General features: G+C 42.4%; 13 protein-coding genes and 4 long non-coding RNA genes across 21 annotated transcripts; 7 read left to right on the top strand and 10 right to left on the bottom strand.

Moving 5' to 3' along the window:
• The first annotated feature begins 1,503 nt into the window (after positions 1-1,503).
• kpna2 (karyopherin alpha 2 (RAG cohort 1, importin alpha 1)) lies at positions 1,504-4,978 on the top strand. Its single transcript, XM_026165801.2, has 11 exons — positions 1,504-1,625; positions 1,851-1,974; positions 2,068-2,208; positions 2,647-2,735; positions 2,848-3,116; positions 3,247-3,341; positions 3,504-3,767; positions 3,875-4,108; positions 4,205-4,387; positions 4,477-4,626; positions 4,726-4,978. Exons 2-11 carry the CDS (start codon positions 1,918-1,920, stop codon positions 4,813-4,815), a joined length of 1,572 nt encoding a protein of 523 aa, XP_026021586.1. The 5' UTR covers positions 1,504-1,625; positions 1,851-1,917; the 3' UTR covers positions 4,816-4,978.
• Positions 4,979-19,206: 14,228 nt separating this feature from the next.
• Positions 19,207-20,542, top strand: LOC145428592 (uncharacterized). The gene is made up of 3 exons (XR_013908886.1): positions 19,207-19,347; positions 19,550-19,636; positions 20,336-20,542. It is a non-coding gene; the product is annotated as an uncharacterized LOC145428592 (long non-coding RNA).
• A 504-nt stretch (positions 20,543-21,046) lies between these two features.
• On the top strand, positions 21,047-21,666 carry LOC113020072 (uncharacterized). Its single transcript, XR_003272150.2, has 2 exons — positions 21,047-21,336; positions 21,446-21,666. It is a non-coding gene; the product is annotated as an uncharacterized LOC113020072 (long non-coding RNA).
• A 1,072-nt stretch (positions 21,667-22,738) lies between these two features.
• On the top strand, positions 22,739-24,384 carry LOC113020071 (pleckstrin homology domain-containing family F member 2-like). The gene is made up of 2 exons (XM_026163745.2): positions 22,739-23,051; positions 23,321-24,384. The coding sequence occupies exons 1-2, from the start codon at positions 22,805-22,807 to the stop codon at positions 23,914-23,916; spliced, it is 843 nt and encodes a 280-aa protein (XP_026019530.2). The 5' UTR covers positions 22,739-22,804; the 3' UTR covers positions 23,917-24,384.
• A 4,399-nt stretch (positions 24,385-28,783) lies between these two features.
• Positions 28,784-80,318, top strand: smurf2 (SMAD specific E3 ubiquitin protein ligase 2). Of its 2 annotated transcripts, XM_026165749.2 has the most exons (20): positions 28,958-29,096; positions 29,280-29,374; positions 51,847-51,885; positions 53,775-53,883; positions 60,345-60,478; positions 64,032-64,097; positions 64,575-64,659; positions 64,824-64,907; positions 65,302-65,516; positions 67,768-67,852; positions 68,801-68,959; positions 69,050-69,097; positions 74,259-74,460; positions 75,872-75,975; positions 76,131-76,245; positions 76,939-77,117; positions 77,550-77,808; positions 77,919-78,120; positions 79,119-79,194; positions 79,302-80,318. In XM_026165749.2, exons 2-20 carry the CDS (start codon positions 29,323-29,325, stop codon positions 79,399-79,401), a joined length of 2,313 nt encoding a protein of 770 aa, XP_026021534.1. In that variant the 5' UTR covers positions 28,958-29,096; positions 29,280-29,322; the 3' UTR covers positions 79,402-80,318. The 2 variants fall into 2 exon arrangements, with proteins under 2 accessions (XP_026021533.1, XP_026021534.1); XM_026165748.2 differs by having other exon boundaries at positions 28,784-29,374.
• Positions 60,742-62,879, bottom strand: LOC145428352 (uncharacterized). The gene is made up of 2 exons (XR_013908639.1): positions 62,669-62,879; positions 60,742-61,051 (listed from the first exon to the last, which is right to left on the bottom strand). It is a non-coding gene; the product is annotated as an uncharacterized LOC145428352 (long non-coding RNA).
• Positions 80,319-83,943: 3,625 nt separating the features above from the next.
• On the top strand, positions 83,944-89,353 carry ddx5 (DEAD (Asp-Glu-Ala-Asp) box helicase 5). Of its 2 annotated transcripts, none has more exons than XM_026165746.2 (13): positions 83,944-84,103; positions 84,827-84,998; positions 85,110-85,206; positions 85,289-85,422; positions 85,540-85,605; positions 85,757-85,898; positions 85,999-86,159; positions 86,260-86,432; positions 86,522-86,632; positions 86,723-86,784; positions 86,877-86,936; positions 88,201-88,422; positions 88,600-89,353. In XM_026165746.2, the coding sequence occupies exons 1-13, from the start codon at positions 84,057-84,059 to the stop codon at positions 89,025-89,027; spliced, it is 1,875 nt and encodes a 624-aa protein (XP_026021531.2). In that variant the 5' UTR covers positions 83,944-84,056; the 3' UTR covers positions 89,028-89,353. The 2 variants fall into 2 exon arrangements, with proteins under 2 accessions (XP_026021531.2, XP_026021532.2); XM_026165747.2 differs by having other exon boundaries at positions 88,201-88,435.
• An 8,180-nt stretch (positions 89,354-97,533) lies between these two features.
• On the top strand, positions 97,534-110,837 carry LOC113021222 (envoplakin-like). The gene is made up of 22 exons (XM_026165745.2): positions 97,534-97,674; positions 100,862-100,961; positions 101,151-101,305; positions 101,495-101,618; positions 101,715-101,846; positions 101,927-101,968; positions 102,067-102,228; positions 102,347-102,454; positions 102,548-102,643; positions 102,720-102,830; positions 103,505-103,651; positions 103,744-103,898; positions 103,991-104,088; positions 104,217-104,386; positions 104,480-104,658; positions 105,410-105,548; positions 105,652-105,845; positions 105,933-106,083; positions 106,192-106,275; positions 106,387-106,527; positions 106,806-106,898; positions 107,060-110,837. The coding sequence occupies exons 1-22, from the start codon at positions 97,634-97,636 to the stop codon at positions 110,558-110,560; spliced, it is 6,123 nt and encodes a 2,040-aa protein (XP_026021530.2). The 5' UTR covers positions 97,534-97,633; the 3' UTR covers positions 110,561-110,837.
• A 3,601-nt stretch (positions 110,838-114,438) lies between these two features.
• Positions 114,439-116,745, bottom strand: LOC113021221 (serotonin N-acetyltransferase-like). Its single transcript, XM_026165744.2, has 4 exons — positions 116,604-116,745; positions 115,920-116,162; positions 115,480-115,634; positions 114,439-115,386 (listed from the first exon to the last, which is right to left on the bottom strand). Exons 2-4 carry the CDS (start codon positions 116,071-116,073, stop codon positions 115,018-115,020), a joined length of 678 nt encoding a protein of 225 aa, XP_026021529.1. The 5' UTR covers positions 116,074-116,162; positions 116,604-116,745; the 3' UTR covers positions 114,439-115,017.
• A 1,393-nt stretch (positions 116,746-118,138) lies between these two features.
• Positions 118,139-185,514, bottom strand: LOC113021218 (myosin-10). 3 transcript variants are annotated; one of them, XM_026165735.2, is made up of 42 exons: positions 185,129-185,514; positions 183,086-183,463; positions 176,178-176,334; positions 148,772-148,799; positions 146,444-146,546; positions 144,937-144,966; positions 141,412-141,504; positions 139,311-139,374; positions 138,713-138,811; positions 137,305-137,448; positions 137,096-137,191; positions 136,802-136,920; positions 135,569-135,721; positions 135,209-135,382; positions 134,950-135,123; positions 133,531-133,645; positions 130,810-131,003; positions 130,337-130,458; positions 129,509-129,578; positions 129,188-129,348; positions 128,997-129,105; positions 128,752-128,883; positions 128,451-128,657; positions 128,159-128,296; positions 127,941-128,064; positions 127,657-127,828; positions 126,416-126,628; positions 126,197-126,341; positions 125,896-126,102; positions 125,235-125,339; positions 124,415-124,567; positions 124,088-124,336; positions 123,774-123,986; positions 123,453-123,665; positions 123,211-123,372; positions 123,000-123,128; positions 121,244-121,332; positions 120,952-121,075; positions 120,310-120,518; positions 120,111-120,219; positions 119,832-120,004; positions 118,139-119,662 (listed from the first exon to the last, which is right to left on the bottom strand). In XM_026165735.2, exons 2-42 carry the CDS (start codon positions 183,428-183,430, stop codon positions 119,506-119,508), a joined length of 5,973 nt encoding a protein of 1,990 aa, XP_026021520.2. In that variant the 5' UTR covers positions 183,431-183,463; positions 185,129-185,514; the 3' UTR covers positions 118,139-119,505. The 3 variants fall into 3 exon arrangements, with proteins under 3 accessions (XP_026021520.2, XP_026021521.2, XP_026021523.2); XM_026165736.2 differs by lacking the exon at positions 185,129-185,514 and adding an exon at positions 184,840-184,952; XM_026165738.2 differs by lacking the exon at positions 144,937-144,966.
• Positions 185,515-185,896: 382 nt separating this feature from the next.
• On the bottom strand, positions 185,897-191,330 carry LOC113021220 (DEAD (Asp-Glu-Ala-Asp) box polypeptide 47). The gene is made up of 12 exons (XM_026165743.2): positions 191,171-191,330; positions 190,865-190,958; positions 189,813-190,001; positions 189,661-189,732; positions 189,395-189,513; positions 188,854-188,925; positions 188,585-188,701; positions 188,342-188,488; positions 187,611-187,748; positions 187,447-187,517; positions 187,138-187,267; positions 185,897-186,248 (listed from the first exon to the last, which is right to left on the bottom strand). The coding sequence occupies exons 1-12, from the start codon at positions 191,294-191,296 to the stop codon at positions 186,090-186,092; spliced, it is 1,434 nt and encodes a 477-aa protein (XP_026021528.2). The 5' UTR covers positions 191,297-191,330; the 3' UTR covers positions 185,897-186,089.
• A 137-nt stretch (positions 191,331-191,467) lies between these two features.
• LOC113021219 (WW domain-binding protein 11) lies at positions 191,468-196,452 on the bottom strand. The gene is made up of 12 exons (XM_026165741.2): positions 196,256-196,452; positions 195,641-195,727; positions 195,499-195,530; positions 195,299-195,392; positions 194,842-195,038; positions 194,399-194,532; positions 194,132-194,289; positions 193,803-194,036; positions 193,546-193,671; positions 193,159-193,440; positions 192,823-193,008; positions 191,468-192,729 (listed from the first exon to the last, which is right to left on the bottom strand). Exons 2-12 carry the CDS (start codon positions 195,702-195,704, stop codon positions 192,038-192,040), a joined length of 2,199 nt encoding a protein of 732 aa, XP_026021526.2. The 5' UTR covers positions 195,705-195,727; positions 196,256-196,452; the 3' UTR covers positions 191,468-192,037.
• A 307-nt stretch (positions 196,453-196,759) lies between these two features.
• Positions 196,760-199,181, bottom strand: LOC145428351 (uncharacterized). Its single transcript, XM_080300451.1, has 4 exons — positions 199,074-199,181; positions 197,650-197,766; positions 197,204-197,493; positions 196,760-197,094 (listed from the first exon to the last, which is right to left on the bottom strand). The coding sequence occupies exons 1-4, from the start codon at positions 199,119-199,121 to the stop codon at positions 196,908-196,910; spliced, it is 642 nt and encodes a 213-aa protein (XP_080156577.1). The 5' UTR covers positions 199,122-199,181; the 3' UTR covers positions 196,760-196,907.
• A 5,703-nt stretch (positions 199,182-204,884) lies between these two features.
• LOC113020068 (pleckstrin homology domain-containing family F member 2-like) lies at positions 204,885-206,392 on the bottom strand. The gene is made up of 2 exons (XM_026163736.2): positions 206,089-206,392; positions 204,885-205,819 (listed from the first exon to the last, which is right to left on the bottom strand). Exons 1-2 carry the CDS (start codon positions 206,333-206,335, stop codon positions 205,224-205,226), a joined length of 843 nt encoding a protein of 280 aa, XP_026019521.2. The 5' UTR covers positions 206,336-206,392; the 3' UTR covers positions 204,885-205,223.
• Positions 206,393-224,309: 17,917 nt separating this feature from the next.
• Positions 224,310-227,734, bottom strand: LOC145428350 (uncharacterized). The gene is made up of 2 exons (XR_013908638.1): positions 227,623-227,734; positions 224,310-224,990 (listed from the first exon to the last, which is right to left on the bottom strand). It is a non-coding gene; the product is annotated as an uncharacterized LOC145428350 (long non-coding RNA).
• A 2,354-nt stretch (positions 227,735-230,088) lies between these two features.
• Positions 230,089-235,528, bottom strand: LOC145428349 (putative ATP-dependent RNA helicase DDX47). The gene is made up of 12 exons (XM_080300450.1): positions 235,384-235,528; positions 235,082-235,174; positions 234,030-234,218; positions 233,878-233,949; positions 233,599-233,717; positions 233,058-233,129; positions 232,789-232,905; positions 232,546-232,692; positions 231,815-231,952; positions 231,651-231,721; positions 231,342-231,471; positions 230,089-230,452 (listed from the first exon to the last, which is right to left on the bottom strand). The coding sequence occupies exons 1-12, from the start codon at positions 235,511-235,513 to the stop codon at positions 230,282-230,284; spliced, it is 1,449 nt and encodes a 482-aa protein (XP_080156576.1). The 5' UTR covers positions 235,514-235,528; the 3' UTR covers positions 230,089-230,281.
• A 161-nt stretch (positions 235,529-235,689) lies between these two features.
• Positions 235,690-239,987, bottom strand: LOC145428485 (WW domain-binding protein 11-like). Its single transcript, XM_080300691.1, has 10 exons — positions 239,808-239,987; positions 239,193-239,279; positions 239,051-239,082; positions 238,851-238,944; positions 238,372-238,590; positions 238,020-238,253; positions 237,763-237,888; positions 237,376-237,657; positions 237,040-237,225; positions 235,690-236,946 (listed from the first exon to the last, which is right to left on the bottom strand). The coding sequence occupies exons 2-10, from the start codon at positions 239,254-239,256 to the stop codon at positions 236,255-236,257; spliced, it is 1,929 nt and encodes a 642-aa protein (XP_080156817.1). The 5' UTR covers positions 239,257-239,279; positions 239,808-239,987; the 3' UTR covers positions 235,690-236,254.
• Between the last annotated feature and the right edge of the window lie 4,358 nt (positions 239,988-244,345).

Here is a 244,345-nt window from a genome sequence, read left to right as displayed (position 1 = left end):
GCACGGATCTCATGGGCTTGTAATGATGTCCTCGAACTTTTCTTTATCAAGGGTGGAGTGATTGTACAGCGTCTCTTTAATGACTTTAAAAATTGATTTTGGATTTTACTAATCCATACAAGGTCAAAAGTAAACACACATTCCCGCTATTATTTGGTTAGCAAGTTCCACTTCAGCCTGACCCTTTTGTTATCCATAAAGAAGTCCTTGGCATAGTTTTGGATATTTGACCACTCTTCTTGGCAGATGTTTATTTAAATTGGCTGATTTCCTGACTCCAGCTTTAAAGTGTATTCCACAAATTTTCAGTAGAGTTGAGGTCGGGGTTTTGAGGAGGCCGTTCCATAAGCTTAACATTGGCCTGTTCTATCTATTACAAAACCAACTGTGATGTGTGTCTGGGATCATTGTCCTGCTGGAACGCCCAGGTGTGTTTGAATTTAAGCCGGTTATTTATTTGAGCCGAAGTTGAAGAATCTGAAGGTCGTCCCCCAGAGCACGATGCTACCACCACCGTGCCTGGCAGCTGGTACAGTGTTCTTGGGTTTGAAAGCCTCACCTTTACCCCTCCAAACATCTCTTGTCACTGTGGTCAAAAACCTTAATCGCAAACAAGCAATTTTTAGCTGCGTTTGAATGTTTCCGTTTCGGAGCAGGGGCTTCTCTCTTGGTCGGCAGCCTCTCAGTCCACGGCGATATAAAACCTGTACTTATGTGCAACTGTTTAAACCCATGATCATGGATCCTGCAGTTGTTAAAGAATGCAACAAATTTGTTTAAATGTAAAATTATTCAGAGTTCTTCTGACTTTGATGAATCCAGTGTATATATCCTGTCAAATTATTCCTTTTCATGCTCGCAAAGAGAAACTACCGGTTCTAGTCGATCGTGATCACTAATGAAGCAGGCCAAATTAAAGGACGCTGTCGAACATTCAGCGCTACTTTTTAAAAGGTTTAAGAGAGTGCATGTATTCTTTTGAGCCTGTATTGATTACATATCCAACATAAATCCAAAACTTGTTCACCCAGTTCTTCTTTTTTAAAGTCATTAAAGATGTATGCTATACAATCATTGTATCCTGGAAAAAGAACATTTCAAAGAAACTATTAAAAGCCCAAAGTTACCATGACATTCACGGCCATGATGTGTACATCCTCAGACCACACCTGTATTGTTAAACAATGGTTCATAATGTAACTTCCAGATTTATTGTTAATATATTTTATTACACGTACTTTTTAAATGTATTCTATTAAAGGTTAGTTAAGACATGGGAAGGTAGTTATTTTGTGGGGGTTGTTTCCCTGCAAGAGCAGCGTGATACTTGAACAAATATGCACAGATCTGGGAGCAGTGCTACCGTTCCAATATTCAACTCGAAATGTACAAAGTTGGCACAAAACCGACCCGCAGTCAGATCTGACGTGGTAGCGCCCAATACAGAGTTCTCGCGATATTTAAGTGACGACATTTCCTGTGTTCACCGTGATTTTTTTAAACGGCCCAATAAGAAGAGGCGGCAGGATGCTTCAGCTTGAACAGCCCAATCAGAAGGCTCCAAAGCAGGAATTTAAAGGTCTGTGCGGCGTTTTCGGTATGCCATAACTTCTGCTCGAGCACAGGTAAGCATGTGTTAACTCCTTAATGAGACTTTTAAAAGTGTTTTACGATTAAGTTTTGAAAAAGAAGTTGTTGTCTTTCTGCGTGTAGTTATTGCATCAACTGTATTTTCTACGTAAAACGCTTGCCCGATAGCTTAAGTCAAACAAGCAGTACCGCCATATGTCTTAATGCGCGATCACGAGGCGCTTCCGTGTGCTTAAGGACTTCTTCTAAATGTCTTTCAGGAATAAACACGACTAGAGGCTATTTTTATTTTTGCCCACCGCTGTTGACATTTCCTGTTACTTAAAAATGGCTGAGAACTCCCCCCGTCTGAACCAGTTCAAGAACAAAGGCAAAGATGTCAATGTGAGTTTCATCTGCACTATTCACAACTGCTCGCTGAACGGCAAGCTTGTGAGAATTGATTATTTTATTTATTGGTATGTGACATAAATGCAGGAGCTTCGACGCAGGAGGGTGGAGGTGAACGTGGAGCTGCGCAAGGCCAAGAAAGATGACCAGATATTCAAGAGGAGAAATGTGTCTGCGATGCCTGAGGATGCCACTTCTCCTTTACAAGAAAGAAGCCAGAACTGTCAGGTGAGCACTTGAAAGCATCATTTGCTGTTTTGCTTAAATCTGGCATTGAGTAAACAGAAAAAACGGATCTAGTCCCAACAGCTTGGTGCTAGTGCTGTGCAGTACTGCCAATTTTGATCTGATACTAGGGGCCTCTATTGCCAATATCAATAATCATTTTGTTTCAATGTCCACAAAACTAGAAATTGAGTGGGTTACATACTATCCTTTAAACTCGGTATCAATCTTATCGTGCTAGTCAATACCAATACTGCTGTTGGGATCAGTACCATTGGGATTGATCTGCCCATCTGTTAGGTTTTTGTATGGGTTGGAGTTCGTTGAACTTCGTTCAGTGTGATATTCATTGTTAACCCACTGACATGTCAAAATATAGCAACACAAAATCCAGTTTTAAATTTGCATGTCCAATAAACTGCTTTCTGTTGTCCTGTGCAGGGGCTCAGGCAGTGGACGGTCGAGGAGATTGTCGCAGGAGTGAACAGTGGGAATTCTGAGTCCCAGCTCCAGGCTACACAGGCTGCACGGTAATGACTGTGCATTAAAGAAATCATCCTTTTTCTTTTTTTCTTCTTTTTCCATAAATAAAGGCTACATAACTACTGGCACAGTAACTCTTATGTACCGTTTTGAATACAGGAAGTTGCTGTCTCGTGACAAACATCCTCCCATTGACCAGCTGATCAGCGCTGGTCTCATCCCCAAGTTTGTCTCCTTCCTGGGATATGTGGACTGTCCTCCGATCCAGTTCGAAGCATCCTGGGCTCTGACTAACATCGCCTCCGGGACGTCCGAGCAGACGGCCGCTGTCGTGTCAGGCGGGGCCATTCCTGCCTTTATTAGCCTGGTCACATCCCCCCACCAGCACATCAGCGAGCAGGCGATCTGGGCCCTTGGAAATATTGCTGGTAATTAATATGAAAATATTCATATTTGGTTTTTTGTTTGGTTTTTTTATTTATTTTTATTTTAGTGGTGATAAAGTGAGGTTTGTTCATTTTTTATTTTTTTTAAAATATATTTTCCCCTCCTTTTTAGGTGATGGATCAGCTCTTAGAGACAAGGTCATCAAGCATGGCGCTGTGGCCCCTCTGCTCGGTCTGCTGGCTGTCCCTGACCTCAGTGCATTTAGTGTGAGTGTGGATTCTGTTTCTCTCCCTGTTTATATCTGGAGAAAGTTTCAAAAGTTTGACATGATCAGACTCAATCGTTTATTCTCCTCCTTGGCCAGTAGGTGGTTTCCCAACTCAAATATAACTGACCTTGTGCTCTTCTCATATTTGAAATCTTTGCAGGCTGGCTACCTGAGAAATGTGACGTGGACACTGTCAAACCTGTGCCGCAATAAGAACCCCTCCCCTCCTATGACAGCCATCCAGCAGATTTTACCCGCTCTCGTCCGTCTGCTACACCACGATGACCCGGAGGTGCTGGCTGACGCGTGTTGGGCTGTTTCATACCTGACAGATGGCCCCAACGACCGCATTGAGGTGGTCATCCAAACCGGTTTGATCCCTCGTCTGGTGAAGCTGCTTGGCTTTGAAGTCTTGCCTGTGGTTGTACGTATAAAGTCTTGCTTGAGTTTCTTTTATGTCGTAACTTCTCACCCAGTCCCCCTGATGTGCAGCGACTTGTTCTCACTGCATTTCCTCTCGCCTTTCCTCAGACTCCTGCACTCCGCACCATTGGCAACATTGTGACTGGGACAGATGAGCAGACACAGGCGGTGCTGGATGCTGGAGCCTTGGCCATGTTCCCCCCACTGCTTCGCCACAAAAAGGCCAACGTTCAGAAGGAAGCTGCCTGGACTCTGTCTAACATCACAGCAGGAAAGGACTCACAAATCCAAGAGGTCATCAACGCAGGCCTCGTTCCATACATGGTTGAGCTGCTCGCACGGGTATGCTTTTTGTGTGTGTATGTAAAGGTACATATTTTATACCCTTTATTTATTTTAAATTAAATGATCTATGTTCCTTATGAACTTTGTCTGCAGGGAGACTACAAAACTCAGAAAGAGGCTGTATGGGCAGTTACAAACTTCACCAGTGGGGGCACTGTTCAGCAGGTGGTCTACCTGGTTCAAGCCAATGTGATTGAGCCACTTCTGAATCTCCTCTCCTCCAAGGACAGCAAAACTATTCTTGTCATCTTGGATGCCATTACCAACATTTTCATGGTGAGTTGATATTTATATTTTTGCAAGATTCGATGATGGGGTTTTTTGTTCTGATGATAAATGACATCACTGGTGTGTTTTGATCTTAGGCTGGGGATAAAATCGGTGAGTCCGACAAGCTGAGTCTAATGATCGAGGAATGCGGTGGACTGGACAAGATTGAGGCGCTGCAGTCACATGAGAATGAGATGGTCTACAAAGCCTCCCTGAACTTGATTGAGAAATACTTCTCTGAGGAGGTGGGTTATAGTCCTGGAGAGTGGTTTGCAAAATGAGCATTTCTGTGCCTTTTTTAACTTTAATAAGAATAATTGTTTTATTTTTATTTTTTTTTAAAGGAGGAAGTCGTGCAGAGTGTCATCCCAGAAGCAACCAATGACGGCTATGCGTTCCAGATCAGCGAAAGCCAGAGCACTTTCAATTTCTAGATTGACTTCTAATACCTCTCCTCTCCCTACTGTACCATCATTTCTATTGTGCGTCCTTTGTTCATGTCTGTGTGATGTTTTATTATTTTTGTTTGTATGTGTTGTACATACTGTTTTAACATGGCTGATGAAACAAGTCTGTAAATAAAGTTGTCAGATCGTGTGTGTGTGTGTGGTTTTAGTTTATTGTATCTAAACGGAGTGCTGTAAAATGGTAAATGGCCTGTATTTGTATAGGGCTTTACTAGTCCCTAGGGACCCCAAAGCGCTTTACACATCCAGTCATCCACCCATTCACACACTGCTGTAGTCTGAATGACTACAGGGAGTGCAGAATTATTAGGCAAGTTGTATTTTTGAGGAATAATTTTATTATTGAACAACAACCATGTTCTCAATGAACCCAAAAAACTCATTAATAATATCAAAGCTGAATGTTTTTGGAAGTAGTTTTTAGTTTGTCTTTAGTTTTAGCTATTTTAGGGGGATATCTGTGTGTGCAGGTGACTATTACTGTGCATAATTATTAGGCAACTTAAAAAACATATATACCCATTTCAATTATTTATTTTTACCAGTGAAACCAATATAACATCTCCACATTCACAAATATGCATTTCTGACATTCAAAAACAAAACAAAAACAAATCGGCGACCAATATAGCCACCTTTCTTTGCAAGGACACTCAAAAGCCTGCCATCCATGGATTCTGTCAGTGTTTTGATCTGTTCACCATCAACATTGCGTGCAGCAGCAACCACAGCCTCCCAGACACTGTTCAGAGAGGTGTACTGTTTTCCCTCCTTGTAAATCTCACATTTGATGATGGACTACAGGTTCTCAATGGGGTCCAGATCAGGTGAACAAGGTGGCCATGTCATTAGTTTTTCTTCTTTTATACCCTTTCTTGCCAGCCACGCTGTGGAGTACTTGGATGCGTGTGATGGAGCATTGTCCTGCATGAAAATCATGTTTTTCTTGAAGCATGCAGACTTCTTCCTGTACCACTGCTTGAAGAAGGTGTCTTCCAGAAACTGGCTGCAGGACTGGGAGTTGAGCTTGACTCCATCCTCAACCCGAAAAGGCCCCACAAGCTCATCTTTGATGATACCAGCCCAAACCAGTACTCCACCTTGCTGGCGTCTGAGTCGGACTGGAGCTCTCTGCCCTTTACCAATCCAGCCACGGGCCCATCCATCTGGCCCATCAAGACTCACTCTCATTTCATCAGTCCATAAAACCTTAGAAAAATCAGTCTTGAGATATTTCTTGGCCCAGTCTTGACGTTTCAGCTTGTGTGTCTTGTTCAGTGGTGGTCGTCTTTCAGCCTTTCTTACCTTGGCCATGTCTCTGAGTATTGCACACCTTGTGCTTTTGGGCACTCCAGTGATGTTGCAGCTCTGAAATATGGCCAAACTGGTGGCAAGTGGCATCTTGGCAGCTGCACGCTTGACTTTTCTCAGTTCATGGGCAGTTATTTTGCGCCTTGGTTTTTCCACACGCTTCTTGCGACCCTGTTGACTATTTTGAATGAAACGCTTGATTGTTCGATGATCACGCTTCAGAAGCTTTGCAATTTTGAGACTGCTGCATCCCTCTGCAAGATATCTCACTATTTTTGACTTTTCTGAGCCTGTCACGTCCTTCTTTTGACCCATTTTGCCAAAGGAAAGGACGTTGCCTAATAATTATGCACACCTGATATAGGGTGTTGATGTCATTAGACCACACCCCTTCTCATTACAGAGATGCACATCACCTAATATGCTTAATTGGTAGTAGGCTGTCGAGCCTATACAGCTTGGAGTAAGACAACATGCATGAAGAGGATGAAGTGGACAAAATACTCATTTGCCTAATAATTCTGCATTCCCTGTATAGTGTATTCAAAGTAATGGCTGTTAGTGAGTTTAAATGCTTTTTAAGAGTTTGTGTTAATAAACTTCCAAAGTCACAATGCATTAGTTATAAACAGGAGCCCTGGAAAAGCTATGTAGAGCTTACATAATACATATAGTATAATTTCCTAAAACAGATTCTTTTAAAAAAAAGTTCATTCCAAATTTCTGGACCTCTGCAGGTCATAGATTTCACAAAAAAAGCTTAGTGGATTTGATCTTTAAGTAGAAGCATGATGTGCTGACAGTATAACTTAACTGGTGGTTATTTGAATTGGCTTTGTATGGAGCACTAGAAGTGGGACACGCATTAGAATAAAGAATTTGGTGCTCCAATTGTGCAACAAAATATGCAGTAAAATGCCTAAAATTTTATTTAGTAAGACATTACTAAATTTATCATTTAAGTAAAGTAACACTAAATATTTCAAAATTAATCCAATAATTCTTTAAATCTGATGGATTTTGCAAAGAACCACTAACTCAAACACTGAAAACATTTTAAAACCCATCCGTTCTTTTATTTCTGACCTTTAAAATGGTGAATGCAGTCCTCATTTTCAAATCCATTTCCCCACTGTTTCCTTTTCCTGTTAGCTCATGGATCATATTAGAGGCAAACTTGTGGTGTAACGGGCCCATCTATTAAATCTGCTATGCCCTGCAAGGCCAGCTGATGTGTGTCCATAGTGGGAGGTGGTCTATTAATCAACAGATACCTTTTGGTTTTCCACAGTCAGAGTTTAAAGATGGTTGGTTGCATCTCACCTAGTCTGTGAATTTTGGTGGTTAGTTGATTTTCTGGGTCCACCTCGGAAGTTGGATTGATGGGAAAATGTCATCAACCGTCAGTGATGCAGGTGGTCGCCAGTCTTCCCCATCCATCTGAAACGTGGCTTCTCTTTTAGACTGGTTTCCACTCCATAGTTGAAATATGTCAGACATATTATCTGAGACTGGTAGACCAGGCAATGGTGGCTGTTTGGTGAAACTGTGGAGAAGGACTACTGGCTTCTATGTGATATTTCATCTCCAGCACGGCCGTCTGTAGTCGCCAATTTTTTTCCTGCCTAATAGGTTTTAAAACCTCTACTGAAGCAGATGTAACAGGGTGGTGGATATTATTGTTTTTAAGACGGATAAGGGTTAATGTTTAAAACTGCCTGCGCCCACCTCAATGCACATCCCCGCAGTAACTCAACCAGTAATTTTTGTGCCGTCTGACGAATAGGTTCAGCTCTGTTGTCTAAACACCAAGAAAAATTGTCTTAAGAAATCTGAAAAAATACCTCAGGGGTTGGAACAGGTCTCTCCAGAGGTTTGGGAGGTGACAGTGGCGAAGGAGCGAGCAAAGGCTGTGCCTGGGTAGTGACAAGTGGAGGATTAATAGTGTGAGATGGGTGAGACGCAGAAGAAACAAACATATCCTAGAGTTCAGCAATCTTTTGCACAATGGCATTTGACAGAGCATGTTTTGATGTGTGCTCAGCTTCTCTTTCTGTAGATCCAGAGAGCGACTCAGCACCTGAGTCCGCTGAGTCCATGTGAGCCTGATCATTCTGTCATAGTCTACAGTACAGACTGGACTCAAGATGCAGAACCCAGAAAGATTCAGTGAAGGTGTATTTATTTACGGTGCAGTGGGGACGGCAGAAGAAATGTTAGTCCACAGAATCATCTCCACACAAGGAGAAACCCACTCTCAGAGACCCACTCAGGATTCCCGCGGAGAGAAACGGAAGAGGTGAGGAGATGACACAAGCCAATGCATACAATACCTCAGATTATGAGCCAGTAACACTAACTAGTTCCAGTTCAACAACCATCTTAAACAGCAGGCAGCTGAGATGATTACCAACAGGTGAGTTTGTTATCTGCATCTTCAATGTGCACTTTATTTACATATACTGATAGCAGGATCGCTTAAGTACCAAGACAAGCACCAATCCATGTAGTACAATAAATAACAGCATTCTTTCAGTGCAAAACTACACAACCACAGATATCACTGCAAACCTTGAGTGGTCAGTAACTGTGCTATTAACCAGCTCATTAACGTGACAGGTAAAAAAACAGTTTTTTTCAAACCACTTCAAACGTCTCCTGGAGCTCAGTAGCAGGATATCTAAACATGCATCTGAACTACAGTTACCATTCTGTACACACCGCATTTCCACAGCATCCAGCGATACAAACCTCATTAGGGAAGTAAGATTTAACAAGTTATGTGAGAGTACGGAGGCACAATGAGACAGCAACAGCCAGAGATGCTCACATTAGCCACAACATTAAAACTGCCTGCATAATGCTGTGTACAAGCCCCACAGGGGTGTGGACACAGGCACCTTGGGATGTGAAGTCTAGCACTAGGATGTTGGCAGTGGATCCTTTGGGAGCTGATGGTTGGGGAGTGGGTCCTCAGTGGATCTGGCTCCAATGTGTTCCTTGGATTCTTAATTGTATTTTGATCTTGGAAGTCTGGCAACACCTTGGCTTGTTTGTTATGTTTCTCTGGCTGCTCATGTAGTCGGGGGCTGTCACTGTGAGGGAGTGTGCTCAGTCTGTAACAGTGTTTGGGCAGGTGGTCCACGTCAGGATTACTTCCACATAAAACCCAGACCCGTTAAATCCTAAATAAGTAAGTATAAAGGGCCACCTGGGAGGAAGTAAGTCAGGCATTCTGCAGGTTGATGCTTGGACTGCACAGCAGTGATTACACCTCTTTTCTTACATGTCTTACATCTCTCAGCTTGATGAATGTTACAAGTTCAGACTTTCTAAGGACATATGTGATATTTGAATCTTGCAAAGTACCTGGCTAATGTTTTTGTTAGCAGTCTCCAACAGTGCTGGCATGGAAAAAAAAAACTTTGTTTGCATTACATTCAGTTTTTACAAATATATGAAAAATAGCTTTTAGTTAAAATCGCTGCAAAGGATTTATGTGGGGCTTAGCTATGCCTAACAGTTCTCTGATTGCCGACACAGTTTACTCAACTAAAATTTTTGGGGGTTTTTTGGTAACCTTTAAGTGCTGCAATTCAACTGCCTGAAACCAGCATGTGATCAGTCGCTATACTGCATTTAAAACATCAGCCGTGCACCTGTTGAATACAGAACAGCTCATTTGTGATCTCTATGAGTAAACCCAATGAGCATGTGTCCCCACAGACCCCACAGTGTTTTTATCTTGCTTTTCCCTGACACCTAGTGGACACTGATGGGCATGTGGTGTGTGATGTATATGATTGAATAGAAAAGCCAAAATTTGTGTGGGGTGTTATAAGACATTTCACAGTGTAAAACCACTCTGACCTATGGCACACTGCATACTGTGAAAAGTGTTAATGCTGTTTATTTACTTTATATACTGAACAGTATAACTACTGTATATTTTATCATCATTAGTTGATTAGTGTGTTTATTGGACTACAATTAGGCCTCATTTATACCAAGGTAAGCACTGGAAGTATCCAACTCATTATAAATTCATAATAAATGCTAATAAAAACTGGAAAATTGCAAAAAGATTTCTTTTAGTTTCCATTTAATGGCTGATCTGTTAGAAAGTAATGTATTTATCTCACAGCTTACAGAATGAGAGTTCATAGGTTAGGAGCTTTAGTGGCCCACATGTTGTGCTCAAGCATTTGCACTAAAAAGGCGATCAGTGTGTTTGTGTGCATTACGCTTGGACACTACACTATGTGTAATCTGTCCAACAAAACCGCTGCTGAGCTCTTCACCTCCTTTTAGAGTCACAGTCGCAGGAGCAGGGAGGAAATCAAACTCCAGCATGAAAGATGTGCCGGCTTTGCAAAACTCCTTTTTTCCCTAAGAAAGACCTGCAAGAGATTTGGAGGTGAGACACTGTAGTAGAGAGGCATCCCTCCTTGTTTACAGTGACAGGACTTAGGAGACAGAGGCATTAGCTACTCTGCTTATTCACATTTCTTAAATCTGTTAGTGTGATAAAACAAAGAGTACCTTGACCATTGCTTACGCCAACCATATTTTTTCTAGCCTGCTCCTAATATGTATTAAAGTCTGGTTACCATGTAGTTAGATGGATGCTAGGAGCTATTTTCTTACTGTAGTACCAGGCAGACTGCACATTTATATTTTATTATGATTGCCTTTCGTGCTATTGCAGCTATATGATGACCCAGAGGTGTTCAGGCTCAAAGCTCATTTAAATTATCTTCAATACTGTCAGTTTCAGCCACATCACTCAGGCTGCTAGTTAGAGACAAAATCCTCTGACTTGTATACAGTGAGTTTGTTTCTACCTCATTGTTCATTTCTGGCAGCTTATGGTAAATGGTAAATGGCCTGTATTTATATAGCGCTTTACTAGTCCCTAAGGACCCCAAAGCGCTATGTAAGAGTTTGCTGGCCATAAGCTGAGTGATCACAACTGTCCCCAGTTACATATAACATTTGATTTAAAAGCTCCAATTGTAGTTACTAGTTAATATAAAGGGACTTAATATTAAAATCCCAAAAATCAAATGACCCCCTATGGGCAAACACTTGGCAACACTGATAAGGAAAAATTCCCTTTTAACAGGAAGAAACCGCCGGCAGAACCAGCCTCAAGGACGGGCAGCAATCTGCTGTGACCAGTTGGGAGTGAGGGGAAGGAGACAGGACAAAAGACACACTGTGGAGCCAGAGTTTCATAATAACAAGTATAAACATAAAGACATGAGTGAAGAAAAAACTCAGTGCATCATGGGAACCCCCAAAAAGCCTAGGCCCAATTGCAGGCTGACTAAGGGAGAATCCAGGGTCACCTGATCTAGACCTAATTATATGCTGGTGTGGCACTATGTTAAAGACAGAGACATGAAAATAGTAGCCCCCCATTTTATTTTATACTCAAGGACATTTTCTTTTAGTAAGGCCACTGCAATGTAAGTTTTACTGTTGTATAAGTTCCGCCAGCAGAGGGCGCTCGGTCCTGTACGGGCGCTCGGTCCTCGGTAGCTGACGCTACACTAGAAGAAGTAGTGCCAGTGGTGAAGAGGCAGCGTGCGCGCCAAAGAGAACTGATGGTCTTATTTTTCTGTTTTTACAGTTTTCTGTAAAAATAAATATGTTGCACGGGAGATGAGTTGGCCCATCATTTCAACAGTGTAACATATTTTGGCGAGCCAGCCAGGAGGTGGCGCTAGTGAGTCAACACCATCACCAACCACCTTCTTTCCCAAGAGACGAACCTTCAACCAAAAGAAATGGAATCTCTGCAACCTCTGCGTGACGAAGTGAGTGCAGCCTTGTGGCAGTTGGAGAGAGAGCATCTTGTGGATGTCTGCAGGCGACTGAAATGTTCCGGCCTGGACAGCGCAGAGTCTCACAGCAAGACCAAGAGGACACTCATCAGGTTGGCAGAGGGCATGTTTGATGATGTGGAGAAAAGTGAGGAAGAGGATCAAGTGAAACAGTTTTATAAAGACATTGCTGTACACATCCAGAGACTAAGCAAAGGGGAGAGTCAGTCAGAAAGGGAACCCCAAGGCATAGAGTCTATGCAAAAGAAAGATCTTGAGAACACCGCATGTGCTACTCCAGTACATATTGCAGATTACTCACCCAGAGCCCGACCAGAGGCAACGCGAACTCTTCAAGAGGTAACACTGAAGAAGGAGTTTAAAATCTGTGGGCAGATTGGAGAGCATGGGCAGAAGGACAAGCTATCCTATCTCAGCTTGATTCGCCAGATTGAGAATGGGAGTGAAAAAGGGCACTCGGAGACTGAAATTGTGGAAGCGGTAATTAGGGCCATTAGTCCAGGAACACCCCTAAGAGACATGTTGGAGATTAAACGTGGGTTAACACTTAGCAAACTGCTCACCATATTAAAGGGACACTATAGGGTAGACAGCCCCACTGAGCTTTACCATCAGCTCCTCAATATCTCCCAAGAGCCCAAAGAAACTGCTTTAAACTTTGTATTTCGTGCCATTGAACTTAAAGAGAAGTTGTTATGGAAAGCGGCAAATGAGGAGACAGATGAACTGTATAGCAGAGCCACCATCCAGCGCAAATTCCTCCGCTCCATTGAAACTGGGCTGCTCAGTGACTCTATCAAGTATCAGCTACTGCCCCCCCTAAATGACATAACCATAACAGATGAAGAACTGATTGAGAAAGTCAATGAAGCTTCAAAGCTAGAAAATGAAAGATTTGAGAAACGGAAAAGGTCCACTGCAGCCAAGATTCCCAGGGTCCAAGAGCTCCAAACAGAATGCCAAACAGCCCTGACATCTGCTCAGAGCCCCTCCAAACCCAGAGAATCCCCCGCTACAGTGGCCATGACAACAGTGAAAAATAAAGAGACTAAGTCAGACACGCAGCAGATTATAGAAGAACTACGTAAAGAGATGAAACAAATGTTTATGGCTGTTATGGAAACCAGTCCCCGCCCCATGGCACCAAAGCAACGAGAAAAAGGCTGTAAAAAGTGCAAAGAAGAGGGGAAAGGAGAGAGCTGCCTGCACTGTTTCAAATGTGGGCGAGAGGGCCACTACTCCCGTGGATGCCGAGCACCGAGACTGCCATCGGGAAACGGGGAGGGACTACTGAGACGGGACCAACAGTAGTCCAAAGCCCACGGTCCCATAATGAACAGTCAAGCCCACCAACATCCTCCAAAGAAACTGCAACTGGTGTCCCATCAGCGATAACTGAGGTTCACTATCTACCCCCTCAACGGAAGTCACGGTTAGTAAGCCTGGTGGGAAACAGATGTACTGTGAACTGTTTTATGGACAATCACCCAGCTAAGGTGTTGTGGGATTCAGGGGCACAGTCCAGCATAGTAAATGAAAACTGGCGGCAAAACCACCTCCCTCACACAGTCGTCAGACCTGTTTCAGAACTGTTAGACAATGAGACGCTCACAGTGTTTGCTGCAAATGACACACCCATTCCCTACATTGGTTGGATAGAAGTCAGCTTCAGACTAGGCAGTGATTTGTCCCCAACCAGTGAGCTGCAAGTTCCAATATTGGTATCCAGTGACCCGGCTGTGGCCAGTGATCCCATCATTGGCTACAATGTCATTGAAGCTATCGTGAACCAGGAAGAAGTAAAGACCAAAGGAGGAAGAAAACAGCTAGCACACTATGTGAGTAAAGCATTTGAAATAACTGTACGCACTGCACATAATGTTGTCAAGCTTGTGCAGAACAGCAGTGAAGGCCCAGAGACAGGTGTGGTAAGGACTGGTGTAAGAAGAGTGCCTTTGTCAGCGAACCAAGTCACTACAGTTTATGTACGGGCACACGTTAGTTCACATGCCCGGGGCCAAGACATGCTCTTTCTACCTGATGGAGCTGACCCACAACCAGAGGGCATAATATTCAGTGATGTACTGGTGAAAATCCCAGACAGAAAAGTACCATATGTGCCCATCCCTGTGACTAACACCACAGACCACACCGTTTATCTGGAGAGCCGTAAAGTGATTGGATACCTTGAACCAGTAAAGACTGTATACACAGCTGGCATCCAGACTAAAGTAAATGAGCTGACACAAGAGAACAAAAATGGTACAGAGCTAAAGTCACACAACCCGAGTAACACACAGACACGAGAGAACCAACAGAGACCAAAGTCATGGGACCCACCAGTGGATCTCCAGCATCTGGATGAAAATCAGCGAGCGGATGCGAGGAAGATGTTGCGAGAGGAATGTGAGGCGTTTGCATATGACAGTGACGATGTCGGCTGCATACCATCCCTGAGGATGCATATAAGCCTCCATGACACAAATCCTGTGAAAAAGACTTACATGTCCATCCCAAAACCCCTGCACAACGAAGTGAAAGAGTATTTGCAAGACCTGCTTAACAAAGGCTGGATCACACCATCACGGTCCCCCTACTCATCACCTGTGGTGTGTGTCCGCAAGAAAGACGGCACTCTCCGCCTTTGTTGTGACTTTAGGGAGCTCAACCGCAAGTCAGTCCCAGACCGCCATCCAATCCCAAGGATCCAAGACATGTTGGATGCTCTGGGCGGGAGCTCCTGGTTTTCTGTGTTAGACCAGGGTAAGGCGTACCACCAGGGTTTCTTGGATGAAGAAAGCCGCCCCTTAACCGCCTTCATCACACCCTGGGGGCTCTATCAGTGGGTACGCATTCCCTTTGGCCTGAGCTCCGCACCCGCTGAGTTCCAGAGAAGCATGGAGCACTGTATGGCAGGCCTCAGAGACACTATCTGCCTCCCAAACCTGGACGACAACCTGGTGCACAGCAGCAGCTTTGATGAACACTTGGAACATATCCGCCTTGTCCTCCAGCGTTACAGAGAGCATGGTGTTAAGCTGACCCCAAAGAAATGTAAACTGTTCAGGCGAAGTGTGAAGTTTCTGGGAAAGCTGGTAACAGGTGAAGGCTACACAATGGACCCGGCAGAGTTGGCCCCAGTAATGGCGTTAAAGGAAAAGACACCTGCAACCGTCGGAGAGGTACGTCAAATGCTTGGTTTCCTCTCTTATTACAGGCCTTTCATCCCCAACTTCTCCCGTATAGCCCATCCACTCTACAGCCTGCTCAGCCCTCCATCTTCTGAGAACTCTGCTCCAGTCTCAGTCGACAAGTCCAAAAAGGAAGTGAAGAAAAGTAAAGGCCACTTACCATCACGGGCGCCCATTCAGTGGACGACCTCCCACCAAGAGACATTGAACCAGCTTGTAGATGCACTTACACGACCCCCCATTCTCGGGTACCCCGACTTCACAGAGCCTTTTGTGTTACATTGTGATGCATCACAGGTTGGGTTAGGTGCTGTTTTGTATCAGCGGCAGCAAGGCAAGATGAGAGTCATAGCATATGGCTCCCGCACCCTGAGTCCAGCAGAGAAAAAGTACCACCTGCACTCTGGCAAATTAGAGTTTTTGGCTATGAAGTGGGCGATTTGTGAACGTTTCCGGGATTATCTGTACCATGCCCCATCGTTCGTGGTGTACACTGATAATAACCCACTAACATATGTGCTCACTACTGCGAAGCTTAACGCCACAGGTCACAGATGGGTCGCGGAGCTGGCCAGCTACAACTTCACCATCCGCTACCGTCCAGGCAAGACCAACGCAGATGCTGATGGGCTGTCGCGAATGCCGCTGGACATTGACAGCTACATGAAGAGCTGTACAGCTGAAGTTGGACAGGAAGCCATAAGCGCATCAATGGAGTCTGTAACGGTGGAGGAGAGAGACTCTTGCCAAGGCGTTGGAGTTATCCAGGTGAGTGCTCTGAAATTAATCAAAGATTCTGACACTACCCAGTCTTTTACACCAGACCATATACGCAGAGCCCAGGAGGCAGATGAAGTTCTGGCAAGAGTGCTCTGGTATAAGTCGCTGGGTAGAAGACCAAGTAGAACTGAGGTGAAGTCAGAGCATCCTGCAGTAGCTGCACTACTCAAGCAGTGGTTGAAGCTTCACGTCGACCAGAATGGTGTCCTGCGTCGCCAAACATCACGGCGAGAGCAGCTACTGGTCCCTAAAGCCTATCGTTCCCTGGTTTTTAAAGAACTCCACCAAGACATGGGCCACTTAGGGGTGGAAAGGACGCTCGACCTGATTCGAGACAGGTTCTACTGGCCGCAGATGGCGGAAGAGGTTGAACACTTTGTTACAGAAGAATGTGAGTGTCTTAAGAAGAAAAAACCGAGTAAGCAGACCCGTGCACCTCTGTCCTCGATCCAGTCCACTTACCCATTCCAGCTGGTGTCCATAGACTTCCTTCACCTGGAAAAGTGTAAGCAGGGCTACGAGTATATACTTGTTATCATGGATCACTTCACGAGGTTTGCCCAAGCCTATGCAACGAAGAACAAAGCAGCTAAAACAGTCGCTGACAAGCTCTTCAATGATTTTGCACTCAAGTTTGGCTTCTCGACCAGACTACACCACGACATGGGCAAGGAGTTTGAAAACAAACTCATGGCAAGACTGAAAGAACTCTCTGGTATCCAGGGCTCCCACACGACACCCTACCACCCACAGGGTAATGGACAGGTGGAGAGATTCAACCGCACCCTGCTGTCCATGTTGCGGACCCTGGAGGACAAGGAGAAGGATGATTGGAAAGAGTCGCTAGCTAAAGTCGTCCACGCGTACAACTGTACGAAGAATGAGGCAACAGGCTACGCCCCATATTACCTCATCTTCGGACGTTCCCCACGCCTGCCCATCGACTTGCTCTTCAACCAGAAAAGGGATGAAGCTCATGTGGACTATGATGACTATGTTAGCTGCTGGAAAAAGAGAATGCAGGAGGCGTACACAGTGGCTTCTCAAACTGCTACCAAGGAAGCTGCTCGAGGCAAAGCGTACTACGACAAGAAAGTTAAAGGGAGAGATCTTCAGCCTGGGGATAGAGTGCTCCTCCGAAATCTCACTCCTCGTGGTGGTCCCGCGAAGATCCAGTCCTTTTGGGAGAACCAAGTCTACAAAGTGAAGGAGAGGAAAGCAGATAACAGTCCAGTGTATGTGATCAGCCCTGAAAATGGCCAAGGCAGAGATAAAGTGGTGCACAGAAATCTCCTACTGCCCTGTGACTTCCTACCAAGTGAGAAGCCATCAACACAGACTGTTCAGCCCCAAAAAGACTCGCCGACTGTGACAAGGAAGAAGTTCAGACCTCCGCGTAGACAGCAGCAGCCAGGGAATGGCGACACATCGGATGATGACGACAGTGGCACCTTCCAGTGGTACCTCAGGCCGGTTCCAGGGAGACGACAGAGGCAGACTCCGCTTAACCCTTTGGCAGAGTCCTTCCAGCCTCATCTGAGTCTCCACTGTCAAGAAGAGGATTTGCCACTACAGAGCGAAGAGGATTTGCCACTACAGAGCGAAGAGGATTTGCCACTACAAACTGAAGAGACTGGGCCTGGGCAGATCCAAGGCCCTGACCCTGACAATGACAGGCCACTGAGTGGTGATGCTATGACTGACATTCTAGCTGCAACTGGTGGTGAGACTGACTCTGTGAGGCAGCGACCTCAAAGACAAAGACAGCAACCAACGGTACTGAGCTATGACACTTTAGGTCAGCCAACTTTGGTTCAGAGGAACTGTACAGTGACTATGGCTCAGGTTATTGACTGTAATGGCTTCTGGAGACCATGGGCTGTGGGAGTGTGTTAAAGCTATGGTTGAATAGATGATGCACACAGAAATGTCAGGTGACATTTAATTTTGTGGGGGAGAGTGTGGCACTATGTTAAAGACAGAGACATGAAAATAGTAGCCCCCCATTTTATTTTATACTCAAGGACATTTTCTTTTAGTAAGGCCACTGCAATGTAAGTTTTACTGTTGTATAAGTTCCGCCAGCAGAGGGCGCTCGGTCCTGTACGGGCGCTCGGTCCTCGGTAGCTGACGCTACACTAGAAGAAGTAGTGCCAGTGGTGAAGAGGCAGCGTACGGCCTGCGCGCCAAAGAGAACTGATGGTCTTATTTTTCAGTTTTTACAGTTTTCTGTAAAAATAAATATGTTGCACGGGAGATGAGTTGGCCCATCATTTCAACAGTGTAAGAATGTCTTTCTCCCAACTCCAGATTAGGAGCTGGTTCCACAGACACCATATAAGATGCCACACGTGACCAAGCTTAGCCAGTTACAAAGGTATTTTGTGCATCTGCATTGTTCAAAAACGGCAATAAGCAGCAATGATTATAACAGAAATTAGAGTTTAATACAACATGGACTTTGGTGTTTGTTTAGCTTATGCAAATTATTATTTGACATGTCATTTGGGGGTATGCAGCAGTGAAGCTCTAACACGACGAGCCCATAAGTTGACACGTCTTTTATTACACTGACCTTGATGCATTGTCCTGGTTTTAGTTCTTATGATTTTATGTGAACATGTTGGATATTTTTTGTCGTTACAATCACCGTGGACAAGTTATTCAACCATGCGAGTGGTTTAAGTAGTTTATGGACATATGAAAGGGTTTGTTATTTTTTTAATGTTTCATGAACTACTAACTGATGTCTGCATTACTGTCATTTTTGTGTATACCTGCAGCTTACTGTGCCCGATCACCTCAAAGACCATAATTATTGTAAGAGAAACACTGCATGCCAGGCCCGTGATGCAAAGAAACCCAGAGCCAGCAGGAAACAACCGTGCTGCAGCAAGGATCAGGTTGGATGTGTAAAATTTCAGGAACAGAATCATTTGAGGGTTTTGGAGTTTGGACTTCATTGTGGTTCATCAAATTTAGATTTTTGTCTTGTTTGAAAAAAATGAGGTCGCTATTAACTACTGACATTCCCTTGTGTGCTTCTGACCAGGGGCGGAGCGTGGGGGTGGCTTACTGGGCTTAAGCCCGGGTTGTTTTGTCAGAAGCCCGGGGTATTTTGGAGTGCAATTTTTTCATAGTTAGATGCCTGGCTGACAACTGTATAAAACAAAAAGTACACACAATATTCGAAGCACATAGTGCACACTGTGGGAATTTACGACTGTGCGTGAATCCCCCCCTGATATTGGTATGATCCAAGCTCAGGCACTAAGCGACTGAGCGAGGGGGCGGGGCAGCTGCTGCCCGTCAGTGCGCTGTTGGAGAGACGGAGCCAGCCATACTAAGGAGAGCTTAAGTTTGACCAGGTACCAAAGCAAATCATTCGTACCGTACAAATAATGTAAATATGACGGTGCATCACGAAAGATTGATATCAAACTGATCACTTGACCAATATTACGTTACTTGCTCTTCAAGTGAATCAACAAATGGCGAAATGAAAAGCCGAACAAATGCTATTTTTTTTTAGAGATTCTTAGCTTACGTGTGTTTATTTCATATTTTCAGTTCTTACCCTCCCCGACTAAATCGGTTTCAGTTATGTACTGAAATATAAGAATGGACATTAGAGGGTTCTTTCAAAGAAAAACTCAGGTAAATGTTATTTTATATATTATGCTTTGTATGTTGTTCAGTATATTTGTATGCAAAACAAGAGGAATTTCAGTACACAGCAGGATATTCACATTTGTAACCAGATATTTACACTTTAGGGAGAAAACATAAAACATTTTTACTGCACAACATCAATTTAGAGTAAACTTTTGTTTTAGATAAATATTGAAATATCTTTTGAATTAGTTAAATGTCACAATAAAGAGAGACAGAGCTTTCTGTTTTTTATCACTTTCATCAAATTTAGGAGTACATGTACACTAAGTTTATTGTTAATTAATAAGAAAACTCCAGACGATTCCATTCTGAGCTGAAGAAGCTTCTGATAGGTTAGTAGAGTCCATGTGAGTAAACAGGTGGCACAGCTGTGGATGCATATAAGTCAAAACACAGAGCCTGTTTCTTTGACATGGGAAAATCAAGAGATGTCAACCAAAACACCAGGAAAAGAACTGTGGAGCTCCATAAGTGTGGCTCAATTTTGAATACAATTTGGTGCCATTTGCAATTAAGAAATACAGACGATTTCTCTCTTTACTCTTAAAGTTAACAAATATGTTTTTTATATTTATCAATCTAAAAAAATAAACATTTAGTCTGATTTGATGTTACAATTAAAAAGTGTTTGTGTTTTTATCTGAAGAGTTTGTAAATATCTGTATATTTGATGATTGTCAGCACAAAGAGGGAGAGAGGAACAGAGAGGGAGATGGAGAATGAGGACAGAACAGAGATGAACAAGAGCAGGTGAGACACACATGTTAGTCAAATGGTTGTTTACCAAAAGTATCACCGTATCATAGGTACTCATGTATCTCATACCTAGTGTTTCTTTTTAGGTTTGTTATTTTTCAAATTCTATATTTATTAAGTTATGAAGGCTTGTTTGCACAACAAGGCTAAATAATTATATAAACCTTTCTCAATCTAAATATTGTACTTTGGTAAAATTAAAAAATAAATGTAGTGCAGGTCTATGATGATTTTTAGTGCTACTATCATCTAGTTCTGATTCTGGTTCTGTCTTGGTTAAGTCCCAAGTAGTGCTGATTTTGAACTGTTGTAGTCCTGTTTTAATTCTGGATCAGTTCTTGGTCTGGTTGAATTGGGGTTTAGTCCTCGTGTCTTGATACAGCCCTGATTTTGTTCTGCCTTGCTGCTTAATTAAAAAACTAGTTTAAGGTGTTCTGCACATGTGATATATATTTTTCCCTATATGAAGTCATTCTTTTTTGAACAAAACTCAAAACAGAGCCAATTAATCTTTCAGTCATTTCTACCCCCCCCCCCCCCAAGGGAAAAAAAATCCCACATGCATACTATCCTTTTGGGCTAAGCCCCGGGTGTTTCAAATGTCTGGCTCCGCCTCTGCTTCTGACCTTTCCCCAGGTTGTTAATTCAACCCAGAGGCCCCGGCACCGTGACAGAAGAGTCAGTCAGCCCCGGAAAAGGAAGCGAAGCCCAGCATCCAGTTCTTCCCGACCTCCAAAGACCTCAGTGCCTCCCTCTGCAATCTCACATGATGACCTGCCAGTGTCAAAATAATTGCCCCCCAGACCCGAGCCATGCAGTACCGACCACCAGCCAACCAGCTCCAGCTCCAGCCCTTTAAAAATCCACAACCTCTCAGTGGAAGATTATCAGCGAGTCTACCATGAGGTGGTAGATAGCATGCTGACGTACGTTTGTCTCCAAATGTCCTGTCACTTTTTTAAATCGCCAGCTCTAAAATGGTTACAGTATGGTTTTTGACCACATGCATCATTTTGATTGAATTTCTTCTTGCAGGTCCAAGAATGGCCGCAAACGTCCCTACAGTTTAGAGCTGGGGAGAAGCATTAAACAAAAGCTGTGGGAGAGACTGAATCGTCCTGTGGTGGAGACATCAACCAACGAGGACGGACTTGAAGAAATTGACATTGTGTATGGGCAAAAAGTCAAAATCCCACAATATGATTTTCTGTAAATAGTTCACATGTGACTTTGATTAAAATATAATTTCTGCACAAGTTTGTGTTTCTGTGTATTATAGATATATTCCACTGTGTGTTTGGACAACTGTTTAAGGTCACTGCTGAGAAAATTCATAAAACCTTCATAGGACTTTTATTTTGAAAAATCACTACTTATATTATTATTTATCTGACTCAAAAGGGCTCATTTGAAGTCCTTCTTGACCATGATATATATTCAGGCACTGTGAACAAAACATAACATCCAACTTTAATTCACTCGCGCCTTTGTCTTTTTAAAGACAACACATTACTTAACTTCCTTGAATAAAGTGCAGAATGCTAGAGATTTATGTCATTCTGTTTGCATACTAAATATTCAATAATCATTCATGTTCTCTAATGACCGGTGCCCAGTGTTGTGCCAAAAAGTGATCGTTTGCCAAAGTGATTTCTGGTATTTGCCAAAAGATAATTGATGGTAACAGATGTAAATGACTTGCTGTCATATAATCTGTCAAACGTTTCTCTCATGAATGAGATCAATTCATTTTGATCCAAAAAGAAACTTCCTTTCATCCGATGTGACTTTTATTCAGCTTTCATTTATTCAGGTAAAAAGTGTCGCTGACATTAAAAATGTCGTTTTCAAACGAGGTCTGGCCTGGAGGGCTGCAGAAGTTACAAAAAAATCACAGTCCTTTAAAAAACTGTGATGTTCTTCAAGTGGCCGAAAAGGACTGGATGGATCTTTATAATGTAGGTACAATAAAGCAGATTCATAGAGCTGCTTTAAAATTTGATATAACATATAACCCATTTTTAAACTCTGTTTACTGCAGCCTATTTAACAATATAAGCAACTATATAAAAACATAAAAAGAGATCTAGACATAAAAAACACGCAAAAAGTGATTGGCATACGATCACTTTTTGGCACATCAGTGCAGCGAGGTTGTAATTGCTGCTTGTAACCATCAGGGGGCAGTATCGCTAGAGTGCAGTCTTGGAACCTGTAACGAGAATCACCCTTCATTATCATTAGAGTTACATCTGCCTCACTACTCCCTTTTCTTGCCTTCCAGTATAACATGTTTGTCACTTGGCCCGCCCCGTTACATCACCACCAATAGTTTAAAAAGGCACTCTGGAGTTCAGACACTATCAAGCTGCACAACTTGTTCACGCCAAAGAAATGATGGATCACCCAACCTTTGAACGAGAGAACCAAGAGCGTGTGCAGGCGGTGGAGAGTTCATTCCATCAAGCAGGGAAGCCCTTGTCCAAGCCGGGCCGGATTCTAATCGGAGAGGGAACTGTGTTTAAGCAGGGTCGCAAGAAGATACAGCAGAAAATCCTCTTCCTCTTCACTGATATTCTGGTGTACGGCAGCATTGTTGTGCCTGGTCGCTGGTACAAAAAGCAGAAGATCATCCCTTTAGGTGAGACATTCATCTGCGTTTCCTGCAGCTAACCTACTGTGAGAAGATTAATGTGAAACTGCCAAAAAACAATTTTATGACTGAAGAGAAAGAAATATAGACAAAAGCTTCAAGAAGAGCCAACACTATTGAATACTGTTCATAATATGACTGGCAAGTAGAAAATAGCAAGTGTGCTGTGCTAATTTAACTTCATATGTTCAGCTTTCTGCTCATACCATTTTATCCATGTAATTTTTATGTTGTTATCAAATTCACTATGATTTTAGAGGACATTGAGCTGGAAGACCTGGAGGACAGTGACATATTCAAGCATCAGTGGCTGATCCGAACACCGAGCAAGTCTTTTTTTGTGTCCGCCCCTTCATACGAGGAGAAGAAGGCCTGGATAGAGCACATCAATGAATGCCGGTCCAGCCTAATGCAGGGCACCAGCCGCAAACCTTCCAAGAAGTTTGCTGTTTCCTGGATTCCTGATCCGGCTGCTTGCAAATGCATGCGGTGCCTCTCTACAAAGTTTAGTGGGGTCAATCGTCGACACCACTGCAGGAATTGCGGCTTCTTGGTCTGCAATTCATGCTCCAAGCAACGTGCCGTTATCGATCACATCCACCCCACTAAAAAGCTGAGGATCTGCAGTTTCTGCTACAAGAATATTAATGAAGAGAAGTTTCGCGACAGGGGAGACAGCGCCGGGAAAAGCAGCTCAGAGGAGGAAGAGTTTTGTCCTTCTGGTGAGGAAAATGAGAAAGTGGAGGAAGGAGAGATAGGAATCTATTCTCCCAGCAACTGGCTGGACACCAAAAACGGGACTTGGGAACGACTGAGCATTTATGATTACCCAAAGTCAATACCATCACAGTAGCCAATAAACTGCAACAAAGACGCTTTTGAATGGATTCAGATTACAGAAAGTTGATTTTCTTACATGAAGTTACGTAAATGTAAAGATAAATGTGAGGACGTATTATTTGTTTGTGTCTATTTGTGTTTTAATCTTAGGCTGTACACGCAACAATTTGCACTGTAAATAACAAATCAGGAGTGAGTCGAAAAAATCATTTTAAAAAGACAAGAATATATCATCTTTGTACATATTCAGTGCCATTAACCATGCTAGTTAAATGAATAATGCTCCATCTGCCTGTCACTTTGCTGCTGGAACAGCTGAATTTCACAATAAAGGATATTTCTATTCCAAAAAGCACTGTCTTCTCCCTGTGCATGTGACTCTGAATGCATGTTTCTTTGTTTGAATGCATGTAAAGTATTTGCATCCAGTATCTGCTCTTTTGCTGCTCCTTAACCTCAACAATAAAGTGCAGATAATCAATTTGTGAGAGATGTTATTACAACACTGAAATCTCTCATCATTTAGTAATAAGTCCTCTGTTTAGCCCTCAGAGTCTTATTGGAGCATATTACAGTGTTTTCTTGTACTTCTGTGACTTTTTGGGGTTTTTATTGTGCAAGTCAAGGTCAGTGAAGTAACCGTATATAGTTCCTCACCCACAGTATACATTTTTCCAATAAGCATGTATATAAAAACCATTCGGGAAAACACATAGAACCTTTACAGCACCATTGATTTATCATCATTTTTCTTCTCACTGGCATTTTTCATAAATATAACATACAAACATACATATCAAACTGTAGCACGTCCTAGTGTTACAGTACTTGATGACGCTGCTATAATAATGCGGTAATAACAGAATGTGGCTAAACATTTACACTTCTTTTCAAAGATTTAAGTTCATTCTAGTTAACTCTCTGAATCGAGCACATCCTAATACAGTAGACAGCTCCAAAACAAAAGCGAGTACATTTTTGAGTCAGTCAGCCAGTTTTGAAAGAACAGTAAATCGACTGAAAGCAAAATACTGATGTAGAAATTGTAACTATGTAACAAGAAGTAGACAAATAGCCTTCTAACTAGTGGTGGTTTCTGCACATTTTTTGTATGCAACTCAATTAAAACTAAATAAATTATAAATATTGAATTATTCCGTTAATTTTAGCAGTAATAAGACTTACAGTAAAAGTAAACACCAATATATGTGATTTAAGTATAATAAAACTATTATAAGGTCACAAAAAATAAATGAATAAAGAAAATGATGTATAAATGGGTCAAATCTGTCACTGGATCACTGTACAGTGATATGCAAAGTTCTGGCAACATCAAATATCCTGTTTACCTATGTTCTATGTTTATTTATTTATTTATTTATTTATTTATTTATTTATTTATTTATTTATTTATTTATTAGGAGTGTTTTTTGTTTTTCTGGAGTTTTTTTTGTTTGTTTTTTGTTTTGTTTTGTTTTGTTTTGTTTTGTTTTGTTTTGTTTTGTTTTGTTTTGTTTTGTTTTGTTTTGTTTTGTTTTGTTTTGTTTTGTTTTGTTTTGTTTTGTTTTGTTTTGTTTTGTTTTGTTTTGGAGATATCATGGCTCCTTAGATCCGTCTGGTCAATGTCTAATACCTGCTGCTAATTTTAAGTAAACAGGTCACCATCTTTATACTACACATTTCACTAATTTCTAAAAGTTAAACAATCTTTTAAGTTTTTCTAATGCAAGGGTTTCATTAAGTTACCCCTGTTTGATGTTATGATGACCAGTGTTGGTCAAGTTACTTGAAAAAAAAAATTAGTAACTAATTACTGATTACTTCTCCAAAAAAACGTAATCCCGTTACTTTACTGACTGCTTATTTTCAAAAGTAATTAGTTACTCAGTTACTTAGTTACTTTTTAAAAACATGATACACAACCTGAATAGGCAATAAAGCAATAGACCTTTCAGCCCAATTCTACTTTTTCTGCATAATACATCATACAAAATGTAATCAAATAAAAAAGTCTCTTTTCAAAACTTGTTTTATTAGTTTTAATCTTTTAACTTTGTGCACATTGCATCAAGCAAAAATTAAATTATATGCAACAGTCTTTGACAATTAAACCTATTTTCTGCATATTCCAGAATATAAAATAAGATATATTTTTTTCTGTTTACACTCACTATTTCAAATAGATGCAAGTAAAACACTCCCTTACTTTACTCATTACTTGAAAAAAGTAATCGGATTACAATGATACATTACTTGTAATGTGTTACTGCCCATCTCTGATGATGACAAGTGTGTGAGTAGCTAAGGCCAAAAACACCCAGTTTCCTGAATTCTTGAAGAACGCTGAAGTTTGAAATACTTCAGGCTGATCGAGCTGATGCAGTGATCTCACTGCATTATCTGCCACATAACCTGATCTTTGCTGATTGACTGGAAGAAATTCACCTGGTTCTACGAAATCACAGTGAGTCATAACGAGGTCAATGTTGATGTCCATTTAAGTTACCAAAAATGGCTCCTTGTGCAGTGAAGGGTTTATTAGACTGAGAGGCAAACTGCTTCTCGCTCAGTCACGTGGAATGGTTTCCACATTTAATATCAGCACTAGTACTGATATACTGGTCAACACAGAGCATGAAGTACAAATAAATACTTGTTGGTTTAAGAAAAAATACATGAATCCCTTTTGAGAAGTTTAATAGAAGTACAGCCACAAAGACTAGAACACCTAGTGTTCAAAAGTAAAATTACCACATTGTCGGGATGCTTGGGGCTTCCCATGCTTTAATTACAATATGATCAGACACATAGAGCTATTTGTCTGTTTGTATATCTGTCAGCGAATTTCCTGAAAGTGGGTGAAGAGGTGGAGCATGAGGAAATGAAGATCTTGGTACAGATTCAGACTGCTTATTTGAAATATGAAAAATATGCCACTGGCTTTGGCAGATGATGTGCTGCTTTAACTGTTGAAAGTTTATCCCCTCACCTGTCAGTATCTTGGATATATTTGGCATTCTTTTAATTATTATTATTATTATTATTATTATTATTATTATTATTATTATTATTATTATTATGTATAGCAGATATGATAATGTTGGGGAGTAATATTAATTGCTCTTTGAGGTTGACTGATTTATGTGACCATCCTGTGAGAGAAGATGTGTTTTTCTACCCTTCTGCTACCAGCCTGAAGGCCTGTCTGTCTGTCTGCGAGCCAACAATGATTAAATGATAAATGGTAAATGGACTGATTCTTATATAGCGCTTTTCTACTCAAAGCGCTCTGTCATGTCATAACATGTCATAGTTTCAGGTTTCTGCAGTGTATTTGTTCTGTTTGATCCTTGTTACATTGGCTGTGTTTATGGTTTTTCCAGCCTCCGGCCTGAACGTTTGTCTTCATGTGTTAGTTTTTCATGTTTTTATCATTTCCTGTTTTAGTCTGTAGGTTCGGTTTTTTTCTGTCTTTTTCAAGCCTTTTTCCTGCTTTTGTTCCTCTCATTTTTGACTGAAAGCCCCATCGTCATTACTCTCACCTGTGTTTCATCGTATAATTAGGCCCGCCAATTTAATGCAGTTTCCTTGTATTAAAATATCTCTGGGATTAAATGTTAAGTTAAAGGTAGTAACTTTCTTTAAGCTGACAGAAAGAGTCTGACCCCTTTGAGATCAGGTACGCTGTATGTGACCCACAGTGTAGTATAAGTTTGACATCCCTGGTTTAGATCCAGTTTGTAGTCTGGATGGGAGGAGTCATTTATGGTGTTGTGAGCCTTCTTCGAGCTGCTATTCCAGGGTATGTTGAGAGTGGAGGAGTGCTGGGCATACAAGATGCCCAGCTCTCTGTGAGGTTTGGAACTCTGCAGCTTTGAGTTGACAGAGCGTTGGTGATTTTTACACACTATAGACTCAGCACTCAGCGAGAACACGTTCTAAAAGTTCATGGCTAAGTTGCTGTGGTTCCACTTTGCAACAATAGCACTAACAGCTGATTGTTGTACATGTAGGACCAAAGAAATTTCACAAACTAACTTGTTGCAACTGTTGCATCCTATCACACTATCACACTCAAATTCAGTGAACTCTTAAGAACAACCCGTTCATTCACAAACAATATGTTATAAAGGCAGACTGCATGGCTTGGTACTACATTTTACACACCTATGGCCACAGGACTGAAAACATCTAAATTCAAAGATTCAAAGAGTTTGGCCTAATACTTTTGTCAACGTAGTGGATAGTCTTGACTTTCCCCTTTGTTAAGGTGTTCACCTGTTCACCTGAGTGACATATTTCCTTTCATTTTTGTTAATGATGTTTTTGTTACTTACTTATTTAGGATTGTTTTTTAATTTCTGATATTACTGCTTATTATTACAGATCATTAATTAGATACCCATATACGGTGGCCCTGAGAGGTCAAATGCAGTGCAACTTAAGAAAACACTAATAAATAGAAAAAGAGCTAAGGTATCCGTGTTAGTGCTGCGTGACATTGCAAATTTTGGTATTGATTCAATACCAAGTAAACACAGAGCCAGTATTACCGATACCAAAACTGATACTGATCATTTTAACCTATAAAGGCAGCTTATGTAGGGATAAATAGTGCCTCATAATTTATGAAATGAATCATCAATTTGCAAATGCTGAACACACTTTAATGACCGCAAAATCACTGTGATGTTTTACTTTCCACTATGATTAGTTGACAGCAAACAACAACAAAAAAAACTGTCAAAAGAATTTTCATATATTTTGACACCTGGAATGTAAATGTGCCCGTCTTTAAAACAATTTGGGCAACTTCAGACTGTAACTACGCCCATGTTAAATTAATAAAGGGATATAAACACAGGGAGCTGGGCTTGCCTGTGCCATCAAAGGCGGTCCTACTCATCACCAACCCTTGTTGGAGGAGGCTGTATATATGATTCATAGTTATATGCCACATGTTGGAGAAATGCTTCACTCCCACAAAGCGTGTTGTCGTCACTGGTCAGCTCCCAGCAGCAGCCTCCTGAAGGGGGATCTACCCCGGAGGGCTCCGCAGTTCAACTCTCGACGAGCAGAGGAGGACTCTCACAGTCCGAGGAAGAGGTTCTCAATGAAGATGTGAAGATAAGCAGCGCCTCGGCTCCACCACCAGCTCGTTCACACGCTCCAGCAACGGCGGCCTCATTTCCAGTAAATGCAATTTGCAGCAGCCCTCCACTCGGGCTTTTCTTTTTCCTTTTCCTTAATTTTTCTCATTTGTGAGCGATCGCTATGGCAGTTCAGTCCACATCCGGGCCACAATGCTTTGACTCCATTATTGTCTAAAACTGGCGGAGAGGTTGATAAACCTTGTCATTTTTTACATTTAAATAGACATTTTTTTGGGACGCGCAGTGACGGCTGGGGTCGAGAGGAGATGTCTAACCAAGGAGTTCGGCGGAATGGCCCCGTGAAGCTGCGATTAACAGGTAGCCTGCAACGCTTTTAAATCCCCACGTATTCCCACACACACACCAGCTAGGAAGGCTCCGTGTATTTGCTGGCTGGGAACAGTTCACATGGGCTACGGAGTTGGCTCGCCGCCGGTGCTTTCTGCTCTCATTTGCACAGATTTGTTAGCAGCAACAGTGTATTTAAATTACTAGCTGACTTCACAGGGCTAAGGCAAGCAGGAAAAGCGAGGAAAACGCTTAATGAGGATATTGTTGCTCTTGGAAATAGTCTCAGCCTCGTGATTGTCGCCAGTAAAGCACCACCAGCCATAACAGTGGTACCCGGGTCGCTCAGCTCCAGTAATGAGCCGCCTTCCAGTTGTAGCTGGTTGACGCTTATCAAACCTTAGTGTGTATTAGTGTCTCACATTTATATTCCAGCTCGTAAAATTCCATTATTTTTAAGCAAAGGGGAGCTTTACAAGTGTTGTGCTGTTCCGCTGACAGACGGGCTCGCACAAAAGTTGGCTAGCTGAACGTAGCATTCCCGGTTAGCTCTAATCAAGTCTTTATGACAGGACAAGCTTCGGCTGAGATGATAAGCAGCTCAGGTCACTGGAGTCTGAGCAGTGAGCGAGCAGTGCGCCAGAACCGACAAACGGCTGCCCCCCTTTGTTTTGGTGTCGTCGTTAAAGCAGGTTAAAGTTGTATCCGTGAACCCGTGGCCCCCTTTGTACCGCTACGTTATGATTCACTGGGAAACACTTGAATGTCACTTTGTTTGGAAGTAGCATGTAGCTGTGCTGGTCTGCTCGGACCTGTCGCTCTCCTCGGCATCAGCACACTCAGGAGGGGGGGAAATAAAAAGGTTTACACGAGAGCAGCTCACTGTTTTGACTGGAAGAGGGGGTCAGACGGCTGCCTCCTGGGTCTTTTTTTGTTTTGTTTTGATGTGCGTCCAAGGTCCGACCTGAATCCAATTAAAGGGCTGTTTGTTCCACCAGGAACTGCCGAGGGAAACATTTAAGTTGGTGATGTTTCTGATAGGAACAAGTGGAGATAAACAGGGGATCTCAGTGAGGTGAGTGGGATACATGCAGAGTGGCAGAAGACAGGAAAGCTTTCAGCAACAGTTTCACAATGACGCAAAAATTAGATACTGATCATCCATACAGTTGTATATGAGTGTGTATTTGAGAATGCGTTGCCTTCAAAACTGTTAGGATCCCAGTCCTTACTTTCTCTACAGTGATGTTCCTCTGAAGTAAGGCTGCTAACAGAAACTAGACACTGTTATTAACATATAAGCTCGACATGTACAGAGCCCTGCTTATATAGCAGAGCATCTGAGACCCAATGACTACAGCTGGCCTCTCCCATTCTCTACCGAGGATCTCCTAACTGTCCCTCGCTCTGATTTTAAAACCAGAGGTGATCTTGCTTTTTAGGTTTTGGCATCCAAGCTGTGGAACAGCCTTCCTCAGCCTGTCAGGTCAGCTGATTGTGTTATTGGTTTTAAAGCTGAAAACACATTAGCTTTCCCTTAGTCTCGTCCCCTTTATTTTCGACCCTTGTTTACAACTATTTGCATGTATTGAAGTGTGAATAGTTGATTATATGGCTGTCTATGTGTCCGTATTTTGGATCGTTATACTTTGATGTGTGGATTTTACTTAAACTGTGAAGCACTTTGTAACTCTACTTTGCAAAATGAAGTTATGTCATTTTTTTAGGTACACAACTTCAAATTAAAGTGGACCTTTAAAGTTAAAAGGGCTTGTTGCAGAGAGTATATGAACTGAGAAGCTATACAAGTTAAACAAGGATTATTTTGAACCCCGTGTCATGCAAAGCTACTCTAGTAGACTTGCAGGGTTGAGGAAAAATGCGACTTTGGAGATGAGCATAATAAAAGTCTCGGTTGTGAACTAGTTTGTCACTGCAGTCGTCTCCTGGTGGAATTCGAAGAATCTGAGTCCACTGTAGGGAAAAAATGGTGAGAGCAGGACATTGCAGCGCACCTCTCCTGTTTAAGCTCAGTTAAACTTGTGAAACACTCATCAAGAGTCAATATTAAGCTCCCTACTTATCAATCAGCAAGAGAAATAGAAACTACTACTTGCACACATGTATGTGTTTGGCTTTCAGGATCCTTGCATGCTTTGTTTTGTTTTTTCAGTAACACCAGCTATCCATGGAAAGTCCGTCCGTCCCCCCGTCCCCCCCCCCCCCCCCCCGACTTATGTAATCTGGTGCTATCTCATCCATATGGTCCGCTCTGTTCCTTCGCTCAGGCCGTCGCGATCCCTTGTTCTCCAGCTCGTGCAAAGCGGAGCTCAGAGGAAGTTCTCAGAATCAGAATCAGAATCAGAATCAGAAAGGGGTTTATTGCCAAATGTTGAGCAGGTTTACAACATTAGGAAATTGCTGCGGTGCTTCAGTGCAAACATAGTGTCATAAATAGCACTTAAATAGACATGAAAAAATAAAAGTAGGGATAAGAATTAAAAGTGCTACGTAGAAAGATATGTGCATGAGCTATACATGAGATATATACATGAGAATAAGAATTAAGAGTGCTACGTAGAAAGATATATCTGTAGGAAGGCAGACAGAGTCCTCACTTTCATATTTGAAGCTTCACTCCACGTTGTCATTATGTTTCTTTGTTTAGCCCTGCACAGCTCTGTGTACTAGGTCGGTACAGAAGAAGCAATGACTTCAGAGAGTGTTGCTATGTCGTAGCTGCGTGTTGTCATCTCCAGTGGAGTTTTTTTTTTTTTTTTTTTGACATAGCTCTCTGATTAATTTCTTCCCCCGACAGGTTGTGAGCGATGAGTTGCTACATTTAAACAGGCCCAGAACTGTTTGCGTCGTAGGCTTCTCTCCTCGCTGACAAGCCTCCTGTCCATTTAAAGCAGATGTTGCAGATGTTTGCCGGCTATTAAAGCAGGGGAAAAAAAATATCACAAGCAAGCTGCTAAAGCCCACACTTAGGCTCCTGAGGGCAGGTTTCCATTATAACCTGCAGCTGATGTCTGCTAAGTTATGTCATGAAACAAACACGGCTAATGGCGTAACATTACATCACATGCACCTAAGTGAAATTGCTGAGAAACGACTCGTCTTATCGTCCGATGCATCTTAAGCTCTGTCATGCACGCCTGGCTTCTGGCATAACTTGGGATGCTTTCCATCATCTGTGCCTGAATTTTTTAAACTTTGCAGAAAAGAGAGCACGTCATTTGTACCCTCAGCAAATATAGAACCACAAGCTCGCCTGTCATAGAAGTAAAATCAGACACATAAAATAGATGGTTAATAATCAGGCACAGTTGGAGCGATGTCCTCATGAAAAATGCTTCTATCTGGAAAGATGTGCACCAGAATAATAAAACTGACCGATGTTTAATTTAATTTTTTTTTTTGTCTCTTCTGGTTAGGTCCTTTACGGGTTATTGCTGTTGTGTCTCAGCTCTGAGTTTACATGTGACTTGTTAAGCATATGGTTTGCTCATCTGAATTCTTTGGCGCGGCGTGAACCGCCGAAGAGAGCTATCTCAGTGGGATTCCCTGCAATTCTCCATTCGCGTTCCCACCTCTTCCTCTCTGAGTCACTCCTGTTCTTTCCGACTGTAAGCCTCTTCCCTCTCAGACCAGGGTCCAAAGCATATTTCACTCCCACCCTCTCTAACCGAGCTTCCTCATCACTCTCCGATCGTCCTTCTGTCTGATGCACTTTGTGTTTAGTTTATTTCTTTCTTTTTTTTCTGTTTTAAATAACCACACATGAGAGTTTGACAGTGCTGTTATTTTTCATGAAGTGGTTTGCAATATACCAATGAATGAACATGCAGAAAAAAACACACTTATTTGAAAGCTGCAACAAAGGCCCAGTGTGGGTTGGAGTGAAAGACTTGGGTCTTTTTTAAATTGCAAGTCCTCGCTTTTCAGTGCAGCTCATCGCCTCCAGATGAGGGTCTTTTGGATGCTGCTTAACTGCAGAAGAACCCCCCCCCCCCCACACACACACACACACACACACACACACACACAGCTGGGCACCGATGAGGCTGTGGAGGCACACAGGACCTGATCATCAAAAATGTTTTAATGTGGTCTGAGCTGGCTGCTCGGTGCATTCATGTGGCCTCAGTCAGAGCCATTTTTACAGAGTGGCTGTATGGAAGTGATTTGGGTGCATCTGGGTGTTCAGACAGGATACACTGTAAATACACAGTGATTAGCTGCATGTGGTGAAATGTCGACTCTGCTCGGCCCATCGCGGTCATGCATCTTGAGCAAACATTTCCACATTTTTACTTTTTGTTTTGTTTTTTTCTAAGCTTTTGACAGGTTGTAAAAGAAAACAAAAGAATAGCTGAAAAAGACCAGGGAGGAGTGGGAGAGGTGGAGAAAATAAAACAACAAGGGTGGAGGAATGCAACGAGCAATTATGGCACATCATTTGTAAACACCCCCCCCCCCTCCCCCCTCCGCTGTGAGCCTCCCATAATTTTTAAATTGTCCCATCAATTAATTGACTGGCTGAAGTTGGCTTTCCTGTTGGTTCAGCTGCTCCTCGATGAGGACAAAGCCTTCTTGCGGTTGCTTTAGCCCTCAACTGCTGCCAGCAACGGCCCAGAGGAGACCAGATGTAGCAGGCGGGAGAGAAGAGTGGGCAGCTTTGTAGAGAGGAAGTGCTCCCCAGACTCGAACACTTGTCCAAACGTCACCCCCGACAGGTGGGGAGCAGAGCAGTCTAGATCCCCTTATGATAATAAGTAAAGTGAAGAACCGCAGTCGTATTACTCAGCGGGACTTCAGGCGTCTAGTGTGTTGCTTGTGTCACTGGGTGGCTCGCAGATGTATGTGCTCGCTGAATTATAACAGTGTGTATGGGTTTGATTAGTGGGCAGCGTGTGTGGTTTGGGGAGATTAACTCTTCCTGCTGAGCAGAGCTTCAACACCTCATATTGGTTGCTTTGTGATATTAATATTCGAACAAACAGTATTTTCCTGTATCCACACACTCTGTTTTATTTGGTGTCTGAAAGAATAGGGAAAATCAGCCGCGGTGTTCCCTGTTTGTACTCAAGTTTTCGACAGCAGAGATCCTCAGCCGGGGTGGCCTGTATCCGAAGGGGATTAGTTCTAGAGATACCAGTAGGGTACAGAGCTCAGTCCTTTGAGAAGCAAAGCAGACCACTCATGATCCATCCTGGTAGCTTATCTACAGCTGTTATTTGGGGAGTAACTTTTTTTTTTACATTTCGATCCAGATGTTGAAGCTGTGCGACAGATATTTGGGAATTTCAGTGCGGCCGTTTGAGCTCTTGTTGGCAGAGTTGGGACCACAACTGAGACAATTCAGGTCCCCGAGATGCTCAAGTCTGACACGCAGGCCCTCTGTGTGCCTCAGACTTCCTGTATTGGAGGTTGCAGGCCTTTATGCCTTTTATTTGACAGCAGCACTAGTGGCCAGGACAGTGGAGTTATCAAAGGCAGAATCAAACCAGTGTTGACCCAGACAAAAATCTAGATGAATAAATGGGACTAAAGGCCAAATCGGAGGGGGAAAAATGCACTGCTTTTCTCAAGCTTGTGTGGTTGCCTCACATGTAGGTTGTGCCGCCTCATCTTCTGACCCATTTAAACACTAAACACACACACAGATGTACATCTTTTGCACTGTGTGTCAATTGGCCCTCCAGGTAGAGAAGGATGATCATGTCTGCTGTTATCTTGAGACAGGGACGACCTCCATACCTATGTTTTATGTAGTATATGTGCTCGAAGCCACGGTTAATTACAGTTTTTAAAGAATTTAGATTAGCAGGGTATATTCAGGGTCCGGGATGAGTCAGATCAGGATCGCTACACTCCAGGATCGCACTAGTGGTGTGGCTTCTGTGGGCCTGACAGGGGAAAAAAAAAAAGAGTGCACAGAGTGAGACCATCTCTTTGGCCTTTGGAAAAATGCTAATCCTTCAGGGTGGTTTGGGGAAGACCTTCAAAGGCCTGCTCTCTTAACCTGGCTGTGGTGGTTAATGGGCTTGAATTGGATTAGTGGTGCGTGTGAGGGAGGGACGTTCCAGTGAAAACTAAACAGATTCTCACCCGCAGGCACTTCTCCTATCATCCCCTGCATAGCTGTTATACATGCTGTCGGTCCCAAAAGCCCAACCCTCCCAACCCCAGCTCCATTTCTTGCCTACTTCCCAAACTGGTTCTCCCTTTGAAGTTAGAAACTCCACTTGAGGGTATTTTTTCCATTAGAGAGTTGCATGCATAACCGATATCAGTCCAGAACCCTGTTTGACTTTAGATGCCCTTGCATGTCTAAAAGAAGTGTATACTGAAGAACAGTATCCATCAGACATTGTGATTATATCTTATTTTACTGACAATTTGAGGGTAACTTGGGTCAGAATCACCCATGTGTGCATGAAGCTTGAGTTGTCTTTCACCTGATGGTCAGGATGTCTGCGATTATTTATTTATTTATTTATTTTTATCACTCAGCAGCGTGCCCAGGTGAGATCACTCAGCACGTTTGCACAAAGTCTCATTAGCACTGATAAACATCGACGCATGCATGTAACCTGAGATTAATTCTTCAACGTGCTAGGTTGACTTTAAACTCTGATGGACAGGGGTTGACAAGATTATCTGTGTAACTCTGACTAACTTTAAGCAGATGGGGTGCTCTCTAGTCTCCCAGTGTTACCAGCTGTTGGTGGTGGTGGTGTTGGTGCTAAAGCCACAAGACGCCAACAGCTGACTGGAAATGTCTGTTCATGCCTTAGCCTGACGTTTGAGCCCCCTTGAGTGCTCTTAGGAGACAGGATCAGAAGAGAGATGTTTATATTCACACCAGATCACATTTCCAATGGCATCTCCTCTGAAGCTGAGAAAATACACCACTGGATTCCTGTGCAGTAAAAAAATCTGACCGCATACGCACAGACAAGTAACTATGATATTTTAGCAGTGGTGCTTGCCTCAGAGTTAGAAAAATCCTAAATATGTGCAGAGGCTCGTAGTTACTCACTATTCCCGGTCTACTCTCGAATGACTGTCTGGTTGATAAGCGTTGCGGTTTCCTTCGCAGGAAGTCACTTAAGATATCAAACTCAAGATCCAGCCAAAACTGGGAGTGCCTGATGAGTCAGCGCTCGGGCAGATGCTACAGACACTGAACTCACTCATGTTTACAGATGTAGTCTGATATCTGCTTTTAACCCATATTATTACAGGCAAAGTGTTTGATGTACAAATGGCTTAAGACTAAAAGCGTTTTTTTTAAAAGACCAATACAAACCAATACAGCAGGAGACTTGTGCACTAATTGTGTAGGCATACTTAGTTAAAGATAAACACGTCTAAGCTTGTCTTTGAAATGTCTGCATACCTATACACTTTAGTAAGTATTGGAAAAATGGGTTAAACTATATGGAATGTGCATTTGATGCCTTGAGCTAGGCGCTTTTCTAAACATGAAACAGGAAATCATCAAGTCATCAGGGCCCTGCAGTGCGTGCCTACTCATTATTTAGTCAGCACAGTTTCTTTCATCTACTGACCAAACAGGACTCCGTTTAAATTGTTCTCTCTGTAGCCACATTGGGTTGTAAAATCTCTGCCACTGTTGCCACACGGTTGTTGTTTTTGAATTATTCCAGGCCTGTATTGACCGCCACTGGTATTGCGGGTGTATAGTGCTGTTAACCCCCTCATCTGCGCTGGGTCTAATAGTTTTTTCTGGTTGATATCCAACTTCAGATTCTAGTGATGTAACCAGCCACCAACGGTGCTGCTTTTTTCCTCTCAACCAAAATATTTCTTTTTGCAGAGCAGTCCAATGCAGAAAAACGATTATCAGCAACAGGCTTGCAGAGTTTCCTGCACACAGACTTTATTTTATTGTAGGCAGCAAAGTATATTTGGTGACTCATCTTAGCAATTTTTCCAACTGTCTGAGAGAGCAATTCTATCTGCACTCGGTTTACCGGTGGATGATCCCCCCCCGGTCTTATTTTAAAAGTTCAGCTAGCCCTGGCCTCTCCATCTCGTATTTCTGCTGTCTCTCCAGAGAGCTTCTCATCCCACGGTCAGACACGGTTCAACTCCACCATCTTGCACCGCAGCTGGTGATTGTACTTTGGCTCTTAAAATCCTGAACCTGCAGCCAGTGGAGAGCTGTATGCACGAAGCTCACCGAGGTTTCAGAGCAGAGCAGGGACTTCCTTGGCCAGCTGCAACCCAAGGTGATGGCGTCTCTCTGCAGGATGAGACTGACTGTGCCTTATGCTGTTTCATTATTCATTTACAAGCTGTCAAATTCTACTTTAGATATTTTATTTTGGCTGCTGTAATACAGGGATTTCTCAACTTTTGAGCTAAACCATATCGTCTCATATTTAACAAAAAACAGGAGCATCTTAAACAAGTATTACTCAATAATTTAGAAAAGCACGGGTGTGCCTCGTTCCTCGCACACATGGATGCCCTCACAAATGGTTTCAGCATGGCTAAATTTGGGTCAGACATGATGACGCATGTCCTGTTGACACTTGTCAGGCACTTTAAACGCGACTCGCAGCGCATTGTAAAGCCGTTTATTGCATGCACCTGCACACAGCGGCATTCGGCTCTAGTTAATGCTGACAATTACTGTTAATGAACATGTGACGTCACAGCGTTAGTCGGACATTGCTGGCGTGCAGCGGAGCGCTTTCATCTACGATGACCGTGCTGTTATTGTTCCGAGATCCACCCAGTGCAACGCATCCATTGGCGAAGTGCAGAAGGGAAAATATGGCATGGTGGTAATGATGTAACGGTGCTCCCAGACGAAGCTGTGAAGTCATTCTTAGAAACTAAAAGTCCCCGGGAAATTTTGGAGGGAGCACGCGGTGGTCCTCAACTTCTGTTAAACAAGTTGGTACTAAGCACCCCTCCACTGCAGCTTGATCCAAGCCTCTCCTCTGCTCTCCTCCATTACATCAGAGTGGGCAAAGGAGCCAAGAAGCTAGAAGAGCCACGCAGCCACTCAAAACAGCTCAGGTCCAAGCCAACAGTGGTGCAAGCTTGCAGAAGCCCGAGCGGTGCCTCTGCTCTGCTCCGCTCACTGTTTTGACTTCTCACTTAGTAGTGATGGTACTGTGGAAGACTTTACTCGTCTGGATGGCTCTCTGTCAGGCACATTGTAGCACACAGAGTGGAAAGAGAGAGTGATGTACTGTGCAGGGGAAGCAGGAATGCCACAGTGCCATTGTGGCATGGTTTCCCACTATTTGGGAGCTGAAAATAGGAGGGCTGGACTCCTCTGTTATGCAATTGCAGCGGACTGTATCACGGAGGGAAAAGGTGACGTGAGGCGGATGAAATGCTCTCACATTAAGAATGCTGCCAGCCTCTTTCCTCTCACGTGTGGATGTGTGTGGCAAGTTTTCCCCATGTCATACAACAGGTTTTTTGCAAAGGCAGCTGACCTGTTTGATAATCTCCCTTTGTGTGTATCTTTGTATCGGCATCTTCTCTTTGTTTAAAGACTAGTTTGGTCAAAAGGTAATCTTAGTTCAACATCACGAGGTCCTATTGTGTGTTTTCAAGCATTTAAAGAGTCATTTTTTAGGATTTTGTATCACAGTTAAAAAGCTGTTTTTTGTTTCCGGGACTGGGAGCCCTTATATAAGAGGAAAATTTAGGGCTTAACGTCACTTCACAATGTGGACACACTTTCTTACACTATATAGCTGCAATAATCATTTGTTACACCCTAAAAGCCATGTGATAGTTTTCGCGGCTGCGAGTGTGCTAGAGTCCACTTGTATCCAAGTGATACAAATTTTTGTTATCAGATGGTGAGCTCAAGGCTCCTTGTGGATGTCTGCACCCCTGCCAATGTTTTGCTACCGTACTACAAGCAACAACTACACATGCTCCCGTCAGCCCAGATCCAAGCGGGCTTCAAAGAGCTATAACAGGAGCGACTACTCTTTCTCCATGGTGTCTGCAGCTGTCCATGTCCACTACAAAGTTTAATCCCCATCTGAGGAGTGTGAGGCATCACAATCATATCAGTTGCTGCTGGCCCTAAGATAACATGGGAGGGAGGCGTGGGCACAATATACTTGCTTTATTGGTGTAAATAGTCCCTGCTTGTGTGCACTTTTTAATGGTCCTCTGCAATTTCCTGATTTATGGCAACTTATTTTGCTGACTGCTCAGATTGCTGTTCTAACTTTTATTTTCTTTCTTAATGCATGGCGTGTTTCCCAAGGTGAATTTCCCCAAATGTCTTCTGTTAAACAATCCAAGCCCCTAAATATTAGTTTACTACAATAATGGACAAAAAACAGAAACCTGAACTGGATTCTGTGGTATTGTCTTCTTTTAAAGCTCCCGTGTTTAAAATCTCCCCACTAGATGTCAGTAGATTGCAGATTGCAGTCAACTGAATTTAGTTTTCTTGTACCTCCCAATGCAAGTGCATATTCCTTGCTACAGTGGCAGCTGTAGGACAGACAGTTCTGGCTACCATTCATCTGTAGTGAGTTTAGGCAGTCAGTCCGCTGTTTACCTTAGCTGGAGGTTATTTGCTCTGGAGGAGGGTGTAAAACTGTGAAAGGAGTCTGTCATCAGACAGTAGTGAGCTTCACTGAGTCATCGATTTGTATCAGAGATACTGAGGTGAGTTGTTGAGGATATCCTGAACTTTTGTCTCAGTAAGTGCTGCTGATTTTGCTGTTGTTGGCTGCTGGTAGTGAAACCAAGCGCATCTAATTGTCAGACACTTGGCGAATAAACTTTCCTCCTTAGCTCACTCAGCCTAACATTAGCTAGTGTTGAAGTACGCCGACTTCACGGATTCTTTTTGATGGTAGCGATCAGGCCGAGACTCTTACTTCCAAAACCAGATGTATTTATTTGCGCTTTACAATAAAATACGGATGCATCCGGAGACCTAGCTAACTAGCCTGCTTCCGCTACGTTTAGCGAGGTCTGGCTCACAACCGGAAGTCAACACAATCTTATGGGTTCGGTGTCCCACCCATTGTACCACCCCCTTCAACTGTCCTGCCTCTGGTCTACCCCACTTCAGCACTATAAATAAAATCCTCTAAGTTTAAACCTAGCTCTGTAATCCTCTATACCTACAATGAAAAAATATACCATCATGTCCCACAAGCATCCCTGTTGTTATCAGCTGCCCAGAGATGGTACGGTATCATGTCTAACCTGCTGACAATAAGTAACTGTGACAATACATGCATGCTTTCGTGTCTTTAAAGCCTTGACTTTAATTCAGGAGATGAGGCTTGAGGTGAGGTTTTATCTAGATGTCTCTTTGTCTCCTGTCCTTCATATTTTCACTTCTTTGGTAAAGGGGACTTTACATATCATTAATCACAGGCATGAGCCTTCATGTCTTGAATCTAAGTGTAGACACAAATTGATATTAATTAATATACTAGTTTTGTATTCATCTACCTTCGGCGTACCACGTATGTAACCCCTCTCTAGTCACATAGATAAAGTGTAGTTAGATGGAACAGTGATGTCGAATTCAAAATGGCGGTGCAACATGTTGACTTCCACAAATTGGCGCCTGCTTTTAAACAGGAGTAGTCTGTTATTCCAGTTACTGTGATTGTTGCTGTGAGACATAAACATTAATACAGTCACTTCCTTTGCTCATTAAATCTCAAATGTCACCAAAGAACTATTGGTGAGAGCAGCCAGCGCTTAAAATAAAACCAAAGCTTATCTTCCCACCTAATGACTCACCTCGACTGGTTGCCCAAACATTAACAATATCATATAATCACTGGAATTTAATACATCCTTTTCTAACGCCACCTGGAAGAACAGGTCTTCGCTTCCTCTGAGCGTCTCAAAACATTTCACGAGCGCTCTCATTACTTTTCCAGCAGGTGCTGAGTGTGATGTATGATGATATATGGCTTCTCATAGTCACGGCCTTTTATCCTTTTTATGAAAAGAAGCTCTGGGGGGATTTTATGTCTTCTGTGGTTTTTCTTCCCTCTAATTCCATCACTTTTTTTATGCTTCTGGTCACACTGATTTGGGTGCAGCAGATGTCCCCAGTCATCCTTTCCTCCTGCAACAGGAGTCCAGGGAATCTTGAGTTTTCTATCTTTGTTTGTGCCATATACAGTGGATGTCACAGGGAGTTTCTTTAGTGCGTCTCACTGCTGCTCATTTGTTGACATCGGTCTTTTCCCACCATGCTCAAGACACGTGCAACTTGAAAGTTTACCTTTTCTGTTTTTCTCTCCGTTTAAAATGATTCATGGGGATATTATGTTGTTCTTTTTCCTTTCTAATTTTCAAAACCCTTGAAATTGCAGGTCTGTTTGGAGGTTTTTAAAGAGATTTTCCTGGCAGCTAGCTGTTCCATGATCACTCTGCTACCAGTGACTTTAATATCTGTATAATGTGACCAGAAGTCTTATCAGATTTGCATATTACATAAGTGGATTTACTAAGATGTAAAAACCTGCCAGAGCAAAGTTATTTCCCAGTACCTACAAGCCAGTTTGTCTCAACCACATTTCCATAGTTAGTCTGTACCCCATGTAGAGTTGGACGGAGCTCCTGAAATTCTACCCAGCTTCCTCATTCTACTCTGCCTGACTGCAGTTTAAGGGCTAACGTTTAAGTGGTGGAGCCAGGTCTTTAAAAAGTAACCCACTTTGTTATAAACAGGGAAGCAGTGAACGAGCTCGGTAAATAGGTGGTGCGGTTGCCTCTGTGGCAAACATACTGCCCTTTAAAGCAGGGTCTTAAAGCAGGCCTTCTTTTCTCTTTTTTTAAATTTTGCATCAGCCTGAGAGATAATTAGACTCTTCAATGTTTCATCCATCATATTTATACTATGGAAAAGATGAGGAATGAAATGGATTTTTGTACATTTTTAGCATATTGACTGGAATTCTCAGTTTCCCAGGCGACTATGAACCTGTCAAGGAATCTAGTGCCGGTTAAATCCTATTATGCTGTTCCTTGAGACATCTGCCATGTTGGACGTGATGTAAACACGGGTTTCTGGCTCTCACCAGGTGAAATCGGTTGCAAAGAAACTGAACCACAAACCTCCTGGTGTTTTGGTTTTTTTTCCTCCTCATGCTGGTCTGCAAAAACACGCCAACTACTAGCTGAGCGGTACAGAATCTTGAGAAGTGGGACAAACTTGAATTGGAAACGGTTTGCCTTCAAAGTAAAAGATGTTCCTCAGAGCTGCAGCTAACATGTGCACGGTTTTTGCAACATGTTGGGGAATGTACATTTTTCCTAAACGACAGGCGGGTCCCCGAGGGGAAAAAGGTCACCGAATAGTCTGTAGGCCTGTATGGGTGGGGCTTTAGCGATTATTTTCCCTGATATATTTACTACCAGGTTACATGTCGATTAACAGAATCCTGTGCCCTCCTTGGTAGTCGCTTCAATCGCTTGCTGGGAAGTTGAGAGAAGATAATCTCAGGTCCCGCCCACTTTGCCTTGTTTGTGGTTATTTCACGTGTAGTCGCTTGAAGTCTAAACAAGAACTCGCGGACTTCCTTATGCGTGCCCATTATGGGTTTAATCTTTGTGGCACATTAGAAACACAGTCTTGGTTTAGTTTCTCTAGTTCCTCGAACTGTGTTGTCAAAAGAGCAATTGGATACATCACAGAGTCATTTCTCTTCAAAATGAACTTGGACTTGTTCCTGCTGGACTGTGCGTTATTTCCTCTTTGTGTCAGGCTCGATAGCTGCATGCCAGCAAGCCTGTCTCGCATGGAAGCTCCGGTACCCAGCTAATATCAGCTTCCCTTTGCTGCAGTTACAGTGATAGTGGTCTGAAGACATGGTGTTCAAGACTAAACATTACCCAGCATGCTGTCATTGGAGACGTATAAGGAGGCGGCTTGAAGATTAGCAATGAGCCATCAGAATTCTTCATCTTGGCTTTCTCCCTCCGTTTAGGTTCAAAATCCCACAAAGGTTAGGGAGGAGTGGAAAAGGGAAAAGGAAGCCCTTTGTTTATAGAAGAACAATGTGGCGCATGAGAGTGCATGGCGCTGGGCCTGCAGTCAAAACAGGGCAGACAGGCAGAGGAAAGGTCTGGGCCTGGACGAGAGGGGAGGAGGAGATGGGGGGTTAATGCTACTCCCTGAAGATGTGTCAGACTGTCTGGCGATGCTGGGTCAGTGCACTGAACTGGAGGGACCAGGTGGACAGGAAGCGATGATCAGAATGTGGTCAACCTGAGTTGGCAGACCTACGGGGATTTCACGCAACCAGACGATCTGCTCATGCTCTCCATCTTCCTCTTAGCAGCCTACTTTTCCAGACTTTTTTTTTTTTTTTAACTCATGGATAGGGATGGGAATGGTGGAATATTACCAGGCGGTTGTCTCTGTTCCCACACCCCCATTTCCTCCACCTCATGGGCTCTAGTGTAATGGTTAACCGCAGAGCAACAGACTAGAGGCAGTGCGAGCCCTCTTTTTCTTTTTCTTTTTTCTTCCCCCTACGGCATTGTGTTCCTTTCCCATGCTTTGTTGTGTTGCTTTGAGTGAATGTAACCATTATAGTTTCTACATATGTTTAGCTCACAACAGACCAAAGTCAATTCCTAGTCCTGACCAGCATTCACTACCACGACCTCCACCCTCCCCACCTCCCCTAGACATCACGTGACCACTCCCTTCCCAGGTGTTTGGCTTGCGTCTGGTGGACTTCATTGATTCGTCTGCACAGTAGGGCTCTTTGTGTACCAGCCTGTGAGAAACTGTGCCCATCCTCTCCCCACAGGTGGGACTTTTTAAACTTCACCCCCAAGGTCTCCGTCTTTGCCCGCATGGAGCGGCTGTCGCCACTCTGCGTATTTGATTTTTATTAAGAGACAGGCCGGCAAAGGAAGGAGCTAAGTCAATGCAAGCCGATAATCAGTTGTATGCTGTGTTTGTTTAGCTTTCCCAGCTGTCCTTTGGGGGGTTGGGGATGGGTGGGGGGAGGGAACAGCTCTGTTTGGGCTGTAATGTGAAAAGCCATTATGTGACTAATAAGTTGCAGTCAGCCGAGGCGTTTCCACTCGCTCACTGAGAAATTAGGTTTTGTTTTTTGTTTTTTGGAGGTACTCTGTAAATCTACAGGTGAGCCTTGAGTGACATAGCATCTTGATTTTGATTGTTTAAAATGTTTTTTTTCCCTCTGCCTGCAGTCCTCAAATCATTTTTTACCCAGTTCTTTGTGGTTTATTAAAATAAGAAAGTAAAATGGGCTCTCAGGCTAAGAGGTTGTAGTTTTTTATCAGATGCAAGGAAGTGAAACTTATGATCCACTTTCAGGACAGGAAGATGGGGACGGCCAAATAGTCTGAAGTGACACATCACGACTTTACCCCAAAAAAAAAAAATCCCACTCAAAGTGAGAAACTCGAATGACAGATTTCCGACTACTGTGGAAAAAGCGCACATGCCCACTTGTCGCTCCTATCCAGTCGTTCGTCGTGGTGTGAAAGGCTCACAGCCTCGTGATTGTAATGTTAAATGTTTGTACCCATATCGTGCTGCGAGTGTCTCAGTGGCATTCATCCTGTCTGTAGTCTCCACAGTGGTGTCCCCCCCCATCAGTCCTATCAGTCAGCGCCGCAGTTACTGGCTGCGCGAGCCGCTGCGACCGGAATGAGAAACACAGGCAGCACAGAGAAACCCTTCTCTCAGCTTTGCCTCGATACTTGCCGTCGCTATGACGACAGAGGATTTTAGATGGGCCCGAGATGCGAGGGGTTATTTGATGCTTTTCCGGAGTGAGCGACTGTGTGCCTATGTGATAGAAGAGCAAGTCAGGAACAGTCGCGTGACGATACAGTCGTCCCATAGATTGCGTGTCTGTGTAAAATGCAGATAATGGTTCGCTCAAATAAAAAAAGATTAATATTTAAATCAAAAAAAGGGTTCTACGTACCAGAGCTACAACATTTACTCTGATAGCTGATCAGTAAGTCCTTAAGCAAATTAATCATCTTATTTAAACAATCACTTCAGTGAGTTAAAGTGTCACAAATATCTCTAGTTAGAGCTTTTCACATGTAGTGACTTTTCATTCTTTTATTCATACTGGGGTTTTTAATCTAATCATACATTTTATTAAATTGGATACAAAATCAACACAGAACAAGGATGTTCAAAGACACTGACTAGCACTATATTGCCAAAGATATTGGCATCTCGTCTGCCTTCACACACATGAACTTGAGTTACATCCCATTCTCAATCCATAGAATGGATTAATGTGATGTCGTCCCACCCTTTGCAGCTATAACAGCTTCATGTCTTTTGGGAAGGCTTTCCAAGAGGTTTAGGAACGTTTATGGGAATTTTTGACCATTCTTCCAGAAGCACATTTGTGAGGTCAGACACTGATGTTGGACAAGACGGCCTGGCTCACAGTCTAATTCATCCCAAAGGTGTTCTGTCGGGTTGAGGTCAGGACTCTATGCAGGCCTATCAAGTTCTTCAACACCAAACTCGCTCATCCGTGTCTTTATGAACCTTACTCTGTGCACCGGTGCACAGTCATGCTAGAACAGAAAGGGTCCATCCCCAAGATGTTCCCACAAAATTTGGAGCACTCCTTCCAAAACCTAAGAAATAGTCTGGCACAAGTCACTAAGCCATTCCATTCTTATTCACTACATAGATTGATTCTTATATAGCGCTTTTCTACTCGGAGCGCTTTAGACAACATGCCACATTCACCCAATCACACAAGCACTTCTATGCTTTTAATTGCTTACTAACAAACATTCACACTCATTCATACTCCGATGGATGCATCGGGGTTAGTATCTTGCCCAAGGATACTTGGTATGCAGACTGGAGGAGCCAGGAATCGAACCACTAACCTTCCGATCAGTAGATGACCTGCTCTATATATTTTAGGATTAATATTACCTTCAAAAGATTATGGAGTTAACACTGTGTCTGTCTAAAATCTGTCTAAAGTGCTTTATAGCCATGGAATAGTCTAGCTTGCCTCTGAAATGTAAGAAAGTGAAGTCTGTTCTTTTTTTTCTTTTTCTTTTTTGTGGGTTGGATCTTTGCATCATGCCTTTCTTCCAGCTTTATGTAGATGGAGAAAGAACACATGATTACATTTATCTGTGTGTGAGTTCAAGAAAGCCCGTCAGCGGTGACCCAGAAAAATAGCAGATTTACGATGTTACCCTGTAGGTGAGAGCTCACCCACTTACTTTACTTAGAAAAGGCATCGGTCATCATCACCTCATCCTGTAATGACATAAATTTGGATGAAAAGCCATTTCACTTAAAGTCATTACATAAACCTTTTGCATAAGAGGAAAAGAACCTGTTTCTCTGTATGTTGGGTCATTTAGCTACTGATGATGTACGGTGTCTCTACAGGGGGTTGAGCATTGCAGAGGCTCCCCAGTTAAATCTGTAGGCCATGCCAAAAGCATTGAGGGGAATGCCCAGTCATGAACTCACAATAACGGCAATAAAATATTTGTGTGTAAAGCCGCAGGGGTTGGGCTCTGGGGGTGGATGAAATTTGCCTAGAACGTACTTGATGTTTATCAGGCTGTTTTGATTGAAACCACTGTGTAGTCTTGCATAAACCTTGCAGACGGTGCCTCTGGATTTGCAGACTGGCGTATTGTGGTCTGTTAAAGAAGGGTGTGTGCCTGTTACCAGGTTATCCCTCTCTCCACCTTCCCTGGTAGACACCATGGCAGGATACTGGGAGGGTGACCAATAGGTGTGATTGAATCAAAGAGAAACTATGTAGGTAGTAACACACCCTCTCACTAGTGATGGAGGGGAGTCTGGGAGGTTGCCAATCCAGTCTACATGTTTTATAGACTTGGAGAAGGCTTATGACGTGGTTTCTCAAGGGATTCTATGGGAAGGTGCTTCGGGAGTGCACTTTCACATCCCGTCTGCAGCGTTAAACGAGACGTGTTAATTGTGGTTGTTGGACTTTGCCAAGGCTGTACTTTGTCTCCACTCCTGCTTGTGGTCTTTAGAATGTAGGCTTCCAGGCAAAGCTATAGTGAGGAAAGCATCTGACATAAGGATCAGTAGGTCACACCTCTGCTTTTTACTCACCCAAAGGGCTGAAAGAACAAGACTGAGACTACAGGTGGCTCAATTTTCTTTACCAGGCGGTTGGAAAAAATCCAAAACTGGATGAGAACTTCAAACATTGCCAAAAACTCTCTATAAGTGATTCCTCAGGAGGAGCTATCTGGAAATAGTTTGCTCAGGGTACTGCTGCTTCCCATGTAGTTATGGCAACTCTTAATTGGATGAAGGAGTTGGAGGATGGATGTGTGGATGAATATGTAGGAGGACAAATTTCATTTTCTCATCAACATTGAGCTTTGTTGAGTTCCTTTCTACACTTTGGACTCTCCTGCCTGACAGAACCCACGCTCAGCTCCTCCCCCCGTGTTTATTTATTTGATGTTTTTTCAGGCTAGAATCGGAGGATCACAGCACTTACAACAATCTCATTAGAGAGACTTTACAAGCTGGAGGTGTGTGAAATTCAGAGCTTGTGAAGAGTGACGGTGATTGTCAGAGCGAAGGCGGCAGCCACCCTTAGAGAAGTTTCATGAAATTAAATGAAGCCAGTGCTTTTGCAAAGTGTGACAGTCGTTTCAAACCAAGGGTCCCAAAAACCCAGCCCGCCCTTTATGTTACCCCTCTGGGAATCCTTTGATTCCTCAGCACTCGCAACATCAATCACTTCGCTTCACAAAGACAGAAAGACTTTGCTGATACCCTCATTTGAAGTCTTTGGGTTAACTAAAGGAAATAGTGCGCTCAGTGGCTGGCAGTTCATTTGTTTGCATGTAGACGTTGAGAAGGTCAAAGCTGCTGTCATGTTGAACTTTAGAGTGGCTGTTTCCTGGAATCAGGGCATATCAGAACTGGCAATCCTTTCATTCCGTTGTGTCTTGTGGGTGTCTGATCACACACATTGTAATCCTTCTAGTGTTTCAAGATCTGTAAAATATGGCTCCACTTAGGTTTATGTACATTTTTACTTTTTCTAATGACTGTGTTTGGATGGATGGCTGGATGCCACTCCATCCTGATTGATGTCCTTTGTCTCCCCTTCTCGCTGCACAGCAGCATCAGACCTAACTGGCTCTCTCGCTGCTATTGTCTCTGTGCATCAACCATTCCAGCGGTTTTCCCCTCTGTTTTCAGCTGTCGTTCAGCCCCTTTTATTTTTCCATAAGAAGCCTATATAGGTATAATTGTAGCGTTGCCTTCCTGCTCTGTGGCTAGTTGAGTGCTGCTTATGCCACTTACACAAGGGTCTGCAGCTTTTTCCGGCTGTGGTTGTCTTGCCGTTCCCTTGAATGGATCTCATAGGGTCCTAACTCTTGCTCCTTTGGGCCTGGACTTTAATTAAATGTTTTGTTGTCTATACATTTCCTTGCTGAAGAGTCATATTTCTCAGTCTTTTGCTAGTCATTTCCTCAGTCATGTTACAATGTAAACATCAACTGTCTGAATTCATTTCACTATACTAGATCTTTTTGGAGACACCATCATCTGTTACCTCAGTCAGCCCTTTAGTGCACCACGCACACACACAAAACCCATGCATTCACTCCCCAGTACTTGTTAATAATTAATTAGATCGTTGGAGAGGAGAGTGATGTGTCTCGGGGAGCATGCGTGTGCTCACATGCTTTCCTCTGTGTTCAGGAAGAATGTGACCGAATGTGATGTGTACCAGATGTTTTAGAAATGAGGTGGGTTTCGCTGGAACGTAATGCATTCCCAGGGATGTTTGCGGAAAGAAATTCTTCCTCATCTGTCGAGCATGTTCTTTACCCCCCCCCCCCCCCCCCCCCACACACACACACACACACACACACGATGGCTGTTTTTAGTATCATGTGCATGCTCACTTGTGTCACTTGTGTGTCTTTCAACACCATAAAGCTGATTGTCGGTCCCTTTAATTTTGTCCATGCAGCATGTCAATAATATGGCTTTCTCCTTCTGATTTCTTGTGGTAAAATTCTTTGAGCTCAAACCAGACTCAGATTCAGACTGATGCTTGACATGGTGCACGTTTGAGTACATGCGGCATGGGGGAGAGGAACAGGCAGTTCTGCTGCAGGCTTGAATGGCACAACCTGCTGCCCTCTCACCTTTAACATAAGAACTAACCAAGCCAACTTCTTCAAAGTGAATGAGGGGCAGGAGCACAGAAGCCTGAATCAAATACATGTGAAGCATTGCTTAGACCAGTCTGTTGCTACTATCACAGTTTTTTATGTATGCAGTTACAACAGCAATGATGAGTGGGGGTTTTTTTTTTTTTATATATTAGAAAGATTTTAAAAAGAGTTGACTACATAAGAGAAAACATGCCAACATTTACACTGTCCTAGCATGACAGTTCAGCACCACCCCAACTGTCCTCTAAAATTTGCTTTTCTTTTTTCCTTATTTTTCTGTACTTTTAAAATTTGCATTTGTTAGCAGTTATAAATGCCAACACTAATATACTGGCTATTAGTTAACTGAAGCCCAACCTTGATGTTGGGGCTGAAATATTGGTCGGGCTTTACTTTTTAAACAATACTGAATTTGATGACATTCATAGAAGTAGTATTTATTTTAAATTGCACTGGAATACATTAGTTTTAAGTAGGTTTACATAATACTAGGATTTGAGAAAACAGTTTACAACATTATATTTGTTATATTACAAGGAATTCTTCCTTCCCTTATCACCCTACTGGTTGCGGCAGATGGCTGCCCCTCTCCAAATCTGCTTCTGCTTCTTCCTGTTAAAAGGGAGTTTTTCCTTCCCACTGTCACCACGTGCTTGCCCATAGGAGGTTGCATTGGGTTGCCTCTGTATTATTGTTGGGTCTTTATCTTACAGTATAAAGCACCTTGAGGTTAATAGTGTTGTGAACTGAATAGAATTGAATTAAAGGAACTTTATGGCTTCTCAGGAGCCATACTTAGTATCTCCTCAGGTGCTTTTGAGGACTTGAGTTTCATTTTGTCTGCTCAGAAATGTAATTGTACTGGCATAAAAACATGTATATACCATTGATAACACAATATGACTAGCTCTGCACTCTGTACACCTTTTTACGCAGTAAGAGCAAAGCATCCAAATAAAGTTACAAGCAGCAAAACAGATTCTGGAGTAGACTGAACTTTAAATGACAACATTTACCCTGTGTAGTGTTTAATTAACAAAAAGAGGCAAAAGTGAGATTAGTTACTTTGTGTCATACTTTGCATCAGCTAACCATTTCTTTTTTTGGCACAATTTCTTCAAAATAAAACTAACTTGGCGCACTTCCCTCTGTACTAATAGTGACTGACTGAATCATAAACCAGACTTTCACTGTTTTATGTTTGTATTACTTTGGTGTAATGTATCATCCCTCTTTGAACCCATGACTCAGCCACATCAGTGTCCAGACCAATTAGGGGCAGCTTCTCAGAAGGGCTTTATTCCTGAGAAAAGCAAAACTATTTCCATGTGCCTGACTCACCGGCTGCAACCGTGAGCTCCAGACACCCAGGTGGTTACTGAGCTTCCTAATCCATCCACACTTGCACAAGAGGGAGTAAGTGGCTCTGCCTCATCACCTCAGCAACTGCCACAAAGGCTCTCAGAGTACAACAGTACTATCGAGTCTGCACAAATTTTGGAAGGGAGAAAGAAAGACTAAACAAACACTCACTCCTGCAGCTCAACATCATGTTATAATGAAAAGTGCAATGTGGTGTTTTTTTATTATTTCTGTTTGTTTTAATGACACCAAATCTTAATTGTGCTGAAGTTTCAACTTTAAACCTCCAGCAAGGGAGTTGGTTTCTCTGCTGCTGTCGACATGTGCTATAAATACGCAGTCTAATCAAAGGAAAGATTGTTTGTGTAATCTGTACCAGCCTTGGCTTGTGTTTGGCTCACAGCTGTAATGTAGTCGTTCTCAGCACACTGTTTTCCGACTCGAATCCTAAACTAGACGAATCGTTCCCTGCGGCCTACCCATGCACATTCCTGCCACTTTTCTAACCAGGGAATTAAAAGAAAATGCATAAAAATAAAAAAAGATATCCACAGTTTCAGATGGAAGAAAAAACCCTTAAGTTGCAAAGTTGTATATTGCAAACCAGACCGGAACACCTCCAGAATTTTTTTTAGGGGTGGCCGTGTATGGGGGCCACTAAAAGTCTTGGGGCAGCACACTAAAAACAGAACAGTGCAGGGGCACAGCAGAGTGGCAAACAAACAAACAAACAAACAACAAAATTGTTACCAACATAGGACAGTCTTGCCAGGGATCAAGGGCCAGCAAATTTTGGGGGGTGGCCAGTTTCCCCCTTGGTGATGCCCCTGAAACCTGATCTTGTTGGGATGAATATTAAACATATATCTAATGCTTGACTTTTTGCTTTTGTTTTTCAGTCCTCTGCGCAAAAAACCTGGTGAAGAAGGACTTCTTCCGTAAGTATCTATTGCCTTTTATTTATCTTTTCATCATAAACCTTTTAAACCTTATTCAGACTTTCATTTAACCAACAACCATGGGAATTTGGTATGAAAGTGAAAGTGGTATGAGGACACTTTGAGCTGACAGAGAGGCCACTGTTTGCAGCTATGCTAGTATTTAAACAGTTTCATTTCAACAGATTTTCTCCAAATGTTCCTAATATGCAGTGTGTTTGGTAAATTTGTCTCGTATCGTAGAATGCCTTTAAAACCCTATAAGTGTAAGTTTTGTGCAACTGTTGCTTACTAGGTTCTTCAGCGTAGGTGTCAGCAAGTGTCACGTTTTGGTGTGTTTGGGTCAGGCTGTCATGGTGAATGAGCGTTTAAGACCCTCTGCTCGCTCAGGAGCTGAGCAAACATTCAGTTACGTGGAGAGTGGTGCTGCGAACATGGATACATATACAGACTTGGCTCTCGTGGTGTATTACAGTGTACTTATGTGAACATGCTGATCCAAGCTACAACTACTTTATTTGTAGATAGGAAAACATCAATCATAGAGGCCAGGCGCTTTTTGTGAAATAGTCACGAAAAAGTCTGTTTTGTGCTCAGGCACAATTTTGTTTTTTTGTTGGGTTTTTTTTCATGACAGAATGGCTTTAACATGTATTTCATGTCTGCAGCTTGTATTTTGCCCAGACAAAGCAGGGATGTGTCTCATGCTCACAAGTGAGGAGTCAATCCGATTGCAGGATGGGAGAGGCTCTCTGGAGAGCAGCTAAAAGACAGGGAGTGCCACAAAGCAACCTGGCCAGTGAGCCAGCCAGTAACCGTAGCTGGTTAGCAGCAACTGAACTTTCAAAATAAGAGGACGGAAGATTTTCTGTTACTAAGTACATCACAGTTCTCTAAGACGGATATAAAGTACAAGTCTCAAATCTAGTCATTGTGGGAAAGCTGCTCACCATCTGCGCTGCTATCATGCTACTCTGCTACATGTGCTGCAGACAGTACTAGACTGATGTAACGAGTGCAGCTGGAGCCGGTAAGCTAAGTAAACGGTGTTATGACACTATTTACAAATTCCCCTGATCTTTGTTTTCTCCCTATCAGAGAATTTTGGAGAACATATACAGCAGGGATGCCAAACATAAGGCCCGCGGGCCAGAATTGCCCCGGCAAAGACTCCAACCTGGCCCGCTGGCCGTGTTTGTAAAATGTTAATACATTTTACAGCTTGTGCTACTAATAAAGAACACCTCCACCGTCTTTCATACTACACCAAAGTAATAATCAATTAAAATAACAGCTTTTGGGTTCCCCAGTGTTTTTACAATTTAAGTCCAACGAGTTGTGTTGATAGATTTATTTAATTAAATAGAGCAGAATATATTTAGCTGCGCTTCTTTCTCTTTTATTGAGATATCGTAGGGATTAAATGTGCAGCTAAACTTACGCAGACAGAAAGTGGATTTTTACTTGTCCGGCCCACTTTAGATCAAAGTGTGCTGTATGTGGCCCCTGACAAAGAATAAGTTTGACACCCCTGATATACACCAATCAGTGATAGGCTGCTACAGGCTAGTAGCACTGGTCCCACATTCTCAAACTGTTCTGGAGCACAAGAACTGTAATTATCATTTGCACCATTTATACTGTGAATTAATCATTTGTTATGTAAGGTGTCCCGTGCATCCTTGCACTGCAATGCGTTAACACCAGAGGATGTCAGTTGTCATAAGAATAGAAAAAGTTTGTGGAAGTAATAAAATGGTAATCTTTAGCCTGCCTGGACTGGTCCTGCAACAGAAATCAGTGTTGTGTTGATCACTGCATGTGCATTGTCTTTGTGTCTTGTTAAACTGTTTATTCTTGTGCTGCGGTGTGCTCTTTTCTCCCCGCAGGCCTGCCTGATCCATTTGCCAAGGTGGTCGTGGATGGTTCAGGACAATGCCACTCTACAGACACTGTGAGGAACACGCTTGACCCAAAGTGGAACCAACATTATGATCTGTGAGTCTCAGAGTCATTTTTCTTCTTCTTCATTTATTTATTTATTTATTTATAACACTGAATCATTTCTGACATCTGTTTGTAAGGATTTAAAAAGTCTTCTTTGGTTTATTTGAATACCTCCCACCGCCCCACAGACTAAATCTGATTACAAACAGCAGTTTGAGGCCATGCTTGGCTTATTGCAGTGCCTCTCAATTAGTAAGCCTTTCTTTTTATAACCTTGAAGTGTGAGACTTTGCCAACCGATGAAAACAGCTCTTGCATCTGGCCTCTCACTTATTTAAATACTGTGTAATGACATAACCCTTCAGTCGAAAAATGTCCCTTGGAACAGTATTTAAGGAATCAGAAAAGGAGGGCCGTCTCCAATAGTATTTTCTTCCATTGACTGAAACACGTGCATGTCTTGTTGTACCCCGATTGCCTTTTTCCCAAAGATGGAGTGTCCTGCGAAAGTAACCTGGAAAAAACAGAGACAGAGCGTGAGTGAAAATGTGAGAGTGAAAGTTTCCAGTATTGGCCCAGTGTTTATCCAAGCCGTCATGCGTAGCCAACAGCGAGAGGAAGCACGTGTCTCCGTTTGTTTGGTTGCTGGGGATACAGGACCCTCTCTCTACAAGGCCCCACGCCTGTCGCATTTGACAAGAGGGAAAAAGTCACGCGCACGTACGCACACCTCGGGGATGAATTGTTGGAGCGGAGAACACAGACTCGTGGCTCAGTGGAAACGTCTCTGCTCTAATTTGTCCCGAGAGCCTGCAGATATCGTAGACTGGAATTTATGTGAAAACGACTTGGGTTTTTCTGCACCGGTGATACGTTTACCATGACTGTATCCCGTTTTACTGTCTGTGTTTATTCTCGTGGTGAACAGCAGAAGGACCCTCAGGTGGTGTGTTGGAGGAGAGAGGTTTTAATTGACTGAGAGCAGCTTCTCTGGCTGTCTGGCTGGCTCACACTTATTAAAATAGGGCCTGCAACACCTGGTGTTCCCAAAAGAGCCTAGTGCATTAAAGCTGTTGGCAGTGACTCTTTTTTTCCATTTGTTGTGTGTGAGGGTGTAGAAATGATGTGTGTGTGTGTGTGTGCTGGGTCTTCATTTCTTGGGCATGCTGCAGAGAGCAAACTGGCCCATGGTCTGTGACCCTTCAGCATTGTTGCAGGATGTTGCCAGCATGCCAAGAATAGTAGACGCAGTCTAGCTAGCTGCCTGGGTCGCACAATCCTTCTGCTTGCTCTCGGTTTCTAAAACAGATCCGTAACACTCATAGGATATGACTGAAATAAAGGAAGTCTAAGCTGAATAACTCCTGTTGGGGATTAGTAGAGGCAAGGATACTGTAATTATGAGTAATAAAACCGTTCGTCTGGAGGACCTTCATCGTTGTAGTAAGTGACGGGAAGTGTCTTCCTGCATTTTTGCACTCTTTTGTCATGCTGTCACATTTATTCAATTAGGAATCCATCAGATATAGTGTTATTAAATAATACATCTGCAATGTTAAGTGCCCTGTCTAGACTCAAATTTCTTTACACCCACCCGCTTATCCATTCCCCTCCCATCGTCTGAGCTCTAATTCTGTAGAAGCGACAAGTTCAAAAGAACTAATAGCTGGCTATTCCAGTTTCTCAGCTTTCCAAGGTACTACCAGTACTGTGCAAAAGTCTTGTGCCACCACTCATTTCTTTAGGTACGGTAATTAATTGAGACATGTGCAAACATACATACTAATATAAAGGCATAAACAGAATTTGTACAATTTTGAGTGCCAATATTTGGTATGATGACTTTTATTCTGAACTCTTCCATCTTGTCATTTCTTTAATAGTCTTCAGGAATAGTCGTCTGCCTTTCTGTTTAAATGACCCCACACTGCTTCAATAATGTTGATGTCTCGGCTCTGGGGAGCAGAGTCCTTGACTGATAGAAAACACCATATATAATTCTCCAGCTATGCTTTTACTACATTGGCAGTGTGTTTAAAGCCTTTGCCAATCAGACACTTTCCTGATTGCATACATTTCTACATTCATAATTACATCAATTTTTACAAGACCCCAACATCACTGGCTCAAATGCAGCCCAAACCATGACAGAGCCTCCACCATGCTTTACAGATGTACACACACTCCTGACCACTTGTGTATATATTGACTAGAATTTGAATCAAAAATGTCAAATTTGGATTCATCACTTCATCAGACCTGTTGCCACTGATTTTCAGTCCAGTTTTTCTGTAATTTGACATACCTCAGCCTTTTCTCCTGCTGCTTTAAGAATAGCTTCTTGTCAGCCACTGTTCAACTGAGTTTTTTTACTGCAACTTTTTGTGTGTGTCAGATGTTGCTTGTCCTATTTAGCTCTATCCACTGATGTTAGGTACTACTTGACTGGCAAATGACTGACCTTGCAATATAATACATTATTAATTCTATAATAAAAATGGTGTATTCTATTACTTTGAGCTATTTCAGTTCCAAATCTGTCATAATTGCTTGTGTCTTTTGGTCTTAAAATATCTTAAACACACATTTGCTAACAAAGGACCTTAAAAGATATCGTCTTAAAATCAGTTTTCTGTTTTGCGAGGGTTTTTTTCCCGTTAAATCACTGGGTTAAGTGGTTTTGTTTTCGAGTCCAACTCCTGACTGTTGTTTGTTGCTTTGTTTTGGCTGGGATTTGGTTTAGTACATGTAATACATTGAAAGAAACCCTGAGGATAATGCTGAAAGCAGCCTCGCTGGGAAGCCTGCTTGTTTAGGTCCAGTAAAGTCTAACAAGAAATGACTTGAGAGCGATGATTGCACTTTGTGGTTAATGATGTAACTGTTGTATCTGTAGCAAGCAAGCTGTTGTGTATGATGAAATGGTTTGGGTTCCTTAGAATACTTCAATTTAAACTTTTTATATTTGTTAAATCAAAGAGGTATTTTATTACTGCCCTTTTTTAAGAGTCTTTAGGAAACAGATTTATTTTTGTTGGTGTTCGTCCACAACACAAATATCTGACACTGATTCACAGGTCTGGGATTTGTTGCATTTGTATCTCTGATTATGAATTTTTCATTTTGGTGTGTATTTTTTTCTTAAACCTAAAATAAAACCAAAGATTCCTCTACTTAATGAAAGGTGTATTAAAAAAGCACATATGGCTCTTTAAATCTGCTGCTTTTCCTTTAATGCCAGTTTTCCCATTGACTGTGTGTGTGTGTGTGTGTGTGTGTGTGTGTGTGTGTGTGTACCTATGACTGTATGAAAAATCTTAGCCAGACTAATGAATTTTATTACAAGGATCCAGATGACTTTGGTTTGGTTATAATACTTCCCTCCTGTCATGTCTGTCTGACATAGTAGCGCTCTCTCTCACATCGCACCCCAGACAGGCATTTGGCACTGACTCAAAATGTCCAGACGTCTTACTCACAGCCTCATTGTTTCATATCCCTTTTGGTAAGCAGCATGATAATTACAGTGGGATGCAGTTCTCCGAATCGTACAGACGATTAGTTTTAGACTGAAGGAGGGAGCCCACCCGAGCAGATGTGCCGCAACAGGTTCACATGCTGAGATTTTATCACACTGAGGCCTGACACACGAGGAGGCAGACACGATAAGGAAATAATTCCACTTATTTAGACGCGTCTCTCATTGCCAGCACATCTGTAACTCTGTGTGTGCCTGATCATGTCCTTTACTTGCATAGTGGTCAAACCAGTTAATCTTTTAAAGAGAAAATTATGCCCATTTCCAGCTCCCTTTTAAAAAAAGAAAAAAAAATTTCATGGAGTCTACTGGCCTATCCCAATTATTTTTCCCATTTCCCCCATTCCCACTCCCTCAAATGCATCTTATTTCTGATTGGTTGCCCCTTGCTGACAGAAGATTTGACCCACCGAGTGGGAGGGGCTTTTGTACCTATAACCTGAGCTCAGTGCCTGTGGTGGTGATGATGATGATGATGATTATCTCTCTTTGAAATCAGACCACAGAGCCAGGATGATAAAAAGTAAAAAGACTGTTGAAATGGAGCATTTAAAGCAGTTTGAAGCCTGAGCTTTCTGGCTCTCAGGAGTTTGTACTCAAGCTGACCTCATTATTTGAAAGCTTGACCAACAATAATATTGGTGTAACAATGTACACCAGTCAGGTACAATGTTATGACCATTGAATAAGATTGTGTTGGTCCTCCTTTAGTTGCCAAAAAAAAGCCAGACCTACCCATCAAAGCATGGACTCAACTCGACCCCTGAAGGTGTGCTGTGGTATCTGGCACCAAGATGTTGGCAACAGATCCTTTAAGTCCTGCAAATTTTCAGGTGCTGCCTCCATGGATTGGACTTGTTTGTTCAGAACATCCTAGAGATGCTCAATTGGAGGAAAATTTGGAGGCCAAGTCAACCCTTAAAATTGCTATTGCTTTCCTCAAACCACTCCTGAACCATTCGTACTTTTTGGCCTGGTCCATTATCCTGCTGAAAGAGGCCACGGACATGAGGAAATACGGTTTCCATGAAAGGGTGTTCATGTTCATGAAGCAATTTGGGTAGATGGTACGTGTCAAACTAACAGACACCTGGAGGACTCGAGGTTTCCCAGCAGAACATGGCTTTCCATAGGTCATCCTGGTCTCAGGTGTTCCCCAGGTAACCAATGCCCACAAATACCCAGCCATCCAGGCCGCCTTCTCTCATCGCTCCAGTTCTGATGCTCACATACCCATTGTTGGTGCTTATGGTCGTGGGAAGGGGTCAGCATGGATACCCTGACTGGTCTGCAGCTATGCAGAACCATACACAACAAACTCCATCTAACGCTGGTTCTGATAGAACCAGCGTTAGATGGAGATAAAGAGAGATAATCATTGTTACTCACTTCACCGGTCAGTGCTCATTTTCTGTCTTACAAAAAACAATCAGGCATAACATTGTAAGGAAAACTATAATAGGACCTTGTAATGTTCTCAGTACTTGCAGTACAACCGTAGCAATCGCTGTCAGTCATAACACGGGCTAGTTTTTACGCTAAGTTTGTGTAGTGTTTACCTACAAAAACTTGTATACCTATACCTGTTATTATTTCCCTCTTTACTCTGTCTCGTGACACCATTCCCATTCAGTTAGCTTGAAATAACAAATAGTATCACAGTGAGACTAAAGCTGGGGTTTTTTTTACACAGGAACTACAAAAGATGTCAGAAGAATTGGGTCAGGACATTGTCTGAAGTTTTCTTTTGTAGATGTAGCCCACAGCTGGAGATCATTTACATCAGCCATGAGCCGCCTGAACGAGGCAGAACACAGGACAGCCAATCAACAACCGCGAATTCACCTGCAGCTTTTTTCACATCGCCACAGATCGGTGCAGTCGGGCATCACAAAGCCTTTGTACTGGAGCTGCATTTACACTTGCAACTCCTTCCACTGCTGTCTAGAAAAGCTCATGTCTAAAACAACCGTAGACCATCAACCTCTGAAAAACAGGAGCCTCTATGATGTTTAATAGGGTGATATCCCCTCAGAGCTGCTAGCGCTGCTGCAGAGTCGGTCTTGCTGTGTGATATTTCATCCTATAATTATTGACTTGTCATTTAAATTTTTTTTCATCCTCTTTAAGTGCAATCATTAACCATCTTCAACCGAGATTACAGTGGGTTTTAACATTATGTCGAGGGCTTACTGTACAGCTACTGCACTTCTTACCTCATCATAAACTCATAAAGTCAAAATAGTTTACTTTGAGGCAAACAGCCTTCAAATTATATAACTAATGTTACGGCCTTCCATGTTTGGCAGAGCAGTTAATGACTGTTTATACCCAATCATAATTTCAGTGCTGCTGGTTTGATCAAAGAAAGTCATTTGTACTTTTCATATATTGAGGAAAATGGTTTTCTTAAAATGTCTTGTGTGTAAATTGTATAAGCCAAAAGAAAACTCGATGTCAGCCCAAGTTTAAAAATCCATTTTGTAGCAAAACGTAGGGCTTATTTCATTTCCCCTGCACGCTGGGAGAGTATTTAAAATGACGACAGATCAGGGGGCATTTTACAGTTAAAGTGGTTTTGTTGCTGTGGTGTCATCGCAGGAGTACCGTGGCCTTCTGTCCCACTTTTATTGAGGATGGCTGGTGATAAATGATTCAGAGAATCCCACTCCACTTGTGGTGCTTCGTCTTCTTCTCAGGCACAGAGGATCAGAAAATCCCTCTGAGCTTGCTCACCTACCTCTTCCACATCCATGTGTGCCGACTCCGCCTCGCTTTGTAGTCCTTGACAAGGAGTTTTAGTAGTAACCTCCGTGACGTGGGTGCGTCTTTGCTGTAGTGCCGGGGAAATCCTCAGGGAAATTTCTATTACCTTTCACCAGATGTCTGTTTGTTGAGCAGTAAAAGAGAGTTTCTATGGCACATCTCATTAAATACGTGTACCTATTATATCTCCTTTTCTCTTTCCCAACAGATACATTGGAAAATCGGATTCCATCACCATCAGCGTGTGGAATCACAAGAAGATCCATAAGAAGCAAGGAGCTGGCTTTCTGGGCTGTGTCCGCCTTCTGTCCAATGCTATCAACCGCCTTAAAGACACAGGCTGTAAGTGCCAGTGATGCTTTAATGTATCTGCCGCACATTATGATGTTTAATTTTCCCTTTTTTCCCTAAACCCTCTTTAACAGTGTAGCTCTCTGTGGATTAACAATATATTTGGCATTTTGTGTCAGCACAAGTAGCAAAGTGATGTACTTTAATGCGTATAGATTTCTGCATCCAGGTTAAGATTGTCTTGTAATATTCAAATCTCCAGCCCAACCTTATACCTCTGAAAAGCTTGTACAAACATGACAAATGACAGCTGCTGGTTATAGGTTATACTTCATTATCATTATGAACATTATGACCAGATGGATCTTTTTAAAATTTTGCCAACTGGCCTCGTACTTTTGGCCCCAAAAAAGCAACTAATTATATTAATTGTTGAAATTAGCAGCTCTAAGTCTGCGTTCATGGATCTCTGTGGGAAAAGGATGGACTGCACTGTTTCTTGTCTAATGTGCGTTGGGATCTCGTACGTCAGTAGTCGGAGAATGGATTGAGAAATTGACAGGCAGATCATGGAGTATCTTCAGCGATGTGGAGAGATGGGAGCCTCAAGCTGCGGGTAGTGACCTAAAAAAATAAGATCACAGATACAAGCGGTGAAAATGAGTTTCCTCCAAAGAGTTGGTGAGGGATGAGGCGTGGAGCTCAGTCCTTCAGAAGAGACTTAAAGTACATCTCTCCTGCAATGAGCCAGATGAGGTGGGTAGAATGCCTCACAGATTCTTCCTGGGTCAGGTGAAGTGTGCATGTCCAATTGGTGGGGGGGACCTGAGGGCAGACTAGAACAGGCTGAAGGAAATCTGCCTCCGGCTTGGCTTAAGGCCGCCTCAGGGGAGGGGGTGGTCAGTGTAGCTCTGCTGAGACTTTGATTAAAGGAGCACTAAATTCCCAGGAATTAAAGAAATGTAAAATATTTTGGAGCATAGTTAATAGAAGGATGCTTCCTAATAGTTGTCGGTTGATTATTACGAAATGTATATTTGACATATTAAAATAATTCTGATTCAGATAATGAAGGTCCTGAAGACTAAATGTGTTAATAAGATATGAATACAGGTTAAAACGTGAGTCCTCTCCAGGTTGTTGTGAAAATTGATAATAAACATGCTAAAATACTGCTGCATTGTACTTTTCCTTGACATCCAGTTGCTTAATACATACAGAGACACTGTCAGGCTCCTACTTAATATATTGCATTAAATTATAATGCATGTGGAACAGGATATCCGTAATCTTTGTTTTTTCAGACATTTTCTTTAACGGGACTTCCTTAAAATTGAGATTTAAAGAACTCTTGCTCTCCTCACACTTAAAAGAGGGCTTTTCCTTCCAAACTGACTGTTAATATGTTCATTGCATTAATTAGCAGCTGCTAGGATTAGCCTGTGCTTTGCTAATGAGACAGAGGGACTTGATCTCAATGAAAACAAGTATGAAATCACAAACTTTAAAGATGATCTATTACAGTTTTCCTTATACTTGTCACACATGTGTAGTGTGACAAATGCTAAAGGCTCAGTTTCAGACTGTTTTTTGTGCTCGTGGCTCTGTATGATGTAGTTAAGAGCAGATATTCCTAATATGGTCATCTCAGTCACAGGGCTCCACCCACATGCTGTTCAAAGCTTTTGTTTGCCAGGGGTAGCCAATCGGAAGAAAGCTGGCAGAGGAGGCCAACCTCAACAGCAGGCTGATGTGAGGTTTATTTTATCTGGATCTTGTACTTTAAAATATGTCTGGATGACCTCAGTTTTTTTTTCTATTAGCTCTTTATGCGTTATTTGATTTACTCGGTTTATTACAATCTGCTGGAGAAGATGACAGCAGTTAAATTGTCATTTACGGCCATCAGACCTCCACAGCTCACTGAAGCTGGACTATCTGTCCACACCGCTGCTGCCAGAGCTACGCGACTGCAACTTAGAGTGGCTCCATTTAGTTCCCTGTCTCACTCGCTAAGCCTGACAGAGGCCAGACCGGGGTGTGAGAGGGGTCAGCACTCTGCCCCTGCCAGAACAGGAAGAGCCATTTAACATCACCCAGCAATTACGGTAAAAATGTCTCATGTCAGAAGCTAACTGGATAAATGAGACGAAGGTCTTAGTTAATGGCTCCCTATATAAAAGCCCTGCCAGATTGTTGTAGCTTCAGCAAAAGCGGTCTGGAGTGAGTCTGAGCCAGTACCTGCTCCATGGGCCTGCGGTCTTGTAGGCAGAACCGTGAAAGAATCCCACCAGTTTTCCTAGAAGCTCCTGACATTGTTGTTTTCCTGGAGGGACACAGGAAACCTGAACCTTGTGCCACAGCTGTGAGTGGTTTGCCTCCCGCTTTTCCCCTCGCTGTCTCTCTCTCCCTCTCTCTCTCCTGGCCTTCTCCTCACCCCTCGGGTTTCTCCTCGAGTCTCCTCTGTAGACTGGGAACATGTGCGCGCGCACACACACACACACACACACACACACAAATGCCATTGTGACTAATCTCGCTCTATCTCCGTCTGCCGATCTAGACAACCGGTCATTTCACGCAGACATGCATAATTGTGCAGCTATTTAAGTGTAAGCATAGATATGTAGTGTTGTGGTCTCTCCCCTTGTGTGCGTTTGTCATTCTTTTGTCTGTGTGTGTGCTTTTACCAGCACTTGCCATTCAGTCCCCTCCACAAGCCTTACCGAGGGCACAGAGTACAACTTTTGTGTATAATTGTAGAGCGTCTCGGGTTGACTGTAACATTTATACATAATTGCAACGTTTATGTTTCATGTCCTCTTGTATATGACTGTGCAAGTATTTACATGTATACACTTTCATCCAACCTCAGCACGAGTACATTTTCTGTTTTGTCAGTGGCTGCTGACCTCCGGCCAGCCTCGTAACGCTTCGACCGTTGCCAGTTTTGGTCCCTGTTTAGTCTAGACACACATCCTGAGCTGATCTGCATGACACCCAGACAACAGAGAGCAGATAGTGGCATTTCTCATGTCTGCAGGCAACTTCTTTTTTCCTTTCTCTCTTTTCCGCCTGATCTCTCTCCGTTTCTCACTCACTCTCAAATTCCGCAGACTTTAAGAAGTTCAGACAAAGAGTTTCCAGACTTTGGCAGAAGTTCATGTCCACGCTAAGGCTGAGCGGAATAGTGCAGGCTTTGTACTGAAATTTGTCAAATGTTTGACCCCAGCATTTGAACTGAAGCCCGCTCTGTACCGATGCTCAGTGAGTTTTTGTTTTTTACTGCCAGTGGCTGTTCCACGGAGCAGACCATCTGTTCCAGGGCACAGCCAAGCTGTGGTCTGCAGACAGAAGAATGAGAGACAGATAATGACGGAGACTCTGAGTGATGTAAATGATACAGAGCAGTGGGAATTATCCAAAGTGTGCGGGGAGACGAATACATCCCAACACACGCTAGTTTACATGTCTTTCTGAAGTTGATGAATCCTTTTTTTTTCTTTTGTTCTTTTTACTCCTCCTTTCATCTCTATTCTCATTTCCTGTCTGTCTGATTGGCTTCTTCCTCTCCTCTTTGCCTCTCTCACTCTCTCCTGAACAGATCAGAGACTAGACTTGAACAAACTGAGTCCCAACGACAGCGACACAGTCAGGGGCCAGATAGTGGGTGAGTACGGTTTTGTGTGCCCGCTGTAAAACTATCCGGTGATACTTTATAACTTCCTTTGACAGAGGTTGTAGAAGAATCGCAGTGTTCTGTTTTGCTTCTCACGTGTATAAACAGCTCAAAATGAATGCGACCTGCCAAATGTTGCTTGAAAATCTGCTTCTCTTGTCACACACAAAATACATCACTGAAGCTCAGATTTACCACGTGCTCCCGGCAGAAGTTTAAAAACAAAAAAAGATCTGGAAGGAAATGCATTTTTGTTTAACCAGACCCTTCAGCATACCTCTGATTTGAAAAAAAAAAAAAATTAAAAAGAAATAACCTTTTCCCTGCTTCTAATAAAGACACAAAGTTCCATTTTGTGCATGGATAAAATATCTGTGCCTACGCTGTGAGCTGCAGTCTAGTAACACGTGTGTGTGTGTGTGTGTGTGTGTGTGTGTGTGCGCATCTGTCTGCCATGTGTTGCTGTAGTGAGCCTGCAGTCGAGGGACCGGATAGGCACAGGAGGTCCTGTGGTGGACTGCAGTCGGCTGTTTGACAATGATCTTCCAGATGGGTGAGTGAGTCGGGGAACTCTCTTGTCTTCTCGGAAGAGATATTATTTTTGAAATTCATATAAGAATACGATATCTGCATGTAGTGAAAGGGGGCAGCGCGTCTACTAGATGCTTCTGTGTCTGCTTAACCGTGTGCTGTGTCTGTGTACGTTTCTGCTGCCAGCTGGGAGGAGAGGAGGACCGCGTCTGGGCGCATCCAGTACTTGAACCACATCACACGCACCACACAGTGGGAGAGGCCTACCAGGTGAGTACACTCTGCAGCCTCTGCAGAATCTCAAAGCCAGACCTCTTAAATCAAACAGCAGCAGGCTGATGGAAATCCACATCACTGGCCTCAGTGCTCCCAAACTGGGGAGCTCTGGAGAAAAATTGAGTGGGCTCCTTGAAGGGGGGAAAAAAAAACAAAAAAAAGGTGTCAGACAAATTGCTTCAGACAGTGGCGTTAAATGATACGGAGGAGCTGAGAAGAGCAGAAATGAAGGCATCTCTTTTTTTCCTCTGCCTTTTCTTCTTAGGTTCTTTTTTTTTTTTTTTAATGTCTCAAGCAACCTCTTTTGTATTTATTACTCGATTCTGACGTCAGCCACACTCTTCTGTTAATTATTGAACTCCTCCTACCTGCCTTTTTGCCCTCTCAGGCCGGCATCGGAGTACTCCAGCCCCGGCCGTCCTCTAAGCTGCATTGTGGACGAGAACACGCCTATTAGCACGAACGGCGCCACGCCCACCACAGCGTTACCGCCGAGCAACGGCGACCAGCGAGCGCAGGAGAGACGGGTCCGTTCGCAGAGGCACCGCAACTACATGAGCAGAACCCATCTGCACACGCACCCTGACCTTCCCGAGGGATACGGTTAGTATTTGTGAACATGCGCACAGCCTGGTGAAAAGACTAAAAATGTCACATTTACATGCTCTTTGCAGGTTGTGCACCGTTCTGAGTAAGTGATTGCAGAAGATTGACAAACTGTCCTCATTTGCTGCAAATGCACTGAAAGAATTCCTATACGAGTCATGGCTTCCCATAATGCACGGGGCATTTCTTCTTCACTGTTTATTCGCCACTCTGAACGTAATCATTAGTTGTGATTCATCTCTGGCTCTCTTCCACAATTTGTCTCTAGTCCTTTCTTCTTCCCCTCACCCCCAACCGGTCTAAGCAGATAGCTGCCCCTCCCTAAGCCTGGTCCTTCTGGAGGTTTCTTCCTGTAAAAAGGGAGTGTTTCCTTCCCACTGTCGCCAAGCCATTGCTCATAGGGCATCTTCTGATTGTTGTTTCTCTGTTTTCTTTTCTGAATTTTTTATATCTTTTATCACTTATAATAAAATCATTCTTACTGGTGGCAAGAGTCATAAACTCCTACTCCTCCTGACAGACAAACAGGTTATTAACTAATCTGACTAATCAGTTCAGTTCTTTTGAAATGGTGAAGTTGAACTTGAGTTCTCTGAAAAGATAGTCTTCCAATCTTTTAAAAAAAAGTGATATAATTCAGTGCACTGTGCTAATAGTTCTGCACTTGACCCAGATTTTCTAATCTTAATGCAGATAAATCTCCAGCGAAAGCCGCCTCCACAACAAATAGTGCCATCGTTCTACTGCTGTTGTGTTAATTGCTTGGCCCTCCTCCCTGCTCAACGCTGAGCCCAGCTAATCTGCGTCCTCATTCAGTCGGCCGCTGCTCACATGACTCTGCAGTTCGACACAAGGAGCCTGAAATACTGGCTCCGTTTTAGACCATCTAATTGAATTGATCTAACTGTTAAAAGCTGGCTGCAGACACAGTCTTCCCCCCTCTGTTCCCCTGATTTTTTTGTTTTTTTGGAAGCAGACAATCAAACGCATTCATATAAAAGCAAACACACACAGGCTGTGTTTCCCTGCACAGCTCAAGGGAATTTTGTTTATCCTCACAGTAACATCATCTGCAGGATTTGGGAGCCAGAGCCATAGAAGCGTATCACAGCTTTGCCCTCAGTCCCTCAGATTAGGAGGCTCCAAGCATTGCTATGCTTGGTCCTCTACCTCCTTTGCTCCCCATCTCTGTACCTCTTTCTCTTAATCGAGTTAAGATGAGTGCCAGAAGAAGCAACCTCGGCTGGACTGAAAACAAGTAAAGATTATGATGTTTAGGCATCAATTCATTCAATTTTTTCTGATAACACCAAAAGCTGCTGATTCAGAGAGTGACCTTTCATTTGCACATACAGCCAGTGTAACAAGACCGTGAGAAAGCCTCCTGTACTTGCTTAGCATGTCTGAATAAAGCTCTAAGGATCCTGTGGCTTAATTAAAGGAGAAGCTAGAGCGAGGGGGGTTCATTGTACAGCCTGCAGGACAGAACAGACCTGCCAAAAAGATCCAATCTGGCCTATTTAGATGACTTTCCAGGGGGAGGGTGTATTTATTTATTGATTGATTTTTAAATTGGATCTATGAATTGACTTTACAATGTTGTTTCTTTGAGATTAGGCTTGAACCGGCCCATAAACTGAAACCGCACTTGGAGCTAGACAGATCCAGCAATATAAGTACGTCCTCACTCTGCCCTTACTTTGTTAATTCTTCGGGGTTTCACGTAAAACCTGACAGCAGCTTTTTGGTTCCCGCATGAGCCAAGAGATGTCTGCCCGCGCCTCGAGCGTGCAGCGCGCTCATCGGCTAAGTGGTGGGTTTGTAAGGTCGTGTGTACGTGCGTATTAAAGTAGGCTAGCACAGCCAAAGGGATGCCAGCGAAGAGCTCTCTCTTGGCAAGCAGCTCCATGGAAATATATGTCATGCCATGATGAATGAGCTCACCAACTAAAGAGTCAGACATCCCCCCCTCCAGTCTCTCCAGCGTTCATCTCCCTGTCTCTCACCTCACCCCCTCCCTGCCGCCACTTTCAGGCTGCCTTTTGGGATCTCCACTGACTCGAGCAGTTTTTTAAACTCCATCTGTCTATCACGCTCGAATGCAGACGGGGGTCGCCCAGTGGCATACAAACTCAACTCTGTTTTTTCAAATTCGTCTGGATGATTTGATGCACATTTAATTGCCTAATCTAAGTGTTCAAGCGAACATATAATGAACGATTAATTGTATGTTTTTGTCTTACTACAGAGCAAAGGACAACACAGCAAGGACAAGTTTACTTCCTCCACACTCAGACAGGTGTCAGCACGTGGCACGATCCCAGGGTACCCAGGTATATTCTTCACAGGACGTCCAAATGCATACACATAACACTAGTTTAAAGCCAAAAATGCTTCTAGAATAAATGTAGTCAAACCTGTTGCTTGGCTCCACTTTTCATGATATGCTGCTAGAATCAAAAGTTTCAGGTCACTGCACACAGACTGTCTGTGGTAGACAATTGGCTATTTTAATTGGGGGGAATGGGGAAGACACCAAAATCACTTATCCTTCTTTCTTATACTTCACGGTCCCCCTGACAGAATCCATAGCTCGTGTTATTCCCGGTCGCCTTGCAGTGCGCCGTAAACCTGGAGCTGATTATGAGCCTAACATGCTGTGAGAAGACCCATGTCACGGGGCTCTGAGAGCAATTCGGTCCTCTGGCATGAGTACCGAAAGGCCCGAACCACATGGCCAACAGCACACAGGTCTCACTCAGTCATACCAGAGGCTGTTGAGTAACACCCGCTGAGGCATGTGCATCTTATTGATTACCGTATTCTGAAAGAATGCACAATCTCTAAAATGTGTAGAAACAGACTTCAGTGCGCTCGCTCAATAAATCACGACTGATCACTTCTGTCTTGCATCCAATGAGATTATGAGTGATAGAGGATGTTTTTATTGGTCTAGATAGGAGCCTGTCAGGAGCCACAGCTTGTGAGGCTCTGGTCACTTTGGCTCCAAATCTTAAAAACTGAAAGGTTAGCGCCAGCGTAGCTGCAATTTCTGAACGTCTTGGTCTCCCTGGAGTCCAGCTGAAAGGCTGAAGGGCAGCTGTAAATAGTTTTAGATGGGAGGAAGAAGAAAAACAGAATAAAAGTGATTTCTCAGACATTCAGAATCCCGCTGTCTGCTTTAATTCTTTTCAGTGCTTAGTGCTTTCACGTGTTTCATATCTACCCTACATTAAATTTGCGCTTTCTAACTCTTTGTTTGCTGTTTTCGTACACCTCAGAGATCTGAGTAATGTAAACTGTGAGGAACTGGGTCCTCTACCTCCGGGATGGGAAATACGGAACACGGCAACCGGGAGAGTGTACTTCGTCGATCATAACAACCGAACCACACAGTTCACAGACCCGCGCCTCTCCGCTAACCTGCATCTAGTCCTAAAGTAAGCATGGGACGCTTCAATCGGGGAAAAATGTGAAATAGACCGATGCAAAAGCAAAGATTTATTTTTCTTTCCATTTCGTCTCTGCAGTCCAAGTCCAAATGGTTCTCGAGGAGGCATCGAGAGTCAGAATGTCAGGTAAGGGTCGGGCTTTGTGCCAGCAACACACACACACCCACACACACACACAAGCAGACACTGCCAGACTTCATTCGTATAGTTTGCCTCCCTCTGAGCCAATGTTTTTGCCCCGGGATCCTGCGTGTTCACCACCTGCAGACGTTCAACACCCAGCGCACTGCTTCTGCTGAGCAGACGTCTGTGAGCACTCACCCACAGAAATACATACACAGGGCACTTCCCCCGCACGCTCTTTCTTTTCAAATTTCCAAATTCCTCAGTCCATGCAGAGGGTTTTGATCGTAAAGGCGTTTTAGCACACTATCCGTCACAAAGCTGTCTTTGGCCAGACATCAAATAGCAGAGTGGAAACCGAGGCTGGCGTGTCTGCGGCCGAGCAGCGTCTCAACGTCCAGGAGGCGAAGCATAAATTCTATGCCCAAAGTAAATGAAGGAACTGTAATGGCCCGCGCTCGGTGCATGTCGGCGTGCGGGGATGCACATGCTCAGAATTTCTTCCCCTGCGCAGCTGTTCAAACACACACTGCGTAGAAGCATCAGCAGCCGCCGTAGAATTACCCAGAGGCCTTTGCTCTGCAAAAGCTGCAGAAGTGTACGGGCGCTTTGGTGGGCTTTCTCCGCCTGACCTCATTCCTGCTCCGTGCAGAGATGGAATGCATCGACACGGAGATCATGTTTCTTTCTTCTTTTTTTCCCCTCCTTCTCTTTTCTGATGGATCAAAGGACGTGTTTGGGCTTTTGGATTAGCTGGGCCCTGTGGCCCTCCTAACAAAGTTAAAAAAATAAAATTGGTTGCTTTGCATGCCACATTTGTTTATAATAATTTGTCATAAGCATAATTATGACCAGATGTATAAAGGAGAAAAAATGGAATTTTGATTGTGTATAAATTATGATATGAAGATTAGCTAATAAGTGGGTGTGTGTTTTTAAAGTAAGATAGAAAAATGTCTGCAGTTATTGGAGTTCTTGTGCTGTGTGGTTCCTCTTTTTTTGTGTGCGTGTGTTAAGTCTTGGTTACTCAAGAACACTTGGACCTTGGTCTGAGATATGCAAAACCTCCATAAATCTATGTTAATCCTTTCTCTTTACAACTACCATATAATAGATCATCTATAGGCTTTTTTACGTTCTGTCACAGCTTTGGAATGACTTTCTAACTCGTGACAAAAGTCTGGAAAACACATCATTCTTCATGCATTTCCTTCAAGACATCTGCCTTCTATCAGATTTTTAAAAAATGTTCACCCTCCGTGTGCTGTCACCCCAGAAAAATGTTTGAGAGATATATATATATTTATATATATACATCTGTCAGTGTTATAGTTTATTGCCCTCTTTTTATTTGCTAAAGAAACATCCTGAGCATCAAGAGTGTGGTTTTGGTTAAACTTCCTCTGTGATGTTGCAATCCTCTGCAGATTCCAGCCGCTTGAATGGTCAAGGTCACTGTCCAATAGGTAACCGAATCCTCGTCTGGTTTTAAGACCTGGCTGCAGAATTGCCCGTCTGTACAGTTGCATGAGAAATGATATTAGCCTCTCAGACGTTTGTGATTTGTTGCGCAGCGAAAACATTGCTTTTATTGCAACAACTTGTCTTTGCAGTGAGCGTCTTCAGGTAACATGCACCAGAGTCGTGCTCCTCGGTGAGCTTTTGGAAGGAGAACAGAGCCGTAGGGCCGACGACTGTGAGCGAAAGAGACAGAGAGACGGAGCAGGGACGTTTTGATTTATGGGGGAAAGTGCAGCGAGAGATGCTTGTGCCTCCTCTCCTGCTCCTTCCCTCCCAACATCTGAGTGTCTACAGTATTTTGGGCTGTCAGGAGAGTGCCCTTCCTGCCTTCCCTCCCTCTAAGTCTAGTCTGCAGGAAATAAAGGGCTTCACAAGGAGGTCTTCAGTGTCCTATGGGGCCCTGTGGCTTTCTGGGATAGCAGGAAGTGATTGAAAAGCCAAACTGGATTCTGCCTGGCAGTCACCAAAACCAAACTCAGTCACTTTTTCAAGAAGTTGTCATTGTGGTGCAGGGGAATGCAAGCTGTTGGGTGGATAGTTTAAGGTAGTAGTGCTGAGCTAAACGAACTCTGGACACGTTTTTAGGTCTCCTCCCTGTGTTTCTTTGCCTCACTGAAAACCTGATAAAAGTTGGCGTGGACATGATTGTTTTAACCTTGGCGTCCCTTTTGAGTGTTACTTCCTACATAGCCATACTGTGCCCGCAGACTGTGGTGTGTGCATGTGTGTGTGTGTCAGCCACCCTCTGTGCTCAGCTCCACAGTCTGGTGTTTATGACCCTGCTCATGCCTGCCCCCCCGGGCCACTGAAGTGCAAAAGGCCACTGTGTAAATAATCCTTTAGTGAAGGCCTCATAGAGGCTCTTTTGACTCTGTGTGTGTGCTGTGTACCCCCCTCTGAGGCGTTCTTCCCAAACCAAACTCAAAAGTTGTATTCTACACTGGAGTCGGGAGCTTGGTCATCATTAGCCTCAGACAAAGATCACAGTCTCGCTATTGATCGGGCGGTAAGAACTTTAAAAGGCAGCAGTGTTTAAATTAAAACATCAGTGTTTCATTCTCTGCTTACTTTATACTTATGTAGAGCAGTCTGATGCAGACATTTAGATCTAAAGAAGATTAACATGACCACCCAGTGCTTTGTGAACGACCTCTGTTGGATGAGATGGTGAAGCTATTACCTAGCGAGCTGAAACATATAGACATAGTACTAAGTAGCATCAAATAAAATACCCAAACTGTCACACAGACTCACAGGTGGGTTGTAGTTACAGTTAACCATACCACAGGCCATCATTCTTGACAGACAAGTGCTTTACAAATGCTTCAAAAAAACATCAACCGCACGATTCAGTTCAGTGCCTTAACTGAAAACGAACAGCCTACTCACCTCCAACCCGTCAATCAAAGTGGCCGTGTTCCTAATAATGCACAACTTGAAGCTTTTATAGTTTAAAGAGCGAGTTATAAAGAAAAACACTGAACACTTGTCAAAAATGAACCATAGAAACTCTTTAATTGTGAACATTTTCAAATGCTTTGGTCTTAAAATTAGGTAAATATGGCTTCAGATGTACAACGCCCAATGCAGATGCAGTGTGTCAAAATCCAACCTTTTCACTGGTTTCATAGGAATTAAGAGAGTAATGGCAGCCAGGTGCTGCCAATCCAGTGTAGTTTGTTAACTGATGATTAGCAAGGGTGAGGGTCTTCATATAAACTGAGGTTTTGTCAGTTCGGGCCTTTCAGGTGTGTGTTAACACAATGCCATGGAGGAAAGAGACCAGCACTCATCGTAATTAAGCAAATGTTGCTGCCCATCAATCTGGGAAAGATTGGTTTTAAAACCCATCATTCTACATTCGACAGATGGATGGATGTAATATTACAAATATGTAATATTTGGTGAAAATCAAACGCAGTGGTGTGGAGGCGTGATGATTTGGGCTTATTACGGGACCTGGGCACCTCACAGTCACTGAGTCGACCATGAACTCCTCTGTATACCAAAGTATTCTAGAGTCAAATATGAGGCCGTCTGTCTGACAGCTAAAGTTTGGCTGAAATTGGGTCGTGCAAAAGGACTCTGATCCCAAGCACAGCAGCATTGTGCCGTTATTAGGATGCACTTAATTTTTTACACATTCCTTCTGCATTTCAGCTGAATGTTTGTGTATTAATATGTGACACAGCGTAACAATATGTGACCTTTTATTATTCATCCCAGGTTGTATTTGGCTGAGGCTACGTCCACACTAGCCTCAGAACGCTCCACGTCCACACTAGCCCGGATAACTATCGTTTTCACAGAGTTGTGCGTCTACATTGAAACGGCTGAAAACGCTTACATTCCAGTACTGTGCATGTGTGAAACGCAAGAAGATTCGACCTGCCTCATTACTGTCTGCTGTTTATTTACTTTCCGGCTCTTTGAAGCGTCGCTGCAAAATGTCGAGGAAAAGCACCGAGTTTTTTAAATGGGCTAACAATGAGGTGGAGTTGTTGCTGCAAGTAACACAAAAGTACAAAGTTGCAAAAACGAGTGAGAATTAAAGAATTTGAAGAAAAGCTATCTGGAGCATGTACAAACTGATATTAATCTTTGAGAGGACTGTCAAAATTGAGAGCAAACAAAACAACTGCTGTATAATGCCCTCTACTATCTTAGTTTAATTGGTCACACGACTAAAATGTGTCATCCTTTTCGAAAAGGCTCCGGGTTCGCTGTCCACACTGTGAAGCGAAAACGGCATTAAATGTATGCGTTTTCAAAACGCTGCATTTTCCTTGAACTAAAACGGCGTCTCAGTGTGGACGGGAGGCCAAAACGGAGAGAAAAAGATGCATTTTGAAACGAAAACGTATTAGCGTGGACGTAGCCTAATTTTAAGACCATTTTCGTGTTGTGATATGTAAGACTTTAGACCTGACTGGGGAGTAGCTTTAGTGAAGGCCGACTGTGACTCTTCTGTTTAGCTGTATAGATCCATGCTTTTCTTTTTCCCTTCCACACAACATTTTCCATATGCCAAAGCAGACGGTAAATCCTGCCTTGACTTACTTTTGACCAAATATCTAGTTGCTGCTTTTCTACTTTGTAGGCCAGTATGCGGTATGACAGCGTGTGTAGGCTTTTCTCTCGCCGACTGTTGGTGACAAACTTTTGGACTTGTCAGAATGTGCCTGCACATCTCTGAGGGATGGCCTTGAGGACCTTACATTAGCTCAAGTTTATGTGATGAGTCAAAAACAACAGAGTATGTATTTTTTTTTTTAAAAGACAGTTTTCAATTCAGTCATCTCTGTGTGCGAGGTTTCTGCCAGGTGTGGGGGAATGTATGCGTGCGCACGTTGTGATGTCTTACCTCCAGTAATCCCACCTCCACCTACTATATGTCTGTGTGTATGTGAGGAGCTGTTTGACTTGATGTTCTTACCAGATGACCTCAGTGTGTTTACTCCTCATTCCCTGCACTCAGCAAAGGACTAAGAAAGTACGCGTTTTTGAGCCTTTTGGCTTTTCTCTTGTTATTCTTGCACTAGTGCTTGCTTATTTTTCTCTCAAGCGATGTGTGTCTTTTTGTCTCCTTCTTTTGGCCCGTTCTCATCTTCCTCTGCCTTTCCGTGTGATCTTTCCCCTGCAGTCGTCAGAACCAGTTGAAGGATCAGGCCCAGCAGGCTCTGGTGTCCCCCGGTCAGCTCCCCGAGGAGGCCGAGTGCCTCACGGTGCCCAAGTACAAGCGAGATCTTGTTCAGAAGCTCAAGATCCTTCGCCAGGAACTGTCTCAGCAGCAGCCTCAGGCCGGCCACTGTCGCATTGAGGTGTCCCGTGAGGAGATCTTTGAGGTGAGTAGGGAAAGGAAAAGTCCTCGTTACAACTAAAGCTTGCATGTTCAGAAACTGGTACGTGATTTAAACCAGGAGAGTATTCACTTGAGAGCCAGAGCATGTGCGAAACATTTGAAATGAGATTGTGGAAATAATAAATGCGCTCCGTTGCACAACCACCTGATCCTTTAACCTAAAACTCCAGCCAACATATTGACATTTGGCAAAAAAAACCTCCCCAAAAACACACAACAATCAATGCCCTCAATTTCTCCATAATGCTACAAAATTACATGTTGAGCAACTACCACAATTACTTGTGTACCCGCTGAGCAGCTTGTAATTGCACACGTTATTTATAGGTATTTTTCTCCCCTGTTCTCCGTGTGTGCTCCCATAAAGGTCGTTGCCCATAGCAGTTTGGCTGTAAGAGCGATTTCTCTCACACACCTGCACGCACGCACACAGTTATCTATGATGTGTGAAGGCAGTCTGTTCAAAATCTAAAGCAGACCCTCTTGTTCGAGATGAAGTACATTTTCTCAGCGGGGGAGGGTTTTTTGGGTTTTTTTTCTCCTTCTTCGTTTTTTTTCCTCCCGTGTCTTATGACGTGCAGGGCCTTCACCAGAACAACAACACCTGCAACAGACTGCATGACCCTCATAAAATATGCACTGGAATGTGCTGGAACAGCCACGTCTGTTAATCTGAACGAAGACATTTTTGTTGGCTGATCTCGATGTGAGCGAGAGAGAGGGTGGAGGTGGGGGGGGAGGCGGGGCAGAGGACATCTTGAGGTTGAGCGAGACATAACTGCATAGTTTCTCCAGACCAGCTGAAGCATTAAATTATGAGTGAACAGGCGAGTGTTAGGCGGTGGACTGTCAGAGCTGTCTCCGTGTGTGCTTTTTCGGCGCAGATAAGACATTCCCAGTTCTTCCCCAGCACCCTTCAGCTGTCTGCTCCGTCTGGAGGGCACAGCGGAACCTGGCTGTGGAAGAGGCGGTGTTATTATAGTCTTACGACTGTGTTTATTATAACTGCCCCTAATCCACTTTAAATGAATCCCCCCCACACGACACTGTGAGCCGGTCGCACGTGGGAGGAACGCTGATTTAGGTCGTCCTAAATCCTTGGAAGCAACTGCTAAAAAACCAAAAAAATGCACTGCCATATTAGCATAAAAGACCTCAACATGGCTTCTGAGCCATTGCCTTTCATTTCAATGGCCACAAAAGCTGCAGGTGTAGGATCAGCGGTCAGGGCTGTGTTCTTGTATGTGTGCTTCATGACCAGAAGGTAACGGGGGAACTGGCCACGCGCGATTTTTGACAGCGGCCGCAGCATTACGCGAGTCTTCTCAGTGACTCTAACATCAGCATCTAGCTAAGTCGACACTGTTCCTGACATGTTTGTGTCTGCGTTGCAGGAATCCTATCGGCAGGTGATGAAGATGAGGCCAAAGGATTTGTGGAAAAGGCTGATGGTGAAGTTTAGAGGTGAAGAGGGGCTCGACTATGGAGGAGTGGCGAGGTAAAGAGTTTGACCAACTGTGAATACGGCATCTGCCTCCTGATACCCGTCTGTTTTGTTGTTAGGTGCTTTTCCTGTTTAGGTCTGGGATTACAGTGCAGAGAGTGTAACTGCTTTCTGTTCTGTTCTTCCATGCTTGTTGTACCCCCGTGCAGGGAGTGGCTCTATCTGCTGTCACATGAGATGCTGAACCCGTACTACGGCCTGTTCCAGTACTCCCGTGATGACATCTACACTCTGCAGATTAACCCCGACTCTGCAGTCAATCCTGTGAGTTGCACATATAACCTGCAGCCATGTTGGAAATATGCTTTTAGAACCAAGTGTCCACAAAAAAGATGGGATTTTCTTTTTCTTAAATAAATAAGTAAATAAACACACATAAACATCTTTCTTATTTCCTATTTTTTCTTCTTCTTCCTTCCTTCCCCTTCTGCCTTCTTCTTCTTTCTTCTTCTTCCTCTCTTTTTTGTCTTTTTCATTCTTTCCTTTCTTCTTCCTTCATTCCTCTCCTTCTTTCTTTTCGTCTCCTAATTTTTTTTTCTCTTGCTTGGTTCCTTTAGATGTTGCCACTGTCACACCAAGGCCGTCCTCTTTCATAACAGCTTGCTGTGCAGCTGCCATCAGGGACTTCTTGGCGTTTTGTCTTACCTTACACGGCGTCATTGCGCTATGTTTAAGCTGGTGTCATTTAACATTAATTAGCACTTTCATGTTTGCGTGAGTGGAGAAGCAGCCTCTGCGTAGTGTGGTTGAGATGTAGGTTCACCTTCGTTATTTACTGCTTCTGCCATGTAGAAGCAGCTTTATATTACTGTACATTCCTCCTGTCAGAGAGGTGTGTGTTTATGTTGAGCACAGTCTGGGGGAAGAGTCCAAAATACACTGTGAACATTCACGTCTGCAGATAACTCGCCGCCATCTATTCATTTGGAAACTGAAGTTTGTTTTGTCTGCCTTCAGGAGCACTTGTCATACTTTCACTTCGTGGGCCGTATCATGGGAATGGCAGTGTTCCATGGCCACTACATCGATGGGGGCTTTACTTTACCCTTCTACAAACAGCTGCTGGGTAAACCCATCACCCTGGATGACATGGAGTCTGTTGATCCTGACCTGCACAACAGTCTTGTCTGGATCCTGTACGTACAAGTCAGAGCAGCGTTCCTTTTCTTTTCATTTTTTGTTGTGATTTCTGGATCATTACAACACATCACTCACAATTTTATTCCCATTATGTCAATACATGTTATGCAAAGGGGTGGGGTGGGGGGGTATAACTGTGTTTACTTCTTCTAACTTTGATGACAGCGCCCCCTATGGTTTAAAACCAGTTTTTACATCAGTGGTCTGTTAATCACATATTTTCAGACTCATCAGAGTCAGAATACTTTAATAATCTCTAAAGAAATTATGTAATGTGACATGATGTCAGGGCATTACTCCGGCTTAGCATTCTACCTGCTGGGTTTACTGATTACCACTTATTTAAAATGTTACATTACTAATGATGCCTTTTTTTTTAAGCCTGTTTTGACTCTTCAAAAGTAATTTAAAGGTTTATCTTCCTCCAGGGATAATGACATCACAGGTGTGCTGGACCACACCTTCTGTGTAGAGCATAATGCTTATGGAGAGATCATCCAGCATGAGCTCAAGCCCAATGGGAAAAGCATCTCCGTCACCCAGGACACAAAGAAGGAGTACGTGCGGCTTTACGTAAACTGGCGTTTCCTGCGAGGCATAGAAGCCCAGTTTTTGGCTCTGCAGAAGGGCTTCAACGAGGTCATCCCCCAACACCTTCTCAAGGCTTTTGATGAGAAGGAGCTAGAGGTAACTTAACATCCCCTTATTTGTGTGAGGATGTTATGTTGCTCAGCTTAGCTTGTGAGTCTGTTCACTCTAATTGAGGACTTTCTCTCTCTCTCTCTCTCTCTCTGTAGTTGATTGTGTGCGGCTTGGGTAAAATCGACATCAACGACTGGAAGTCCAACACACGACTCAAGCACTGCACTCCAGACAGCAACATCGTTAAATGGTTCTGGAAAGCTGTGGAGTCTTTCGATGAGGAACGCCGAGCCCGGCTGCTGCAGTTTGTCACCGGTTCCTCCAGGGTCCCCCTCCAAGGTTTTAAGGCTCTCCAAGGTAATACCATTCAGGATGAAAACATGAAACACAGGTGCGTGTTGGAGTGTTTGCCTGTCTCTGTCTGGATTTCTGCGACTTGATATGCACCCTGGTCCGTCCTGGCAGACAGATCTGTGCACAGACACATCACCCTGGCATGAGCAGTACACAGCGATCCACATGCTGACAACACCTTACATAACGTGATCGTCCTGTCTTGAGTAAAATATCTGCAGACGCCAAAAGACAACTCTCATTCTTACATTCTTAAGGAAGGAAAAGAAGGAGAAAAGGCTGAGATATGCTGAATTACACAAGAACTAAATGAGAGTAAACAGGTCTGATGGAGTGATGAATCCACATTTGGTTCAAATCATTGTCAGTATATATGGAGGAGATCAGGAGAGAGGTACAGCAGTGGGTCTCTACACCCATCTGTAAACCATTATGTTTACAGATGTCATTGTTTGAGGCTGCATTTCAGCTAATGGTGTTGGAGATCTTATTAAAACTAATTATGAACACAGAAAAGTACCATCAGATTTTGATCCAAAATACAAACTTATCTAGAAAGCATCTGATTGGCCACAGCTTAATTTTTCAGCACAACAATGATCCCAAACACACAGCCAGTGCGGTAAAAGCAAACCTGGATACACAATCACACAATGGAGCACAATTAGTCGTGCATTGGCCTCAATGTTACTGAAGCAGAGAACAGAACAAAGGAAACATCCAAAGAAGAGCTTTGAATGTCCTTCAGGAAGCCTGGAGAACTATTCCTGAAGACTACTTAAAGAAATGACAAGAAGCTGCCTAAGAGAGTTTAGACTGTGTTGAAGAATAAATGAGGTCGTACCAAATATTGAATTCAAGCTGGTTACAAATTGTAAAAACTGTTTTGTTTTTTTTAAATTATAGACTACATTTCCATGTTTGTTCTGTTTATGTGGTCCTCAGTTCGACACAGTACAATGCAGGTATGTAAATATCCTTTTTATTGCTGTTGTATACAGGTGCTGCTGGCCCCCGACTCTTCACCATTCACCAGATTGACGCCAGCACAAACAACCTGCCCAAAGCCCACACCTGGTGAGCAAACTGTTGACATTATAATAGTTTTAGTCCTCTCGCTTTAAGACTCGTTGCTCCGGCGTTGACCCACGATCCTAAACTCCATCTCACCCTCTGTCTTCCAGCTTCAACCGGATTGACATTCCTCCCTATGAGAGCTACGACAAGCTGTACGACAAGTTGCTCACTGCCATCGAGGAGACGTGCGGCTTTGCTGTAGAGTGAGTCTCCGACGCTGGCGGAGCTCACCGACGACCAGAAGCAATGTGGTTCGGCCACGATGAGCACCCGTCCATTCCAACTGGGGTTCATTGATGGATGCTTCACAAAGGGGTGCTCGAACTTCCCAGAGGACAAGCTAAGGGGGAGGGTGGGCAAAGAAGACCTCAAAATGTCACCTGACTCTGGGTATTTTTTTAAAGACACCCCCCCTGCCCCCTAGCCCTCCTTAATATCTTATTTTTATCTTTGAAAAGGATCTCTTCAGCTGCTAATAACTCAAACTATTTACTAACTTGTTGAACTGGCAAAATTTGCTGGCTCTTCCCTTTTTCTAAGTTCATTTTAGCATTTAAAAAAAGAAACATATTCCATGTAGCAATTGTCGATCTTGCCAAGCAGAAAACAAGGTCAGTCCGCTCTGAAACAATGGCCACTTTAAACAAGACTGTTGTTTGCTAGAGCACAGGGTCACAAGTGGTTACAGCACAACTACTTGGAAACACTAAATTTGGACGCCGAGAGTGCGTGACTCGGGCTGTGTGGTGCCTCGCGGCGATCACGCTGGGGTTATCTCTAACGCCAAGGATGGGAAAACTGGGGATGTGCGTGGATGAGAAGGGCAGGACTCGAGACTGAATTACAATCGACGGTTTACAACCTTCTCCAAAGACAGCAGTGGGGGACCAGCGCTCCTGTGTCTGCATACCCAGAAAGCCTGTTTTCACCAGTTTTGACAACTGTCCGTGTTCAGAAAAAAAGAGTAAATGGATGAATGGCTTGAAATGTGTTATTTTTATATAACAGGGAAAATTGAGAAAGAAACACTAAAAAAAATAAATCTATATAATATATATAATTTATTGCTGTTATATTTCAGAAACCCCTTTCCATTGTTTCAGAAAAATAAAATCTTTGTTAAGTGTTGCTGTTTAAATTATAGAAGACAAATTGTGAAAAACAAAAATTAAGCTTGACTCAATCTCACTAAAGAATGCTGTGGTTTATCTCTCGCCGTGACCCCTCGCACTGTACGAGGAGACGTTTGTCAGAAAGGGCAAAACAAACAAGGTCTTTGACACACATGCGATGTCCTCTCAGTGCCATAGCTGTTCTGAATGAATGGATCTTTGCAAATATTGAGCTGACCCTTTAAATTCTACTGATTTTCATCCTGGAGCGACAGACATGGTGATGTGAGCCCCCACCCCCTTTTTTTTGAATTTTTATTTAAACAGTCATTTGTAGCTGGGCTATATTAATGTCACAATGCCTGCCATTCATTTCTAAAGCTGTCCAAACTCTGTTGGTGTCTTCTTTGCGCTGGCTCCATATTGCTATTGTTTTTTAAAAAGAAGAAGAAAAAAGAAAAACCTCTACTACCTTGTAGCCACGTGGTGCTAAATAGCATTAACACTTGTCTTGTATCGGCATCCTCGCTCACTGACATACTACTGCTTAAAGTGCACAATACACTACTCGCACTCATTACCTGTTTGTGGACACCAAGAGCTCTACTTAGCCACGTTCTCAGGAGATGTCAAAAGTAGTTTGGGATGTTGGTTTGATTTGAAATTAATTCTATTTGTCTCGATTTCCTGAATGTTTAAGGGGACCTATTGTGTTTTTCCTTCTTTTGTGTCATATATCTGCTGTTACAGTGGGTAAAGTTTCAAATGTAGAGGTCACAGAGTAATCCTTGTAAGCCCAAACCTCAGACTTCTCACTGCTAAATGTTATGTTTTATGCTTCTTTTTCTAACACTCCTGCCTCTGTGTGAGTCACTGAGGAGAGGATGCTCAGACACACAGCACCGCCCACCTATTAAAGTAAAGCTGGCTTGTTTCAGATGGTGGATTGGACTGAGGCGGGTGCACTGGGCCCAGGATCATTCTGAGCTGTGAAATCATGCAAAGCTACTCTAGTAGAATCCCATAATAGGTCCTCTTTAAGGTGTTTAAAAAGTCATATTTTCAGTGTGCCCACAGAAAAGCATAAGCGCACACTCACTGTTGCATGTCTCCATCGTTTGTTTGAACGTGAACTAAAATGAGACAAGTCCTGTGTTTTTTGTTTTTTAGCCTGCTTTCGCTACGTTTTAATCCAGACAGGAGGGGGTGGGGGGGTGTTTTCTACAATTTTTGAAAATGAAACTCTTGAATGTTTTTAAAAGATGCTGCCTGTCTAGCAATCTCTACGACCGTGGACTGTTCTTAACGTTTGCATACGCTTGAAAAGAAATACATTTAGACCGAGTGCTCGCAAAGTGAAAAGTGTCCTCAGATGGTGCTTTTTGTACAGTAATTAAAAATATCGTTCGTATATGTGGATCAAACCAACTGTAATTTATCTTTTAACTTAAGCAGAAGAAGACGTTTTTTTCTTGAACCGAGTAGAGGAATTGCACACGAACAGATGGAGGTTGCCTCTTCTTCGGCGACCTCTGTGCCAGATACTCATTCACCTTTAAGTCCAGTGCACAGGCTGATTTGCCCAATTGTCTTTCTACACTACGTCGCTCAGCAACGCCCCACAGCTGCCTCTCCATTGAACTACACTTTTTATTCAATAAGTTGAGAGATGCCGCTTTTGTTTTCTTTTTGCTTTTTTTTAATAGCATGATCCACTAGCAGGACTATATCTCTCATAGCTGACTGATGCAATTTGATGTATGTTAACACTATCATTTTGTAAGAGTATTTTATTTTTGTGTGTAATTAGTTCTAATTAAACTTGCCTTTGTCTAACAATGTAAGGCCTTGTACAAACAGATGTCCTGTGGTTTCTTCAAGAAGAGTGTTTTGATTATGATTAGTATTGGGGTGGGGTGGAGGGTACTTCAGGTAGTATTGATCCTAAACAATCACTTTATTTCAGTTTGATTGCATCATTAGCACCATCTAATATAAGAATAGCTCATGTGGGTGTGCAAAGTCTTTATATGTGAATGGGATAAGGCTGTGACCACCCACTGAGACCACTCCAGATTAAACGGCTGGTACTTGGCTGGGGAGGGGGGTTTCAACTCCTCCTGTAGATTGGTACAGGAAACTGACCTGTTCTCACTCTGGGGAAAAATACTTGTGTAATATAGGGAGAATGTAGGTCACACTGGTTGTGGCTTTTACACATTTAGACATACAGATAAGAAGGAACCAGTCTAAACAAAGATTTGTAGATGTAAAAAAACAACCAATGGGAAAGTCAGCGGGTATGCAGAGATGGCCTTTTAGCAGCAGCATGTAGAGGACAGTGATGTACATGATTTCCACAACCAGTATTTAAAAATAAAATCCTGTCAGACAGTATCCAGCTTCTTTAGTTACTGGCCTGGTGAATTCATAAATAGCAAATCACTGTAATCCAAATAAAGGTTTGTGGGGGGAAAGTCGCAGAGATCAAGTGTTTCCTGGCTTGGGGAGAGAAAAATGGCATGTGTCAAAGCCCAGACCTAAGTTCTGATTTATAATGGCACCCTAGACACTAACAAGATGTGGCTTTATCAATTTCGGCCCATTGAATGGTTTTGATCTTGGGGAGTGCAAATAAATGTAAAGAAGGAAAAAGAACATTAGACTTTTCTATGTGGGTTTGGGTTCAAAATGTTGACAACACTGGTAATGGAGAACTGGATTATGGCTCACTTATCTTAACTAGCCAGTTAAGTCGAATATTGCTGGGTAAGGTAGTTCTTTGTTTTTATATTCATCGGGCCCCAATGTGACCAAATATCAAAGAGAAATTAAAAATGCATGTCGTGGAAGAGTTCGGGTCTTACAAAGTTACAGCTCCCTAATCAGAGACACAGATTTGTTTAGTCTCTCTTTGTTAACGGTTATCCAAATAACCTGTTATCCAAATAGCTCTGTATTCTTTTGTTGCTATGGGATAATTTCTTGTCGGGAAAAAACGCTTTTCCCTACTCTTTAAATATTTTCTCTGATTATTACAATACTATTATTATTATATCACAATATTTTCTAGTTATTCGTTCGAGTATATGTAAAACACACGTTTACACGTGCTGCGCGGGGTGTGGCTGACTGTATACAACATACGATCAAACAAACAAAAAAAAGTTTATATGGTGAAACCTCTAATGACGTCACTTACAGTAATAAGTCGGGAGTTCAAGCAAGCCGCGTGACCGCTTTTCTGTCTCGTACATATTCTTCCGCCAGTATATGATTCAGTAACCGAGGTCAAAGCGATCCTGAGTTTTTTCCTTTTCTGACTTGTGCTTTACGATTTAAGAGAGATTTTTATAAGCATGTTATTCAGGAATAAAACACGAAAAACATTTCTTTGAGTTATTATTTCTGAAGCCTTTCTGACGTTTCTTCTATTTTGCCAAGCTTAGCTTCTAAAATAGATTTAGTAAAACTCTCGGAAAGACAGCTTATAGCTTAAAAGTTATGGTGAGTTTACTTCTTTGTTGTGTGTTATTGTGTGTTTTATTCACATTTTGAGCATTAAAAGTCGAACCCCGTATGGCGGATGAATACATCCCGGGGGGTGGAACTTCCTCTTGTTATAAAAACCGGACCCCGTTTTTGCGATACCGGCATTTCAGCGTCAGTGCCGGTCGGAATTTTTCAGTCGGCGGGCCAAGTCTGTTGTATTTATCCTTTTCCTTTTAATTTATACGGTTTGTACACAAAATGCCTGGATATTCCGACAGAGATCGTGGCAGAGACAGGGATAGAGGGTAAGTACATTATTTGATATATTTAGACTTTATTTTTTTAATCACCGTCTAGTAAAAATGTCCAAAGGCTTTCGTAGTCGAAAAAAAGAACCACTCAGCTCAATATTGTAGTTTTTGTCGATGAAAAAACAGGCAGAATTTACTTGAATTAACAGAAAGTGTCTCGCTTTGGAAAAACAGGCTTTTGACCGGTATATTTCAAACCCAAGGCCTAGGCCGGTGAGAGAAGCCCGCTGTCGTTGTCTTTGGCTCAAGGCCTAGTTTGGCCTCGTGCCCTGGCACACTGGGTTTTCGTTAGCTTCAGGATACGTTAGCAAATTCGGAAGGAAGCAGGGAGCTAATTCAAAATGTTGGTGATCGGAATCGCTTGGCCTCGCGTCCTCCCCACCTTTTGTGATTAAATCTAGCCTTTTCTGAGAAATGATTGTGGTCAGCGCGAGTGATGTTAGTAATGCTAGCACAGCTGGCTAGTCGGCTTTTCGCCATGTGGTAGCGTGAATGCGGATACAAAATGCCGGCTTTTTCGCCCCCTCTTTGTTCCTCTGCTGGCTGGAAAGTATATAGCAGCTATGTAATTTCAGAGAATGACGCAGTTAATAAGAAGTTTTCTATATTATAATAGTCGGTGTCTAAAGTGACAGCGCAAGTCGTATTTTTAATAATAACTGTAAGGAGACTGAGTTAAAAAAAAAACTTACACAAAAACTACTTTATTAATTTCAGTTATGGCGGTGGGCCTCCTCGTTTCGGTGGAAGCCGTGGTGGTGGTGGCGGTGGAGGAAAGTTTGGCAATCCCGGTGACCGACTACGGAAGAAACACTGGAACCTGGACGAGCTCCCCAAGTTTGAGAAAAACTTCTATCAGCAGCATCCAGACGTTGCCCGGAGGTCTCATGTACGTATGACATGTTTTGTAACGCCTCTCGACATGTGCTCTGCCCTGCACGTGTTAGAAGTTATGCAATTGGTTGTGACCACTGATCTTATTTTTCTTCACTCTTTGCAGCCAGAGGTTGAACAGTACAGGAGATCCAAAATAATTACAGTGAAGGGGAGGGATTGCCCAAATCCTATCATGAAGTTTCATGAAGCAAGCTTTCCCTGTAAGTTTGAAAACAACTTGGTGAGATGGTATTGCAAACAGGTTAAATTATTTCAATTAACATTTGATTTCTTTCTTCTTAGCATATGTGATGGATGTCATCAACAAACAGAACTGGACTGAACCTACACCCATCCAGGCTCAGGGCTGGCCTCTGGCTCTTAGTGGCATGGATATGGTTGGCATTGCTCAGACTGGTTCTGGCAAAACTCTTGCTGTAAGTTCAGTATTGTTTTGTCTTTAAACAAATTGCAGCTTTAATCATCTGAGCTGACCAGATGATTTAATATTTCCTTGATACTTTTCTTACCTATGAAACTCTTTTGACTTGCAGTATCTGCTGCCTGCAATCGTTCACATCAACCACCAGCCTTTCTTGGAACGTGGAGATGGTCCAATTGTAAGTAACGACATGCTTTCCTTATATGTGTGTGTGTGTGTGTTAGCTTCAGTACTGGCTTGAGTAGGGGTTTTCGTGTTTTCTTTCTCAGTGTTGAAGTTGTGTAGCCTCCCTGAGCCATTTGTAAAAAGCTATTATCTTCCTCTAACAGTGTTTAGTGCTTGCCCCAACCCGAGAGCTGGCACAACAGGTGCAACAGGTGGCCGCTGAATATGGCAGAGCATCTCGTCTAAAGTCCACCTGCATCTATGGTGGTGCACCTAAAGGACCCCAGATTCGTGACCTGGAAAGAGGTACTGTTGCTTATTTTTATTTTTTATTTTTTTGGGGGGGCGGGGGTCAAGTGCTTGCCCTGTATAGTTAAGATGTTAACTTCTCATTATTACTTTAAAGGTGTGGAGATCTGCATTGCCACTCCAGGCAGACTCATTGACTTCCTGGAGGCAGGAAAGACCAACCTCCGTAGATGCACGTACCTTGTGCTTGATGAGGCTGACAGAATGCTGGACATGGGCTTTGAGCCACAGATTCGGAAAATCGTTGACCAAATCAGAGTAAGTTTCTGCATATATATCCAAGTAGACTTGTTGGAATAAAGTGATTCCCTGCTAGACATGTAATGCGTTGCAAATTTATTTATTTTTATATTTGCAGCCTGACCGGCAGACTCTGATGTGGAGTGCCACTTGGCCCAAAGAAGTTCGCCAGCTAGCTGAAGATTTCTTGAAGGAATATGTTCAGATCAATATTGGGGCACTGCAGCTCAGTGCAAACCATAACATCCTGCAGATAGTGGATGTGTGCAATGATGGCGAGAAGGAGAACAAGTGAGTAACTGTTCTATAGTAAAGTGCCAACTGTAAGGTGACAGGATGTGTTCCTCAGTTTTACTTACGGAGTGTCTGATTTCTTGTAGGCTCATTCGTCTGCTTGAGGAAATAATGAGTGAAAAGGAGAACAAGACCATCATCTTTGTAGAGACTAAGAGGCGGTGTGATGACCTTACCAGGAGGATGAGAAGGGACGGGTAAGTGTTAAAACTAAACTACTGCTTTAAAGTACTGCTTTTGCTGAGATGTAGTAACACAACTAAATTTGAACCCTTGTTTACTTTTAGATGGCCTGCTATGGGAATCCATGGAGATAAAAGCCAGCAGGAGAGAGACTGGGTGCTCAATGGTAAATTTATTAAACCACTGGTTAAACTGAGATTCAGAATAAAAAGTGCACATCATGGTTGAGTCTTACAGCGTTTGGTTTCTGTTTTCTAGAGTTCAAATATGGGAAGGCGCCAATTCTCATTGCCACAGATGTTGCATCCAGGGGTTTAGGTCAGTATCCTCCATGATGTGTTTAATACCTATATTGTACCTCTAAAAAGAGAGTGTATTTGCTTTCTTTAACTTTTCTGCTTCTTTCTGAGTTTCTCCCCTGGCCTTAAGGAGCAGTCTATGTGGCAGGGCCTTGGCATGACAAGCCCAGGTATCCAGAGGGGGAAGGAGGATTCTTGGAGGTGTCCCGACTGGCGAGGCACGGGTCTCCCAGTTGTGCAGATGTACAGAGGTGACCAGGCCCAAGTGCAGAATAACGCTCTGGCCTGCCTAAAAGAGGGGGAAGTTGAAGGACTCCCCATATGCTCATCTGTTCTCTGGCAATGGTTTGGACTGCTTCACACACCCAGGCTCTAACTCTCCCAGCTCGAAGCCCACCAACACAGCCTCTGATTGTCTTGCATTTGTTTGGGCATGGCAAGTCATTAGTCATATTAGGTGCTTCCTTATTAGACTTTTAAAAGCATGGGTGGCTTAATGTTGCAGTTTCCTAAACTTCTGTCTGAAGAGCAGTCTGTCAGATCGGTCATACCTTCACCTCTGTAAAGACATGGCTACTGGCCCTTTTGGTGACAGTGGGACATGCTAGTTGGACAAACTTGGACAAAATCCAAGCTCACACTCCTCCCTCGCCTGCGTTTCAAAGTCATGTCGAGACCTGCCAACGAGAGACATTGTGATCAAGTGAACAGTGGGTCTGGAAAAGCTGAGAAGGGGTGCACTTGTAGACATCCTGCAAATGGGTTCAGAGCTACAGTTTCTTGCCAAGAGATGCACATGTGAGCTTTAAAACAAAGGTCTCATGTGTGCGTAACAAAGGGACCTCGGTAAAAGCTAGTTGAAGCACACTCGGAGGCAGTAGTGTGCATAGCAGCCCTACTGTGTAGCGACATGAGGTCACTTGACAATATGAGGGGCGTGTTCTGCAATGGGAATGGACTAGTGAATGCATACTCCAAGAATGGTAAGGCTGCTGATCCATTCTTTTTTGTGTGGTTTGGCAGTTGCTTAGCAGGGAAGGTTTTTATTTTCTCACTGGATTAGGAGCTAACGGAGTGTGCATCGTTTCTCTCTTCCCACCGTAGTCTCCCCGAGGATTATGTGTCTAATGCCAGTCAATTTGCAGCCTTTGTGGGTTAACCAGCAATCCCACCGTCATGACCGTACTAACTTGCCCTCTTTTGTTTTTGATCCGGTTGTTGTGGTGGCGCCGGTGCACATTTTGTGTGCTGTCCTCTTTTTATGCCACACTGCAACATTACAGATGTTGAAGACGTCAAATTTGTCATCAACTTTGACTACCCCAACAACTCCGAGGACTATATCCACCGCATTGGCAGAACGGCTCGTAGCCAAAAGACAGGCACAGCCTATACCTTCTTCACACCAAACAACATGAGGCAAGCCGGCGACCTCGTCTCTGTGCTTCGAGAGGCCAACCAGGCTATCAACCCAAAGCTCCTCCAAATGGCAGAAGACAGAGGAGGTAAATCTAATTGGTGAGATACAAAAATGGTGATGAGTCTCTTTAACCCGCTCCTCCTTTCTTTTAAGATAAATTTCTTTATCACGACTTTATCTTTGCATCAACTTTGAGTTTAAATTGCTTTCACTAAAACGTGTTCCTGTATCGCTTTTCTAATGTTGCCACATCTCTTTTTAGGTCGTTCAAGGGGAGGCAGAGGTGGTGACTATCGAGATAATCATCGAGATAGGTATTCCTCAGGAAGGCGCGATTTTGGCAATTTTAGGGACAGGGACAACAGAGGCTTTGATAATGGACCAGCTAAGTCTTATGGCATGAGTTCTCAGAATGGAGGCTATGGGGGCAACAACGGCAATGGCTTCAATGGAGGAAGCTACAATGGTAACGGACAGTCAAACTTTAGTAGTAACCAGACTGGGTCTTTCGTAGGCCAGAACAACTTCCAGGGCCAGCAGTTTGGTGCTGGTAAGGCTGTTGCGCAGAATGGTGTGAGTCATCCCCCATTCCCCTTCCCCCAGGGACAGGCTCCGCCACCGCCGCAGCAACAGCAGCATCCTCCACCGTCACTGGTGCCGTACCCCATGCCTCCTCAGTTCTCACAGTAAACTTGTCGTACACTTGAAAGAAGTAATTTATTGCTTTTTGTCTGAGTTGTATACTTGATCCAGATTTTTTTTTTTTTTGTATTTACACAACAGGGTTACAACAACTCCAACCTCTGTCAAACCTTTTTAAGATCTGCAGTGCAGCACTAGTGATGTTGCACACATTTTTCCTAATGCTATTTAATTTGTTACATTCCTGTTTAGTTAAAATTTTGTACTAGGTAAATAAAAATGTATCAGTTTTCACGTGTATCATTGAAAGTGATGTTAAGTTCCTTTCTTGAAAGTGCACTGCATGATCTTTCAAATAAACTCCTGAAAAGACAGTTTTGTGTCTCCTTTACTACAACATGAATGTTGCTGAGTCATTAGAGGAGTGGTATTAGTATGACTCAATGTCCAGCAGATGTCAGGGTCCTGCAAGAATTCAAGCGAAGTGTGCAATCAGGTACAACAATCCCTTAAACCAGCATTTAACCTAATGACAATCAGGTGTCTCAGGGTTTTTGTGTTACTGATGTTGCCATAACAGGAGTAAAAATAAAAATCACCTTGCTTAATCTAGTAGCTGAAATAGTATTTGTTTTGCAGGGAGGGTGGTGCCAGGTGAAGGCAAAATGGTTAAAAGGGTTGCATCCCACCACAACTTAATGACAGTGTTCATAAAACATGAGTTTTGGGTTTGTATAAATGCATTAATGTTAAATTTTGAATACCTGTGGAGCTGCTAGTAGGCTGAGATGAAGCAATGTCTACATCTGCTGGTAGAGAATTGAATAGCAAAGTGATTTCTTGTCTACTTCAAGTTAAGTTTTACTGCAGTATGAGCAGAGTAACGACTACTGGGCAAGCTTTTCCATGCAGTGCTCCACTTGACTATCAGCAAAATCTGTTATTTCATATGTTAGCCATCTCTTTTTTTGCCTGTCCCGTTTGGCTCTTTTGCCATCAGAATTGTTGTCTAAAGGCAAACAAAGATGCCCAACGGATTTACTTTACCAAATTGACCATCCCAGCCTTGCCGTAATGGTCCATTTGATTCACCTTTTATTGTTTATTTTATTTTCACTTACTGAATACGGGACAGACTTGACTGGGGGAAAGAAGGGGAGAAAGAAAGAGGGAAAGAGAAACAGCTGAGAAGAGGGACGGGGGAGAAGGGCTATAGACGGCTATAGATGTCAATGGCAGTGAATGAGTTAAAATTGAGAGGTGGGCAACGACGCCCAGGGTGGGGTGTACACCCTGATGGTACTTTGGATTCCGTGTATCGTGCCCACCCCCAAGATCCTATATGTATGTGTAATGAGAGTGTGAGTAATGTGAATGTCTAAGTTGTGGGATAAAATTGAGGCAGAGGCAGCCAGAAGGGGACAGGGGGGGTAGCCTCCTCTGCACCCTGGTGACATACCCCTACTCCAAGGCCCTGCATGTGTGGGTGGTTGTGGTGGAGCGGGAAGAGGGAGGCAGCTGGAGATGGGGAGGGAAGGAAGGGAGGGGCAAGTGACCCCTCCCTGGGGCCAGCTCCCCCGCTGACCCCAGTAGGCACCCCCATACTCCGCGACCCGCCAAGGAAAGGGGGCCCAGGCCCATCCAGACCGGGGCCCAGTGCAGCAGCGCCTCCCGGCCCCACAGAGCACGGGACAGTCCACCCAACCCCACCACAGAGAAAACTGCGCCCACCCCACCATCCACTCATCTTCCAGACTACATAAGACAATAAACACCCAGGCTGAGATCTTCCTCCACCTCTCCTGTATCTCCCCTCCTGCAGAGGGAGCTCCTGAGGAGAGGAAAGCTCCTGCAAGATGTGACAATCTCCCCCACCAGTTGAAGAGCCCCCCAGGTGGCTCGATGCACCGGCGGCACCCTGCTCCAGGGCTGGGCCCCCATGCATGTTAGCCATCTCTGGAGTGTTAAGATGGAAATAGGCAGTCTTGAGCTGTGTATCCCACTCCGCGTTTACACTCCTTATAGCAGTTGGCACATGTTTGGCTACTTCCTGAGAACATCCAGTTATCCATAAAATGTACAAAACAAAGTGTTATCCAATATCTATCTTTAGGCAAGCACATGTTAGGTTCACAACTACAACCTTCTATTTAAAATAAGTCACAGGTAAAGAAATTTTGTGCAGCAGAAATATTAGGAACAAACTAAAGGAATCAAGTGTACTTATGTACACTACATAAAGATATGGAGATATCACTGATTTTGCTCATTTAACTCCTTTTTTGATTAGGAAGCACAACTGTTCTGTCATAGCTCTAGTAAGACTAAGCATTGCAGTCTTTCTCATTAAGGTTAAAAGAGGATGCGGGTCCCAGTTATCACAGCGCAGCTGGTGCTCCACCCAATGAATGTATATATTCATGATAAAGAGACTGAAATCTGGTCACAGGTCAGTGGCGAATGATTACAGATCAGATCTCTGGATGAACAGTCCCCGCTGCTGCTCACAGGTGCTGTGGGTGCGGCTGATTAAACTGCTTTCTACATGTTTACAGAACCATAACGTAGAAGTATGTGAGGAACGCACGCTGTGTAAATACTACAGAGCCAGAGAAGAGCTCTTTTTTTTTTTGTGACAGCCACACCTCAATGCCGACAGCATTATCTGAAATGAACACACGCTTGTCTTGTATGTTTTTTTCTTTTCAGGACTACAACCTTTTTTACATTGTGAAATCAATTTACGGCAGGTACGTTTGATTGGGAGAACAAGCTTATCTTTCATGAATTGCATAATGTGTCATTTAAACAGATGGGCTGGGTTTAAGGACAGAGGTGGATCACACCATTGCTGCCTTTGAGGAAGCTTAAAATGTGCCTATGACCTCACTGCCCTCGTCTTACTCATTGCTTGTGTCATTCTGCACTTTTTTTTTCTAGAAACAGTTCATGGCAAAACACTTCCACTGATAAAAGTTCATCATTAACCCTGCTGCTTCAAAGCAGAGCTGTCATAGTTTTGAATTAATTTTTATCTTATTTGAAATGAATTAGATGCTTTTTCCTCTTAGTTTACTATAATATCCTCTCTTCTGAAACATCTTCTTAATGCTTATCCAAGTCAGGGCTATCCTAGTTGTAATTAAGTGTGGGTGGGGTACACCCTGGACAGGCTGCTAGTCCACCACGAGTCAGACAATCATTGAGATTCCCACCCTAACACTGTCATCTTAAAGCTGGGGGGCACAAGGGGACCAGGCTGAGCATGTCTTCTAGCAACATATACTCACATTCATATATACTTCAACTGTAGTAACAAAGGCATTTCTCAAATTAATTTCATCTAATTAATTATAAACAAAGAGTAGAAAGCAGTCAGCCATATTTTAAATCAGGTCATTTAAAAGTTTGTTAAATGACAATTATTTATTGCCCATTAGAGTTAAAAAAAAAAGTTACATAACAATAAAAATATCCATTATGAAACTTAGCTGCCCTTTAACGTTAAAGCACAAGTTAATGGTGCTAATGTGTTTCCCTGAACGCCAGGAAGTGGAGCAAACCACTGTGAGGTGTACGCTTCTATAATGAAATTCAAATTCATTTTATTATATTATTTTAAATCATATAGTTACATTTACAATTACGCATTGATACGGTGGCCCAGTGAGGCAACTTAAGCAAAGACCAGTAAAAAGAAATGCACATGAAACACGACTGATATGGAAGAATATGAAGCAAAAGTAAAAAAAAAAAAATATATATATATATATATGTATATGTATGTATATATATATATATATATTTAAATATATATTAAAAAAACACCCAGCACGCCCCTGCGGGCGGTTTATCCTTCAAGCTCGGGTCCTCTACCAGAGGCCTGGGAGCTTGAGGGTCCTGCGCAGTATCTTAGCTGTTCCCAGGACTGCGCTCTTCTGGACAGAGATCTCCGATGTTGTTCCCGGGATCTGCTGGAGCCACTCGCCTAGCTTGGGAGTCACCGCACCTAGTGCTCCGATTACCACGGGGACCACCGTTACCTTCACCCTCCACATCCTCTCGAGCTCTTCTCTGAGCCCTTGGTATTTCTCCAGCTTCTCATGTTCCTTCTTCCTGATATTGCTGTCATTCGGAACCGCTACATCGATCACTACGGCCGTCTTCTTCTGTTTGTCTACCACCACTATGTCCGGTTGGTTAGCCACCACCATTTTGTCCGTCTGTATCTGGAAGTCCCACAGGATCTTAGCTCGGTCATTCTCCACCACCCTTGGGGGCATCTCCCATTTTGACCTCGGGACTTCTAGGTTATACTCGGCACAGATGTTCCTGTACACTATGCCGGCCACTTGGTTATGGCGTTCCATGTATGCCTTGCCTGCTAGCATCTTGCACCCTGCTGTTATGTGCTGGATTGTCTCTGGGGCATCTTTACACAGCCTGCACCTGGGGTCTTGCCTGGTGTGATAGACCCCAGCCTCTATGGATCTTGTACTCAGAGCTTGTTCTTGTGCTGCCATGATTAGTGCCTCTGTGCTGTCTTTCAGTCCAGCTTTGTCCAGCCACTGGTAGGATTTCTGGATATCAGCCACCTCCTCTATCTGCCGGTGGTACATACCGTGCAGGGGCCTGTCCTTCCATGATGGTTCCTCGTCTCCCTCCTCTTTCTTGGGTTTCTGCTGCCTGAGGTATTCACTGAGCACTCGGTCAGTTGGGGCCATCTTCCCAATGTATTCTTGGATGTTCGTTGTCTCATCCTGGACTGTGGTGCTGACACTCACCAGTCCCCGCCCCCCTTCCTTCCGCTTAGCGTCCAGCCTCAGGGTGCTGGACTTGGGGTGAAACCCTCCATGCATGGTAAGGAGCTTTCTTGTCTTTATGTCAGTGGCTTCTATCTCCTCCTTTGGCCAGCCTATTACCCCAGCAGGGTACCTGATCACGGGCAGGGCGTACGTGTTGATGGCCCGGATCTTGTTCTTACCATTCAGCTGACTCCTCAGGACTTGCCTGACCCTCTGCAGGTACTTGGTGGTTGCAGCTTTTCTAGCGGCCTCTTCATGGTTCCCATTCGCCTGCGGGATCCCCAGGTACTTGCAACTGTCCTCTATGTCTGCAATGTTGCCTTCTGGTCTCAGAGTGACGCTGAAAAACTAGTTCATGCATTTATTACTTCCAGGCTGGACTACTGTAATTCATTATTATCAGGATGTCCAAAAAACTCACTGAAAAGCCTTCAGCTAATCCAAAATGCTGCAGCAAGAGTCCTGACAGGGACTAGAAAGAGAGAGCATATTTCTCCTGTTTTGGCTTCCCTTCATTGGCTTCCTGTTAAATCCAGAATTGAATTCAAAATCCTGCTCCTCACATACAAGGTCTTAAATAATCAGGCCCCATCTTATCTTAATGACCTTGTAGTACCATATCACCCTATTAGAGCGCTCCGCTCTCGCTCTGCAGGCCTACTTGTTGTTCCTAGAGTATTTAAAAGTAGAATGGGAGGGAGAGCCTTCAGTTTTCAGGCCCCTCTTCTGTGGAACCAGCTTCCAGTTTGGATTCGGGAGACAGACACTATCTCTACTTTTAAGATTAGGCTTAAAACTTTCCTTTTTGTTAAAGCATATAGTTAGGGCTGGACCAGGTGACCCTGAATCCTCCCTTTGTTATGCTGCAATAGATGTAGGCTGCCGGGGGATTCCCATGATGCATTGAGTTTTTCCTTTCCAGTCACCTTTCTCACTCACTATGTGTTAATAGACCTCTCTGCATTGAATCATATCTGTTATTAACCTCTGTCTCTCTTCCACAGCATGTCTTTATCCTGTCTTCCTTCTCTCACCCCAACCGGTCGCAGCAGATGGCCGCCCCTCCCTGAGCCTGGTTCTGCCGGAGGTTTCTTCCTGTTAAAAGGGAGTTTTTCCTTCCCACTGTCGCCAAAGTGCTTGCTCATAGGGGGTCATATGATTGTTGGGTTTTTCTCTGTATCTATGAAGCGCCTTGAGGCGACTTTTGTTGTGATTTGGCGCTATATAAATAAAATTGAATTGAATTGAATTGAATTGGTAGTTCAATCCCCTCAGTTCTGACTACCTTCCCTCTCTTTGTTACCATCCGACTACACTTCTCCAGTCCGAATGACATTCCAATGTCATTGCTGTATAGCCTGGTAGTGTGGATCAGTGAATCGATGTCTCGTTCACTCTTGGCATACAGCTTGATGTCATCCATGTACAGGAGGTGGCTGACAACTGCTCCGTTCCGTAGTCGGCATCCGTAGCCAGTCTTGTTAATGATCTCACTGAGGGGGTTCAGGCCTATGCAGATCCCGCACTTGATGGTGACTTGTGCTATGGGCTTGGAGTTGGCCTCTAGTGTTGTACGCCACATCCCCATTGAGTTCCTGATGAAGGCTCTTAGGGTCCCATTGATCTTGTACAATTCTAGGCATTCCAGTATCCAGCTGTGGGGCATTGAGTCATAGGCCTTCTTGTAATCAATCCAGGCAGTGCACAGGTTGGTCAGTCTGGTCTTGCAGTCTCGGCTGATTGTTCTGTCTACCAGTAGCTGGTGTTTTGCGCCTCTGGTATTCTTGCCAATCCCTTTCTGTGTCCCGCTCATGTATTGACCCATGTGCCTGTTCATCTTAGCCGATATGATGCCTGACAGGAGCTTCCATGTAGTACTGAGGCAGGTTATTGGTCATATATATATTTATATATATCTATCTATATCTATATCTATATGACTCCTGTCTCAGTGCGATCCTTCGCATGTTTTGGTTTCTGTCTCTTCGGAAGCTGTTCCATCACGATATTGTGTACCCAAAAACATTTCTGTTGTATTTTGTGTGCTTTTTTCTGCATTTCTAATTTTAGTTCATTTCTAAATATGCCTCCTAGTGTTAACCACTCAGGGCTTTGGTACACTGAGGATGAAAACACCAGTTTGCCTAAAAAGGGGGAAGCAGCCCACTTGAGGGAAGGGGGAAGCCGAGACCAATTCTTTAGCTGTGCCCTTGCCCCATAGACTGTGGTGAAATCTGGAGCAACCTCAGAATGCATTGAAGCTGCTGAGTATTCCCTCGGTGTTAACTCTGTTTTTGTTCTGTACAAGGATGTAAATCTGGCTCTTCAAGCTCTTTAATGTTCCAGTGACTTCATCAGGTAGTTAGTACATGTCAGATGTTTGATTGCAGAACAGGGTGATTTACGGTGTTAGGCTGTAAGGTTATTATTAGGTCGAAACCTCAACCAAAACTAAAACTTGGTATGGCTGCAGGCTCATGCTGTCACTGTTGATCTTGCAGATTCAAAGTGCTGCAGGGGTCAAAGTGTCACGTCCATGACCCAACCATGAGCTGCTTTTCATGTCCGACCACCTCTGTTTGATTTTACTTCGTTTTACCTTTTTCTGGCTTCTACTCAATCCCTCCCTGTCCTCCTGCGCAGGTATGTAGGAGTTGGTTTCCTGAGTAACTGCTCTGGGTGTGCATCAGACACACCTACAGCAAGCATGAGACGGAGCAGCGTGCTGAACTAATTTCTTACACCCACGTTAATTACTAAGCATGCTGCATACTTACACAGGCACACACACACACACTCAAGATACAATGCATGCTCTGCAGCCCTGCAGATTATCTTTGTTATCAGCTCTTTTCTTTTCTTTATTTACCTCTTTTGGCAGCAGGTGAAGTTTGCATTCCTCACATTAGACCTTGACTCCTGTCCGGTAATTTCACAGGGTGTGTGTGTGTGTGTGTGTGTGTGTGTGTGTGTGTGTGTGTGTGTGTGTGTGTGTGTGTGTTTGTTTGTGTGTGTGTGTGTGTGTGTGTGTGTGTGTGTGTGTGTGTGTGTGTGTGTGTGTGGGCACAGACGATATAGAAATTTATATGCTCACCCACGCTGAAAGGTGAAAGGTCAACTATTTAGAGTACCACCCAACATTTAATGAAACTGAGTATACAATTTAGATTTCATACTCTGTCTTTTCTGTTTTTATTCATACTTCTCAGATAACAAATACTGAAACGTAGCACAGTGAAAATCTAGGTTAGACCTTTGATTGTCACATCTAAACAAAGAGAGTAAAGATGAGCCTGATATCCAGTCAAGTGGCTAGTTTTTCTACATTCCCCTGTAATCATCTCTGAGGGGACCATGAGTGCTTTGTGAGAAGCAACTTTAGAGCCCGTTACTATGATGAAATTCTGTAAAATGATCAAAAAAAAGGAAAACAAATCCCACTGAGCTGACTGTAAGTCACATATGAGCTAATCAATGATTCTGGTGTAACCTCAGGAGCAAAATGATGTTCCTCTCGAGTTTCCTGCAAAGGGATTAAAAAAGAGAGAAAAAAGAAGAAGCACACTCACACTTCTGAGAAAGCACAAGCGCACAAAATTACAAGGGTAAACACAATTATTCTCCTAGAATGTGAGGTTGCGGGAACGTGGAACAGGTCCGCCCGGTCTGCCGCTCTCTCTGCTTTTCCTGGCGACACACCTGCTGGCCCGGGGAGGAGCTGAGACAGGTGAACGCTCCCTTAACTGAGAGGGAGACGCCACGGGAGGCAAGAAGGGAGCAAGAGGAAGAAGAGAGCGTTAGGAAGAAATACACTTGGACTCAGATTATACACACAAGCGACGTCCCAAGATGTCGAAGAAACAGGATCCCAGCACTGTGAAGTTAAACAAGTGAGTTGGGATTTACTCTCTCTCTCTCTCCCTCTGTCTGTGTGTGTTACTGTATTGTCTTGGTTTCTCTCTTTTAAATGCCTGATGGTGTTTTTTTTGTGCCATGATCCCATTTATGTTTGCACAGGCTGTTTCACTTTCCCCCGACAATCACACTGAGTGTTAAAGTACAGCCTGTGTTTTTACGTGCAAACAGACTTTCTGTCTCATTCATTCTCGTCTCCATGTCACTAACTTTAAAGTCAGTTTGTTTGTCACCTCGCCCAACTCCTTCACTTAACCACACACATTTTTAATTGTTTCTTTGACCAAGGGGTGTATCACCAGAGTTCACTGACTCACTTTATCCATTTCTGGTGCCACTCAATAGGCTGAAGTTCTGACTCACTCAGCCGATATGTCAACAACGTCCCTGTTGTTTCATCCGACAGCGTGTATAGTGTGCAGCTTGCAGTACTTGCTTTGCAGTTGTTCGAGGGGGAAAAGTGAGTTGACTCCTGACGATGTTAAATGTGTGGACTCTTGAAGCGATTAAGCAGGGGTTTTATCTCATCCTGGTGTGAGGGGACACAGGCAAACACACTCATACTGTTACAGTGGGGCGTGACCTGAAACCAAAGACTTGAAAGTGTGACTGGAAAGAAGGCATGAAGGAGCGGCAGGGCAGGGTTTTCCTGCTGCTTTCATAATCAGCGCAGTGACACTTGTACCTGAATGAAGTGAATGTTTATTCCGCCTGCATGCCTGCGACAGGCTCAGGGTGGTGGGCGCGTCCCATGATGCACTGAGTTTATACACCACTGTGCATTTTCATCGTCTTCTGTCCTTGTCTTCCTCCCATAACCATGGTCGTGCTGGAGGTTCCTGGTCATCAAGGGGGTCGTCTGATTATCTGGATTTTGTCTGTGCTATTTTAGGGTCTTTACCTTGTAGAGGTGACTGGTGATTTGATTTGGCACTATATAAATAAAACTTAATTGAATTGTGTTGTGGGCATTCACATCATTTCTGATGCACAGAGCTGAACATTCGCGATTCATGGGGGTCACGAGCTCCAGCAGCGCTGCGTATTTCTTCTGCGGTTCTCAGGAATGAAGCACGTGACCCGCATCTTAGATGTTTGTAGTAAAAATCAGTTTGAGTAAAGGAGAAATCAGTGCTCGAGGAAGTATTCTATTTATATCCTGTTTTTCCCTAAAAGTACGTCAGAATTACAAATTGTGAAATGAAAATGTGTGTGTCATTTAATTACACACACACACACACACACACACACACACACACACACACACACACACACACACACACATTTATAGTTTACTTTATAGTGCAAAAAATTGACATTTTAAAATACTATTTTATATGAAATCGTTGTTGTATATATTTATGTAATTTTAGTTAAGACAAGTGTTAATTAAGCTGTGGCTGTTTTAAACAGGACTGCAGTTTATTTATTTTAATCATGGACCAATAACATAACTACATACCCTATTTGATAAAGAGCTGGCAATTTAAAAACAAAAAGGGATAAATTCTTACTAATTCTTACTAATTTCAAATATAATAGAATAATCAAAAGAAACCATGAAATATGAAGCGCTTTTTAATATAAAGCGAGCAGCTATGGCAGGGCTGTCAAGCACTGGCCAAGCAAAATCACCCCCCCACCCCCCCCCAAAAAAAATAAAAAATAAAAATTGACACACACTGTTGAAATTGCTCTTCTTTTTACTACATGAATTAAATATAGATTAAAGACGTGACAGAGCAAATTAATCCAAACCCTTTTTACCCTGCAAGACATGAAAACAACACCCTCCTAGATCTTACCCTCCTGCATCAGTGCTCCTTTGGAAGCCATCATGTCTGACTACAAATGTCAATCAATGGTTAATCATATGATTAAAGGTGCAACAGGGATGTCTGAGCTCATCACAGACAGCATTCCTGACTGCTAAAGGGAGGCGACAGGGGGACACTCCCCTCTACCCTGCAATGTGCGTCCCCTCATCTGGGGTGTGTCAGGATACATAGTTGTCTTTCATACTACAGCCAAGAAGGAATGACAGAAAAAAACACATTTAATGAGAACAAAGAGCTGCGTGGAAAGTGTTTGATGAGTGACATTAAAGTGAAGAAACACGAAGAGCCACCGAGCTGGTTTTTATGTTCACAGCTGAACAGATTTCTTTGTGTGAAAGGTAAATAACACCATCATTTAGCTTTAACCACTTTCACAATTAGGATGTTCTTTTTCTTCATGTTCATCTGGAAATATTTAAACTGGGCTTTTATGCTTTTCATTATTTTCTGTCACAGATTTAAAATAATGGATGCTCATGTTAAATTGACTAAAGTAAAGTCAGCATATGTGGCAGGGTTTGTTTTAAACTCTTGGCTCTGTATGATGCACCAGAGAAGGGATATCCTCTCCAGACACATCCATCCATCCATCTTCTTCCACTTTATCCGGGGCTGGGTCGTGGGGGCAGCAGCCTAAGCAGAGAAGCCCAGACCTCCCAGCCACCTCCTTTGGCTTGTCTGGGGGAACACAAGGCGTTCCCGGGCCAGCCGGGAGATATAATCTCTCCAGCGTGTCCTGGGTCTGCCCCGGGGCCTCCTCCTGGTGGGACATGCCTGGAACACCTCACCCAAGAGGCGCCCAGGAGGCATCCTTGTCAGATGCCCGAACCACCTCAGCTGGCTCCTTTCGATGTGGAGGAGCAGTGGCTCTACTCTGAGCCCCTCCCAGATGGCTGAACTTCTCACCCTATCTCTAAGGGAGAGGCCAGCCACCCTTCGGAGGAAGCTCATTTCCGCCGCTTGTATCCGCGATCTTGTTCTTTCGGTCACTACCCACAGTTCGTGACCATAGGTGAGGGTAGGGACATAGATCGACCGGTAAATTGAGAGCTTCGCTTTTACACTCAGCTCTCTCTTCACCATGATGGACCGGTGCAGTGTCCGCATCACTGCGGCTGCAGCCCCAATCCGTCTGTCGATCTCCAGCTCCCTTCTCCCATCACTCGCGAACAAGACCCCGAGATACTTGAACTCCTCCACTTGGGGCAGGAACTCGTCTCCAGACACGCCCACTTGTATTTATGAGGCACACCCAATCAGAGGAGATAAGGATAGTGATTAATTGGGAGCATTTTCACCATCATCTGTCTCTGTTCCTACCCAGGACTCAGGCCCAAGAACTGGCTGTGCTGATTTCTCGCATGCAAAAGAATGCAGACCAAGTGGAGAAGAATATCCTGCAAGCAGAGAAACTGCTGGCTGTGGTAAGAAGTCCTGATGAATCATAGGTGGAGGCACTGTATGCCAGCATTTCCTTTACTTAACTTATCATTCTGCCATAAGTGTTAAAGTGAATCTCTGAGGCACTTCCTTTCCACAAGAAGTTTAGCAAAAAAATCTAGAGATTAAAAAAAAAAATGCTACTTTGTTGCATTTGCGGTTCTCCTGTGCAGGACAAAGAGCGAAAGGGGAATAACGAGCAACTGCTCCACAAGAAGGAGAATGCAGACAACCTGGCCCAGGCCGAGGGACTGCTCAAGGATCTTTTCATGGACGTGGGCGGAGCCAAGAAGCTTCAACACCCTCAGGCTAAAGAGATTGAGAAGGAGTGAGTGTGTTTAGGGGTGTCATGGCCAAAATTCAAACACGCACAAACGCTAGCATGCATGCCAAGCAGACAGAACTTGATCTGTTACATGCCACGGAGGCACACTCGCCACAAACAATCATTTCCACAATCCCTTTCCTTGCTCTCCACCCATCTTCTCACTTCTAACTTAAACATTTTGTCTCTCAGTGTGGTAAATCTCCACTATCGCTGGGCCAAGGACTGTGCTACCTTCAGGGAAGTGTACGAATCGGTACAAGATGTGGACCTGACCCAAAAGATTGGCTGGGGTCCTCTGTTTGATGAGAGGCTGGTCAGTTGAACGACCAAAATTTCTGCAACCTTAAAGTCCTTCAGAGATTTTTAGTAGCCGCTTGAATCTTGAATGGTTCTCTGTTGTGTTTCACAGAAACAGCTGAGAGCGGAGGCATACGGCCCTAAGCTTTCTGATGTAGAGAGGCAGATAGCAGCTCATAACCTTCGCCATCAGGAGATCAAGGCCTATCAAGACCAGCTGAAGCCCAGCACTACCCTCTCACAGGTAGCAGAGCAAAGCTTCACATGTATGTACAGTTCCTGCGTGCAAGATGGATCATTAACGTGCTTCTTGTTTGTTCACAGGAGCAGTACGCTGCCGTCAAAGAGAAATATGCTGAACTTTTTGTAAGTCGATTTAATTAGTAAATTTGCCACTTGGAGTTAAACTTGAGGAGTGTTGTGTGTGGTGTTCATATGTTGTTTGCACCTTGCGTGTTCTGCAGGAGAGCTCCGAGCGACGGCGCAACCACCTGGCTTCTTTATACGAGTACATGCAAAGCTGCAGCAAGGAGCTGATCTACCTGTCGAACCAGCAGGATAGGATCCTCCAGAGAGACTGGAGTGATCGCATGGTTGACCCGCCGAGCGTCCGCATGGAGTATGAGGTGAGAATCCAGCATCACGCATGCTGAGTGATTATTATTAGTTAAAGTCCCAGTTTGTGATTTTATCGGTGCAAAGGCAACTTTGAATTGAGCACTTGCACGTTTCATTTTTGCACAGAAATTCAAAGCTAACGGACTGTTAGCACACGAGCAAGAAGTCAACCAGCTGCAGGAGGAAGGAGATAACCTCATTAAGATGAAACACCCCGGCAGCCCAACCATAAAAGTACATTTTACATCTGTGATAAATCATCCTACTGTCCCGTATGGCTGTATGGTTGTAGCATTAATTAAACATGATCGTTGATGTCGTTGTCAGGCACACAGAGATACGGTACAAGCTGAATGGCAAGCCTTTCTCAACCTGTGTCTGGCACAGGAAGTACACCTGGACAATATTGACAACTACAAAAAGGTAAAGAGCTGTGAGGAAAATTAAAAGTTTCCAGTTGACTAAGAGCCTGCTGCTAACAGCTGACTGTTCAATGCAGTTCCAATTGGATGCAGAAAGGTTGTCAGAATCTCTGGAGAGACTCAGCTCGACTCTGGACTCAAAGTCCATGGAGAACAAGACGAACCCCGAGATCCTGTTGGCACTCGAGGTAAGACACAGTTTTTTAAAAATATGTTGTGATTTCTGTGCAACTTCTAGGAGTCTTAACAAGCATAGAAAAGCCATGTTTTCATGGCTGACACAAGAGGGACCGACAACTAGTCAAAGGTGGTACATGGAAAATTCTACCAAAAATTAACACCAAACCAAACCAGACAACAGTTTGGGAATTCAGTCTGTTACAATTTTAAATGCACAGACTTCCATACCCATGAAATTAGGAGACTCAGCTGGACTGTAACAACAACAAACTGCTGTGATGACTGAGACTGCCGTAGAAAGGAATGATTTTAGGCCAATGTTCAAGATCAGGGATGTTAAAATGGTTATTACAGCAGTGCTACTGTAGTTGTTAAGTGTGTGGGATTTATGACAAAGTTCAAATGTCTGTCTCCTCCTAATAATACTGTGTACAGATAACCATTCGCACCTTTGGCCCATTTAGAACCACCAGTTCGGCCTTTATTGACTTTATACTTAATTCTGCTCATTAAAGTGTTCATTTCCTTGCTGAACAATGGTGACTTTGTTGTGTTATGGTGCAAAATAAACCCATTGTCCCCATTTAAGGATATACTCAAGGAATCAGTTTGTACCTCTAACTACTTGAACAGTGGGAAAACATGGAAACTACTTTGAAACTGTTTTGAAATTCACTTTCAGGGAGATGAACCAGCAGTGAAGAGGAATGAGCAGCGCCTGGCTGCCCTCAGGGAACTTAGCGATAGCGTCGTGCCTCTGAAGTTGCGCAGAATGCAGCTCAGCAAACCGACCACTGTAATATCCCTGTGTGACTGGATCGATGAAGAGGTACGATGTCAACAGCTGTCATTTACAGGCAGCCACCTTATGTTGGAGATAGTAAATTTAGGGATTACTCTTTCCTTCTCTATCTGTTTTAGGGTGCCGTACGACGTGGTGAGAAGCTAACCCTGAAGTCCAGCTCTGATAATAACAACTGGAAGCTTCAGGACAGCAGTGGGAAAACCAAAACCCTCTCTGCAGCATGTTTTATGATCCCACCACCCGATCCTGAGGCCTTGGAGACAGTGAATAGGTATAATCACGACTCCTTCAGCATACTTTATTGGTGATTATAATTCAACCTGAAGCTGATTTTAAACCAGCACTGTGTGTGTGTGTGTTCAGTCTGGACAGACAGCTGGCTGATCTAAAGCGTCGTAGATCTGCTCTCATAGCCTCCTTAAAGAGCCCTGCTGTAGAAGTGATTCAGACTCAGAAAAGAGGTGAGAACAAAAGCAGTCACTTCACTTCTTCTCATCTCCTTGGACTTTCAGACCAGGACAGAAGTCTTTTCTGAAACGATTGGGCTAGTCTGTCTTTTCATTGTAGAGCCGTTTTCCTTTCTCCTCAGTTGCTGTTAAAAGTCCAGAGAATCCCAGAGTTGCAGAGCTCCTCAGTGAATTAGGCAAAATCAATAAAGCCCTGGAGGCGCTGGAAAAGGAGATCCTGAGGCGAGCGAGGACCCCGTTAGACAACCGTAACCCAACTCAGGACCTGGCAAACAGATTGCAAGAGCATGAGGTAAACATGACGAGCATTATACTTCAATGGCACCACGCAGGTCACAACGTAATTGAATTATGTCCTATCTAAACGTGTTCCTTTGCCCTCCAGAAATCGGCTCTCGCTGTGAAGAAGCTAGAGTCAGAGAAATCTGCCATCCAGAGAGAAGTGGATCCTATTCTGGCTAAGAAACCTCTGGGTCCCACCGCCTCTGCCCTACCACCTAAACTCAGCGCCACCAACAAAAAGTTTGATGACATCAATGCTCTCATCGACCTTTATAATAAAAAGTACGAACATTAGAATGAAATTCTAAATAAAATCTCAAATCTAGAATGAAATCTTCCTTAAAGTGCAGTCATTATAATGGAAGTGTTTTAATAGAAAAAAAGCCTAGTTCACTCATAAATATACATAGACTAGCGTGTAATTATGCCTTGAATGAAAAATGATACGTCATAAACCTATAATTAAGCCATTAAAAATAAGCAGGTTTGTGGAAACCGTCATGTTCCCCCACCATAATTGAATACAATTATCTCCCTTCCACCTGATCGTGTTTTATATATGTGGCTAGAGACCGGCTACATATGGATTACACCAGAGGTGGAGGAGAAGAGAATTTGTAGGCGTTCGCGTGCTGTGGATGGACATTTCAGTCCGTTCTTGGACCTTTAGACTCAAGATAAAAGGCATCATGCACATGTTTTATTGACAGAGGAGGGGTCCCCTTCACCCCAGAAACATAAAGAAAGAGACAACAGTCAGAAGTGAACTTCTCTGACTGAATGACCTGTATTGGATTTATTTCAAAAGGTTTTACAGCCTCTGTAGTAAATAAAGATGGACACATCTCACCCAACATTGACAGCTGTGGTAAACAGTGGACAAAAATAGCCAATTGTTTCAATGGATTTTACCATTAAATTGAGCATTTAGCAACGTGTCAGTTCAGATATAGTAGAGTAGCATATCTATGTGCGTGTTCTTGTGGCGTTTTCTTTATTTTATTTAACTTTGCTACTTCTCTGCTTTCATCAGAGCAACAGCTTCCATGTACTTGGAGAAAGAGATAAAGAACGTAGAGGGCGTTGTCTCTGGGTTTGAGAAAGAACTGGCTAAAGACGGCACCATTCTTGACCAACCAAACTCTCTTCAGAGCCGCAACCAGAAGCTTCAGGTGTTGTAAATAAATCTAAAACGTACACAACAATATAGATAACTGGAATCGTGCAAATGTGTCTTTTCTCATGCCTTTTCTTTGTCATTATGTTGTCAAACAGGCAATGAGTAAAGATGTGGCCTCAAAGAAAGATGAGCTGAAGAAATTAGGCAAAGAATTGGACCTGACAGAGCAGGCGTGCAACTCTCTGCAACAGAATCTCAATGAGTATTGTCCCGACATCCGCCGCCAGGAGGACCAGGTGAAGAACCTGAAAAACCGTTACACAAGGGTCAATAGCCAGCTTCAGGAGAGGTGAGAGAAAAGTAAAGACAAAATCAGGCATTGTGGTAACCATTGCACATGGGTGTTGTTGTAACTCGCGTGTATGTTTTTGTTTAGGTCTGCTCTTGTGCAGCAAGCAGTCAATAAAAACCAGGATTTCCAGAGTGCCGTTCAGTCGCTGGACTTCTTCTTGGTCAATTTGCCAGATAATAAGATCAAACCTACGGACGGAGTGGCACAAATTACAAGCAAGGAGAATTCTCAGAAGGTGAGTGGAAGTATTTTGTTTTGTAATTTTCATTTTATTTACATGCATTAACAAGACTCTGATGTCTATAAATAAAATAGCTCAAGTCTGCTTTTGGTTATTTTTTAGAGAGTGGTAGAGGACATCAAGAAGAAGTCAGGTGATCTTAACCGCGTCAAGGACCTTTCCCGCAATCTGCAAAATGTCTTAAATGTGAGTTCTGAGAAGAAGACCTAAACCTAGCGAAATATTTACTGTATATTAGGCATAGCCTCAAAATGATGCCATTCTTAAATGTTTAAATGTATTTCTATTTCTTTTCAGGACTATGAGATCAAGTCAAACACTTACAGTGCCATTCTGACGGATGATGATGGTGCTGACGAGAGTGAAGAAGACGTTGACGAGGAACCAGTTTCACTGAAACGTCAAACTTCAACTCTGTCTCAGGCGATACAGAGAACGGTATGGTTTCACACAGCTACACAAAGACAATAAAGTAGCTACAAAAAGATATTTTTCTTTGTCAATCATTACTTCAAGCACACCATTGGCTCAACAGAGTCAATAAGTGACTCTGCAAGCAGCTTTGCAACCCACCTTTTTGTCATGCTGTATTTGGCTTATTTACTGTCATAATTCACAGTTCCCTGCTTTTTTCTCTGTTGCGGTCTTGCCATTTCTGTATAACCAAATTTTAAATTATTGTAGATGGAAATAAGAATCTTCTTCTTTTACTACAGGAGAAAGATCTGTTGAACCACTTCGCTGAGGTGTCTGCAGAGAACAACCAGCTACTAAATCAGTTGGGTACAACAAAGAACATCATGGCTATGGTAGGATATCATGGAATCAAAATAAACCCAGCAGCATTGTTGTTGTTATTTCACTGTGTGTCTGTGTTTTTTGTTTTCTGTTTTTTTACATTAAATAATACTCACCACCTCACCTCACCTGCCTTCTCTGACCTCCTTTGTGTCCTTTTATTTATGTGCAGAATGAAGAGAAAATCAGTCAGGTGGCTGTCACTCAGCAGCTGCAGCTCCAGAGCCAAATGAAAGACCAGGAGCAAAGCGATAGTCTGAAAAAGGAATTAAGTGAGGAGGTCAACAGGCGTCTTCATGCTGAAAACAACCTGGATACATACCGCAAGAGGTTTATGTCTCTGAAGAACAGGAGAGGAGTGGAGAGGTTGGAGGAGAAGGAGGTGGTGCAATATTACCGCGATCCCAAACTGGAGATGGAACTGAAGTCGCTGAAAAGTCGGATCGAGGATGAAGAACTGAAAAGGTCAGGCACCAAAACAGAGATTGAAATCAACAATGAGAAGATTATCAAACTGGAGCTGCAGCTAACCAAAGTCGAGCCTAAACTAGTGACTAAGATCCTCACCGAATACGAGAAGGACCCCCAGCTTGATAAAGAAGCAGCTAAGCTTCGAGACGAGATACAGAGGTTGCGCCTGGAACTCCAAACGAGGAACACAGAGGCAGTTCAAGTGAAAAAAGAGATAACCGTTTTGGCTCAGCAGAAACCAAAAATCATAGAGAAAGTTGTTAAAAAGGAAGTGGTGAGACTTGAGAAAGATCCAGAGATGCTGAAAGCTGTTCTTCTGTTCCAGAGTGATATTGCAGAGGAGGAGTACCGATGCAAGGCCCTCAATGATCACATTTTTAGCACAAGGAGCCAAATAAACACACTGGAGAGGGTCATCCCCACCATCCAGCCCAAGGTTATTACGAAGGTTGTGAGCCAGGTACGACAAGATCCGGAAACGGTTGAAGAGTCAAACAAGCTGCGGATGACTTTGGAAGAAGAGAAGGATGAAAACGTTATCTTGATGAAAGACCTGACCACCCTTCAGTTACGTTACAGTGAACTGGAGAATCTCAGGCCAAAGGTGGAGGTGAAGGAAATCATCAACGAGATTTACAGAGTCGATCCTGAGACAGAGGTCGAGATGATACGTCTGAGAAAAGAGCTGCAGGATTCAAGCCAAAACCGCACGGACACGGAGAAAGAAATTGACACAGTGACAAAAACTCTGGTTACACTGCGGGCTCAGAAGCCCAAGGTGGAGTACAAGGAGGTGACCCAAGAGGTGATCAAAGAAGAAAAGAGTCCAGAAGTCATCAGGGAATTACAAAGACTAAACAACCAAATGAACCGTCTGCAAGTCAACTATCACACCACCATAGAGCTTCTGACCCACCTGCGCAAAGAAAGGGATGAGCTGAAAGCTGAAAAAACTAAAGTGGAGACACAGCTAGTGAATAAAGAAGTCATTAAATATGAGAATGATCCTCTTCTGGAGAAAGAAGCTGACAGGCTTCGACGGAACCTCAGAGAAGAGATTCAGCAGCGCCGATCTTTAGAGGAATGTCTCTTTGACCTGCAGAACCAACACATCACCCTCGAAAGGCAGAAGCCACAGGAGAAAATTCTAACACAAGAAGTGGTTCGGCTTCAGAAGGACCCTAAGCAGATCCTGGAGCATGAGAAATTAAACAAGAAACTGGATGATGAAACGAAAACCCGCAGAAAACTTGAACTGGAAGTCCGACAACTCAGAGCTCTGATTCAAGATAAAGAGATTATGCTGGCTCAGCTGGATGATCGTCAGAAGAAGATCCAAGTAGAGTCAGAGCTGAGACAGATCAAAGCTCGTATTCTTGAACTGGAGAATACCCCACCACCCATTGAGGAAAGAATAATTGTCGAGGAGGTCTTGAAAGTGGAGAAGGATCCTCAGCTGGACAAACTTATTGGTAGTATACATGACAACTTGGAGACAGAGGGCAATGAAATCAATCGTTTAGAGAGAGAAATCCGCAACATAAAGCTCAAGCTTGAAACTCTGCAAAAGGAAAAATCGATTGAGAAGGTTGTTTACCGAGAAGTTGTCCGTGTGGAGAAAGACCCAGCAGTTGAAGCTGAAAGGGAACAACTCAGAGAGCTAGTAACAAAGGAGAGAAATCTCAGGCGGAACCAAGAAGATAACATTCAAAGCACGCACCTCAAAATGACCCATCTGCAGACGTCAAGGTCTGTGACTTCTCAGGAGGAGACCACTCTCATTTCCATCAGAGATGCTCTGCAGAGAGATAAGGAAGATCTCCTGAAGCAGTTCAAAACCTTAGAGTCCCAAAGACAGAGTATCAGCATCACCTTCCAGCAACAGTCCAAGTTGATGAGTGAGAGGAACCTGACGGTGCGGCAGAGAAGTCTTAAGACGTCCTCTGAAATACAGAGGCTTGAAAAAGAGATCCTAAAAGAGAAGGACAAAATACACGAGAAAGACAAACTCATCATCGAGATGCTGGACAAAATAAAGCATGAGGACCATTCTGACACTAAAACCAGAGAGGCAAATCTTTCCACCAAGATCACCATCTTCGATCCAGAAACTGGTAAAGATCTGTCACCCTACGATGCCTACTTACAGGGACTAATCGATCGAAACCAGTACATCAAACTGTCAGAGCTGGAGTGTGACTGGGAGGAAATCACTTCAAGTGGTCCAGGTGGAGATACAATCATTTTGCACGATCGAAAAAGTGGGAATCAGTACTCTGTGAGAGATGCTCTGAGGGAGGGCCGTTTGACTCAACGTGACGTGAGCCGCTACAAGGAAGGGAAAATGCCCATTTCTGAGTTTGCTCTCCTCGTTGCAGGCGAAAGAAGCAAGCCCTACGTTCCTCCATTAATGCCAAAATCTCCCACCAAAACAATCCCAACCGCTCCTACCAAACCCATCTCAACCTCTCCCTTGAGCTCCATGTCTTCATCTCTGAGGTCCTCCTACACTAACCTGAACACTCAATACAGCGGCAGTCTCGGCAGTCTGACCAACCTCAGCGCTTTACCAGGTGATGAGTTTTTCCCAATCTCTGGCATTTTTGACACCACCACCGAAAGCCGCATGTCTGTGAGAAGTGCCCTCACCCGCGGTCTCATTGATGCCGACACTGCTCTAAAGCTGCTGGAGGCACAAGCAGCCACCGGTGGAATAGTTGATCTGGGCAAAAAGGACAAGCTGTCTGTCCACAAAGCAGCTGAACAGGGCCTCATTGACACAAACCAAAAGTATAAGCTTCTGAATGCCCAGAAGGCCTTCACCGGAGTCGAGGATCCTGTGACCAAACAGCGTCTCGCTGTAGGACAGGCAGCACAGAAAGGGTTCATTCCCCAAGAAAATGCCAGGAGGTACTTAGAGGCGCAGTATTTGACCGGCGGGTTGGTAGATCCCACCAAAGCAGGCCGCCTCACTATCAAGGAAGCTCTCGCCACCGGTCTGATTGACAGCACAACGGCAAAAGATCTGCAAGATGAGGCTTCCCACACAAAGGAGCTGGTGGACCCCATCAGTAAAGGGAAGATATCATACAAACAGGCGATGGATCTGTGTAGAAAAGATTTCAGCACAGGCCTCTTGCTTCTTCCTGCAACCTCCACTGACGTTGCCAATGCTCCATCATACTCAAACTTCCGTTTCTAGGAAGTTTTAAAGTCTAAATTTAGCTAAAGATTTAATTTTCTACAGACTGTGGTGCTAGAGGGTGCATGAAAAGTCTATTTAACATATTTAGGGGGGAAAGAAAAAGAGAAAGACAGGTGTTCATATGTTTTGAAAACACTGAAAAAAAAGTGTCTGGTAGAGCTGCACACTTTTATCTGTTTCATTTTTTCCAGTTCTATTGTTGGTCTGCTGTGAAAACAGTTATTTTTTGTTATGTATGTGCTGCATAGGGGCTTATTAAAATGCTTCACTTTGATTTTTTTTCTGCCTTGTTATTTAAAATACAACCAGCTGCAGCCTGTGATAGGCTTTTGACCAGTCACGGGTGTAACCTGGACATCAAAGTGCTGCAGAACTGAGTCGGTATGATCTGAAAGTAGCAATAGAACCTATAAACTCATCTGGAAAGCGTTTACTCAGGTCATAAAGCAGACTTCTGTACAACTTTATGCAGCTGCATTTGCTGCCCCCTGCTGGACATTGCAGGTTCAAGCCACTTCTCCAGTTCTCCGGCCTTCACTTTTTAGTTTGCCAGCTTTGTCCATGTTTTATATACAGTCCATGATGACCGCGGACTCCTAGTTTTCAACATTAATATGAGGAATCTGGCATTACCAGAAACAGTGTTCTTCATAAGTGACGCTTGTGTTGCAACTACAAATACCCCTCTCATGAAAATAGTTGTACAAAGCTGCCAACCCCAGCGAGTCATATGTTTGGAAATGGTGGATTACGGATACAGATTAAACATGAGTCACATAAGAGCACTGTAGTGCGTTAAGGTTAACAAGGTCGAACTCGTTGAGGCGTGCGTCTAATAACAGACTGCCCCAGCGACGTGCACGCCTTCTTGTCTCCAGGCCGATGAGCAAAGGAGCGTGCAGAAGCTGATTTGTCTACATGGGCCTAAGTTGTGATATTGGTTATGGTCTAACACTGCGGTGGTGATAGAAAACGGTGTTGGGAATGTGTGGCCTCCATGCTGGGATGTCTGCCTGCCAGATTACCCGGTGACTGTAAGGACTTTGTGGGATTATTGCACGTGAGCCTGTCTGGAGACTGCAGTAGCCCCATTCTGTGTCCAAAGCCGGGGGGATGAAGGATGTCCCCTGATTTGGTTGGGTCATCTCACTTAATGTAGTTGGCTCACATAATGATGTAATTTCTCATTTTTTCAAAGTGAAAATTGGAGTTAAATTGTGGATTTCAGATGTTTTTGTGTCTAACCCCATAATGCGTGTCTAATAACCGCCTGCCTATTAAAAAGCCTGCTATATGGCAGCATCACTAGTGCGTAGCAGCAAAAGTGGTCCCTTTGGACTCACCGATTATTGCCCGAGTGACGTATGTGATAATTGGAAGCTCCTCTTTGTTTTGTTTGATTATTGCAGTTATAATTCTAGACTACGGCGCTATCGGTTAAACATTGACAATGGGTCTCTGAATTGATTTGGACTCTGTGAATGAAGACGGCAAAGCCTCACATATGCCTGCCCTGCAATCATGCCAACAACATATCAGCTACCATTTGGAGCGCTCTCATTCAGGCAGCCCGTCCAGTATTTGCACTCTTTAAATAAATATAGGCAGCAAATTTTCAGTCTATTGTTGCTACTTGAAATTGATCATTACTGAAAGCATTTAAATATAAAGCTGCAAACTATATGAGTTCTCATCACAGTCATCCACACACTGACAAATCCTTAAATAAACAGCATGCATGGCCTTATGAAGACCTCAGTATCACAAGACTAAAATAAAACTTTCTGCCAGGAGGAAGAAACTCCCATCGAGCAAAATGTGCAAAGGTGCCAGCTGGCTGGAATCAGCCATAAGACAATATCGCTGCGAGCCAACTTCACTCTGCAGATTTCTGCTGGAAGAGAAAAATTAAACTGAAAGAATGTGAAAAAATCTTTGATGCAATCATCCTTCCCAAAGTCTACAAGATTTTTAAAAGGAGTCACAAATTGAAATAGTTCAGTTTCCTGGAAAAAAAAAATCATATTTAAAGAGAGCATTTTTATACAGTAAAAGAGAGAGACAAAACTTTCACTTACCAGCTGCTTTATTAGGTAGGTGGCTTTTGCTCGGACAGCCTTTTACCTTCAGAACTGCTTTAATTCTTTGCGGCACAGATTCAACAAGTTAGATGGGTTGAATCTGAGGGGGACATCAGAGGATGGGTACACTACGGTCATACAGGAATGAACATGGTCAGCAACAATACTCTAGTAGGTGTGATGTTTAAATGATGCTCATTTGGTGCTACGAGACCCATGGTTAACCAAGAAAATGTCCCCGACACCTTTACACCAGCAGCATCCGCCTGATACCAGGTAGGATGGACCCATGTTTATGCCAAATTCTGACACCCACTATCTGAATGTCACAGAAGAAATCGAGACTCATCAGATCAGGCAATGTTTAACCGACTCTAGCTAATAAAACTTCTTCTATTGTCCAATTTGGTGAGCTTGTACTAATTGTAGCCTTAGTTTCCTATTTAGCTGGCACAAGCACCACCCAGTGTGCTCTTCTGCAGCTCCATGTTCAATGTGCACTGAGAGATGCTCTTCTGTGGTTGTAATAAATCAGGAGATGAGTTGGCTTACCATCGCCTTTCAGCCAGAACACTACTGCTCACTGGATGTTTTCTCTTCTTCAGACCATTTTCTGTAAAGCCTACAGATGGCTGTGTGGGAAAATCCCAGCAGATGAGCAGTTTCTGAAACACTCAGACCAGCCTGCCTGGCACCAACAACCATGCCACCTTCAAAGTTACTTAAATCCCAGTTCATTCTCACTCAGATGCTCAGTTTGAACTTCAGCAGGTCACCTCGTCAATGTCTACACGCCTAAATGCACTGAAATGTTGCAATGTGATTGGCTGATCAGATATTTGCATTAACGCACAGCTGATCAGGTGTACCTAATGGAGAGACTATTGAGTGTATAACTGCACCCCAATCAGTTTTACATTTATTTACAATTTTTTCTTCTTCTAATTAACAAAAAAAAACCCCCAGCTGATCCTAAGGTGATCAGATGAGAGGCACTGACTGATTTTTCACAGTCTGAGTCTTGCGTCATTATGTCTTCATACTTCACAAAACTACTGTATGCACATACTTACATTCCACTGAACCGTGTTCGGTCACTGATAGCTCGGACAGACTGCAGCTGGGTAAGTGGAAGAAAATGGTTGGATTATATTTTAATGGTTTTAAAGTTTTATTTCCATTTCTGATGAGTTTAAATCCCTCTGTGTTTAGTGGCTACAGGTGCAGATTCAAATTCCCTACTTTTGGACCATAATCATCATTTTTGGACCATTACAGGGAAGTACCAAATCACCAGAGGTTAAGGTTTGGCCTTCATGACGTAGGAAATACAGGGGTCTAAATAAGTACCTGATCTTTAAGGTACAAAGTGTAAAGATAGAATCCAGCTCGTCTCTCACATCCAAGAGAGAGCAATTTTAATCCTGTGATGATTTTTCTCCCCATAGCTTTTTAAGAAATATCCATAAATGCGCTTACATTCAGACTTCCACTCTGAGGTAGTGTTGATGTGACAGTTCTGGGTCATTTATGAGGTGACCACTACCAGGTTTGTCCTTCAGAGGGGTGGGAGCAGCTCGTCCTGGTACGTTAGGGGATTACACCTGAGTCGGTGACTGTGTCATGGATTACAGCTTCACCTGCACAGCACACTGTCTACAGCATGGAGTGCAGGGACAGCTAAAGACAGTGGGTGCTTGTGTAAGCTATGGTTAGTGCAATCTTACAGCAAAGAGAATATCAAATGTCTGAGAGAACAAATTACATTAAAAATGAAACTTTTTCATCTTAAAAAACAGTATAAAACATTTTATTGAAACACTGTCACAGAAAAGAACTTAAAAAAAATTACATGGTTTGTCAAACTGTCGTCACAACTAACGCCAACCTGCTCTGTTTGTGCTTCTCTAGGTAAAGGTCATTGGTCCTACAGGTTAACTAATCCCCACTCGGTGATTACAATAGCTAAAGCCCCCTAATGGAGCTGAGGAGGAGCTGGAGGATGGTGGAGCTGTGACTGAGCTGCTAAAGCCCGGTTTACTGACGTCAGACCACAGTTGTAGGAAGCCCAGGAAGGTGCTTAGCAGAAGACAGCTTTACACCCAAGCGCAAAGTCTACCACAAATGCGACATTTAACTCCAGTTACTCACTACTTGACTCTTCTCGCATATTTATAACACGTCACAGTACAGTATATAGTACATCCTTTGTTTTATTATACATATTAAAATCATTTCACATGGGATCAAAAGTCCAACAAATCAGAGAAACGGCTGGAAACTTGAGACAAACCCTGAAAGATGCTACAGAGAACAACACTGAATTCCTTCCTCTTAGATTAAAGACAGCCTGCTCGGCCCTCAGTAAGCACTTCATACATCAACGCGTTCGTCAGTCTTTGTCAGGGGCACAGTCAGGGGGTGCTGAGGGAAGCGGATCGCTTCGCTGTTGCGGCGCATGTACGCGTGGCCGCTGATTGGGTACCACATCTCGGTGAAGGTCAGGTTGGCCACGGTGATGGCGCATCGCCCCAGCACCTTGAAGCCCGACTTGCGGTAGAAGGGGATGAGGAAGTCTTCGCACATCAGCACCGCTCGGCGCACGTTGGGCAGGCAGCGGAGATACTGCAGGTAGCGCCACATGAGGATGGGACCTTTGCCCTGCTGCCTGAAAGTGCGATGGACAGCCAAGACGTGGATGTGCACGGTGGAGCCGCAGGGCTTGTGGAGCGTCAGCGCTTCCTGGAGGGGAGCGGAAATGGGAGGTTTAATAATTAGTGATGATTTTTAACTGTGAAAGGACAGAGAGAGAAAAAAAAATGCAGGATGTCTTACTGTGGTGAGCCTGTCCTGGTCCCACAGAGAGCCGATGATAAAAGCCACCAACCGACCCTCCTCAAACCAGCCCATGGATAGCTCTGGACACAGTGTGAGGAAGTGACGTACTTCATCCAGGTGGAGGGGGCACTCACCTGACACTGAGATAAATGCTGAGAGAGAGAGAGAGAGAGAGAGATTGGTGGTCCGTGCGCAATAGCGGTTTGGCACAACTTTTACGCACACATTTAAACGGACCAAATCGATCAATTAATCGACTGTGGAGCAATCACGACATCTTTAGTTCATACACCAAAGAAAAATGCATCACGTGACTTCGTTAAATAAATCAAATCCCCACATGAAACCACACTTTAACAAAATCATTATTTCCACTCAGCAAAAAGTCCAGAGCGGATTTCTGCGTCAGCATAAGACCCACAGGAAGGATCACTTACCCTCTCGCTCGATTTCAAAGACGCTTATGGCATCCTGCGTGTTGAGCGGTCGGACTTCACTCGCGGGAAGCGTGTGTCTCCTTTGGATACCGGGCGAAACTGAAGGTGGGGACTGCATTGGCTTGATGAAAGGCTGCGCGCCCACAACTGACATTATACGACACTGCGCTCTCCTCCCGGAAAAAAGTGTTTCTGCGCTCTCCTGCTCTCCTTCCTGCTTCGCAGGATCACCTCTGTCGGGCCCTGCGAGGACAACAGGGGGGTTTGGATCCGTATTTATAGAACAGATCTCCTAGCTGTGATTCACAGGCTGATTTGCATTTGAATATTTTGGCTGTCAATGAATGAATAAAAAAAAGGTCACAACAGTGTAGGGCCATTTTCTGAACCCTGTAATCAACAGAAGCCATTGTTGGTATTTACCATTAAAACCGACAGACAATGATTGATGACTCACTGAGTCACCACTGCTGGCTTTTTTTTTCTTGGCTTGTGTACAGGGAGCCATGATGCCCCTGGAGCAGCTGCAGGTGGTAAAAGTTTGCTTAAGTGCTTTTATTGCATTTGATCAAACTATCCAGTGCGGTCAAGTCTGATAAGAAGCAGATTATAACGAAACAAACCTCTGTCATCCATCACTTGTACACTTTCCAAAGCAACAACCAGGCTGTGAGCGATACTTACCGGAAGGTGTTGACGTGTAAGTCCGTTAAGTTTGCGGAGTGACTGCTGAAGCAGCTCTGCGTCTCTCTGTTTGCGTCTCACCTGCTGCACAGCTCTCTTCATTATGGAGTGATTATTACTATGAGTCACATGGTGAAGGATTACAGAAGTTGTTTCCACAACTCGGCGCATTACAGGCACTTTATCTCCTCTCTCACTGAACACACACACACGCACACAGACTCCACAGTGTGTTTTGGATAAAAAGGGAAGCACTGTATGTAAGTGGTTCCCAACGCTCCATAATTTTATGTTTGGGCTGTTGATTGAATCACCTAAAAATGTTTAGGGGTGAAATGTCTCAGCTCGTCTGAGGGAGAAGGCTGCTCTGGGGATGGCATCCACATATGTTAGTTCAAATGTTCATTGTCAAGGGGCAGCCAATCAGAACAAAGTTGGCATGAAAGCGGGAGGAACTTGTTTCACACAGAGGATGATCTGAGAGGAAGCAACTTATCACCCAGTGTGGGATAAATAAAGATTATGTTGAACTACTAAGACACTTTATTAGAGCCTCAAAACCAAATAACTGGGAACATAATGGATCCCCTTTAAACACTGCAGTGTTTAAAGGGGATCCAGTAAGTTTACTCCAGTGCTGTACCTTAACATGTTAAGGTACAGCACTGGAGTAAACTTACTGGACACTGTTGGTGTTCACAGTTTGGTTTCTGTGACTTTAAAAAAGGTTCCTGTGCTCAAAAAGACGGACTGACATTAAATTACCTTCTAGGACTGGAGGGCTTACAAAAAAGGTGTAAGATCAGCAAGACAATTTTATAAAAACCTTCTGCTGGGCTGCCGAAGTGTTAGAAGTGCTCCCATTTTGGCTTTCTGAGGACATTCATCATACTTTACCTTCTTTGTCTTTCTGGTTTTGTGTTAAAAGATCCCAGCAGGCAGGTGTGTATGGGTTTGTTCTGGTTTAGATTTTCTTTTTTTAAGGATCCGTCACTACAAACTAGCATTCACAAACTCACCACACGATGTTCTTCTTTCTTTTTCTTAAAAACGTAGATACATTTTGGTTCTGTTAACTCTGTTATCTCCGTTGGTATTCACCCTTTTTATCTGACCTTTGAACTGGTTCATGACTGTATTTTGTAACACTCAACCCTCACAGGTTCTCACCCCAAACACAAGTAAATTGGTTAAACTGAGGAAACACTGGCAAGGTTCTTAACAGCAATGAGTGGAGGGTGAAAAACGGACACATCATTTTTCTTTTCTTGAGACATCTAAAGCTGTTTATCATTCGATCTTTAAACAGATCGTTCATGAAAGTAAATCTTCTTGTTTTTATATTAGCTGTAAGATAAAAACATGGATGTGTTATTAGTTATTATGCAGTTATTTTCCTGGGCTATGTGTGACTCCCAAACTAATAGAAGTTTGATGCCTCTGGCAGTGAAGAAGACATCTGTAGCATCTCATCTTTGAGTTCAGCTAAATGCTCTTTAGTCAAAAGACAAAAAATAGACAAAAACATCAGTGACTGCTGAGGAAACCAGGAGAGTATTGGGCTCCATAGACTTTAATGCATTATAGAACTTCTAAAGACTCATAAACTGTACGTGTCATGAGCAAAGGTACAGTTGAGCAATGTGCAATACTGAGCATTTTGAAATATGAATGGAGTTTGTCTCGTATACAATAGCAGAGATATAAATACAGTTGATGTCTATTGGATTGTTTTTAACTCTTAATAACTCAAAAAGTATAAAAGTTACTGATAAGAAAAGTCATAGCACCCATCTACAAAGAACCCCACACGGCTGACATATCAATCATCGTGGCAACATACACGCTGCAGGAGGACATACACGCCAAAGTAAATCAGGTTTCCACTAATATAATCTGTTACAAATGTAAATTTATGATTTTTGCTTTATGAAAATACCTTCATGAAATTAAGCATGTTTCAATATATGAACAGTATATGTGGCATAAATGGGTTTAGAGTTTAAAGAGAGCGAAAAAAGGCACAGAAGAAGAAGAATGAAGCGAGAGGACATGAGTGCGATTTAGCGCTCACGCCAAATAATTACAAGTCAACACTGACCTACTGTCGAACGTAAGAGAAACCAATGCAAGAAGCAGCTTACACTCACATTTTATACTCATACGCAAGCAAGCAATCCTAGCATAGGACTGGAAAAGCAAACAATATCAGTTCCAGTTCATAACTAATATAACTAAACTGAGTCACATGGTGCATGTATTGTAGATCGGTGAAAAAAAATAGCATCTGTTTTCATTATGATGCGCTCCTTTCAAATATTGCAGTGCTATCGTTTTAGCATTTGGAAGCATTCTGAGCAGGGGTGTCGAACTCCAGGCCTTGAGGGTCGGTGTCCTGCAGGTTTTAGATCTCATCCTGGGTCAACACACCTGAATCAAGTGATCAGTTCATTACCAGGCCTCTGGAGAACTTCAGGACATGTTGAGGAGGTAATTTAGCCATTTAAACCAGCTGTGTTGGATCAAGGAAACATCTAAAACCTGCAGGACACTGGCCCTCGGGGCCTGGAGTTCGACACCTGTGAGCTAAACGGTGGTCCAGCAGAAGAAAATCAACTAGAGGAGCTGAGCACAGAGCTGGAGTAGTAAGGCGTTTCTTACAGTCTTTAGTGGGGCGGTGGTGAGAGCATTGGGGGTCCAACTGCTGGTGTCTGCTAAGGTTGAAAAGGAAAGTCAGGATGGCTTAGGTCATGCTGCCTGTGGTTTGAAGAGGGAAATCTAGTCAAACTGGGGATGTTTTGGACTTCATGTGCTAAAGTGGCCAGAAGAGGGTCCCTGTTTAAGCTGTGAGAGTCCCGCTGTGTCTGTTAGGGCTGACTGAGGGAGGGTAAAGGCTTTTCTTCTACTCTGTTTGTGGCGCTGGGGTCTCATTGGCATTGTTGTCAGTGATCTTGTTTTCCAGCTCATCGTCGGACAGGAGGTCCAAAGAAGAAGTTCCCTCGACCTGCAGCGGACGTCTGCCTGAGCGACTGGAGGAGAAGGTGATGGGGCCACCACGCCTGTAAGAGGGAGAGGAGCAGAGAGGAGGTAAAAAACAGGAAGACACAAATTAAAATGGAAAATGTCTGCTGCTGTTAGCGACAAATGGTTAAAGTAGCAATGTCACTTTAAAAAAAAAGATCAAGTAAATGAGGATCCTGTGACTGCAGCCACTTTCTCCCTCCTCACCTGAGGCGGTTCTTGAGAGTGTGGACCTCACGGCTCAGGCCCTCGCTGGCCTCGGTGGCGTCATCCAGTTCTCTCTGCAGCTTCCTACGTGAAGCGTTGGCCCTCGTGGCCTCCTCTTCAGCCTCCTCCAGCTGCCGCTTCAGCTGCTTCATACGGGAGTTGGCCTTTTCCACCTTCACACACACGGAGACGCGAGACATAGAGCTGTTGTTAAGCTGAAGCTGAGAACACGCGCAGTGAGTGATAAATGCAGCTTATTTACAGCAGCAGTAGACATACTTGCTCTTTAAACTGGTCAGTATGGCGACGCTCATCCTCCACTTGCATGCAGACTTCTTTTAGCTTCTTCTCGGTCCTTCTGACGATCTTGTTGGCTGCCGCTCGCTCCCTTGAGTGGAGAAGATGTTCCACGTTTAAAGTTTTTTGACTGGTTTTGTTCATTAGCTAGAGCACGAAGAGCGGTGTAGTAAATTCCTACCTTGCCTCCTGCTCCAGCTGTTCCTCCAGCTGTGCTATTTTGGCCTCCAGGGCAGTGATGGAGGCCTTGAACCTGTTCTTCACAGAACCCTCCAGCTCGCCCAGCTTGGCCCGCAGCTCCTTGTTTTGACGCTCCAGTTGCTGGCGAGCATTTTCGCTTTTCTGGGCTGTGCTGCGCTCTGCGCTCAGCTCTGTAGTCAGAGTGTCCACCTGATGGAGGGCGAGAAAGGTGGAGTAAAAAAAAAAAATTGTCACGGAGAAACAGAGAGAATCCAAGTGGACAGGGATGGTGCACGACACAGGTTATGGTTCCTCTCCGATAGCCGAGATGGGTAAAAACCTGCCCTCCTCATCAGTGCTGCCAGACTGAGGTTGACAAAACCCCCCCCCAGATATTTTCATTTGGAGATGACATCAGTTGATATTTGGTTTCACATGGATTTGTTGGCTTTTTACGTTTCCTTAAAAAGCTGCAGTCAACTCAAGACAAACTGATACACCTCTGAAATGAAACAAGGGCCCATCCATCTTTCTTACATTCTTACAGCTTCTTGGAGCTCAGTAAATGTTTTAGTCCAATGAAGACTCGGATGATTAAAGACACTGAATACGCTCATACTGACATTGCGGTATGAAATCAAACCTGCATGGTTGTCTTTCTGAAGCGGTCATTGAGTAGCTCCATGTTGCCCTGCTCCTCTTCCAGCTCCTCCTCCAGCTGGGCGATGCGAGCCTCCAGCCTTCTCTTCTCATCCATCAGAGCAGTCCTGACACAACGAGAAAAATAAGATGTCCTCGATGAACAGAGCAGCCGAAATACGACTGTCAGGGTCATTTTAGTTTTTCTGTAAATTATTGGTTTGGTTTTTGAGAGTCATTTGTTTTGACTTTTGCACTTTTCTCGTAATGTCATTTCCTAGAGCAGGTGAACTTACTTCCCAGAGGTGCTGTTTGAGATTTCATCTTGCAGCTCATCGCGCTCCTGCTCCGCGTGGCGTCGTCCCCTCTCAGACGCTGCTAAGTCCTGCAGGGCAGAAAAAAAAAAAATCTATCAGCACCAATGTTCCCTCTAATTTTCCATGTGTCTGAGCGAACACACAAACTCCCTGAGCGATCCCTTGGACCACTGTGAGTGACATCAGACGTGTGCACTGTGGTCACGCCAGCATTGAATCCATCCAAGTTACATGGTTTATTAAGATAATCAAATTACAGCATTTACATGTATGTTAGACTACTTTTAATTAACTGTTTTAGCCCACTTACAATGAAAATGTAAAACAAAAATGTAGTCATTGACCTGTGTAGTATGGTAACACTATTGGAAGTAAAAATAACTTGAACTCAAATTTTGAAAACACAACTTTCTTCTTTTTTCTTTTTTATAAAGCTCTGACTTGTATTATGAGTCTGTGGTCTGGGAGAGAGTCCTGTAACTCTGTCTGCAAAATACAGTATATAATGACCAATGTTGGGCAATTAATTATATAGTTACTTCTTCAAAAAAGTACCTCAGTTTGGCAAACAACAAAGTTTTTTGCAGCTATTTCTTTTTTTAAATGCAGCCAAGGTGTTTTTTTAATAAACATTTCAAACTATTTACAGCACAATCAGCTGTTCTGCATCAAATTTGATTCCATACAAATTATTTGTGCCACTCCAAAAAATAATTTCTGTCCACATAAAGGAGAACAACAGCCTGATACCTGCAAGCCTGACAACAGGAGATGCATCACTGCTGTAACACCTGTAACACTCAGCAGTCGCCTCATTGTTCTGACACACACAACAAGACTATTTACTACACTACACACTAACTACATAAGATTTGCGCTATGGTGCAAATCTCTTACATCTCAAAACACCGCCGTCACTCCTAAAACTTCCCCCCGTTTCTTAACAACTTGCCATATCATTTTTTGATTGGTCGACATGGAATTTTTCGACCAATAGGAAAGGGTGGGGTTTTTTTGGTTTTGTTTTTGCTCACAGGCAGAGAGTGCTTTCGAGCGTTTTTTCTTATAGAACGTTTCTTCCCGCAGTAAATATAAACAACGACAGTATTCAGGAAGAAAACCAAACATTGCAAATATTTTTTTTTATCATAACTCTGGTTTTACGTGGCCAATCAACACAATTTAAAAACTGGTATAAAGTCCACACTTTTTCCGTTAGTTGTTCCGTCTGTCCTGCTCACATCTCCAATGGTTGTACACGTTGTCATTAACGTGGTTTCACTCCACATCAGCTACACCGCTTTGCTAGCTAAAACACCGGTGTCGGCACATAAGGACGCTGTCATAGCCTGTCAGCGACATTGATTAGCTGCGTATATACGAATGTGAATCGCATTATTGGCTGGACTATGGGATAAGGTGGCATCGTTCTAATCCCATACGGGAGCAGCCAGTCACTTACTGACTAACACTGCAAAACAGAATTGTTAAAATTTTAATTTTAATTTCAATTCAGGTTACCTTTTTTTTGTGCGCAACGAAGATTTTCTGTGCGCAGAGACCGTGCCAGCAGTGCGCAATTGCGCACGTGTGCAGCTTAGAGGGAACATTGATCAGCACTTCATCGAACATTAAGAGGGACTCTTGAATGTATAAACTGCTGTTAACTGTGAATTACCGACACCCTGCATAGCAACAAACATCACAAAACGTCTGAGCTTCAGACTGTCCTGACCTCGTGTAGCTGTACAATCTCTGCCTCCAGGCTCTTGAGCTTCTTCTCGTTTTCCTTGGATAGGGCAAAAATATCGTCTCTGGAAGCTCGAGTGTCTTCCAGCTCCCTCTGGTAGTCTTTCATTTGGGCCTGAAGGAAGCAACAACAAGGCATGACTGGAGAATAAAGTAAAAAAATTCGGCTGATGCAAACACGTGAATAAAATCTGCACCTGTAACTTGCGCAGCTGTTTGATGGCTTCGTCTCGAGCCTTGTTGGCTCCTTCTATGTGACCCTCTATATCCTTCAGGTCCATCTCCAGCTTCTTTCTAGCAGCCACAGCCAAACCTCTCTGCTTCCTCTCATCCTCCAACTCCGCCTCCATCTCTCGCACCTGGAAGGAGACATCACAAGTCATCAGTGTGGAAATTATGGGGAATGAACCAATGCAACATAATTAGATTTAATTTCCACCTGCTTGACCAGTGCTCTCTTCTTCTCATCGTTCTGGTCGTCCCGGCCCTGCAGGTCTCTCTCATACTGGGCCTTCATGGCCTGCATGTTGACCTCCAGGCGCAGCTTGGCGTCCTCTGTGGCCTGCAGCTCGTCCTCCAGCTCCTCCAGCTGAGTCTTCATCTCCTCCAGCTGCTGCTCCAGCGTGCGCTTCGACTTCTCCAGCTCATGGACCTGATATGTGTGTGTGAGATATGAAAAAGAGGAGTGAATGAAAAAAAGAAGAAGAAACACTTGGATACAAACTTCAAAGGTCCCCTTCTAAAACACTGTGCCGCTCACATTCTTGCCCACGTCGTCCTTCGAGCTCATCAGATCCTCCATTTCAGCGCGGAGCTGCTTGTTAATCCTCTCTAGCTCCTCTTTGGCTTCCAGTGCCTCGTCCAAGGCTCTGGCCATGGACAAAGCTTTGGTCTCCTTCTCTCTGGCCTCAGCTTCAGCACGGTCACGCTCCTCAGCATAACGAGCAGAGATGCTCTTCTCCTCAGCCAGCATCTATCAAGAGAACAGAGTTGCTCTCTATAGTCTTAGCTTAAAACAAAAAATTGTATGTACAACAAACCTGACCTGAAATGCATCCACTGACATGTTCTCACCTGGTCAAACTTCTTCTGTTTCTTCTCCAGGTTGGAGACGATCTGTCTCTGGTGGTCCAAGTCCACAGTTAGATCATCTAGCTCCTGCTGCAGACGAGTCTTGGTCTTCTCCATTTTTTCAAAAGCGATCGTCTTCTCCTCCAGACGCTGGTTGGCCAGTTCCAGGTCCTTCTGCAGCTTCTTCTTCGTCTCCTCCAGACCTTCAATTGTTCCAACATCGTCTTCAAGCTTCTTCTTGCTCTCTGACAGCTGCACCACAGAAAAGAAACTTTAAAGGACAGTCACATTACTTAAACTTTGTTTCCTACAGCAGAAATCATGTCCTACCTGAGCCTGTAAGGTAAACATCTGTTTCTCCAGATTCTTGCGTGCCTCCTCATCCTCCTCCTGCTGCTCCTGCAGAGTGTTTTTCTCCTCTTCCAGCTGGCGAATTCGACTGCTGAGGTTTAGTTTCTGGCGGGTCTCCTCCTGGAGTAGCTCCTAATAACAATGAATATGGATACAGTTATTTTAAAAGAACAGTTTCACTTAAATGATTTTGAGGCTAAAAGAGGACCCGTTACAGCGTGTATATGGTGTGGGACGGAGAGATTTCGCAGGTCTTTCCTCCCCACTGCTGTCAGACTCCATAATAAAGACTTTAACTGATCAAGCACACACATCCATACATATGCAATAATACTAAGTGCAATAATCCTTTCTGTCATCGTTGTATTTTTACTCAGTTGTATATAGTATTTGTATTTGTATTCTATTTTTATCTTATTGTATATTTATTTTTATTTTATTCTACTGTATATAGTATTTTATTCTATTCTGTACAGTTGTGTACTGTATTTATTCTTATTGTATTCTAATTTTTGCCTCATAACTTTTGCACTGTCCACTTCCTGCTGTGACAAAACTAATTTCCCACGTGTGGGACTAATAAAGGTTATCTTATCTTATCTTATCTTATATACACTCTCCAGTAATAGAGACTGGAAATGGGCACTGGAAAAGTTATAAGGGTGTGCACCAAGGCCCAGTATAAGACAAAGAAACATTTTGTACTTGAATAAGAATAGAAATAGAATAAGAATAGAAATACTGAGCTGGAAATGAGCATAGGAGGTTCCCTTTAATATCACAGTTAACTTTACGCTACCTGTGTGTCTTGCAGTTGACTCTCTAGCCCAGCGACATCTTTGGCCAACTTGATCCCCTTCCTCTCTGCATCTTCCAGCATGGTAGACACATTGTCCAGCTCAGTCTGTGTGAAGATTTTAAACCAGATTATCTGCTTTGGTCCAACAGATTTGAATACAAAAATGACAAGTGGCGAAACAAAATCTCTGCGAGCTTATATTTACAGTTTTTCAAGAATCTGTCCTTTAGCAGTCAGTATGTACTATAAACTCATTAAATGAAGCAGCTGTTGTCCAAAGTAAAGACTAAACAGCTACAAAAGAATTCTTACAACGTCGACTTATCGTCAAGAGAAAAGATAAAGAGTCACACAAAGAAATACAACTGAACAGTGAAAAAAATGAAGTTACACTACAATGAAAAAGGTTAAAAAAGGTTGGTGGTTCGATCCCTGGCTACTCGAGTCTATATGCCAAAGTATCCTTCGGAGTGTGAATGATAGATAGAAAGCACTAAAGAAGAACCAGTTCATTTACTTTAAGCTTATGTACACGAACAAGAGGATTTTACTTCTAGAAGAATCCAGATATTTTTGATAAGCTAGCACATTTAATAAAAATGTGTTTTTCCTCTGCTCTGGTACCTTAAACCAGTTTCACCACCACCCAACACCACCTCACCTGCAGTTTGTGTGAGCGCTCAGCCAGTTCTCCCTTAGCCCTCTCTCCTTCAGTGACCCTGGCCATGAATTCTTGCAGCTGAGCCTCCAGCTTCTTCCTCTTGTGTTCGGACTCTTGCTTTGCCTGCTGCAGGCTCTTGACCTCGCTGGCCAACTCCTTGTTGGCAGTCTCTTGGCTCTGTTTGGTCTTTTCCAGGTTAGCCTTGAACTACGTATAATCCATAATAAACATTAGTAGTATAAATGACAGAGTAGCACCTATAGTAACTTGTGAATCTGCTGATTGGAAAAAGGTCAGTTACCCTCTTTGCCTGTTCGAGCTGTTCGGACAGCTCTTCTAGGGCTGTGGCATGCCTCTGTCGCATCTCCTGGATCTGAGCCTCGTGGTTTTTAGTCTCCTCCTCAATGGCTTTCTTCAGCTCTGCAACCTCCTGTTCACGCTTGGTCCTACAGAGAACATAACAAGCTCTCCTAAATGCACCACTCTTTAAAATATGGATGAGAAATGTAGCATACAGTACCTAAGCTCCTGCTGGGCTGCAGTTGTGTCGAGGGTGTCCTCCAGTTCAGTCTTCAAGGCCTCAAGCTCTTCACTCAAGTCCCTCTTGAGTTTCTCAGCCTTGTTCCTGGCCTGTTTTTCGGACTCGAGGTCCTCCTGCAGCTCAGACAGCTGCGCCTGCAGCTCCCGAATCTGCTTCAGAGCATTGTTCTTATGGCTGACTTCTTCCTCGCTCCTGAAATCAAAGTATAAAAGTGGCTATAATAAAAAAAACACAATGCCTCTGGAGATATAGGACAACCTCAATGTTCCACTAAAAATAAGCACTAGAAACTTTTTCAGTCATTTCCTCTCTTCTTCCTTCAGCCCGTCTAATTATAAAACAGAAAAACCATTGGTTGAATGTAAGACAGTTTAGACTTGAATAAAAGTAAATGGTAAATGGCCTGTATTTATATAGCGCTTTACTAGTCCCTAAGGACCCCAAAGCACTTTACATATCCAGTCATCCACCCATTCACACACACATTCACACACAGGTGATGGCAAGCTACATTGTAGCCACAGCCACCCTGGGGCGCACTGACAGAGGCGAGGCTGCCGGACACTGGCGCCACCGGGCCCTCTGACCACCACCAGTAGGCAACGGGTGAAGTGTCTTGCCCAAGGACACAACGACCGAGACTGTCCAAGCCGGGGCTCGAACCGGCAACCTTACGATTACAAGGCGAACTCCCAACTCTTGAGCCACGAACTCAATAAGTGCCAGTGCTTGTTCAGATTTGCTTCTCCAAAAATGTCGTGCATGTAATGAAACCACTGGTCCAGTGGGTGGCAGCAGAGGCAGGATCACTGTTGATTCTAATTAAAAGAAATGTATGAATGTAGTATGATCTCACACTTATAAATGATCAATAATGCCTCACAAATAACAATCGCACACTCCAAACACATTCCAGTGCCGTGAGAGTCACGTAGTAAATATCAGCCGGCGCCGGGTCACCAAGCAGAACAACAAAAAGTGAACTCTAACAATACGAGCACTGTTGTACAACCGGCCTGCAAGTCTAATAAAACGCTCCATATAAAATGGCTAGTGTGAATGTTTCCAGTGCGCTGACTGCTTCGTAATGCTATGCAACACTTATCTCACTCCTGCTCTAATCACTTTAGAATTTCTATGACTCTGAAGCCCATATTTAGCTCAGTCTGTTGAACTGATCAGGACTCATTCTCCTCCGTAGTCGGGCTACCATCTCCTACCTCGCCTGCATCATCTGCTGCTCGTCGTCTTTCTTGCTCAGCTGCATTTTAAGTTCTTCTATCTGGGACTGAAGCTCTGATATCTGGTCCTGAAAGTCGGACGTCTCCCCATCCAGCTTCCTCTTAGCCTTCTCTAGCTCCTGTCGGGTCTTCTCCTCTTTTTTCAGCCTCTCTGATTATAAAACACAATAAAACATCAGTTTAATATAAGACAGTTCTTTTAACAACTGTGCTGTAGAAGCGATAGTTTACTATTCTCCGTATGCTATTTTATACTTGTTTACCCTCCAGGTCGACCATCATCATTTCCTGCTTGTTTTTGACCTTGCCCAGGTTCTTGGCCTTCTCTTCCTCTTCAGCTAGCATCGAGGTCACCTCATTGATTCTGTCCTCAAGCAGCTTCTTTTCCTAAACATGAAAAGAGACAGACCCCTTAATGCACAGCTAACTTCCCAACTCAAACATGAATGCGTCCACCCTTTTAGAGGCATCTTCCTCTCACCTTGAGGAACTTGGAGTTCTGGTCCTCCAGCAGCAAAATGTCCTCTTCGTATTTCTTCATTTTAGCTTCAGTCGTCACTTTCTCCAGCTGCAGCTTCTGCCTGGCAGCCTCCTCCTCATCCAACTGTTCTTCCAGGTCCTACGCACAGCAACAAACATAATGAGCAAACATATTTTGCACTGAGTAAGTCAGTTATATTTTAAAATATACTTGTTTTTTTAACATTCCCAGCTGTTACATAAGTAATTGAGAGACAAAGAATCTATTTCTCCCAGCATTAATGCCCTGATACCTGGATATGGGACTGCATCTTTTTCTTCTCGTTCTGCAGCTCTTGGCTCCGCTCTTCTTCTTCCTCCAGCCTGGACTCCAGGTCGTGGAGGATCTCCTCCAGCTCTTGTTTTTTGGAAGCAAGACGAGCTCTCATCTCCTCGGCCTCTGCGAACAGCTCTGTCTCCGCTTGCAGCTGCTCGGCTAAGATGTTCTTCTCTTCCATTAGCTACACATCGATAATGTTACTGTGTCGATTGTGCACCTCAGAGAGTTCAACATTAAAGCGAACATTTGATGTTATTGCTGTAGTTGTAACCAACCTGCTGATGTTTTCTCTCCATCTCCACCAGTTCTCCCTCCACCTTCATCTGCTTCTCCTTCACTTTGACCAGCTCTTCATCCTTAGCCTGCAACTCTTCTTCCTGCCTGGTCACCTGCAGCAGGGGCTTCACCTGTGGGTACAAATGAACAGTAGCAGCAAAACCAGAGGGACTCTGCTTTTGCACAACACTGACTACTACAAACTCTTAATAATTATCAGCACCGAGAAATGAGAGTTACACACCTTAGTGAAGAGTCTCCACCACTGCCAGTGACGCAGCTTTAAGTAAGCGGCACAGTTTCTCTGGAGAACCTTTAGCGCACTGAGCTGCTGTTGTTTCTTAGCGAAGGCCCTGAAGCAAACAGAGAAGAAAAGAGAGACAACAGTGAGATTTTTGTGATCAAATATATAGAAACAACTCTGTTTATACTTACTTGCGTGCCAGATATCCTCGACAAACAGCCTGGAAGTAAATGATGATGTCCGTGATTTTCAGGTCCCTCTCTTCCTCTAAGTGGGCGAGGACTCCGGCCCTGAAGAAGATCTTACTCTGGCCAATTCGGAAAAGGTTGCCATCCAGCTCTAGGGCTTGAATCTATCATTTAGAGGGAGATGAGGTGAAGATGTGGTTGAAACGGAAATAATACTGTTGTCTATTCATAATTTATTTATAATCATTTTAATAACAAGGTGACCTTTACTTCTTAGACTCCTCCATGTAAAGATAAATCACCGGAGTTTGGACGGGTCCTTACCATTCTCTCACAGGCCTGCTTGCCATCCATGAAGCCCTTGGGAATGGCGTTAGGAGTGAGGATCTCATACCTTGTTAAAAAGCAGAAAGAAACAAGCACCATCACTGAGTGACAAAATGTCCTTGCTAATATTATATAAAACAGAATGAAAGACAGGACCGAGTCCTTTGTTTCCCGTCAGGTAGAAGCTGCACACATGAATCCCTTTTTTTAGTTACATCTGTTCAACTTCTCGTTAATACAAATATTTAATCAGCCCAAGAATAACGTGACTTATTTGAGCAGAGGCCTCCACAGTCACCAGATCTCAGTCCAGTAGAGCATCTTTTGGATGTGGTGGAACTGAAGATGCATGTCATGGATGTGCAGCCGACAAATCTGCAGCTGTGCGATACTATCACGTCAATACAGATGTTTCCAGCACCTTGATGAAGAATTAAGGCTGTTCTGAAGACAAAAGGTACTCCCGCTCATTACTAACAAGCTGTACCTAATAAAATGTCCAGTGAGTGTGTATTTTAACATGTAAATCACACTTTTTATAGCTGTCTGTCTCTCTGTATTAACCCTGTGACAGAATGGCAACCAGTTCAGCGTGTACCCCACCTCTGACCCAGTGACAGCTGGGATAGACTCCAGCACCCCCAAAACCTTGAACTGGATTAGCGTTTAAGAAAATGCACAGATGGATGGATTCATATATGACAAGTTTAATTCCAAAAAGAGCCTTACACGTTTTTTCCCCAAAGTAATAAATACATTTAGCTTATTCCAAACCTTAGTAGGAAAACATTAAGGTGACAAACTGAGACATAGATTAAAAATGACCTTTGTCTAAACTCCTGGAAGACGATGCGGTTGGGGAAGCCCTGTCTGCAGATACGGATCCCCTCAAGCACACCATTACACCTCAGCTGGTCCAGAACCAGGTGGGGGTCCAGTTTACCAGCCTGGCAAAGCAGGAAGAGGAAAAATAATGAGATCAACAAAAAAACATGAGACCATGAAAAACATTATGTAAAGCTTCTGTATAAATAGCCCTTTAAAAAAAAAAAAAAAAAAAAAGGGTTTAATGAGATCTGTTTCCATGACACTGCACGTGTCATCCTCTCAGCCAAAGACATCAGTGCTTCTTGCCTGTACTCACGACGATCAGTGCAAATGTTTCCCATCTCAGTGCAAGCATAAATAAGTGAAGGCATTTAAAATTCCCACAGAATTTGCACATTTGTTTGTAGTGACGAACTCAGAATCTACGCTGAAGCAGGACATTTTGCTGATGGTTAGATTTTAAGACTCACCCTTTTTTCATGGTTGGGGATGATGCAGCGGACAAAGTTGGGGTTGGTGTTCCTCAGTGTGGCCATGAGCTTAGACAGTTGCTCCTTGTACAGCTGCCCCACGGTGCGAAACATGCCCTTCTTGGTCTTGTAGGCAGCACCAAACGCTGTCTCATTCATGCCCGCAACCTGGTCCAGTCCCACTATCCGGTCAACTGGTAAAGAAAAATTAGTTAAAGAGGATTACAGATAACTAGATTAAAGGAGGAAACCACAGATGCAGATATGATTGATATGATCTGCTATTTACATGAAAAGAAAAGAGAAAAGCCGGCAATTTTTCTTTGATGTGTATTTTAAATCTAATGTGAATGTTTATCATGAGACGCTGCCAATAATGGCTGACGTGTTAAACTCAGCTGGGTTTGCTCTTTTCTATTTTTATAGTACAGCATGAAGACAGACAACACTGTTACCAGACCAGCTGTGAGCGATGACCATCTCAGTTAGCACACTACTTAATTGTCTTTTACTCTTAAATGCTTTTAAAGCTTTTAATCTAATGGATTTGAGTCCACAAAGCAGGAGTAATGTTTTTCAGATGATCTTCTAAACGCCGTACACACATGAAAATATAGCTAAAAAATGGGGGTGTGGTAGAGAATAAGAAAAACTAGGATCGCTATTCCTTTTTTTCTGTCGGGTAAGATCTGGATATGAATGTCTTTTATAATTTTCTGCAAATTTTTTCTGTAAATTTGGCCAAAATAAATCAATATGCAATCACATTTCTTGCTCTGGGTGTAGCTCGGTGGTTTAGTAAACCAAAATTTAAATATGTGGTGGCACGCTGATGTCATCTAAGAAAGGGAAATTCCATATAATAAACAAAAAGATCAAGGTGCTCATAAATGCTACACAATATTTCTGCTGGATGAATCCCACACACACTTCCTTCTGCATAAGACATTTGCAAAGCAGATTTTTAAGAAACATTTTCTTACATCTGTAGTTACTTACTAGCAGTTTCTGTTCTTCACTCCGCTTTTAGATTAGGCACTATGTGCACATGATCACCAAAGGTTGCATAAAACTTCAGAAACAGACCCCATTTAAACATCTTTATTCACATGTTTACAAACTGTGGTATAAACATCACCAGAGGAATTATCAGTGCTAGAAATCATATTAAAAATGTAAACAAACAAAATGAAACAAAAAAAGATTTCGCCACAAATTCATGAATTTTTATAAAACATCACTTTGTTCTCAGGATGCTGGCTTACTTGTGGCTGTTTCTTTTTTACCTCTCTCTGCATTTAATCATTAGTTATTATTAATCCTTTTCTCACTTTCTTCGTCACCCCCAAGTGGTCACAGCAAATCGCTGCCCCTCCCTGAGCCTGGTTCTGCTGGAAGTTTCTTCCTGTTAAAAGTTAGTTTACCCCTCCCACTGTCGCCGAGCGCTTACTCAAAGGGGGTCGTTGGGTTTGGCGTTTTCTCTTTCTGTGCTATTTCAAAAAAATAATAATAAAACCCTCATGTTGAAGAGCTATTTCTTGTTAGTTTTCATCATATTTGCTTAATGTCTAAGTAAACTAAACACTTTTTGTTAAACAGTAGATTGTTAATCACAGCCTCCTATGAGTAATAAGGATTGACAGGATGTAGTTGTTTTTCCTTTTGAATTGTTGACCCTGATTCTGAATATGCAGCCCATTAATTCAGTGAGCTTTTTTTTTTTTTTAATCCTTCATTTGTACACTAGAGCCTGAATCAACTTTAAAATGCATCCCCCTGATCAGGCACACTCCGATTTAGTGTTTAAGATTTTCACAATTTGTAAAAGAAGACTTCACAAACAATAGATGTATTAAGAGTGGCAGTAAACCACCAGCACCAATAGAAATACGTATGAGAGGTTTTAAAGCCATGCAAAGCTGGAGGAGAACTTTTTGGACAGATGCACGGTGCAGTCATGACAGGACAGGAAACCAATGAGACCGCCAGTGCAGAGCAGGAGAAGCAGCCAGTGGTTTACAAAGGTTAAGTGTTACTATCATTCACCTGGAGCTTCATGGAGCCCAGACACATTGTCATAGAAAGAGGCTCTCTGAAACGTCTGAATGTCTACAGCAACAGAGACACAGACAGAAGACAGGACAGTAAGAGAGAAAAAGAAAGACAGCAAGGATGCAACGCACGCACGCACGCACGCACGCACACACACTTTCACAACACTGATTAGCTGTTATTAAAGAAGACAGAAGAGTAAATATCAGTGTTATTACCATGTTATTAAGCTTCTCATTAATCAGATTGTTAATTCCACAAAATCAGAACAACAATGTTAATGTTTTCAGTTAGCACCTGAAAAACTAATAAGGTGTTTACTGGTATAATTGGCAGTTTTAGCACCAAATGTCATTCAGCTCATTCGACTGAACGGAGTGGGCTGTGGTTTAACTCACTTACCCTTAATGTTTCTGCTGGCAAAGCCTTTCCCCTCATTAGTAAAACCATAAAACACACCTCTAGCTCTGAGAGAAAGTGTGAGAGGAGAGGAAGTATACTTCCCTCCATGAAATATGACATTCACTCAGTTATAGCATGTCACATTGGAACTTGTGGTGTGTAATGTCAGTCTGAAATGGTGCAGAGAGCAGGAAAATACATATAAATACACACAGGTGAAGACTCAGTGGGCTTTTTCAGGCCACTACAAACTTCTAAATGACTTACCATCTTTCCAGAGCTCGGCCACAAACTTGTCAGTTGATTGGTGCAACAGCGTGGCTACATTGTCATTCAGAGGATCCATGTTCTTCATAAGCCATTCATCAGCTTTATAGTCCACCTAAGCAAAAACAGTGATCGCCATTGTTTAAGCACAAAAAATGCTTTCATGTGTTTTTATATGTGCAAAAAACAAAAATCAAAGATGAGAACACCATGAGGGCTGTGACCTCCACCTAAAACCCACACAGGAAAAACAGCATCAAATCAGGCTTTATTTATGCAAATTTGGCTCTAGGCCATTCATTCTCTTTCCTGTCTTTTATCTTATACCCCAGTGTAACTGTATAAATAATAAAAAGAACATGTGTGAAAAATCCACTCTCAGAGGAATGGTTTTCAGGCTCTGATTAACTGCCTCTGCTCTGTTGCTTCACCTGTCTTAAGTGACAGCTAGGTCTGGCGCTGTTTCCAGATACCACGCAGCAGTTGTTTTAACTTACAGGCAGCACCAGATGTGCTGTGTGAGTCTATTTCAAACCACAAACTGATATAATACTGTATATGATGAGATTCACAGTTGGATATTATATTTGACTGGCAGCACAGTGAAGAATCGCGGCGGCACAGTTGGGTTGGATTAAGTGTCTGAAACAGGATAATGACCTGTATGTGTTTTTCAGAAATGTGACATACTACGAACAGTGCTGGACGAGAGTGGAACATAACAAGCAAATTACACGCCCGGCAACCTAACATGAAGAATGTAAGAGCCGCATATGGGTTTAATCAAAGTCCAGGAAAAGCAAACTTGCTATGTTTGTACTTATTTTCCTCTTCGGTATCACTCTGTCACAGAGGATTTGTTTGCCCAAGTTCAGATTTAGTGTTGGATCCAGTTTTGTGAGCTGGATGTGAAATATTTATCTGAATCACCCGTTTCTCATACGGACTAATGTTAAACTGACTGGTGGTCTTCAATGAGCTTGTAAAAATATGTGCAATTCAGAAAAAGAAGCAGGTAAATAGTATTCAACACATCAGGGTAGCTGTGATATCAGATGTCAAGCGCCCCCTTTGGAATGCCGCGGAGGATCATTTTTTCCGTACAGATGGCAGAATACCACACAAAGGTGAAAGTTCACATCTCAGTTATGCAACCGCAAGGCATCAGGCACTCAATCTCACACCAATGTGAACCAGATGTGGGGTTCCAACAGCAGCGGCAGCAGCACAACAACAGCGCTATTGTTTTAATGCAATGACCTGGTTAAACTACGCAACCACAAGTCTGTGCCACAGAGAAAAGCAGCAAAGTCGTTGGACAAGGAATGCACAGAGCTCCCAGAAAGATTTAAAGCTATAAAGGAAACAAAGATAATTGCTTTCGTTTTGATTTTTGTCTTCCAAGCCTGATATACGTACCCTTCCTGCATAGTGGATGATGCAGAAGTCAGCTTTGTCTTTGAGTTGACGTGGCTTCTGAAACTTGCTATGTGTGCCCAGCTCCTGCAGCACTTTGTCTACAAACGTCTTGTCAGTGGCCTTGGGAAACCAGCACTCCTCATCCAGCAGGGCGAGAATGCCAGGGGGGTTATTCTGAGGAGATATATTTAGCGAATAACCGTGTATTTAAAAGCAGACACGTATACACACTGTCATACATGCACACAAGCACACTGACCGGTCTCTCGATGAGGTCGATGCAGGGCTGCAGGTCAAGGCCGAAGTCGATGAAGCTCCACTCGATGCCCTCCCTCTGGTACTCCTCTTGCTCCAGGATGAACATGGTGTGGTTGAAGAGCTGCTGCAGCTTCTCGTTGGTGTAGTTGATGCACAGCTGCTCAAATGAGTTCAGCTGGTAGGAAAGTGAATAGCAGAAGGAAATCTTTGGCATATTTTTTTTACATGTGATTTATCCTTTCGCTGGATCATCTGTCCTGTCTGGTTTTATACTCTTACAAGGGAACAAAACTACATCTGCCAGACGTCACTTTGTATGTTGTAGAAAAGCATCTGTCACTATTAAAAGCACCACGAGCACCTCAAAGATCTCAAAGCCAGCAATGTCCAGGATGCCAATGAAGGACGCCCCCTGCCGTTTGGTCCTATCCAGCGCCTTGTTGATGCGATGGACCAGCCAGCGGAACAGCCGCTCATACGTCGCCTTAGCCAAGGCTTCAACAGCAAAGTCAGCCTGAGGTAAAACAAAGAGAGCAGAAAAGTGCGGAGAGCAACATGAATTATACATGAGACACACACAGACTCGTGTTGTTGTTTTAGTTTGGAGTGTTGGGGCATGACGTCAAACAGTGGGCCACAATTAGGACAATCCATTAGCCAGCTGGTGGACCAGTTCAAACATATGGTTTGAGTTCGCAAAAACGAAGTGTACCCTTAAGCACTCTGGAAATTAACCTTTTCAGCTGCAAACAAAAAGACAAAAACGGAATACAAACATAGCTATTATAAAACATTTAGTTTATTAAGTTCTTATAAAAACAATTTAAAATTCAACTAAACTGATTACTGATTTGGATTTTTTGTAATCGGGAATCTAAAACGTTTCCAGACTTTGGTTTCCAGCTCTGAGGATTTTAACAATGCTGCTCGTGCAATAAAAACTACTTGAAAAGTTTGAGATTTAAAACATTTTTAAGAAAATCTGTCATGATTTCCTGACATTCAATTAAATAATGAGAAGATTTGCTTAATTATTCTCACAGTTTTACACTAATCTTCTGGGAAGATGCAACGGTCCGCTTGGGACAAAGTGACAAAAATGTCATCAGAGGTTAAACGTGAAGCTCTGTGTGGATGTCTGCATCTTCTCCATTTTGCTTTGGTCTGGTGATCTAGCCCAGCGGTCCCCAACCTTTTTTGCGCCACGGACCGGTTTGTGCCCGATAATATTTTCACGGACCGGCCTTTAAGGTGTCGCGGATAAATACAACAAAATAAAACCAGTACTAGTACTGAAAAAAAGAAGATTTATTCATAACACACGTGAAAAGACCCAGGAAAACAGAGTTAACGATAAAGACGATAACAAAATAACGCTGAAAACCGATAAAAACCCTGAAAACCATACATTTCACACCTGAGCCTCAACTCTTGCGGCCCGGTACCAAACAACTCACGGACCGGTACCGGTCGGAGACCCGGGGGTTGGGGACCGCTGATCTAGTCCATACACTACAAGGCTAGAACTACAAATATATCCTCCAGGTGGACTTCCTGGTAGGCTAGTAAGACCTGGCCATAGATGGCACCTTACCTGTTCTTTGGTCTGTGCCTTCTGCACATAGTCTCGCCCCACTTTGATCCTCGGGGTGAGGATAGCTCTGGTAAACTCCATAACATTCATTCCAAGCAGGTGGCAGAGCTTCTGTGCCGCTGGGAGAAGTAGGGAAAACAAACCATGCCACTAATTTATATACAACAGAAATCAAATCATAAAGAATACAGTGAAAGTTTTATTTTTACATAAACCTGCTGTATTTAAAAGCTTTTTAAAATCAGAAACTGTGAGAAGAGTTATGTTTGTTTATTTCGACTGGATGTCGTTTACCTGTATTCTCAGGCATTGAAGCTTGATCGGTGTTTCTCTCCTTTTTAAAAACAATGTTTCCAAACTGCAGCACTGCAGAGACCACCTTCAACATGCCTGACAAAAACAGGAGATAAAAACCTTACTGAGTGCCAGACAATGCCTGAGGAAAAGCAGTGTCTGAACCTGGATTTCCAAAGGAATGGAGCACAGATGGAACTATAACTCACAGACAATCTCGTCATGGGAGAAGCTCATGATGTGCATGGCCTCCATCGTCTCCTGGAAATTCTCCTTGTCCTGCTGGCCCGGAATGGGAATGTTACCATTTGACAGGAAACGGTAGTTGTTAAAGCCTTCGAGGAGCAGATCCGCTAAAGAAGGAAAGGAAAAAAGAGTTGTTCTTTATACCGTAGAACATATTTTCCTTATACGCCACTGTTCTATCAAAATTTTAAACGAATATCCTCATACGTGGCTCTCATTTTTCTTAAAAACAAAAATAAGGTAAAAACAAAATCTGGTAATTCTTTGTTTTTACATTAATTGGGCCCCAATATGCCCAAATATCAAAGAGAAATCAAAAATGCATGCTCTGGAAGAGTTCAGGTCTTAGGAGGTTAAATTAAGGATGATGGTAAAAGCAACTTTAATTGTTTTTTCTGGAGTTTGGAGGGCTCTGGAGCAGTGAGCGTGTTGGGGCTGGACTTAAGGTGATTAAAAACATCTAAGTGCTCCTTTCTGAATATTAATGATCAGTGGGTATCTGCTTAATTTTGCACAATAGGCATTTGTTGGTGTTTTACTGTGTACATCTAAAATGCATCTGCAGAACTCTGCATGGAAATTCTATTGGATGGTGATCCAGGGCAGGATGATACTATCAAACATTTCATCTCTTTTCCCCATAAACACATGTGGTGACCTCCACTCTACACTTAATGGCAAGTTTTGAAGCTTTGGTATTAGAATAGTTTCCGTGTTTTTCCAAGAGTAGCTGCGTGGGCATCTTCGTTAACTTCTGATACCCAGTCATTCTGTTATATAAGCAGGCGTAAAATATGACAGAAGCTCTCAGTTCAGAAAAGAGCTTCAAGGGTTACTCATAGTTGGCTTTCAAGCGGAAAAGAGTTAAAGAAGATTTTACTTGGAATTTGAAAGTTCTAACATTTGTCTCAGATGTTTTATTTTTATGACATTCACTAATATCTTGAGCTTCCTAATGCTCTTATTGCAGTATCAAGGCAGGTACAGCTTATCCTGTGTTAAGTGATTTGATTATTTATGGTGAATCTGTTTATATTAGTTTTTTAAATATTTACTGCGAGGTCCCAGTTCTGACACAATTTATGTGTCAGACTGTGGCTGTAATCTTTGTTCAGTAGGAGACAGAAGAACAAGGCGATCAGAATAAAACAAAGATTTCATCTCTTAATCTAAGGGGGAAAAGCCAGGAACAGCACAATGATCCAGCTGAATAGCAAGTTCATTTGTATACATATAAATATATATTAAATGAAGTCAGACTTAGAATGAAACTCTGACAAACTCCTTGTTTGTCTACAATTTTAACAGCTTGCCAATTAAATCAGTTCACTCTCACTGCCCGTGCTTTGAAAGCAGTGCACAGACACTCACTTCGAAGATGCTCTCCAGCCCCTGCCAGCAGCCGATAGAAAATGTGAAAGGTCCTCTCATCTTTGGCCTGTCTAATCGCTCTTGACTTCTCCAGAAGATCTGAGAACAAAAGTTAAGTCCTGACAAGGAAATCACAAAACTAAAATATGACTCTGTGGTCCCACTAATGAGGAAGCTCCTGTTTTGCCACATGCAGTTTGACTGGAAAGGTTTACCTCTTGCAATTTTTGGTAATCCTTTGTTTCCAGTGGAGGCCTATGAATAAGTTGGGAAACTATCTTTAACTTTTTTTTGTGTTAGAACACACAAATTTCACCTAAAAAATTTGACTTGTGTATTTGATTTCTCACCGTGAATAACAACACATAAAAATGAGGAGTAACAATAACAGTGTTGCTTCTCTATAGCTCAGTGTCCTCGTGTTTATTCTGGGAAATTACATTCTTGTGGCTAAGCCCAAGCTCTGGTGATACATACAACCTTCACTGCTCTCTTATCCCAGTGAGCATCCTCTCCTTTAGCCCTGCTCTGTGTCGTTTTATTTTTAAACATTGATTTATGCCTTTGCTTCTTTAGTCCTTGCAAATAATAAGGATACAGGTTTCAATATTGGCCCCAACAATGTAGCCTGTGACGTCAAAGTTGATTCTGATGAACTTTCCCTGCAAGAAACAAAACACTGTTAAGAGAAATTAAGACATTTGTTGAACTCCGCAGATAATCACGAAGCCTGTGATGCATGAGTGTTTATACGTTATTATGTATATGTGTATTTGCAGCTGTCCTCTCTTTATTTTTTCTCCCTCTGGGCACAGCTGCGTTTTAAGTACCACCTTGTAGGTCCTTGCAGATGACAGAAATGTGGTGAAGAACAAAATGTCTATATTAGGAAATACCAGGTTGACAGGTCAGAAAGAATCTCAGGCATGTGTGCGGTTTCCTGACAGTGATTGTGAGCAAGCGTGCATGAATATTTGTGCCCATCTGTCTTCTGGTATTCACTGCTCTGCATCCCAGACAGAGGGTGATTCACGAGGACCCAGGCTCCATAGTGGTTAATCTTGACCACATGGTTTACTTAGTCACAAAAAAATGTCAAATGTTTAGAGTGAAAATTGTTGCGATTACTGCAACTCATCTCAACATGATCTGAAATAAGCGAATATTAGAAGCATGACATCAGTCCACTTACGAAACAACCTTTTTATTTTTATAAAATCTTCCAAAGTTGCATTAGTCAAACCAAAAAGCCCCAAAAATGTATTAAACAGTTTTGTGCGTTGGATTAGAAGACCGGGACTGCTCTCATCTAGATGGGGGAATATGAAGAAAACTTTGCAGTACTCTGCAAAGGTAAGAATATTCCACCCACCATGCCTGTCAAAATCTCACAAAAACCTCATTCAGAAATGCACCCCTCCCATTTAACCTGACAGAGCCTGAACATGTGTGAATGTGCTCTTTGGTAAATTTTCTGAACAATCTGGATCTAGTAATGTTTACATATTGCTTTCAACACAGTACAAGTCTGTAAAGTCACTGGACCTTTATATACTGTCAAATTGAGAAGCAGTACAGTATTGTGCAAAAGTCTTAAGCCAGAATGTGTAAAATTCTAGCAATATGCAGAGTCAGTTTTGGCATGACTACATTTATTCTTCAACACAACCTCAACTCTCTTAGGCAGCTTCTTTGTAATTTCTATTGCCGTAATTTACTCCTGAAGTTTCAGGGACAGTTCTGCAGGCTTCTTGACTGACATTTAAAGCTCTTGTTGACTAATACAGTTACATTTTGTCTTTTTCTATCCAAGTATGCTTTTACTGCATTGGCACTGTGTTTGGGATTATTGTCATGCTGAAAAATAAAGCCAGTGCCACTTTCCAGACGGTACTGGATGGTGAAACCACAACAGAGCCTCCACTGTGCTTTACAGATGGCTACACACACTCACTGATGTACTTCTCCCTTCACCTCCTCTGTACATGCTGATGGCATTTTTAACCAAAAGCTGCTATTAATATCAAAGTGCCTAAAGATATAATTTGAAATTGTGCAGACTCAACATTGGCTCATCCCACGTGGAGTTAGGTGACTCTTTTATGCTTGAATGATTTACAGGTGAGCGTTAAGTAGCTCAGCAAACAAAAACATTCCTCCTAAATGATCAGGTACAAGGACTGGACTGAAGTCAATGTCAAAAGAAAACCTTTGAAAGACCGTTAGAAAGCCCAGAGAACTATTGCTTGAGACCACTTAGTTGAAGCAAAATAAAAATAAATGACTCAAAATGTTTGCAAAGTGCTGTAACTGATTGAATGAGTACTGTGGCTTGTTCTGACAATCCTGCAGAAATGTTTAAATGACGTCTTGAGGAACACTCATGACCGAGAGTATGTCGGAAAGACCAGAAATGGTTAGTTTTACCTCCAAATAAGAGCAATTTATCTCAGGGGGGGAAAAAAGGAAGATTCAAATGTTTGATGTTTTTGCATGAAACATTTTGAATAGATTCTGTAACTAAATATATGTCAAACCTAGAGTGGGATCAAACATTGCATGCTAAAGCTGTTTAACATGAAGACACAATGTTTTTATAACCTCATAACAGACTCAATGTTTTTCCCTTCTGGATATCTGTTCTTGCTCATGTGTTTAAATCTGGAAAATGATCATTTAAACAAGAAATGTGAACTCACAAAGCGAGATGAGTTGTCATTTTTCACCGTCTTGGCATTGCCAAAAGATTCAAGGATGGGGTTGGCTTGCAGGAGCTGGCGTTCCAACTCACCCTGTGGAGAAAGAAAGGGAGGTAAGCCAACTAGCTGTCAAACGTGTGCATTATGCAACTGAATATTTTCTTGTTATCGCTATTTTTTTGTGTCTTCCAAAATATCCACAAATTGGCAAGGCAAAATCAAATCTTCTCGAAAAGCAGAGAGAGAAAATGTAGCAAAGTCAATATGCTAAACCAGTCTTTAGACAACCAAGTCCACTCACAAGCTCTTTACCATGACTCTGCTGGCTTTACTTTAGTCAATTGCAGTACAATGTGAATTTTCTCTGGGGAACTCGAAAGGATTTTAGGGGGCCAAAACAACCAAACGGTTTTAGAGAACTTGTGAAACCACAAAGGCACTACAGAGACGGTGTTTCGTCACATATCCCAAAGTGAGTGATTATCTTGGGTTGATGAATGAGATGCTTCCTCCGGCCTTCGCATTCCTCTCGTTGTTATAATATACCCTGTAACGTATGTCTGAAAAGTCTGCCAACACTGTGATAATGATGGCTTCCTCTCAGTTTTGGAAAAAGACATTCCTATGAAACCTTTTACTCCCGGAGAAATGAGATAACCTCCTATATCCAGGGCATGACAGTCCAAAAATAGCCTCTACTGCAAATCAGAGAGTTGTTAAAATCTACTGAGGATATTCCTCTGGACTTTGATAACTCATGGGGAACAGATTAAGTTATGCCTTAACTCTAATTTGCTGCCAAGCTGGCTCTTGTTGTAAGCTGGTCAGTAATGGCCTATAATGGCATATAAAGAAAATATGGGTCCACCTGTAGCCATCTTTTTTCTTAAACTGAAGTTATTATGCTTATTTCAAGAGCCATAATTTCATTCTTGGACTCTAGTAGAGTAGCTTTTCTATTTTACTTTGTCTACCAAACATGATTTCTAGCAAACCACATTCACTAAATTCAGCAGACATCCAACCTGGCCTCTCTCCCCTTTCCATGAGGTCTTGGAACGACATGGATTTTTGCCAGCCAATCAGCAATCAGGCTATGTTACAGATCGTGACTTTAAGGCATCTAAGAGCCCAGCCTAAACCATAACCTCATAGTAAGTGCACTGAAGTTGATTTTTGACATAAAAATGAAAAGTTTTGAAAAAGAAAATCACAAAAAAGAAGGAAAAAAGAACCTCAAACTCATATCTTACAATTAATTAATAAAATTTAGAATTTTCAACTAATTGAATTTATAATTAAATTAATTTTTGACCACTTATTTCAAATAATTTAATTTAATTTTTAATGAAGCCAACTGGGTGGGGCTTCTGCGCTCACAGCTAGAGCCGTGTGCCTGAGATGACCAAATTCAGGACATCCCAGCTCCGTGACATCATACAGAGCCCGGTGTTTGAAAAAAGTGAATAAAACCAAGAGCAGTCAGACGCCTGAGCCTTTGGCTCAAAGCCATTACTTATGAAATTGCTGACCTCGTTAGAAACTATGACCATTCACCACTCGAGCAATCTACTGAAAACAAGGACAAGCACAGTAGGTCTACTTTAAATAGAAAAATGAAACCGACGCAAAGAGAGACAACAGGGAGCCAGCAGCTTACTGTTTAAAGGCGGATACCACATAACTTTAACAGGCACGGCTTGACTCATGACCCATGTTCACTTGCCGCATGTCTCTCCTCATTTCCTGTCTGCATCTTAGCGACATTACCTAATTTAAACAAAATGCCCCACAAAGATATTTCAAAGACAAAGAGGTAATAGTACTTTATCTTATAGCACGGATGGAGGAAGCAAAGAGTAAAACAGAACAAATAAGGTAAATCAAAAAAGATCTGAGCTGGGTGACTGAACAAGAGCAACCTGATCCTCTATCCTATATTCCACAAAAAGCAGTCTCAGTGTTGCAAAAATTATGAGCAGAATGAGACAAATAAGTCAAAATGTGGAAAAAAAAGCATTTCTAGCGGACCATCTTTTAAGCTTGTCGCTCCATATGATACCAAAAAGGAGAAAAAAGGTTTATGAACAAAAATACTGAGCTCGAGTAGAGTTAATACTAAAGTTTAAACCCTCTGAGCAGACATATGGGCGACACATGGAAATATAATATGTGCAAAAACATACAAATATCATGAACTGCTTGAATCTTCATATGCCGCTTCAGTATGCGTGTGCAGTCTGCTACATATGTCTGCCTAATGAGCTGTCTGGAACTGTTCTCCATTCAAGTATCCTGACAGGCATGAGGTTCACTGAGAAAAGCTGGGAGTAACCGATTCCAACCAGTACATACATTCGTCTACAAATGGCATTTCCATTCATATTTCTTACAGAGAGAATTCATATAGTCTCCTCCCTTCAGGTCTGCTTTACCTCTTCACCACCTCCATCTTCACTCCTCTTACAGTCTCCTGTCCTGCTTCATATTTTTGCTCCCCCTCAATCCCTGGCTCTACATTCCTGCGCTCAGAGGTCACTCTAATGCAACGCAGCGGTAAAGCGGCATTAAGGAGGTAAGCGTGGATGGTGTACACTGGCAAGGGAGCACTGAGGCACTTAGTTACAGCTACTCACTCTCTGCGACTGAAAGTATATTAAACAGGCATTTACTCAGATTGCCTTTGCACAAGCGGGTTATTGGACTTCTACGAGGGCCTCTTTTTCTACAGTTATTAGATTTTCTGAAGACAAAGAAACATCAGATATTGGTTTAGGGGGAAAGATAAATAGCTACCAAATAAATCAACCAGAGACAAGGAGAGCCAGAAAATAGTTTTGGAGAAACCACAACAAACAGAAGATGGAATTTGGGAGTTTTCTGTACTTTTCAAACTTATCTGTGACTTAATATTTGAAAATCCATGTGAGGCTGTAACATTCAATCACAACAGTGATCATGCTATTTAAACTACAAACATGCATCACGAAAGGAAAACATGCAGAAATATATATATGCAACATTTACACATTGATATTTGAAATAAAAACATTTGCTCTGACAAAATATGAAAGACGAAGTTTGAGGAGAGATGTTTAGTGTGGCCGTCATCTGATTTTCACACCGCTCTTTGTGAATAAGAACACAAAACTGTGCCAGAAAGGGTTCATTTAAGCTCCCGTAGCACTCAATGAACAGCTTTAACAACAGGTATTTGACTGACAGATGTTTCTAATAAGACCTCTCAGTTTTCCTCAGTTCTAATAAACCCAAACCAACTGATAAAACAAAGTGTTTAATATCGTGAGCCTGCACGCCGGCGGACAGATTCACTTGGTTTCAAATAATCATGTGAAAACACCGAGCCAGCACAAACAAATACCTCATAAAGAAAGAAGCTTAGATTAGTCCGTCATCATCATTACAGAAGTAGCAGAGATTTAGAGAGAAGGGCATGCAAATATACACAAACATAGACAAAACGGACGGCACACTGATTTTGGAAAAAGCTGGAGATACACTTGCCTGTAGTTTGAATGCTTTGGGAGAATCGGGCTGTTTGTTATGGATAAACAAATACAAGTGTTAAAACCTGAAGCTCTTATGTCAGACAAAAGCCATGAGAAAGAGAACACCAGTGCAAACTTAGCCCAACGCTCGAGCAAGAGCTAACATTTTAGGTTAACTTTTACTGAGGTAGGCACTTTAGGATTAGGTAGAACACAACAGCATTAAAAAAGTTTACTTTACAGCTGAGCGCTAAGCTAGTTTCATGTCTCCTGAAGCTAGCTTAGCTTCTTGAACAAGAAAACAGTTAGCTTAGCATTGGCTAAAGCTAAAACAAATGGCTAGTCACACTAGAGTAAAAACAGGATAGCAATCTGTGTTGACAACTGCATTACATTTTTCACATTCGACAACTAAATGCAAGAAGATATGGCAACCAAAGTTGACTGCTAGGTGACTGCATTTGTCGTCTGGTGGGAGGCAACATGTCTCCAACACATTACAATCAATCTGAGTCAGTAGTTGCAGAAACTGCAACTTGCTTCTTTGCTTTAGAGGACTAGACTCAGCTGGTTGCAAACTGGTTGTACTCCAACAGAAAAGAAAGGTTGTTGAGTATGTTTGTCATTTTGCAATTAAAGCACCATCCTGCAGCAACTATGTCACTATTTGTGGAGGAATTTCTGAGATTCACATCTATGATGTTGTGCCCAGATTCTGAATGCAAATAGCGTGAATTTCTGTCTATGTACACTACCACTTAATTTTTTGCCAATTTACCACTGACTGTTAATTACTGTGTATTATCACAAACAGATTTCCTGTAATTGCTAAATACACCCAGTTAACATAAACTGACGGCAGGGTGCTTTATTGCCATCTTATTGCTGCTTTATTGCTGTCTTGATCCACCAAAGTAACTTTTTATACAGCAGCTGACTGTACATGTTCACCCCCCAGTGCCCTACATTGAAGCAACCATTTCAAAGGCAGTGAGATCACAAATTTCATTGCACCCAGACACAATTACTTTGGTGCCGCGGTCTCCACTGTTTTCTCTAGTGTGACTGTACCTCACAAATGAACTACTCAGGTGTGTTAATCCACGCAGAAACCACAATATAATGACTTTTCACCTTTTTATGGAGCATTACATGCTAGACTATCATTTGCCTCTGAGTAGAAACCAGCAGAGGTTCATGCAGGTTGGTGGTAACAGCCAAGAAAAGTGTTACACATAAATAACTCAATTACACTTTAGTTTTTGCATGGATTAAATAAATGAGAGTCAGGCTGTTGCCGTTTCCTGATTTGTGCCAAGCTAAACTAATGGGTTGTAAGATAAAATCACTGTATGACAGAAATCAACCTTCTCAAGCTTTCTGACATTTTTTAAAACACAGCAATAATACTTAGAAATAATTCACACAGTGATAAAGCCAGCCAGTTTTTCAATGAAATATGATTTTTAGAGGAGATGGGGCCATGTTTAGTGTAGGAGAAACGTAGGCAGTACGGCTCTCACAGGAATGTTGTGATCTTTGCGTCCTTTGTGTGAGGAGGCAACGTGGGCCAGGTACTGGATGACCTTCTTCGTGTTCTCTGTCTTGCCAGCGCCTGATTCACCTCTGAAAAGAAAGAGTAAAGACAAATACACATGAATAGAGTGAGAAAATGTGAGCCAATACATGACAAGGGAGAAACAAACAGGTTTTGTTTCTGACCTGAATTACAAGGTTTCCCTTGTGAAGCACAGCCACATAACAGGAAATATTATGTATGAGTTGTTCACAGTTTACCAAGGTACAGAAAAAACAACCCTAAAACCTTAACCAAGATAACTTTCACTCATCGTTATTGTGGTTAAGAGTGATTGGATGAACTCCAAGGACACAATTAATAGAAACAAAAAAGAAAACAGAGAGAGTGACTAAACATCAGGCTATCTTGTTGTTTTTGTAAAAATCAATCCATTTGTTTGTCAGTCTGTTTTGCTAGAGAACCCTGTGGTTTGGAGAGCCAGGCTCCAAAGTTTCCAGACCCCACTTTTGGGCTGTCCTTAATGATAGCTGTGTTCAGGCACGGCCATCCGCAACTCCCACAGTCGGGTCCTGGAGCTCAGAAAACCAGGGCCAGCAGTGAAAAGAAGCCAGTGACACTACATCCATCTACATACCAGTGGCTTTAGTCTAACTCACTATTAGCTGTGCACTGCAGTTTTAGCTGCAAGACTAGAACTGCACGGGCGAGTCCTCGAGTGCAGTGTACGAACATAGGAATATAGGTCAAACAGGTACTCATCCAAGTGTGGTTTGATGTCTTCATTGTTTTACTATGAAGACATGAATCCTCTTTGAATAAGTCTCCCAGAAATCATTCATTGGTTTTCTCGTATATTCTCTCTTTCGCCAAGCATGTGGTTTAAAAGACCTTTGACTTTGGGAACTATTTTTATGTCTAGCCTCTCCTTTTCTCACAGATCTCAGTGCTAGAGAGTCGAACTAGATTCTGAAAACTTAAATGAGAGATTCTTCAAGGTCTCAGTCTTCCTGGATATTCCCTCTCCTGTCCTATGATATGTACCATATGGACATTTTGTAACACAGCGGCTTTTGAATTGGCGCTACCTAAAGATGAATCCAATTAAAAGAACATTTCTGTGGCTTGTTTTCATGCAGTTAGACCCTACTTTTACAGTCAACTCCAATGACTGGAAAACATCATACATAGTTAATGCATGGTTTCTTGCCACATTTGACCATTTATACAACACTATGCATCATTACATACCAGACGCTGACTGCTCACACAAGGCCTGGATCTCTAAATGTTATTCTAAACTATGCACTATATAATTCTGTGCTATGCACTGTTATGCTTAATGGCATGGTGGCCTTTCAACTGAATCAAAGTGATCTATATTACAACAGAGCTGCATAAATGTAGGTCATAAGCAACCTTTTTCATCTGTTTCTTCAGGAGTAATTTTCCTTAGAGCAGGATGAGGAGGAGACATTTCTCTAAACTGGTTGACCATCTAAACCGCAGGTGTCGAACTCCAGGCCTTGAGGGCCGGTGTCCTGCAGGTTTTCGATGTGTCCTTGATCCAACACAGCTGATTTAAATGGCTAAAATACCTCCTCAACATGTCTTGAAGTTCTCCAGAAGCCTGGTAATGAAGTAATCATTTGATTCAGGTGTGTTGATCGAGGGGGAGATCTAAAACCTGCAGGACACCGGCCCTCGAGGCCTGGAATTCGACACCTGATCTAAACTGTGGGGCTAAACTCTTAAAAGGGCGCCTTTTCCCCAACAGGGGGTGCAGTTTTCTGAATTTAGGGCATATTATTGCAACTGCTTCTCATCTGTTCATTGGCAGCATCAAACCCCAAGAAAGACAGTGGCACTTAATTACCCTCTGCCAAAGAAGATGAAGGCCGGCCACCAAACCACACTCATAACTCCCTCGGTATTGGGTAGAGCCGCTGTAAAAGCCCAGCATCCGCAAAAAGCTATTTGAAACCAACTTTTAAATAGAACATGGCAGGATAAAGGGAGCTGGCCAAATGAAGATAAAAAGACACGGGAAAAAAATACTATAAATAATCCTTGTAAAGTACTCATAACTATAAAAGATACTTATATTTAAAGGCATTTCAAGGACAAGCGGTCTTTATATAATGTAACTCTATTAAGGTGAAGCGATATAATCCTTGTCTTGAGACAGTTTCATTTTCCAGTCCATCAAGCTGGTTGATCTCTAGAACCACCTTAAAGACCAGTTCAACCATCTGCCCTAAGAAAGAAATTAAGACAAAAGTAGAAAAGAGAAGTTAAGAGTTGCAGTACTCACGTGCAAAGAATTGATTGGTCCTCACGGTCTGTTCAGAGAAAACAGAAAAAGAAAGAAAGCATCTCTTGTTTAGTCATTCATTTTGACGTACAGAGATAGCATTCAATGACTAAGCTGTCACATACAATGGAACATAACAGTTTAATAGTTTTCACCAGGCTAATACTGGAGCTGTGAGTACATACACGTACATAAACACAGCTTGCATTTTCCTGAGAATTTCCTGAGAATAACAGGAGAAACATACTGCTCCGTGAACACTGAAGTTTATAAAGGAGGTGTGTTAGGAATGCATTTTTCACCACAGCCAGCAGGGAACTGACATGCTTATCATCAAACAGAAACTCTGGGCTAATTTAGAGACTTAAAAATATGTTTGAAAACACGACATGTTTGGTAATATGGCAGGTTTAATCTTCCAGATGACCAGGCAGCAAATCCAGACTTTTTTAATATGATCTTGTGAAGAGATTTAAAATTTTTAAGAGATGTTAACTAACACTAACAATTAACCCTACAATACCCTTTGTATCATATTTGATACATGAGTTTTTGAGACCTCTATCTCATCAACATGATCAATATTTGCCATGATTTCAAAATGTTATGGACAAAACGCTGCCTAAAATTAACATTGTTGTTAAAAAAGAAGTTACCAAAAATGCCCAATGTATCAAATGTGATAGAAAAACATATAATAAATATATAATTAAAATATATCATACACAACATGATACAGCAAAAAAAGCGGATTTTGTTATAAGGGTTAATAAAAATCTCATTTGATAGGTTGGGTCTTACAGGGTTACTCATGTTTTTTCAGATATTTTTTTCAATTTTCTGACATTTAAGTCATAACCTAACCCTAAACCTAAGCAATGAGTATATGTTATCTTTATATACATTAACTTGTTCTCCCAAGTCTTGACAAATTCAGAAGTTTTTGCCTTTCTCCAAAATACAATTTTTAAAACAACTGAATTTATTGTGAACCTTTCATAGTGTCAAAAACTAAAATGGTTTAGTGAACTACAGAAGCTGAATCTATTTAAATTCAAAACTGATGTACGTTGTATTATTTTTAGCCATTTCACCTAGTTTAAATAATTACTTTAGGTATCTAATAGGGATGGGTATCATTTAGGTTTTATCCGATACCGGTGCCAAATCGGTACTTTTGAAATGGTGCCGGTGCTCAAACGGTGCTCAAACCGGTGCTTAAAGAATGGAGAACACAAACTTTGTCCAAAAACCTCTCATGTTCAGCTGTTTTTTTTGGTAAAAAGATAACAATGTTAGCCTTTTCTGCAGCTATGGGTCATATATGGTATCACTCTTGGCTGGAAGCAGTGCTTAAACAATGGAAAAAACACAAACTTTGTCCAAAAACCTCTCATGTTTAACTGTTTTCCACTTCTTCTTTGGTCATTTTAGCCTTTTTGGCCAGGGTGAAGGGAGTATCTGCCATCAAACAAGAAGACAGCCGCATGTAGCTATGATGATGTTTGCTAGTTCACCTTACATGCATTAATGTAATAACGTGGTTAGCCTACTCAACGTAAATCACACAAGAACAACATTAAGCTACTCACGCAGAGAAGAACGGCTGCTGCTGCTGCCATCAAATACGGCGCATTTCTCGGCTTTTAAAAAAACGCTATGCGTCGCCAGGTGTTTCATGAGATTCGAGGTGTTACTTCCTTTGACAGTATCACAGTATCAGCTTAAAGCACTTGTTGCTGCTGAGTTTGCATATTTTGCTGTGAAGTACAGCCAGACTTTTGACCGCTTTGCCTTGGACATTTTTAATCTGTAGCTCTGCGCTAACAGAACGTACGTACCTGGCCCCGCCTACTATCCTCGGAAACGTAAAACGATTGGCTAAAAGTGTATCACAGCTCAGGAAAAAAAAGCACCGAAATAAAGCACCGAAATGTGCGCTGCTTTTCGGTCTGGTTACTACCGTTTATGTCAGAACCGGTGCCATCATGGCACCGGACACCAGTACCCATCCCTAGTATCTAATGTATGTAATGTATCTACTTGAAACATTTATCAGTTTCATAGCATACTACACTTTCTAGGAATCTTCCCTGAGGTTTTCTAAGCTACAGACACCTGGTTTGGTGAAATTGAGGCCTTCGTGACTACAGGCCAAGAAGCATACTTCATCTCAAGAGACTGAGAACAAGAAATGATGAGAAAAGAACTTCAAAAACCGCAGTCATCTCTGAAGAAACAAACAATTTGCAGTTAAAAAATATTTTTCTTGTTGTTTTAAAATGATAGCAAACCATAATTTTTCCTGACACTTATTTAGAGCCTCAAGTACAACTTCAAATATACAAAGATCACTCACCATTCCATTTACTAGTTCACACGAGAGCAGCCACTTAATAAAAACCATGCTCTCTAAGTAGCTGTTTACTGTGACTAATACCTGCAGTCATAACCTAAAACTAAACCTAAAACCATCTGCTTGTGTACCATGTGAAGAATGAAGCCTGACATCATCGCTTTGCCCTTTAGGAGACAGAAAACACAGAAGAAATTACCTCATCACATGTGCCTATGACAAAGGCCAGGGGGTAAAAACGTGCACTGAGCCGAGGAGCAGCTGCAGCATAAGGGTGAATGCCTTACTGCTAACAAAATATCTATAACACACATTTAATGATGACACGGGGACAAAACATGTTATTTTATTCTTATTTATTGTTTTGACATATGACTTGATCAAGGAAGCATCTGAATAAATTATGTTTTTAAAAGTGAAACTGAAAGGAACGTATCACAACTACAAATCAGTGCTGGGGAAACAGCAGCAGGTTTACTGTTAGACATCACAGAGGGTCTGTTTTGCTGTGGCTACATTAGATGCTTGCAGGTAAAGTCCTGTTTTTCTCACATGTTTAAAGTACTCTTGTTGAGTGGTTCTTTTTTATGTGTGAATAAAGCTGGTTCACAAAAACATGGCGATTAACTAAAAGCTCTAATGGATAATTACAGTGGTCTCTCTAAAAGCCATCCGCTCCGCAGAGATGATAGTTCAGCTTAAAGGAAATTTACTCACACCTTGTTGACATGGCTCAGTTTTCACAGGTGGCTCAAACAGTCTTTAAGGTGTTATATTTCCCTAGAGAAATGTCCTTTTGTTGTGTACTAAAGCGGAAACTTCCTTTAAGTGACAAAAAGCAGGTGACAAATGAGTTTGTGCGAGTGTGTTCATGTGAAAACATTAAAAGGGATTCTCTTTTCTCTCCACGGAAAATCAGCTTTGTTTGATTAAAAAAAAAGAATCACGGATGTAAATGTAGGGCAGATAAGATGCAACACAAAGATTCAAGCCTAATGTATGCAAATATAACTGGCATCATCTCCCCTGACAATCAGGCTGCCTTGAGGTGACTTTTGTTGTGATTTGGCGCTATATAAATAAAATTGAATTGAATTGAATTTAAACTCGGGTCAAAGTTTGATAACTCATCCTGCCTGTGTTTTATAGTCTGAGACCTGATGCTCATCTGATTTACCCAATATTGGTTTAAACAGGCCCAAAAGTCCTATCGGACACTCACGCAACAGCACGTAACCCCTCATGAAAATTAAAACCAAACACATACTAACTACACAGCTTCTGAACAACATCAGGTGTTTACAGGTTTAAACAGGGGAGGCGCATGACCTCATGTTTCTGAAATTAACACCTGATGGCAATTCGAACAGAACAATCCCAAAAAATTCAGCGTGATTTTGGATTTTTGTGTTTAAATGATGCATACAGTACAACTGTGACAAGCCCAAATGGCAGTTTATGACCTAAACACCATGTGCCGGGTTAGTTCCCAGAAACATAGGTTCTGATACACAGAAATTATGTTTTGTTCTTCTGGCAGCAGCTTGTCAGTAGTCAGCAGTGTTGGTCAAGTTACTTGAAAAAAGTAAACAGTAACTAATTACTTATTACTTCCCCCAAAAAGTAATTCCATTACTTTACTGATTACTTATTTTCAAAAGTAATTAATTACTTAGTTAGTTTTTAAAAACACGATTTACAACCTGAATAGGTGATAAAGCGATAGATCTTTCAGCCCAATTCTACTTTTTCTACATAATCCATCATACAAAATGTAATCAAATGGAAAAGTCTCTTTTTAAAACTTGTTTTATTAGTTTTAATCTTTTAACTTTATGCATCAAGCAAAAATTAAATTATCTGCAACATTCTCTGACTGGAAGAAATTTGTTTAACATTTGAACCTATTTTCTGCACATTCCAGCACATAAAATAAAATATTTTTTGTGTTTACACTCACTCTTTCAAATAAATGCAAGTGAAACACAGCAGAAAATAAATTTAAAAAAAAAAACTAGCGGTCCTGTTGCTCTATTTTCACCTGTAAAGCAGGAGTAGGGTAGGCGGAGGTTTGCCCTGGTGCAGGTGTGCCGCAGCGGTCAGTTGAAGAATCCGCGAGTTTCTCTGTGAATTTCACATTACGTCGTAGCGCACTCGGTGCTTGCTCGGAAGTTTAGGGTTTTTTTTCGCTGTAAAAATAAGTTTTCTTCCCACGCAGTGAACAGCGGACGCTAATGTTTTTGTCATTTTTTTACGTAATCAAACTCAAAGTAAGGTCAGTACTTCCACGCTTTAAACGCTGCACGCTCAACCTCTCCTACAATCGATTTATGATCCATTGTTGATCTGCACACAGCTGTTTCCACGAACGTCGCACTCGCTTACGTCATTGTCATGAGACACTCTCGCACTGTTTTTGCAATAGTAATCCCTTACTTTACTCATTACTTGAAAAAAGTAATCGGATTACCGTAGTTAATTCAGTTACAAGTAACGCGTTACTGCCCATCTCTGGTAGTCAGTAGTAATACAATCAGACCCGGATATTTTAAGATATTGCTGTATGTGTCTGCTAACGTTACAAAAAGAAAAAGAATAAAGCAAACTCTGCAAGTGTCAACTGATGTGATCCAACACAAAAAGGCAGACAGGCTTTTTTTCTGCACTGTGTCTTTATAAGGTAACAGATGGGGCTGATGGAAGTGGTGTTTAGATGTGTGTTTGTGGACAAGCAACATATACACAAGCTATCAGTTCTGTCAGATGGAAAGGGGATAAAAATAACGAATCTTGTTTGTACTGGAAAAAACAGGGATTGGCAGACACACACAAACACACACAACCTTGGACTTCCACTGGAGTCGCAGTCACTTCATTCTCTGCTTATCAGACATCTATTTACCCATCACACCTTTGATGCTCTCCTGTGATTTTTATCCAGCCATGTATTTTTCAGTCAACATCCTACACCTTTCAGCTTTTCCACTGATTGACAATCATTCCTTTAATCTAGTGTCCTCTTTCTGATTTCTTTCCCCTGTGAGGCCACACAAAATAAAGGTAACACTGACTTCACCTGCCAGAGGGGAGTTTTGCACAAAGCCTCATGTTCAAGCACACAGTGATCCATCAAGTAGAGAGTATGCAACAATATATCTGCTGCATTAACGATGGTATAACAATACGGCTACTCAGTGACACTAGATACATTTTGTGTGTATCACCATTATTATTCACTTTTAGTGTCAGTTATATTTATTAGCCATCTCTCACAGGCCACCGTTTTCCTGTCAAGAAACCAGCAAAACTGTATTTAGAAAACTTTTAAAACAATATTTATTTGGTCGGAATTTTTGATAACAGTTAGAAATTGTTAAGATGAGCCTGGATTGATCTTAAGGAGTTGTTTTTGTTGTTTGGATTTGTTTTAGGTTTTAGGGCGCACCGTCAAAATCTAAAAATGTGTGACCCCAGGAAGAACAGCTGCTGGACTGCTGCAGCTAATGGGGATCTTAATAAACTAAACTAAACTGCTCACCTTGTCCAACTAATCTGGTAAGTGCCTAGACTCCTGGAAGTCTAACGAGTGATAAAGCTTGCATGTAGTGCTGGTGTGTTGATAATTTTATCTATATTTCCATTGTTTATCCACCTCTAGTGCAGAATCAAACTATAAATGGAGAATGTCCCTCTAAAACGTGTGCCTCAATGCTGTAACCAGCACATTTCAAAAGGTGAAACTTTTACTTTGAAGTTGAACATTCTGTGTTCTTCTGCTCATAATGTAGTCTGCAGTCAAGTTGGTGTTTTCCATGCAAACTACAGGATACAATGTGTCAACGACCAAAGCAATCACAAGGAGGTTTCCACTGAACCACTGTATACCTCTTTGCAACCAATTTTCACCTTCGACTGCCAGTAACCATTCTCTAACCAGGTGAGGAAGTATGCCTTGTAACCTAGCAACTGGTAGTTGCCAGATATTCGCTGACTGCTGTCTAGGCCTGTGCGAGTTTGGGCTGCACTGAGTGTTAAGACTGCATGTAGTAAACTGTTAGAAAGATTATGTGTCACAGTTCTGGGTCAGTTTGACCCAGTATTTTGAGTTACGTTTTGGTGTGTTTTTGGCATCATGGATTGTTTTCTTATTCTCTTGTGGTGCTCTTGTTGGTGATGATGATGATTATTATTATGAATCTATGTTTCAGTTATTCTTGTTTCGGGATTAGTTCTTACGTTTTGTGCTCCCATGTTTAGTCTGGTCTAATCTGTCTCTCAGTGTCATGTCTGCGGCTTTGTTTAATGGTTTCTTGTTTCCTGTTTTATTGTGAAAGTCTATGTCTTATGTTAGTGTGTGCAGCTTTGCTCCCCATGTCTCGTTAGTCCAATCCCTCCCAGCTGTGTCTTCCTCCTGTTGCCCATTCCCTGATTAGCAACCTGTGTATATAAGCCCTGTGTTTTCCCATGCTCAGTGTCGCGTCGTACCATTAGATTATGCCTGTGTGTTTCTTCATGTTTTGTTTTCATGCCTGCAATAAAGCTTTGGTTTTGAGTTGCATTCTGTCTTCGAGTCCTGCATTTGGATCCTCATCCCTGTCTGCCCGCACACAGAGCCCTGACATTATGTGCATACTGTTTAGTAGTCTATTTGTTATAACGTATGTTCATTGTTTCACTGTAAATGACATTTTTGCGCTTTTGTTACATTTTTGTTGTGGTCTTCTATAAAAATCAGTTTACTGTGACCTGTGCTATCTGAATGAATTAGTGGGTGCATTCACCCTGCCTCTGCTGCCACCTTGGCCTTCTTGGCAGCTCCTGTTTCCTAAATCACCACAGCAACCAACAGCAGGGTCATATTTACCCAGGATGCCATGCTGGCTAGGCGTAGGTGGACCAGTCAAACTGAACATGCGCTTCCTTTCCAGTAGCTCATTACTGTCTCACTAAATCTTCACCCCCTTTGTGCTTCATTTTCTCTCGGTTGCTCTCATTTCCCCTTTTACCCCCCACGAATGCGGCAAAGCCAGATCACTCACACCACAAAAGAGGGGGGAACTTGCTGGAGACAAAATCACTTTTTCACAGTAACAGATGTTTTTCATTTAAACACCTCATCAACTTAGCTTTTAGTTTCTTTAGTTATTTCCTCCACCACAACTCAAAGGTCATTAGTTGATGTTAATGTGAGTCGGAAATAAAAACGGCTGTTCATTCAGCTCAGCTAAGGTAAATAACGAGTCAAAAAAAGCTGATTTTTATCAGTATTACTACAATGACATATGGTAGTTTACTGAGAGGTGGAACGCTTCAATACAAAGGTAGAAAGAAGAAAGCTAGAAAAACAAATGCTTGACCGCACTATAAAAAATTTATTGTTGTTTTCACGCACACAATGAAACATTTCTTAAGACTATTTTGCACTCCAGTTAATTTAAATATGTCCACAGTGCAAACTGAGGACATATAATGCTGGCACTTGTATGCAAGAATGTCCCTTAACGTTCCTGTCTTGCACAGCAGGGTTTCCCTTTGCTGCTAATAATTTATCCCCCATGAGGATTAAACAAACCCTCATTCCACACATTCCAAAGCTTTGCCCCCCTTTCCCCCCGTCTCCACAAAAGCCTCAGTCATTATCATAACCCCCCTATTATCAACCTTATTTAACCCTATGCAGCCTTAGCGCTCCTCTCCTGGGTCAAGTTTTCAGTTCAGTTTTCAAACTGTGAAATATTTTTTTTGACCCCATGTTACTTTGGTTAAAAGATTAAAAGAGTCAAATATCTTTTGTTCTCATAGCTCCATAACAGCCCTGCTTGGAACACATAAAACATTATATAACCTTAAAAAAAACCCTTGCAGTCATCACCTAAAATGATGACTTGTAGTTCGAATGAAAAGATAAACAATGAGACTCTTGTTTAAAGCTGTGAGTGAAATGGGTTTTCTTAAAATACTGGGAAGCCATGAGCATTACTCCGAGGGCAGAAGAAAATTTCTCATTTAAACTCCAATCTTCTCACCGCAGCCACCAAAAACACTCCACATCCCAAGCTGAAACCAGACCTTAGTGTACAAAAACATTCTTAGTGCAAGAATCATAATTGTGCCCATTTATTGTCAATGGTCCTCAGCATTGTGGCTTCAGTCCAATGCAGCTCAAGTCTAAATCAACATAATGTGCTTACAACTGCTGCAAGCTGATGTTTTACGTTTATGCACATGAATCAGACAGCTATCAAACACTGCACACTTGTGTTCATTTTCAATAATCCAATACTTGCGGTCATCACGTTGACAAAACAGGAAAAGTTGACACCTCTTTGCACTCAATGCTTTCACACGCATTTTGACACAAATCACAACTTTCTGGTTATGAATAAAAAGCAACGGAAAGAGTATTAAAACAGGGGGTCTTTGCAATTGGATGTAACACATTTTTTCCACCCTGAAGCACAAGCTCCCACAATTTGCTTCATAAAAGAAGTCGTAAAACGCAACTGCACACAGTGAAAATCATAGCACCATGGCAACCACTTCACACACATTAGAAATCCTGAGTGACGGCCAGTGAGCTGCTCTCTCATAAACTGTTATATGTTGTGGGGATTACTCATGCACACTCAACTCCCTGCTCACAACACAGATATGAAGGTAATATAAAAATGGAGCTCTGATTACTCATAAAGGAGCAGAGAGAGAATCCAGAGCTACTTGAAACAAAAGAAAGGCTCTGGCTGTGTGTGTGTGTGTGTGTGTGGGAGAGAGAGTGAGCGCTCATTCACATTCCCAGACAGTGGAAGTAGCAAACAGTCAGTGTGATCTGGGTAGTGTCTGTGGGTACCTGCAGTGTGTAACTGTCACTTGGAAGCTTCCTAACGATTATGAGAAGCACACTTAACACAGTTAAGTAGATGATTAAGGAAGAGTAATATGTAATGTGCCACATCCTCAAACAGCAACTTCGATAAAACAGACACATTTAGACATTATATATTATCTAAAAGGCAGTTAAGGTAGTAAAAACACTCACTTAACACAATCTCTGGTGTGGAATGGAGTAAAGAAGAAAAAAGAAAGAAAAAAACCCCACACTAGGCCACAAAGACAAGCCAAGAAAATACATGAAATCATCAGGGTTACGTTATCACATATTCCCTCTAAACGTGTGTTTGGACAGAAAGCGAAGTGAATGTTCGTTTTGAGCCAAAAAGAGCGCCGAACCTTTTTGAAGTCTGTGTGGATTGATCCAAGACAACCAATAAACCAAATGTACAAATGTTAGCTATAAAGTAGCTAGAGACAGACGCACCAACAGTGTGTTTGTGTGTGAAGGAGAACTGGACTGTGTTCAGGGCACTTTAGACTCTGGCTTATATCAAATTATAAGGTTTTTCCATCTTAATTCCTTTTATTTCTGTATACATGTCAAGCATTTAATTTTATATTTTTATGTTTAATGGTTTAATTTGAATGTTTAGCGCAGCAGTTTTCACCTCAACTTTGTGCAAATGTTCACCTACTCTTTTTTTAACATAATGACAAAACTTAAGAGCACAGAACAATAAGATAGGAAGTAAACACAAGATTTAATCCCGACTTCCTCAAGATTTAAAGGAATTATAAGAATTTCTTCACCAAATGCTCACTTTACTGTTACAACTGTTCAACTGTTCGTTAATATAAATATCTAATCAACCAAACAACTCAATGTATTTAGGCATGAAGAAATGGTCAACACATCTAGTTAAAGTTCAAATCCAGCATGGTGAAGGGACTTTGAATGTGGCGTGGTTGTTGGAGCCGGATGGCCTGGCCTGAGTACTTGAGAAACTGCTGACCTACTGAGATTTTTCCACTTAACCATTTCTAGGGTTTCTAGAGAAAACACCTTGTTTTTGCCAGAAGTCAAAAGAGAATGTACAGACCGCTTTGAATTGATAAGAAGGCAACAGTAACTCAAACATTCACTGGTTACAACCAAGGTAACAGAAGAGCATCTCTGAATACACCTTGAGCTTTGGAGCAGATGGACCACAGCAGCAGAAGACCACACTAGGTGCTGCTCCTGTCAGCTAATAACAAGAAACTGAGGCTATAATTCAAGAGGCTCACCAAAAGTGGACAACAGAAGGTTGGAAAAACATTCCCTGGTATGATGCAACATTCAGATGGTAAATGAAAAGCATGTTGTTGCCAAATGCGGCCTAAACGGCCTTGTATCAACTGTTTAGGCTGGTGGTAGCTATAATGGTGTTGGGGATATTTTCCTGGTACACTTTCCACCCCTTAGTATCAACTGAGCATTGTTTAGACTCACAAATCTATCCGAGTATTGCTGCTTACTGTGTTCCTCCCTTTATGACTACATTGTCATAAAGGGATGGTTGATGCAGTGTATCCATCTGACGGCTGCTTCAAACAGGATAACACAACAAATCATGTCACCAAGCTCAAAGCACAACAAACTGGTTTGTTAAACACGAGACTGAGTTCACTGCACACAAATGGCTGACAAAACTGCAGCAGCTGTGATGCTACCATATCATGGACCAAAATTTCAGAGGAATGATTCCTCTGAATTCTGGCATATTCCTATTTCACAAGCAAATAAGGCAGTACTAGTACCCAGTACAATAAGTGCAATAAGTAGTACTAGTACACAGTACAATCAAGATATACCTAACAAAGTGTCCGTTGAGTGTTTATTGACAGCATTGTTTCCCTGGATGGGTATAGAGCAGAGTAAGCTGCAGTGAATAGATGATGGTTTAACAACATCCCACTAACGTTGTTAAGACATTGATGTAGTAAAATTGTGAGCTCTGTTACTATTTGGCATAAAACCAAATTGTTAACAGGCACTGAAAAGCTTTATGACTCTCAGCTAAGGACAAAAAATGCAACATTTAAAGACATTCCAGCTTATATTTGAGCTACTGTCGTTCGTAGGACGTTCGTTTGTACTGTTCGTTTCTTTACATATGGCCATTTGTAACTGCTGAGTGACTAAACAGCTCAAGTGCATTTCTCAATGTAATGCTGTTGAACCAGCTGCCAGTTAGGCATTCACAAGAACAGAAGGGCAGAAAGCCCCATCGAGATGCCAAGCCCTTTGCAAGTAACAGTCAGTGTGAGAGTGTGTGTCCTGGAATTTGATTGCTCCTGGTTTCCCTTGATTCCAGCACTGGGGCCTCTTGGGTGTGGAACAGGCGTTGTTTTTAGCAGGCTGGTGGTGCAACAGAGGTGGCATTAAAGGGAAATGAGGCCTGCTTTCCTACTCGGAAACTGATGTGCTCCATCATCAACTAAACACAATAATCAAACCCTTCTCCATGCCAGGAAAAAACAATTTAAAATGTGCCAGTGAGACGCATCATTTTCACACCATCAACAAATGAACAAAAGGGTGGAGACTATACTAGATCCCATTGACAGTCACAGGACATTCCCCTGTGCATCTGGCATAGGCGAATACTTCCCATGAGAGGGAAGAGAGTAGTAAGAAAGAGGAGGGTGTGATGCGACGCGACCAGATAGCAGAATGAAGAGGAGGAAACTGAGATAGGAGGCAGACAGAAAGAAAACAGTACTGAAACGGGAGCTTTCCAGCTTTAAATACTGACTCGCTTGTAAACGAAATCCTAAGGATGTTTCTGTGTCACTCGTGGGATAGTGATGACAGTTGGCAGCTGAGATCACAGACAGAAATAGATTGTCTCCACCCTCTCTCTCTCTCTCTCACACACACACACACACACATTTTAAACCACCCTTTTCACCATTACCTTTGGCATTTTTCCCTTATTAGACATACATATAGTTAGGAGTGTGAGGACACAATGGGAAAGAGTGGAGTATACCGGCTGATAAGAAGTGTATTCAACTGTCTTTGGCATGAAAGGAGGAATTTGGATTTTCACAACAGCCACAGTTTTAAGATGAGACAAAGCTGCAGCTAACAATTAGGGCTGCTCAATTAATCGAATTTTAATCACGATTACGATCTGGGCTTTCAACGATCATTAAAAATGACTGAGCCGATTATTAGCCCCTCCCTCCCTCGTGCTTTACTCTCGCGCTGCTTCGTGTGGTAAATCGAGCGCACTGCTCTGCATTTCGAACACGCATCACAACAATTAAGAGGACCCGAGGAAAGCTCGGAAAGCTAAGCAGAAGTTATTTGGACAGGAGAGTGACTGCCGTTGGTTGAAAAGAGAGGTAAAAAAAAAAACTTCAGTGGTGTGGAAACATTATGGGTTTGCGGAGTCAGACGTGGATCAAGTAGACACAGTGTGTAAACTTTGCTATGGTGTAGTAGCTGCACCACAGAGCAACACTGCAAAGTTCACTAAACATAGATGTTTACATTTTTCATTTATTTCTTATATTGCAAACATTTGCACTGTTATCAGTATTTGCACACTATTTTATATTATTTTTTAAAGTCATTATTCAATACATTGTTATTATTAACCCTTTAAAGCCAGTCAGAGCAGCACGCTCCGTTTTGCGTAACTATTTTTAAATCCCTGTAGAACCTGAACCGTGTAAGCTAGCGCAATAATTTGTTTTGCATATGAAACCAGAGGAGTTGTACTTACATCTTATGCCATCAGCTTGTCCTAAGTCACGGTTTGCTTCCACATAAAGCTTTGCAAAAATTGCATAAAAAGCACTTGCAGGAACAAAAACATAATATTCCAGAAACACTTTGCCGATCTGATCAGCTGTTCTTAACACTTCCCACATTGAAAAACACGTCAACGTGAACTGTCGCATTTCCTGCCCGAAACCGGAAGTGACGTCATTTTCGCGGAAAATGTAGTTTTTTACTTGTAGGCCTATACCTATACTGGTGTTTTTATAAGTCATGTTTGACTTTTCTGAATAGATTCTGGGATGCTTAGAACTCAAATTGCACTGCTGGAAATAGTTTATTTTGATGCACCTGCTGTTTTCTTTGCAAATTTGCATCATAGGATCAAAATAAATTTCCTGTTGTTGTAAACTATTTTTTGCAACTTTTCTGTATTTAGTTTTGAGGGATAAACCTCTTAAATTTCTCCAAGTAGAAATATATGTAAAAAAAAAACAAAAACGATTTTCAATTTTTTTTGTAGTTTATTGCGCTTTTTGGCAATTAATGTAATTACTATGGACTTAATGCAGACATATTATTAAAATTTGGGCTATAACAGTTGTATTGATGTATAGCAACTTGAAATGCTCCCACAAATGGCACTACAACATGTAAAAAAATAATATAAGCTCTGGCGGACTTGGTTCTATGGTAGGTCTTAAAGGGTTAAATAAATATCGTCAAATAATCGTGATCTCAATTTCAGTGAAAATAATCGTGATTATCATTTTTGCCATAATCGAGCAGCCCTACTAACAATTATACCGTTTTTCAAACACACTACTGGAAACGGAAGGACAGAAAATCTACAACCCTTTGTAAACAAGATTCTTAGGAATAATACCCACTTAAGCTAATCTCATAGAAAGCCTTTTTCATGGCAATATAAAATCTATCCATCCACCTCAGCTTATTCAGTTCCAGGTTACTGGAGCCTATCCCAGCTGTCATGTGGCAGGAGGCAGGGTACACCTTGTATTATTCACCAGTCTATCTAACAGAGACACACTCACATTCGCACCTGCTGCCAATTTAGAACTGCCAGTTCACCTACCATCCATGCCTTTTGACTGTGGGAGGAAGTCGGAGAACTCCACAACAAAAGGTTCCAGCCAGCAGATTCAAACAGAGGATCTTCTTGCTGTAAGGCTAACCACTTCACCAATATATCAACCTATAAAATATACACTATTATTATTTATTAGATTACCTAGCAGGCATATTAAGACTGATATATCTAAAGCATTTTAGACTGTATCAACAGACAGTATCAGTGTGCGCTCATACTAAGAGCCAAGACAACCTTAACCCCAAAAACATTTGTAACACTGCATGGCTGTCTGTGAAAAAAAGGTTAGAGGAAGTCTGAGAAAGTGTTGCATATGATTGGAATGTAGAGACTTCTGCATGTCAAATTAATATTCTCGGCCCCACGTCCCGTCGGCTTGGGTTCGACATGTAGAGCCTGTGTTATTCTGTCTGAGCTGGACTCCACAGGGAGTAGGCTTCTGGAGTCTTTCCTATGTTGAGTCCCACAAAGCACATTTTTCAAAGAAGAGAAAATGAGGGGTATCGAGATAGACACAGAGATAGAGACAATGTGAGAGGGAAAGGAGTTTACACCCAGTTCCCACATGTTTCTCATGAAGAGGTGCTGGAGTGGTGTGGAGCACATCTGTGGGCGATCTGATGATCTTCTATGATCTAAATTTGGCATCAGCTTTGAAGAGTAACCATTCAGATTATTAAATAAAGAACAGCGCTGTCCAAACAGACCATGACGAACGAGGAACAGCAGTTTACAGATCAACATCCTTTTGTAATGGTATCAGAACATAAACAGGATGAAGACATCTGTAAATTGAACCATTAACCAAATTGAGTTGAAATGAGAAGCACTGCATCTCAGCATCCATGGACACAGCTAATCCTGTGCTTACATGAATTCACCTAAATATGTTTTGGAGAATGATTGCAACCATAGTATGTGTTGATGCATGCCCAATCATTCAGGCGGGTAAATCTCAAAAAGTTGATCCTGTTCATCTGGATGTAGACTTTTCAGTGGGGGAAACTCATCCAAGTTTCTTCCTCAGTCTTAGACTGAAAACGCTACGTCCACATGAACAGAATCAACTTTGTGGGGCATAGAATGTCTGTGAAACATGAACTACCTGCCTATTGGTGAATGGAGTCTGCATCCTGAAGCCTCTGCTTTGGTATTTTGGCTGCTGCCATGTTGGTTTTGGAAACAGGAGTGGCCATGTTAAGTTTAGTGGGTGGAGTGCTAAGTAACAACCTGTTAGGATAATAAAGTTTCACTTAACCAAAACTAGTCACCTGTCAACCAGGCTTAAAGTTGTAGGCCCATAATAATATGTAAAACATTAGGCTTTAACAAATTTGAAAAGGATAAATTATTTTAAAAAGTATCCCTTGTTCAGTTACTATGACAAGAGAAAAGAGTAAACATGCTATTTTCGTGAGTCTGGTCAGTTTAACATATGAGCCATTCCACGGGCCTTCTGCTTGACCATCTCCATTTTGCATAAAAAAGTTTTGGTTACAAAGTTTGAACATTTACAATTATTGGTATAAATTTATGAATTATATATCAATACTATTAAAAAGATATTTTTTGAAAAATGGTCTGTTGACCCACTTTCAGGCCTTTTTTTGTACACTGAACTCTGAGGCATGAATATTTTGAAAACTATTAAAGATAAAAGCCTGAAATTTTCATTGGCCTTTATTGCTATCAGAATGAACCAGAATCTGTAATTTGGGACAAATACATCAAAAAATGTTTCAGTACTGGCTAAAACTAAAATAACAATAGATAGCTTAATTGGAATAAAAATGTAAAAGATCTTTAACTATAACTGAGAAAATCAGTTTGTTTTGTCATTCGTTTAATTTATTTTTTCTTCTATTTATACTTCCTGAACTATAAATAAATACTGATACTTTGTAGAACTGCTTAAATTTGTATTTCATTTTTTAAGTAGCCAGTACTTGAGATATATATCATGACTCATTTTGACGGTAAGAAAGGCCAGTGAAAATTTCATGCTTTTCAAGATATTCATATTCAAACACTGCCTGAAAATTCCATTTTGGAAAAAAATTGTCCAAGCGGGTTGACAAAAGAAACACAATACATTAACACTAAATCCATACACATGGGATACTACATGGAGTAGAGAGACATAGCAACGCTGAGACTTAATCTACTTTTTTGGTTCAGTGAACACAGTGGCCATACCAGACAAAGTACTAGCGCTGTCAAATAGCAGAAACACACAGTCATGTTCCCATTTCCAACAATAGCAAATGAGGGTGGGATTCAGTCTCCTCTTCTGATATGCTCAGTCACTATTTAGATCATCATTGACTAAAACAAGATTATCGCTGTTCTAGTGCAGAGTACAAATGAGAAACCTGCGATTTCTCTGAAGTCCAAAGATAATGTTTTTAGTGGACCAACCTGCCTGTTTACTATTAAAACCTCTATCGCATAGTAGGGAACATAATATAAAATAACTAAGACGTTTGAAACCTTTCTTGTTCTACTTCTTCTGTGGAACATCAGGGACAACTCCTTCATGATCATCATGGCTACCAACTGTCAAAAATCCCTCAAAATACTATCCACATTATCCCTAAGACAAATTTTCAAGACAGTGGACGCACTGAGCTGCATAACTATAGATGTGACATACGCACAGGTTTGTTTTTCCCAACAGAGCTTAAGTGCTGCATAACAGTTTGCCTACAGTGAGCATAAAATTAGCCTCGTCCTGTTGGGTGTTGCCTTTACACCAAATGAAAGGGGAGAGAATGCAGTTGCGGAAGATATGGCAGCAAGCGTTTGGCAATGTAATCGATTGCAGATGGCAGCCATCGGGGGGGCTTGTTTGGTCCACAGTGGTTCTTTGTGATGGCTAGGCCTGCCATAATCCAACAGGACAAGGCGGTTTTCACGTGTTTGTGTGTGTGTTTATGCTGGTACCTCTGATATCATAGCGCTAAGCTCTGCAGCCCCACAGGAATTCCATACACACAGGGGGGAAAAGGGATTCAATCATAGGGAGAAAAATGTATCAGTGTGATGATGACTGACTCTGATAAAACGAGTGAAAGAAGATGTTTAAAAAAATACAATAAATCTGAAAATGTAACAAGGTTAAGCAAAAATCTAGTGGGTGTAACTAATATAAGTCAAACTTAATGTTGTGCAACAGCAACAAGTAGAAGTGGAGTAAATTCTCAAAAGAGAAATTATGAGAGTAATTGTTAACTCAAAAATGGAAAAAGTGATTTGCAGCCTTGTACTGTAGCTACACTGCTGTGCATATATTTACCTTACAGATCAGTAAATATGCACATGTAATCAGTTGCTCATTAAACCCAGTGATGGAGCAGTCATCTGCTTTTCTCTCTTGCCTTCAGAGGGTTATGAGTTTGTCAGAGAGAGAGCAGTGACGGCAGGTAATCGTATCTGTACTGCTGAGGCTTCTGGCATCAGTGCTATGCTTCTCTGATGACAACACTATCGAAGAACGAGGGGAATATATGACAGTGACTCCACCTTAAATCATCTCCTCACCACTCTTTTCAAACATTGGCACCGTGTTCGGGCTGAGAGTGTTATCTACACATAGTAGACTAATGCCTATCTCACGCAGATAGTTATACATTTGGGGCTTGAAATAAATACAGAGCTATAAAAACTAGAGATGCATAGGTAGGCCAAAAACAGGACTTTCACCCAGACCGAGGTAGTAATTGTGTCAATGTTTTCCAGATGCTCTTTGGTTATGTTTAGTCAGCAAATCTATTTGGTTAGGTTTAGGAAAAGATGATCAAACCCAAGAGGTTTTGGTATCCCTAAAAGGAAATCCACAAAACTGTAATAAAAAAAATATTTGAACCATTTTAAGTAGGGATCCATTTATTCAGGCATATGATGCATCTACATTCCTGCCAAATAAAGGCTAAAAAGCTCAAAAAATATCCTTTTAGAAAAGTGACACTATGGCACTGGGCAATAAAACACAATCCACAATTTTGTTGTACATGTACAATGACAATAAAGGGCGATAAAGTCAAATCAGTGAACTAAGCAGAAATAATACATTTATTCTTCTTAACATACACAGTTAAGGAATTTTTACATTTCTACCAAGACTCTGAAGTCCATCAACTTGTAGTTAAAAAAAAAAGAAGCCATGTCAGACACCAAGGATACCAAGATAACTGACAGAGAACAGCTTTCTGGACCTTGCCCCTGTCCAGGTTAGGTAGGAGAAAACTATAAGTGTTTACACATGGAGAGGACTGTAACCATATATCAGAAATGATGTATGACCCCCAAACAGAAAAATGATTTTATCCTCCACGAACTCCGCAGCTGCCTGTCATTAAAGACTCATCCCCTCACATATATTTGTGTGTGTGTGCTTGTATGAGTCGGAGTATATTTGCAGCACACTCATCCAAGTATGCTGTTTGAACAAGCTTCACCCTTTCCCTGGAAGTTATAGCTTCAGTATGTTCGGAGTATAGACAGTCATTTTGACTGCCCCCCCTCCTCAATACACACACACACACACACACACACACACACACACACACACACACACACACACACACACACACACACACCTGTCTTGTCAGTCAGATCTTGGGTGTGCCCCTCACCAGCACGCCACTCGAGCCCTCACTGCCCCAACAAGTGGCCCCATTTCCCAGGGAAGCACTCTGTACTCCAGGCCTCCCTGCCTGCACCCACACTCACAGGGCCTTGGTCCCAGCCCCCTCCAGACTGCACAAAGCCCCCATTGTGAGGCACAATGCTAGCCACCCCCTCTGCCTTTCCCCTGTACCCTCTACTCCATTTCCCCATAAACTGTGTCGCTTCTGCCCCTTCTTCCTTTTTACCCATCTCCATCACTGACTCCTTTTCAGTCTTTGCCGTCTTTCCTCTTCCCTCGTAGTTATTCCTCCTTAAACTTTGATCCTGTCTGTTGGGCTCTGCCATCTTTTATTCTTGTGCAACCCTTTCCAAGGATCCCCTTCAAAATTAACGTCTCTATGCCCCCCCCCCCAAACTCTTTCAGCACAGCCCACCTCCTTCACATCTCTGTGTTCCAAGACATTTTCCACTTCTGTGACTGTTTTGTTACCTCTGAATCTTCCTTCTCTGCTTTGCTGGGGAGATATTTCATATATAGGTGTATCTGCAACTCTGGGGAGGAAGAGAAACTAAACATATACCACAACAGTGTTTTTCCCAGTATCTGCAGACCTGTTTTTAACAACACTACACTACACATTTCAAAACAAAAAGTAAAACACACTGGGGCGATAAGGTTAAGACATTATCACACAGCAGGAGATGGTTCTCATCCTCTGTGTTCTCATTAATTGGACAAACTGATTAGACTTTTTCCAGCGTTGTTATAACATCAGCACAAATCAGTGCAATATAACATCACACAGATGTATTGTACTGGAAAGATGGCAGATTAAAAACCTAATTAATGTCTACTATGACTTCAGACATTTGTGTTCTCACTTGCACCTCTGCTGGGAAATGACTAGGCAAGTTCAGGGCTGCAGTGCATGTGTATACATCGCAGTGCAGCTATATTTAGATGTCCCACAGTTTGTCTTACAGAGCTTAAAACCAATACATCTGCACCTGTGCCTCATCAAGTAAAGGGAAAATTCCTCCTAAAAAGGTTAAATAAAGGGTAATGCACCTAAATGGCATATTTAATTAAGAACATTTATGTGCAGTTTTAATTGACAGATTTGATATAAGTATAAGTATAATAGCTATAAACTAAAAATAGGAGGACGTCAGCAACCAATAGTGAAAAAAGCTAAATATGTCTCCTCTTCCTCCCTCAGTTATCTACACGACATTGTGATGGAGACATTCCAGTCTATCTGACTCAGTGTCGCCTGCTTTTAATATGTGATTTGTATTTGGATAAAAATAACCTATACCATGGGTGGCAACCTTTCCGATGATGAGTGCCATCTAAAATTTCCTCAGAAGTTAATGTGCCATATAACTGCATTAGCAATAATTTTATAATGCTCTATAATAACAGTTACACACTATATAGAACAACTTTATAGAATTACATTTGTTTGCAGATGTTTGCAGCTATCAGCGAATAGTTATCAGCTATTTTGAAACAAAAAAAGACTTTTTATCCATAACAAGAACCCCGTAACAGCAAATGAACTATACAACAGATCTCACAACAATGATAAGAAAAATGAACTGGGCCAATATGACATGTTTGTTAATACAGAGATACACATGTTAATGTGATCTCTGGTCTCCCACTCAGAGACACAGGTCTCCGAGTGTCCAGCATTCAGACGGCTACCTGAGGACACTCATGTGAGAGAAAATCTGCTCATGCAGATATTTAGAGCCAAATACTGTCAATAAGGCCTCTGCAATGTTTTGAAGACAGTTAAACTAGTCAGTTAGTGATGTCCAGCAGGTGAAAATGCAAACTCCATGAACACGCACAGCTATGCATCCCAGCTGCGTTCGTAGTTCTGCAAACTTGGACCCCCACAGAGTCGAGCTTTTCATTTTAATCAGCTGCATTTCGAAGTCACATCGAAGCCAGTTAATGCGAAACAAATCCAGCTGCTCATTAAAGCTTTCTGGTTTGGTCAGTAAAGAAAAAACTGGTCCATATGCCTGAAAGTCCCGAAAACGCATTGTGAATTCTGTCTCGAGTCTACAGATGTATACGTGTATTTCCGCGGTGCTCCTGAAGCATTTGAAGTGTCGGAATGTGGAAATTTCAACATCGCTTGAAAAAACTGCCAGCTAGCAATGTCCCTCTCACTGGTAAGTTATTTTTAGGCAATTACAAGTTGAATCTGGTAGTTGGGGTTGTTAGCTAAGATACCGTCATTAAGAACCTGCAGAACTAGTCTGTCTATGCGAGCTAATTTGTGATGTGCATCGCTGGCCCGGCCATTTATTTTTTAATCCACATTCTCAGATTAACTCACTGCGTGTCATGCCAACGGCTGGACTGGGACAAAAAAAATCTGCCCAGGCATTTTGACTAGAGACCGGCCCACCAGGTATTACAAGAAAAGCCATAAAGCCTTTGAATGAAGACAAATGCTGTTGTGACAGTGATGTACAGTCTTATTGGTATATATATGATTTCTATACATTTTACATCAGATAAAAACTTTGATTGTAAGATTCAGATAATTATTTATTAAAAGCTAGACATTTTAAATGAGAATAAGAAAGAAAAGTATTTCTTTGTGCCCCCTTTCCCTGTTGATGCCCTACCTAGCCCCCTGGCAAAACCTTGCTAGACCCGCCCCTGCACAAGTTACCAGCTGTCAGCTACAAAGGATCTTGGTGTTATTTGTCTCTCAGAAACAGTTCATAACTTCCCTTCAACTCATTCATGTCACCTAAAAGGTAAACCTGTTTCTCCATCACCTGTTCAGCTCTGATGATTCAGTAAGGACATCTCCTGGTTTCATGTTTCCCTCTCACCACATATCCAAACTGATATCAGGACCAGCAGCTTTTACAGCTGTGGCTCCAGCAAACATCATCTGATACTAGAAATTAATATTCAATCAATTCTAACAACAGCTGATCAAGCTTAAACATGCTGCTGTTGTTTAACACGACCTCCGCTGGTTTCCTCTTTCTGGCGCAAAGTGGGCGATAAACAAACAAGAGAGAAAAGCCGATCAGCTGATCATTGATCAGTTTCATGATTGAAGTAACAACAGGGGAGGGAGGGGGAGAGAATGAGAGAAGAAGAAGCAGCTGACAGTGTAAAGACTCAGAAAAAGTCCAGCTTTGTGCCTTTTTTCCCCATTGTAGCTGAAGTACGGGACAAACTGTGTTCCTTTTCAGCTCAATACGAAACGCGTAATATTTTCTCTGAATGAGGGATCATTCCATTTTTTACGGGACGGTTGGAAACTCTACTAACAAACTTTGTGAATTAAATAAAGTTCAACATCAGTAACATCAAAGCACCCACCCAGCTGCATAGAAACTCCATCATGCTAGCTAGTACGCAGTACGAGTTATTCTAACTGACTGTAAAAAGTCAGCAGAACTAAAATAAACTCCACATAAACTTGGTTTATATCTAACCCAGACAGACTGCAGGTCATAACTTATCACCTGAAGTTCACTTCACCTGACACTCGGACCGGTGGCCGCCTCGCGTCTCTCCTCCTCCTGCCTCCCCTTTTCCTCACCCACCTGCTGCCCTCTGTGGGAGCTCCGCCATAGCCACCAGCAAACAACTGACATTTTTACATATCTGCCAGCATCTGGCCAATCCACCACCTTTAATTGTTCATGCCGTTACAAGAAAAAAAAATCATCGGCCCATAAAAACTAAAAATCACCATGGCCTGCATTTGTATAGCGCTTTTCTAGTCCCTAAGGACCCCAAAGCGCTTCGACCGACCGGGCAAATGCCCGGTATACCTGATGGCCAGTCCAGCTATGGTCGTGCCATCAGTTAACCCTGGCACGCGTGCCCAGGATTGCCGACCCCTGACCTATACTAAGGGAAATGCACTGCATTCTTTAGTGAGGGACTTGTAGTTCTCATGTTTAAGAAAAAGTTTTGTGATAGCATTACTTTAATTTCTGAGGTTGCATTCACTCTATAAAGGCTCACCTCCCATTCAAATCACAATGGGTTTTGTGTGAATTTACACCTAACATTAACAGTAGATTTCCCTTATACTGACAGATGCTCATCACACTGACGTCAGGATGAGTATATAGAATAAATATGGAATGAGATCTACAATACCTAAGCACAGAAAATGTCTTTACAGTAGAAGGAGACAGTAGGTTTGCTTTTCTTTTTTTAGTTATTTCTAAACAGGTTGTGTCTACAGTACCATCTGTGTTCTCAGATGTGCTGGATCTCTACCATGTGATGGAGATCAGAATAAAAATAATCTCACTGTAAAATCTGCTTTTCAAATTTGTTGATGTGAGGCTGCAAACCAGGCTGTGTTGCATACAGAAAAAAGAAAGACTCATAAATGGATGCACTCATATTGCCCTTTGTTGACAAGCAAATTACTCCTATGGAGTGCAGTCAGTATATGTGACTATCTGTGGCATTCACTTACCAGTCCTGTAAGTGAGTCGAGTGGCAGTAACATGACTATATTATACAGTTCCAACCTGAGTGTGAGGCGCACTCTTCTCATAGAGTGAAGCAGCAGTAAGAAACAGACAACTAACTCATAAAAGGATAAAAAATATGGATGAAAACTGCTGAACACAAAACACAAATGCATACTTACAATACTTACGGACAAATCTGTCATGAACTGAGCCTTGTGGCCTGAGCAGTTGAGAGGTGAAATAAGAGAAAACTGAGACACGGTGTTGTCAATTAAACAGGGGTCTAACCCTGGCTTCATCCTGACACGGAGAAGGGATGAGAATGTGGACATTCCCCACACTTGTTCTCCTGTGTTTCCTAATCAAAGCCTGAGACAGAAGGAACAAAGAAAACTGCGCTGCCACAGAGTTTCCAGCAGAGCTGCGGTTTGTATTTTTCATGTTAAGTGAAAGGCGACCAAAATGCTTTTAAGGACTTGGGGAATTTTTCCTCTTCAGTGTCTTCAGAGCCAAAACATTCTGGTTGAAAGGAAGAAAGGGACTGAACAAACTAGTAAGTGAAACAGTAAAGGGGTAGAAATAAGAGAGGCCAGCTGCTCTACTTGCTGAGAGGAGAAAGAAATCAGTAGGAGATCCCAAATAGTTTGAGATGGAGCTACAAAAGACATCCTGAACAAGACTGCAGAAATATTAAAAAGGCTGAAGTAGATTCATACAGAAGCAGCCAGCTAAATAGTGCCACTCAGAGTGACACCTCCATTCAAGATCCCAGGGGTAGGTTATTTTAGTTGCATATACAGATAAACACATCGGTATCCACGGTGATCTACCTCTGCTCACAGCAGCCCAGCAGTGGGCAACAGGCTGCTTGGACAACTATGAGAACTTGACAATGACTCAGCTCGCATAATTTAACACAGTGAGGTATGGAGAGCTGGAGCAGCGATGACCTCATTCCACTGCCTGGTTTGCCCTGCCTGTTGTGAGGGGTCCGAAAGAATGAACAGAGAGAAAGGGGGTCAGAGAGAAGAATGATGGCACCAGAGAGGTGTCCTATATCGAGACAAACACATTCTGAAGGCACAACAGGCCGGTAAGACTGAGTGTGTGTGTGTGTGTATTCAAAGTTTTGAAAACCACATTGAAGAAAATATACAAAGACAGGAGCTATATAATTAAGGTGCAACATTAACCTCATGTTATATAAATTTGTTTTCCCAGAACTTTGGGATCTAACTCTACACGAGCCACCTTAAAAGTTCCAAAACCAAACTTTAAAAATCAGATCCAAGGTCAATTTAGGCCTGAAATCTTTCAGCAACAACCATGTGGTAAAGCTGGCAGAGAGTTCACAACTTGCCTCAGAGGAAGTTAGTTAAAGTCCCATTTGGAGGTACTTCGGATTTGATATGATTTATTTAGTATGTGTTAGTACTTTGATCCATTAAAAGACATGTTTCTGTTGAAACAAATGTACCTCTACAAGCAGATATATATCTCAATATACTGGCTGGGCCTCTACACATGGTCTAAACGTGGGCGATTTTCTTATTTTTTAAATAACTGAATGTGACTTTTGGCCAGTTATGACTTCCCTGGAGTGGCGAGAGTCGCTGAAAGCAGAGACCAGAGAACAGCCTGAGGTCATGACAGGAAGCCTTCAGCACATCAGTCAGACACACAAACCCTGAAGCTTTACAGCTGCAGCAGGTCCACCAGACAGTTATAGCCCTTTTTCACTTATATCTACTCGACTTTGGACATTTTCCATCACAACCCAGCACCATCTAACGCGTGTAGTGTTTTTATAGTGATACTGCCGAAAGTCCCGTGATGTCATTTGCATGTGACACGAATGCCATGGTATGGTGATGGTATGGTGATGGTATGCCTTCTGCTTTGTCTATGGATATAGGTCAAACTCAGGGACCACAGCGTTGTTTTTTTGTGTAGCCATTTCCCTCGTTGCCAGGTTTTGAATTTTAATTTGATTTTGTGGAGGTGATGCTCTCATGACTCATTGAGTGAAGCCACATCAGCTCAGATCACTTGGAGCCCTGGCCGAATAGGTACTCCAAAAAAAGTACCAGGTACCAGGTATTACCACCTAATGAAAAACCCTAAAAACTGAGTCGAGCCTTGCCAAGTTAACATGAGCAGGTACTAGTGGGAAAGGCCTCTTACTGTCGCATAAAGCTGAAACAGGTACAAATAAACACACTATTTAAAGAATCAAAACCCTCAGATGTGAAAGAAGACTCAAGAGAAACAACAGGGAGACATGAACACTGTTGTTCTAGTGACCGCGATGGCTCAGAGCAGACAGGCTAAAGCTGTCTAAACACTGATAAACTCTAATAAAGGTTCTGCTTATCACAGCAGTCCTTCTACATCAGAAATTCAAAAACAATTAGTTGGTATTCAAACTGGGTCATGGCCTTGTGTCTTGTGGGTCTTTATATTGTAATCATGCTCACATGATGACATTTTTAGAATTACAAAAAGGAGACTAGTGTGGGCTTCAATAAAAGACCATCAAAACAAGTTGTGCAACTCTTTTCCAATAATGCATGCTCTATTAACCTTTTCCTGCTGTCTATCCTACAGCAGGCCGGGTGGATTTTGATGAGCTCCAGCTACACCGTAAGTTCAAGTATGCAACAGCTGTAGCTCAAGACATGAACCAACTATGCAGTGTATTTGCAAGATGAAAACCAATCTGTGCTGCAGGTCAAGTTAATGACAACTTGAAGACTGATGTTTTTAAAACCTGCTTTCTCACTTTGCCTCCTTCGGTGTCTGCCCTGCCTTTCTGTATCTCCTTTACTTTTGCTATAAATTCCTTTGTCACAGGGCATCAGGTCTACCAGGCGAGCCTCTCGCTACACACATTATTAGGAGCTTACAGGCTTCACTCTCGCAACTCACAGCACATTACGCTCATCTGAAACACAGAAAGAGACTACTGTCTCTTTCTGTTGAAACAAAGCAATGATATACTAAACCTTTTAGCTGACCTGGCTTAAATTTCCAAAACAATCATGTTTTTCAAACTGAACAAAAAGGAGAGGATCTCAGAACTACGGTGTTTCTATAAAAAACTAAATCAGTATCTGAAAATTCAAAGTAAGAAGTTTTGGCTGCACAAATCTAACCTTTTAAAGACATAGTGCAGACTTAAACGTGCTTATGTGCTGCATAGTAAAAGATACCACTGTACTATGATGTCAATACTGAAATTTCTACCTAAATTATAAAACATCCCCAGTGATGAGATTTTTAGCTCAACTCTTTGGGACTACATTACATCATATATCAAACATATACAGGAGCTTACGCTATTTTTGCCCTGTGTTTGATTATGGCTCAGTGGTTCTGTGATTTCAGTGGAAGCTGAAGCACCACATTTTTTCCTTTCAAACCTGCATGTGGTTCTGCGGTATTGCAGATGGTACGATGGTTCACCATAAGAGTGAGACAGAGGAACAAGCCTTGGCTTTTGGCACTACCAAGCCTTGAGTTAGAAAGTTGAAATGCTACGGCTCTCAGCTACCATGGGGCTGAAAATGCCATTTTATGTCCCCCTCCTAATCTGAGACATCCAGTCTAAGGCTCTCCTAAAAATGCCACCATTATAAAGTAAACTTCTGTCTTCATTTCAGCTTGGAAAAAATACTGCAGTGGTTTAAAAGGCAAATCAGTTCATGGTTTGGAGAAATAATTATGTAGAGAGCCAAAAACATTACATTAGCAGACCTCTGGCCAGTATTTGTGAGAACAAGCTAAGAATAAACGATGCAACTTAAAGCTTTGATGTAAAACTCTTTGCCTGGTGTTTAAAGGATAAAGACTGTGTTGAACAGCCTTGCATTACCCTGCAATTACCAATTAACTGACTGACCCCAGCCATACACCTGGAAAACCTGCCACATAGTTAATCTGCTACTTGACCCCTTCAGTGATAACAGACACCTCTCTGACCTTGTGACCTTCCACATACATTACACAACTATATTCACACACTAATCTCCAACACTATACAGGCAAACCCAATCCTGCTCGCAAGTGAGATAAACACCAAAATTCTTCAGCTTCCATTATACCTGTTTGCTAATAAGTTAAGTTACCTTTAAATGTGTTTATCACTTATTTTACTACATACTGTAGTTTTCAAGTAATCATAGCAAAAGGTCCATTTCCAAAGAGCAGATGTGTAACATACCTTGAAGCATGCAGCGGTATGCTGATTCAGAGATGGCATAAATGTGCGGAGGCATCTCATGCCTCTTCTTCCCTCTGTACATCTCAATGATGTTCTCTGAATAGATGGGCAGGTTCTTGTAGGGGTTGATGACCACGCAGAAAAGCCCAGAGTATGTCTGTATTTAAAGATATGAAACAAACAAACATGGAGGTTAATATCAAAGAGTTCTCTAAGAACTAAAAGAACATATGATTAGGTCTGTTGTGGATGTTTCTCAAGTTTGCTCACAATGATCACATAAAGGCTCAATGGAACCATAAGTGGATACAAACAGGATGTGTAAAACATTAAGGTCTTTTAGATTGAAAGGAGCATGTACATTTCTGGTTTTATAAATCATCTAGCTTGCATTTTATCAGTGCAGGAAGACTTGTCATTACCCACATTTTGGTAGCTTACATCATCATAGCTGGCATGCAAGACAGTGATAGACGCAGAGCAGAGCAGATCTGAGGGAATGCTGATAAATGAAACACTGAGCAGACACTTGTCTGTGTGCAATACCCAGAGAGCCTTTTTAAGCCAAAACAGCACCGCATTAATATGAATAATGAGTTTATGGAATATTATAAAGACTCATGTTAGAGCAAACAGTGTGCACTGCAAATGTTTAGCCTACTTTCTGACTTGCGGTGTTGCATTTGGCTATGCCATTAGCTTGACAATGTCTCCCTAGAGAGTGTGTGCGAAGGCTTCTGAGCTATGCTGTAGGCTGAATCTGACTCAACCAGAGAGCAAGGCAGACGGCGTGAGGGGCCCTGGTGGGGCAGTGGCTCTCGCTCATTCTGCAGATGCTATAGGGGCTTCACATTTCCCCTATGGATGACACAGAGAAAAGGCTGCTTCACGGTAGTATGACCTTCACACTGACATGCTAGGCTTATTCCAGGAGCCCACACAAATCTCCATTGTATTTACAGAATATAAAGTACAGCTATAGTGACTGAACCTTAAGAAAGTAATAATAACGCATACCTTGAGTTATGCCTCTTTCAGTGAGTTAATACCTCATATATAACTAAAAAAATTAGAGCCAGATGTTGAACAAAAGATAGATGGATATTATAAATCTGTGAGGCCGAGATGGCTAAACACCCTGGGCACCAGAGTCGGGCACCTCTCTGCTAGCTACTTGGAGTTACAGATATGTTTGTGCAGTGTTACTTAACACTACTTACAAAAACATGAACATAATTCCAGAGGTGCATATCTCCACCAATGATAAAAAATTCACTTGAGACCATGCTTGAATTAAGCTCATGGGTTCCAGAAGGATATCAGAGTCTGGATGAGTCTGCTCCATTTTCTTGAGAACATCAGAACAATCCTCATTTCATTTTTATTTCAACTTGATGTGGTTTTGTGAAAAATATTACACAAAATGCCCAATCGTGCACTCTCTTAAGTGTTGATGATCCAGATTCAATCTGGATCAATTCCAAGAGTTAATAACTTCTATTTTGGGCCCAACTTCACTTCTGGTTAAATTTTCAAGCAGTTGCCTTTTGAGTAATCCTGCAAAAAAAATAGGCAACAAACCAATCACTAAAACCTCTCGAGCAGAGGAGAAGTCCGGAAATAGAAATCTGATCTATGAAACTGAAATTATTTTGACGATCAGGTTCCTCTTTTGACTGTCAACATGACAAATGCAGTTCAGAAATAAATAAATTTAAAAGGCAAATGCTCCATGAACTGTTGTCCATAATAAGAGCCTTTGTTTTGAAGAGCCGTAAATATTTAAAAAGCTATTTATTCTATCGCTTCCTCAGCCATTAATATAGTACAACTAGTAAACAAAGCTACAATATTTGGAAAAGCAATCTCCTTCTGGGATCTTTTTGTATCAAAGCATCACACATCATGACACCTGCTTCATTATTAACGCTGCACCTAAGGCTGAGTACAGCACTGGGACGTCTACCTGAGTGACTCAGCAGACGATCACAAAGGACCCGGAGAGCACACAGCGTACTGTAGCTGTTACGTAACAGCTCAGTCAGGGGCCTAAGTCAGCACTGAGCAACTGATGCTGTGCTGCTGATACAGAAGAAAGAAGGCGATGAAGTAGAGAGAGGCAGACGAGGATGAAGAGCAGAGCAATGATCCAGCTGACGGAGCTCCCTGTGGTCCAATCCAATGGAGAAGCAGAGGCGTAAAAAAACACCTAGCCATGCTCTCATCCTTTCTGTAAATTGCTCCCTACATGAGGGGGAGAGAGCTGCTGAAACTCTAACTCTCCACTCTCCTTTTCGAAGGCTAATGAAAATTTAATTCCCCCGTATCTGAAAACTGGAGCCACTATAAATGGAGAGTCTGTTCTGTTTCCATGGTTTAGTTCTGCAGCATTTAGTGCAAAAGCAGCTGGTGTGGCTGCAGAGAGATACCTGGACTTGAAGTTTGCTGTATCACATTCTATGTTCATGTTTTATTTGGTTAAAACTGCACAGAGCAGACCCGCCCTTATCTATAGATTTCTTGTTCATTTTGAGGGTCAAGTAAAATGTCTTTTGTCATAAAACACTATTTTCAGCTCCTCTCTTATTCATAATGGTTTGTCACAGTGAAAAAAAAATATGATGCCAGAATATTAAGTGGTTATTATTCCTCAAACATATGCAAATATGAGAAAAATAAAATAAGGATATTCTTATTGTGAAATATCCTGCAGGATAAATCCAGTACGAAGACCATTAACAACTGCTATTGCCAACTAGCAGAGGACACAGCTAACTTAACACCGCCTGACAAGAAGCCATGCCTGGCCCAGTCCAGGAAAGAGAAGGTGATATTTCCACTGTGAAATCAGATCCAGGGGAGGGGATGCCGTGGCCTAGTAACAGCTGAGCAACACATAGCCAACAGCAGACACAACAGCCGACCCCATCTGCCACCTCTGATCAGTCAGACAGCAGGCCTACGTTGACGGGACTTTCTCCACTCCAAAAGCCGTTAAGGGCACTCTGAGTGCAGAGACTTGCTCGGCGCCACTAATCTGTGTGGACTACAGTAGACTTTGACCAGTTCCCCAACGGGGCTCTGCTTCACTGATTTCATAGCAAAGCTAATAAATACTTCAGACTTGGCTTTTGAAGTAAAACACTGGTATGTGTGGTATCCAATCAGTTTAACAGCAGCAGCAGAACGATCAAATGTATAAGCTTTAAGGCAGTGGAGCCCATTATATAAAACATACTATATGCTATCAGAAAAGCTGTATGAATCTATGGCATTACATCCACCACACATTTTATTTCTGTAGAAATCTAAGAGGCAAAATGAAGAACAATCATAGCACAGCAACAGGTTACATCATAACCAACCTAAGTTCCTCCAGAAATAGAAGTCAACCGATGACTTTAATCTAATCATATTAAAACATTTTCTCTACAAAGTTATAAGGATGAGCCTGGCCATGCAGGTTTTCTTCTCTTTCTTAGGTTGCGCCTGCTCTAGACCTGCAGGCAGATCCACTATTACAATGTAATCATTCTGAGCAGGGCCATAGTGTAGGAACTACGCAAATATTTGAAATCAATAAGAAAGAAATGGATTGTGGGTCAATACTGATGTTTAAAGTAAGAGTTTTCATACACATTTTTAGTGCAAAACTGTGATATATGAAGTTGATGATCGGTCAACAGAGTGAATATCAGCTGATACTTATAGAAAACCAATGCATGCCATAAAACAAAGAAAGAAAGAAAATCTATGTCATTATTCTCCAGGACAAGTACGTCAGAGCGGAGAGGCAGAGTGAGTGTGGGAAAAGGAACTGAGTTGATGAAGATAGGACAGACACTGAGGAGCAGAAGAGCTGAAGTAGGCGGCAGGAGACAGACAGACGGATGGTCTTTTTGCCGTGGAAGAATGCTGAGGCTTTCTGACAGCTGAGGCTTATCTAACAACACAAAGGCTTGCTTGTAGCCCAGCTAGTGAGTAGCATGGTGGCTAGCCTGTGACTCACCACCGTACAGATAGAAAGGTGCCAAATTTAGTGAGCCAGCTTGACAGGCGGCCTGACTTTACACGAAACAAGCCGTCAGCTCTACAAAGGGCCATACAAAAGAGGCTGTACAGGATAGAAAAATCACACAGAAACTAGGATTTCACTGACCAGTAACAGATGTGTGATTGTAATTAACAGTAAAGATACACACTGGAAAATTACTGGACGCCCACAGTTGACTTTTCTGCATGTTTCGGCAACAATATATAAGATTTGTTTTCTTCACAGTAACCTTAACATACAGAATGTGCATTACTGACCTACTGACTCATCTAGCTCAGCAGGAGCTCAGTCTACTCCACTTAACTTGAATTTTCAAAGCTTACACAATTGAAAATGAAATAATATAACATCACTGGGACACCAGTGTGAGGCATTCTCTCAAAGCAATACAGTTTCTAATAGGGGTGCAACAATACTCGTATCAATATTGAACCGTTCGAAACAGTGCTTTCGGTTCGGTACGCATATGTATCGAACAATACAAAATTTTTATTTTATCAACTTTTCTACTGACGATGCTGTCTGTGTTGAGCGCTCAGTGGATTTGCGCTCGACAGTGCAGCCTAGGCGGAGTAGTCGAACGCAGATTCACTGAGCGCAGGGCAAGCTAGCAAGACAGAAGTTAAGCTCTCGTTGCAACATGGCAAATTGAACCTCCCCCACCCTCATTCAGATCTGGCCTTTGGAACTATTTTGGTTTTCATGTAACGTATGACCCTGAAGGTAAGGGCGTCATGGACAAAAGTAAAACAGTTTGTTGGATGTGCCATGCAATGCTCAATTACATTGGTGGGAACTAGTGCGTTAGCGCAGTTTGCTCGTTAACGTGTTGACGCCGTCCAGCCCCAAGCACGGGGCGATCTGCGGTAACTCGTTAACCGAGATTTGCCGTGTTGTGGCGTTAACGTCATTTCAACGGGATTAACGCTGACAGCACTAGTGGGAACACAACGAATATGACTGGACATTTACTCCGACATCATCCTAGTGCAAAGACAAGTGGAAGCAGACAAAAACAACAAGCAGGCATGCTACAAACTTTACCCGAGTCATTTAGACAGCCGTTAGCACATGATTCTCCTTATGGGGACCTGATATGTTTAATATGCTGCTGAGAATATAGCCCAGAAGAAGCGTGTAGTATAGCTTTTATTTTGGAAAGAGACATTTCTCTGTAATAAACTCTCTTTTCCAAAGATGAGTGATTTCAAAACTGTACTTTTGAGTTAAAATATATATTTATAATTTTAATAAATGACAAATTAAATAGGCATGAACATTTTTTTTTTGTATCAAAAAAATATCGAACCGTGACACCAAAGTATCGAACCGAACCGTGAATTTTGTGTATCGTTGCACCCCTAGTTTCTAAGTACCTGATACATAAAGACATGGTACAGTAAGTCCTGTACTGTATAAACATACACAACAACCTGCATTGTCTGCTAGAATGTGGATTGTGATATTGGGGATTATCAACATAGGTCTTCTAAGTACAGTTAGACCAAACTACAGAGTCCCTTTAATATTAGGTTATTGAAAACAGTAATTGTGTCCTAAAGGCAAACCTATGAAAATATTTTACAGGTTTAGAAAAACAGTTAGTACAGACCTCAACTTGTAAAAGACTTGCAGAATCATATTATGACTCAGATACAGAGGTCTTTCCAATTATCTCAATTCAAAGCACAGCCTTGGGGTAGGCATTATATTATGTCTGCAGTAGATATATCAGAGCTCTGGGGGGTAAGTCAAACGCACTGGAAAGAAGTTTCAAGCACAGGGGGTTTCTTTTTCTAACAGTGAGCTAAACAGGAGAAAATTCTCTTCCTTTTAGAAAACCAACACAGTCAGACATATGTTTTCAATTTCTCTTAGGCAAGGGGACAATTAACAAGCACCAAAGCCAATTCTGAACCCAGAAAAAAACTGAAACCATGACACCATGGTATTAGGAAGAAACTGAAGAGGGAGCTGGTGGAATGACATGGAAATTCAAGCCATATGGGAAATTGCTGAAACGCTTTCTTCCATTTTGGTAGCGGCAAATTATAATAATACTTTTAAGCATTTGACGATTGCAATGCGTTGCTGCATTCACTTTATCACATCTTGTTGGATGAAAGGCTCATTTATAAGTGCAACGAGTCACCCAGCAGCGCCCGAACCACAGTCTCTCAGGTAAAAACTAACCCACATTCTATTCCTGGTAAACATGTCACTAAATGGGTCAAGATCGCGTCACAGAGCTGCTTCATCTGTGGTGAAACTGGATTATGGGGACAGAAGCGATGCAGTGATAGAGACCACTCCAGACACTGCGTAAAAATTCACTACTACAAAACATTTAGATATACAGACACCAGAGATTTTCCTGACTGGTCTACATGTGTAATATATTTTAAAAAATGGCCATGTGGATGAGAAAAACTGAACTGATAGGGTTGTTTTGTGATCTGAGAAACAGCTAAAATAAAGGAATGTGGGGGTTAGGGTGACACCAGCAAGGTTTATGGCAAAGGTCTGTCTTTAGCCAAGGTGAGAGAGAAGTTATGGCATTTAAGACCATAGAGCTCTGTCAGTCATTCTGTGTGCAAATATGTGAGTGTGTTTGTGTGGTCATGAGTCACTCAGATGAGCTGCTTTTTTCCCTAAACAAAGATGGATAAATATCAGATCTCACTTTTAACCAAGACTGTAAGACAGGTGACTAAACACGAAACAACTGCCTGCAACGAGCAGAACAGCCAGAGAAATCATTTTGAGGTCAACCATCCACCAGTGTGTTGAGTTTACAGTAAACTGTTAGAAAAAAAAAAGAACCTTTTGAAGGCTCCAGGTCTAAGTCACTCACATATATGAGTCCAGAGTAGTAGCGGTCCTTCAGGTTGTGCAGCACAGACGCCTCATTCAGGCAGGTGAGTTCAGCCATGTCTTCCACCTTGCTAAATTTGGGTGGGTTCATCTTCTGGATGTCATCCTTGTTGATCACCACCTTTTTACCATTCTCTGCCAACTCCACTAGCACTTCCTCGCCACGCTCTTCTCGGATACCCGCCGCCTCAAAGCCATGGCGCTCGGAGGGGACCCACACTAGCTTCTTGGCCGTCCAGTCAGCCTGTGTGGCTGGGTTGTAAACCACAGCCCGGTCCACAAACAGGTAGCGCTCTGGGTCCTCTTGCCCACTCCGATGAGACATTTTAACTGGGAATGATCACCACAATATGGCCACCTAGAAGAAAAGGGGGTGCAGCGATAAGTAGCAAAACGTGAAATTTAGTCAAATTTTACATCTCACCCTATGTGATCAACAGGAGTGTGTGTGTGTTTGATCGCAATGGGATTGCACTGGTCACTTCATAGGAAGTAACCTTTCTGCAAACAGCTGCACTCTGACTGTAGTCACTCTCAGAGTGAGTGATGGAGGTTTGCAGATAACTAGCTAATTTATAAATACAAACGGATTGCTAACATGCTGCCATCAGTCTGAATGAGTCATTGTCAGCGAGCACAACTCAAAGGTACTCCACACAACTGGCTGCCAGCTGGTTATATTCTAGTTATATTCCTATAAAACAGGAACACTGCTTAGTGCAACAGTTAAATATACATTTCTGTTAAATGTGAATTTCTGTCTATGTAGACAGCAACGGTGATGTTTGAAGATATATTACAATTAACTGGTGTATTATCAGAAAAGGACTGCATGTAGATGCCAATTTCACCCCATTCAATAGCAGACTGAATCTGTCGTATGTTAGGTTTTAGTGAATAAATGAATAAATAAATAACTGAAGTGAGATAAAAACTTCAACTTTGAGGGCATGATTTGCAGTTGAAAGAATGTGATATATACTACTGCAATTCTCAGCAGATGGCAAAGTAGTTCTGTTAAAATAACATCGCATTATGAACTTAGTGTCTGGTGATTCCCACTTGTAGTCATCACTATAGATCCAATAATGGCAGAAACGTCCAGTGACACTAATACTTATGAATTTAGTAGAATTCACTGATCATTATACATCACATAGATATGCATGAATTTAAGTATGTCTCTTGATTCATAGCTGGTATAATAAAGTAATACAGTGAAGAAGGGAACTCATATGTCAGACAATCAAATAAAAGTTGCGAGTCAGACTTCAGTGTAGGTTTGGCAGCCTGGCACTGCACAACAATAATGCGCGTACTGCGGAGACTACACCGCTCTGCCAGAAAACCAAACGGGACAGATGGACGACGTACTGTGAGTGTCACATACAATAAGTCGCTCTCGTTCTCCAGGGAGCTCGCTGTATACAAAATAACCCGAATTTTAACACCTATCCAGGTAGCTCTGGAAACTATAAACGCCTGAAACATGCAGCTGAAGTCGCCCTTCCAAATATTAGGCTAATAACTGCGTAATAAACCTGCGCAACTGACGGAGCTAGCTACATAAGTGGGTAACGGGAATAAGTCACGACACGGTTAATTTAAAAGAACGAGTAACAGCGGCTAAAAGTTATTGTCTGGAGAACAACCATTAGGATAAACAAAAATAAGGTTACTGTCGGAGAAAATTATTGTCATGAGCCAAAAGAAAGAGTCATAAAGCTAGCTTACCACAGTCTGCACTTTTTCTGTTACGTATTAAGAGTTCAGGTGTTACCAATTAACACGTTTCTATGGTGAGAGAAAAAAGAGAGAGAAAGAGTCCTCGAGGTCAACCAGAGCGCTTATGACGCCGAGCGGTGGATTTTGAACCCCGCTACTCAAATAAAGACTACAGCCAAAGTAAGTTTCCAGAGCGACCTCCATCCCCTATCCCGGAGGCTGCTCGCTCACTGACGCCGTAATAATCACCACGCGCCCCATCGTTCTTCGCCCTCGCGGCTGGCGCGAGCAAACTTACCTGCAGCAGTCAGAACCTGTTCACAAAGCTCCCCCTGATTCGACCCTGAACGCAACTATACAGCTGCTAGCCACAAGAGAAATGCAGGCATGTATCTGGGCTTCGGTATGCACCACAGTGCACAGTGCTGCCTCCACACTGGGGCCCCTCCTAAAGAGAGCAGGCTTGACCACCGCTGCTCCCGCCTACGGTGGACTGTGCGCACTAGAAAGTGATCGCGCAGATCAATACGCCACACTGTCGCACTCTTGTCAGGATTCAGCCGCTAATAAATTTTTATGTGCGTGCCTTCACGCCTGTCAGAATCCCCTCAATGGCATTAATGAAGGCAGCAATAATGAATACACTGTCGGGCATTATGCTGCGGTGGATACCTTTTAAGATCTATCCCACAAATATCTAGGCACTGCACACCCACTACATGCAGCCTAGAAGCGATTGGGCTCTCGCTTTGCGGTCTTTCTCTGCCCTTCTCCACTATTGGCTGGAACAAACCAACCCCCCAATTTGCTGCAAACCACTGACAAGCATAAAAAAAACCCAAAACATAATAACTATTGCAACTGCTGCTTGCATGCATTATAAAACCGCCTCAATTTGCCACGCATTGTTATTGTTGTCTAATACCTCACATGTTTTCTAAACAAAAAAGCTAGAAAACAAGAAGGGTTAAGTACTTCTTAATAAAACATAATGTGGCTTTTGACTGAAACAGCTCCCTCTTGTGTCTGAAAGCAACATCAGCAGCGGCACCAGCTCACACAATCGTGCGACTTCTTGAGTTTTATTACAAATGGAAACATGTCACCAGGGGCGAGAAAAACATGTGTTTTCTGTAATTAAATAGTCATTCACTTTACTAAGGAAGCAGTGGAAAACGTGTCATAACAATGAAAGTTTCAAAAGACGGTAAAGGCGTTGTATGTCATAGTTCTGTACAGTCTGTTAATGTTGGGGCTCTTCAGCGTCCGCCCCTCCAGGCTCCTCCGCCACGCTTCTTCCCTCCTCCTCCTCCTCCTCCTTTAACCTTCTTCCTCACGCCGGTCGCCTGTTCCGTGTCATCATCGTCTCCGTCCCCTCTTTTAGGCCTTTTCCTTTTGTCGCCTTGCTCCTTCATTTCCTGGGGAACACAAACGTTTTCTTAATGTTCATCTACACTAATAGCTGACTATATTCTATATACAGGCATTTTAGGTCAAGACGGAACAAGTTTAATTTTAAAAAATCAAACATTTCTAAATATGTATTTTTGAAGAAATTAGCCAAGGTTTAGCCAAGTTTCAAACATTTGTTCGTAACTTTTAGTTTATGCTTGCAGTCATTGCTCTTTTAAATATATGGTTACATTTAAATCATTACACTCCCCAACAACTTTACCACCTACACCTGCCTGTTAATGCAAATATCCAGTGTGGTCAGTTCTCTGGTCATCTGCTTCGAAACTTGAAGCAGATGACCTGCGGCAGCAGAAGACCACACAGAGTGCTGCTCCGGTCAGCAAAAATCAAGGAACTGAAGCTAGAAGCTGCATGGTCCCATGAAACAGAAGGACAACAGAAGATTGGAAAAATGTTGCCTTGTGTGATGAGTGTTGATTTCTGCTGCCACAATTGGATAGGATGGTAACAGTTGGCATAAACGACATTTTATCAACAGCTCAGGTTGCTGGTGGTGTAATGGTTTTGGGGATATTTTTCCAGCACACTTTGGGATCCTTAGCACCAACTGTTTACTGTTCATACACCACAGCCTGTCTGATCATGTCCATCTGTTTATGACCACGCTGTATCCATCTTCTGATGGCTGATTTCAAGAGGATAACACACTGTGTCACAAAGCTCAAATCACCTCATGTAGAAACATACCACTAAATACTGATGCATTGGCCAGGCAGGCTCAGACGGGTTTATGCACCATTGTTTTCACACAGCATGTTTTTTTCTTCTTCAAATTTTAGGCTATACCTGACAAATACAGAGAAAAGACACAATAAAGACAGGATGACTTACTATTTTGGCAAATCTCTGGGCCTCGCTCACCCTCTCCACCAGCATCATCACTTCCTCCTCTTGGGTTGGAAAGGCTGGAAGTTTCTTCCCAATCAAGCTTTCAATTCGCTGGAAAAGCTCCACATCATACCTATGGTTATATGGACACCAGACACATTTACTTGCTGCAGTGACCTTCCTCTCCAAACCACAGTATTGCACAACTTACTCAACCATGTCAAAATGGTATAAAAATGGCAATAAGTGGAAACAAAGCAGAGATGTTATTGTATATGGAATGACTGGTGACAATAAAAAGGCCCTTCTTACTGAGTGACGAAAGTGATGGATTTTCCAGATCGTCCTGCTCTGGCTGTTCGGCCAACCCTGTGAATATAGTCCTGTAGGATCAAACACATCCACAGATCAGCTCATCGGTGAAGTGAAATAAATCATCAAACGCACCACCAACATGATTATCAGCGCCTCGGTACCTTAGAGTGAGTGGGAATGTCATAGTTGATGACGCAGTCGACATGAGGAATATCCAGTCCTCTGGATGCCACGTCAGTCGCCAGCAGCACCGACCGAGACTTGGACTTGAACTTGTTCAGAGCTCCAAGACGTTTATTCTGCACGGCGAAGGAAGGAAGATCCAGATCACATCACAGTATCCACCAGAAAGAAAAAGGGAAAACTTTCACTTCCTTAAAAACTCCATTTGATAAATGTCTGTGTGCATATTTACACACAACTCATATCATACATTAGGTCACATTTGCTGTAATGCCACAAAACCAGAAAGAGGGCTGACATCCAGCCAAACGGGACCAAAGCTGGTCAACATTCACTTTCATTCATGAGTGAAAGAAATTTTTCTTGGTCTACAAAAACAGCATCTTAGATGGTGCAAAGAGCTCTATTCAAACATTTAAGTGAACTGCAGCCTGATTTGAATGTAGATTTGATTGTAGACTGCTTATGGTAAACTGCAGACCATGACAATGACTTCCAGATGTTTCCAAATGGTACAAAAAGTACACTAACTTGCATGTAAAGTTAATTAAGCATGACTTTAGCATGTGTTGCAAGTGTGATCGTAAACCAAACTGTTTACAGGGTTTTATAGTATGCGTAGGTAATGCTGACAGAGCAGCAGGCACTATAATGAATGCTAACATCTCAGGTTAAATCCTTATACTCAACCGAGTCTCTGAAGCTTTACCTGACTCATCTGCCCATGTAGAGGGATAGCAGTGATGCCGAGGTTCCTCAACAACAGCGCCACCCGCTGGGCTGTGTTACACGTGCTGCAGAAAATAATAAAGGAGTTCCCGGCCAGCTCGTTCAGGATGGAAACCAGGTAGCAGTCCTGTTGGCAAAACCAAGAGCTAAACTTACTGAATATAAAACAGCTTCAGCAGGTCACAAACACAACTGTCAGCACATGTACACGTGTGCACCCTACCTTGTACTTAGATGGTATAAAGATGTAGTACTGCTGCAGTTTGTCTACTGTGGAGTATTTCGTAGACACCGCGCACTTCACAGGATCTTTCAAAGCTGCTCTCTCTAGTTTCTGGACCTGTAAACATATGACAGAAGGTCAGGCAAAGGCTACTCTGGCAGCTGCTTATTACTGTCCCCCATAATGTGCAGGACAAGGACGGCTAAAAGAAACGCGACTAACATTCTCCGTCATCTAGAGTCGACAAAGAGAGAAGAACACAAAGATACCTTTTTGGTCATGGTAGCCGAGAACAAGAAAGTGCGTCTTTCTCTTGGGATCACCTTCAAGATTTTATCCACCTGGTAAAAAAATAAATAATAATAGGTATAAAAATGACAGTTTACATCAGCTACATGCTTCTTGAAATTTGTACAGGTTAAATTCTCGAAAACCTTCTCTGTTTATAGGCAAAGAGCTTCACAAATGGACACGTCACAGGCGCAAATCTAGCCTGAGGCGTTGGAGGTGTGGAGCCCGTAGCCAGCAGGTTTTTAATTTAAAGCTCAGCCTATCAGCTATTTGTAATCTTTCAAAATGCTCCACTGTCAACCAAAAAAATATACGTCAACTTGGGTTTTTACCAGCTTACGGCCAGTAATGCGAAGTTTAGGTAAATTTCACTTTTTGGATTTAAACTGCCATAAAGGTTGTCACATTCACTTTAAAATGCTTTCATCAATAACCTTTGAGCCTGCCATTTAACAGCACACTGAGGAGGATGTGGCTGAGGTGCTATAGTGAGTCTCCTACCAATAGGAAGCTACTGACCTCAGTTTCGAAGTCCATGTTGAGGATTCTGTCTGCTTCATCCATGACCAGGAACTTCAGCGCTCGTAGAGAGAAGCCCTTTGTGTTCTCGAGGTGATCGATCAAACGACCGGGCGTGGCTGGAAAAAAAACAAAACGATTTTTTTACTTAAAAGTATATCATCAAAATCAGTTTATAAAGGATACAAACATTACAACAGTGGGTGAACATAAGCAGACGTGTGAAGTGTGAAAAATATGCAACGTTCTTAAAGGTAAAGTCTTACCAATAACGATGTGCGGCTTTTTCGCTAACACCAGGGACTGGGACATCATGTCGATTCCACCAACTATCACGGCTGCAACGGAAGACAGACGGATTTAGACCACAGAGCCTCCCGCACTACTGCAAGCCGCCTCACCTTTCAAGGACACGTACCGCACTTAACGCCGATACTGGAGCCCAGGGCCTCAAACTGCTCAGAGATCTGAAATGCCAACTCTCTAGTGGGGGTGAGAACAAGTGTGTGAAGCCTCTGGGGGGAGGCCAGCAGCGACTGGAGGATAGGCAGAGCGAAGGCACCGGTCTTTCCTGAACCAGTCTCCGCCAGGCCAATAACATCCTTCCCTGCAGGTCACAAGGAGACAAGAAATGTTACGCACTTTAACCTTTAGAGATTTAAACAAGTCCTGAGATTCAGACTGAAGCGCTGCTCCTTTAGCTTCAGTCCATGTTAAATCGTAATGATTCACAGAGAAATATGGAGAAGTTTCATATGTTACACGTACAGATATGAGGTGTGTAATCACGGTATGAATTTGAGCACAAACTGATTTCCAATCCTCTGCTGAGATTTCAGATTTCAAATCCCTGGGCCATGCATTTAGCCCATCATCTCTGATTAACAGGATATTTGCTGTCATTGTTACTTCAACTTGTTTTTTTGATGGTCTAGTACAATGATGCACAAATGGTGGCTATGCTAATGCCAAAACAAAGCTGAAAAGTAGCCATACAAAAACATATAAAAACAAGTTCATGAATATTTGAGCATTCAGGGGCTGGTAGTGTCGGAGTAAATCTGCCTCTTTTAATAATTCAATTTATTCATGTCCTTTCTTCACTTTGTATAATAAACATTTGTCCCAGTCTTGTAGAAAGTTTTCTTCTTTCTTTTTCTGTCTGTATGCGAGTTTGTCCATCACAAGGATCTCCTCAACAACAACCACCCATTGTCTACAGCTCATTGTTTAAAACCTTAGGGGACTTAAACAGCATGGACGCAAATGGCCTCTAAGATGATCCAAATAGAGGATCTGAAACAATCGTTGGAATTACATAACTAAATATTTCCCGCAGAGCGAAAAGAATTTTATTCCAGAAGGGTTGTATTTTTCCTGATGTCCAAAAATGTGCGTATGGTTGTTCCGTGTGATCATGTACTGTTACTTGAGTAAAACTGACAGAAAGAGGTAAGCGTGATTTCTCACCTTGCAGAGCCACCGGTATAGCTTCTATCTGGATCTTCGTGGGGCTCTTCCATCCCAGCTGATCACAAGCCTCGCATAGGACATCAGTAACACCCTGTCGGAAGCAGACAAAAGGTAGAAATCTTTGTAACACGATCGTAATTGTGTACTAGCGCCGTATATGTCTCACAGACATATCCCATTCATATTTAAAAGGATAAAATGAGGTTTACATAACACAGCGGAGTTGTAGCTAACTCGAACAGCAGTGGTCTCTCCGTGTTAATGTGCCTGACTCTTTTCCTTCACTCGCTGAAGCAAACCTACCAGATCCTTGAAGCTCTTCACCGTCTCGTCGTTTTCTCCGCCATCACCGTGATCGCTTCCTTCATCGCTGCTCGAAATTTCGAGTGTTTCGTCTGTGTTTGGCTTCACGCTCTCCTCGTCCGCCATGCTTTTCGCCCCAACGTGTCGTCAGTTCCGCACTGCGCAGATGCGGAAACGAGTTCGAGCTTAAGCCGCAGTGGATGATGGAAGTTTGTGTTTACGACCGAAAACGCCAGTGATTGGCTAAAAATACGACATGGGAATTTCTGTCGCGGATTGATTCACACTGAAACAAGATTAAACCAGTTTTTTGAGTTTTTATTTGGCTGAAGATCAAACAGTTTTACACTTTTACTGTTGTCAGTGGTTGGAAAACATTCTATAACTATTTTTATGTTAGGAGATCTGCAATAAAAAAAACAGAAAAAAGTAATACAAGATTGCTTCTAAGGTCAAGTTGCAAACAGGTGGTTGGAAGAAAAACAATTTCAGAGTTAAAAAACAAGACAAAAAAAACAAAACAATATGCTGGATGTGAAAAAGCACTTCTGTGCAGAGCATAGTGTTCTTCTCTTGAATTGACTATGCAAGTTACCCAGTAAAATAAACAGATTTCTTACTCTTTTTGAAATGCACATTCTTGTTGATGCAACAAAAATCTAACCCAGATCAAATGAATATGAGCCTGTAGAGAACAAAGCTGAGGGTGTAGTGGCCTTTCACTGGTAGGTGACAGACAAACTGATTCTAGCTGAAAGTTTGAAGACGGCTACCTCTATAACTCTGCACAGAAAACACAAAACAAACACACTGCTGTTGTTCAGCTTGCCACACTGATCATCATTATCGGCAGTACGCTCCCGAGTCTTAGAGGAGTCCCTCCATCTCCCTCATAAAGGCTTCATACACCTGGTCTTTAGTCTTCATGTTGGGCTGAGACACAGCACCCATCTGTGATGGATTGGCCACGCCCATAGGAGCTGTTGCTGTGCTGTGCTGTTTCTGCCACTGGCCTCCTCCCACACCTTCATCTCCCCTCCTTCCTCCAACAGAACCCCCTGCTTTCTCCATGGGCCCAGGTGCTGCTCCTGGCATTGTTCCAACCTTGTCCCTACGCACCCTCAGCGCTGTGGGCACAAAGCGGGTCACCTCTGCCTTGGGATTGATAATTTGAGGTTTGGCAGAGATGGTAGCCCCGCCTGCACCGGCACCTGCTGCCAGGTTGCCTCCTGCAGCTGCGACAGAGGTGATGTTTGCGCGTTTTTCGATGGTGGGAGGGTGGTGATGGCTGGGGGGATTGCTGCCCGGATTGGTGCCTGTGGAGGCAGCAGCTGTCCCAGGCGGAGGGGGCATCTGCATGACACCAGGTCGCATGGGCATGGCAGGGGGTTGCAGGTTGGTCTGTAAACCGTCCTGGCTGGATCCTGAGCCTTTTTGTCGCTGAACAATGTTTGGAGGAGCACTCAGCACATTGGAATTGAGAGGTGGAGGGAAGAGAGACAGAGGTGGTGCAAGAGGACGCGGAGGCCCTCCAGCTCTTGGGGGAGGAGGCGGGATACCTACAAGGAGAAAAAAAAACATAAATGAGAAATGCATTCAACAGAAGTTCTCACTATTTTATATCTTTAGATTGCCTCCACACACGTGCCTACCTGGTGGTGCTGGGGGTGGTAATCTGGGAGGTGGACCACGTGGTGGAGGGCCTGGTGGAAGGCCAGGAGGGGGGCCTGGTGGAGGACCAGGTGGTCGACCTGGTGGAGGCCCAGGAGGCAGAAGCCGAGGCATTGGAGCCCTCATTCCTGCAGGCATGCCAGGAGGCCTCAAGAACGGAGGAGCACCTGAAGATAACAGAAGATCTCTTTGAAAAAACGATGCAGAGCACTCACACTTAGAGAAGTAGAAGACCCCCACAGAACAGGCACAGGAAATTATTCTAGTATGACTTCAGAGTTGAAGCAATCAATCTTTTAGCTAATCAGAATGCGAACCTGGTGGGGGGCCAGGAGGTGGGCCAGATGGTGGACCAGGAGGCCTCATTGGTGGTGCCGGAGGTGGACCAAGTGGTGGAGGTCCTGTCATCGGTGGCCCTTGCATGTGTGGAGGCCCTTGCTGTCCCGTGGTCCCAGCTGGAGGGGGTAGTCGCTGATTGGCCATGAGATGGGACTGGTTGTCCCCTGGAGGGCCTCTGTCCTCGATGTCAGAGCTGTCTGATTCATCTGTGTATTCTTCCTCTACCTCTTCTTCTTCCTCCTCGTCAGGAACTGACTGACCTGAAGACAAAAAATGAACAAATAAAAATGGCATAGCATATCATCATACAAAGAAAAGACACTGTGAGGAGCACTAGCTTAGTAAGTGCTTAGCACTAACAGTACCTGCCATCCTTAACATCATGGCTTGCAGAGGTGTAATGGCCTTGGTCTTCTTCACAACCCTCTTCTTCTTCCTTTTTCCTTCACGGGGTGCCTCTGCAGGCATATCTGCGAAACGTACGCTACGACCTGCAGTAGTTAAATAATAACAAATTCAGGAATACAACAGAATAGAAACAGTTATAAGATCAAGAGATAAATAAAGGCAACAAAGACGTGAGTTGAGGCTTAAATGTGTTGAAGCAGTCAGAAACACTCACCACCATGTCTTTCACTTCTGTCTCTATCTTCTTCTCGTTCTCTCTCATCGTCCTGCCTGTCCAAGCGCATTCTCTGTTCACCATCTCCCCCTTCATCTCTCTCTTCTTCACTGATGTCTTCAGAGTCGCTGTCGTCATCAATATCGTCCTGATCTCTGTCGCTCTCACTCCCGCTGTCCCGATCTCTCCCCAAATCCATTGCAGAGTCCTTTTCAAATCCAGGAATGGAAGGCTCTGTTCAAAGGAGAAATAGTGTAACAAGAAGAAATGTTAAATTATAGGTGGAAAAAAATCATTTGATTATCAGAGGGAAACTGGCTGTATCTCACCTGCATCTGTGCCGTAACCGCGTCGAGCAGGTCCATACAGTGCCAGGACCTGAGGAGGTGGGGGGCCAGGTGGAGGCCCAGGGGGCTTCTTCCCTGGAGGTAAGCGTGGGACACCTGGCACTGTTGCCAATGCTGGTCCGGAGGACGATGGTCCTTTACTAAGACATGCATAAAAACAGAATTAACTCAACTGCCCATTAAAATTCTAAAATGTCACATACGGAGTTTAACTGCTGAAACTTTTACTACTCATTGAATGAGTCTTACCCAAAAGTGGAGCTCTTCTTCAATATGGAGGGAGGCTGAGCCCCTGGTAGTGGGATGTCCTGGATGTGGATACTGGATGGGGCATGAGGCATGTCTGGTAGAGGGATACTGTCAACCTCCACCAACTCTGCATTCTGAAAAAGAGGAAACGTCACACAACAGAGTAAACAGAGAGCACAACAAAGGATAAATAAGGTAATGGAGCACACATCTGAAGCAATCAAGCTCAAGACAAATAAAAGACGAGTAATGGGTTTTGGTGTCTGCCCCAAAATATTCATAATCCTGACTTTTAAGATTTTTTTGCAGCCCAACAAGGCGTACACAAGCCTGTAGGACAATGTGCATACAATATACCTCTCATTCCTGCATCAATTTATGCAAGAATTATTATAAACTGAGGAACCCCGCCCCCCAAAACTGTCATGTAGTTTCCAACACACCTTGACTGAGTCAAAATAAAGAGACAGCTGCCCTCTTTTAGTCTCATAGTCCAGTTCAAGTTTGCGTAGCTCTTTGTAGGTTTCAGGATTCTCTCTTTCGTACAGACGAACAATGCGCTCAAATGTCTCACGCAACTTCTTCCTCTTGTCCCGCAACACCTTCTCATTCAGCAACGGCTGCTGAACTGGGTTGAACTCTGTTCAGAAACAAAGTAATTATTTTCATTAGAAAAGCAGCAAATTAATTGTAGAATTCAGATTTTGACTGTGATTTTCTGCTGTTACCTAAAGGCCTGAAATACTTAAATACACACACTAATTATATATAGCATTAATCTACTGATACATGTGTTCCACAAGCTCAGGTCCTCTACAAGTGGCAAACATACAACTAAATAGTTACAACTAAATATATCTCTAACATCTAAATTGCATAAACTCTGCCCTGTCATCTCACCCATCTCATCCAGCTTCTCCATGTCTCTGATGATCTGTCTGGGATCCTTCATCTTCAGGACTGCTGCTCTCACCATCATCCTCTGCTTCTTGTTCTAATATTTCCAAATGAAAACGATGTTACCATCATATTATCACAGTATTGTTATCCTGTATTGCATATTTAGAAATATCTTTTTTTTTTAAGTGAATGGTTCTAACCTTTTTTAACTCCCTTTTTCTGGCCTCCTTTCCTGTAGAAGGGGGGGAAGAAATGACCATTTTTATATCTAATCAGCAACTGAGCAATATCCAGCAGATCAATTCATGATTGAATTAGCGCCAGTTTGTTATCAGCACTTACTGGCCTGGTCGGTGGGATTCATAAACTTCCCACTCTTGGTGGAGGAGGTTGAACGTCGCCCCATTGTGACGGTAGGTCTCCTTCACGCTGCCATGTAATACAGCAAAACAGAAGAGAAGTGACTTGTAAAGGAAACCTTACGTTGTTATTTTGTGGTACGTTCAAGAATAAGTCGGATTTTGTCACAACCTAAAAATAACACTTTTAGCTCATATTTATGAATCACTGAGACTTTAAACAATGTTTGAATTCATTTTTGACAAATTGCAGCCTCCTTTTTGTTAATTCTAACTTCGATATCAAGGCAGTTTAACCAAACTATCTACAATACACGCCTTAAAGAATTTTACTGTTAGCTATTATTAGCAAAGAAGATAAGAAAGTTGACAATCAACGCACGAGTCAAACTATCTAAGCTCTTTGCACAATTAAACTATTGAATGAGCTGATAAACACCACAGAGCCAATCAAACATTTGTAACACATACATACATATGTTAAATCATGCCGGTCAAAAGCATTTGCCTGGCAGGTTAGCGGCTAACGTTAGCTTGCACTTATAGCTAGGCCCGCGTTAGCAACGAAAGCAGCACAGGAGGGAAAAATTCACTGTACCTTTTGTTCAGTAAAAACTCACAGGGCACAACGCCCTACACACACGCACACCTCCGTGTGCCAAAAGCAATGCAACACGTTTTGCGTACGTCCTGAAAGAGAAATCCAAACCCCCCAGGATTGAATATCACACCGTGGCTTCGCTAACTGTCCGCCATGTTTACTGCCGCGAATGAAAGCGGAAAGGCGATTTTGACGTCATCAAAACAAGCGAGCAGTGAAAGAAAAATAAAACTAACTGGGCGAACGGTATTATTTAAAACTTCACTTCATAGCATTTGTACATATACTAGGACTTTATCATATTCATATTGTGTGGCGCAATGTAACTCTAATGATAATGAAGGGTGATTCTCGTTACAGGTTCCAAGACTGCAATCTAGCGATACTGCCCCCTGATGGTTACAAGCAGCAATTACAACCTCGCTGCACTGATGTGCCAAAAAGTGATCGTATGCCAATCACTTTTTGCGTGTTTTTTTTATGTCTAGATCTCTTTTTATGTTTTTATATAGTTGCTTATATTGTTAAATAGGCTGCAGTAAACAGAGTTTAAAAATGGGTTATATGTTATATGTTTTGTAGCAGTGCTCCTGCTGCTCTACATTCACCTCTCCTTTGCTCTTTTGCTCGGTGGATGTTGAGGATTTGGCTAACTCGAAATGTCAAAATCATATTGTGGGATTTTGACTTTTTGCCCATACACAATGTCAATTTCTTCAAGTCCGTCCTCGCTGGTTGATGTCTCCACCATAGGACGATTCAGTCTCTCCCACAGCTTTTGTTTAATACTTCTCCCCAGCTCTAAACTGTAGGGACGTTTGCGGCCATACTTGGACCTGCAAGAAGAAATTCAATCAAAATGATGCATGTGGTCAAAAACCATACTGTAACCATTTTAGAGCTGGTGATTTTAAAAAGTGACAGGACATTTGGAGACAAACGTACGTCAGCATGCTATCTACCACCTCATGGTAGACTCGCTGATAATCTTCCACTGAGAAGTTGTAGATTTTTAAAGTGCTGTCACTGGAGCTGGTTGGCTGGTGGTTGGTACTGCATGGCTCGGGTCTGGGGGGCAATTTTTTTGACACTGGCAGGTCATCATGTGAGATTGCAGAGGGAGGCACTGAGGTCTTTGGAGGTCGGGAAGAACTGGATGCTGGGCTTCGCTTCCTTTTCCGGGGCTGACTGACTGTTCTGTCACGGCGCCGGGGCCTCTGGGTTGAATTAACAACCTGGGGAAAGGTCAGAAGCACACAAGGGAATGTCAGTAGTTAATAGCGACCTCATTTTTTTCAAACAAGACAAAAATCTAAATTTGATGAACCACAATGAAGTCCAAACTTCAAAACCCTCAAATGATTCTGTTCCTGAAATTTTACACATCCAACCTGGTCCTTGCTGCAGCACGGTTGTTTCCTGCTGGCTCTGGGTTTCATTGCATCACGGGCCTGGCATGCAGTGTTTCTCTTACAATAATTATGGTCTTTGAGGTGAGGCACAGTAAGCTGCAGGTATACACAAAAATGACAGTAATGCAGACATCAGTTAGTAGTTCATGAAACATTAAAAAAATAACAAACCCTTTCATATGTCCATAAACTACTTAAACCACTCGCATGGTTGAATAACTTGTCCACAGTGATTGTAACGACAAAAAATATCCAACATGTTCACATAAAATCATAAGAACTAAAACCAGGACAATGCATCAAGGTCAGTGTAATAAAAGACGTGTCAACTTATGGGCTCGTCGTGTTAGAGCTTCACTGCTGCATACCCCCAAATGACATGTCAAATAATAATTTGCATAAGCTAAACAAACACCAAAGTCCATGTTGTATTAAACTCTAATTTCTGTTATAATCATTGCTGCTTATTGCCGTTTTTGAACAATGCAGATGCACAAAATACCTTTGTAACTGGCTAAGCTTGGTCACGTGTGGCACTTATATGGTTTAAAATGACATGTAGGATATAAAGAAAAGCAAGCTACAATAATAGGAGAGCCCTGCCTTGTGTGTGGGGGGTAATGAGTTCAAGATCATCATTGGCTGTGGTGTAATGAGGGACCTCTACCCAGAGGTGACTGTCTTGTCAGGTGAATAATTGTAGCATAAGCCACAATGAAGAAGGAGATTAAAACTTTAGTTTAAAAAGCCCAAAAGCAGAAGCTTTGAGGATTTTAAAGATGATCACAGTTACATGTGGCTCCTGTAAACATGTGACAGTGTGTGTACATTTGAAAATTCAGATGATGCTGCAGAACATTGCTTGCATATTTGTAAATAAACATTTTGGGGATTAGCTTTTCTACAGTGAATAAAGTCTCAGTGTTTACTTGTTTTATTCCCTGATTTTAGTTTTAAATACAAAATAAAGGCCCCCAATCAGGAACATGCACAGCCCCCCCCGCCCCCCCCCAAAAAAGCTAGAAACAGGCCTGGTGATCATTATGCACTTGAGTTAATTCGAGATGTAAGATACTCTACTTATTAGCAAAAACTGAACATTTTTATCCCAGCTGCAATCTTTGGTGACATGTCTGCCACAAGATCATTTAATACACGCAAAAGAAAACGTTATTATAGGTAACATACTAGTTTAAATGACTTTATGCACAGTTTACCCGTTTACAGCTACAGTGCAACAGTCTAACATGCAGGTATAACTCCCACGTGCACAGGCACGTTTTTAATGCTTTTTATCCACATTTATGTCGTCTATATTTTCATGTTGCCCTGTTGCAAAGTGAACTCTTTCTGGCCGTCGAGTAAATATTCAAAACTTATTGAAAACGGTCATAAAATCTCACATTTTCCATGATGGATGATGGTTGCTGGGTCGCTTTCCTCCGTGACATGGGAGTTGGACACTTGTAAGGCTGCAAGAAGTCTTGAGCAGAAAGTTGTCTTACTTTTGCAGAAATCCCTTGTAGCTTTGCACAACACGCCGAGTGAAATCTGTCTGAACTATACCAAAAGATGCAATGCAAATAGAACCTGGAGACGCATAGCAACCACGCAACCTGTCATTTTAAATCACGCATTTTTGTACCTACTGTTAAAAATCACTGTAATAATTGTTTTTAGTGAGTTTTTCCCTCAGTTCAACCTCAGTTATGGCGGCTTTTTTTAATATTTAGGCATCCACATAATTACTCCATCAAAGTGGTGCGTAATGATCATACGAAAATACGTCAAAACAGAGCAAAAGTGGTTTTATTTGCCACAGCATATCACAGCAGCTCATTGTATTTGAAAACTACTGGATTTCATAAATTGTGCTTATTTTATAAATGGCCCGGAGAGTAGCAAATTCTCTCTTTCTACTCACTGTACTGAACCCGCTGCACTACCCACTTTCACCAATAGGTGTCACCCTTTTACCGTGGAACCAGCTATGTACAGCTCCAAAGTCAATCGCTAGAGAGATCTGTTGCAGTAATAACTTCTTTCCAAAAGGTGTCTGTATAAAAATCTCTGTTATGCTCTGTCAGTTTGCAGTGCCTTAGTCTGTGGTGACATTTTTGTTGGCTCATGCTCATGAATCCACATGCAACGCACCGTCTGTCCCAGCCTCAGAAATGGATTTAAGACGTTTTAGTTTGATATATCGCCCTGTGGTCAGTTTTTGACATTCGTTTTGTTGCGGTCTTGAAAACAGAAAACAGTTACATCTGAAAGAAGATTTTAAATAAAACAAAAAGGGACAATTATATAATACATAATAATACATAAATGTCTGTTTTTATACAGCACTTTTCTGCTCCACTTGCACACTCAGAGCACTTTATGAAACATGCCTCATTCACCCATTCACACACACATTCATACCCTTTTGTAGTGTTTTTTAAATAACATTGACATGCATTCTCACTCTATACTGTTTATGGCATACAGTATCTGCTTTGTTGTTGTATCACTAAAAGAACTTTTGCTTAAGCAACATGAACCCAGATGGTTTAAAAAACAAAAACAAAAAAATCGAATGGCATTACATAACAAGAGAGAAACAATGACTGGAATGTGCAATGTGGATTTCGGTAAGTGTATAAAAGAGGCAACATTTCCTTGTACCATGTGGTCATAAACAGGTTGCTCTTCATTCTAAGAAAGAGCTGGATGTTTACAGAAGATGTGACGGTGTCACCATTTAGTTAGAAAGTATTAGGCCAAACTCTTTAAATCTTTGAATTTAGATGTTTTCAGTCCTGTGGCCATAGGTGTGTAAAATGTAGTACCAAGCCATGCAGTCTGCCTTTATAACATATTGTTTGTGAATGAACGGGTTGTTCTTAAGAGCTCACTGAATTTGAGTGTGATAGTGTGATAGGATGCAACAGTTGCAACAAGTTAGTTTGTTAGTTTGTGAAATTTCTTTGGTCCTACATGTACAACAATCAGCTGTTAGTGCTATCTTTAAGCTTCTATGAGTCCACATCACAGAGAGCTGGGCATCTCTCCACTCTCAACATACCCTGGAATAACAGCTCGAAGAAGGCTCACAACACCATAAATGACTCCTCCCATCCAGACTACAAACTGGATCTAAACCAGGGATGTCAAACTTATACTACACTGTGGGTCACATACAGCGCACCTGATCTCAAAGGGGTCAGACTCTTTCTGTCAGCTTAAAGAAAGTTACTACCTTTAACTTAACATTTAATCCCAGAGATATTTTAATACAAGGAAACTGCATTAAATTGGCGGGCCTAATTATACGATGAAACACAGGTGAGAGTAATGACGATGGGGCTTTCAGTCAAAAATGAGAGGAACAAAAGCAGGAAAAAGGCTTGAAAAAGACAGAAAAAAACCGAACCTACAGACTAAAACAGGAAATGATAAAAACATGAAAAACTAACACATGAAGACAAACGTTCAGGCCGGAGGCTGGAAAAACCATAAACACAGCCAATGTAACAAGGATCAAACAGAACAAATACACTGCAGAAACCTGAAACTATGACATGTTATGACATGACAGAGCGCTTTGAGTAGAAAAGCGCTATATACAGCGGGGAAAATAAGTATTTGACACATCAGCATTTTTATCAGTAAGGGGATTTCCAAGTGGACTATTGACACAACATTTCCACCAGATGTTGCCATCAAGCCAAATATTGAAGTCATACAATCAAATCAGAACATATAAGTATACAAGTTAAACCATAATAAATAAAGTGAAATGACACAGGGAATAAGTATTGAACACACTTTATTCAATACTTTGTAGAAAAGCCTTTGTTGGTGATTACAGCTTCTAGACGCCTCTTGTATGGATAGACCAGTCGTCTGCATTGCTCAGGAGTGATTCTGGCCCATTCTTCCACACAAACGGTCTTTAAATCTTGAAGGTTCCTTGGGCCTCTTTTATGAACTTTAATCTTCAGTTCTCTCCATAGATTTTCTATGGGATTTAGGTCAGGTGATTGACTGGGCCATTCAAGCAACTTGATTTCCTTTCTTTGAAACCACTTCATTGTTTCCTTGGCCTTGTGTTTGGGATCATTGTCTTGCTGAAATGTCCACCCTCTTTTCATTTTTAGCTTCCTGGTAGATGGCAGCAGATTTTTATCCAGAATGTCCCGGTACATCTCTCCATTCATCCTGCCTTCAATAATATGAAGTCTGCCAGTACCCCTTGCTGAAAAGCAGCCCCAAACCATGATGCTTCCACCCCCAAACTTGACTGTTGGTATGGTGTTCTTGGGGTGGTGAGCAGTGCCATTTCTTCTCCAAACATGGTGTGTAGAATGACTGCCAAAAAGTTCAATTTTGCTTTCATCTGACCATACTATAGTCGTCCAATAATCCACAGGCTTCTCCAAATGCTGTTGCGCAAATTTTAACCGAGCCTTGACATGCTTTTTGTTCAGCAATGGAGTCTTGCGTGGTGAGCGTGCATGGATGCCATGGCGGTTCAGTGCATTGCTTATAGTTTTCTTTGAAACAACAGTACCTGCTGATGCAAGGTCTTCCTGAAGTTCTGTCCGAGTGGTTCTTGGCTCTTGGAGAACCCTCCTGATTATTCTTTGGACTCCTCGGACAGGGATCTTGCGTGGAGCACCTGATCGTGGCAGGTTTATGGTGAACTGATGCACTTTCCATTTCCGGATAATGGCCCCCACAGTGCTCACAGGAACATTCAGCATTCTGGAAATGCACCTATAACCATTCCCATCAAAATGCTTTTCAACGATAAGATTACGAAGATCTTGAGAGAGTTCTTTGCTTTTACCCATCATGAAGTCTTTCCTGTGTGCCTTCTGGGTAATGAGGAGCCTTTATAGGCCATCAATTAGGACTAAAGCAGCTGATATCAATTAGTACTGATAGGGGACAGGATTTCTCTATCAATACTGACAGATTTCAGGTGATCTCCTGGCTTTCTATGTCATTTTGCCCCTTGTTATCTCCATGTATTCAATACTTATTCCCTGTGTCATTTCACTTTATTTATTGTGGTTTAACTTGTATACTTATATGTTCTGATTTGTTTGTATGACGTCAATATTTGGCTTGATGGCAACATCTGGTGGAAATGTTGTGTCAATGGTCCACTTGGAAATCCCCTTACTGATAAAAATGCTGATGTGTCAAATACTTATTTTCCCCGCTGTAAGAATCAGTCCATTTACCATTTATCATTTAATCATTGTTGGCTCGCAGACAGACAGACAGGCCATATATCCAAGATACTGACAGGTTAGGGGATATGCTTTCAACAGTTAAAGCAGCACATCATCTGCCAAAGCCAGTGGCATATTTTTCATATTTCAAATAAGCAGTCTGAATCTGTACCAAGATCTTCATTTCCTCATGCTCCACCTCTTCACCCACTTTCAGGAAATTCGCTGACAGATATACAAACAGACAAATAGCTCTATGTGTCTGATCATATTGTAATTAAAGCATGGGAAGCCCCAAGCATCCCGACAATATGGTAATTTTACTATTGAACACTAGGTGTTCTAGTCTTTGTGGCTGTACTTCTATTAAACTTCTCAAAAGGGATTCATGTATTTTTTCTTAAACCAACAAGTATTTATTTGTATTTCATGCTCTGTGTTGACCAGTATATCAGTACTAGTGCTGATATTAAATGGGTTCTGTGGAAACCATTCCACACGACTGAGCGAGAAGCAGTTTGCCTCTCAGTCTAATAAACCCTTCACTGCACAAGGAGCCATTTTTGGTAACTTAAATGGACATCAACATTGACCTCGTTATGGCTCACTGTGATTTCGTAGAACCAGGTGAATTTCTTCCAGTCAATCAGCAAAGATCAGGTTATGTGGCAGATAATGCAGTGAGATCACTGCATCAGCTCGATCAGCCTGAAGTATTTCAAACTTCAGCGTTCTTCAAGAATTCAGGAAACTGGGTGTTTTTGGCCTTAGCTACTCACACACTTGTCATCATCAGAGATGGGCAGTAACACGTTACAAGTAATGTATCATTGTAATCCGATTACTTTTTTCGAGTAATGAGTAAAGTAAGGGAGTGTTTTACTTGCATCTATTTGAAATAGTGAGTGTAAACAGAAAAAAATATATCTTATTTTATATTCTGGAATATGCAGAAAATAGGTTTAATTGTCAAAGACTGTTGCATATAATTTAATTTTTGCTTGATGCAATGTGCACAAAGTTAAAAGATTAAAACTAATAAAACAAGTTTTGAAAAGAGACTTTTTTATTTGATTACATTTTGTATGATGTATTATGCAGAAAAAGTAGAATTGGGCTGAAAGGTCTATTGCTTTATTGCCTATTCAGGTTGTGTATCATGTTTTTAAAAAGTAACTAAGTAACTGAGTAACTAACTACTTTTGAAAATAAGCAGTCAGTAAAGTAACGTCAGTAAATTTCTGACGAAACCACCACTAGTTAGAAGGCAATTTGTCTACTTCTTGTTACATAGTTACAGTTTCTACATCAGTATTTTGCTTTCAGTCGATTTACTGTTCTTTCAAAACTGGCTGACTGACTCAAAAATGTACTCGCTTTTGTTTTGGAGCTGTCTACTGTATTAGGATGTGCTCGATTCAGAGAGTTAACTAGAATGAACTTAAATCTTTGAAAAGAAGTGTAAATGTTTAGCCACATTCTGTTATTACCGCATTATTAGAGCAGCGTCATCAAGTACTGTAACACTAGGACGTGCTACAGTTTGATATGTATGTTTGTATGTTATATTTATGAAAAATGCCAGTGAGAAGAAAAATGATGATAAATCAATGGTGCTGTAAAGGTTCTGTGTGTTTTCCCGAATGGTTTTTATATACATGCTTATTGGAAAAATGTATACTGTGGGTGAGGAACTATATACGGTTACTTCACTGACCTTGACTTGCACAATAAAAACCCCAAAAAGTCACAGAAGTAAAAGAAAACACTGTAATATGCTCCAATAAGACTCTGAGGGCTAAACAGAGGACTTATTACTAAATGATGAGATTTCAGTGTTGTAATAACATCTCTCACAAATTGATTATCTGCACTTTATTGTTGAGGTTAAGGAGCAGCAAAAGAGCAGATACTGGATGCAAATACTTTACATGCATTCAAACAAAGAAACATGCATTCAGAGTCACATGCACAGGGAGAAGACAGTGCTTTTTGGAATAGAAATATCCTTTATTGTGAAATTCAGCTGTTCCAGCAGCAAAGTGACAGGCAGATGGAGCATTATTCATTTAACTAGCATGGTTAATGGCACTGAATATGTACAAAGATGATATATTCTTGTCTTTTTAAAATGATTTTTTCGACTCACTCCTGATTTGTTATTTACAGTGCAAATTGTTGCGTGTACAGCCTAAGATTAAAACACAAATAGACACAAACAAATAATACGTCGTCACATTTATCTTTACATTTATGTAACTTCATGTAAGAAAATCAACTTTCTGTAATCTGAATCCATTCAAAAGCGTCTTTGTTGCAGTTTATTGGCTACTGTGATGGTATTGACTTTGGGTAATCATAAATGCTCAGTCGTTCCCAAGTCCCGTTTTTGGTGTCCAGCCAGTTGCTGGGAGAATAGATCCCTATCTCTCCTTCCTCCACTTTCTCATTTTCCTCACCAGAAGGACAAAACTCTTCCTCCTCTGAGCTGCTTTTCCCGGCGCTGTCTCCCCTGTCGCGAAACTTCTCTTCATTAATATTCTTGTAGCAGAAACTGCAGATCCTCAGCTTTTTAGTGGGGTGGATGTGATCGATAACGGCACGTTGCTTGGAGCATGAATTGCAGACCAAGAAGCCGCAATTCCTGCAGTGGTGTCGACGATTGGCCCCACTAAACTTTGTAGAGAGGCACCGCATGCATTTGCAAGCAGCCTCATCAGGAATCGAGGAAACAGCAAACTTCTTGGAAGGTTTGCAGCTGGTGCCCTGCATTAGGCTGGACCGGCATTCATTGATGTGCTCTATCCAGGCCTTCTTCTCCTCGTATGAAGGGGCGGACACAAAAAAAGACTTGCTCGGTGTTCGGATCAGCCACTGATGCTTGAATATGTCACTGTCCTCCAGGTCTTCCAGCTCAATGTCCTCTAAAATCATAGTGAATTTGATAACAACATAAAAATTACATGGATAAAATGGTATGAGCAGAAAGCTGAACATATGAAGTTAAATTAGCACAGCACACTTGCTATTTTCTACTTGCCAGTCATATTATGGACAGTATTCAATAGTGTTGGCTCTTCTTGAAGCTTTTGTCTATATTTCTTTCTCTTCAGTCATAAAATTGTTTTTTGGCAGTTTCACATTAATCTTCTCACAGTAGGTTAGCTGCAGGAAACGCAGATGAATGTCTCACCTAAAGGGATGATCTTCTGCTTTTTGTACCAGCGACCAGGCACAACAATGCTGCCGTACACCAGAATATCAGTGAAGAGGAAGAGGATTTTCTGCTGTATCTTCTTGCGACCCTGCTTAAACACAGTTCCCTCTCCGATTAGAATCCGGCCCGGCTTGGACAAGGGCTTCCCTGCTTGATGGAATGAACTCTCCACCGCCTGCACACGCTCTTGGTTCTCTCGTTCAAAGGTTGGGTGATCCATCATTTCTTTGGTGTGAACAAGTTGTGCAGCTTGATAGTGTCTGAACTCCAGAGTGCCTTTTTAAACTATTGGTGGTGATGTAACGGGGCGGGCCAAGTGACAAACATGTTATACTGGAAGGCAAGAAAAGGGAGTAGTGAGGCAGTACTTACTGGAAAAATAGAAACTGGTCAAACAAAACAATCAAGAAAGAAAAAACATTTAAAAAAAGTGGAGTCGTTGTGGAAAGATTATACAGTATTACATATTTATAAGTTGCTTTTAACGAGGGAAGCTCCCTTTTGTGCAACAACAACTTTCACTTGCTATTTCCAAAACAAAATCTTAATTCTTATTTAGCAGAAGAGTGTACGGTAAAATCAACAGTATGATTGTCTCCCTCTACACACACGCACACCTCCGTGTGCCAAAAGCAATGCAACACATTTTGCGTACGTCCTGAAAGAGAAATCCAAACCCCCCAGGATTGAATATAACACCGTGGCTTCGCTAACTGTCCGCCATGTTTACTGCCGCGAATGAAAACGGAAAGGCGATTTTGACGTCATCAAAACAAGCGAGCAGTGAAAGAAAAATAAAACTAACTAAAGAGTGTAATGTTCAGAGTATTTGTAATATAACAGGTAAAAATGAAGCAACATATTTAGGTCTGATTATCTGCAAAGATCCAAAAGACAGAATTTTACAAAATTTTCCCCCAATTATTAAAAAATCTCAAACCAAATTAAATCAATGGTTGCAGAGAGATTTAAGTTTAAGAGGAAGGGTATTGCTCTCAAAAGCAGAAGGTCTGTCTCGACTGACTTATGCAGCAATTTCTCTGCATGTGGACGGCAAAACTTGTAAGGATATTGACCGAATGCTCTTTAACTTCCTCTGGAAAAACCGGACATATTACATCAGAAAAAGTGTATTGATGAATCTGGTCTCAATGTTTTGGATTTTACTACTCTAAACAATACATTTAAGATTAATTGGGCTAAACATTTTCTTAAAAATCCGGTATCCATTTGGAATTTTATTCCTCACTACATTTTCTCTAAGTTTGGTGGTCTAAGTTTTATCTTAGGTTGTGATTATAATATAGATAATCTTCCAGAAAACCTTTCGATGTTTCACAAACAAGTTCTATTAGCTTGGTCCCTTATATATAAACACAACTTTACACCCCATACGTATTCAATTTGGAATAATAGGAACATAGTGTATAAAAATAAATCATTATTTTTTTCTATGTGGGTTGAGAAACGGATTGTTTTAGTGAATCAGCTGTTTAATCCTAATGGGCAGCTTATGTCCTATTCAGAATTCTTAAACACCTATAAATTTCCAGCCACACCCAAAGAATATGCCATATTATTTGATGCAATACCTGCGGGTATTAGAATGCTTTTTAAAGGTATTCAACCTTGCATATCATCTGTTTCTCTCCCCAACCCTTTATATTCACACATAGGAAGAATCTGTCTAACAAACCACAGTAAAAGTACGGTAATAAGAATATTCGTGCTTTATTCCAGACAGAATCTCTAACTATCCCACATGTGGTCTCTTATTGGAATTTCTTTGTCAGTGACATTAACTGGAAAAGAGTATGGAAAATTCCTAACAAGTATCTGGTAACGAATAAAGTGAAGGAAGTCTCATTTAAAATACTGCATAAATTCTATCCTGCTAATCATTACATGACAAAGTTCAAAAGGGACATAAATGTGAACTGTGGATTTTGTGGAAGCCATCCTGAGACTGTGCAGCACCTCTTCTGGATCTGTTCATACGCTAGAACATTTTGGAAAGACTTCAGTAGATTCATTGCTGGACATATAAAGACTTTACTGTGAAATGGGAAAATGTTGTATTTTGTTTCTTTCGAATGCAAAAAAAAGAAGATGTTTACTTTATAATAAACTTGTTAGTTATCTTAGCTAAATTTTATTTTCACAAATGCAAATACAGTAACAAAAAACCTCATTTTAAACATTACTATAATGATGTTTTATGTTACATAAAATTGATTAGTGGATCACTTAACAAAAAGGCTATGAAAACTATTACTATTTGTAGTAATTACAAATTATTTGAATGTTTGTAATTCTTTGTATTACACCCCCTGGCATATGTTAATTTTGTTCTGATTGTATACATGTTCTGTATACTGTTTCTTAATAAAGTTTAATATTTAATAATAAGAAAAGAAAGAAAAATAAAACTAACTGGACGAACGGTATTATTTAAAACTTCACTTCATAGCATTTGTACATATACTAGGACTTTATCATATTCATATTGTGTGGCGCAATGTAACTCTAATGATAATGAAGGGTGATTCTCGTTACAGGTTCCAAGACTGCACTCTAGCGATACTGCCCCCTGATGGTTACAAGCAGCAATTACAGCCTCGCTGCACTGATGTGCCAAAAAGTGATCGTATGCCAATCACTTTTTGCGTGTTTTTTATGTCTAGATCTCTTTTTATGTTTTTATATAGTTGCTTATATTGTTAAATAGGCTGCAGTAAACAGAGTTTAAAAATGGGTTATATGTTATATCAAATTTTAAAGCAGCTCTATGAATCTGCTTTATTGTACCTACATTATAAAGATCCATCCAGTCCTTTTCGGCCACTTGAAGAACATCACAGTTTTTTAAAGGACTGTGATTTTTTTGTAACTTCTGCAGCCCTCCAGGCCAGACCTCGTTTGAAAACGACATTTTTAATGTCAGCGACACTTTTTACCTGAATAAATGAAATCTGAATAAAAGTCACATCTGATGAAAGGAAGTTTCTTTTTGGATCAAAATGAATTGATCTCATTCATGAGAGAAACGTTTGACAGATTATATGACAGCAAGTAATTTACATCTGTTACCATCAATTATTTTTTGGCAAATACCAGAAATCACTTTGGCAAACGATCACTTTTTGGCACAACACTGGGCACCGGTCATTAGAGAACATGAATGATTATTGAATATTTAGTATGCAAACAGAATGACATAAATCTCTAGCATTCTGCACTTTATTCAAGGAAGTTAAGTAATGTGTTGTCTTTAAAAAGACAAAGGCACGAGTGAATTAAAGTTGGATGTTATGTTTTGTTCACAGTGCCTGAATATATATCATGGTCAAGAAGGACTTCAAATGAGCCCTTTTGAGTCAGATAAATAATAATATAAGTAGTGATTTTTCAAAATAAAAGTCCTATGAAGGTTTTATGAATTTTCTCAGCAGTGACCTTAAAGAGTTGTCCAAACACACAGTGGAATATATCTATAATACACAGAAACACAAACTTGTGCAGAAATTACATTTTAATCAAAGTCACATGTGAACTATTTACAGAAAATCATATTGTGGGATTTTGACTTTTTGCCCATACACAATGTCAATTTCTTCAAGTCCGTCCTCGCTGGTTGATGTCTCCACCATAGGACGATTCAGTCTCTCCCACAGCTTTTTTTTAATGCTTCTCCCCAGCTCTAAACTGTAGGGACGTTTGCGGCCATTCTTGGACCTGCAAGAAGAAATTCAATCAAAATGATGCATGTGGTCAAAAACCATACTGTAACCATTTTAGAGCTGGCGATTTTAAAAAGTGACAGGACATTTGGAGACAAACGTACGTCAGCATGCTATCTACCACCTCATGGTAGACTCGCTGATAATCTTCCACTGAGAAGTTGTAGATTTTTAAAGTGCTGTCACTGGAGCTGGTTGGCTGGTGGTCGGTACTGCATGGCTCGGGTCTGGGGGGCAATTTTTTTGACACTGGCAGGTCATCATGGGAGATTGCAGAGGGAGGCACTGAGGTCTTTGGAGGTTGGGAAGAACTGGATGCTGGGCTTCGCTTCCTTTTCCGGGGCTGACTGACTGTTCTGTCACGGCGCCGGGGCCTCTGGGTTGAATTAACAACCTGGGGAAAGGTCAGAAGCACACAAGGGAATGTCAGTAGTTAATAGCGACCTCATCTTTTTCAAACAAGACAAAAATCTAAATTTGATGAACCACAATGAAGTCCAAACTCCAAAACCCTCAAATGATTCTGTTCCTGAAATTTTACACATCCAACCTGGTCCTTGCTGCAGCACAGTTGTTTCCTGCTGGCTCTGGGTTTCTTTGCATCACGGGCCTGGCATGCAGTGTTTCTCTTACAATAATTATGGTCTTTGAGGTGATCGGGCACAGTAAGCTGCAGGTATACACAAAAATGACAGTAATGCAGACATCAGTTAGTAGTTCATGAAATATTTAAAAAATAACAAACCCTTTCATATGTCCATAAACTACTTAAACCACTCGCATGGTTGAATAACTTGTCCACAGTGATTGTAACGACAAAAAATATCCAACATGTTCACATAAAATCATAAGAACTAAAACCAGGACAATGCATCAAGGTCAGTGTAATAAAAGACGTGTCAACTTATGGGCTCGTCGTGTTAGAGCTTCACTGCTGCATACCCCCAAATGACATGTCAAATAATAATTTGCATAAGCTAAAAAAACACCAAATTCCATGTTGTATTAAACTCTAATTTCTGTTATAATCATTGCTGCTTATTGCCGTTTTTGAACAATGCAGATGCACAAAATACCTTTGTAACTGGCTAAGCTTGGTCACGTGTGGCACTTATATGGTTTAAAATTACGTGTAGGATATAAAGAAAAGCAAGCTGCAATAATAGGAGAGCCCTGCCTTGTGTGTGGGGGGTAATGAGTTCAAGATCATCATTAGGCTGTGGTGTAATGAGGGACCTCTACCCAGAGGTGACTGTCTTGTCAGGTGAATAAAGAAGGAAGAAGGAGATTAAAACTTTAGTTAAAAAAGCTCAAAAGCAGAAGCTTTGAGGATTTTAAAGATGATCACAGTTACATGTGGCGCCTGTAAACATGTGACAGTGTGTGTACATTTGAGAATTCAGATGATGCTGCAGAACATTGCTTGCAAATTTGTAAATAAACATTTTGGGGATTAGCTTTTCTAAAGTGAAGAAAGTCTCAGTGTTTACTTGTTTTATTCCCTGATTTTAGTTTTAAATACAAAATAAAGGCCCCCAATCAGGAACATGCACTGCCCACCCCCACCCCCCCCAAAAAAGCTAGAAACAGGCCTGGTGATCATTATGCACTTGAGTTAATCCGAGATGTAAGATACTCTACTTGTAGAAGCCTACATGCAGTTTAATTTGAAATGTATGCTTTTATTTTGATAGCGCAGAAAAAACAGGAAGTTGGGCGAGAGGAGAGTAGAGCCACATGGTTTTTTGACCTCGCAATCTCTCTTCATCCATTTTGAATTGAGCTCTATAAGTTTTTGTAATTTGGAATTCTGTTGCTGTGTACCTGTTTGGACTTTTGAAGTAAATATTGAAAAACTATCAAGGACTGTTGTTTTGTGTTTTGGTTTTTTGGATATGGAAAGAGGGACTAAGCGGAGCGTCAACCTAAGGCTCCATTCGAAGGAAACCTACATTAGTCAAAAAACCAGCTCTTCACAGATTAATGGAGTTTGAAAACGCCTGACTATAAAGTAAGAAGGAAATACCGAACCAAGGAAAAACTGAAGATGGAAAACCGTAAGTTTTAAATTGCCTTGCCCTTTTTCGATTTGCTGAGGTGCATGTGTGTTGATTGAGTTTGGAATTTTGCTGCCCATGGACGAACAAAACAGTGGAAAAAGGATTGTAAAAATGACTGAGAAGGCTATGGGAGACTGCAAGACTAGAAATGTCAACACACGTAGACATAAGCTCTCTCAATTAACAGGCATGAAAAAAGAAATTGAGCAATTAATGGAAGATGATGCAAATGTTGACCTCGTTAAAAATAAATTACGAGTTGACTTTAGCTCTTTGCAGCAAGATTTTGCTAGCCTAAATTCTGAACTGCAACAACTTATGGGTGAAGATGAATTTTTGGAAGATCAAAATAGTTGGTTTGATCCAAAGAACAAGTCCCTGAATGATTTCCTTTGGAAATGTGAAGGGTGGATGAATGAAGTCATGAAACGCTCTGAATAGAACAGAGAGGACGACATAGGAAATCAGGCAGATAATAGGTCCATATCATCAAAGTCGGCAAGCAAACGCTCCAGTAGATCTGGATCACAACGTGGAAGCATTTCCTCTACATCTTCCTCTATTAGATTAAAGGTAGAAATGGAGCGTGCTGCATTAAAGGCAAAGGCTGCAGCTCTGGAGAAGAGTTTGGCAATAGAAAAGGAAGAAGCGGATTGGTATGCAGAAATGAAAGGAAAAGAGGCTCAATTGCAGGCAGAAGAAAAACATAGAGAGGCTGCAATAAAGGCTAAAAAGGAAATGCATGCTATGCAGACTGCCCTTGCTGAGTCAGATGTAAAACTGGAAGTTTTGCAAAAATATGAAGATACACAGCCAGACATGAGCATTTTTGCAGATGATGATCAGAATGGCAAAACTGAGATTAAAACCACATTCCACCCAACATCGCAATACGTCTCATCTGCACCCTACGATGACGACGATGTGCAGACACCAATGCAAGAAAGGACAGTGCGTGCGCCAAGCACTGAAAGGGCTGGTGAACCTGTGCTCGATAGTTTGTGTCAAGCCATTTCTCAGCAAGTTAATGTCACTGAGTACCTGGTAAAGAATCACAAAGCTTCTCTATTACCTGACATCTCCATTCCAACTTTCAACGGAGATCCACTTGAATACAACTCTTTTATCGGTTCCATTGAACATGGAATTGAAAACCGCACTGATAATAATCGTGATCGTCTACAGTATTTGCTGCAGTACACGAGTGGACAACCCCATGAGTTGGTTAAAAGTTGCATCCACATGGAACCTTCAGTGGGTTATACAAAGGCGAAACAAATGCTCAAAGAGTTTTTTGGAGATGACTTTAAGATAGCTGAAGCCTACATAAAGGAGGCCTTGGACTGGCAGACAATTAAGCCAGAAGACGGCACTGCACTACAGTCCTTTGCATTGTTTCTCACCGGCTGCTACAATGCAATGACAGATGTTAACTATATGGAAGACTTGGATAATACGTCTAACCTAAGGGCATTAGCTAACAAGCTTCCTTACAAACTTAAAGAATCGTGGCGAAAATATGCTTGTGACCTGCAAGACAAAACGAAGAAAAGAGTCAAGTTTAAGGATTTTGTCAACTTTATCAATCAGCAAGTTAGGTACGTGCTACACCCACTTTATGGAAATATAAGGGAAACTACAACAGGTGTGAAGGACTCATTAAGGCAAAGAGCAAAGCCACAATATGCAGAGGCATTCAAACCAAAGAAAGTGTTTACAACAACAATCACTGACCCTCAAATGGAAAACAAGACAGAAAGTGCCAAACAAGTGGCAACAAAAACACGGACTGTCCCAGTGGATTCAAGCAGCAAACCTTGTGTTTATTGCAAGGTAGAGCAACACAACCTCCAAATCTGCAGAAAGCTCAAGGACAAGTCTCATAAGGACAAGATTGAGTTTTTAAGGAGCATAGGACTGTGTTTTGCCTGTTTGAAACATGGTCACATGAGTAGCAGCTGCAAAGACAAGCTCCATTGTCAAGAATGCTCTCGACTGCATCCTACCCTGCTGCACATCACCAATAGGGACTCACATGAAGAAACAGCAAGGGGGGCTGCTCAACAGTTCGTATCAAGTGCTCTTGTACAAACAACAGCAACTTTCAGCATGACTGGGGCCGGTAAGGAAGATTGTATTCTTCCAATCGTTCCAGTACATGTCAAGGCCCAGAAAGGAACCAAGACAGTAACAACATATGCATTCTTGGATCAAGGCAGCTCAGCCACCTTTGTGACAGAGTCACTGATAAAACAACTGAACCTGAACAGACGAATAAGAAAATCTCACTCCGAACGATGGGAAATGAATCTGTTGTGAACACCTGCATTGTGACTGGACTGGAAGTCAGTAGTCTGGATGGTAGCCAGTTTATTAAACTTTCAGAGGTGTATACACAAGACCACATTCCTGTAAGTAAAAACAATATCCCATGCCAGGAGGATGTTGACAGGTGGTCACACCTGATGGAAGTGAAACTTCCCACTATCCAAGCGGATGTTGGATTACTCATAGGAGTGAATGTTCCCAAAGCCATGGAACCGCTTAAGGTGGTAAACAGCGTGGACAATGGACCCTACGCAGTGAGAACAATATTAGGTTGGACAGTAAATGGACCACTTAAGAGTGGAGGCGACATGAGTGGGAGAAACAGATTGGCACAAGTGACTATGAATAGGATATCAGTAGCCAGGTTGGAAGAGCTCTGGCAGCTACAGTTTAAGCAGGACTTTCCTGATGCGGGACAAGACGAAAATCTTGAAATGTCCAAGGAAGATCGTCAGTTTCTGAACATGGTGTCTCAGTCTGCAAAACTGGAGGATGGCCATTATAGTATTTGTCTTCCAGTGAGAAGCAAGGCGCTGTGCTTGCCAAGCAACAGAGAAGTCGCAGTGCAACGTGTGCTGAACTTACAGAAAAGATTCACCAGAGATGTCAAGTTTTACGAGGAATATGTTGCATATATGGATGATATCCTAAAAAAGGGTTACGCGATCAAACTGAACGATGCTGAATGTAAGTCACTGGAGGGACGAACATGGTATTTGCCTCATCATGGAGTGAGACATCCAGTCAAGCAAAAGTTACGTGTTGTCTTCGACTGCGGGGCAAGCTTTCAAGGAACATCGCTGAACCAGCATCTCTTGCAGGGACCAGATTTGACAAGCTCACTGGTGGGAGTCCTCCTGAGGTTTCGACAGGAGACTGTGGCAGTAATGGCTGATGTGGAGGCCATGTTCCACCAGGTCAGAGTCAGCAAGGAAGATACAGATCTCCTCAGGTTTCTTTGGTGGTCTGATGGGAATTACAAGGAGAAGCTTGCAGAACACAAAATGTTGGTCCACATCTTTGGTGCCACCTCTTCGCCAAGTGTTGCATCTTTTGCACTTCAGAAATGTGCTACTGATTTCGAAAGGGAATTTGGTCAAGAAGCTGCAAGGACAGTCAAGAAAATTTTTATGTGGACGACTGTCTTAAGTCAATTGCAGAGGAAGACGCAGCAATCACCCTGTGTTCTGACTTGAGGAACATGTTGGCAAAAGGCGGATTTCGACTAACAAAATGGTGAAGCAACAGCAGGAAGTTGCTCAACTCAATTCCTGATGAAGAAAGAGCACAAGGATTTAAAGTTCTGAATCTGGACGAGAGTAATTTGCCGATGGAAAGAGGGGTGTTCAGTGGTGTGCTGAATCAGATCAGTTCAAGTTCAAGATCAACCTTAAAAACAGACCGAACACTAGAAGAGGACTGCTTTCCCTTCTCAGCTCCATCTTTGATCCACTGGGATTTGTTGCTCCCGTGATTCTGTGTGCAAAAAAAATCTTGCACGATTTATGTCGGAGGAAATACGGCTGGGATGAATACCTACCAGAGGACGTCATTAAGAGCTGGAATAAGTGGGTTGCAGATTTGCAAAGGCTTGACGACTTTGGAGTTGACAGGAGCATCAAGTCAAAGCATTTTGGTGCACCAATCTTTGCGCAGCTGCATCATTTTGCTGACGCAAGCGAAGACGCTTATGGAACAGCAAGCTACCTGTTGCTGCGCAATGCAAGTGGCGACACTCAGTCCACCTTGGTAATGGCAAAGGCAATGGTTGCACCTTTGAAGTGTCCAACCATCCCACGAATGGAACTGATTGCCGCAACAGTTGCAGTGAAGATGGATAAACTTCTAAAGAAGGAACTAGAAGTAGAACTGCATGAATCTGTTTTTTGGACAGATAGCACGGCTGTGCTAAAGTACTTGAATAGTGAAGGCACAAGATTCAAGACCTTTTTTTCTAATAGGATCTCAGTAATCTTGAGCCATTCTCACATTCGGCAGTGGAGATATGTCAATACCACTTTGAATCCAGCAGATCATGTCTCTAGAGGACAGACTGTTGCAGCATTCTTAAAATGTGGCGATTGGCTTTCGGGTCCAAGTTTCCTATTCTGCTCAAAAGATCAGTGGCCGAAGAATCCAGATCCCAGAATGCTGGATTTTGATGACTTAGAGGTCAAAAGAGAAGCTCAGACACATGTCATTCAGATGCAAGGGCTCAACGACTCAGTAGACCAGCTGATGAATCACTACTCATCTTGGACAAAGCTAAAGCGTGCTGTAGCCTGGTTCATGAAACTGAAGAGTTTGCTTAAGGAATTAATAGCAAAGAGAAAGGAAGCAAGCACAATGAGTGAGGAAATCAGGATGAGCCAATTCAAGAAAGCTTTCAAGGGAAAAAATCTAACCTGTGACGATTTGTCTGAAGCAGAAATAGAAATTGTGAAGTACTGTCAGAAGCAAAGTTTTGAACAGGACTTGGCAATGCTGAAAGAACATCAAAGGGTGAAGAAAAAAGGCTCTCTCTACAAGTTGACTCCAGTACTGCAAGATGGAGTTATAAGAGTTGGAGGAAGGTTGAGTTGAGCAGCGATGCCAGATGATGCTAAGCAGCAAGTCATCTTGCCAAAGGAGTCACATATCACACAGCTTGTGTTAAGACATACCCATGATGTTACAGCTCATGCCGGACGGAATCACATGTTGGCTCATCTGCGTCAAAAACTTTGGATCCCTGGAGCAAATGGAGCCATTAGAAGGTTCTTGTCAAAATGTGTCACCTGTAAAAGGCTACACGGAAGTACTGGCAAACAAATAATGGCAGATTTACCAAAATGCAGGATCCTGCCTGATGACCCTCCATTCACCAAAGTAGGTGTTGACTACTTTGGTCCATTCCTGGTAAAAAGGGGAAGAAGTCAAGTAAAGAGCTATGGTGTCATTTTCACATGTCTTACCACACGAGCTGTACATCTGGATGTTGCGTCTTCACTTGACACTGATGCGTGTCTCAACGCCATCAGAAGATTCCTTGCCAGAAGAGGACAAGTTAAAGAGATGTACTCGGATAATGGAACCAACTTCCGATCAGCTAACAGTGAGTTAAAGAAAGCAATTAAAGAATGGAACTCCAGTATGATCATAAAATCATTGCAGCAAAGGGGGATCCAATGGCATTTTAATCCACCAGCAGGATCTCACCATGGAGGAAGCTGGGAGAGACTCATCCGCTCAGTGAGAAAAATTTTGAACGTCACAGTAAAAGAACAACTGTTGGACCAGTTACAAAGCTGTGCCTTTTGCAAGAAGCTGAAGATAATTGATGCACTCTTCGAAAGTCAAGAACTAGTTTCCTCTGAGGGGAGGAAAGTGAAAGAAGATTTCTTTAAGATAGTTGAAGTTCAGTTAAGTAATGTAGCCATAGACCTTTTCATTTAAGTTAAAGATTTAGGAGTAATTGTTTCAAAGACATTGATAACAATTAGGGGCCGGTAATGTAGAAGCCTACATGCAGTTTAATTTGAAATGTATGCTTTTATTTTGATAGCGCAGAAAAAACAGGAAGTTGGGCGAGAGGAGAGTGGAGCCACATGGTTTTTTGACCTCGCAATCTCTCTTCATCCATTTTGAATTGAGCTTTAGAAGTTTTCGTAATTTGGAATTCTGTTGCTGTGTACCTGTTTGGACTTTTGAAGTAAATATTGAAAAACTATCAAGGACTGTTGTTTTGTTTTTTGTTTTTTTGGATATGGAAAGAGGGACTAAGCGGAGCGTCAAGCTAAGGCTCCATTCGAAGGAAACCTACACTACTTATTAGCAAAAACTGAACATTTTTATCCCAGCTGCAAACTTTGGTGACATGTCTGCCACAAGATCATTTTGTCACAGGCTGGGTCTCTGACCCAGTGCTCTGAGTTCATTTTGTATTTGTCTCATTTTAGATATGTGATTAGTTTGTGTCATTCCTATTTAGCTTTAGTTAAGGAAAGGCAGTTATTATTTATTGTTTCCTTGGTTTCTATGTTTGAGTTCTTGTATCGTTCATCACGTGTTAGCACGGCTGGACTGGGACAAAAAATCGGCCCGGGCATTTTGACTAGAGACCGGCCCACCAGGATAAAGATTGAAAATGTGACGTCATTCAGGGGTAAAACCGCAAAGGATTCTGGGAACTTGTGGCAAGAGGTACTAGCGATAAAAAGAAACCCAAAAAATGCCAAGAAGCTGTTGTATTATTAACTGCAATAGCCGGTCGCATGACAGCCACGGGAAGCCGACGGGTAAAGAGATCGTTTTTTGTTTTTTTATCGGATTACGTTGTTGAAGAGAAATTTTTTAAGCCATGTTTCCGAAGTAAGAGCCGACGGATGGTCTGGATATACCAAATATAACGTCTCAGAACACTCCAGCTCACATGTTAGTCTGCTCCAAGCATTCCCACAAAGATCAGAGTTTCGTAGTAGTTAATACGTCATTTTTCTTAACATAATTGGTGATATAGGTTACAAGCAAGTCTGGCGCTGAACAGAAATTGTCGCGCTATGCTCCTTTATTTATTGTGTTTATTGTGCATAAATAGTGAATTGTCCTGACACAATATTGCGTTTCGCTTCTGTTATTACCATGGTACATTGACAAAAACATATACTTTTATTCACAGGATAAAACAGTTGTTTTGTATCACTAATTGTCCAGTGCGATTACAACATACAATATTATTGTCACTGCTACATTTCTGTGATGCTACCAGAAATTATTTCCACTACTAATTAATTACCGTTGAGCTCAAAGGTTATATTAATAAACGGTTAACGAATGTGTATCTATGACGACGATTTGTGAGACTGGTAAACTTACCTTTGTTTGTATGATGGTCTTTCGTTCTACACGGTGCATTTCAAGGTCCTGCACCCATCCGTCGGTAAACTGTACCTGGGCTTGTTGCAGTGACCTGAAGTTACTAAACTTCATGAGTGTATGCACTCACTCCAAGAATATGAGCGTGGTGAAAGTTGGGCAGCACGCTGACGTCTTTTGTCCACTCTGTGTGCTCGTATGGGTCTGACCCTTTCACTGGTTTGATTTTTTCCTCGTATCTTTTCTTTGTCTTTTCGTCGAGTCTGTCTTTGTACGGACCGGCATTGTTCTCCTTTTGTTTTGTACATTCCTTTTTTGTGCGGCAAAGAAAAAACAAGGTGGTATTGGAACCGGAGAATGAATGTTTTGCGGTGCTGCAAATGCTTGCATTTGATGCGGTACTTTGATTGTTTTGCCACGAGTTCCCGGCATGCAATGCGCGAAAATCACGTGATTGCTAAACAAGGGGGAGGGTGCATCCAGCCTCCTCGGCTGTAATTGGTCCAGCCCAGAGTCGATCATGACCAATTGGCCAATCCAACACCTTTCATTATATATACCCTTCCTAAAAAAAAAAAAAAAAAAAAAAAAAAAAAATCCATCGGCCCATAAAAACAAAAAATCGCCAGCGGCCCACCGGGTCCAGCTATGCGTGTTAGGTCTGTTAAGCTTGTGTTGTCATGTCTAGTTTCAGTGTTTCCTGTTTTATTTTGAAGGAGTCGTGTGTTCTTTGTTCATTGTATTTAGTTTCACTTCCCCTGTCCTGTCATTAGGCTCATGTCCGTCAGCTGTTCCTCCATGTGTTCCCACTTCCCCTAATCACCTCCTGTGTATTTAAGTCCATTGTTTTCAGTGTGTCATTGTCAGATCGTCTGCGTTGTTTGCAAGCCCAGAAGTTGTGTCAAGTTTCCTCATGTCAATTCCCTCATGTCAAGTCCCCTCATGTCAAGTCCATGTTCCTGTTGTAGGTTTTTAAGTTAATTTAGCTCACCCAGTTTAGTTTATTGTTAGCCTTGTATTTTGCCTTTTGTTTACAGTTATTTTGCCAGCCTCAATAAATGGCTCGTTTTCTGTTATTCAAGTCATGTTTCACATTTTGTTTCCGTCTGCATTTGGGTCCACCCTTCACTCTCACAGTCAGCCCTGCTGATTGTGACAGAACGATCTGACCAGTCATGAACCCAGCAGACTCAGCTCTCACCGAGTGGCTGGAGGAGATAGCTCGGATCCAAGCGATCCTCAACCGCGTCCTCACGGCACCCGATTTGAAGAGCAAGCTTGTAATGGTAAACGTCGCTGAGGCTATTATGAAGAGGGATCCCCGCCTCCTCCAGCTCCCGGACTCACCTGCCATAGTTGACGCTTTTACAAGGATAAAGGAGATGCTGCAGGCCCAGGAACTGTCGAGTCATGTAATGGCTTCCAGCACCTACCAGTCACAGCAACCCCACAACCAGTCGTCTCCACCGCTGCCTCTAGAACCTGAGTGTGTCCGTGTCGGCTCGCTGAGGTTTGCCACTGCGCCCCTCCCTTCGGTACCGGCACTGCCCCCCAGCTCGCCAGTTTCCTCTTCGCCATCACGGATTAGTCACTCACCCTCACATTCTCATTCAGATTTCACATCTCCAGCCTCATTTCTGGCGAGGTTGTGGTCAGAGGATGAGGAGCCAGACCCCACAATTAGCCCTGCTTCAGTCACAACTGCTTCTAGAAAAAAGCGGCGTTCACGTCCTCAACGTACCTCACAAAGATTTGAAGTGAGTGACTATATTTTGGCTCCTCATGTTTTTTCTAAGGTGAATATTAAAACTAACACTGCCTTACCAGTTCATGGGCCCGGCTATAAAAAGACTGTTTATGATTTTGAAATTACTAAGACTGAGAATGTTTCGGCCAAGTCTTCCACGGACCATCTTATCCCTTTGCGAAATTATCTAGCTTCTCTGTGCATTGATCATGCCACGAACTATGCTTCCAAGAAGCCAAATTATAAGACTGTTTGCACTGGAAATGCTAGCCATCAGGCTCAGCTAAACCGCTGTGGGACTGTAATCCAGGCCAGGTTGGAGCCAGGGGCTGAGTTGCAGTTTGTGCAGCCTTTTCCAGTGTCCGCTGGAGGGCCTGAGGAGCCCGTCCAGCCCCATGCCCCGTCAGCTGGAGGGCCCGAGGAGCCCGTCCGGCCCCATGCCACGTCAGCTGGAGGGCCCGAGGAGCCCGTCCGGCCCCATGCCACGTCAGCTGGAGGGCCCGAGGAGCACGTCCGGCCCCATGCCACGTCAGCTGGAGGGCCCGAGGAGCAGGTCCGGCCCCATGCCACGTCAGCTGGAGGGCCCGAGGAGCACGTCCGGCCCCATGCCACGTCAGCTGGAGGGCCCGAGGAGCACGTCCGGCCCCATGCCACGTCAGCTGGAGTGCCCGAGGAGCACGTCCGGCCCCATGCCACGTCAGCTGGAGGGCCCGAGGAGCACGTCCGGCCCCATGCCACGTCAGCTGGAGGGCCCGAGGAGCACGTCCGGCCCCATGCCACGTCAGCTGGAGGGCCCGAGGAGCACGTCCGGCCCCATGCCACGTCAGCTGGAGGGCCCGAGGAGCACGTCCGGCCCCATGCCACGTCAGCTGGAGTGCCCGAGGAGCACGTCCGGCCCCATGCCACGTCAGCTGGAGGGCCCGAGGAGCACGTCCAGCCCTATGCCACTGCTCCTGCCACGCCTCAGCCAGCCTCGGCTTCTGGCCCTGCCACGCCTCAGCCAGAGGATGACGCCTCACCTGGCCATGCCACGCCAGCTAGAGGTTCAGCCGAGCCCGTCCAGCATCCTGCCACATCTGCTGCAGCGCCACCACCTGGTCTACCACCTGCAGCCGCCATGCTGCCGCCTGGTCTCGACGCGACCCAGCCAGAGGACGATGCCTCGCCTGTGCCTGCGTAATCGGGGCCCTGACCTGGGAGATCGAGTCGGCTATTCGAGAGGCTCAGCGGACAGAACCGAACCCCGGAATGGGACCTCCAGGGTTGCTCTTCGTCCCCTCCTCAGTAAGGTCACGAGTGTTACATTGGGCTCATACTGCCAGATTCACCTGCCACCCGGGGGTCCACCGCACTATTACCTTCCTCCAACGTTTCGCCTGGTGGCCTTCCCTTGCCAAAGACGTCCACGAGTATATTTTCGCATGCTCGACCTGCGCTCAAAACAAGAGCGTCCATCAACCACCCTATGGCCTCCTTCACCCTCTGCCGACTCCGAGTCGCCCTTGGTCGCACATCGCTGTTGACTTCATCACTGGTCTGCCCGTCTCGTCAGGTAACTCTGTTATTCTCACCATTGTGGACCGCTTCTCCAAAGCTGCTCATTTTATCGCCCTCCTTAAGCTCCCCACTGCTCTAGACACCGCCCGGCTGCTACCTGACCACGTGTTTCACCTCCATGGAATCCCCACGGACATTGTGTCAGACAGAGGACCGCAGTTCACGTCACGTGTCTGGAAGGAGTTCTGCAGTGCTCTCGGAGCTCAGGTCAGTCTCTCCTCTAGTTTCCACCCACAGACAAATGGCCAAACGGAGCGTGCCAACCAGGAGCTTGAAGCAGCTCTCCGGTGCCTGGTCTCTTGGAGCGAGCAACTGTCATGGATTGAGTATGCTCATAACAGCCTTACCTCCTCTGCCACCGGTGTGTCCCCTTTCGAGGCGTCCTTGGGCTATCAACCGCCACTCTTCCCAGCTTTCGAGGGTGAGCACTTTGTTCACTCTGTCTGCAACTCGGGCCTCCCTTCTCCGCACGGTGGAACGCAATAAGCGCCTGGCGGATCGCCACCGGACCCCTGCTCCCACCTACGCACCTGGACAAAAGGTTTGGCTGTCTACCAGATTCATCCCACTCAGGTCTGAATCCAAGAAACGGTCTCCCACTTTCATCGGTCTCTTTGAAGTCGACTCTGTGATTAACCCTGTCTCTGTCCGCCTTAAACTGCCCTGGAATATGAAGATCCATAACACCTTCCACGTGTCGCAAGTGAAGCTGTGTCTCTCTAGTCCTCTGTGCCCTCCTTCCGGACCCCCTCCACCCGACCGGGTCATTGATGGCCACCCGGCTTTCACCATTTCGAGGATCATGGATGTCCGGAGCCGGGGGTGCGGTCTGCAGTATCTCGTGGATTGGGAGGGCTACGGGATGGAGGAGCGTTCTTGGATCCCGCGGGCGGCCCTCTTGGATCGGGGTATGGTGCGGGCGTTCCATGCGGCTCACCCTGACAAGCCTGGGGGTCGCCGGGAGGCTCCCCCGGGGGAGCCTTAAGGAGGTGACTGCTGTTCGTCGCTGGATCGTTGTCTACCACGCGTTAGTGAAGTCAAGCTACAGCAAGTTTAGTTAAGAGTGTTTTCCTCTGTGCGTCGTTCTTAACCCTGTCTCCCTGTCTACAGAGCTTCCTGGATTTTTCCCCGTGTGGCAGTGTCGGAGTGTGAGCCTGTGATCGTGTGAGTGGATATTCTGAAGAACGCGTGCTTTCCCTTGGACTTCCCTGGAGACCCCTTCTCCCCCCACTCAGCTGTATATACAGTGGGGCAAAAAAGTATTTAGTCAGCCACCGATTGTGCAAGTTCCCCCACTTAAAATGATGACAGAGGTCAGTAATTTGCACCAGAAGTACACTTCAACTGTGAGAGACAGAATGTAAAAAAAAAATCCATGAATTCACATGGTAGAAATCCTACCATGTGAATTCATGGATTTTTTTTTCACATTTATTTAAAGATTTTATTTAAAGAATTTATTCGTAAATCAGGGTGGAAAATAAGTATTTGGTCAATAACAAAAATACAACTCAATACTTTGTAACATAACCTTTGTTGGCAATAACAGAGGTCAAACGTTTACTATACAGTACATGCTTATTGGAAAAATGTATACCCTAAGTGGGTGAGGAACTATATACGGTTACTTCACTGACCTTGACTTTCACAATAAAAACCCCAAAAAGTCACAGAAGTAAAAGAAAACACTGTAATATGCTCCAATAAGACTCTGAGGGCTAAACAGAGGACTTATTACTAAATGATGAGAGATTTCAGTGTTGTAATAACATCTCTCACAAATTGATTATCTGCACTTTATTGTTGAGGTTAAGGAGCAGCAAAAGAGCAGATACTGGATGCAAATACTTTACATGCATTCAAACAAAGAAACATGCATTCAGAGTCACATGCACAGGGAGAAGACAGTGCTTTTTGGAATAGAAATATCCTTTATTGTGAAATTCAGCTGTTCCAGCAGCAAAGTGACAGGCAGATGGAGCATTATTCATTTAACTGGCATGGTTAATGGCACTGAATATGTACAAAGATGATATATTCTTGTCTTTTTAAAATGATTTTTTCGACTCACTCCTGATTTGTTATTTACAGTGCAAATTGTTGCGTGTACAGCCTAAGATTAAAACACAAATAGACACAAACAAATAATACGTCGTCACATTTATCTTTACATTTATGTAACTTCATGTAAGAAAATCAACTTTGTGTAATCTGAATCCATTCAAAAGCGTCTTTGTTGCAGTTTATTGGCTACTGTGATGGTATTGACTTTGGGTAATCATAAATGCTCAGTCGTTCCCAAGTCCCGTTTTTGGTGTCCAGCCAGTTGCTGGGAGAATAGATCCCTATCTCTCCTTCCTCCACTTTCTCATTTTCCTCAGAAGGACAAAACTCTTCCTCCTCTGAGCTGATTTTCCCGGCGCTGTCTCCCCTGTCGCGAAACTTCTCTTCATTAATATTCTTGTAGCAGAAACTGCAGATCCTCAGCTTTTTAGTGGGGTGGATGTGATCGATAACGGCACGTTGCTTGTGTTGCCTCCCTAAGATGATGACCAGAGGGGCAACTGGTTTCCTGTTCAACAATGTGTGGTGCTGTGATAAAGAATAGAAAAAGGGACACACGTTGAGCTGATGTCAGTTTCACAACAGGAAGGTTTATTCTTCACAACAGCTTAGAACAGCTTCAGATATCACCATACTAACTGCAAAGAAATGGCCTTATGCTTCAGTCCGGTTTACCATACATGGCCACAGTTCCCTGAGCTAGAGACTGTATAAATCTCTCAATACAACTTTGACAAAACATAAACAAAATGTTGCTTAAATCCATTGATAATATCAGATCCACAATGTATCACAATAAACACATTTGTTTTACAAAGATAAACAAAACACAATAGTGTACTCTGTACTTCATTTTTAACTACATTTACAAACATCATAAAATTAACTCATTTTTAAACATTTTAATTCTTGTTCAGCACTAAATTATTTATGTGAAATGTATTTCCACTGTACTGACAATGTAACTTCTGTTTTTTTAAATATAGCTATTTTACTCTTTACAAGAAAATAATGTCTTTGACATAAAACAAACATATTCACTAGGGGTGCAACAATATTCGTATCGATATTGAACCGTTCGATACAGTGCTTTCGGTTCGGTACGCATATGTATCGAACAATACAACATTTGTAATTTATTTTATCAACTTTCCTTCTGACGATGCTGTCTGTGTTGAGCGCTCAGTGAATCTGCGTTCGACTACTCCGCCTAGGCTGCACTGTCGAGCGCAGATCCACTGAGCGCTCAACACAGACAGCATAGTCAGAAGGAAGAGCGCAGGGCAAGCTAGCAAGACAGAAGTTAAGCTCTCCTTGCAACATGGACCTCCCCCACCCTCATTCAGATCTGGCGTTTGGAATTATTTTGGTTTTCATGTGACGTATGACCCTGAAGGTAAGCGAGTCATGGACTAAAGTAAAACAGTATGTTGGATGTGCCACGCAATGCTCAATTACATGGGTGGGAGCTAGTGTGTTAGCGCAGTTAGCTCGTTAACGTGTTGGCCGTCTAGCCCCATGCACGGGGCGATCGGCGGTAGCTCGTTAACGGAGATTTGCCGTGTTGTGGCGTTAAGATCATTTCAACGAGATTAACCTGAAAGCACTAGTGGGAACACAACGAATATGACTGCACATTTACGCCGACATCATCCTAGTGCAAAGACAAGTGGAAGCAGACAAAAACAAGCAAGCATGCTACTAACTTTAGCCGAGTCATTTAGACAGCTGTTTAATATGCTGCTGAGAATATAGCCCAGAAGAAGTGGATAGTATAGCTTTTATTTTGGAAAGAGACATTTCTCTGTAATAAACTCTCTTTTCCAAAGATGAGTGATTCCTCAATCAGATACAGGGCTCGCAATATCGCTAGCCCGACGTCCCGGGGCTAGCGATTTTTTCAGTCGGGCTACCAAAATCTATCTCTTCCCTGCCCGTCGGGCTATTGTAGGAAGGAAAAATATATGTCAATGCTTTTGGATTCTTTCAGAAATGTAGCTGGGTAATTATGTCATTGGCATCGGTGAGCCACTGTCAATATGTGACATATTGAAATCGCGTTTGAATTTGCGCTTGTTTTTTTGCTTTCACTTTGCAATCGTGCGAACTGTGTATAGAGAGCGACAGCACTGATCCGTGAGTGATGATAATTTGTGCACCAATTCCTCTGACATCGTCTTATCAATCGTTAGCTTACTATGCAAACATGACAAGTGAAATCTCCCGCAGCAAGCTTAAACATGTGAGAGGTTGATCGCGCAGAGAATCGCTGAGCTTATGTGAGTGCGCGTGTAAAAGCGGCAGGATATATATTTTAGTTCTGCTGAGCCAAATAAGACAGGTCAGGGTGAAGAAGTGACAGCCAAAGAAAAGCTTACCACAAAACGGAGAAGTTATGACAAATCAGACTATAAGGCAAAAAGAAAGTGCAGCTTTATGGTTTCATGGACAAAATAATTTCTGTGGCTGCAATATGACGAGCTATATAACCGGGGCTGCACATAAGTGGTCCGCAGGTGCGCATTCGCTGTCAAAATAAAAAACACGCACAAGGGTTAGGGTTAAATTTAAAAACTGTACTTTTGAGTTAAAATATATATTTATAATTTTAATAAATGACAAATTAAAAAGGCATGAACATTTTTTTGTATCGAAAAAATATTGAACCGTGACACCAAAGTATCGAACCGAACCGTGAATTTTGTGTATCGTTGCACCCCTAATATTCACTGTTCTTATACAACCTACAACTATATAGAGTGCAATGCTCCTTTAACAGCGTTCACTACTACTATGCAGTCAGCATTGATCAAACAGTTTCCTTATAACACTTTATAAATGTCTTTGTATTAAACCACAACATCAACCAGAAGAATAAAACATAGTATAAAACCCATTTATCAGAGTGCATAATACATTACTAGTTCACAGTCCAGAAGTCTCTCACAGGTCAGATTAGCTCCCCCACACACACACTCAGTATTCCACATTAGCCAAGTCCGCTAGCATTAGCATCATTTAGCCTGCAGCCTTAACCCACAATTCAGACACAACTCAGAACGAATCCATTTCTTTAGCGAGTTGCGCTCATTACCCACATAAACAACATCGTCCGTTTGTAAGGTCTGCAGTATACATTCATTTAAATGCATTTACTAACCTGTGATAAAGAATAGAAAAAGGGACACAGGTTGAGTTGATGTCAGTTTCACAACAGGAAGGTTTATTCTTCCTCTGTGCCCCAAAACGCTACTCGATACCACTGCGCGTAATGCGCCCTCTAGCGGCTGGATGTAGGATAGCATTTTAAATGACAGGTACAAAAATACAATCACAACAAAAACCTTTTGGGGGGGGGGCTGTTTTCCCCAGTTTATTTCTGATACCAGATTCTACTAGAGAGCTATTCTCAACTCTCTACATTAGGAAAGCGCAGGCCAATAAAGAGTCTGTTTTGGTAGTGTTTTTTGACATAGAAAAGGCATATGATATGTTGTGGAGGGATGGGCTTTTAATCAAGTTGCATAAGTTGGGTATTGGTGGCAGGACATTCAATTGGGTCCAAGACTTTTTATCTGGTAGGAAGATCCAAGTGCAAATTGGGTCTACAATTTCTAATCAGTGCATGGTTGAGAATGGAACGCCACAGGGCAGTGCGATTAGTCCCCTGCTTTTTGTTATAATGATCAATGATGTTTTTTCTGATGTTCCTGAGGGAATTGGGAGGTCTTTGTTCGCTGATGATGGTGTGTTATGGAAAAAAGGAAGAAATATTGAGCACCTAGTGGGCAAGGTTCAGGAGGCTGTGAATATGGTGGTTGAGTGGGGATTTGACTGGGGATTCAGGTTTTCGGTGGAAAAAACAAAAGTGATGTTCTTTACCAAAAGAAAAGTGAGTGAGACTTTCACATTGACACTGTATGACAAGGTAATTGGGAAAGTGAGCTCTTTTAAGTACTTAGGTGTTGTGTTTGATTCGAGACTGACATGGTGGGAGCATATTGATCGGATTGAAACCAAATGCAACAAAGTTATTAATGTTATGAGGTGTGTAGGGGTTGGGGAGCGAGCTCTTCTGCTTTGAAAAGACTTTACCAGGCATTAATTAGGTCGGTCTTTGATTATGGGTGTGTGGCATATGGTTCAGCAGCTCCTTCTGTGTTGAGACGTTTGGATGTTCTGCAATTGGAAGCCCTTAGAGTATGCTGTGGAGCTTTTAAGACGTCTCCAGTCGGTGCCCTACAGGTGGAGATGGGAGAAATGCCCCTAAATCTTAGGAGGAAGCAAGTGTCGGTGAATTACTGGGTTCATCTTGGTGGTCATGGTGACGCACATCCCACAAAGGAGGTACTTTTGGAATGCTGGGAGTATGGAAGAAGTCAGAAGGCTCATTTTGGAAAGGTGGGGAATCAGTGGGCTAAGGAGTGTCAGGTGTATGAACTTAAAATATGTCCTGCAGTAGTGTTCTCTGTGGTTCCCCCATGGTTATTGGAGACCCCTCCTGTGGACTGGTACTTGCTGGAAAATTATTGTCATGAGCCAAAAGAAAGAGTCATAAAGCTAGCTTACCACAGTCTGCACTTTTTCTGTTACGTATTAAGAGTTCAGGTGTTACCAATTAACACGTTTCTATGGTGAGAGAAAAAAGAGAGAGAAAGAGTCCTCGAGGTCAACCAGAGCGCTTATGACGCCGAGCGGTGGATTTTGAACCCCGCTACTCAAATAAAGACTACAGCCAAAGTAAGTTTCCAGAGCGACCTCCATCCCCTATCCCGGAGGCTGCTCACTCACTGACGCCGTAATAATCACCACGCGCCCCATCGTTCTTCGCCCTCGCGGCTGGCGCGAGCAAACTTACCTGCAGCAGTCAGAACCTGTTCACAAAGCTCCCCCTGATTCGACCCTGAACGCAACTATACAGCTGCTAGCCACAAGAGAAATGCAGGCATGTATCTGGGCTTCGGTATGCACCACAGTGCACAGTGCTGCCTCCACACTGGGGCCCCTCCTAAAGAGAGCAGGCTTGACCACCGCTGCTCCCGCCTACGGTGGACTGTGCGCACTAGAAAGTGATCGCGCAGATCAATACGCCACACTGTCGCACTCTTGTCAGGATTCAGCCGCTAATAAATTTTTATGTGCGTGCCTTCACGCCTGTCAGAATCCCCTCAATGGCATTAATGAAGGCAGCAATAATGAATACACTGTCGGGCATTATGCTGCGGTGGATACCTTTTAAGATCTATCCCACAAATATCTAGGCACTGCACACCCACTACATGCAGCCTAGAAGCGATTGGGCTCTCGCTTTGCGGTCTTTCTCTGCCCTTCTCCACTATTGGCTGGAACAAACCAACCCCCCAATTTGCTGCAAACCACTGACAAGCATAAAAAAAACCCAAAACATAATAACTATTGCAACTGCTGCTTGCATGCATTATAAAACCGCCTCAATTTGCCACGCATTGTTATTGTTGTCTAATACCTCACATGTTTTCTAAACAAAAAAGCTAGAAAACAAGAAGGGTTAAGTACTTCTTAATAAAACATAATGTGGCTTTTGACTGAAACAGCTCCCTCTTGTGTCTGAAAGCAACATCAGCAGCGGCACCAGCTCACACAATCGTGCGACTTCTTGAGTTTTATTACAAATGGAAACATGTCACCAGGGGCGAGAAAAACATGTGTTTTCTGTAATTAAATAGTCATTCACTTTACTAAGGAAGCAGTGGAAAACGTGTCATAACAATGAAAGTTTCAAAAGACGGTAAAGGCGTTGTATGTCATAGTTCTGTACAGTCTGTTAATGTTGGGGCTCTTCAGCGTCCGCCCCTCCAGGCTCCTCCGCCACGCTTCTTCCCTCCTCCTCCTCCTCCTCCTCCTCCTCCTCCTTTAACCTTCTTCCTCACGCCGGTCGCCTGTTCCGTGTCATCATCGTCTCCGTCCCCTCTTTTAGGCCTTTTCCTTTTGTCGCCTTGCTCCTTCATTTCCTGGGGAACACAAACGTTTTCTTAATGTTCATCTACACTAATAGCTGACTATATTCTATATACAGGCATTTTAGGTCAAGATGGAACAAGTTTAATTTTAAAAAATCAAACATTTCTAAATATGTATTTTTGAAGAAATTAGCCAAGGTTTAGCCAAGTTTCAAACATTTGTTCGTAACTTTTAGTTTATGCTTGCAGTCATTGCTCTTTTAAATATATGGTTACATTTAAATCATTACACTCCCCAACAACTTTACCACCTACACCTGCCTGTTAATGCAAATATCCAGTGTGGTCAGTTCTCTGGTCATCTGCTTCGAAACTTGAAGCAGATGACCTGCGGCAGCAGAAGACCACACAGAGTGCTGCTCCGGTCAGCTAAAAACAAGGAACTGAAGCTAGAAGCTGCATGGTCCCATGAAACAGAAGGACAACAGAAGATTGGAAAAATGTTGCCTTGTGTGATGAGTGTTGATTTCTGCTGCCACAATTGGATAGGATGGTAACAGTTGGCATAAACGACATTTTATCAACAGCTCAGGTTGCTGGTGGTGTAATGGTTTTGGGGATATTTTTCCAGCACACTTTGGGATCCTTAGCACCAACTGTTTACTGTTCATACACCACAGCCTGTCTGATCATGTCCATCTGTTTATGACCACGCTGTATCCATCTTCTGATGGCTGATTTCAAGAGGATAACACACTGTGTCACAAAGCTCAAATCACCTCATGTAGAAACATACCACTAAATACTGATGCATTGGCCAGGCAGGCTCAGACGGGTTTATGCACCATTGTTTTCACACAGCATGTTTTTTTCTTCTTCAAATTTTAGGCTATACCTGACAAATACAGAGAAAAGACACAATAAAGACAGGATGACTTACTATTTTGGCAAATCTCTGGGCCTCGCTCACCCTCTCCACCAGCATCATCACTTCCTCCTCTTGGGTTGGAAAGGCTGGAAGTTTCTTCCCAATCAAGCTTTCAATTCGCTGGAAAAGCTCCACATCATACCTATGGTTATATGGACACCAGACACATTTACTTGCTGCAGTGACCTTCCTCTCCAAACCACAGTATTGCACAACTTACTCAACCATGTCAAAATGGTATAAAAATGGCAATAAGTGGAAACAAAGCAGAGATGTTATTGTATATGGAATGACTGGTGACAATAAAAAGGCCCTTCTTACTGAGTGACGAAAGTGATGGATTTTCCAGATCGTCCTGCTCTGGCTGTTCGGCCAACCCTGTGAATATAGTCCTGTAGGATCAAACACATCCACAGATCAGCTCATCGGTGAAGTGAAATAAATCATCAAACGCACCACCAACATGATTATCAGCGCCTCGGTACCTTAGAGTGAGTGGGAATGTCATAGTTGATGACGCAGTCGACATGAGGAATATCCAGTCCTCTGGATGCCACGTCAGTCGCCAGCAGCACCGACCGAGACTTGGACTTGAACTTGTTCAGAGCTCCAAGACGTTTATTCTGCACGGCGAAGGAAGGAAGATCCAGATCACATCACAGTATCCACCAGAAAGAAAAAGGGAAAACTTTCACTTCCTTAAAAACTCCATTTGATAAATGTCTGTGTGCATATTTACACACAACTCATATCATACATTAGGTCACATTTGCTGTAATGCCACAAAACCAGAAAGAGGGCTGACATCCAGCCAAACGGGACCAAAGCTGGTCAACATTCACTTTCATTCATGAGTGAAAGAAATTTTTCTTGGTCTACAAAAACAGCATCTTAGATGGTGCAAAGAGCTCTATTCAAACATTTAAGTGAACTGCAGCCTGATTTGAATGTAGATTTGATTGTAGACTGCTTATGGTAAACTGCAGACCATGACAATGACTTCCAGATGTTTCCAAATGGTACAAAAAGTACACTAACTTGCATGTAAAGTTAATTAAGCATGACTTTAGCATGTGTTGCAAGTGTGATCGTAAACCAAACTGTTTACAGGGTTTTATAGTATGCGTAGGTAATGCTGACAGAGCAGCAGGCACTATAATGAATGCTAACATCTCAGGTTAAATCCTTATACTCAACCGAGTCTCTGAAGCTTTACCTGACTCATCTGCCCATGTAGAGGGATAGCAGTGATGCCGAGGTTCCTCAACAACAGCGCCACCCGCTGGGCTGTGTTACACGTGCTGCAGAAAATAATAAAGGAGTTCCCGGCCAGCTCGTTCAGGATGGAAACCAGGTAGCAGTCCTGTTGGCAAAACCAAGAGCTAAACTTACTGAATATAAAACAGCTTCAGCAGGTCACAAACACAACTGTCAGCACATGTACACGTGTGCACCCTACCTTGTACTTAGATGGTATAAAGATGTAGTACTGCTGCAGTTTGTCTACTGTGGAGTATTTCGTAGACACCGCGCACTTCACAGGATCTTTCAAAGCTGCTCTCTCTAGTTTCTGGACCTGTAAACATATGACAGAAGGTCAGGCAAAGGCTACTCTGGCAGCTGCTTATTACTGTCCCCCATAATGTGCAGGACAAGGACGGCTAAAAGAAACGCGACTAACATTCTCCGTCATCTAGAGTCGACAAAGAGAGAAGAACACAAAGATACCTTTTTGGTCATGGTAGCCGAGAACAAGAAAGTGCGTCTTTCTCTTGGGATCACCTTCAAGATTTTATCCACCTGGTAAAAAAATAAATAATAATAGGTATAAAAATGACAGTTTACATGAGCTACATGCTTCTTGAAATTTGTACAGGTTAAATTTTCGAAAACCTTCTCTGTTTATAGGCAAAGAGCTTCACAAATGGACACGTCACAGGCGCAAATCTAGCCTGAGGCGTTGGAGGTGTGGAGCCCGTAGCCAGCAGGTTTTTAATTTAAAGCTCAGCCTATCAGCTATTTGTAATCTTTCAAAATGCTCCACTGTCAACCAAAAAAATATACGTCAACTTGGGTTTTTACCAGCTTACGGCCAGTAATGTGAAGTTTAGGTAAATTTCACTTTTTGGATTTAAACTGCCATAAAGGTTGTCACATTCACTTTAAAATGCTTTCATCAATAACCTTTGAGCCTGCCATTTAACAGCACACTGAGGAGGATGTGGCTGAGGTGCTATAGTGAGTCTCCTACCAATAGGAAGCTACTGACCTCAGTTTCGAAGTCCATGTTGAGGATTCTGTCTGCTTCATCCATGACCAGGAACTTCAGCGCTCGTAGAGAGAAGCCCTTTGTGTTCTCGAGGTGATCGATCAAACGACCGGGCGTGGCTGGAAAAAAAACAAAACGATTTTTTTACTTAAAAGTATATCATCAAAATCAGTTTATAAAGGATACAAATAAAGGATACAAACATTACAACAGTGGGTGAACATAAGCAGACGTGTGAAGTGTGAAAAATATGCAACGCTCTTAAAGGTAAAGTCTTACCAATAACGATGTGCGGCTTTTTCGCTAACACCAGGGACTGGGACATCATGTCGATTCCACCAACTATCACGGCTGCAACGGAAGACAGACGGATTTAGAGCACAGAGCCTCCCGCACTACTGCAAGCCGCCTCACCTTTCAAGGACACGTACCGCACTTAACGCCGATACTGGAGCCCAGGGCCTCAAACTGCTCAGAGATCTGAAATGCCAACTCTCTAGTGGGGGTGAGAACAAGTGTGTGAAGCCTCTGGGGGGAGGCCAGCAGCGACTGGAGGATAGGCAGAGCGAAGGCACCGGTCTTTCCTGAACCAGTCTCCGCCAGGCCAATAACATCCTTCCCTGCAGGTCACAAGGAGACAAGAAATGTTACGCACTTTAACCTTTAGAGATTTAAACAAGTCCTGAGATTCAGACTGAAGCGCTGCTCCTTTAGCTTCAGTCCATGTTAAATCGTAATGATTCGCAGAGAAATATGGAGAAGTTTCATATGTTACACGTACAGATATGAGGTGTGTAATCACGGTATGAATTTGAGCACAAACTGATTTCCAATCCTCTGCTGAGATTTCAGATTTCAAATCCCTGGGCCATGCATTTAGCCCATCATCTCTGATTAACAGGATATTTGCTGTCATTGTTACTTCAACTTGTTTTTTTGATGGTCTAGTACAATGATGCACAAATGGTGGCTATGCTAATGCCAAAACAAAGCTGAAAAGTAGCCATACAAAAACATATAAAAACAAGTTCATGAATATTTGAACATTCAGGGGCTGGTAGTGTCGGAGTAAATCTGCCTCTTTTAATAATTCAATTTATTCATGTCCTTTCTTCACTTTGTATAATAAACATTTGTCCCAGTCTTGTAGAAAGTTTTCTTCTTTCTTTTTCTGTCTGTATGCGAGTTTGTCCATCACAAGGATCTCCTCAACAACAACCACCCATTGTCTACAGCTCATTGTTTAAAACCTTAGGGGACTTAAACAGCATGGACGCAAATGGCCTCTAAGATGATCCAAGTAGAGGATCTGAAACAATCGTTGGAATTACATAACTAAATATTTCCCGCAGAGCGAAAAGAATTTTATTCCAGAAGGGTTGTATTTTTCCTGATGTCCAAAAATGTGCGTATGGTTGTTCCGTGTGATCATGTACTATTACTTGAGTAAAACTGACAGAAAGAGGTAAGCGTGATTTCTCACCTTGCAGAGCCACCGGTATAGCTTCTATCTGGATCTTCGTGGGGCTCTTCCATCCCAGCTGATCACAAGCCTCGCATAGGACATCAGTAACACCTTGTCGGAAGCAGACAAAAGGTAGAAATCTTTGTAACACGATCGTAATTGTGTACTAGCGCCGTATATGTCTCACAGACATATCCCATTCATATTTAAAAGGATAAAATGAGGTTTACATAACACAGCGGAGTTGTAGCTAACTCGAACAGCAGTGGTCTCTCCGTGTTAATGTGCCTGACTCTTTTCCTTCACTCGCTGAAGCAAACCTACCAGATCCTTGAAGCTCTTCACCGTCTCGTCGTTTTCTCCGCCATCACCGTGATCGCTTCCTTCATCGCTGCTCGAAATTTCGAGTGTTTCGTATGTGTTTGGCTTCACGCTCTCCTCGTCCGCCATGCTTTTCGCCCCAACGTGTCGTCAGTTCCGCACTGCGCAGATGCGGAAACGAGTTCGAGCTTAAGCCGCAGTGGATGATGGAAGTTTGTGTTTACGACCGAAAACGCCAGTGATTGGCTAAAAATACGACATGGGAATTTCTGTCGCGGATTGATTCACACTGAAACAAGATTAAACCAGTTTTTTGAGTTTTTATTTGGCTGAAGATCAAACAGTTTTACACTTTTACTGTTGTCAGTGGTTGGAAAACATTCTATAACTATTTTTATGTTAGGAGATCTGCAATAAAAAAAACAGAAAAAAGTAATACAAGATTGCTTCTAAGGTCAAGTTGCAAACAGGTGGTTGGAAGAAAAACAATTTCAGAGTTAAAAAACAAGACAAAAAAAACAAAACAATATGCTGGATGTGAAAAAGCACTTCTGTGCAGAGCATAGTGTTCTTCTCTTGAATTGACTATGCAAGTTACCCAGTAAAATAAACAGATTTCTTACTCTTTTTGAAATGCACATTCTTGTTGATGCAACAAAAATCTAACCCAGATCAAATGAATATGAGCCTGTAGAGAACAAAGCTGAGGGTGTAGTGGCCTTTCACTGGTAGGTGACAGACAAACTGATTCTAGCTGAAAGTTTGAAGACGGCTACCTCTATAACTCTGCACAGAAAACACAAAACAAACACACTGCTGTTGTTCAGCTTGCCACACTGATCATCATTATCGGCAGTACGCTCCCGAGTCTTAGAGGAGTCCCTCCATCTCCCTCATAAAGGCTTCATACACCTGGTCTTTAGTCTTCATGTTGGGCTGAGACACAGCACCCATCTGTGATGGATTGGCCACGCCCATAGGAGCTGTTGCTGTGCTGTGCTGTTTCTGCCACTGGCCTCCTCCCACACCTTCATCTCCCCTCCTTCCTCCAACAGAACCCCCTGCTTTCTCCATGGGCCCAGGTGCTGCTCCTGGCATTGTTCCAACCTTGTCCCTACGCACCCTCAGCGCTGTGGGCACAAAGCGGGTCACCTCTGCCTTGGGATTGATAATTTGAGGTTTGGCAGAGATGGTAGCCCCGCCTGCACCGGCACCTGCTGCCAGGTTGCCTCCTGCAGCTGCGACAGAGGTGATGTTTGCGCGTTTTTCGATGGTGGGAGGGTGGTGATGGCTGGGGGGATTGCTGCCCGGATTGGTGCCTGTGGAGGCAGCAGCTGTCCCAGGCGGAGGGGGCATCTGCATGACACCAGGTCGCATGGGCATGGCAGGGGGTTGCAGGTTGGTCTGTAAACCGTCCTGGCTGGATCCTGAGCCTTTTTGTCGCTGAACAATGTTTGGAGGAGCACTCAGCACATTGGAATTGAGAGGTGGAGGGAAGAGAGACAGAGGTGGTGCAAGAGGACGCGGAGGCCCTCCAGCTCTTGGGGGAGGAGGCGGGATACCTACAAGGAGAAAAAAAAACATAAATGAGAAATGCATTCAACAGAAGTTCTCACTATTTTATATCTTTAGATTGCCTCCACACACGTGCCTACCTGGTGGTGCTGGGGGTGGTAATCTGGGAGGTGGACCACGTGGTGGAGGGCCTGGTGGAAGGCCAGGAGGGGGGCCTGGTGGAGGACCAGGTGGTCGACCTGGTGGAGGCCCAGGAGGCAGAAGCCGAGGCATTGGAGCCCTCATTCCTGCAGGCATGCCAGGAGGCCTCAAGAACGGAGGAGCACCTGAAGATAACAGAAGATCTCTTTGAAAAAACGATGCAGAGCACTCACACTTAGAGAAGTAGAAGACCCCCACAGAACAGGCACAGGAAATTATTCTAGTATGACTTCAGAGTTGAAGCAATCAATCTTTTAGCTAATCAGAATGCGAACCTGGTGGGGGGCCAGGAGGTGGGCCAGATGGTGGACCAGGAGGCCTCATTGGTGGTGCCGGAGGTGGACCAAGTGGTGGAGGTCCTGTCATCGGTGGCCCTTGCATGTGTGGAGGCCCTTGCTGTCCCGTGGTCCCAGCTGGAGGGGGTAGTCGCTGATTGGCCATGAGATGGGACTGGTTGTCCCCTGGAGGGCCTCTGTCCTCGATGTCAGAGCTGTCTGATTCATCTGTGTATTCTTCCTCTACCTCTTCTTCTTCCTCCTCGTCAGGAACTGACTGACCTGAAGACAAAAAATGAACAAATAAAAATGGCATAGCATATCATCATACAAAGAAAAGACACTGTGAGGAGCACTAGCTTAGTAAGTGCTTAGCACTAACAGTACCTGCCATCCTTAACATCATGGCTTGCAGAGGTGTAATGGCCTTGGTCTTCTTCACAACCCTCTTCTTCTTCCTTTTTCCTTCACGGGGTGCCTCTGCAGGCATATCTGCGAAACGTACGCTACGACCTGCAGTAGTTAAATAATAACAAATTCAGGAATACAACAGAATAGAAACAGTTATAAGATCAAGAGATAAATAAAGGCAACAAAGACGTGAGTTGAGGCTTAAATGTGTTGAAGCAGTCAGAAACACTCACCACCATGTCTTTCACTTCTGTCTCTATCTTCTTCTCGTTCTCTCTCATCGTCCTGCCTGTCCAAGCGCATTCTCTGTTCACCATCTCCCCCTTCATCTCTCTCTTCTTCACTGATGTCTTCAGAGTCGCTGTCGTCATCAATATCGTCCTGATCTCTGTCGCTCTCACTCCCGCTGTCCCGATCTCTCCCCAAATCCATTGCAGAGTCCTTTTCAAATCCAGGAATGGAAGGCTCTGTTCAAAGGAGAAATAGTGTAACAAGAAGAGGACAATGTGCATACAATATACCTCTCATTCCTGCATCAATTTATGCAAGAATTATTATAAACTGAGGAACCCCGCCCCCCAAAACTGTCATGTAGTTTCCAACACACCTTGACTGAGTCAAAATAAAGAGACAGCTGCCCTCTTTTAGTCTCATAGTCCAGTTCAAGTTTGCGTAGCTCTTTGTAGGTTTCAGGATTCTCTCTTTCGTACAGACGAACAATGCGCTCAAATGTCTCACGCAACTTCTTCCTCTTGTCCCGCAACACCTTCTCATTCAGCAACGGCTGCTGAACTGGGTTGAACTCTGTTCAGAAACAAAGTAATTATTTTCATTAGAAAAGCAGCAAATTAATTGTAGAATTCAGATTTTGACTGTGATTTTCTGCTGTTACCTAAAGGCCTGAAATACTTAAATACACACACTAATTATATATAGCATTAATCTACTGATACATGTGTTCCACAAGCTCAGGTCCTCTACAAGTGGCAAACATACAACTAAATAGTTACAACTAAATATATCTCTAACATCTAAATTGCATAAACTCTGCCCTGTCATCTCACCCATCTCATCCAGCTTCTCCATGTCTCTGATGATCTGTCTGGGATCCTTCATCTTCAGGACTGCTGCTCTCACCATCATCCTCTGCTTCTTGTTCTAATATTTCCAAATGAAAACGATGTTACCATCATATTATCACAGTATTGTTATCCTGTATTGCATATTTAGAAATATCTTTTTTTTTTAAGTGAATGGTTCTAACCTTTTTTAACTCCCTTTTTCTGGCCTCCTTTCCTGTAGAAGGGGGGGAAGAAATGACCATTTTTATATCTAATCAGCAACTGAGCAATATCCAGCAGATCAATTCATGATTGAATTAGCGCCAGTTTGTTATCAGCACTTACTGGCCTGGTCGGTGGGATTCATAAACTTCCCACTCTTGGTGGAGGAGGTTGAACGTCGCCCCATTGTGACGGTAGGTCTCCTTCACGCTGCCATGTAATACAGCAAAACAGAAGAGAAGTGACTTGTAAAGGAAACCTTACGTTGTTATTTTGTGGTACGTTCAAGAATAAGTCGGATTTTGTCACAACCTAAAAATAACACTTTTAGCTCATATTTATGAATCACTGAGACTTTAAACAATGTTTGAATTCATTTTTGACAAATTGCAGCCTCCTTTTTGTTAATTCTAACTTCGATATCAAGGCAGTTTAACCAAACTATCTACAATACACGCCTTAAAGAATTTTACTGTTAGCTATTATTAGCAAAGAAGATAAGAAAGTTGACAATCAACGCACGAGTCAAACTATCTAAGCTCTTTGCACAATTAAACTATTGAATGAGCTGATAAACACCACAGAGCCAATCAAACATTTGTAACACATACATACATATGTTAAATCATGCCGGTCAAAAGCATTTGCCTGGCAGGTTAGCGGCTAACGTTAGCTTGCACTTATAGCTAGGCCCGCGTTAGCAACGAAAGCAGCACAGGAGGGAAAAATTCACTGTACCTTTTGTTCAGTAAAAACTCACAGGGCACAACGCCCTACACACACGCACACCTCCGTGTGCCAAAAGCAATGCAACACGTTTTGCGTACGTCCTGAAAGAGAAATCCAAACCCCCCAGGATTGAATATCACACCGTGGCTTCGCTAACTGTCCGCCATGTTTACTGCCGCGAATGAAAGCGGAAAGGCGATTTTGACGTCATCAAAACAAGCGAGCAGTGAAAGAAAAATAAAACTAACTGGGCGAACGGTATTATTTAAAACTTCACTTCATAGCATTTGTACATATACTAGGACTTTATCATATTCATATTGTGTGGCGCAATGTAACTCTAATGATAATGAAGGGTGATTCTCGTTACAGGTTCCAAGACTGCAATCTAGCGATACTGCCCCCTGATGGTTACAAGCAGCAATTACAACCTCGCTGCACTGATGTGCCAAAAAGTGATCGTATGCCAATCACTTTTTGCGTGTTTTTTTTATGTCTAGATCTCTTTTTATGTTTTTATATAGTTGCTTATATTGTTAAATAGGCTGCAGTAAACAGAGTTTAAAAATGGGTTATATGTTATATGTTTTGTAGCAGTGCTCCTGCTGCTCTACATTCACCTCTCCTTTGCTCTTTTGCTCGGTGGATGTTGAGGATTTGGCTAACTCGAAATGTCAAAATCATATTGTGGGATTTTGACTTTTTGCCCATACACAATGTCAATTTCTTCAAGTCCGTCCTCGCTGGTTGATGTCTCCACCATAGGACGATTCAGTCTCTCCCACAGCTTTTTTTTAATGCTTCTCCCCAGCTCTAAACTGTAGGGACGTTTGCGGCCATGCTTGGACCTGCAAGAAGAAATTCAATCAAAATGATGCATGTGGTCAAAAACCATACTGTAACCATTTTAGAGCTGGCGATTTAAAAAAGTGACAGGACATTTGGAGACAAACGTACGTCAGCATGCTATCTACCACCTCATGGTAGACTCGCTGATAATCTTCCACTGAGAAGTTGTAGATTTTTAAAGTGCTGTCACTGGAGCTGGTTGGCTGGTGGTCGGTACTGCATGGCTCGGGTCTGGGGGGCAATTTTTTTGACACTGGCAGGTCATCATGGGAGATTGCAGAGGGAGGCACTGAGGTCTTTGGAGGTCGGGAAGAACTGGATGCTGGGCTTCGCTTCCTTTTCCGGGGCTGACTGACTGTTCTGTCACGGCGCCGGGGCCTCTGGGTTGAATTAACAACCTGGGAAAGGTCAGAAGCACACAAGGGAATGTCAGTAGTTAATAGCGACCTCATTTTTTTTCAAACAAGACAAAAATATAAATTTGATGAACCACAATGAAGTCCAAACTTCAAAACCCTCAAATGATTCTGTTCCTGAAATTTTACACATCCAACCTGGTCCTTGCTGCAGCACGGTTGTTTCCTGCTGGCTCTGGGTTTCTTTGCATCACGGGCCTGGCATGCAGTGTTTCTCTTACAATAATTATGGTCTTTGAGGTGACCGGGCACAGTAAGCTGCAGGTATACACAAAAATGACAGTAATGCAGACATCAGTTAGTAGTTCATGAAACATTTAAAAAATAACAAACCCTTTCATATGTCCATAAACTACTTAAACCACTCGCACGGTTGAATAACTTGTCCACAGTGATTGTAACGACAAAAAATATCCAACATGTTCACATAAAATCATAAGAACTAAAACCAGGACAATGCATCAAGGTCAGTGTAATAAAAGACGTGTCAACTTATGGGCTCGTCGTGTTAGAGCTTCACTGCTGCATACCCCCAAATGACATGTCAAATAATAATTTGCATAAGCTAAACAAACACCAAAGTCCATGTTGTATTAAACTCTAATTTCTGTTATAATCATTGCTGCTTATTGCCGTTTTTGAACAATGCAGATGCACAAAATACCTTTGTAACTGGCTAAGCTTGGTCACGTGTGGCACTTATATGGTTTAAAATTACGTGTAGGATATAAAGAAAAGCAAGCTACAATAATAGGAGAGCCCTGCCTTGTGTGTGGGGGGTAATGAGTTCAAGATCATCATTAGGCTGTGGTGTAATGAGGGACCTCTACCCAGAGGTGACTGTCTTGTCAGGTGAATAATTGTAGCATAAGCCACAATGAAGAAGGAGATTAAAACTTTAGTTAAAAAAGCCCAAAAGCAGAAGCTTTGAGGATTTTAAAGATGATCACAGTTACATGTGGCTCCTGTAAACATGTGACAGTGTGTGTACATTTGAAAATTCAGATGATGCTGCAGAACATTGCTTGCATATTTGTAAATAAACATTTTGGGGATTAGCTTTTCTACAGTGAATAAAGTCTCAGTGTTTACTTGTTTTATTCCCTGATTTTAGTTTTAAATACAAAATAAAGGCCCCCAATCAGGAACATGCACAGCCCACCCCCCCCAAAAAAGCTAGAAACAGGCCTGGTGATCATTATGCACTTGAGTTAATTCGAGGTGTAAGATACTCTACTTATTAGCAAAGACTGAACATTTTTATCCCAGCTGCAATCTTTGGTGACATGTCTGCCACAAGATCATTTAATACACACAAAAGAAAACGTTATTATAGGTAACATACTAGTTTAAATGACTTTATGCACAGTTTACCCGTTTACAGCTACAGTGCAACAGTCTAACATGCAGGTATAACTCCCACGTGCACAGGCACGTTTTTAATGCTTTTTATCCACATTTATGTCGTCTATATTTTCATGTTGCCCTGTTGCAAAGTGAACTCTTTCTGGCCGTCGAGTAAATATTCAAAACTTATTGAAAACGGTCATAAAATCTCACATTTTCCATGATGGATGATGGTTGCTGGGTCGCTTTCCTCCGTGACATGGGAGTTGGACACTTGTAAGGCTGCAAGAAGTCTTGAGCAGAAAGTTGTCTTACTTTTGCAGAAATTTGCAGAAATCCCTTGTAGCTTTGCACAACACGCCGAGTGAAATCTGTCTGAACTATACCAAAAGATGCAATGCAAATAGAACCTGGAGACGCATAGCAACCACGCAACCTGTCATTTTAAATCACGCATTTTTGTACCTACTGTTAAAAATCACTGTAATAATTGTTTTTAGTGAGTTTTTCCCTCAGTTCAACCTCAGTTATGGCGGCTTTTTTTAATATTTAGGCATCCACATAATTACTCCATCAAAGTGGTGCGTAATGATCATACGAAAATACGTCAAAACAGAGCAAAAGTGGTTTTATTTGCCACAGCATATCACAGCAGCTCATTGTATTTGAAAACTACTGGATTTCATAAGTTGTGCTTATTTTATAAATGGCCCGGAGAGTAGCAAATTCTCTCTTTCTACTAACTGTACTGAACCCGCTGCACTACCCACTTTCACCAATAGGTGTCACCCTTTTACCGTGGAACCAGCTATGTACAGCTCCAAAGTCAATCGCTAGAGAGATCTGTTGCAGTAATAACTTCTTTCCAAAAGGTGTCTGTATAAAAATCTCTGTTATGCTCTGTCAGTTTGCAGTGCCTTAGTCTGTGGTGACATTTTTACTGGCTCATGCTCATGAATCCACATGCAACGCACCCTCTGTCCCAGCCTCAGAAATGGATTTAAGACGTTTTAGTTTGATATATCGCCCTGTGGGTCAGTTTTTGACATTCGTTTTGTTGCGGTCTTGAAAACAGAAAACAGTTACATCTGAAAGAAGATTTTAAATAAAACAAAAAGGGACAATTATATAATACATAATAATACATAAATGTCTGTTTTTATACAGCACTTTTCTGCTCCACTTGCACACTCAGAGCACTTTATGAAACATGCCTCATTCACCCATTCACACACACATTCATACCCTTTTGTAGTGTTTTTTAAATAACATTGACATGCATTCTCACTCTATACTGTTTATGGCATACAGTATCTGCTTTATTGTTGTATCACTAAAATAACTTTTGCTTAAGCAACATGAACCCAGATGGTTTAAAAAACAAAAACAAAAAAATCGAATGGCATTACATAACAAGAGAGAAACAATGACTGGAATGTGCAATGTGGATTTCGGTAAGTGTATAAAAGAGGCAACATTTCCTTGTACCATGTGGTCATAAACAGGTTGCTCTTCATTCTAAGAAAGAGCTGGATGTTTACAAAAGATGTGACGGTGTCACCATTTAGTTAGAAAGTATTAGGCCAAACTCTTTAAATCTTTGAATTTAGATGTTTTCAGTCCTGTGGCCATAGGTGTGTAAAATGTAGTACCAAGCCATGCAGTCTGCCTTTATAACATATTGTTTGTGAATGAACGGGTTGTTCTTAAGAGCTCACTGAATTTGAGTGTGATAGTGTGATAGGATGCAACAGTTGCAACAAGTTAGTTTGTTAGTTTGTGAAATTTCTTTGGTCCTACATGTACAACAATCAGCTGTTAGTGCTATCTTTAAGCTTCTATGAGTCCACATCACAGAGAGCTGGGCATCTTGTATGCCCAGCACTCCTCCACTCTCAACATACCCTGGAATAGCAGCTCGAAGAAGGCTCACAA

The sequence above is a fragment of the Astatotilapia calliptera genome, chromosome 4 (genome assembly GCF_964374335.1).
Source record: "Astatotilapia calliptera chromosome 4, fAstCal68.1, whole genome shotgun sequence".
NCBI classification, from domain to species: domain Eukaryota; kingdom Metazoa; phylum Chordata; class Actinopteri; order Cichliformes; family Cichlidae; genus Astatotilapia; species Astatotilapia calliptera.
Note: the sequence above shows the minus strand (reverse complement) of the source record. Positions and strands in the feature narration are given on the sequence as shown.

Coding starts and splice junctions, on each gene's coding strand:
- kpna2 (XM_026165801.2), top strand. CDS start 1,918: ATGGCTGAGAACTCCCCCCGTCTGAACCAGTTCAAGAACAAAGGCAAA. Junction 2,736..2,847: donor CAGGCTACACAGGCTGCACG/GTAATGACTGTG, acceptor TTTTGAATACAG/GAAGTTGCTGTCTCGTGACA. Junction 4,109..4,204: donor TGGTTGAGCTGCTCGCACGG/GTATGCTTTTTG, acceptor CTTTGTCTGCAG/GGAGACTACAAAACTCAGAA.
- LOC113020071 (XM_026163745.2), top strand. CDS start 22,805: ATGATGGATCACCCAACCTTTGAACGAGAGAACCAAGAGCGTGTGCAG. Junction 23,052..23,320: donor GCAGAAGATCATCCCTTTAG/GTGAGACATTCA, acceptor CTATGATTTTAG/AGGACATTGAGCTGGAAGAC.
- smurf2 (XM_026165748.2), top strand. CDS start 29,101: ATGCAATTTGCAGCAGCCCTCCACTCGGGCTTTTCTTTTTCCTTTTCC. Junction 64,908..65,301: donor CAGTGGGAGAGGCCTACCAG/GTGAGTACACTC, acceptor TTGCCCTCTCAG/GCCGGCATCGGAGTACTCCA. Junction 65,517..67,767: donor TGACCTTCCCGAGGGATACG/GTTAGTATTTGT, acceptor GTCTTACTACAG/AGCAAAGGACAACACAGCAA.
- ddx5 (XM_026165746.2), top strand. CDS start 84,057: ATGCCTGGATATTCCGACAGAGATCGTGGCAGAGACAGGGATAGAGG. Junction 85,606..85,756: donor AACGTGGAGATGGTCCAATT/GTAAGTAACGAC, acceptor TTCCTCTAACAG/TGTTTAGTGCTTGCCCCAAC. Junction 86,633..86,722: donor AGGAGGATGAGAAGGGACGG/GTAAGTGTTAAA, acceptor GTTTACTTTTAG/ATGGCCTGCTATGGGAATCC.
- LOC113021222 (XM_026165745.2), top strand. CDS start 97,634: ATGTCGAAGAAACAGGATCCCAGCACTGTGAAGTTAAACAA. Junction 100,962..101,150: donor CAGAGAAACTGCTGGCTGTG/GTAAGAAGTCCT, acceptor TCTCCTGTGCAG/GACAAAGAGCGAAAGGGGAA. Junction 104,089..104,216: donor GATTCAGACTCAGAAAAGAG/GTGAGAACAAAA, acceptor CTTTCTCCTCAG/TTGCTGTTAAAAGTCCAGAG.
- LOC113021221 (XM_026165744.2), bottom strand. CDS start 116,073: ATGTCAGTTGTGGGCGCGCAGCCTTTCATCAAGCCAATGCAGTCCCCA. Junction 115,635..115,919: donor CTTTGAAATCGAGCGAGAGG/GTAAGTGATCCT, acceptor TCTCTCTCTCAG/CATTTATCTCAGTGTCAGGT. Junction 115,387..115,479: donor ACCAGGACAGGCTCACCACA/GTAAGACATCCT, acceptor GCTCCCCTCCAG/GAAGCGCTGACGCTCCACAA.
- LOC113021218 (XM_026165735.2), bottom strand. CDS start 183,430: ATGTCTCATCGGAGTGGGCAAGAGGACCCAGAGCGCTACCTGTTTGTG. Junction 129,579..130,336: donor TTCCAGGAGTTTAGACAAAG/GTCATTTTTAAT, acceptor CTTTTTAACAAG/GTATGAGATCCTCACTCCTA. Junction 120,519..120,951: donor TCAGAAAGACAACCATGCAG/GTTTGATTTCAT, acceptor GCCCTCCATCAG/GTGGACACTCTGACTACAGA.
- LOC113021220 (XM_026165743.2), bottom strand. CDS start 191,296: ATGGCGGACGAGGAGAGCGTGAAGCCAAACACAGACGAAACACTCGAA. Junction 188,489..188,584: donor TTATACCATCTAAGTACAAG/GTAGGGTGCACA, acceptor TTTTGCCAACAG/GACTGCTACCTGGTTTCCAT. Junction 187,749..188,341: donor TACATGGGCAGATGAGTCAG/GTAAAGCTTCAG, acceptor TTCGCCGTGCAG/AATAAACGTCTTGGAGCTCT.
- LOC113021219 (XM_026165741.2), bottom strand. CDS start 195,704: ATGGGGCGACGTTCAACCTCCTCCACCAAGAGTGGGAAGTTTATGAAT. Junction 195,393..195,498: donor GAAAAAGGGAGTTAAAAAAG/GTTAGAACCATT, acceptor TGGAAATATTAG/AACAAGAAGCAGAGGATGAT. Junction 193,009..193,158: donor ACCTCCTGGCCCCCCACCAG/GTTCGCATTCTG, acceptor TGTTATCTTCAG/GTGCTCCTCCGTTCTTGAGG.
- LOC145428351 (XM_080300451.1), bottom strand. CDS start 199,121: ATGTCACGGAGGAAAGCGACCCAGCAACCATCATCCATCATGGAAAAT. Junction 197,767..199,073: donor CATCATCCATCATGGAAAAT/GTGAGATTTTAT, acceptor GTATACCTGCAG/CTTACTGTGCCTCACCTCAA. Junction 197,095..197,203: donor GTGGTAGATAGCATGCTGAC/GTACGTTTGTCT, acceptor TTCTTCTTGCAG/GTCCAAGTATGGCCGCAAAC.
- LOC113020068 (XM_026163736.2), bottom strand. CDS start 206,335: ATGATGGATCACCCAACCTTTGAACGAGAGAACCAAGAGCGTGTGCAG. Junction 205,820..206,088: donor GCAGAAGATCATCCCTTTAG/GTGAGACATTCA, acceptor CTATGATTTTAG/AGGACATTGAGCTGGAAGAC.
- LOC145428349 (XM_080300450.1), bottom strand. CDS start 235,513: ATGGCGGACGAGGAGAGCGTGAAGCCAAACACATACGAAACACTCGAA. Junction 233,130..233,598: donor ACATGGACTTCGAAACTGAG/GTCAGTAGCTTC, acceptor TTTTTTTACCAG/GTGGATAAAATCTTGAAGGT. Junction 232,906..233,057: donor CGGCTACCATGACCAAAAAG/GTATCTTTGTGT, acceptor ATATGTTTACAG/GTCCAGAAACTAGAGAGAGC.
- LOC145428485 (XM_080300691.1), bottom strand. CDS start 239,256: ATGGGGCGACGTTCAACCTCCTCCACCAAGAGTGGGAAGTTTATGAAT. Junction 238,945..239,050: donor GAAAAAGGGAGTTAAAAAAG/GTTAGAACCATT, acceptor TGGAAATATTAG/AACAAGAAGCAGAGGATGAT. Junction 238,254..238,371: donor GTGTTGGAAACTACATGACA/GTTTTGGGGGGC, acceptor TCCTTTGAACAG/AGCCTTCCATTCCTGGATTT.